This window comes from Chaetodon trifascialis, chromosome 10 (assembly GCF_039877785.1).
Source record: "Chaetodon trifascialis isolate fChaTrf1 chromosome 10, fChaTrf1.hap1, whole genome shotgun sequence".
Taxonomy (NCBI): domain Eukaryota; kingdom Metazoa; phylum Chordata; class Actinopteri; order Chaetodontiformes; family Chaetodontidae; genus Chaetodon; species Chaetodon trifascialis.
In genome coordinates this window covers 6933995-7221012 of record NC_092065.1, presented here as the reverse complement: position 1 = coordinate 7221012, position 287018 = coordinate 6933995, and the positions used below count along the sequence as shown (strand labels likewise).

Here is a 287018-nt window from a genome sequence, read left to right as displayed (position 1 = left end):
CTCCTACAGCCCATGGTCGCTCTTTCATTTCCCACTTTGGACTCCTCCACCTCCATCCCTCTGTGTCCTTGACGCCTTGGCTGATGCTCTCCTCCTTGATTTAGCTACCACCCGTGTGCCCACATGAGGTCATTCAATCTTTGATGTGAAGCTGTTTGACATTGCCACTCATGAATAGCAGTCATCTGCACAACCTTTGATCATGGTTTTGATGTAACTGATGGAGCAGGTTTTATGCGGTAGCTGTCTGCCACCATCCTCCTCTAAATCCCTCACAGCTGGTCCTCCGTTTCCCCTGCGGCTTCCTCCTTAACTCTGACACCTGTGTTTGGCTCCCCTGACAGGTAAATCACAGCAATGACCTTGCACAGCTTGCACTGCTCAGTCTACTGTATGCCGCCTTCGCCCACATACCCTCGGTCTATGTCTTTCGCCACCAGCCTATGATGGCCAGACACAACGATCATACCAGTGATGAAATGGTCTGTCTCCGCATACAAGCAGCCTGACGGCAAAAATTAATTAGGTCGGAGAAGATGGGGGTGCAAGAAGGGGAACGTTAGGCGTGACTTTCGTCTATACAGGCAGCCAGAAAAGCTATGTTTACACAGGGGCAACAGAAAAACATACATGAGCATTGACAAGTGGAACTTTCGTGTGCTGTAATGTTGTGTTAATGAGTAAAACAAGCCTCTCCATGTGTGAAAAAGCTGCTTGTCACTAAGTGAGGCGGCCTCGACAGCTGTGAATTTGAACATAAATCCACACATATGTTACACTTGCACATAAACACAGAGACATACACAAACCACATGTCAGCTCAAGAAACAAGTGACAGAGCTCTACACAGTGCTGCAGGCGAGTAGGTGAGTCACACACACAGCTCACATGTTGACACATACTCTGGTTATAGGGTCAGTGCTTTACAGAGGCAGAAAATGTCACCTGCACACCTGTGCACACCATGATACCAGCTCTTTCTACTTTATCTTCTCCCCTGGTCAGCTCATGCCATTAGCATTTGACTGAATGGCTGTTAGATGCACACAAGGAGACTTTCTATGGCGACAAACAAACTAAGGAGGTGAAGAAGTCTGTGTTCGCCGCTGAGGATGGGAAGTGAGAGGCTCTGTGCGTGCAAAGGCCCCATTCATCATTGTCAGTAGCCTTGTGTTGTCTGGCCAACCCCCAAAAAGCTTGGGGATGAACCATTGACTCCTGTAAAAGGGGTTTCCACTTAGCCATGGCTCAATAAAAAGGGCCAGTGCACTTAGTGTGCTGTTAATTACCCCACTTCAAGTGAAGCAAAACCCCTGTGAACTTAACATAATGGACTCTGTCACCACTTGTTCTGGGTAAATGATGGGGTTGTTGTCAATGCGAGAGATACATATTTTAGGATTACTTGGTGATATACCTCTTAAAGCAGTGCCAGAACAAATGCAGATTGGTTTTTAATTTTTTTTTTTTTTCAACATCAAGTTTGTATTTGTAGCATTTTGCCACTGATGGTACTTTTGATGTCAATATCTTTCTGTTTGTTAACTATTTATTTTCATTTGGCTCAAACAGTGCTCTGCTGATATGTATGGCTCCTCATATACTGCTGAGACATGGATGGCACATATTTCTGCACATATGGCACTGGAGAAGCTGGAGAAACACTTTAATCACAGTGGACACCCTTGCAGGTGCTTTACCTTATTCTGTCTGATTAAATTGTTTCTCAAGTTGAAATTGGGTGAAACAAACGCCAGAAACACATGAGGTCACCAAACAAAATGAACTACTCAGAGAGATACAATTCTCTACCTGCACAATGCAGTGTGAAGTAAATCCATTTTGTGAGCTGCATGTTTGTCTCGCCTTCAACCTTAATTATCACAGAGTTTTTTTCATCCTTAAGTTAATTACTTAGTTAGCTTTGTACATATTATTAATATCATTTACTGTTCTTTGTATCCAGCGTTTTTAGCATTTTTTTCAAACTGCAAATAAGGTCAGCAGCTATTTGTAATAGGAATTTTTAAATCCATGATCAAAGCAGGAGAGATACTAGCAAGCATGAAGCATGAAAACCTTTTAGGCTAAGTAATGTTCATTCTGATGGATGGGTGCCAGCTTGGCATCTGTTATCCATTTCTTACAATACATCCACGAACTGTAGCTACTTAGGCACAATGGTGCTTTGAGCTATAATGCTAATATCAGCATGCTAACATGCTCATAATGACTACACTAACATGCTCACCCGTTTATGCTGACTGCTGCTTATTAACCACACAGCAGGTATTTGGTCGTAAACCAACCAGAACTGGAAAAGCTAAAAGTTAAAGTAAACATTTGGACCTGATGATGGCCCAGAAAAAATTACCACCAAAGTTGTCATAATTCATCCTGTCATGGAGTCAGTGTTGTCAAGATATTTCCAAAGGATCCAAAAATGCTATGGCACTAGATGAAAAGTCAGGGGATCACCAACTTCTAGGGTTCGTTGTCTAGGAAGATGGATGTCTGTACGGAGCTTTGTGCCCATTAATCTTGTATATCTAGGTCTTGTCAAGATATTTCAGTTGGGGCCAAAATGTTGAGCCAACCAACCAACTTAGAGCCCCACCACTAGTGCGGCTAAAAAAAGCATTATCCTCTTTTGCATATTAAAAGGATCCGATGTGGAAGTGGACTGACCCATCTCTATCTTTTAGAGGTCATGTAAGAACACAAACAAAAACTAGTGGCCAGAGGAGTGGAAGTGTGCGTGAGGCTGAGAATATCTGGCCTAGTTCTGAACTAGTCCTGTAAATTGGTACACTTCTCTCAAGGGCAGCTGGCCTCAATGTTTATTGGGCTTTTTAGAAACAAATGTGTTTGTGCGTGTGTGTGTTTGCACCCTTGTGGTTTTCCACATGACTTTGGAAGAGACATTATGGGTCTAGCAAGGTAGCGAGCGGATGAAGACTTTGCTTCTTCTCAGTTTGAAGTGAGTGATGTAGCAGCTAGTGAGCCAGAGCTGGAGAAAAATGCTACAGTCAAATTCAATTACCTTAAGTGGACCGGACTCAAAATGAGTGGGTCTGTTTCAAATTGGGCCCGTTTTCAACTCACAAAACACCCATTTTACCTCACTAAATGTAATATGAGCTCAGAGGCAGAGCTACTGAGATTAAGACTTTTACAGACAAAAGGGGCTATCAGCAGTTAATGTTCATAACTCAACGCAGCAGTGTCACTGTAGATGGCAGATTATCAGCGACTGTCAATGCCCTACTTTCTGGGGGTCAGGATTTCTTGGAATTGCTCTCTTATTGGATCGTTGCTGGGGTAACATTTCACTTTGAACTCAAGAACAATTGTCGTGCAGTGACAGAGGCTTGTGGAAATGTTCTTTTTCAGCTTCAGCCAGATCTCCCAATAGCTATTGCGGTAAAGTATTACCTGTAGGAGGCAAAAGAAGCCAAGAGAGCCATGTGTCCAACAGCCCAGCCCAAGGTTCCTCTGCCTGCTTCAACAGAGAGGCTGATCTGACAGAAGAAACCTCTCCCACATGCAAACACATACTGTCTCTCATGTGAGTCTAATTTCGTTCGTCTAATCGTTCACTGAATCACTTGCACGTTTTGTCAGTGAAGATCTTACCTTCACGCAGAATGAGCGAGAGAGAGGTAAATTACATAATGAGATCAAGGGCCAGAGTGTTTGTGTGACCCAGTTTGACGAGCAGTAAGCAGACACGATCTGAGAACCATTATGCACTCTGACAGGTCCAAATGAATGGGCCGTTCCTCTAATGTGGAACAGGGATGGGGGGCCTCGGATACTTCAAATGTTTCAAATTCAGCAAAACAGTGACTTCCCTCCAGAGAGCTGCGAAAATAAATCCCCAGTAACACACACACGACCACAGGAAAAGAGAAAAATGGGCCCTGTCTACACGGCCTAGTCGCTCACTTTCTCACCAGCACGTGAGACAAAGTGGAAAAGTATGTGGTGCTCTGCTCGCATTATGTTGCATGTTTTCATGCTTGTTTCATGTTTTTTGTGTGGGTGTTTAAAATATACTGGGTGTCCCTATTTTCATTCCACATACTGTATGCGAGTCTTGTCAGTCTGGTATGTGTTTGCGTTAAAGAAATTATACATATGTGTGTTTTCGTGTGAGTTTTGATCCAGTGAAAGACCAGTTGTAATACTCTGTGTGTGAATGTGCATGTGCATGTGCATGTGTCAATTGTGCAGAATCTGTTTTCTCCATTTTCCATTCCCGTCTCTCCTCTTGTTCTCTGTATCATCTCCCACTGTCAGTCTGCCCACTAGGCCAGCGTCTCTGGACCTCAGCCATGAAGAGGCCACTTTCTGGCTCCAGTGGTGTGTGCTTAAAAATCCCTACTTGAACTCAACGGACCCTCCCGCTTCATGAGAATCCAGTTTCTAAAGGGTTGCACGTTTGAATCCCAATGCTGGCTTCTAGAAGTGCAACAACATAAATTGCAGAACATAAAAGGAGCTGTCGTGGAGCACAATAGATCAGAGTGTTAGTATATCTGATCAGTTATGACTCCAAAAGGTGCACGTTTTTGTTTGCAAACATTATCAAATGGCACCCATTAACACAGCAATTGTCAAATGCTGCCTGAAAATGTATAAAAATAAGTTTATTGTCCCAAAATACGTCCTCGTCCTACTCCAGACCTGATCTAAAATCAGTTTTGGCAAAGATGTTTAAATTGGGGTTTGTGGCAATTTGAGGCATTTCGAGAATTTGAACTCATTACCAAGTTTGGACTTTTGCTCTTGACATTCAAGCCATTTTTTACTCTCCAGTTCAGTTTTACACAGACAAATGTTGCTAAGAAAAAAAAGGATGCTTTGTTGTTTGTTTTCTGGATTTGGCGTCTGTTATTTGGCTCCTGTGTGTGTGTGTGTGTGTCTGTATATCTTTGTGCAAGTATAACTAAAAGGAAAAACAGAGTGTTCACATTTTGCACTAAACCTGTGAGAAAACCTTTTGTAAGAAGACAGAAAGGTGAAACTTTTGTGCACTTTACACTCAAAGATGAAATCAAGTCATTTTACACTCAAACTTTTATTTAATTCCTTATTGAAACCTTATTGAAAATGCGAACGACTGTATCCAGTCAAACCATTAACTGGCTGTACAGTTAATAAAATAGAACATGATTCAAAAGAAAACAGTGGCTCTAAATTTCTTACAGTACCTGCAGTAAAGTGCACACAATACAATACAATAAAGGTTACAAAAAGTTCAGAGTACAATATAAAGTTCAATCCTATAACTCTCTTTGTCATCCAAACTTCTGCTCTCAGGTCATGCTTCTTAGCCCATGTCACTCAGTCTGCGAGCGTGCCTGCAGAGACAAGGAAACCATAAAACCATGAAGTGCTTCTTTTCCTTCCCACCGACACATTTCTCTTTCGGCAGGGCGTTTTTAGCACACTGAGCAGGAGGCAGCGGCGGCAGCAGGAGGAGGCTGATGGAGAGGGCCACCTGAACAAACCCAGCGTGGAACCGAGCAGCCAGGACAGCCAGGCCCGGCCAGATTTATGACTCTCCACCCTTCTTTTCCCACACAGAGGCCCCTCTCTGGAGCTTCTGGATGTATTGGACCCTGTCTATTACTTTTTGTCACCTCTGTCTACCTCTCCTTCCTCTCCCTTTTCCGGTCCCACTTTCCCATTCCTCTTTTTTATGTGCATCTATCTTCCCCCTTTCCTCTGTTTCTCTATCTTGGTATCTCTTTCTCCCCCCCCCCCCCCCCCTTCTCCCAGACATCCTGGCCAGCTGTTCAGACAGGGTGTCTACAGCTGTCTGTGCGAAGCTGAGTTGCAGCTCCAGAGGTAGGTTTTGTAGCCTGCGGCGTGGAGCTCTTTCCCAACACCTCTGTCTCCTCTCAAAGCAGCATCCATGACCGGAGCATGACCTTGACACCGCAACTACATGTTTTCTGCAAAGCCACCCACACACATTGCACAGAGGTAGGCCAGAGGAGGTAACGCTGTAGAAAATGTACTGGATGCACACCAACACAATGTATTGTGTCCTACAGAAGCACAAGATACACCAAATAAAGCATTCTGCACACAAAAACTCTATAAAATTTAGCATAGCTTTGAGGGTGTAGCATTTACAGTACAGTAAACACACATGAAATGGAAAAAAAAGCTCCCAGCCTTTCTCCCTCTTTCTTTTTTTCTTCTGTTCTCCACCCAGCAACAGCGAAGCCTTGGCAGAGGCTTCACATTGCCCCGAGTAAAAATCAAACCACTGACTACAGACATTCAGTAAATGGGCAAAAGATTTCCCCAGACAAGGATAAACTCTGTTACAACACCCCACGAGACAAGCGGTAGTAAAACCAAATGAAGTGTGCAGCAAATTAGCCCTGCTTTGCTGCAGATATTGCAATAATTAATCCAGCCCTTGCACGCGTTTCTCCTGTGGCATTCTGCTCCGTTGGCCAAGTCAGTCTCAGATGAGGGACTCGAGGAACTCTCAATGCACCTCTTTTTCCAGAGGAGGAAAATGTTAAACTATACCTGTATGTATTTTTGCCTTGCGAAGGTTATTTGTCGTTATTTTTCGAGAAAAATGTCTCATCAAAAGTTTACATAGCTGCGTTCCTGTTATTTTTTCAAGTTCCAGGGTAATTGTACAGATAGACTGAAAACAACATTCCTGTCTGCTTCCACAAATGAATAGTTCGATTAATTGGAGGCAGCAGCTTAAAACACTTGAAGCAACATCATGCTAAACCACAAGTGGACTCAAACTTACAATGTACTGTAGTTTCTGTCTTGACACACAGTGCTGACCAAATGCTATGAATCTTGCAAGCCTTGGTGAGCTTGGCCTCTCACTTATTGGGGGCCTCCACTGTGTCTCGGCTGGTACTTGCAGTAAACTGTGCTGCCATCTGCGCTGTATGGCGGAGACCTGAGACCTCGGAGATGGACGTGTTTACTCTGCAGTTAATCACCATGTCTGATGCGGCCTCTCTGGACGTGTGAGGGGGGAAATGCCGGATAAATGCAGTCACCACGACCTAATGAGGTGGTTTAGCTGCAGCAGCGCGCCATCAGACGTACTCTGTAATTCAGACACACCGACTCAACAGTTCCCTTGGCCAGTCTGCGTCACAAGTGCGTTCGTCCATATTCGCCATGTCGCCCACAACCCTGTGAAACATGTTCAACGGCTGCTGTTGGAGACTGGGGTCCAATGGGCTGTCAATCAATGTGGAGTGTGTGGTTGAAAATGGGGAGAACGAGGAGAGCAAGAATAGTTAGGGAAAAAAAGGAATTACGGTTTGACCAATTTTCGTGGGGCAAGCGTCAAACTTCCCATACGAAAGCAAAATGAGTGTAAACTCTGCTGCACGCACGTATACTGTACATCTCTGCCACATACAGAAGGCACAACAACAGGCCTTTCTCCTCCTCTCTGTCCTCGTGGCACAGCAGTGCTGTTCTTGGCAGCGCCCGGTGCTGTAGCTCCACTCTTTGCTAATGGTTAAACAGCATGCCCATGCCATGCTCGCTAATGACAGGCTAGGCTTTCTCCACTGAAGTGACGCTTTTCAGAGTCAACGGTGCACAGAGAGCATATCGAGCGCCTCCCGAAGCAGCTGAGGTGCTGTGAGGACGCTGTCTACACGCACAAGAATGCACGCATGTATTAACAAACACTCAGATGTGCTCAGACGAAGCTGTGCAACAGAGAAAGTGTCTGCTTACACAGATTTTCATGGTGACTGATGGATATGGACTGAAACACACACAACGGCTCACACATTTGTTTACAGTATTTATCTTTCAACAATTCCTCAAAGATCGCTCTTTCTGATAATTTCTCAAGAAGTATCAACTTCCAGGTTTTGGATCATCATCATGTATCATCTCTGATCCTTATATTCATTTATCATTATGACAACCTTGATCTACTTCGCTTGAGTTTAAACCATTAAAATCATCAAGAGCCGACCTCTACATCCTGATTGTCTTGTTGTTTATGGTAAAGTCATAGTGTCCCAGAATGAACTCTCTCGCACATCCTGTATATTTTACTGAGAAATTGGCTACATGTTTTCAGAATCGAAAGTACACTTATCCCAGATTCATAAGCTAGAACTCCTGGCACTGAGTTTCACACCTACTTCACTCTCCGTTCACCGAACAATCAACAGATGAGGGTAAGCGTACGTCATCTGTTTGTCTTTCACAACAGGAGGAGGGCCAATGCACCTTCTTTGACATTTGTTTAGCCGTATTATTAGGACAGTAAACTTCCGAGCTGAGTCGGTATGTGCACCACATGCTGGGCCTCATGTCTTTTTTTACGTTCCCCATGAGACAGCTAAAATGTAAGAGGACCTCCACATATTCCTGCAAGAGGTGGTGTAGGGGAGGCAAAGGTCTGCAAAGTGTAGGAGAATTTCATGCACATCATCCATCATTTCCATCAAGCAAAGCATGAATATATGTGCTTGTGTGCATGGGAAAAAATTAGCATGTGTGTGTGTGTGTGTGTGTGTGTGTGTGTGTGTGTGTGTGCATGTGAATGTATGCATCTATCTGACTCTCAGATCCTAACACACTTTGCCAGCATCCACTGGCTGGATCTGTTTCTGCCCTTCGGCGGGCCCACATCCACACTTCCTCAGCAGAAAAGGTGGGAGTTACAGGAGAAGAATGTGTCTTTTCATCAAGACTGCTGCTGCACGAATATTTCAAACAGGCAACATGATTCCTTAGTGCCACCGGACACAAAGGAGAGGCCTCTGGGTGAGCTCGCGGACGAGGCGAGCAGGGGTGAAATCTCAGACTGGAACTTGACTTCCAGGCACCACCTGCTCGCAGTCACAGACAGGCAGACAAAGCTCTGGAGATGGTGCCCTGACATACTTTTGGTTAAGCCCAATCAGACCATGTCTGCATGTATCAGTGCCAGGCCTGCCACTGGATCTCACTTTGCTATGGAAAACCATAAGTACAAGCCCAGGCATGTGCCTGCATTGTTGATTGTGTGTGTGGATGGAGAGGATGGGCGAGCCTGTGGACATACCAGGCATTCCAAGTCAGCAATAAAGCCAAATTGAAGGTGGGGGATAAAGCCGGGATGTGTTGAGTGATAGCTGGGCAGCTGGGACTGAGAGGTTTAGGATGGTTGGGAGGTGCTGACACTGCTGTAGGTGATAAGTGGGGAAAGATTAAGCTGGAGTGAGGACTTTGCCCCATTTTGTGGCCAGACCAACATTAACTAGGTTGTGCTCCAATTTTGACTCAGAAATAGACAATTATGCCCTCAAAAGTTCAGGATATTACACATTCTGCAAAGGCATGAATTTGCCCCAGTTGTTCACCCTCCCACAAGCAGCTGAAGTGGTTTAATAAGACTTGAGCGGCTTTGCTCAATCTTTCACTGAGTGAATGTGTATCAAACATGTCTGTCAAATGGTGCCGATTCCTGTACTGTATTACTGCCAACACACTGTCATATTGTTATTGTACATGTTCATGGTGGTGACCTTGGATGTCACGTTGGAATGATATCTCCACGATTGTTTGGGTTTAGGAACCTTTCCAGTGTGCTGGTTATGGCATTGGCCAAACACAGACTGTACAGATCCGGAGCAGATAGCAGACAAACATACTTTTGAAATGCAGGGATCAAAACATTCTTTTAAACATGCTGCAAAGAGCAAAATGTTCATATGTTGACAACAACTGTCCACAACGCCGGTTCACCTTTTGGTCAAAGTCTGCTTGTGACTCCTGTCACGGGCTGGATATGTTTTGATCTTTGAGCAGTTCAAAGAAATAGTCTCTTCAGATTGTTTATTTTGAATAGTTTCTGAATTCTGAAGAGGAAAAACTATTCAGTGTTTTATGAGAAAAAAGAATTATAGTGTTTTGTCGCACTTGGACACAGGGTTGCTTTGAGTTAAACGCTAACGTCAGCTTGCCAACACGCTCACTATGATAATGCTGACATGCTGATGTTAAGCAGGTAATGTCTTCCTTTTTCCTATCCGGTTCATCATCTTCAGCCCCTCAGACTGGTCTTGTGACCCCTTTTTTTGATCCTGACACCCAGGTTGAAGACTTGTGCAGCATGTAACTCAGTTAAATCCAAACTAACGAGATTTCTTAATGGACAAGCGGCTTTTTTCTTTGTAGCCAATAAAATCAAGAGCTGAGTATTGTGCAAGAGCTGGGGAATAACTCCAATGGCTGTAATGAGTGCTATCTTATGCACTAATGTGCTCAATATATCTGGCAAAATGCAAATAAAACTATTGCCAGTCAATGCTGAACATGACCTCATCTGTTAAGTAACAAACATTTAACACCTCTGGTGCACAAATCGCTGCACAGCTTGAGCTCGGGTATGTCCAGTTTTCTGGACAGCACATTTTGAAATGGACATGTGTTTGATACAGTTCCAGATCTCTCTGTTGGTTAGCGCAGAGCATGCCTGAAATCACGGCTCATTAAGCCACAACACTGAAACAATTAAAGCCAATTAAAAGCCTGTTAGGAAACCCAATGGGCTCCCTGCTGAGACAGATCCTGTAACATGACACTGGAGAAGAATGTAGGAGACAGGAGGTCCGGGCCTCGGACACAATGTGGTCATCAAGGCTCACAGGGAGACAATGGTACATAGTGTCCAAATGGAGTTCCACTGACATGAATGGAAACCTCTTACAGATTTGGCAGATTTCAGCCGCTCTGTCTACATCACCAAACTGTTTCACCTGTTGTTCACCTTTTAATTTTCCTTCATTAGTGGCCTCTGAATTTGCAAGGCTGAAAAAGCAGCCTACATTGTTCTTTTGATGTACTCTGCAGTCCCTCACTCTCACGCACACTCTGCTCTGTTGTGGCAAAGACGTGGAGTTCTGTTGAAGCCCAGAATAAGCCTGCAGCTTTAATAACGGAGCAATTTCCAAAGCTGTGTAATAATAGCGCCATGCCCACAGTCGATGGCAGCTTCTCGGACTTGAGTCTTCTGACATCTGGATGCTCTTCCGTTAGTCTCCCTAACATGGCATGGTCAATTCAAAATGAGGCCGCATTTCAAAAGACGACAGAAGGGGTTTTGTCTTGTAGTCCGACAGACTTCCAGACAACATGTGGACAGGGCAGCCATTTTAAGGTATGTCCGTCTGTAATTCGGGGCTCTTTCTACCCCTGGACAGCCTAATGCGAGCCAGATTGTTGGTGCTTTGGGGAAAATATAGATCTCATGATTACCAACAATTGACCAATTCATTTGAGACCTCCTTTGACATGGCGTATGTGCAGCTGCATTCGAGATTGTGGTTATTGTGCGCTGTGAGTGTGTGTAGGCTCGATCACTCCCACAATAATAAATCAAAAGAGGCTGGTAGCCTTTAGATCATGTTGGGCCCCATGTTTTGAAGAGTGGATCGGCACTCAGTGTGAGCACTGATTGAGCCACTGAGAGGGTGTTTGGATTAGAATGAGCCTACACATTACACAGATGGTGCTCAGCCTGTGTGTGCCTGTGTGTGTGACGGCCAGAATATTCTTAGAAATGCAGTTTTGGGGATGCTCATTGCACAGCGACATTAAATCCAGTCACACAGCTTGGAGCAGGCAGCATGTGTAACCAGTGGCATTAAAAGCCACAAAGGTCATGTGAGGAACGGTTTAAAGGCCCACTTGAGATCACCAGCCTGAAGCTGGAAGTTTTTAGCCCACGTACCTTTAGATGGGCTGCCATAAAATCTGTTTGGAAAGGCAAAAGGAGGCCATAGTGTAACTTTACTGGCTTGAGATGAAGTGCTTGTGTACAAAGGGATTCCAGAAATGCCAGGGGAGATGGAGACTGCCCACGGGCCAGGTAGCTCTCTAAAACATCCTCCCTCCTTATCACGGAGAGGTTCACAGCTGGCATACAGCTGATTCTTTGCTCCACTCTGTCTGAAACCACTGGCACCAGTACTTACACACAGTCTAATATGAAATGTATGAGCACTGCAGATAACAGCAAAAATAAATCTGCAACTTCTCTTTGCCTTTTATCTTAAATGCATTTTATCACCCACTGCTGCCGACTGCCATATCCTCAGACAGTCTAAAAGAGGCAACCACAATGTTTGCAGTAAATCAATGAAAAGACAGTTTTTCTAACAATACAGCCACTTTAGTTTTCCTTTCTTTTGGTCTGTAAATGGGTGTATTTTAGAGGCCATATGCTTGGAATGTGAGCACTGTGTACGCCCATGCACATAAGAATGTTTTTCTTATGTGAGCATGACTCATTTGGAAGCTTATAACGATCAAATCAAGCACATGTCTTCATTGCATCACGTTGGTCAGTGCAGTATTCCAGTTTGGAAATCCTCTGGCCAAAGTGTATCTGGGTAACTGTTATAGTGACTACCAGCCTTTGGCTTACAGTGCACACTGTACGTTAAAGCTATTCTATGAAGGAATTGTCAGTTATTGTTTGTAAACACAACATTGAAACTTGGCCCCTCCAGGGCCACAAAATGCAGCCATCACCTGCAAGAAGTCTTCACAGGTCCACCTGAACCCAAGGATCCAACGACCCGAGACCCAACCCGCGACCCGTAGGGGTTCCAGTCCATGTTTTATACGATCAGTTGGGTCCAGGTCGGATCTCATTCTATTACCACGGGTCCCAGGTCTGTTTAACATTATGTGTAATACCCGAGTGGATCCGAGCAGATCTGGCCTGTCGAGTTACAGTCAGCAGTCAACAAGCCAACAGCAACATTAGCTAACTGTCTTTGTGTCCAGACGGGAGAATTTAGCACAGCTTCTTGAGTTTCACATACAGTTAACTCAGATCAGCCTCGTCAGTAACTTTCTTTGAGTCCCGACCTCACCTGTGTGCTGTTATTGGCTGGGGGTTACACACCCACTGCCCAAAGGTTGTAGCCCAGAAAATGACCAGAGCAAAATAAGAAGAAAATAAGACCATACAGGCAGATGGCAGGACCTCTGCAGATAAATGCACTGCCACACACTTCTGGTTGGGTCATAAGTAATGACTGAGAGAGATTACTTTCGTATGAGTGCAAACAACATGTTTTTTTTTGTTGTTTTTTGTTTTTTGTTTTCATTTCAGAAAAATCCTGCATTATGTACCTCTAAATTAATAGTTCAAACCTGGGGGAATCTGTGCTGATCTGTCTTCTTTCTGTGAGTGATAAGACAATCAAAACCACTCTCATGGCTGTGTTTATTATGGACCTGGACCCAGAGAGCAATTAGCTTAGCTTAGCATAAAGACTGGAAGCAGGGGGAACAGCCAGGCTGGCTGTCTATGAAGTTCAAAAATATATCTCTAAAAATCACAAAGAATGATATAGAAATGTCAGTTTGTGGGGGGTTACGTGCTGTAACGACCGTCAGTTTATCTGACTGAACGATCTTACCGGTTGTAGAGCTGGTTGCCCGGCAAACTCACTATGACAACAACATTCCAGCTGTTGTTCCACAGTGTGTTGTTTACATTTCTGTTTGTGTACAGATTAAACAAACTCCATACAACATGTGAATTAGTGAGCAGTAGAGATGCAGGTAGGTGTAATTTTGCACTGAGAGAGTGAAACTTATGTTCTCATCCCACTCTTGGAGAGAAGGCGGATAAGCCTAAAATGTTTAACTATTACTTGAGCTATTCTGTTTCTCTGTTGGTTCATTGTTGCTTTGACTTTCCCATGCACAAGTGTTCAATTTTGGGTGAATTGTGGATGAGCAGAAAACAGCAATGAGATGGAAAACTTTTTCTTTTCTTTTTTTAACTACAGAGTTAATTCTAATTGTTGTTCATTCGTTAAACCTTCATGCGAGGTTGCACAGAGGGTCAAGTTTTACAGGATGAAGGAAATATTAAATTACAAGAAGCTTGTAAGTGACACAACATGACAAGTCCTGACAGCAAATCATATATTGCGTCCACTTTTTTGTTTTCATTTTCTTTTCCTAATAATTCACAAATATGAGTGAGCTTTTTGAGTTTGGACATTGATAACAGAAGGCTCTCATCATTGAAGGGACTCCACCTTGTCATAAGAAAAATACATTCCACAGGCATCAGAAATGCTTCCTACCATTTTAACTCTTACAAGATCGCCCGGTGTTCCACTGCCTGTTAGCGTGCGATTCCTTGATCCTTCTGTAACATGAAGCCTGAGCAGCGAGCCGGACCACATGGGGAGTGCGATGTTGTGAGGTGAAGTATTTTTCGACTGGGAGACGGATATATAATGCATTCCAGACGCTCAGGCCGCACACGGATTTCTCCCCTGCTACCTATAGGCATCAATCCTCTCCCCTTTCGCCAGAACAATAAACCCACTGCCACTAAGGAAGAACTCATTTCAGACCCAAAAACACAACTACCTCTTCTGTTGGTTCCTGGGGCCTGTGGAGAGGGATCCTGGCGTGGTCTCCTGACTGGGAATCGGCCTCAAAACACCTTCTCTGACCCATAAACATCCACCCTTGACCCAAAATTTAAGACCTTGTACTCATGTCCACACCTTCAAGACCCATAACCTTTTACCATTGACCTTCAGCTCACCCACAGTGCCGACCAGGACACTAAATCTCCCACCCATCCCCAACAAAAGTTGCCAGTGACTCTCTGATACATGGCCCCTTGGTTGATCACCTTGTATAAAGATGTTTCGGGTGATTCTCCTACATGGAGGTCTAAGCTGGTTGAACTGAATTGCATAACTGGGATGATACTCAGGTTTCTCTGTTCAATGAGGCCCAGATGGAAGATGATGTGTGTTTTTAAAAACAAAGCCCAATGGGACCTGCCTTCCTCCCCTCTTCCTTCCCTCCCTCACTTCCCTCTCTCCCCTCTCCATCTTTTCCTCAGCTCCTCCATGCCGCATAAAGGAGCACCAATCAGGTTTGAGACTAAAACAGCAAAGATCGTCTCTCTTTTCACCTTGTCAACACTCAGGAGGGGATACAAAGTGCTGAAATAATACTCATAATGAATGTCCAGGGGTTGCAAAAGAATCACCATTGTTAGTTTTATCGTCGACTCGCGTGCCCTCTCCCCCCACGTTTGAGTGAAATTTTCAGCGATGTTCATTTGCAAAGCAGCCTTCCCGCTGTGTCACTGCATTTTTCTCTCCCTCTTTCTCTCATTATTAAATCAGTCTCATTGAATATTATTATGTAAGGGCTGACTCACCAAACAGAGCCAGTATATTATGTATTTTTCATTTTAGTAAAATTTTAAAAATGTCTACTTGTGTACCTTTAAACTCCTGTCAAAGATCAACAGATTGACAGCTCTCCCTGTGTGAGGCGAACACTCCTGTTTGGCCTTCATTTAGCAGGAATGCATGGATGGAAGCATATGTGTGTGTGTCAGCTTCCCCATGTCGTTCCAATGTTCTTCCCACTTTCATCCCTCCATTTTTTGTTTTAATTCCTCTCTTCTGAGGCATCTGATCCGGTGGACCTTCAGACATGTGAGAGCTGATGGTGCATTCTTCCAGTCCAGGCTGGAGAGCTTTGAACTGAACTGCATGAGACAGAGCCAGCAAGGCCAAACTGAGTTCCACTCGGCTGGAGTATACCTGCATGATACTTGTGGATTAAAGTGTCTCTAACTGGTACTCTGCAATAACAATATATCAAATGACAATGTGAAAACAATGTGACGATGTGAATTATCACCCAAATCTGCAACGTCCCTCAGCTTTATGTGGAATTTTAGCTCATTTACTCTTTTGATTAACTCCCATTGCTGTCAGTGTTGTTTTTAGCTGCACAAGGCAGTGGAAGAGCTCTCAAAATCTACTGCACACTACGCGCTCAGCACCAAACAACAGACAGACAGAGTTAGCAATTAGCTTGTGAACACAGTGGAGAATTTAGCAGCTAAAGAGCCAGATATTTTTCTCAGAAACCAAAACAAACTGCTAAAAGAGAGTGAATGTCAGACATACATTCATCAGGTGGTCAAAAAGATGGCTCCAAGTGAATGATGATGCTCCTCCTTTACTGCTGGATGTGTAAATAAGCAACTGTTTTCTAGCAAGTTTGCCAAGTCATCTTAAAAGGTGATGATATACCAATGCTGTCTTCACAAGTTGTTTCCCACCAAGTGTCCAGAAAAATCAGTTATTGCAAGTTAAAGGAATCTGTGTAACCATGCTGTAGGTGTCCATGGCATGGCAGTGATTTATAGCTCTGCAGAGGCTTTACCTGTTGGCTGTAGTAGATTCACTCACAGCTCTCACAGCCAAAGGCAGTTCTGAGTATTGGACACATTCATACTACTTTATCCCTGAAGCAATTGCTTGCATTGCACATTCACTTCATCCTGCAGAACAGCAACAATGCACTGAATTGGCTTTGCTGAATGGGAAACAGTGGAGAGATTTGTAGCTTTTCTTTGACTTGCAAACCAACACTTCAAGCACCAGAGATGGGTGGAGAAATGTGTGCAAGCTGTGCTGTTAGTCGTGCACATACCTTACAAAGTCATACATCTTTGAGCCTGACTGAAAGTAAACACAGAAGGTGGTCCCATGGAAATCACGATAGCTGTTGTAGTGAAGTGCATAGCACAGAGGATCCACTTCTTTGTCACATCATTGGGTGACTTGCTTTATTTCTGTGCACATGTCAGTTTCTGCATGTGAGTGTGAGGCTGTGATTTTGTGTGTGTGTGTGTGTGTGTGTGTGTGTGTGTGTGTGTGTGTGTGTGTGTGTGTGTGTGTGTGTGTGTGTGTGTGTGTGTGTGTGTGTGTGTTTGTGTGTGCATGCTAGAAAAGTGCCAGCAAATGTGAAAAGATGTCTCTGCAAGCATCTGAATTGCAAAAATGAACTGTCCAATAAACTGAAACTTCCTTTGTGGATTTCTCTACAGCTGCTATGCTGTTCCACTGGAGTTTCACAGAAAAAAACAAAAAAAAAAAAAAAAAAAAGTTTTGGACCTGAGGTCCAGCAGTGAAGTATGGTTCCTTCTTCCTTCATGCAGAGGATGGTCTGAAAATGTTTATGCCACACTCGGCTAGGTCATGCTCACTGGCCCATTACACGACCAACTACCTCTGAGACTTTGTCCTCTTTTAGTATCTGAGAACTGCAGTCCAAACTCTCTTTTATTGACCTACTTTCGAGGTGGTGCACAGATGATATATGAAGCAGGCCTTTTCGGAGAACATGGCTAGCCAAGTGGTGGGGGCTGTGGGGGGCTGTAGCATTGCATACCTCTGTGTATGTACACGGAGTAGCCTTTCACCTCTCAAGCTCTGTGCTGCCTTTGTATTTGCAGAGGAGGATATTAATCACCAGAAGTCCAGCTCAGGAATCAACAGTCACCAAAAAAAAAAAAAAAACCCTCTAAATGAATAAAAAAGAGGAGGGGTGGGGTGAGTAGAGTGGTAGAAGTTCTGCGGAAAGATTTTGTTCAGTTTGTTAAATCCAGAAATTCATTCTGAAAGTGAGTGCCAATTCACAATCTCCTCTTCCATCCCCATGTGTATGTGAGTGCAGAGGCAGGATTTATTTTGAATCTACAACATGTTCAACTCACAAGTCTGGCAGGCAGCTATAGGAGACAGGGCGAGGGCGAGACAAAGACAAAGAGAGAGAAGAAGAAAACGATCCAGTTTCTTTCTCAGGCTTAACCCTGATCAGCTCTGAAGAGGGAAAACACAGACTGGAGTCATCAGAAAAAGAATGTGTGAAAGTCCAGCCTTTCAAAGAAAAGCCTCCAGCATCATCTACTGTTTTGTCACACAAAGGTGCAGAGTTAATGGGTTTTCTCTTATGGTCTTGACCTTTAACCCTTTTCACCAGTATGTCAAAAACAACTGACATGCACTTCTTTAAATTGTCAACAGAGGACAGGAGTGTGCTAAGCAGACTGACTTACGTTAGCTGATACTGTCTTCAGGCTTTAAAAGTTAGAAAAGAGATTTACTTAAGTCCCAGGATGAACATTCGCTAAAACAATTTGTTCCCATTCCTTTCTAAAGGATCTTTGGTATGCTTTCATAACTTGGTATACTTTCTAATTTTGCTTCTGTACCACAGTGCCTCCTAAAATGTTTCCATTTGTCTTTTCTCTATAAATCAATTATATAATCAAACTTTATCTTTATAGAAGAGAAGAGAAGAGAAGAGAAGAGAAGAGAAGAGAAGAGAAGAGAAGAGAAGAGAAGAGAAGAGAAGAGAAGAGACGTACTTTCATTATCGCACATAAACATGCACACACTACTGTACATGCACACACGGCATGTTTTTTGTGAAATTATTTCTCCGCCTTTGACCCATCCTGGAATGTTGTTCCTCAGCGGCAGACCAAGAGCGGTGGGCTGCCAGCCGACAGTGGCGCCCGGGGACCCAGTTCCTTTCCGTCACCACTGGTCAGGTGGTGATCTTCATGCATGTTTTTAGAGGGGACATTTTGATGGAGGATATGCCAGGTGAACACGGGGAAAACATGCAAACTCCACACAGAAAGGCCCTTTTTCCTCAAGTAGCAGGCACCAAAGGCATGGTGGAGGACACGCCCCCAGCGGGAATCGAACCAAACCTTCTAGCTGTGAGACGACAGTGTTTCCACCGTGCCACCGTGCACCTTTCATTCAGTGCTTTGCAGGTGAGTAGTAAATAGTAAAACAGACTATGACGGCAGACTAAAAAAAATATAGATTAATGAGCTTGAAATGCACATTCAAATGATACAAGTGAAAGTGAAAACAGTAAAATAAACATGAGACAATAATAGAGAAAAATAAAAACCAAACCAAAACAAAACAAAACAAAAAAAACAAGAAAAAAAGTTTGTTGTTGCTCATATGTGATTCCACCAGATGGCGTAGGGAGGCGATTGACTGGGGGCTCGTGAATTTCTGTTTGTTTTCTTTATTTAATTTATAAAACATTTTTCCTTTGTTTTTACCTCAAACAAATTAGAATTTATAGTTAATACATACAAATAATTCTGTCTATATGTAAATGTGAGCCGATACAGTTAAAAACATATATTTGCCAGTATTTATTATCACCCACATTTCACATTTAATGGACTATTCCACTTTGACCTTCGACCTTTTCAAGCTGCGCCAAATTTAAGACAGTTGTCAATAACAGGGAACGCTACGTTTTTCAAAGTGGATATGAGTAAAGAAAGAGGACAGAAGATGTCACGTAAAGGGAAGCATTTGCCTTAAATGACATTTAAAAAAAGAAATAAATAAAGCTACCATAGACGCTAGAACGGAGTCTAACTGCATTAGTTGAAGAAGCTAAGGTAGCTAACGTTAGCAGCCCTGTTGCCTCAGTTTGTTGACCTCCCACGTACATAGCTAGGTGCTGCGTTTGGCTAAATGCTAAAATGCTCATGGTGGACCCTCCAGCGGTGACTTCTACATTGGCTGCCCTGCTGAGGAACTTCTTACGTTACTTCAGTGGGGTGTCTGAGGCCTGAATGGTCAATTAAAGAAGCTGAACCAAGAGCAGATTGTTGAGGACTTCGCGGTCCGCACGGCTCACAGAATGACGTTCAGACATGTGAGTACCAGCAACCACTGCATTGCCTAGCAACGTATTATCGTGTGCGCGTGCCAGCTGGTGTGTAAAAATGGCGCAGCTCTCTTTGCTTTATGCATGTTTGTGGCTGCTGCTGCTGCGGAGTTTCTATGATTTATACATCTCTGAGACTGCTGTTAAAGTGGCGGTTATTTCATTTCTATTGCCTAATATAGCTTGTTGTCGCTTCTGTTGTGGTGTCCATACCTCTTCTTATTTATTGTTGTTCATTTGTGTTTTGTCTGAGTTTTGCCTCTTCTGGTTAATTCTAGTGAGGCACACACGGACAGTCAGTTAAAACGGGCAACATCTGCTCATTGGCTGTGGGTGAGTAAGCAGATTGGACAGGAATGAATCACCGGCAGTCAGTCTGGTGCTGATTGATCTCCTCCTTGAGCTGACTGTTCATGACTGAGGGTCATTTGAAGTTTTTCACTTTCAACAAAATTCTCGTCTGGGTCTGTCTCATAGTTTTGTGGTTTTGTTAACCGAAATGAGCTACCTCAAAATGTTTTTTCTTCCCTAGCTATGATTGCGTTAAGCAAAATGGAGAAAGGCTCACATTGGTCTTTGCCTGGGGCCGCCAAATCACTAAAACCACTCTTGGCTATGCTGAGATCCTCAGGCTGCTTGTGCCAGCAGCAGTTAGTTTACTTAATGTTTCAACCTTCATTTGCCATGAAAATACTGCAAATTAACTTGCAGGGGTTTTACATGAAGTTGAGCAATTTCACTACTTTCAGTGTGACACCCTGCGCAGCTTTGCAATGAATCACTGAACACTAACATTACCGGTACATCAACCTTCTGACTTATTGGCTCTCTTAAAACAACTATCTTAACAATAACTATTACATTTAGATTCTGACTTGTGTAAGACTGACTACATTAATACCACTACACACAGACATTTTATATTATTATATCATCTTTCAAATTATTCAGAGGGAAATGGTTTTGTAGAAAAATGAGACATTTGCAGTAACAAGACTATATACCAGTCATACTAGCAGTTCTGTGAGCATGTAAATAGGCACAGATATATGCTAACATTGTCATGCAAACATGCTCCCAATAAAAATACTAACGTGTTGATGTTGGCAGTTATGATGTTCACCATCTAAATATAGCATGCTAACATTTGCCAACTAGCACAAACAAAGAAAGTACAGCTGAGGCTGATGGAAATGTCATTATTTTTCAGGTGTTTGGTCATGAAGCAAAATATTGGACAAACTAAAACTTTGTCCTGCAAGTTGCACTGACTTCACATGACAGAGGATGACCAAATTTAATAGAATTCATCCAGCTTTAAATAATACTTTTTGTGGACTTTGTTCTTATCTTGTCTTTTTTACATATCACTGCATCACTGATTTGTGCTCAGTTTTAAATGTGCATCCTGTAGGTTATATGTGTATAGTGTATCATAGAAAGGTGGCCATGTAATGTACACCCTGTCATCATTAGAGCATGTAATCGTCCATCTTCAACCACAGCCATCACTCTCAGAGCTGTGGATTAGATGTGATGATGGTTATCAGCCATTACACATGCACACACACACGCAAAGAGAAACACACACTGAAACCTACAGCAACATGTCCAGACAGGTGTAGATCCTGTACACCAGGAGGCATTACATGCTGTAACTGTGCCATTACATAAGAGTTTTCAGAAGAGGGTAAAGCATTCTTACAAGCTGATTCACAAGTGTAAAAACATTATAAAACATGGAAATAAGTAGTCTCCTGAGCACGACCTGGACAAGGGAGCAAATCTGGAGCCTGTAAATCAATTTAAGACCTGAGCAGGGCTGGGACAGGTGTGAGTAGCTTCCCAGGTGCACCTCCACAGGCCATGTAGCACCAGTAATCAGCAGTCAAGGGTGGTAATGACAGGGTGCTGTTGTCAGAGAGCTGTACACACTCACACGCACACTCACACTCACACAGAAGCACAAACGGTTATAACACAGAGGGACAATTGCACGCACAGTCAAACTTAGCCCTTTTTATCACAACAGGCATTTTGCTTTGTCACACATCCCTCTGCCTGTCTCTCCCCTTCAACCACTCAGACATTTTCACACCTCTTCCAGTTACTATCTCACAGGTCAGCACATACGCAATAAACTCAAACAGCAGCTGTGTGGTTATATAAGCAGCTCCCAACCTGTCTGCAAAACGGTTGACCTCTAGCCATAATGGGTCAGATCAAAGGTCAACCAACACTTGAAAACAAAGAAGGAATGCAAGCTATACTGTTTTTGTCAGTAAGCTTCGAGCCTGTGCGTGGGCATTGCCCAGGGCAGCAATTATCAGGCATCTGAGGGTTGGCGTTGCTAGGCGGCATGTTTTCAACTGCAGTGGTGCGTTAACGACTGGAGCAGGTCATTGCCAACAAGCCCACATAACCTTGGTTATAGAGAGCCAAAGCGTAACTAGAACTTCTGGATTTTGTTCCATAAGTTTAAAAAAAAAAAAAAAAAAAAAAACATCATTCAAAATCACATAGAGATTTTTGTAATAATGCAAATAATAAAAATCCAGCCTTGGAAAGTAGCCTGACCCAAGGTTAGTGTTATTCACCATGTTCAAGTCAAAAGGCCACAGCTAGTTTAGATGTGAATAACATGAGGACAGAGGCGTTTTTTTTTTTTTTTTTAGAGATTACAGCTGAGTTTGAAAGAAGACTTTGGAGGCGAGTGTTAGTATTTTTTATGGAAAAGGATGAAACCAAATTACAATGATGTAAGCATCCGCACTGCCTTGCTAGTAAAATTGAAATCATCATCTTTATTTTTTTGCATGCTCACACAATAATCCTTGTATAAATTTGTTAATCACAAATGTTTCAGTTTCTAATAGCAAATGCAGTTCTGACGCCAGTTTGTCTTAGAATATGGACAGCAAAGTGCTTTACGAAATTCAACATGGTTGAACCATGTGAGTATAATTAGAGGTGGATAAAACAGGTTTACATTTGTTTCTGTGGAAGGTGTGTATGTTTATGTTCTATCTAAGAGAAGATTGATGTCAGAGATTTGTGAAAGAATCAAAAGCAGCCTAAAGTCAGCTTCAGGCCCATTGACAGATGAAATGAACATTTGCCACCTGTATGCTCTTATCTTGAGCTGCTGTTAATCTGAGAGGGGGAAGAACCCCTCTGTCAGGGACTACAGGTATGTTGGGACATGCAGCTGTTGTCTTTCAACTGTTTTCCCTCAGCAGGGTGCGGTAACGGTGCTGGCACATTATGTCCTCAGATCAGAAAAAGAATGTAAATGGTGCACTCAGAAACCACCTCTCGACTAGTGGTGCACTTTTTTCCGCTTAAAATTTCCTTCATGGCGATGTCATAAGTGTAGTGAAGCGAACAGCGAGTGGATCGGCCCCTCGTCTAGCCAGGATGTCATTATGAGATACCAGCGTCACCACATGCTATTTTTAACTGTGTCCTTTCCCAATTAGACCACAGTCACAGCCAGCAAGCCTGGCTTCATGTGTGCATTTGTGTATGTCTGTGTGACCCTGAAGTCTAGTTGGTTACGTATCGGGGCTAAACTGTCTAGCAGCTTGTCTCAAACACATCTCATATATGCCTGCTGATTACAGGCCCCGTCAGAGCTTATTCAACAATGCTATAGTGGAAAGCTCTCATCCCAGAGATGCTGTGAGTGTATGGAGCTCTCATTGTGGAGGTACAACCACAGAGACCATCATCTGTGACCCTGCTGACTGTAAACACACACCAGGCCTAATCTTCTGGGCCTCTATAAGCTGCAGAGCAAACAGGACCCCTGACATAAGAGCTGTGCTGAGGACATAATGAGCTGAGTATGTGGACATACTGACAAAGTATGAATAGAAAATACCTGTGTTACATAAGTTTATCAGTGGTTTTGCCAATTTACTAGAAATCACATATACTTCACACTACCATTAACCATTTGTTTTTTAGAAAGGGGTGTCCAGCACTGGTTTCCATTCATTTTCATGCAACAGGAAAATCTTTGCAAATTCTTAGTTCTTGACTTTTGTAATTAATTACAGTGGACATCAAGTCTTCACTCATTTTTTGGCGAAGTTACATCATGATAAAGTCTCATCACCACCTGCCACCCGCTGTGGAGAACCATAAGATGTGCTTGAAAGCCATGCAAAAGGATAGTATTAGTTAAGATTTCTGTTGTCACTTTAAAGCTATGAACTGTTATTCAAATGAGACAAAGTTCTATGAGTAACATAAGTAACATAAGTAACTTAGCTATGTTTTTATCAATTACAATTAATATGATTCCACTCAAAGTTGATTGACAATGATATAACAAAATTAATATGGTCCTTAAAGTAAAGTAGTAGTATGAAGGTTATTTAACCCATCAGGACATTAAGTCAGGACATTTATACAGAACATGTAATATTCAAGTCATGCTAATAGTGAATCAGAGCATGTATGTAGCAGAGATATCTGGGCCCATGGCCTGCCCTCCATGCTGACAGGTCCTCAGCACCCCTCAGTACCACAGCTAACACTCAAGCCAGATTGGCACCTTTAATCTTACATAACCTCCTTAAATTCTTCAGCCACCGCCTCCGCTGCAGAGCTCAGTGCAGGAAAAAAAAGCTTTTGTCTCTGAACAAAGCCAAAACACCACATCTGTCAGCAACACTCATTTGTTTTGAATTCCTCTCTTTATCCTTTTACATCGATACCAAGCACGACCTGGCCAGGCTTAATGACCTACAGCACAGAGAAGAAAAGTCAGTTGCCAGGCAGTTGTGTTTGTATAGACTGCGGGTTCTGCTCAAGGAAAGCTATGGGTGGTAAGAGGAGGAGGAGAGAGGTGAGAGGATGTGGGGAGGACAGCAGTGGCTTGGCACAAGCCGCTGTGTGTGAGCGTCAGCCTTCTTCGGTTGGCTGATGGAGAAGATCATGCTATATAGTTCTGCATTGGAGGGCTTTTATAGAGTGAGAGTGTGAGAGAGAGAGTGATCATTATGGCTCCTGGAATAGCATAATTAGAGAGAAAGGCCCTGCTGTCTCAGTGCATGTGTGTAGGAGTGTTGTTTTTCTCTTCCCCTGGGGATAAAACAGTATAACATCCCAGGTACATTTATGTAACACTGTTTTGCTGACACCTTTTCTGACTCTTCACAAAAAGTGCATTTTCAATAGATGCATGCCCATTTCAAAACTCATGTGAGACAGTTCTGTTAGTTCATCTACATGAATATGTCCATTAAAACTGAGGGACCAGCCCGTGGGCTGGTTTTGACAAACCTTTGTTTAAAAGCCAAACATCCTGCAAAATGTAATTTGAAATCTGTATTAACTGTAACAGAGAAAAGCCAAACAGGCCCAATCTCTTTACGTTAATATGGCAGGTTTGTTACAAAGCACGTTCCTGTTTACACATTAAGCAAACACAGAGTAACATTCAGTCATTTGGAGTCGTGTTTCTGACCACCTGATGAATATATGTCTGATAATAACTGGCCTTTTCCAGAAGCTTGATTTTTTTCTCCACTAATTCCTGAGGAAATAGAAGTCTCTATAGCTGCTAATTGCTCACCAGCTAGTTGCTCACTTAGCCTGTCTGTTGTGGGCGACTGTGGTCCAAAACAGACAGGCTAATCAGTGGTTCGGGCCCCGGCTCCTTCAGTCTGCATGCTCTATCTTGGGGGAGATTCTGGACCAAAAATTGCTCTTGATGGATGTTTCATTGGTGTGTGTGAATGGTTGAATGTGGTATGTACTGTAAAGTGCTTTGAGTAGTCAGTAGGCTAAAGTGCCATATAGATGCAGTCCATTTACCGCTGTGATGGCCACTTGACATGCAGTTGATTTCTACAGCCTTTTTTCTCAAAAAGCTTCTGCACCCTAATGCAGATTTTTTTTTTGGAACTACTTTCCATCCAAGAGGTACTTTCTGTTGAAGATATAGTCTGTCTGGAGTCAGGCTGTAGGATAACACATAATGCATACATACATAATAAGTCCAAAAAGTCTCAAATGTCATAATGATTAATCTTTAGGTCGCTCATATTAGTGTTTCTGTCTCTAAACGCAGGAAACATTTTATCAACAACTCAACCAAAGATTTGGTGGGCCTTGATTGAAATTAGACCATTAAGTAAACACCAGGCAGATGAAGTAACCTAATGATCACATCTCATCAAGAGAATGTGGATGTGATAGCGGTTAAACACACATCAAGGCCGCATTCAGGAAATAGGAAGTGAACACTTAGTTCAGCCGTGAATGGCAAATTGATTTTCTCCTCTGAACAAAAGCATAATCATACAGTTTCCAAATATAGTGTTCCACCATTTCCGTTAAAGAAGAGCAGATTAAACACTTACAACTGCTCATACGCTGACTCGCTAGTGTGCAGGCACGCTTTAACACACATTGTTAGCTAATTGCATACATGCATGTGTGTGTTCAAACACCGCCGTTCTCTACCATCAGCTTGACTTGATTAGCTGTTGCGGTGTGTGCAACCACTCTGCTGATGAAAGACAAGAAGCTGGATCTGTCACTGCTGCACGGGCATTACAAGCACAGCAGTTTACACAACAGTGGAGCACTAACGTTGGCCTTCATTAGAGGGATTAGACGCCTAATCTAAAACACTGTTCAAGTCTCTCATCCCAAACCCTAAACAGCCTCTCTAGGGGGGCCCTTCCCTCCTACACCAACCATAACATCTCAGACTTCAAACAGTCCATCTGTAACCCCAACCTCTGGGTGCTATCCCCTCTCTCATCGACCCCTGTCTCAGAGCGAGAGGTTGCAGAGGGTGGTGGACCCCATGTGATGGCGCAGCTGTGGAATGATTTATTGCTGGGTTAATTGTTGGGTGAACGGGAATTGTACCCATAGGCTGCTAGCTCTGGTTTGATTACGGGTTCACCTGCTATCAGATTGTTGTGTACAGTTCATTAGCTTCTTAATGGGACTCATGGGGTATGAGTCTTTGGACCACTGAGGGGCCATGGAGGGGAAGATAGAGTCCAGGGAATAGAGTGTGTGCTGCTCTATTGCTGTAATTAAGGGTCATTTGTTTTGAACTTCCTGTGCTGACCAGCTGCATGGTGTCTGTCCACCATAAAGCTGCAAGGATCAAGAGGCCTTGAACAGCGGTCTGATGACTGTGACCCTCAAAGCTGTCCCTCTCTCTCTCATGTGGTTTAAAGAGTCGGTTCACCCACATTTACACAAAACATATTTTCTTATTTACTCCTGTTGTTATCTAGCCGTGCAAACAGTTTTGGTTTTATGTGCTTGAGGTTTTGAGATATTCGTCATTACTGCTGCAATCCCAAAAGAATGAGGTGATTGGAATTTTGTTTGTGCAGTTAAAAGCATTACAAAAATTACAGCTGAATCTCTCAACGACAATGTGTTTTCTCATTGGGATATCAATTGCACATTTTTTATTACTATAGCACTTCAAAACAGAGTGCCTCAAAATCAGACAGATCAAAACAACAACAAAATAAGCTGTAAAATAATTGAGTTATGAATAAATCAATCACTGAATAAAGGCTCATAAAATGTGGGTTTTTAAAGTGATTTAAAAGAAGAAACAGAGTTTTCATGTCCAAAAAAAGATGGTGTGCTCACTGGGTAAATGCTTGATGGTCTGAAATGAGTTGTCATCCATTATAGGTGGGAACCATTTGCATACACTCCTCCAGAGAAAGAGTTTGGGGATTTTTAAATTTGATGCAACAGTATTTCTTCAGACTTCAGACATTAACATTTATTTCAAGACAGAAGAATGTGTTTTTCATTTGAGTTAATAAGTTTAACTTTATTCCCTTGTGTTTCTGTCTTTCGTTTGTGAGTTTTGGTTAATTACGTTCTGAATGATATGAATTATCTCCCACTTGTTGTTCCAATTATCCAATCAGCACACACCCCTAAATAAATGCATAAAAAGGCCAGGCTTGGGCATTATCTCCCTTTGATCCCTTATGAAGACTGATCAAGGTCAAAACCATACAATTGTTTCATGACCAAGCCATGCTAATGAATAAAGGCTTATAATCAAAACTGTACTTGACAAATAAGTGCCTGAAATATGCTCTTTTGCACATTTGAGGAAACAGAGTTTAGTGCAGTGTTCTCTCAAATTATTCCAAACTCCAGGGGCCGGATTCACAAAGCTTTCTTAAGAAAAAAATAGTTCTTAACTGGTACTTTTCTCTTAACTTTTGTCTTAAGTCAAAAGTTAAGAAGATTCCATATTCACAAATAAAATTCTTATGTTTTTTCTTAACTTTCTTCTTGTCTTTTGTCTTAAGAACAATGTTAAGAATAATTGATATTCTTGAAAGCTTAGTTCTTAAGATTCTTCTTAGTTTTCTTCTTAACTTTAAGACAACCCTTCACCACATCTTACCACATCCACAGAAAAAGGTAAGCCTCTAATATTATTAATTTAAACACATTTCTACAAAAAAACTTAATAAGAGAAGTTTTGTTTTTGTAATGTAAGTTTGTTACCAATGTTTTTGTGTGTATGTATTATTAATTATATTAGGTAGACTATATACATTAGGCTGCATTTTACAGTTAGTTATTAGTATGGGCCTACAATGGGCCTTAACACCGTATTTAGCTTATAGGCTATTGAGTGTAGCTGTGATATGCAGACCATAGATCATGAAGCCAGGGTCTATTTAAGTTAATAATTTAATAATTTAAGTTAGTTATTTAAGCTATGTAAGTTAATAATTTAAGTTAATAATGTAATCACAGTCATTTCATGACATTTTTTTCCAACTTTGCTTTGGCAATTTTCCAATTTTTTAAGTTCTTAAGTCATAGAAATAAGAAGTTTGTAAGAAATGGCATTGTTCTTACGAAAATATTGAAGAATTTCACTTAAGATAAATCTTAGGAACATCTTAGTTTTTTTCTTAAGATTCTTCTTAAGAATTATCTTAAGAAAAGTTTTGTGAATCCGGCCCCAGGAGCCCAAACTGCAAAGGTTCTATTACATCTGTGCTTAAAAATCTAGATAGTTAAGCAACAATAAAAGTTCACAGACTTCTCTATGCGAAGTTTTTCCACAGAAGAAGTAGCTCCTGTGAAAACAGCGTGTTCTGTGGATTATCCAGTGTAACAGTGACACTGCCTGTAAAGAGATGTTATAGTTGGATTTTGAAACATAGCGCACACACTGCTCCTTACCAAATATCTTTAAACCTCAGCACATAAAACCAAAACTATCTACATGGTTAGATACCACTTAAGGCAAGTGGAGAAAATATGTTTCTGTAATTTGCATCAAGTAACTCTTTAACAGAAAGTAAGTAGGGCAGAATATGAGAGAATTTGTGGACCCCAATTTGAGACAGAGGTAAAGAGAGCAGTGACAGGCCAGGATAGACTGAGGGCTGCAGAATAACAGTTGGTATAATCACTCCTGGGGCATAAACCTAATGCACCACTATCTTCTGTTTCCTGATATTAACTACAATCAGCAATCAGCCGGCACTGCAGTTCCCAACTGTGTAAAAACAAATTTAAGAACAGAAATGAGTTTCTATTTTTCAACCTTTTACCAATCTTGAAATTGATTTAAACTAAACTGCCAGATTTTTGGGCACAGAAAAAGCAAAGAATCTGCATTCCCTCCTGCTTATTAGCCTAAAATGGACTGAAGAAGAAATTAATGTCAACTTTAATTATTGTTTTTACTATGTGAAAATCTTAACCAGACCATGGAATTGAAGATTGTGAGGTGGAGGTGATTGTTCATATGGTGGAAAATCAGCTGCAACATTTTTAAGAGTGTGATAGGATTGTTTTTCGAATGGCTCTCCTCGCCCCACCCTGGAATCTATACCTTTTTATTATTTCCCATAATGTGGGTACTGGCGGAAGCACACAGAAAAAGGTATCCGTCTCAAATAGTGTGAGCTGTGAAGTAATCACCCAAATACGTCCTTGTTAGCCCTGAGTCCAGTTGACACTCGCTGGGCTTTTGCCCAAGCTAAAAATATGTCTCCCTTTCTTTCATCTCTTCTCCCTTTCATTCTGCATGTGAGAGCTTTACTGGGTGCTGCTGGTCCGTGGCCTAACTGAGGCCTGAAGCCCCCCTCCTGTAAAGTAGTGGGATGCCAAACATCCTCTGATTTACAGCTTGGAGCACACGCTATGCCTTTGCTCCTATGGGCTATAAAAGGCAAATGAGAGCGTGATGTCCAGATCCCGCTTGCTATATTAACCTACATTCTTTCCAATAGAGTAGAGTGGCTGCATGGACTGACTATAACCACATGGTGGAAAGAGGCAAACCTTCCAGGCCCCAACAGAGCGCTCACGTGAAGGGCAGATGGAGGGTTCGGATAGCGTACTGATAACATCAGCTGCTTACCTGCTCTCTCATATAGAGCAGTCAATAACATTCCTTTTCTGCTACACAGCACTGGCTCCACAGTCTTGTCTGGCCTCAAATCACACTAGATATTTCCTCAGGTGTTTAAGGCAGGAACCTGGGGACCTGAGTGACAAGAATTGCCAGTGGGATCCATGTTCAGGACCAAATCTGAACAAGACTAAGAGCTGTGCGCACAGCTCTGTGAGGCTGTTAGTCACAGCAATGCTTTAAGTTAAATGCTAACATGCTCACAATGACAATGCTAATGTACTGATGTTAAGAAGGTATGTTCACCATGTTTACTATCTTAGTATGTGTATTAGCATGTTATTAGCATTAGAGACAAAGTTAAGTTGATGGGAATGTCATTAGTTTTGCAGGTAGTTCTTATCTCATCATGTGTGCCTGCACCAAATTTCACTGAAAACCACAAATTTCAACCTGCTCAGGAAAGCACACTGTCTGTCAACTATAAATGTCTCAACAAAATCCAGCTAGTAGATTTGAGATATGTCTCTACATAAGTGAAAACTTGGACCTGCTAGGTGAACAGTCACTGGGATCCTATGGGCACCATGAATGTCTGTGCAAATGTCGTGGCAATCCATCTGATATTGACATATTTCAGTCTGCACCAAACTGGTGGACTGACTGACGTTGCCTTCCTTAGAAACACATTATTAGCATGGCAAAGATATCAGGGGACTGTGGGAACCTAGACTTTGTGTTTTTAATATTTAAGAAATCTAAAATAATGCTTAAGGAGAAATGAAGAGGGATGTTTCCATGAGGTCCTTGTAATGCTTTGAAGCACAGCACATCTACCGATGTGAGCAGACCCCTGCTGAAGATGTGGCCAGCCTCAGCTACTTCTCTACCCCACCCGTTCCTCTCAGGATTAGCTTTGCTATGATTTAACGCTGTTTCTCACTGGCCTCTGGAATGCGACGGATGACGGATCTATTTTCCTACATTGTTTCACCTGCTCTAAATGGAACCACATGCTGCACAGGACCGCCTCTCCTTTGTCTGTAATTGGAAGCACATGCAGAGTGAAGCCAAGAGTAAAGCAGAGCCGCAACAACCGACAAGGTCCTCCACCACACACCTCCCCTCCCCTTCCCCAGGGTCTGGGGTGCCACATTTTGGTCGGGGCCAAGTGGCAGGTCACATTGCACAGCCTGAGAGCATTTATTGAACTAAGTGACCTGGCATTATGTGTCAAATTCAGTTCAATGGGACGACTGTATCGTGTGTCCTGCGAGTCTTTCAAGCCCCTCGGACTGAAATTTGAGTGGCAGTTGAGAGTCTGCTGAGGAAGGAGGCCTTGACATTGAGTCTGACATGCTTCGAGAACACAAGCAGTACTGTACTGTTCATTCGCCACGGTCTGCGATGTCTGGACGGGACCAGCCATGGATGCAGGGCAGAAGTATCATCAACTCTTACATCACCGCTTTTTGTACCAGAGGACAATTGCATAAGAGCAGAATGTATGATAGTTATTAACCTCATTAGTCACGTTAATCTAACATGTGGGCCATGAGTTCAAGTTTTTTTTTTTACATTTTGTCTGTTATGGTAACTGTCCAATCATAGTTTTCTTTTCAAAGTTCTATTTCCCAACATGAAGGTCTACTGGCTTTCTTCACATTCGTTGATCTAGAAATTGTCAAAATTTATTGATTGTTGTTAATTTCCTGTTATTGACAGTCATTGTGCAAAATGATTTATGTGCCCAGTCTGACACTAGGAAGATGCTTCATTCATCTGCTCAAGGGTGAAAACATTCTCTGTGCCCACCTACAGTCTTAAAAATAAGATGTGTACGTGCAAGCAAGGAAGTCAGTCATGGTCCAAATGCAACTTACATGAGTGTGTTGTAGAAACTACAAACTAGAGGTCAGCTGATTAATTGGTTTAGCCTTTTAATTGGCAAATTAAACTATTGTTATTGGTGGAATAGGGGCTGATGACTGTGCAGCCTCCATCGTCATACATCACCATTTTTGCATGGAATTCACTCTCGGCTGACCTCTACTAGAAACCATACTCAGCCAATTTGGAACATTACATGAGAATGAAAGGCATGCAAATTTGAAATACCAGTTAATGAAGTCAGGTCTTGCTATTTCTGTAAATATTTTTGTATATTCACGTTTTCTCAGTAAGATTTAAAGGCCAGATAAGTCATTACCGGGAGTATTGGGCAGGCAAAATGCCCATTTTCAGGTTTCAGCCTCATTATTGTGAAAACCATAAAGCCATGTCCTTGATTGAGCCTGACATCAGCTATAAACTCATCAGAGTAAGTTCACGGGGGCCTCAAAGTGGCCTGATTGCCACGGAAAAGCTGGCACGGTGTTTTTCCACCAAAACAGTGATTAGCACCCTGTTACAGTTATTGGGCTAGATTAGCAACTCTGGCGCCAAAGATTAGTGCAACCCTTTGGCTTCACAAGTCATTTGGGCAGTTGTGAGAGCTGCTGGCTGACTTTAAACACTTTATCACAGTGTGTACTTTAAGGCAGTTGCAGACGCCTCAAGGGCAGAACAAGGACATTCTTCTTACTTTTCATGGGTAACAGAGAGAGGACGTAGATATCAACCAAATGTGATGTTTGGGTGTCTTGGATCTTTCTGGCTGGCTTCAGGGTTGAACCTTGGGCTGTGTTGCAGTGACATCTACTGGGGATAAGTGGAGTTACCGCTTGGTCTTCTAGACATGCTGCATACGTCAAATGCTTTCTCTACCAGAATTCGGACACAATGCACAAATAATGCAGGACTGTCTTCGATCACATTAAATGCATGATTTTTTTTTCTTCGTGCCTCTTGTCCAGTGGTGGCAGGATTGCACATATTTAAATGAATGAATCTTCTAATTTGTCCCCAACATCTCAACAAAAAGGGCCTTGATTTAATTTCCTTTTATGTTTCACTTTAATTGACACTAGAAGGATGTTTTAACATTCATCTGCTATAGGGTGAAGGCTTTCTCTGTGCTCAACCACAATCTCTAAAATAAGGCGTTCACATACAAGCAAGGAAGTCAGTCATGGTCCAGAATGCAACTTACACAAGTTTGTTGTGCAAACTAGAAACTAGAGGTTGACTGATTCATTGGCTTGGCTGATTTAACAGTGTCAATAGGACGTTCCTTAATGGTGGATCTTGGCTCCAGTAGTGGCCAGTTATGAGGCAGATAGTTTTCTATCATATTAAATACACAATTTCAACATTTCCATTTTGTTTTCTCTTGCCCTTTGCATTGGGAAACACATCAGTTAGCCACTTTGAGTGGGGGAAATTAGGTTTCTTTCCTCTGCTCTTGGGTATAGAATTTATTTGAACTTTTGGGCATGAACTGCCTGAAATTGTAAAATGTATGCATAAATGTATATGTAATATTATGGTTTATTGTTTGGCTTTGTGTATGTGTTATTGGAAGTAATCCTATGTGAGGTGGGCCAAATGTTTGGTGCGACATGGAAACTGACCTGAACCACCACATGGCTGGTCTAGTGGAGCTGCTTAGTGGCCAAAAGTGCAAAAGAAGTTTTAAGTATGCAGTGTGTTCACACTGGAAAAGTGGCAAAAATAAGGATGGTGTACAAAGCCAGTATCCATACAAAAAATAACACTTTTTTCAGTGTGGTATTGATGCTGCTGTTCTTACCCTACAACTAAAGACAAATAAAATGGAGGAGCTGTTTCAGCTGCAATACATCTGAAAAAATGTGGATGGTAGTTAAATAGGTCCATTAACAAGTCAGATAACTATGAAATCTTTGGTAAGACATTGACTGTCTCTAAAGTTTTGTTGTCACAGGTATATCAACATTGCTGTTTGATTGACAGGCACCAGTCTTGGATTATTTCCTGTTGGAACAAAACTGTAAGGAACATTGATTTCTAGAAGCATGAACTAGAAGTAAAGCAGAGGGGAGAGCAGATTAGGGGAAACGCCTATGTTGACTAAAAATTTCTGCTGGAGAAAGAGCAGCTGTGATGTCGCGGTGGGCCAGATGCACAGATGATCTGATTAAGGACGTGTTCTCTGTCACGTAGCACTCACAGTTCACACACACAGATTTTTATCTCACTCACATCACCTCACTGGAGAATGGAGTGCTATGTTATGGAAACTTTAGTCTGTTTTTAGATGACAGACAGCAAGTCAATGGCTTAGTTTGCATTGACTTGACATGCTGTTATGGGGGATATCACACTCAATACTCTCTGCAAAACTTCATATAACATGGTGTGTTCTTTCAGTGTCTCACTGTAAAAAAGGCTCTGCCTCCACACAAATAAGATTTATCAGAGCTGGATCACTGTTAGAGTAAAGATTTCAAACCCTGTTTATCCAGATGTGAGCCAGCAGTTCTTGGAGGTTTGAGAATCTAAATGAGCTCAACAGTCCAGGTACTTGATTCAGAGCTCTGCTTTTTACTGTTTCTTAATGTCTGCATACATAAAACAAATGCCATCAATATGAGAACAAAGGCAACGCACTGACTTTAAAGGCCCCCACATGTTATGTCAGTGCATTTTCTTTCTTTTGCGGGGCATTAAAATGTAGCCTACAATAACTCTACAACATATTATTCAGGCTAGAGGTAATTTTACTAAGGCTGGTAGGAAATAAAATACAAAAAGACAACCTATTACTTCGTCTTCCATCCCAAAGTCCCACTGTGTACAGTCTGCACTGCCAACACCTGGTGAAGCAATGGCCACTAACCTCGCCATCCTGGGCATCCCTGTGACGCTGAAACTGGATTTCCATCCCAAATCACTGGAGTAGTGGCAAAATTTTGTTTTGTAGTTCAACAGCAACATATCTATTTATTTATGTCAATTATCTAAAGTAGCTGTACTCCATTGTATTTGCAGTGGCAAACCTCTCACCAGACAAGCGCGTCAATTTGGATAATTCTGCAGTTCTGTATTATACGCAATGACAGCTTTTTATTGTAAAACATCCAATGACAGCTTTATCAATACCACATGCAGTATCTGCACATAGCGACTGTGATAAGGTTAAGATTAGGGAAAGGTCATTTTCACGACGAATAAATTCTGGCTGAGGCATGGGGTGGATTAGGCAGCTAAACACTTTGTTTTGATTAGGAAAAGGTTGTTTGCAGGTGGTGAAAGTTGGCCATCCAGTTTTGTTTTGACACTGTATGTGCAGATATGGTGTGGTATGGTTGTGGTGATATGAGTCCAGTCTCTCCAGCTCTTTGTCCCTTGGTGACTTATTAGTGAAGCTCTGTTTCATACTGCTCAGTGTGGCATGAGCAGCTTATACTTTTCAGTCCTTAGTTATTGCACAGCACAATATGATGTGGGATCACTGGGGGGGCTCAAACTGCCACTGTGCAATGAGAGACGGGACAGAGTTACTATCTTCCCACCACCTCCTGCTCCTCCTCCCCTCTCCTCCATGCACTCCCAGCGCAGTCAATTACCGAGATGGAGCTGTGATTGATCATGTTGCAGGTGGATGGCACAAAGACCCTCAGTTCAATAGTGACAAATGTTCTCTTCAGCAGCCCTCACTTGATTTTGTCAGGCAGTCTGTCACACACATGTAATCCTTCAAGTCTCAGGCTTATTGATTACAAAAGGAAGATACATTTCAACAAGGACCACAATCAATAACCACAGCTGTGCGCGACGATATAAAAGTCTTTAATCAGAAATAATTGAATCGGATGATCGTGGATGAGTTTCACAGAGTTGTGTTTTTTTTTTTTCTTATGTCAGCATCATTGATGGAGGTGATTTGACTATGTCTGGGAAAGAGTGCATGGACACTTAGGATGAGTGGGTAATTTGTGTGTGAAAGATGAAGAGTATGTGTTGATGAAAGACAGGCAGAACATGAGAGTGAGAAAATAGCCTGTAAAATATGATTTTCAGTGTGAATCATCATTGAACAACCTGATCACTGTAGTCATTACCTCTTTAATCATACAGGGCGGTCATCAGCTTGAAGAGACACTGGTGTGTTTAATGACCACTCCAGGGCTTTACCAGGGTGTGAATATAGCATGTAAGAAATTAAAACAATTCACAGCTGCTTTGAACTCAAGTGGTCAAAACCTGAAGGATCTTATGTTTCCAAACATTAAAGGAAAAGTTTGACATTTTGGATAAATGTGCATATTTGCTTTTGTACCCTGAGTTAGATTTATACCAGTCTCACGTCTGTTTGCTAAATACAAACATATAGCCAGCTGGTTATCTTAGTTCAGCATAAAGACCCCCTGAAACTATTTGTCATTTTCATACTTTGTTGCTGGTAAATGGGTTTTGTTACCTTTGGACAAAGCAGGCTACCTGTTTCCCCAGTACTTGTGCTAAGCTAAGCAATTGATGGCTAGATTCATATTTAGGGTACATGAAAGTGGTATCAGTCTTGTCATAACTCTGCGGAAAGCAAATAAATGTATTCCCCCAAATGTCAAACTCCTCCTTTACAACATACATGACTTCTCTAAGCACACCCCACCCCTGCTACATTCGAACTACATGCTGTGCTGTACAGCTTTTTACAGCTATCCCACAATGGGCCAAAGCGGCATTTTAATGTAGAGGGCTTTATTTCAGATTGTGTTATTCATCCACATTCTGCCCTCTTGTCCCTGTTAGACTAAATGAATAGGGCAAAGGCAATGACATTCATCATATACAGGAGGAACAACCATAAAGGGCAAAGAGGGGCTGATAAAAGAGGGAGAGACAGGCGGCACAACACGCTGTCAAAGCCAAAGGCCTCCGGTAGGGACTCACGCAGAGAAGCTGAGGCAGCAGCAGGCAGGGAATGTAGACATCAAGGAAAAGGGACACCAAAAATATAATGTCTCAGGTGGGTTTCTGATCAAATCTGTCCTGTGATGCCGTAGGCACACCGTCTTTTTTTTTTTTTTTTTTTGTTAGAATATGCTTTAAACTGCACAGCACATAAAGCAGCTCTTTGTATATGCAGTATATTCTGCCTCTACCACGGGTGAACAGTGTAAACACGGCAACATTGTGAACTGACAAATGGCTTGCAATTAAAAGACATTACATGAAATCCCTTGGTATCAACGTGACTGCTAACCAGCAACACAGCTTTGTGGCTGGTGGGCGTCACTCTGAAGAAAACTCACAAATGGTAAACAGCAACCTTGTGTTCAGGCGTGGTGAAATAAGTCTCTATTTTTGTGTGACTGGTCAGTCGAGGCTACACACTCAGGCATATACAGCATTTTGTGTAGTGCGGAAAGAACATCTCTTGAATCTCAAGTGTTTAAAGTTGGCCTATTTCCAGCCTCCTCTAGGGTCCTGGTGAGTGGAGGATATTGTACATTCATTAGAAAAAGAACTGTCAAGAGCCTGGCTGACAAATGACGTTGGCCCCTAATGACTGCCCAGCTGTAATGTTTTGGTTTTTTTCTCCTGGGGACACTGTGATGATTGTTGAGATTTTTTTGTTAAAAGATAAGGCTGGTGGTATTTCCCTTTTTTCATATTGTGAAACAAATCTCAAAAAAACAATGATTCACTGATGCAAAAAAAAATATATGGACATAATATAACCAAAGCCTGATGTGTCTTATTTCTCTGTACCATAGACCTCCACTGTTGTTTAAAAATTATTAAGAGCATACCAATGAGCCACACTCTTGTACTGGGTGACAGTTTCCTTAATTATGACGAGCTGTAGACTGTAGATCTGCTGCTGTAAATGCTCACGAGAGTACTAAATACGTATTAATCTGCAGCTGAAAATAGTCCCTAGCAAATGTGCTATTCAAACCTGTTTCAAACCACGGTGCTCTGCTGTTTTAGGAAATCAGTGGAGCTTTTTTAAAAAAAATGAAATTATTTTAATTACATTTTAATTAATTAAATCATATATTTGTGAGCTGTTTTCATATAGATTTGCATCTTCAGTAGGAACAAATGGTCTTCGGGCTGAGCACCACAGATGCGGTAGAGAAGTCAGAAAGTATTGAGAGATGACTGTTTGAAATAGCAGTTTGATTAAAATATGTATGAGCCAAAAAAAAAAAAAAATAATTACATGGTATTATGTGTCCTTAATCTCCATGACAGCTGAAGCACTCCATCAGCTACAGAAGGCCACAAGATGTGGCTGAAAGATTCAGTATTTCCAAATGACTGACCTTGTGATGGCAAAATTTTGTTGGTTTTAGTCTTTCAAGAAAAATCCACAATAGCACCAGCTATCCTTCGAAGATCACATACAGAAGAACGACATTCACAATAAAGTGTGATACATAATGCATAAATTAGATTGTAATGAAATCAGCGCAGGTGTTACACAGCAACGTGAATACACTGTCAGCAAACAAGGGAGGAGAAAACAAAAATCACCACTTCAGTCCCTTAGTATGTTTCCTTTGTTCACAATTTTTCGCAACTGAATATAATTTGATATCATGTTTTTCTTTTTCGGCTGTTACGCGTTAGACTGCATTTATATTGCAAGATATTAACAAACAATTCTGAGACAGAGCTGTGTGAATTACCCAGAATTACTAGAGTCAGAGCTCTTCAGGGAGAAAAAACATGCTGCAGAGAGAGCATGAGTGAGAGAGACAGAGATCCTCTATGTATCATGAGTCATATGCTGATGTTACATAATCAGTCTGGGGCACAAGTTGGGTGACAACACCAGGTACAACCTGGTTGACGCACCCAGGACATTTTGGGACATAGACTAAAACACTCTTGACTCATCTCACAGTTGTTATTAGCATTTAGACCCATGGTTAAAGTCGGTGTCATTTTCACACTCTTCTGTTGCTGCAGCAGCCCCCTGATTGAAAGCAATGCTATTTTTGATAACACTGAGATGTTATGTGACGAATTAACAGGAATGTGTTTGCTGCTTTCTGTGAAACTCAGATTTCTCTGTCTCCCTAACTCTGCCACTCAATGAATCATTGATGCCGTCTCGGAGAAATAACTGAGCAGTGATTATTATTGCAGAGGGCAATTGGGAATGTGTGTGAGTCCCAGACAGTCAGTGAGTGAGTTGGCTTGGTCCCCTGTCTCCTCCTGAGAAAGAAAGAGAACGCTCCAGTGCTGTGACCGTGGAGCCGAGATGGCTGTCACAATGCCCGCCGCCGCCGCCCACCGCTGCCATTCCCAGGGTGGGTGCATGTCTGCTTTGATGCCAATCTTTTTTTTTTTTCTGCAAAGTGAAAGGTGATGATGGATGTCTTATGCAGACCTCCACTGTGCATCCCTGCATCACTGCGCCACCCATGGCTCCATGAGGCAGTGTCCTCTGAGCCCCGGCAAGCTGTCCACATCCCTGCTCAATGAGAGTGCTAAAGCCTGAGTCTTTATTCCGTGTGTGGTGAGCCAGAATCGGAGCACTTACATGCCGTCTGCTTGTTAATGCGAGTTTCTCTAGGTGAATGAGTATGCAGACCCCTGTTGAGACAAAGCACATTTACAGTAATTGGCTTTCATGTGAGTCTTTGTACCAGCTTCTGTTCACTTTAAGAGAAAAAATACAGAAGAGCAAGTTAAGAGATAAAGAAACAGCCTTGTTTAGAGCACCTGTGTTGTGTTCCCTCCAGTGGCGACTAGTCTGCAAAATGAGGGAAAACAGAATCAGTGAAATTTCTAAGATATTTTTTGAACAAATTTCTAGTTTTTGTCTCTCTCAATGTCAGTGCTTCACAAAAAAAACAAAAAACACCCACACTCTCTACTCAGCAGTTTGAACTGAGACCTCCACGTTAAAAGGAGTCAATATTTGTTGAGACAGAGGACACAAAAATGAATCGGTTGATTATTACATTTAACTTTGATGAGCACAAGGACAAACATGACAAGAAGATAGCTTTCAGGACTGCAAAATACAACATAAAGGTAGAAGTTTGTTTACTGCAACTTAATCTTCATACTGGTCACAGTATGTGTCACAGTTTATATCAACAGTGGTCACTTAAATCACTGCCATTGCACACTGTATTAGAAGGAGAGAATGATCTGGAAATCATGAACATACAACACAGAGGAATAACTTTTTATAGGAACAGTTATGTACAATAGGGAAATACGAATTATTTTGCTGTGAATATTGTCCCAATTTGCCAAAATTTGTCCACATAAATGATTCTTATTTATCTTCATATCTATGATTATCAAACTGTAATAACAAAGGAAATGCTTCTCATTAAAATTCAGTCAAAATAAAGGTCAAAGAAAACCCGACATGCTGTAAGACAGGCATATGGTTTCATGGGGTGGTGGCTCAGCCACTAGGGATAATTTTCCTCTACGCCCTGAGCCACTTCATCAGTGTCAGAGGTACATCTTAATATAACCTACAGCTAAACACATCAACAGTGTCCTTAATTTTCTATGGAGAGATGCTTGTTTTCCAGAAGACAGGACAGACAGTACAGTGTTGTAGATGTTTACCTTTACGTGTGGACTTGGACTGACTAGCAGCCACAGTGGTCAGGTCTGCAGGTAGACCTACATATACGCCACCATAGTTCCTGAAAGGAGAGGAGAACAACGTAGGAGAAAAATAATGATGGTAATTTAGAATAATGTCGAATATTTATGGAGAAATTTTAGACTTTAGGTGACATACTACTAGTGTTACTAATAGCGTTAACAATGAGCCAACTAAATGGAATTCAGCCATCTTTAATTTTATTATCTGCACCTGTGCTTTTCCTATTGTGACATGTCAAAACATCTTCAAAGCAAAAGACTTATTTATATTGTCGTTCCGTAATGTAGACGCTACAAAGCACAGACCAGTATTTTTTAATTACACACTACAAATGTGTGTTGATTATGTAACATCCAGCAGCACCAGAAAAATAGAATTTAAATGATTTTGAGACAATTAGCAAAATACCTTCTTTTCTCATCTTCTGCCAAAGGATCTTCTGTCCTGATTAAGAGAAGAAGCACAGGTCAGGTCAGCTCTTATGAGCACAGAGGACATAAGAACGTACAAACTAATGAGAAGCAGCAAACATTGGACTGTGGGGGAGCAACCACGCAGCTGCAGAGGGATTATTGCTGATTCCCTTTTGGAAGTTCAGAGAAACTTTTTGTTTGTGCGGAATGATGCTGCTGAATAACCATCTTCCAGTGACCTCAGTTGTCTTTTTCTTTCCCGCTTGGTATGACTTTGGCTGCTTTCAGGGACATTTTTCTGAGTTAAGACCAGACCAGACCAGGAAAACAGCTGACTTTGGATCGGTGGTTGTGGTTAGTGTTAGGTCATCAGGAAATTAATGTAAGTCCATGTTATTTCCCCAAACGTGGCCTAAGTAAGTGCGTGTATGTGTTTGTGTTTTGCTTGTGTGTGTAGGTTTGTGCGTGTGTGATATTTTGCTGTGTGGTGCAGTCCTTGGAAGCTGTGATTAGCTTTGGTGAGTCAGTAGTGTGCTGTTGTCAGCTCTCACGGGTCCTGTGCTGGAGGCTCAGATGGTTATCAAGGAGCACACATGCACACGCAGGCACGCACGCGCGCGCACACACACACACACACACACACACACACACACACACACACACACACACACAAAGACATATATGTGCAGTACATAAACACGTGCACACACCCACTGCTTCCAAGAAATGCTTTGGAAATGCTGTCCCTCACTAAGCTGTAGATGTCAAAGGACAACCTGTAAACATGACAGTTTTTCTAAAGCCAAAAGAAACACATTATTGGCAAAAGGAGAGGTTAAACAAAAGAAAAGCCAACATCAGTGCAGTTTCCAGTGTGGAAATAATTGCCACAACACAAATACTTCAGGAATACTGCATGGGTAGATATAAAGCTCTTTTGTTACCTGTACTGTGTAAGGACATATGAAGCTAGAAGTTAGAAAATGACTGGTGTACTTACACATCTTTGGAGACTTCTGCTGGCCCTTAAAACAGATGAAAAGACTAATTTTAATTCATCATCATTGTGAAAAGTATTTAGGGATTAATCCCACTGTGTTTACAATCCAGACAATAGTTTCTTTCAAAGGCCCATCATTCAACAGCCATGGGATTTAACCACCACACTATAACACATCGCACTTTGACACACCACTTATCTGACTTACCTAACAGCTCCTTGCTCACTATTTCAGAACATCACATAAATCAATTAGTTTAATGCCTAACACTTAAGATGACACTGGTAACACTCCTTAAACTGGAATTTGAACTGGAGTGACTAGAGATTGAGACAGCATGTGTAGACTTAAATGTGGGAAGTAAATACATTTACATAGGTATTCAAGTCTGCTTTATTTTTCCTCTACTGCATTTCAGAGGGAAATATTTTATATGTTACTCCACAAAATTTTATGATTTCTGTAGCTTTTAGTTATTTTGAAATAAAGTAAAATACAGCGCATGATTCCAATTTAAACTACCCATCGGTCAGATAATGATGTTGTACCCAGCAAAATTTCAACCACAAATGGTCTTCCTTGGGTAAAATATTACCTGTTTTTACATGAGGAAAACCATTTGTGGTCCAAATATGTCATGTTTGTAGAATAAAAGACAAATTGGAAATGAAATTTCTTTTGCATTGTTCATCTTTTTGTGCAGATTATGATTACACACTACTTGCAAAACAAAAATTCCATGGATGTATGCGTGCCTTCTGATGATTGCCCAAGGACAACATTTCCATTTTTTTTAATTTTTTTTTAAAATTTATTATTTGATGTTTATCTTTACGGGCACAAGTGCATAACATTAGCCAATTCCACATACCACAGCATTTCTAGCCAATGTTTGCAACGCTCGTCCCTAGACCGACCTTCAAAATGCGCAAAACTCAACAAGGAAATACATAAAAGAGCACCAAACACAAACAGTGACACAATAGAATTACCAATAAGATTCTCATCAGAGTTTTTTACACATTTTATACATCAGTGTAATATCTTTGGGGTATTGACACTTTTACCAAGTTCATTTGAGCACTTAAGTTTGCTGTGTATCCACAATAATGGTTTTCATTATATAGGCTACTCACCACCTCTAAACAGTTGGCTTTTTTACAGAGGTCATGTTGTAAACTGACATACAGTGTAAAGTGCCTCAATTCTAAATGACACCCGTGATGGTCATCCCAGTGCTGTTTGTCTCTTTTATGGTCTGACAACAGCTCATTCTTTGCTGAACCACAGGCAGTCCACAGAACTTGATTTGAATTGAAATGAGATCATAATGCATTCGGGGGGAGGATAATCTAACTTCCTGCTTGAACGTACAGTATTAGATTTAGAACAGCAGGGGAACAAAAACCTTGATTCAATCCTTCTTTCTTCCTACTACTTGCTTCTTCACTCCATTTTTTCATTGTAAAAATGTGCCTTTAAGAGGTTGTTCCAAGGATAAGATGTAACAGAAGAAAACTGGAGAAATTACATTACACAGAAAACCAATGAATTGCATCCTGTAAAAGCAATCAAGGGTTTTTCCACAGCAAATGTTTGAGTCTGCTGACATGACACAGGGGTCTATTCAGCAGCCTGACAAAAGCTCATTCATATCCAAGGGTGCACATGGGTGCATAAGACCAGGGATGAGCAATGTGATACAGAGTGCATGGATGCAGTCATTTCAGTTTGGTACAAACAGAGCTTGAAATTGCAGCCTCCACTTATGGGTGCCCACAGGAGGAGTTAAAAATTTTGTCAAATACATTGATAAACACTGTCATCTGCTTACAACTATATTATAGTGCTTTATTAGCCACTTTATATATAGCATTTTTAAGCACTAGACAAGCATTTGATACATGGTTTATAACACCCTATAATGTAGTTGTGCATAAGTGTTTATTAATATAGTATTTGTAAGTATACTTTTTTATCTGAAGACATACAGTGTTTTATGTTATTGCAACAGTTTTTTACTATTTTGTCATCTATTATGTGTTTATACACAACCAGCAGGAGTTAAATTTTCAACACATTACGCTTACATCTGCTAAAAGCGTTTTTTTTATGTGTTTGTTGTATTTTTTTTAACATCATTTTCAGTACTGGAGACATAAGAACTATGAAGTAACACAGATGGGATCATTTAGTAAACAAAAACATTTTCTCTTTTAGCTTCTTCAACGTAGCCACTGTTTGCCTTGATGACAGCTTTGCACACTATTGATATTATTGCAACCAGCTTCATGAGGTAGTCACCTGGAATGGTTTTCAGTCATCAGGCGGGCCCTGTTAAAAGTTAATAAGTGGAATTTCTTGTCATCTCAATGCATTTGAGACAATTGATTGCTGTGCAGAGAGATTCTTGGTAAACAGTAAATGCTAAGATTGTGGCAATTATGGCAAGAACCACTCAACTAAATCAAGAGAAATGACAGTCCATCTTTAGACAGTCACAAAAACCATCAGATGCTTTGATGAACTCTCATGAGGTCCACCAAGGAAAGAAGACCAGGAGTTACCTCTGCTGAGTTCGTTACAGTTACCAGTGCCAGAAATCATCAAAGAAGCACCTCAGATCAGAGTGCACATAAATGCTTCAGAGTTCAAGTAGCAGAAACATCTGAACATCAACTGTTCGGAGACTGTGTGAATCAGGCTTTCGTGGTTGAATTACTGTAAAATCAGGAATCAGTTGGTATTTTACAAAACCATAAATGGACTCCTGTATCCCAGACCTCTGACTTCCCTTGCTGTTGCAGCCCCTAGACTGTGTAACAGCATGCCCCTTCCTCTCAGATATGCTCCCTCCTCCGACTCTTTTAAATCCAGACTCAAACTTACCTTTCATCACTGATGTTTCAATCCTGATGTGCCTGATTTTTGTCTTGTTCTTATGCCCATGTGTTGTTTATGTGTGCCTATGCTTTGATGTGTATGTCAGGGTTTCTCATATTTGTGATTTTAATTACCTGCTTTGGTCCGTACAGCACTTTGGTCAACGTAGGTGGTTTTTAAATGTGTTTTATAAGTAAATTTGACTTGACTTGAAGGACTGGACATTAGACCAAAGGAAATCTGTCCTTTGGTCTGATGTGTCCAAAGTTGACATTTTAGGTCTCAGCCGCTTCATCTTTGTGAGATGCAGAGAAGGTGTCTGCATGTGTGGCTCCCACACCGAAGTATGCAGGGGGAGGTGCGATGGTGGGGGTGCGTTGCTTGTGACACTCTTGGCAATTTATTCAAAATTCAATGCACACTTAACCAGCAGGCCGTCCACATCATTCTGCAGCGACATGTCATCTCATCCGGTCTGTGCTTCCTGGGACCATCATTGGTTTTTCAACAGGGCAGTGACCCAGGCTATGAAAGGGCTATTTTACCAAGAAGGCGAGTGATGGAGTGTAGTACCAGATGACCTGGTCTCCACAATCACCTGACCTGAATCCAATTGGGATGGTTTGGGATGAGTGGGACTCCTGAGTGAAGGAAAAGCAGCCAACAAGTGCTCAGAATATATACATATATACTATAGAACTCCTTCAAGACTACTGGAAAAGCATTCTCAGTGTCTATCTCACGAAGCTGGTGGAGACCAATAGTGTGTAAATCTGTCATCAAAGCAAAAGGTGGTTTTTGCTTAATCTACAGTTCAGTATCTGTATCTGATAGTTTTGATGTCTTCAGTATTAATCTACAAAGTAGAAAGTCATAAAAATAAAGAAAAAACATTGAATGAGAAGGTATGTCCGAAGTTTTGACTGGTACTATACATTACTGTATAATGTGTTAAAAACACTTAATTTTATATACGGCTTATGAGCGCTAAACATGTGGGGTAAAAATGTTGTGACCAAGAAAGCACTTAAACATTAAACATGAATGTGTAGTGGCACAATTTTACATCCTAGATTAAAATAATATAAAATAGAAGCAGGAGGAGCTTCTGTCATAAGAAAATAACAGGAAACAGTGTCCTTTCACTCTGGCCCCGTGTCAGCTGGCACGGACAAATAAGCCATGAGTCCACATTTGTCAAAGTGACAGGATGTCACACGTCCTTGACATTGTGCTGAACACTGACCTCTAAGAAGAAGAAAAATGAATAAGACCTGCTGCACAGAAATGAACACAGCTTTCCTTCATAGGCAAGCAAGTGACATTTACAACAAACTCAGACACTGCAGAGATGTTGTTTGCAGGCAGTTTAGTTTAACCTTGAAGCAGATCATATTTAAAGCAAAACATAACACCAGGTCGCATTTCCCAGTAGCTGTCTGTGGCTCTGTTAATATGCCTGGCGAGCACTGATTAGGCACCTGCAAGCGCACACACGTACACAAGCACAAACCATACTGCTTTAATGGGCACTGGTGGTGAGGTAATCCTGCAGATACTTCAATCTAATTATTACCTCAATTTGACTGTGGTGCCCAGAGATTTGCTCAGTATAATTTAAAACCGGTGCTGAATGAGCCTAAATCAACTGAGAGAGATGAGTTATTTGAGGACAAGCCACAATAAAGCAGGATTTCTGGACGACCATCAGTAAAACCATTCAAATGAGTCCTCCAGGCTTTATGAATGAAACCTGGCCATTGATGGAGTATTTCAGAGCTGCCTGCTTACAGGCACTACCAGCATCAGTCAAGTGGGGAGACAAAGACGGGTAAATGTCACTGAAACTGCTTGCCTTTCATCCATGAAATCCATGGAAACCAGCACAAACACACCAAGAGAAAGGAAACACATTAAAAAAAACACAGGTGACCTATGAAGAATACGCTTTTATGTTAGTGTAGACAGTAACGCTGTAATTACAGTATCAGTGTCATCATTTTCAAAGCAATAAATCCCTGAGGCTAGTACTCTGGTGTCTTATACTAGAATATGGGAGACCCTTCATGATCGACCCACCACCCAGAGCTTTAGGAAACCACTGCACACATACAGTACACATGCATGTTCACACACATATACACAGAATAGAAAGCGGGAGCCAGTACGCTGCAAACTGATGAACGTAGTGAGGGGATTTTTACAGACATTTTAAGACCGAGACAACAGAGACATACATTACAATATACAGCTGTTTATTTATATGTGAATGAAATCAAGACACTGAGACCACCTACACCAACACACGCAGATAATGCCCCCACACACATCTGAGGACAAACACTGAATGCAAGGGTAACCCTGCCACACTTCATTTACATTCAAAACACCCTCCCTCCTTGGTGCTGATACAGTGACAACTCTCTCCCTCAAACACTCACCCATTATTATACACACACACACACACACACACACACACACACACACACACACACACACACACACACACACACACACACACACACACACACACACACACACACACACATTTTCCTTAAAAACACTCACCCCCTCCTGAGGTGCTGGTGGCTGAGGAATTGCCACAACCCATTTTGCATCGATGCAGCCACCGTCCAAGCAGAGCGGACACGCTTAAGGAGAAGAGGGAGGAGGAAAGGAGGGAACCCCAAAACACATTGGCAGAGTGGGAGAAAGTGAGGAAGAGAGGAAAAAGAGTGAAGGTCAAAGAAATGTCTCCCACTGTAACACGGGGATCTCCTTTAGTCGTGCCCCTCGTCAGCCCTGCTCCTCTCTGCAATGCAATGGTGAGCTGAGAGTGAAGTGAAAGCATGGAGAGAGAGGCTTTTATACACACACACACACACACACACACACACATACACACCAGGAGAGAGAAGGGAGAGAGATGCTATGGCCTCACATGATTTGCTCTTTTCCTCCACCCTAACATGGTTGCCTGGGAAACCAGGGGAAAGTAGGCGGAGGGTGGGGTGAGACTCAACCAATTGGGAGCTCCCTTTTTATATAAAGGCGGAAAAAAATGAAATACGTTTAAGGGGCATCAATATATCAGTCTGTGGATGTGACATCCTGTAAAATCCTCAAATTGTCTTTGTGTGCTGAAACATAGAGGACCTTTATTCATGCTCTTTCTGTCGGTGGGACACAAACACACATCCCACTTGTTTGAGCTGATGACGAGCAATGAGAGCAAGACGCTTAAAAAGCCTTGAACAGTCTTTTCATGAAACCCTGGGGGTCATTAGGTAAAATGCTTATTTGCTTCCTTGCAGAGAGTTAGATGAGGAGATCAATACCAGTCTCATATCCATCAGTTATATGACAGATATATTAGCTTGTTCAAAGGTAAGCTAACTAGCAGCCAGTTAGCTTAGCTTATCACAAATACTGGAAACGGTGAAACAACCAGCCAGGCTCTGTCAGAAGGTAACACAATCCACCTACCTGCTCCTCTGCGCCTCACTAATCAACACGTTCCACCTCAGTTGTTTAGTTTAAAAATGACAGTTCTGAGGTTTTATGGGGGTTATGTGCCAGACTTTTTATTGGCCACGTGCAGTGACTTCCTGGAGTATCTGCAGGTTGGCTGGTAACTGCTGAGAGCCAAGAAACAGCATGGCACGTAATCAACCATAAAACAGTGAACTGATGTTTTTACACTTTTGTACAACAATTTGTAGAACTTTACATGTATGATTCATTTTAAATAGTAATGTAGCTGAGCACGCAACAGAGCTTGTGTCACTAAACTGGATTTTTGGTTGATTTTGCACAGACAACGTCACGAGAATAAGGACTTTTATCACTGCAGCGCAGCAGCTTGGGAACATTTAGAGTTTAAGGGCTGCAATTAAAGAACTGTTTCAAACTCGCTCTGTTGTATGACGGCGGGAGCAGACAAAGATATCAATGAGAAGCACTATACTGTGAATTCAGCTGCATTAAAACACAGCAGAAGTGACTACAGAGAGCAGGAGACTGAACGGAGGTGTGACAGGCTGTCACTCAGCAGAGTAACCAGCTGTTTGTAGCCTAGTAACAGCAGAGGCTGTGTGGCACCAAAGTTAAGAAGGCTGCTGTCCGTCATCTCCAACTTATTCTCTACTCATGCATTTTAAACGCCATTATGTCCAGGCGTTTCTCTGTGAACTTGGTTTTCTCAACAATGACTGTAGTCCCTTAACTTTTCATCTCACACCATCATCAGGTCAAAATTTGAATTAGTTGGTTAGTTTCTTTGGTTTATGAATAAATCCCTGCAAAGCTAATGACATTACCATCATCGTGCTTGTGTTTAGTGCTACTTGATAGGTGTTTGCACTTTAGCATGCTAAATTAAGATGGTGAACATTGTAACCATTGTAACTGCTGAACACAAACATGCTTGCTTTATCTTTGTGGACATGTTAGCGTGCCTATATACAGTAATAGCATTTAGCTCAAAGCATAGCTTTGACTAATTAGAACCTCACAGAGCTGCTAGCTTTGAAGGTACATTTTTTCCCACATAGGGTACTTCTACATTTTACAAAGGGTAATTGACTTGTAAGAAAGGGTACTTTCATGTGCTTGTATAACGTCCTGTTCCAGTCAAAGGCTCTGCCACTCAAACTCTTGTTCACTTTCTCCTGAGAGTTTGCTTCCTTGGTCAGCTGAATCACTGCTTTGTTAAGTCCAGGTTAGTTCCACTGACATCAAGCATCTCCTTTTATAGCCCAGACTTAGCCGAGTGAGCAATCTTAATTAATTATCAAAGTCGGTAGTGAAATGCCATGTCTAATTCGGAGCCTCAACTTAACCAATTAAACAACACAAGCCCACTGGGGAGGAAAGAATGTGCTCCTGCTTGACGAGGACGTGCTGCTTGTCACGGCTTGCCTACATTATCAAGACACAACGAGACTTGACCTTTTATTAGCAAGTTAATTAGACTATTATTGAGACCTAAAATGTCTTGGATCAAGTAATATTACTGAGACAATTTCGATGTCTTGCATTGAATCTGCTTTCGAGGGTTTCTTTATCATGAGTTTAGAAAGTTATCTCCCTAACAACAAGGTGTAATTCTGTTCTCAAAATAGATGTGGCAACATCTCGCTTCACTCCGGTGTGTAGGCTAGTGCTTCACAATGTGTTATCACTGTTATCACTTTTAATTCCTAGGACATGAATTCCCTGTATTATTCTTTGTATTCAGGCACCTGTTGTTTTGCCTGACTTGTGTATTTATTTTTCAAATTACCGATCAAAAGTCATGAATTTATACATCCGTAAACAGAAGTCAGCCCTCAAAAATGTCACTCTTTTCCAAGAAAAATACACCCTGAAGCATACCTATTCGAACATTACACAAACTATTTTTAATCCATTCATGAAGGTAGCTGGGCTGCACGGTGGCGCAGCAGGTAGTGCGGGTGCCTCACAGCAAGAAGGTTGCCGGTTCGATCCCCGGGTCAGGCGGGGCCTTTCTGTGTGAAGTTTGCATGTTCTTCCCGTGCATGCGTGGGTTCTCTCCGGGTACTCCGGCTTCCTCCCACAGACCAAAAACATGCTCATTAGGTTAATTGATGACTCTAAATTGAATAATGTGAGTGTGAGTGTGAATGTTTGTCTGTCTTTGCATGTGGCCCTGCAATCGGGTGTACCCCGCCTCTCGCCCATTGTAGCTGGGATAGGCTCCAGCCTCCCGCAACCCCGAAAGGGATAGGCGGTATAGATAATGGATGGATGGATGAAGGTAGCTAATTTCCAAAAATTGGAGGTAACTTTACAATAATCTGATGTCAACAGACTATTTTGCTTTTACACCAAAGCCTATATATATTTTAGTATATAAATGAAGTGACTAGAAATTGCCAGTCAGTGCCATAAAGGTCACCTATTTATAGCAAATTGGATCAGTCCAAATGAAACAGTCAAATTTGTGTTCTGTTGTAGATTGGAAGTAGACTCAAATCAAGATTGAGCTTCCCATCTTTACACTGTAATTTAATTATTACACAGGAGGACATGCAGTGCTGGACTTTAATGGTACATATTTTGTTTTTTGGAAAAGCGGAGGTCCAACTGATGTAACCGTGTGTTTTTCACAGGGCGCACTCTCTCCTCTACATGAAAGTAAAAGGGAAATGAATAATGTAACATTAGAGAACGTGGCTGATTAGGGTATCTGACATTTGGAGAGCACAACAGCACGGTGACTCACTTTCCAGGAAGGAATCAGTCAAGGAAAAGATTTTTTCCCCGGATGTGTGCGGCCTCTGCAGGAAGTGTAAAGTAATTAGAGAGCCAGTATCACCAACAGTATTCAGGACGTCACATGTTCTGCCAGTAATTTGGCAATTATGACCAAGACAAAACAAGATGGTGATGATGGCTTGATGACTACTTGTAGGACTTAGTGAGAAGATTTGATTTTAAAAGTCGTATGGTACTTCTCAGCTACTGTGCATCCATTTATTTTGCCCAAAACAGTTTCCAGATGGTTGCCTTATGACAGACATTTTAATGATCATATCTACAAAGGAACCCAGAGCTCAACAGGCCCTGTTGGTAGTTCTATGCATCTAAATGCCTCAAATATATGTATGCCTCATGCTTGACGTCCCATAGAAAACCAACATAAATGGATGTAGTGCTGAAACAATCAAGTCCATTAATTGATTGATTGTTAAATTAAAATGAATCATGTATGTCATTTATTAAGAAAAAATATCTCGGTTCTCAAATATGAGTATTTGCTGCTTTCCAGGTTCATGGACTGAAACTACATAACAATAATTTGAATTTTTGCATTTGGCCCTGGAAAATTTAGCATATAAAATTTAATCAATGTATTTAATCAATGATTAAAGTAGCTGCAGTTACAGTCCTAAAACATTAGTCTGCATAAAATTACATGGTCCTAATTATAAATCTACTTTATGTGTGTACTCCACTGCATTTCAGAGGGAAATATTATTATATGCACTCAGATGTTTTACTTAGGTAAAGGTAGCGATACCACCATGCAGAAATGCTCTATTACAAGTAAAAGTCCATCCATTTTCTATACCCGACTATCCCTTTTCGGGGCTGTGGGGGGGCTGGAGCCTATCCCAGCTGTCAATGGGCGAGAGGTGGGGTACACCCTGGACCGGTCGCCAGTCAATTGCAGGGCAACATACAAAGACAGACAACCATTCACATTCACACTCACACCTAAGGATAATTAAGAGTCACCAATCAACCTAATGAGCATGTTTTTGGTCTGTGGGAGGAAGCCGGAGTGCCTGGAGGGAACCCACGCATGCACAGGAAGAACATACTGTACAAACTTCACACAGAAAGACCCTGACCCTGACCCTGGGATCGAACGGGCGACCTTCTTGCTGTGAGGTACGCGCACTACCTGCTGCTCCACCGTGCCGCCCCCAAAAGTCATGCATTTAAAATGTTGCTATAATAAAAGTACAAATATATTAGCATGAAAATAAAGTAGCAAAAGCAAAAGTACTCATTGTGCAGATTAGCCCATTTCAGAGTAATATATATCATATTTGTCAATAATATGATAATGTAGTCTACTTTTGGATTATATTTTGTCACTATTAACTATTATGAAATTAGCAAATCATTTTACTGAAGTACAATATTTCCCCCTGACATGTAGTGGACTATAGGCTATATAGTCACAGAAAAATGAAAATACTCAAGCAAACTACAAGTAGCTCAAAATTGTACTGTTTTTAGCTCAGTTACTTTCCACCTGTGAGTATTGGTATTTGCCTCAGTGATAGATCTAAACATTGGCTCCACTGCAATTCCTCGTGTGTCCACATGGGGTCACTGTTGGTGGTAAAATGGCAAAACGATAGACGTAGTCAACCGCTAACTGCCAATTGATACTGTGCGATATAAGATATGAAACAGAGACAAATTCAAAACAGAAGTAAATTCCTTATAAAACCACAAAAATAACTGCTTCAGAGTTGAAGTGTAGCTATTTTTCTTGGTCACTAGTTGCTCTCAACGGCTGTGAATGAGATCAGTCTTGGGCCCGCCTCCAACTCCTACGTGTTCCTCTCCCCCGCGCAGAGACTTCTGGGAAACAGAGTCCACGCTCTAAATAATTCAAGCTCTCTTTCTCTCACCGCTAACAAGATGCCGGCCGTACATCACAAACTGCTCCTGGAGGAGGCTTTGCAGGACAGTCCTCAGGTAGGCCTGTGTGGCTTATGTCACGTTTACATACAGCTGTCATATAAAAGGACGTTAGGAGCGATGAAGTTAGCTTACTAGCCCAGACATTATCTTGCTCCCACTGTAGGCTGTTTGCACTGGTCGATGACAGCTCCCAGTTGCCACATTGTTATGGGAATGAAATACTCTGTCATTAGTGGCTATGTCTTCCTGCTGTAAGTTATGTTGTACTTTACGCAGCCAGTCAATTATCGGCATTTGTGTGTTTCTGGTGTATTTGCAAAGCTAACGCTCGTCACAGGGCTCCTCTCTCTATCAGAGGTGATATTGTGATATACACCCAGACTCGTACCACTGTGGAAAATGTCAGAAACAAACCTCAACCAGAATCACTGACCTGCAATCTTACTATTTTCCAATGTCGTGTGAAGTTGGATTGTGGGGCTCGACCCCATTCTAGAACCGAACTGGGCCCGATTCACAGGATGTGGGAGGGGTTTCCATTATCGGACTCCCTTGGAATTAGTCAATAGTCTGCAACAGGGCAGCAGTGGTAGCTGTCACATGTGAATACCATACGTTGTTTGGTGCTTATAGGCCTAAAATCAATTTGAACGTTTTTCACCAAGCCCTTAGTCTCATATGAGGATATCAGTCACGATAGGGTGAAATATAGGACAGGTTATGTACTTCTAATGAAGCCTGTATTTTCTGTTGCATCACCCTTTCCCAGCGCAGGGCTGACCTCTTTAATGGTTCTGCTTAAGTGCAACCCATGCTGGAGGGTCATTTCTCTTTTTACCTCCTTCAAAATGCAGTTTGTCCTATCAAGAATTGGGACTGGTATTTTTCTGGTCTTTCTACAGTAAACCGTAAACACAGCCAAAACTTGACAGTATTCCAGATGATTTCTTTTTGGTGTGAAATAGCTCTCAGTCCTTCTGTGGTGAAAGTCAGCTGGAGTGAACTGTAAACAGACTTTAGTCGATGGGTGTGTTCCTTTCTGCCTGGCTGCACCTGTTTATAAGAAAAAAAATACACCCAGACAGGATTCTCTGAGTTTGCATAGTCAGTGTAGTAAAATCATTATGTCTTTGCTTCCACTTCAAAGCAGCTCGTCAGTCTGCCTCTGTATACTGCAGCTATCCTCATTTCTTTCTCAGTGTCTCTCCACTTACAGCTATGTTCTTATATATGTCTTTTATGAGTTAGAGGTTCCCACCAAACCTTATTCAAGTTGTTTCATTTCCTCTCAATTTAAGTACTTTACAGGTGTAGCGTTGTGTTGTAGTGCTGTCCAAAACACTAGATAAGGAACATTTTACACAACAGTTACAAAAAGCCCACGTCCTGATGTGATAAACACATCCATTTGATTTTCCTTTATGGTTAAAACAAGCGTTGAAACTCATTTGTAGCCAGTGTTGGCCCAAGACAATTATTTACAGTTTGTGTTGCAACTATTATTTTCACTTTGATTAATCTCTCAGTTGTTTTCCTCATTATTCAATTAATAGAGTAATTATTTTTTCAATAAGGTGTCAATAAGTGAAAAATGCACATTGTAATTTCCCAGATCCTTGGAGGACATCTTCAGATTGCTTCATTTATCTGACCAACCTTACCAAATCCCAAAGATATTCACTTTATTAACACACATGACAATACAGCAGCAAATCCTCACATTTGAGAGGCACAAACCAGAGAATGTTTGGTAATTTTTGTTTTAGAAATGATTAAATAATTCACATTTTTTCAAATCTTAAACCTTACAGTAGTAAGGTGTAAACAATAGTTATTTGCCCATATGAACACTGAAAGGGGTTTGTTTGCTGCTGTTCATTCGTGTCATTAAAAGATCCCCTCTTTTGTACACTTCCAATGTCAGTGATAATGAACAAAAAGATCCAGTCATCATGAACCTATCCTTTAACTAACTGCCTGCTAATTGTTCAATAGAAAATGTGTTTCAGCTCTGTTTCCGATTATCTAGCAGTCATCTCGCCTGTCCATCCCTCTGTCATATTCATCAAGAGAGTGTTATTTTTTTGTTCCACAGACTCGCTCCCTGCTCAGTGTGTTTGAGGAAGATGCCGGGATGCTTACGAACTACACCAACCAGCTGCTACAGTCGTTGCAGCGGGTGTTTGGAGCCCAGGTACTAAACAAAACACAAACGGACACACATACGTAGATTCTGTTTAGACGCTCTGTGAAATGACACGCGAGACATGTGCAAACACAAGAAAATGAGGAATCGGCTGTGTTTTAATGTGATTTGCTGTCTGATTGAAGATGGTTATGGGTTAAACATTTGCGTAATTAATCTACAGTAGAGCATCGTCTGGATTTGCACTGAAGAGAGGTTGTTGCAGGAGTGTTTTTGACAAATACCAAACCAGAACATGAAACACATATTTTCTGTGTGTGATTCACAGTGAGTGGTGTGAAATCCTTTTCGTGCTGTCAGGCTGTAGCTGGTTTTGCTCTTTGTTCTCTGTAGAGGACGATGCCTCATTGAACGACATGCTCAGATGTTGCATTATAACAGCTTAATTTTTCTCCTGAAAACATACACGACTGTAAGATGACGCCAGACCTTTTCTGAACCAGTAATATTTCACTGGTAGACGTGGCATTTATATGACCCCATCATCTCGTGCTTTTTCAAAGGAACTCTCATTTGAACTCTGATTTACCTGCTGTCCATTCGCTTCCTCTTATCTTTCAAGTGCTGATGACAAATGTAGGAGCTGCAGACAAATCCCTACTAACAGTTTGCTCTTCGTTTCCGTCTGTCCCCTACAGAGTGAGATGGGATTGGCCACAGAGCAGCTCTCACAGCAGCTTCTGGAATATGAGAAGAAAGTGAGTATGGGCACAATCAAGGTCATAATTTCCTCTGGAGCTAGGGGCCACATGTCCCCTTCACTTTTATTGTTTCATGTTTATTTTCTTACTGCAGTCAGAGAACAGTATGAACAAGGTATAGTCCAGATAAGATAAGAGAATAGTTGCCTAATGGTTGATATCCTTGTCAGACAATGACGGGGCATCAGCTAGTGGTGCATCAAGTGTACTGCAGCCGTTTTTCTTTCTGTTTTTTTTGCTTGCCCGGACTTCAGGCTACATACAGGATGCCCTACCTTTATTGGTAAGGGTGGTGCAGCCTGAAAGTATACCTGCAGACACTGCTCAGAGCTGAGAAAACACACTTCCAAGGTTGTTTTTTGAGTAATGTTTATATTTCCAGTTTATTTTCTCCTGAAAAAAGTAGTATTAGTGCATTATCTACATAGCATAATACTACCATAAATATTGAAAGCACATTATTTTTACAATACTCCGAAACCAAACCAAACCAAACCAAACCAAACCCATAGCCTTGACTGAATTTTGTGATTTAGGCATGTATTCTCATAGCTAGTGTAGGTGGAACAATTTGAGTAACTCTGCTGATGTGCCACAGCACTTATATGTATGATTACGTCAAAAAAAAGAAAGGAAGAAAGTCAAACATATATTCAGAGCACTGCCTGGATGGGTTGTCGAGACACACCCAGCAGTATTATGACTTCTATCTTACCTTTCCTTTTCTTTCCATGCACGAGTTTGCATATGTGTGCCGCGCCTCATCTTTGCATGTGTGTATTTTGGAAATCTCCTGAAGGAACTGTGTAGAAGTAGCAGTGAATCTCTGCTGGTAATGTATCATGTGGACCTGTCCTATGCAGCTAAGAACTGAAACTGTCATTAGTTGCTGAAGTCACCACAGCAGGTCTGATTAGATCACGCTGAAAAAGCACGATATGTGGATCAGTTGAGTTTGTTGGAACACATTCTAGATTGCAAAGTGGGTGTTGGAGAGAAAATCGTCAATGCACTCTTTAACTCCTTTAAACAAGGCTTGAAATTCAGCATCTTAGCATGACGTATTAGCATCCTTGGCCTTTCCTTCCATGAAAGTGATGTGCCAGAAATCCTTCTTAGCCATCAGTGTAGCCTCTGCTAGATCTATACATTATGCAGTTCATGGTTTCAACTTGCCACCTCCCCCCTTCCTCTTCTTCTGTCTAGAATTTTGCCCTAGGAAAAGGTGATGAAGAGGTAATCACCACGCTGCAGAACTTCGCCAAAACTGTAGGGGAGGTGAGGCCTGTGTTTGCAGTTTTGTTGTTTTATGTGTGTATATTTATGTGTGTGTGCGCGCAGAGGAGAGGGCCGATGGGCTGCTGCACGGCCACTCTGTGGTAGGTTCTGTATCATGTTACAAAGGATATTGCACCTGTGCTCCCTGAGTACGCTGGTGAAAATGACCTCAATGAAAAGACCTGAGGATTATCCTCCCAGTAAGACCGGAACTGCAGCTACGAGGGGAACGGTGAGGTGGATATGATGCATATTGTGCCGGATGGGTGGGTGAAGGGAGGCAGCAGTGGGTGGGTGGTCGAATGGATGGATGAAGGATGGGCGTGTAGACTCAGGTGTATAGACAAAACAGATGGGCCTTTCACTGTCAGCCATGGGGGTCCACAAGCCTGCCCATTCAGCACTCAAAAGGATTCAGGACATACATCCACACGCACGCACGCACGCACCCACACACACACACACACACACACACACACACACACACACACACACATATGCTCAGAGGACACAGGTTGATTGTTTGCTTGACCTTTACCTCATCATTTGCAGAGGAGAACTTATTTCACAGCGAGAATTAGACCCACTACTGCACATAATCCTGTGAACTTTAGCACTTGCTAAATCATTCAGATTAAACTGGATGTCAGCTTGTTAGATGTTGGAGTGTAGCTTGCTGATAAGCATGTTTGTGCGATATATGGCTCTGTTTCCAATGTCGGAGTAAACAGCAGCTTTCATTATTCCCTTCACAAAATGTACTGTTCCACAACATGGGCTTTTTGTGATGTAGCAGAGGCATTGTCTGCAGTTTGCACCCATTTCATCGAAAATGTTACTTTCCAGATTGCTGCAGGAATAACTGGCAGCAAATGTCACCACGCATAGTGAAATGAACTGAAATCCCTCAAGATGTTTGGCGAGGGTACATTTTCTGTTTGTGTTCTTGTGCAGTGCCTGATATTTTTGTATAATCTGTTTTGTGTGGTCCAGCTGAACTCGCTCCACACTGAGCTAGCCAACCAGATGGCTGACAGCATGGTTTTCCCATTGATCCAGTTCCGAGAGAAAGACCTCACAGGTAGGACCACACGCATATGCAAGTACATATCATAAAGTATTTTAATTTTTAAAGCATGTTTGGGATGTTTTATGCCTTTATCACCAAGTTGACAGTAGAGAGATGACAGAAAATGACTGCAACAGCCAGCAGTTCATGATCAGACTCCTCGGTTGAACAGTTCATTCTATCTTTCACTACAATAATGTTTAGAATATCAAAGCTGAGATCTTCTTCTAAATATCAAAAAGCAAGAACAAATCACGCATTTCAACACAAAGCTACATGTCACGTTCATTAATAACTCTAAAACATAAGGCTTTCAGATTGTACAACCAGCTATTTCAAGCAAAAATGCAACTTTTAAAGACGTGGGTTTTAGCTATTCTAACAAAACTAACTATAAATTGAATGTTTCAGAGATAAGCACACTGAAGGAAATATTTGGCATCGCCACTGATGGTACGTACAAATCCCAACCTATTTCAGAAAATCATTTCATCCTGCAGTTACTATCTGATCCTCATGTCCTTTCCCTCCCCTCCTGCAGAGCATGAGGCAGCTATGGTCAAATACAGCCGATTGCCCAAGAAGAAGGAGAATGAGAAGGTAGAGTGACTCAGGAAGTGCTTTCTCAGCTTCACTGATGGAGCTTTTCCCCCCACTGATCACAAGCTGTAAAAGGTCTTGCAGTGCAGTAAAGCCCTGGTAATGCAGTGGGAGTGTTTTATAATTACTTGAAATACAAATAGATGCAATTAAATATTCCTCTCCTGCCAGGCCCTACTGCTGTAGTTAGACTGTAACGGTGCCATGCACTATAATGGCTGCAGAGATAAGCTTCCTCTGCTGTTTGCTTCTGTTGAATGTTTCCTCATGTCTTCTTGCAAGGTACACGATAGTGCGCCTGTGTTGCTTATTTGTATGTGTATGAGAGCAAGACAAGTGTTTGCATATTCAAGAGCGTGTGTGCAGAGCTTGATAGTGAGTTTATGCTGGACACGTGTGTGTAAATATATTTACATTTTTAACCCTCTCCTGTCTGGACAGCTGAAGTCGGACTTGGTGAAGGAGGTGGCCTACACCAGAAGGAAGCAGCACCAGGCCTCACTGCAGTATTACTGCGCCCTCAACGCCCTGCAGTATCGGAAGAGAATAGCTATGCTCGAACCCATGCTAGGCTACACGCAGGCACAGGTACTGAGCAGCTGTGGGCCCACAAGCTATCATATCAGTATTGAAATTCAGGATTTAAAAATGACAAGCGACATCATCACTGGAAGTGGTTTAGTTTACATATGACAGTTATTGGTGTGAAATTTGCCTGTGCAATATCAACTACTGGGGAAATAAAAACACTTTATAACCAAAGGCCGAAGCCTGTAAGCATGTCGAGACGCTGTGTAAACCATAAATCAAACAGAATGTGAACATGTGCTAATCCTTTTTGACATGTGTTCAATTGAAAACAGCCCCAAAAAGATATGCTTAATGTTTTACTTCATCAGCTTCATTGATTTTTTTTTTTTTTTCAGAATAAGCAGATATTTAACTGATTATTCTGAATTTGATATAGCAGTATGTTTCAAACAAGTTAGGAAAGGAGCAGCTAAAAACTGGGAAAGTTGTGTGAATGCTCCATAAAACACCTGTTTTTAGGTTCAGTCGTTCATGAGCGAGGATGGAGCGAGGTTCACCGCTTTGTGAACACATGACTGGATAAAGGATGCTACTACATGAACTCAGGAACACAAATGATTGCATTCAACATCGAAACCTATTTGCTCATCATTATTTCTAATCTCTCAGATCAGCTTCTTCAAGAAAGGCATCGAGCTGGTTTCAAAGAAGATGGACATGTTTCTCTCCTCTGTGTCCAACATGACGCAAAAGTAAAGACTCATCTCATTAGTATTCATTTTCATGTGTACAGTACGAGTACATTTATGTGCACAATATAAAGTTCTGTGACGTGTGTGATTTTACATGTAAATCATTTTGCTGTGACGCACACTCTGCAAATACTACATATCTTTATTCAGTCTTTTCAGGCGGAGTAACTGTGATTATACACACGAGAATAATCTTAAGCATCCATGACATTTCTTTCTGTAGAAACACTTCTTAAAGTCAGTTTTGCTGTATTTTGCCTGTATTAAAACTTTGTCCCTGCTTAGTATCCAGGCCCAGCTGGATGCGGAGGCGGAGATCATGCGTGGGTCTCAGAGGGAGCTTCTGTCCGTGGAGGACGCTGTCTATATGCCAGATAAGGAAACTGAGCCCGTCAATCGCACACTCATCCAGAAGGCTGGCTACCTCAACATTAGGAAGTAAGATTAATTACACTCATTATGGCCCTGTCTTAAATCCAAGGATGCTTCCTATTCATGTGGCGTCCTGTGCTACTCAATATGTTAAGGGGTGTTGGGGGAAAAAATAGGGAACAGCTGAGGAACAGGCTTTTACTGTGTCCTCATTTTACATACAAATGTGACATTTCAATATTTAATGAGAGGATGAAGTCTGGTGCGATTCATATACGGCAGCTACATTAGATGACTGTCTAAACAACAACAGAGAACAGATTTTGGCTTCTCTTGCTGAAGATGCTCAAAATCCGCATGAACACAGTGAAATGAATAAGTCTGTCACAGCAGACGGCGGGTCAGGTAACATGTTGGCAGCAAGCGCTGTCAGCTTATTGCAGAGTGAATGTATGAGAAGGGAAACTTCCTTAATGGCTTCAGGGGGTAGAACTGTAGCGCCGCCCGCAATGTGATTTAGTGAAATGTCAGAGCTGTCAAACTCTGTCTCTCCCTCATATACATCCAAAGTCTTTGACAAATGTCTGTGACACCAGAGAAAAGGTTTCCACAGAATGCCATTCTGTTTAATGACACACACTGCCAGCAGCCTCAAACGCTTGTCAAATGGAGCCGAGTCCAGAGAGCGTTTGCTTTTCGGTTTCTCGGTATCAAGGGTCTGAGTCACCCTCGGCAGCACAGGCCTCATGCTTCCATATTTGTCAAAGGAAATTTATTTGGGAATATTTTTTAAACAGAATGTACAAGAGGAAGGCTTGCAGATGAGCAGTCCACATGAGTCACGCACACGTCGCTGTGAGTCAGAGTTACATTGTCGTTTATTTTTTGTGTTATTTATCTGCACAGAAAAACAGCTGAGCACTGAAAATCCAGTGACAAATAAAAAGGGACTGAGGAAAACTCAAGCATTTACGTGGGAATTAAGTTCATGTTTAAAATAATGTGGGAAATAAGAATCATTCCCAGAAACAAAATAGTAAGTTGTTAAAAGACTTTTTACAAACTGACTGAATGTGACATTTGCAGTTCACCTTTTCGTGAATGAGGAACGTTGTTTTGTGCACCAGATACATCTCATAATGATCAGTTATTCCTGACGAGCTCGATTATCAGTGATGAGTCATGACAGGGTTGTTTGTAACAAAACCGATATAAAACAGAAAGAACAGTTGTCGGAGAATCGCCCTTCTGGATTTATTATTTATGAACAGAAGCATATTGATCAAGATCACGAATGTAGTCTAATCAGTTGTATTTTATGTTATAGCTAATAAGCTAAGCTTGCTAAGGTTAGCACTGACTTGGACTGTGCTTTTGGTTTGGCCCTCTGAGTCAAAGCAGCTGCTGGACAGTGAATGTTGTCTTCGTCCGACATTAATACACAAAAAAAACTTGAATTTCTATTTTTCCAATTTTGATCAAATGAGTACACACGTTAAAACAAACCCAGCTCGGAATTTTCGTCACATCCAGCCTTAAATCCTCGACCGTCTCACTCGTCACTCATTCAACTTTCCATTATTCTCTTGTGGCAGCAAAAACGTTTTCTCATCCTTTTTAGTGCTGACCTTTATCTGCTCTTTGTGCCCCTTCTTTTCTGCGCTCCAGTAAAACCGGCCTTGTGACCACGGCCTGGGACCGACTGTACTTCTTCACCCAGGGGGGGAACCTCATGTGTCAGCCGCGCGGGGCGGTGGCGGGGGGCATGGTGCTGGACCTGGACAACAGCTCCGTCATGGCTGTGGAGTGCGAGGACAGACGCTACTGTTTTCAGATAACCTCCCCCTCAGGCAAAACGTATGCACACTTTTCTACACTTCCTACGATGAGAATGACACAATCACGTATGAGATATTGGACATATTTTTATTAAATTGTCTCCTTTGTCTTTGACGCCTCCAGGTCAATGATTCTACAGGCTGAGAGCAAAAGGGAATATGAAGAAGTAAGTGTGAGAGAGGCTGTTCAAACAGCTGCTTGATCTTCCTTATTGAGTTACATCTTCATCCCAAAGATATCTGAAGGAACAAGTCAGTCATAGAACAATGGAGGAGCTGTCGAGACTCATTTGTGGGCTTTTCATGTTTGGTTTTGTGCTCGGACACATCTGACTGGCCTGTCACAGCTGGTATCAGTCAAGCGATTTCAGGCGGCTCATGTGTGAGCCGGAGGAAGTCCTAATGTGGATCTCTGTGTTTCTTTCTCAGTGGATTTGCACTGTGAACAACATATCCAGACAGATCTACCTGACTGACAACCCAGAGGTAACGAACACTCCCACACACACATACCGCACATTAGGAAACACACCAACCATATCAAATATCTAAGAATCCAAGCTGAATAGATTTTGGTCGATAGAACATCATCCATGTTATTTAATCAGGCAGTGATTTGTTGTTCCACCACTTTAATTAGTAACACGTAATATGAGGGACTTATTCTCTGTTTAAGACACATAAAATGTAATGGAGCAGTTCCAGTGCTGTCACACAGACCCCTCCTCTCCCTCCTCTGAAGCGTCTCACAGCTGTTGTTGTCTTCACTGCTTTTCAGTCCCAGGATCTTGCATGTTTGCAGGAGGGTTGGCTCCTCCAGGAAAATGTTTATTTTTCAGATTCTTCAGAGACAAACGGACAATATCTGTGTCTGAAATCACTCTTTCACTTGTGTGTTTTCCCCACATGATTATCACTTGGTACGACCCGATTCCAAAGAAGTCGGGACGCACAACTTTCTCAGTCTTTAGTTGCTCCTGTTTGAAACAAGTTGCTGCATCAAATTCAGAATAAGCAGATTCACAAGCATAGAATTCAGACACATGAACCGCTAGACAGTAAGTTCAGTCTAGCATGTGCACTTTTGAAATATTTTATATCCATTTTCACATTGTTCTGGTTTTTATAATTCATTTACCTGCTGATACAGAGATGCTGCATTTTCCTGTTTCATGTTTTTAGGCTGTGGCTATAAAACTGAACCAAACCGCCATCCAGGCGGTCACCCCCATCACCAGCTTTGAGAAAAGACCAGAAGGCTCACCCAACCCTGACAGGTCAGACATGCTGCTTGTGTAAACTTTATTCATAACACGACATACTGCATCCTCTCCTGAAGTTTCTCACTAAAGACTTGGTTCATAATTTTGAGAACAGTAAGTATTTATCGTGAAATAGTCGTCAATGGTTGTGTTCCTCTGCATGTATTTGTGCTTGGTGTATAAAGTGATTCAGTTTGGCTCAGGAGGGAAGGAGAAACAAAATGTCAGCCTGTGATTACTGAGGATGTTTGGATCATTGAACTGATAGGACAGTCTGCATTTTTTTCTTTTCAGCTAATCTGGCCTTTCGCTAAACCCCTCCCCCGAGCACTGATTGTCCAATTATATTTTAGCAACAGTAACTAGGCATGGCACTGCAGGTCTGTCAAGCTTTGGATTTCTGAGTATGTTGAAGCATTGAAGCGCCTCTATTATGAGCAATACTCAGTGTACAGTTACATCCAGAGTTTAAGTGGTGGTCTCAGCTTTTCCAGTCAAGGAGTACAAAATATTGAGATTTCACTTGTTTATTTTAAGTTTATGTGATAGATTGTGATGTGAGCTAATTAAACTGAAATGTATTTTTTCTCCTTCAAAACTGTTTTATATTTTTGCGTGCTTCAGCATAAGCAGCACACATTAGCACATATGCTGTGTATTGTGTTGAACATGTGTTAGCTTTAGCCTCAGTCTGTCAGTGCGATATCAAGTGTGTCGTGCATACAGAGCCAGCTAGCTGTGAAGACTCTGTGGACGGTAGCGTGTCTGTGTTCCATGGTTCAGTATTCTGTCAACACACTTTTGGGCTTTATCTAGTTTACTCCTTCATAATTCATCTTCATTTTGTCTTTCTCATTTCTGCAGAGCCAAGCCAGGAGGTGTACATACTGCCAGTGGCAGTTCCCAGAAGACGGGGGCTGCTTCAGAATCAGAGGACCTGATAGCCCCTGGGACACCCATTCAATTTGACATCATGCTTCCGGCCTCTGAGTTTCAGGACCAGAACAGGGCTGGGGGGAGGTGAGTGGACAGCAGGGACAGGAGGTCAGTATGGGTGCATGTCTGAGAGACAGGACCCAGGTACTGGTGGATGATGACATTCATTTGCTGAAGGTTGGCCTTGTAGTGGTTATTATGATTTTCAGGAAGCTGAAAGCATCGTAGTGACTCAATGCAGGGTTTAATCATTTTCTTTTCCTCGCATGTGTGTGCTCACATCCTGACAGACGCACAAATCCATTTGGAGAAACGGATGATGACTGTTCAGCAGAAAGTGACGGTAACAATTTCCTCTTCTAAATGCAACCTAGTGGTCCATTTTCTCTCTACCAAGCACTGCTGGAGTCCAGCCTAACCTCACTGTGTGCATGTTTGTGTTGCTGTGTTTCTTTTGTTTACTGTCTGTGGGTGTTTATGATGCCTTCATGTTTCCACAGACTCCCTCCTGCAGCAAGTGTTCGCTGTGCGCTTCCTGGGCTCGATGGCGGTGCGCTGTGGCAACAATCAGGAGGTCATCTATGAGGCCATGAGGCAGGTGCTGGCTGCCCGAGCCATCCACAACATCTTCAGGACCACTGAGTCCCACCTCATGGTCACCAGCAGTAACCTCAGGTAGGATTTATACCTGCAATCTGCAGTGCTGAGTATTCACATGATTGTACGCGTCTCAGGTTGTGTAGTGTTATGACCATAGACAGTAGTAAGTGGACAGAGCCTCTTGGTCTGAGAAGCCAATGCCTCGTGTCGTAAACCTGCCTTCTTTCTAACAGCCAGCAGGGGGCGACTCCAGTGTGATTGTATGTAAGCTTGTGAGAAAATGACTCACCTCTAACTTGATTTAGTGTCTCAGTAAATGTTTTCCTAATGAACCTATGGTCTCAATCACTACTCGGAGACTTCTTCAGTACGGCACGATGTTCATTTTGTAAATTATGATCCCTTTTACAGTAAAATAGACGATAAAGCAGCATCACCTTTAGGGCGTGACGACCTTGTGATTGACAAGTTGCTACCACGCCGTGTCCTTGAATTCTCAGACAGATCCAGTCAGATCAGAGGTCTCTCGTTCAAGTGGGCGACTGCCGTGAAGCCAAACTCGAGGCTTCAGAACAGCTGGTGCAACATGAAAAATGAGAAAGTTTCATTTCAAATACATTTCACACAGAAAGATTTTGGCTGGAAGTGGAGAGGAGGGAGGCCGCAGGAGCTGATGGAAGTCGGCCTTTTAGACTGCAAGCTTGGAGGTTAGAGCCAGTCAGGTCCTGGCAGCAGACCTACACACTCACACTTTGATTCAGTCAGTCAGCCAAGCTCACCTGCAGCCCTTTAAAGGGAATGAAAGATGTCACTGTGCTTCATTTAATTCACCCAAAACACACCTATCATTAATTAAGAGACCAAAAACGGCCCCTGTGCTCCTTGTTTCTCACTTTGCGGCCAGATTATGCACCATTGAGCAGCTGCTGGACTCGCTCTGAATGCACTGTAGACCATACACTATAGACTGTTTAAGCAGAGCAGTAAAGCATTTACACCAACACATAGAAAAGGTTCGTATGACCTCCAGGACGGAACAGTAGGGCCTAATTACTGCCTGAAGACAACTGAGAGAAAAGACCCTGAAGCAAGAACCTGTGGAGCATAAATATCTGCCTCACACACCTCTTTAGTCCCAACAAACATGTGAGCAGTTACACCAACGATGAATGAGTTTTCATATTTGTAAAAACTGTGACCTTGTGTAATATATAGCCAGAGCCGCAGAGACGAGCTCCCTCACACAAAGAGACAAATTCAGGGTGAAGGTGTTTCGATCTCCTTGTAAAAGTCTGTTTTGTCTCCACTATAGGTTGATTGACCCTCAGACTCAAGTTACAAGAATAAGCGTAAGTTTTGACAAACGATGGGGTCAGTATCTACCGAAGAAAGTTTTCTCTTGAAGTTACAGGTGAAGAGGTTCAGTCGTTCACTGTAATGCAACTCCTTCACTTTTTTTTCTTTCAAATCTTTATTCTCCCCCGTCGCCTCTCTCAACGCTCCTCGTTTCTCAGTTCCAGCTCGGAGAGGTGTGCCAGTTTGCGGCTCACCAAGAGAACGGGAGGCTGATGGGATTCGTGGTTGAGGGCAGAGACTGGAGCGACGGCGATGAGGAGGGAGAGCCTTCATTCAGCGCCTTCGTCTTTGAGAGCAACACAGAGGGCGAAAAGGTTGATGCACCAAGCTTTTTTTTTCAAGAAGGAGAAATGTCTTAACTGATGCACAAATGCATGTTGATGTTCTTTCTGTCTTTGCTCACAGATCTGTTACACCATAAGTTTGGCGAAGGACATCACAGAAGCTAAGAAGGTATTGTCCTCATGGTTATTTCATCTAAAGTCAAACCTCTGACTGGGTTCATTTTAAAGGAATTAACAAGAGTCTTCTCTTGTTAATTCCTTTAAAATGAAGTGTAACACAGTTACATATTTTTAGTGACAAGGGAAGGTGACGGTCAGCCTGCATCTGACAGCACCTTGAGAGGCGCTTTATAAATAAAGGTTTCTTACTCTCATGGTAATGTTAAGAGAGAAGTTGATTGCATTTTCTGTTAGATATCACATCACCGATGCCACTATATTTGAATCAAACCTTGATGTAAAACATTAGATATATTGTCTTTGTACTGTTTTCTATGAAGCATATGTAAAAAAGGATTATCAAGTTATCACATGTCGTCCCATCTCAGTATCACGTCCCATTCCAAGTAAAAGTGAAAACAAAGAACTCCAGAATTTGAAGAGAAATAGAAACATAACCACTAGAGGGAGTTGGTCAGCATTTTACCAACAGTTTCAAGGTGTCAGAGTTGTTAAATTCATAATGTGTTGTCACATCCTGAGGAGTTAAAACACACAAAAAAATAAAGTCATTTTCACTTTTTTACCTTTTTTTTTTTTTTTTAACCAAGGACCCGGAGGCCCTGGCCCAGCTGATGAAGAACATGCCTCTAACCAATGATGGAAAGTTCCTGCTGCTGGAGCCTGAGACGGGCGACACGACCAACGGAGCGGGACAAGAAGACCTGGAATCTGAGGCCTAGCCCCCCCCCCCAAAAGAAAGCAACCAAGACCAGGGCCACGGTCTGACTTCTGCCCAGGAGAGAGGCCTTTCCCTGGCTAAGGTGTCATCTTGACCCCACCCTAACTCTGGTACTGTAACACCCGTATTAGAGACTGTAGTTGACGTCCATTTACTCTGTGTTACTGGACCCCCAGTTTTTTGTTCTAATGAAAGCAGAAGACATTAGCAGGGGGTCGCCTGGACCAAAAAGCACATCTCATGGGCGCTCCATCAGATCTGCTTTTCTCCGGTCAGACTGTAGCATAGGTTTTTGGATTTAAATTGTTTTTTTACACCACTGCTGGTGGTACTTACATCAAAAGGGACACTATATAGGTACTGATTGTGTTTCATTGTCTTCTAATATCTCCAGCCCTCTCGCTGAAGGTGCTGGCCGATCTGCTTCAGTTTAGGTCTACATAGTTTGGAGAGTTTGCTCCTTTATGTTGTTTTACACATTAACTTGTACAGAAGGCAGTTATGCAAATATGTTGGCGTTTATTTCTCATTTATTCATGTACAAAAAAAGTGATTGCACTCCAGAGGTTCATATGTGTTTGATGACCTCGATGGCTATAAAATGAACTAATTGGAAGGATCTTAGACTTTGAAAGGACTTTAAAAAATAGGTTAAAATCCTGTCACTTCCTTTTATCTGCAGAGTAGTGACTGCTGCTTTGCTTTTCATTATCATTACTGAGTGTGCACCTTTGAGTCCTGAAGCAGTGGACTCAACTGGCAGGAGCGACGTTGTTATTCTCTCTGCACTCTTGCCACAGGCCTGGCATCCTGACTGTCTTAAGCATTCCCGCTAAACTGAATGAATTTTAGATTATTCTCCGCTCCCTGTTCAAAACAAGCCGTAAGATGATCTGTACTGCACGGCCCTGAGCAGCCCAAATATTCTTTAAAAGTACGTTGTTGCACTCTTGAAAGTCTTTGTAAATATGAACTGTCTGATGTCTGTATGATGTATAATCAAAGTTGGCTGCATTAAAAGCTTTCAGATTCAATATGCTAGGACCGATGTGGTGCATGATTAAATAACGTTCTCTCACAGTCCCTTCGCAGAAGATTAAAACCTCCACACTGAGTGAGCGCTAAGCTGTAATACAAAAACGAGAAATCACTGAACTGTTGCAGTAACGCATGTCGGCAGACCACAGTGGGGTATTGTGTACTCACTGAAAAGCTGTTCGCTCTTTGCTCATACATATGAATTCTAATCAGATCAGAAAAACCGAAGGGAAGCGATTGATCCGTGAAATTCTGCCTTCCCTCTGGATCCCAGTCCACTTTTGTTCCATGTCAGCCCATCTGAGCTGTAAAGCTAATCTCAGCGGACGTCGGAAGCCCACGGTGCGGCGTGCGAATGTGGCATCTTGTTCTGTGTAATACAGACGAGGTCAAAACCGTTGACTTGGCGTTGATCGTGAAAGCTGCATTGTGTTGACGCGTGCGTTCGCTTGTCTGCTTGCTTTTTCTACTCCATGTCAGAGTGAAACAAGGAAAAGTGTGGATATGTCATTCAGGACCGCCTGCTCTGCTGGTGAAATAATTAGTTCTGATCATGTTTGATGGCCCATGACACTGCTCATTGTAATCAAAGGAATAGTTTGACATTTGGGGAAATGAGCTTAAGCGCCGTCTGGAGGAGAGTTGCCTCAGATGACGTCTGTCCGTTAAATATGAAGCTACAGTCAGCAGCTTAGCGCAGAGCGTGCTAACAGGAGCTCTGCTGAGTGTTCCAGCTGCACCTCTAAATATCACTAATTAACATTTTATCTGTACAAAAACCCAAGTGTAATAACAACAATTTAACGTTTCACACCTCTCTTCTTGTTGCCTGGGAACTGCTCAGAGCCAAGAAACAGGCCGAGACTTAACCCTCCTCCTGTAAACCGTCCTCTTAGTGTGTTTGTTGGTGGATTTTGTGAGGACAGGACCAGATGCTAAGCTAACAGTCAGCTGGCTGTGGACTCATATTTAATGAACAAATATCAGAGTGGAGTCAATCTTCTCATCAAACTCTCTCCCACAAAGCAAATTCCCTGATGGTGTAATATGTAACATTTCCACATTAAAATGTCTATAAATGATGAGACCTATGTTATATATTTTGTCGAGTTTTGTACTTATGTTGTCCCAAATCTTTCCAACAATGTTCAAACCCAGCAAAATCTGGAACTTTATTTAAGGTAATGGTGCGTTTCATTTAGTCACCTGTTAATGGCGCTGTTGACCCTTTACCTCCTCTAGCTGCTATAAGAAAAACTAGACGATGCATCAGAGGGTGACGGCGAGCGTCACAGGAATAAAAACTTTAATAAATTACCCCGTCTGTGAACATGAACCTGAGTCACGTCACATCGTTTAAACAATTAAGACAACTCCCATGATCCCACGCTACTTCATGCCTTCATCAAACTCAATCGTTTCTTTTCTTTTCAATCTTTTCTGTTATTTTCTTAGACAGAAATGACTCTGCGTTTAAGTCATAAGGATGAACCGTTTCTCTTCCTGTTGCCTGATGTTCTGTCCATCTAAAAGACTTGTAATATGTTTCCTTGGGTGCTGATTGAGACGCTTCAATCACACCATTAATAAAACTACACCAGTGTACACAAACGTGCTTCGTACATCCATTTTTCCTCTGATTGATGGCTCACTCTCCATCTTTACCATCCAGTCAAGAAACGAAATCCTCTTAGTCTACGTGGCCTGCTGGAGCTCATAACTCTTACAGTGCTGCTGCATAGTCTGGACAGATTTGTGGGTTTTAAGTAATGCGTCGTCAGGAAAAAATCTGGGTATTCATGGTGTAGTTTCAGTAATAAAGCAGCAGCTGCATTTTCTCCCCTCCCCCCTCTGTGTTTGTGTGAACAGCTGAAGTTGACAGAATCCACTGCCCATAAGGTTTTGCACTTAATTTGTCCTAGTTTTCTAAAACCAATGTTAACATGCATTCTTTAATAAATATGTGATTTCTTTCTTACTCAAGTAACTGTTTTTTTTTTTCTCTTTACATCGCAAAAAAAGGTCAACTCTAGAGAATACATCATTTATTAAACAAAGTGTTATGCTTTAGTATTTACATAAAATTGACATTTAATTTATGTGCACTTAAAATCTACACAGCTGGAGGCACACCTGAGCATGGGAGGCATTACAGCAGGCGCTGGCTTTATCTCAGTTACACACTGGCAGCATCACGATTTAGAGGTAAAGCCATTCATCAAGCTCACAAATGTGGAGTACTGCACACTGAATGTCAAATCCATGCCCTTATATGAAGGACAGGTGGGTTTTAGATGCATTTTGGAGCTTAATTTATAACAAACGTCTGATTATCTGTCTTCTTAGCACATAGAGGAGAATCTAAAAATGTAAACACTCATGGTACACTGTGGCTAATCCGCTAAGTACTGAACAAACTGCTTGTATCTGTCAAGTACTCACACTTGGTTCATGTACAGCACACACAGCGTGACTCAAGAGTCTTTGTAGTAGTTGTTGAAGTTGATGCGAAGGAGGAAATCCTCTAGATGAGGCTGGTAGCCTCTGTTCACCAGCTTGGTCACCACTGAGGAGACAAAAGAAACAAAGCGCTCTGTAATTTTCTACCTGTAGAGACTGCTAAAAGACCACTTAAGGACAGGTTCACATTTGTCCACGTCAGTACTCACATGTACATGTACATGTACATGAAAACATTTTTAACCTGCTCAAAGCACCATTAAGAGACCCCTTACTGACATGTTTCCAGTGTGAGTGATGGAGCACAAAACTCAGGCCTTTTCAGGTTCAGCTGAAGCTGATGCGAGCAGGGTGAGTTAGAAAAATGTAAAGTCTTTAGTATGAAATTGCCTTTTTGTTTGACCGTCCCTCTGCTGTGGCTCAGTAAGAAAACTATCTGTCCAAACATAAAGAGGGGTTTTGTCTCCCGTCGCCCACGCTGAATCGCTTTAGGAGGGATCTCTTAATAACGAGGAGGAGGAACAATTAGAGCCAGAAAAAACTTTCAGTGTACAACATGAGCGTGTCAGTGCTGATGTAAGACAGGCCTGAAAAAACAGGAACTTCTCTTTTAAATCTCAGTGAAATAAACAAGACAAATGAATAAAAACTGTACTGATTTAACCAAAACACTCGTTATCCAATAATCATCACATCGAGAGGGAAAGGCTTGAACACACGCAAGTTCAAACCAGATCAAAAACGTAATTCAGTCATCTTAATCAATGATGGACCTGACTACAGCTCAGAAACATCTTAATCACTGTGCAGCAAAAAGGGGAATACTCACATGTGGCAAGTGCAGAGAAAACCATTAAAACCAGTAAAATGTCACTGGATGACTTAATTAATCCCCTTCATTCAGAGGAGATTTGATACGCTTTAAAAAACAAACTCAGTTTGATTGAATTTGGCAAACTTTAATTAAGAACCTTGCAGCAGCAGCATCATACAAACAAGTGAATGATGTGCTTTTAGCCCATTTTTCCTCCTCAGATTATTACTGTTCCTATTTTTCACTTCCTGAATATCAAGTGGATGTTACAGCACACCTTCTGGCTTTATAATTACTATGCTGAGCGACAACTGAGTGATTCTTTTGCAAACTACTCAATAAAACATGCTTGAGAATAACAAAAACAAGGCAGGATTAGAACGGCTTCACATTTTCATGATCCTGCTCCCAGAATTACAATAAACACGGTTGAGTTTCATTAAATTTAACAATATTGTGTCCTTACCTTTGAAAAGGAAGTGAGAGTAATACTTGAAGGTGTTGTACGACTGCTGCATAGCAATGAAGCTGGGGTGCACTGCCTCCCCCTGTTGGCTGTCCCACGGCTGTGCGATCAGCTGGGCCCGAAACTTGAGGATCAGGCTGAAGATGCTGTGGATGATGTTCATGACCGGAGCCGCTTTCTCTGTCAGCAAACCCCTGGAGAGACGGGGGAGGTGAGGGAGGAGAGGGAGGCGAGGGTGCAAAGTTTAAGAAACATGACAAGGAACTCTGGAGTGACTTTTCAGACGGGCTGAAGTTCTACACAGAAAAGTGTGATACTGACAACCTCTCCTAATGAGATTAAATCATTCATCGGGTTCAGGAGTTAGCCACAGATCCAGCTGGAATTTTAATTAACTTGCAACGAGGAGGTTGAATGAATTTTCCACGAATTTATGCGTGCAGAGTTTTCTGCTTCAGCTCGCTGTGCCTGTGAGGAGCCTGAAGAACTGCCCTGAATTTCTCCACTTTCTGAGATGTTGTGGCCTAAAATCCTGATGGCTTAAATTATGTTTTTTCTGTCTCTATTAAAGTTTATGAACTCTGCAGAACGTGTAATGTTGAATCTTGTATGTGAAGGGTCAGGGCTCCCGGAAAGTTCCCAGTAGAGCTGCCCCAGATGATCGAGGAGTCGACTGAACTCAACGATTAAAAGACAAAGACAGCTTTGATGGACATAAACATGAGGGAACCTCTGATTTTCACTTCATAGTTAATTTAATATCTTTGGTTTTGGGTCAAAATAAGAAGATGGAAACACTCTGAACTCCAGGAAAGTGTGATGGACATTTTTCATTCTTTTCTGCTGTTCTATAAACCAAATCATTCATCAACACAGTCAAAAACCCAAAAGATATTCAATTATAGAAGACTGAGAAACAGCAAACATTCACCTCTGATGAGCTACAAACAGATCATTTTTGGTGTTTAAAACTTGATGAATTAAAACAATGAGTAAATTATTTGTTGGCCTTCAATTTACCGTTGATCAGCTAATTGATTAATCAACTCTGTTTCAGCTCTAGCTCCATGAGCAGTCTGCTAAAAATCCAACACAAACCTGAAAGCATCATGTTTGTAGGGATGCACCACTCCAACTATTTAGGAGCCAATATCAGCTCCGATGCCTTAACTCATGTGGTATGTGCCAATACCGATCAGTGATCTGATACCTGTGCTCTCTTTTCACAACCTTTAAATCTCAAACAGTTGATTAATTAACTAACCAATCTTTGCCGCTCTACCCTGGAATCATTTTAAGTAAGGTAACATGAGGCCACCGTGATCAATGCATGTAACCGACAGCAGTCAAGTCCCAAAGTGAAGAAACTGCATTTAATGCAAACGTTTGTTATTTCACGGCTGACAGACCACTTAATGAAGTTTCTGAGGGACTCTTCAGCGAGTGTTAGGTCATTCATTCAAGAGGTTGTAATACATTTTAACATTATGTGTTACTGCAAAACGCCAAAAAATATGTAGCTCAAAACATTTGAATCAGTTTTTCGATGCTGATATAAAAGCATTCTAATGAAGAGTCCTCTCTGCGGGCTCAGGTGAGGAGTCTTGGTGTTTTCAGCTTGTGCTCAGTTTATGCAAACAGTTCTCAGGTATGTTAGGTTAAGTGTGCATGCTCTCACATGAGGTGAAAAGCTGATAACGTTGAATATTTGGAGCTGTAATCACAAACCATCCTGAAAAGTTTAAAATGAACTGCATTCAAGGGGAGACAAGGTCATATGGGCTTGCTCCAAAATGTCCCAGAATGCAGTAAGTTGGAGAAAAATATCACATAACAAGTAACACCAAGCAGACACTGCAACAGAAACCATCATGTGCACATATGCAGTTCCAGCCCTCACCTGAAGATGGCTCTGTTGAGGTAGTCTGCGTGTGTGCGGTGGATGGCGTCCAGGTCGCTGGCGGTGGCCAGCTTGGCTGTGAACTCGCTCCAGGACACTTGCAGGATCTGGTTGGCGATGTATCCCTGTATCACCTTGACGAAATGCTGCATCTCATGTCTGTACAGCTGCAGCTGACGGAACTGCACCGAGCGGCCGGCGCCTTTCACCAGCGCTGAGGGAGACAGAGCGAGCCACGATCAGGGCTGCGGGGACTGAAACATCTGCTGGTTACAGACTTTCAGGTGTGAGGATCTACTGCTTTTCTGCATCATCGCTGTAAAATCTACACCTCTGGGCTGCTTCTTCACTGTTGGTCAGCAGTCTGAGCTCACTGAGGGAATTGGACAGGGATTCATCTGGATCTGACTTTTACAGACAAACCTTCACTGATTCTAATTCTAATTCTTTTCTTTTCTTTTAGTCCTGCTTAAGGTCAAAAAAATGCAGTCTGAGCCCCAGATTAAGTGATAAGTAATACTAATGTTATAATCACTTAAGTTTACTTCCCTCTAATACCACAATACTTTGTTTTTTCCCCTACAGGATCCATTTATGTAGTCTGTATGCAGGCTTTCACTGATCAATACCGTCTAACCCAGTGAAGCACACTTTTACAACAATCCCACTGGTATGAGATGCGCTTCCCATAAATAAAACATAAAGGAATCGCAGCATTCCCCTCGATGAATATTTTATAAACAGCCGAGCACAACAGGAAGAATCTTAACTCTTCCGTCTCAGAGGTAACGTGGAGTCTGAGCTTGGCCTGGATCAAACACTCCCACCCTCTCACCTGTCCTCTTGAGGTGGAACCAGACCTCGCGGAGGCTCCACACCATGTGTTTGAGCTGCAACAGGAACGAGAACAGACGGTTGTACTTGTTCATGCAGCTGTCCGTGATGATGATGTTCAACGGCCAGTCCACCTGGGAGATGGCACGAAGGAAAAGAGAGAAAGACACATGGGGGGGGGGAGTGTGAAAGAAAGCAAAGGGGAACAGGAGTTGGGAAAAACAGGTAATGGGAGAGTGAGGGGAGGGGAGGAGAGGAGAAAGGTGTGAGTGCAGACACATTGATAAAGGAGGTGAGAGGATGGTGAAGGGAAGACAGAGTGTGAGAGATGGGGGGTAAAAGCGGGAGAGGAATGGGAGAAAATGAACATGTAGGGAGAGAGAGAGTGAAGTCAGACAAAGATAGGGAGGGAGGGAGATTCAGCAGGAGGAACAAGCGTGAGAGCGATAGAAGAACAAAGAGCGAGAACAGAGGACAAAGAGAGCGGCATTAGTCACCGCGCATGTCGTCCAAAAGACCCGGCGCCAATCAATCTACGAGGTTCAGCCATTTAAGTGTGTGATAAGCTAATTTTCCACACCCAGAGCACTTTGTCAAAACGTGACGGGTCGACACATTCAAGCTGCCACTCGCGCCGATATGGACGAACCCGTGCATGCGTGCGTCACTTGCTCGTGCTGCCTCACCTTGTAGCGCAGCTCCAGACAGTTGAGAGAGTCGGGGGCGTGTGGGTGGAAGGTCTCCGGGAGGAAGCGCAGGGCGAAGGTGAAGTTGCCTGCTAAGGGGGTGTCCCCATGTAAGCTGTACTGCAGGGCCTTGCTGAGGATGGAGTTCAGCACCAGAGGGGTCAGCAGCTCGCCGGGAGTCTGGCCGCTGCCCAGCTGGGTGGGGGAGACATCAGGCAAATAAACCCACAAAAGGTCAAACATGGATGATGACCCGTACCTGCACACCTGTTTGCTATTCATCCAAACAAACACTCTGAGTATCTGATTACGATGATTAGCTCGCTTTCCGGTTGAAGGTGTGCTAATCAGTGGAATCAGCTGGCGGAGTGTTTGGCAGGGACAAAAACCTTCTGTCTCATGGGCCCCATGGGACAGATGTACATGAATGTTTCTGCAGAACAGCACCAAGGTGTTAGCACAGGCTGTGCTTGTTATTTCATGCCAGGAAGCTTGGGCTTGACATAAGTGGTCGGGGAATCTGGCGGTGACGCACTGTGTGATGCAGAACAGGCCCAGAGAGACATCAGATCGGAAATACTTTTTTTTTAAGTGCCTAGAATCATTGTTTTTATAATACCAGTGTAGCAAATTAAATCGTGCACACAATGTGACAACGAACAAGGTGATGAAGACCTGAACCTGCAGCCCCCCTCGGCTTTACGGAGCTTCAGAGCGAGTTTCAGCTCATCGTTTAGCTGCCTGACTCTGACCTTCACTGATCTGGTTCACTCTCTGCCCTCAGAGCGCCGTCTTCCGCCGCAGCAGCGAGCTGTTCCTCTAGAAACCAGCTGTGCACTGCCTGCTCAACACCCAACAGCAGACAGACAGTTAGTGACTAGCTGGTAAACACAGCGGAGCATTTAGCAGCTACAGAGCCAGATGTTTCCCTCAGGGGTTGGTGGAGACCAAAAACAGAGGTGAAAGTGAGTCAATGTTGAATTTACATTCACCAGATGGTCAAAGATACGACTCCAAATGAGTGATAACATTGCTCTTAAACTGCTGAATGTATAAATGAGCAACTGTTTGTCACATCAACTTCATTGGTGATGAAATATTGATGTTCACAACTTGTCTCTGTGGCCACCAAACTGCCAAAAAATCAAGCAGAGTTTGTTTGTGTCCACATGACAAAAGTAAGTCCAATATTCACTCTCTAGCTCCATCTTCTCCACCAACTCCTGAGGGAAATATCAGGCCCTGAGCTGCTAAATGCTCCATTCTGTTCACCAGTTAGTCATTAACTTTGTGTGTGTCTGGCAGGTTGGCGAAAGCTGCTTTTTAGGACTTCTGCTGAAACAGCTGCCTGCCGCCGCTGCTGAAGATGATGCTGCTGAGAGCAGCAGGGGTAAGCCAGAGCAGCTAAGTTGGGGGTCCGTAAACCAAAACAGTGAGTTTGAAGATGACGAAAAGCTCCATCAGGTTAAGGAACTGCGGCGCTGGGTGATAACCCTCTGTGGGACGAGCGACCCTTTGACATTACACATAGGCATTTAATCTATTATTAATATGAAACATATTGATTAGAGCAGCTCTCACTGTGCTCCGTCTTGCTAGTCCACAACAGCAATACACACAGGCTGTAGGATACTGAATTAGACCTGCAGGAGAAAATATGAACCCTCACACAAGGGTCGCGTAACGTCCTTCAGACAACTGCTACCGACTGTGGTGCATACATTTCTAAATAATGACCAACTGTGTCCTCAGGTTTTGGTGTACATCTGGGTATTACTCAGCATGTACTTGATTATGGAAACACTGGCTGAGTCTACAAGGTTCCCCATGCATGAAAGCAGATAACACTAAATGCATGCAGAGCTAATGAGTGTGTTTAAAATAAAAAATATTAAAATGTATTGCATTCCAAGCGAGACCAGGACATCTGGTCTTCTTCCAACATGTCCTCTCGTGTCCTGTCCTAGAATCCAGTAAACTACAGAAATACACCACATGACTGTTTTGAATGGGCACAGAGATGGCGCCAACACTTCTTAAAGAGCCTCACCTTTTCAAAGAGCAGGTCGCTGAGGGACTGCGCGAACTCGCCATCCTCCATCAGCAGGAAGTGGCGCAGCGCCTCAAAGTGTCTTTCCACCCCCAACTCCACAAAGAAGTAGTCCACCACTGCCTTGTTCACCAAAGATACACTGGGGATAGAGGGTGGAGGAGACAATGACCAACATAAGACAGGAAACCTTCTGACACCAGAATCAGGACAGGAAATGTTGCTGAATTGAAAATTTTGGTTCAGGTTTTGAAGACGATGAACGTCAGCTCTGGAGAAAGCTCAGGGAACACACTGGTGTTATTTTTCACTCTCTGGATGACTTCCTCAGTCCCATTACTTTAAATTACTCCTAAGCAACTCACATTAATTTAACAGTGGGTCTTAGGGAAGGCTCTCTTTAACTGACAAGTCAGCAGAGAAGAGATAAAAATAGAGTTGAAAATCTCAAACTCCATTGTGTCGTCTAAGCACAGGATGAAAATGTGTTAATAAAAACTGAGTGCTGTGAATTCAGCGCTAAATATACTGCACTACCTGTGTGTGTGTGTGCAGAAAGAGACGAGGAAGCCATTTCTTTACACACAAAGGCCAAAATGCACCGTGTGCAGAAACAGTGTAGGTGAAGACTGACAAGCTTGTCTGGAGTTCTGATGGAATTTCAAATGGAAAAAAGGTTCATACAAAGATGAAATTTAATTTTTCCTCCAGTGCAGTTAAAGTGGTTTGGAGTAGCACAAAAATAGCAGGAGAGTGAAAACCTCACACCTGCATCTCTCTTAAACACAATATTTGGCTTTATGGGTAAAATAATCATGTCTTTTTCAGGCTCTGGTATCCAATAACCTGCAACGTGCTCACAAATGTGATGTTTTGTAACACAAAGCAGACCCTTTCCTCCTGCAGCTTGCTTTCAGTCAGACACTCACTGTGTGATGAGCGGGGTGGTGACGGAGTGTTTTATCAGAACTGGCAGGGAAACCATCTCGCTGAGTTGGACAGCAGTGGTGTCTGTGGCTCTGCGGAGCGTGGGGTCCATAGGGAGGCCCCAGGGGCCCCGAGTTACCTGCTTCAGCAGCTGACACTCAGGGGACGAAGCTGTGTGAGAGGGAGATGAAAGCCATGTTGCTGAATAAATAACTTTCACAACAGCAGAAAAATGTGTTGTTTTTTGTCCAGTGAAAAAGAAACTGAAGTCAAATAATTATCCAAAACATTTTTGCCAAAATGGATGATGCAAAATAAATGCTTGAAATATTCATTTAATTATTATACTGTTATACTAAGTAAAGCTGATACAATAAGTGGATCCACATAAAATTAACTGGCAACTATTTTGGCCAAGATTAATCATTTATCTGAATATGTGAACTTCAACATTTGCTAAAATACTATGAACTAAATGATTAATTGAGAAAATAACCAATTAATTGATAATGAAAGTAGTTGCAGCCCTAAAACTAAGGTCCTACAGGTGTTTGGTTTGTCCATTCTGGGTTACTATAGAAACATGGCGGACTTGATTCTTATTTTCATGTGGTCATGCACAAATAAAAACATAATTAGGAATATTATATTCCATTTCTGCCATATTCTGCCAATAGATTCCTCTAAATCTTACACACACGTCCTTTAAAATGACCTCAGAGGTGAATCAAAACCTCTCAGAGACAATCAACATAAAGAAAACATAAAGGCTTCACAACAGGGAGCGTTCACTGCAGTGTGATTCCATGAGATAGCTCTATACTGTGAGTTGTTAGTTATGTTGTCCACTTTCTATATTAATGCCAACACTCCCTAAATAATTAGCGCTCCTGACTTTGATCAGCAGTGTGGAAAATGTATTCGGCTGACTAGATTCTGAATGATTTCATGGAGACCCTGGAAGCCTGCATGAATAATGGCAGCATGAGTGCACAGCACACGCAGAGTGGAAAAGACAAGATATTACTTCAACGAGCCATGATGCATCCCACCCAAACACAAACCAGACTTAATACCCTTATGAAATATCGCTGCTTTTTATGCACCTGCGCCTGCTGATGGAGTAAATATTTAACAGCCTCTGGAAACGAATCACTCATGTATTAATTTACATGGAGTAAGCTCCACTGCTGTAAGGTGTCTAATTTTCATTTCTCTGCAACTTGACATGACGTTTGGTGTAAAAGATGCTTCATTTTTCATTAAGTTATTTGAGAGATATAAGGGTAAGTAAAGTAAACCGGCTGCAAAAAATTTCAGACTGAAGTCAGATTTGTAGTGTAGGCTACAACACTTTTTGTTGATAAAAGAATGTGTTCAGCTTTGGGGTTTTTTGTCTCATGTGTTCTCTTATCTTATTATTATCTTATTCCATTACCAGCATGTTTTGTCATTTGTTAAATAGTTTTTAAATAAAGTCTGGGCTTCTGCCACTAAGGTGGCATTATTGAGGGTAACCAACAACGTTATACCAAACATGCACTCTTGAAATCAAAGTTTAGTTTATGATACTATTGACCATAAATGTCTAAAAGTGTCCGGTCCTACAGTTAAAAGGTGTTGGTTTGGATCCCCTTTTGTTTTTGATGGAAATGCTCTGTTTTGGCAACTATAAGGGATTCCATTGTCTCTCTACAGTGCTGTGCTAATGACAGCCAGATATAAATACTTGTAGATACCTGTGATCACAAACTTTCATCACAAAGGTGAATGTTCACACTTATAGATACAACTAATTAAAATTTGAATGTCAAGCATGAAAGGTTCACTTCTATTTTTATCAGTTGAGAACTACCCTACACTCAGTTGGAGGTTTATTATTGTCATTAAATTGTCATGGTCTAGTAGAAACAGTCCTGTAATAAATCCTGCCTTCATGACGGTTACAGTGTTCAGTTTTTGTGTCTTAGAGAGGTGTTAATTCAACTGTATGATCGTTTGGAGGCTGCAGTCTGGGCTGCTGTTGAATTCTGCTGTGAAATACAAAGAAGTGTTTCTAATATTTAGTTTATCCTCATTAAAAAGATGTGTGACCTCACAGATTCCCTGTAGTATGTACAATAATGCCATGTCCACATTTCCCACATAAGCGATGGCCAAAGATTAATGGTTCCTTTGGCACGCTCATACGTTTTCAACTAACCCATTAGGTTGTAGCAGTCTTCGTAGTGCTCCACCTGGTACTGAGCAGACAAAGCCAAGAGGTATTCTTGCTCAGACTTTTCTCCAGGGGACAAACCGAAGGCCGCTGCCCAGGACCCCATGCTCTCAACCAGCTGCTCACCAGGGCCATCCGACTTAGAGCCTGCAGAGAAAGGTGAAACAATTACTTTAACATACACAGAGCACAATTTTCAGTGGCATCTTCATCTGTCTAACACAATTTTTAACAACAGTTTGGAAAAATACTCAACAGTACAACAAAACAGTTATTAGCGTATATGCAAATGTCACAACATCTTACGGTAGAGCAGTTGTGGCTTGAAGATTTTCACCTAGGTATTTTGGGACTGCCCAAAACCCGACAGCATTACACTATTTATTCTTTGCATCCTAACTGAGAACATGCCAAACAATAATCCAAGCTATCTGCTTAAGATTTTGCTTTTTAATTGAAAAAGAAAAAGGACAAAAGCCTCTTGGTAAAAGTCACAATTGTACAATGGAGAGAAATCATTCATTTGGTTTCTGTCAAGGAAAGGGTTACACAAAAGGTGCAACTCAAAATAGAAATATTAGACTATGACTATGGATTGAGCAGATCTGTCTTGATTTTCAAGTGTTCTTAAATAGAATGAATTAATTTTATTCATTATTTCAACTTGCTGACAAGATCATCTCCTCTATGTTTGAGTTTTTGTGTTGTGTCTTGAGTTGATGCAATAAAAATACAGCAAAAAATATATATAAGAGAGTGTGTATATATACACATATATATATAAAGATTATTGTCTTGGATTAAATTTGTATCATAACATACTATCTTGAGTTTGCTAAGTGCCACTTGAGCGTGCCTGCAGAATGTGCACCACTTATTATTCATTACCTTTACCATCTCCGTTGTCTTCCGTCTTCTGCTGATTTCCACTCCCTTTGCCCTTCACCACACAATCGACTCCAAGTGAAGAGTCTGATGAGTGGCCATAAGCACTGCCTGGTAGAACAGAGGCTTGCGGCTCCGTCCCCAACACCACACAACCCACCCCCAGCGTCGAATCAGAGGAGTGTCCATAGACACTGCCAGGTAGTGGTGATGGAGGCAGTTCAATTTTGGACACAACACATCCAATGCTTAAATTTGAGTCTGAAGAATGACCGTAGGTACTGCCAGGAAGAGGAGAACGTTTGGGTTCGTCTCCTGAAACTACACATCCAACACCCAACGTCGAGTCTGAGGAGTGACCGTAAGAGCTTCCAGGAAGGGCGGACCGGGCGGGTTCAAGTCCAGATACCACACAGCCTGCTTGAAGGACGCAGTCTGAGGCATGCCCATGTTTACTCCAACGCAGTCTCTCTTCAGGTATGTTAGACACAAACTCACCAACTTTTATATTAGCATCGGAGGAGTGACCATGGATGCTGGGAGAAGGAAGTGGTGCAACAACATCTGAGACGTTCTCCCCAACTTTGATGTGGGCATCTGAACTGTGACCATGAACATTTGGCAAGGGCAGAAGAGCTACTACATCTGAAACATGCCCACCGACTTTGATGTGGGCATCTGAGGCATGACCGTGGATATTTGGAGTAGGAAGAGGAGGTACAAATTCAGAAACGTTTTCCCCAACTTTAATGTGAGCATCGGAGGAGTGACCGTGGGCACCAGAGGAAGGTAGAGGAGCATTAACGTCCGAAACATGTGATCCTATCTTGATGTGCGAATCTGAAGTGTGACCGTGGACGTTGGGGGATGGAAGAGGAGCAGTTACCTCTGACACAAACTGTCCGACCTTTATGAGAGCATCAGAGGAATGAGCGTGGATGCTGGGTGAAGGCTGCGGGGCAATTGCATTTGAAACCAGTCCTCCAGCGTTTAGGTGTTCACTGGAGACATGAATGTTTGGCAAAGAAATATTTTCACCAGCTTTAACTTGAGCATCTTGGGGGCTTGCAGGAGGTTCTTCAATCCCAGCACAGTCAGAAAAACTTGTCACGACTTTGTGATGACCATTATCCTTGCCATCTTGCTTTACCACATCATTGTCTTTGGTAGTCTCAGCAGATTTACTACTGTCTTCATTTGCCTCTGCTTTACTTCCCAAATTCTCCATTTCAGTCCTCTGTTCCATCATGGATCCAGCTTCTACTTGCTTGTTGTCTGTCAGTGAGCTACTCCCATCTTCTAACTGCACTGAGGCTTGAGAGGGATGTCCATAAACGCTTGCTTTAGATGTGATTTGGGGCTCCTTGGGGGTGTACTGGCCGAGTGGAAAGCTGGATTTAGAGGCTTGACCAAAGGGGCTGGCTTTAGGGAGACTCTCTTGGACTTGAGACATGTTCTCTCCTATGGCAATGTGAGAAAAAGAGGGGTGGTTCTGGATCAAGTCGGGCTGGACTGCAGGTCCCCAGCGAGGCCGGGGCTGGGCTGGCGCTTGGCCAGTGATACCCTCAAGTGGACTAAAGGGGGCACTGAAGTCATAGTCTACAAGTTGTGCTGTGGGACACACTTCAGGTAGGTCAGAGCCGATCTCCTGCAGGGCCGTGTCCACCTGCTGGCTGTCAGGATTTGGTGACTTGGGGAGAAAGTCATTGATGTCAATGTCTTCAGAGATGAGGGCCGGGTCCACTCTGAGGGGATTCAGGGTGGGTGAAGGTGGTGGTGGTGATGCAGCATCAGATTCTTGAGTCTCCACTTGCTGCTGTTCAGATGGATCTTGAGTGGGAGATTCCTGTTAAGAGAAAATACTATGGAGACATCTACAGCACTCACTATGGGAGAGCATGATTCAGTCGAAAGGAATGGAATTAATGCAAGAAACCAGTGTTGTCATACCAGTGTTGGTTGTGGCACAGTCTGTTGTGTTGAGGGAACAGATGGCAGAACTTCCATGGGAGGTCTCTGCTGGCCTAAAGGATATTTCTCTAGTATTGCCTGGAAATGACATGAGAGCTTTGGATAAAATTACTTCCCTACCTGCCATAATAACGAGCTCTTGAGTCATATTTCCCTTGCCCTCTATGTTTTCTATGGTAATTTAAGACAAACCTGAGTCTGCTGCCTGTCATGCATGAAGAACTGAGCCCGGGCTTCGTCAAGTCTCATTCGCTGCACCCGCCACATGGCCCGCCTCTCTCTGCGAGCTGCTTCCTCTGACAGACGGCTGTACTGAGCTATCAGCTCCTTCCTGCAATTTGAGTGCAGTAAGACGCAAGCAGCAAGTAAATCATTTAGCTGAGGGTGTTTTCTAGAGCAACTTGCAGTAAACGCTGGTCTCAAAGAGCTGCATCTGATGATTATTTTCATTATGGGCTAATCTTCCAATAATTTTCATGATTAATAAATGAACCATTTGGTCTACAAAAATGCCAGACAATAGTGAAAAATGGCAATCACAATCTCCAAGAGTCATAAAGGGACATCTCCACACGCCTTTAAGATATCTGAATATTGTTGAAATATTCAGTTTACAATCATAGAAGACTCAGACAAATGTTAACATTTTGGGGTTTTTTGCTTTAAAAATGACTCAAAACAATAAATTAATTATCACACAATAGTGGGCCATCATTACAGATCTAACCTTTTTTCCACCAGGTCATTCAGTCACCAGGCAGCAGCGAAATATGAATATTCACGCCCTAAACACACATTGGCTGGTAAACTCTGACCTCTAATACCTCACTCAGTAACAACTTCTAGCCCTCTTAGAGAAATCCACTCGTGCCGTGCTCACTTTACAGGCTCTGATCACATCTGTTCAAGCTGCGGCGTCACACAGTTATCCCACTTGCATAGAAATTCGGCACAACTCCAGCCGCTGAAATATCCCACACAGATGGAATTCATGTCCCATCATGTTTGCACATAGCCAGTTAATATATCCTAGATCAAATAAAATTTGAGTGGAGCTTAATCAATCATCAATAAAACATTGACATCTCCAGCAGCAGCTGTAAAAACAGTCAGACCTGGCTCTCTGCTCCAGTTGCTCCTCCAGGGCTTGTAGTCTCTTTTCTCTGTCCCTAACCTCTCTGGCAAAGCTGAAGTCATCCTCCTCCAGCTTCTTCTTGGCTGCGCTTCGCCACTGGTGCGCACACACACACAAACACAAACACATATCATTGCTTTCGGCTTCTAAAATGGACATCAAATCTGTGGGGGAAGTGTATGAATCAAAATTTCCGTTTACACTTATTTACACTTTACTCTGATCTGACAGATTTTCTCAATTCAATTCAATTTTATTCTTACACCAAATCACAACAGAAGTTCTCTCAGGACACTCAGCAGGTCAGGACTATACTCTTTAATCTACAGAGACCCAACAAATCCCCCAATGAGCCAGCATTTGGCCACAGTGGCGAGAAAAAAACCTTCCTTTTAACAGGCAGACACCTCGAGCAGCAGAACCAGAATCTGGGTGGGTGGCCATCTGCCTCCACCGGTTGGTCGTAGAAGCACTGCCGCATTTTAAAGTGGCTACAATCAGTATTTTCATAATCTATCGAATGACAATGTGAGAGGCGTCACTTGTAATGATGAAAAGAATTATCACCTAAACCTGCCACTCAACTTTGCCGAGCTTTTTGTCGTGGTTAAACTCTGTTTAGCTTTCCAGCTACAACTTTGGGTGTGGTTCATTTTCATTGCTTTCATAGCTTCACAGTTACCCACAGCAGGCAGCGGTCCTCCGCAAAAAGCTCTAAAAAAACACTGTACACTTTCTGCTCAGCACCAAATACCAGACGGAGACATTTAACGACTTGCTGGTGAACACAGTGGAGCCTTTAGCAGCTAAAGAGCCAGATATTCCCTCAGGAGTTGGTTGAGACACAACAACTATTTTTATATCAACTTAAAAGTTGATTTTGTATTCATAATCGGTTTCTGCTGCAAGAAAGTGGCCAAAAAAATCAGGTTTAACATTTGAGTACTATCAAAATGTAAGAAATAACTGTTATTTTGCTCTCTTTAACACATCATATTTTCTTGCAGACACAGGCTTATTATTGTGCTTTCTCACATATTTCTGTGTCAACACATGCAAGCAAAAGCACAATTCTTAATCCCTATTCACACACACAATACATATTTTAGTCTCTCTCACACACATTCTACCTCTTGCTCCTGCTCCAGGTGCTGTTTCAGCTCCTCAAAACGCTCCCTCTTCTTTGCCTCCTCGGCCAGACGCTGTGACACCTGGCGCCCTACAGGAGTCATGAGAGATAACAGTGGGCTGCTTATCCCCCCTCGCATAGAAAAGTACATAATATTTCGGTCTTTCTCACACGTACACACACAGACAAACACACAAAACATCACCACCTGCCTCACACACACACAAATAATCCTGATGCCAAGACATCGGGCCAGACTTTGCACTGCCCTCCTAAACTTTGCCACATTTTTTGAAGTAATAAATGATGCGAGGAGGTTTCTAAAGTGTGCGAGCAATGATTGGATTTCACAGCCCATAATATTGCAAGCCGTACAAGGTATTTCTCACTGCTGAGTGTCTCTGCTGCTCTCCGGAGAGGAATGAATGGAGCTGAAAGAAACTCTCATAGGCAAGAGTCAGCAAGCGAGTGTGGGTTATACTCAGAGCCCAGCCATTTGTTAAAAGTATACTCAGCAGGTCGGGGGTGTGCATATACATCAAGAGCTATATAAAATTATACTTGCAGTGTGTGTATGTGTGTGTGTGTGTGTGTGTGTGCGCGCATGTGTGTGTAAATGTAACACTAACCGCGGATGCTCTCCAGGGTTTTGGCTGCCGACTCTCTGACCTGATTGATCAGCTCCTGACGTGCCTGCTCTGCTCGCTGGGCCTTACAATAGACAGACAAGAAATCATCATTAGCAAAGATCTATCTGCCTGCCCTGTGGCTCACCTCTGCCAGTCAGCACATCCAGCAGCACACATGTCACAGCCCATACGAAACAGGTTGTTACACTAAATCAAGCGGCGTGCCAGCCCCAGACTTCAGCTGCATCATTTTAATGACTCGCTGCTTCTCATGACTTCTCAGCACCTTAGTGGCAGTGTCACCATCATGGATCATGCTTTCTATCTATCTGTATCAATCTATCTTGATATTTATATAATTAAAAGAAACTCCCCTCTCTGTCTTTAGAGACAATACCAATGTAATGACTCGTCTTAGTGTGGGTTTGCCTTCCCTCCCTGATGTTTTAAATTCCCTTGATGCTCAAAACCTAGCAGACATAACTTGTCTGTATTAAGGTAATACGCCATGTTGTCTGCCATGTCCACCGACATTCGCTACATATGAAACATCTTCCTTTATGCTCATTTGACTAAAGCTCCTGTCAGACATAACTGGAGGAGCAATATTAACAAAAACTCATAATACGCATCACAGGTAAGACAGTGGCGCATGGAGATGACATGCATGTGTCTCCGTACTTGCTCCTCCCTGCTGATGGCGCTGTTCTTAGCAATCCTCTCCAGCCGTCCGCGGTACACAGCACAGTCCCTCTCTATCTCCTCCACCTCCTGGAGGGAGAAGGTGACGGCAATGCGAGGCACCGGCAGCTCCGACCAGCAGATGTAGTGCTGTGGACACAGTTAACAGGGAGTCAGCACAATAAAGGAGGCTTGTTGTTTTAAATGTGTTGACAGCATGGGTTTTCATACGCCAAAGTTCCCTGTTGGGCTGCAAATCACAATTGTTTCATTAGTCTGCTGATTATCAATCAATTGAGTGGTCTAGTCAGGAAGGAGCTCAAAATCTTTATACCATCACATAAGCAGAACATTCTTCCAGTTCAGAAGCTGGAATCAGCAAATGATTGGCAAAATTATGATGATTAAAATTCATTCATTCATTTTCTCTTAATTGACTAACTGATTAATAGACTAATTGTTGTAGCTCTGGTGCCTTTCATAACAAAAGATGTACTATCAACTGCACAAGAAAGCAAAGTGTCTTGCAGTGAATTTGTGAGAAAACTAATTTTTTCACCTAAAAACGAACAGACTGTAAACCAGCTTTACGTTGGATGTTTCATTTAAAACAGCCACAATGACCTTTTTTCCTAAGAAACGCCACATCAAACCGACTGGATAGCCGTTAGCACATTAGGATCAATCCTCTCACTTTTGCATTTTTTAATCCATAATGTCAGACGTGTTCACAGCCACCCTGCAGTGGGTCCAGGAATAACAGAAAGTGGAAATTAGCATACAGAGAAACACTGTAGTTACAGGATAGCAATTAGTCAGGAGCATGAGCCCTGCGGTTTAGGTCAGGTGGGTCGAGTCACAAAAAAACATTATGCGCTGGTGAATCAGCAGGGGAGTCACAGAGAGGTGAGGAAATTATACACAGTTAGATTAAATAAAACTTCAACGCTTCACTGAGGCTCTCCATTTGTCTGGCATGCTAAGCTTACTGTCATCATACCAACAGAGAAAAGTCCCCTCATGTACAAAGACTACTCCTAAACTTAGCGGTCTGTACGGCTGCTTTGCAGGCAGCAGTGCAGGAAATTACATGGTAACTCATAATGGTACATGGACAGCATTTAGTGCACAATACAAACGGCATCACCATACAGGCAGTTCAGAGATATGAAATGTATTACAGGAATATCATTTCTATGTTAAACAATTAGTCCATTCATCAATTGACAGACCATTAATCAGCGGATTTTTTTGATAATCAATTCATAATACAAGTGATTTTTCAAGCAAAAATGCCAAAAATTTGACTGTTCCTGCTTCTGAAATATGATAATGTGCTTTTCTCTCTCACCCACCTTCTGCACTATTTTTCACCATTTTCTGATAAGGAAAAATCAGCAAATAATCAATAATAAAAATAATGCTAAGTGTAAGCTTGCAACTAATGAAAAACCACAAAATTCAGCTTAATTTGATTGAAAAAAGAGAAAAGTAGCAAATCTTCACATTTTATAAACTTGGCTGGCATTTCTATTTGAAAAATGAAAACTAAAATATTTTTCTGCTGAGCGACTGATAAATTTGCAAATCATACATCATGATGATTGTCCCAAAAGAGGAAAATAGATATCTAAAAGGGCAATATTCGCTTTACAAAGGCTGCAGTGACAGAGAGCGGAACAGTTCAGAGGTCAAATGTCTGCAAAAAACAACTCATGCTTTTCCATCAGTGGCACAAGAGAACGTATCACAATACTGATGAATGTGTATTGATGATGTTTTGCAAGAGCCTGTGTGCCTATATGTCACAGTATTGATTATTTGTCCCGTCCCCTTCGGGCGGTAGAGATTTCCACATGGGTAGAATTCCTGTGACAGGTAGATAATTGTGGAGCAGATTTTGTGGATATCAGTGCCAATCTGTGCCTCTCTAAGCCAAAACCGCACACTGGCTGTCTACTAACTGCAAGAAAAACAGATCAAATATGGTTGTGTAAACTTGGGGATTAACGTCTTATGTGCCTAATTTATTCACTGCAAACAACATTCGCTTTGTACTGAATAAATTAAGGACATAAATTAGGCTATATGCATTAGTATCTTTACACCATCTGTAATAATGAAGGCGTTAAACGTACAAACGGACCTGTGGGCAGCAGATCTTGAGGAGGTTGATGGTCTTTCCACAGACGTACACATCATTGGCGATGTGTCTCAGGAATATGGGCACACAATCCTCCACATCCTTTGAGATCAGAGTGTAGCCTTGGACCCAGAAGTGTTTGTCTGCAGAAATGCAAAGATCACACGTCGTGCTACAACACAGACCGAGGAGTTTTACAGCTCCATTGTGCCTCTGTTAACAGCATGACACACTCACAACAGAAGTACAAAAAGCAACAGTGGGGGAGTAAGACTCAGCCTGCAGCTGGCCTAAAACTTTTCCTTATTAGTATGACTTACGGGGCATGGCAAAACTCTGGCCGCTTGAATTAACACTTGGAAATTGTTAGCGCTTAGCTCAGTGATCCTAAGCAAAAAGCATAAGAGAACATGAATGCACTGAGCTTCCAGAGCTCTTTACAGAAAGCCTGCGGCTTGCCAAGAAAGCTTAGCTGCTGATTGCTTCCCTGGCTGACGGACTTCGAGGAGAACAATGACATTTGTGTGTCCTCCAAAAAGCAGCAGCGAGAAGTGCAGAGGTTCACTGCGGGAGTTGATGAGGTGTAGCCGATGAGCAAATGAACCTCTTAGCCAGACAAAGCAGAGGTGATAGTCTGACCTTGAATGGGGTGTTGCATGACATACAATATTTGGTCAGGCTGTAATGATTATTATACAACCATATTTATGGAGTACTGTCAAAATGAAGCAGTACAATGTCTACTTGTTTGGGGAACAGGATGCCATTAATCATTCTTTACAGTTCCTTAATATAGGGTTGACACTAACAATTATTTTCATTATTGATTTTTCTGACGATCAGTTTCTCAATTAATCGGTTTGTAAGTAACGTTCCAGAAAATAGTGACAGATGCTCAAGGTCGCAATTTCAGATGTATTGTTTTCTCAGTGCACTCTTATATATAACAAAGAAAAGCAACAAATCCCCACATATATGAAAAACTGATGCCAGTGAAAGTTTGGAATTTTTACATTAGAAGTTACTTAAACGATTCGTCAATTATCCAATTAACTGCAAATTAAGTGTCTGTCGACTGACTTATTGTTTCATCATTTCAGCTCATCCCTCATTATGTTCATAACTTAATTAAAAATTGGAATGGAAACGGAAAATTAATTTCCAGGAGTGACTGTTAATCAACACGTTTCGTTTATTTTAACTGCAGCTGTTATGATCTGTTGATCAAAAGAAAATCTATACACAATTACCAATTAACTGTTTAAGTCACATTTCAAGTAAAAATGTCAAAACATTTCATGAAACCAGGAACATAAATGTGAGAGTTAACCGTTTTCTGTTTTCTGATGTGGAGCAAATAATTCATGTGTCAATTGGGGAAATACTCAGTTTTATTGATAATTGTTTGTTGCAACCGTATAAAACTTTGATTTGAGCTGTAACAAATGAATGCGTCTTTATGTGAAACAGTAAATATTAAAGTCTATTAAATCTCAAGTCTGCCTGCTCCTGTAGAGCACAGACGGGTCTGAATTTGTCTGCACCGCGAGGATCGTCTCCCACTGTCTCAACTCTACTCCTCTGCTCTCCTCAAAGAGGCGAGTCTTTAATTAGACGAGAGAAAATGAATTCAGCCCGTCCAGATTTCTCAAGGACAATCACAGGAGAAGAAATTTAAGAAAAAAATAGTAATTCAGAACATGTTTTGTTCCAGTCAGCGTGGCGTACCAAGTGAAAAGAATAAAGGAACATTATCTATTTATGTTTGTCCCTGTGGCTTATGGAGCAGAGATGGCTCTGGTCCCCACAGCTGTGGTAGCCGATTCCGTTTCCCACTGATTATCATCCAATAACTTCATGACATCCTTTATAGAAACAAGGACAAATCCAACTAGGCAATAAAGGCTGTAATGAAATCTATTTTTTTCTGTCTGGCAGCCTTTTCATTTTCAGATCCTGCTGACTGAAGCCAAAGTGTTTATGCCACAGCATGCGCACATGCGTGTGTGTGTGCGTGTGTGGTTGTCATCTCACCTCTGAAGCTGAGATACTCCTCATTGACCTGGATCATGAATTCTCCATACACATCTCGAAACACACCGCTATACACCCAGTCAGACACAAACCTAAGTGGAAAAAAAACAGTCAGTTCTGCATATCAGTGAAGTAAACTCACGTCCTTGGGCTCTATCATTTTGTTTTGAAGACGCATATCTGCATGAGGAGCCGAGCGACTGACCGTGTATAAGGTTCACAGCTGCTCTTCAGCAGCGACAGCAGGACCGGATAGTTCTCGTTGCTGCAGTTATTCTGTGCTTCATTGTACAGGTAGGACAGCAGTTTAACACCCTGAGGAGAGCCACATGGCACTGAGCTGACTTCCCATCTGATAGGCTAAACACAGCCATGATGGATGACATATTGCAGTTTGCAGATAAAAGCGCACTCACCACAGGGAAGGTAGCTTGGCCTGCACCCAAAGGCCCATCTACACAGCACAGTTCTGACAGGTACCTTAGATTAAAAGAAAGCAGAGATTGTTTTGATCTCTCTGTCGGGACATGACTGTACTGTCGACTGGGTGAGGTTTGAGGTTCAAAGGTGTGAAATGAACACAAGACTCCAGCATTAGAAAAAGAAAATGAAAAAAAGGTCTGACTTCACCTCAGTTGGCGGCCCACTTTGCGGAAGAGGAATGAAATAGTCAGCAGGCTGAGGGTAGGTGGCGTGCTAAGAACACAAGCCCTGTAGTAATGCAGATACTTCCGCAGACCACCTGTGAAAGCCTGTGAGACACACGTATATTTGTTAAATTTCATGATCTATACTGATGTAAAAATACTGAAATGGTCCCTTTACCTTGTGAATAAACTGAAACATGCACTTGTACTTTTGCTCTTGTTTACATATAGTGCCTTTTTGACTAAATGTGTCTTTGTGGCGTTAACATTGTTGCAGATTTCCCACTGCCATTAACACTTGGGCATTAAGACTCTTTTCTTACATTATCATATTTGTACTTTTTGATTATTTACGTATGAATGTGTATTTGTGTGAACTCACTTGTCACAAATTGCCCCTTGAGAGACAAAGTTTTTTTAATTGAACTGAAATGATGACCACGACATGTTCTGCCATGCAGAACATGAGTGGAGAAGGGAGGGGTAACATGTGCTCAACAGCATTAATGATGTATAGACAAACATACCTGAAACACTAGGCCTTTTTTGTCAGCACTCTGCAGGGAGAAGCGACTGAGCCTCAAGTAGTAGGTGCCATACTGAGCCAGCTCTCCCAAGAGACGAGACACGCTCTCTGGAGAGGCTCCCGACACGCACACACCAGGTCTGACGTCAAACTGAACACTCTGGCAAGGAGATTACATATTTACAGATGGTGGAGAAAATACAATGAATAACTCTACAGTCTAATAACATCCAATAAAGCAGCCCTGCAGCAAAGACTGACATTGTAAAACTTGTGATATTGAATTTTCGTTGAGGCTGTCAGAGTCACCTCCATGGTGATTTCTGAAGGTTTGTGGTGTTATTATTTTAGACTGCAACACATAATCAGGTGTTTGTTATGTTGTCCTTCCAGTGGTTGTTTTATGAGAAGTGGATACAAAGTGCCTAGACAGGACTCTTCTGGGGGGACAAAAACAACACAGACAATATTTTGCAATCTAGCACAACACGACCTCAAACCACAGGCTCAAAGATTACCTCTGGGTTTAACACCTCTCTGACAGCTGCAACAAAACTTCTGCACAAGTTGTATCTGATGCAGGTTATTATGTTACAGTAGATAGACAATAGCGTTTAGAGGTGTTCATAATATTGTGTCCAGCTCTTGTTCCAGCCTACATGTTAATGAGAACAGGCTGCTAGGCAAAGAGGACGTAAGGGGCTGAGGAAGCAAAGAGGAGAGGATGAACTTCTGTTGTAAATAAGTATAATCTCCTGGAAACATAAAAACTTAATGGGAAACAATAAAGCAAAAGAAGAGCTACCCTGAGGTTTTGATTTCTGCATTAGGAATACTTTCATTTATTTCTTCATCATTTATTGCATCCTGTCAGGCGGCTGACTTGAGTGTCTGCTTGTTAACACTTTTATATTTAGTCTTTTTTTAGTTTTTGTAGATTTGAGGCAGTTATGTTTTTATAAGTCAGCTGGGTTTGTTTATATCACACAGGCAGATTGTCCATTGATTCTGCTCTCTGACTCTCTTCACGGTTTCTTTTTTGTAATTGTTGGTGTCACAGTGCTTTCATCACTTCTGTCAGACTCTTCAGTCTGACAGATCCCTAAAACAACAGATCGGATGCATTTTATTACTTTTAAGAGACCGACAGAAAAGGAAATGCACCTGGTCGAGAGGGAAGGTCGTGGATGCCACTCCGATCAAGACGTTGAGGAGGTCAGACACCAGTTGTGTCTGGGAGTCCAGGGGCAGCGGGAGGAGAGGAGAGGGTGTGCTAGTGCTGACTACTCTCATCTCCCCCTCCCATAGACGATAGAGTTGGTCAAAGGCCTCCCTGCCTCCCTCTGTCAGATAGAGTGACTCCCTTTTTCCCGGTGGGCTAGGAGGAAAAAATAATTAAAATTTGATGTTGTGTTCCAGATAGAGAGAGAGAGAGAGAGAGAGAGAGAGAGAAACTGAAAACTGATTTAATAGGTCATATTCTCCAACACTAGCTCGACTACTTTTGCTTTGCTCCATTTGCCTTAGTTTTGTCACGTGACACACCACGTTTACTAGTTCATAGCTTTTTCTCTCCGACAAATTTGATAACCTATTAATCAGAAGTCATTTATCATGCAAATATGTCAAGTTAAAGAAATCACCTTAGACTCTTGGAACTTGTGAAGGGTACTTTTCAATATTTTCTGACATCGTACCAACTAAATTATTAATCAGTTGTCCTGTGATTATTTTTAGACTGGCTACGTGTAGTTAAAATTTTGTCTGGAAAGTAGTTTGACATGCTTATGATCAAACAGCACAACTGTTGTGTCACTTACCAGCCAACAGACTCCCAGCAGCGGCGCCTTCCAGGCTCAAAAGTGCGGAGAGCCTCCCATATATCGATATCTGGAATGGGGCTGGGCTCTGACTGAGAGTCTGGGGTCAGGTTGGAAGCTGACTGGAAGCCTTCATCCTCAGACTGATCTAAAGAGGAAGGGACCTGCACAGACAACAATAAAGCCTGATGATCACACATTTGCACACAAGTAGGAACCCACTGCCATGTTATAATGAACTCAGACTGACCTGGCCATTTGACAGAGCAACTCAAACTAAACATGCATTATAGATACTAGACTAAGACATAGTCTCATACCCTTATAGCCAGCCCAGTTACATCAATGTTACTGGGAACAGGAGGCAGGTCCAGTCTAATGTCTATGTCTGAGGTGCGAGTGTGCTGCAGTGCTCCAAACAGCGTCAGCCTCGTCTCCCTCTCAAATCGTTCTTCCGCTTCCGACGAAGTCCTCAGAGCCAGCAGTCCTGCCCCTGGAGGGGCATCCATCAACCTCTGAGTTCCCCACAAACTCTCCAAAGTACCCCATTCCTCGCCACACACTAGACCCCATGCCCGGGCCTCTAGCCTCTGCAACTCCTCGCTCTGGTAGCCCCAGGGTTGAGGCCTCCGCAACACGGGCCTCTCTCGTCTCATATAATCCCTGCTAAAAGAGGTCGGTGGAGGAGGTGCCGAGCCAGCTAGGTGCACCAACAGCTCAAGGACTGCGTCTACTTCCTTCAGGCCAGAGGATGCTCCCTCCAGCAGCCTCTCCAGCTGCTCCTCCAACCTCTCTGCTTCCTCTCGGCACCCTGCCACCCGTAAGTCAAAGCATATCATCAGGACTTTGTTTCTGGCAGGTGTATTAGCTGTGGCACTCTGTCCCGGGGTGGACCCTTTGGTGCCATCTTGAAATATCTTGGACAGCAGGGCACCGTAGGCACACTTCTTGAGAGCTCTGCGGAAGCCTTCTCTTGAGACTCCTCCCAGGGCACGGCGCTTCCATGATACCCCTGACAGGCTGCAGTCACACAGGGCACCCAGCAGCTCAGTGATACTGCTGCTGTTGCAGATGGGCTTCGTGGAGTTGTTAAGGTTCGAGTGCATGCTGGCACTGTTGCCTCAACCTGCATGAATGAAACAAAACTGGCTTAAACGGCGTAGCTTTTTTTGTTTTAACAATAAACTGGGGTAGACAGAGCACAGCTGTCACTATAACCATAGTAATTGTTTAGCTAGACTTTATGCAGTATTAAAAACTAGACATGTTCAGTCCTTCCAAAATTTCTTTCTCCTCTTTTAACCACCAATTTTAGTAAGTGACACGTAAACTAGACAATCAATATATTTCTACTGAGCCAGCTAACGGTGATTAGCTAAGCCAACATTAGCTGCTGTATGTTAGTTGGTACTTCTGTATATCACACCGCATATTGAATTAACCAACCGAGTACTAACGACAACAACACTTTTGAATAATTTACCCTCTCGAAATGGTGTCTTTTCCGTGGATTCAGACAGTCTCAATATTGCATACACCCGGAGTGGCTCCTTCCTGTGCATGCTAACGTTTGTTATTAGCAAGCCCTCAATCAACTAGCTAGCTGTCCTGCTTAGCTTCTGTACCAAGCACGCGGCAGCAGGTAGGTGGGTCCTCTACACGACTCCCAAATATCTTTACTACTCACTGGTTTCTTGTTACAGCATATTAGTGGCAGTCAATATGCTGCAATGGTGTTGTTGCTAGCTATTTGCTACTTAGTCTCTCCATTCATCGTCAGTTCTCTGCCGCGGGACTACCACAAAATTAGAATCTGCCCCTTTGAATGTGATTGGATGAGCAAATGTTCAGCCTCCAGTGAAGAATGGTGCAGCGGCAATGCTGATTGGTTGGTCTTGTAAGTCAATCGCAGATGGTAAACCTGTCATTCGCTACCGCACTTTGCTGCATTCAGGTAAAACAGGGGAAAATGTATATACTAAATTCCTGCTGTTTTTACGGACGCTATTGAGAATAAGCGGAACGTTTACGGGTGTATTACTCTCAAATTAAATTTAGAAACAATCATTTTAATATTTGATGAACGTAACTCTTAAAATCCCATACTAGGGCGCGCAGCAAGAATTCTTGCAGTGCTTTTCTGATCGACGCTGCTCGTTTTGGGAATATACAATTAAATGTATCACTCTTTAAATGTTTTTGTGTTCGCTTTGAGAGGGCAAAACAATCAACAAAAGCAATCTAAAATTACAGATATCGGTCGCATATTTGAAATATATGAATTACGTTTAGTTGCTTCTGGCCAGCTGTTATCCCAAGGATTTGAATGCAACAGAAGAGTATTAAAAAACAGCTATTGCGCGAAATACAGAAACACATCACATACGAAACAGACACATTATAAGATAGGGTATCACGTGGCTGTAGAGCCTTATACATACCTGCACGTAGAATCTGATCTTTCCATTTCTGTTGAACTGTAATTGTCATTATGTCGCAGCAGGCAGAGGACCAGTGCTCCATTCAGTCTCCAGGTGTGCTTTACATTACGACTGGTTTGACACATTACCTTAAGAATAGGTCCACACTTTTGGAAATCTACCTTAAAAAATGTTGCCTATGTGTACTTTAAAAGCCTTATTGGCCGCTGTATATGTTCCTTCTGCTAATACAATCCAAAAACTCCAATGTAAGTGATGAAGGACAAAATCCTCAGTCCTTGATCTGTTCAAAAATGCCTTGCAAAGTTCAGCCGAAGCTGAAATCAGCATTAAATCAAGTCTGAGTGGGAATGTTTCAAAGCTAAGTGGATTTTGTCCCCCATCTCTTACACTGGAATTGTGTTAAGGGATCTCTTCAGGACAAGAGGAATTATTACAGAAAACAGTGACAGTTCAATGAATCTTTGCAAGCATTATTTTAAGGCAGACTTTAAAAAATGTTAAACACTCCTTCAGTTATATCTTTGGACAGCAAAGGGATCGAACACAATGTGAACACAACCTGCTGTTCTTCAATTCATTGAAATTGTTTAGAGTATGGGGCATTCTCTGGATATATTTTAGCACCTCCAAGCATCATTTCCTTTGGGTTCACTACAGTTATAGAGGGAAGAATGGTCACGGTAGTGGAAGTGTGCCTGTAAATACCCATATATTGTATAGGACTAGTTTATCACACAGGACATTTCACCTTAAGCTGTATTGCATGTTCAAAATGAGCTTGGAACTGGCCTTAAACAGCTCTTAAAAATTACATCAGTTACAAAAACATTCATTTTTGTCCAAGATTTCAAACTGCTCGGTACACTTGAGCAGTGAATGCAACTTGTAATTGTTGCCTTTAATGTGGAACTAATGCATGTTGTGTGTGTAATTTGTGTGGTAAATTTATGTGTCTACGCTGTCACTGCACGTTTATTTTTTGTTCAGAATTTTCTTAAAAGCAGAGGCCTCGATCTCAGTGATTCTACATATTTAAATGAATTAGGATGATTAACACATTAGTATAATGAATTAGTAAGCAGACAGCAGATTAATCATGGACAATTTTTATTGTCCTGAAAGTTACTTATGATATTGACAAGGTGCACAGTCTTCCAAACTATTATAATAACAATGCACAGACAGGACTTTCTATCATTTTAGTATTTAGGGTTCTGTATTTGTGGGTTGTATCTTTGCATCTCCCAGAGCAGTTTTCTTCAGACAGCCAGCTCTCTCTCGTCCCAGCACATTAAACTCAGCTGTAAAGAGAGAGACTGCAGCTGATTTAACTGTCTGATGATGTAGTCTGTGTCACTCTGGTTTACAGAACATCAAATTCAAACCACTCTACAATCATGTAGCTCTAAGTCTGTTAAAATGCAAGCTACCCTGGCAGGGTGGTATTTTAATTTGCTCTCGGGTGATCGCTGAGCTTAGCGAGCCCTAGAATCAGTTGTTGTTAGGTTTTAAATTATTCATCGGAACAACTGTTTAAAATGACACCACACCATCATTGTTTTCATTTTCTCCAAGTTCTCCTCCTCCTCTTCCTCTAAGGCATAAGAAATCAAAGCCAAATCTCATTAGATGGTTTGAAACATGCGGAAGTGAAATGCAACCTGCTGGTAAACACAACCATCTCCTGCTGAAGGAGAGCCTGGCTGCTGTGTGTGAAGCATCCCAGCAAAGAGAACAGAAGCCAGCATCATGCAGATTATAACCCAATTTCTTGTAAGAAACCCTGCAAAGAGGCTGACTTAAAATAATTATTTAATGTGCAGTATCACTGGTTTCTAGACATTGAAGGGCATGGTTATTTAGAAATCTTATCACAAGTGCAGCGCACAGCAAATAACTTTGACTGCCAAAATGATGTAAGATGCACGTCTTAATAGAAACATAAAGTACAGTATTGCCTTTGATTTCCCAACAGTGATTAAGGATAGTGTATGAGATACAGTGCTTGCAATAATCAAGTGTAATCACTCCTGCTTTGGCAGCAGCCCTTGAAGTTGCTCTATCTGTTGCTGCATCAATGATCTGCTCAGTTAGGAGATGGCCTGCGCAGGCCTCTGGTCTGTCTTTGATATCCCCACCCCTGCGTCTGGGTTTGTTAAGCAGTAAGATGAGGCAATTTTGCCTTTCATCTTTCTTTTTTCCAATTTCATTCTTAGCTGTCAGTACTTAATTAATGTTTTCGCAGCAATTTTTCAACCTTCGCTGCCGATGACAGATATGCCATGTGGCTATTTACATTATCAACTCGTTTCATGAAGCCAGACCTTGGCTTCTAGTCTGTATGCTGAGCTGTGTGACAGGAACCTGATGTGACATTTCGGGAAAAAGGCATCATAGAGTATGCTGCACATGAGGACCGATGCTATCAGAAACGTCTTTTGGGGTCGTAATGTGAACGAATATCTTAAGAAAACTTTCACGTTCAAGCGCTTGGCCTTCATAAAATGATTGGTTGGTCTGAGTAACAGATCATTTTCATAAATCCATCCATTACACCTTGCTGTGTGCAAGCTCCTCAGGTAATCTAAGGGCAATGCAATGAGCTGTATGAATACAAAGACTTGCAGCAAAGATTCAGTTCACTTCAACAAGATATTGGCTACCTGTGGCAAGTGCTACTCTATCACCCAAGGTGATTGTAACTCATGCAATATGCATGGGAGGTGAGTGTTCAATTGAAGCAAATCAATATTCTAAAAGTGAAAGAAACACAGCAGATATGAAGGGCGTATATGTCTCTGAGTTTATTCACGGAGGAGTGTATGATGAAACCTGTGGGTAACTGCTCCGTCCACACACAACTTTGTAAAATTAAGTTCATCCAGTACAACCAGATCAGGTACAAGATCGCGAATCTTCTGAGCTGCCTTGGATGGGGAGGGAAACGTTGGCTTCCATTAATGGTCCTGTACTGAAAATGGAGTGTCCCAGTTTCTTTTATCATTACAGCACATTCACAAGTTTCAAAATGGAAAAAAGTCTCGACAACTGCACAAACAGTTTTTTTTCTCTTTTGTTTTTTTTTGTCCCAGGACTCAATGCATAGGATTATACAGTTAGAATACAGTATTTCAACATGTTTTACAAAGATTTATATGGTATAGGAAACAAGAAATAAAAATAATAACTGCACAGCAGTAAGAAAGGTAATTTGTCGAGTATAGATGGTCATTTATCGTACACACTGTAGAATAGCGTAGAAACACAGGGCAAAAAAAGAAATTTAACACCGTTGGAACAATTTTGCGCTATATTCAATCTACATAAAGATACCCCTTTGATTTCAGACTAATTTAGAAATGCCAGACATTTTCAAGGGAAACCCAAATCACATTGGCCACTGGTTTACATTTATTCATTTTGGCCTTTTGCCTTAGCCACCAAAGTCCTACAAAGCACACGCCACAGACACCCAAAGGAAACGCACACGTCAAAACTGCAACCATAAAAGAAATCATACTGAAATGTCTTCAGCCTATTGGCACGCAAATGGCTGCAGCAGGGCATCTAGCATTTTAGACAGCACACATAATATCACGAGTCCAAGTACATTGCTGTGTCTATAGCACTATCATCATCATAATCACCTAGATTACCAGTAGAATAATTTAGAAACAATATATATGTATCATCCTATTTAATAAGGCACATTTTTGGTTAAAGAAAGGCTCTGAAAGAAGCTTCTTGCATCAACTCTGTCAGTGAGAGAGGAGTCAGCAGTAAACAACAGCGGAGACGAGGATGGATTCTGCAGTCGGCATGCAATTAAGATCAAAAGCCTCCCCTGCTGATTCCATTATACAGAGTGCCACTCTGCACTGCGCTGAGTGGGCAGTGCCAAGTGCTGTTGGTCGGGGTGCCAGGGTGCCATGCTGAGACGGCAGGCAGGCAGGCAGGCAGGCTCGAGGTCTGTGCAAACCTCTCTCTGGCCAAGGCAGGAATCGTTAACATTCTGGGGTCTCGAGCTCGTTATGCTCTGTCAACTACACACATCCATGATCAGATACAGGGAGCACAATTAAATCATCTGTCAACAGCAAAACGTATAATCTGGGGATGAAACGTGGTGGCGTTTAATGGCCCAAGAAACATCTAACCCTCATTCCTACCCTGTCGACACCTCGGCTCTGACACTGACATATCAACGTTTCAATTAGTGTAACAATTATGTACATGATTGATCCTGACCTCACCAACATCATAAAAAGGCTAAAGCCACTGTAATTTGTTCAAAACATACCATTTAAGTATCAACTGCATATCTGGCAGGTAATGACCATCAGCAATATGCTATTTCATAGCGTTCGAGGCAGAATGCTTGATCATTATTTGGAACGTTTACAGGGACAATACTAAAAAAAAGCACTAAAAATCATAAAAACTAACGATGCATGAAACAACTTGGACATTTCTCTAGCATATTGCTGAATTGCTACTGTATGTGAATACATTTAGTAAGCTAATGTGAGTGTCGATTGTGGCTCATATGGTGTTCTGACGTTATTGCAGCGCTAATATGAGTGACATGGCTCCATGGCAGAATAAGGTTGCTTCCTGCTGACAGAAAGAACAAAAAAAAGTTTTATAGCAAAGAAAAATATCTGGAAAGAGTCATTAACTGAAATGTCTTTAAAAAAAAAAACTTTTGAAATGTCCTTCTGTGCTTTAGTTGAAGTGGAATGTATCATGGCACTGTACAATAAAGGGAGACAGACTGTGCTATTATCGACTTCCACGAGCACAAATGGCAATCCAGCTCGAACCAAATCTGAGTTAAAAGCGAATAATTCAACTCAAGCATTTCTGAAACTATTGGTGACCCGTCATTCATATGAGCCTGTACATTGCTAGATTAACCAGTGTCCTTGTGAGGACCCTTTGGTCTCTGTCAAAAAGCTCAGTGAGAGCGCAGGCTCCAGTGTGTCACTGGGTATGGGGGATTAAAATGACAGAAAGCAGGCGTCCCTTCGCCCTCACGCCTGACAGTAGGCATCCTGTGTGTGCACACACATTCCCGCACACTCACTCACACACACACTCAAGTTTAGCAACGCACGCTCTTGTTCACATGTTGTACTTCACACAGACATCTACGCACACACAGGCTAATAAAAACACTATCCGCACCACAAGGTGATCCATTTAAAAAGATAATTTTTTTTCCTTATAAAGCTTTCCGCATAAAGACTGCACAATAAAAAAAATATATAATACAATTCTCAAAACCTCTTCTACACAGAAAGAAATTGAACATCTGATTATCTCCTGTGCCAGTGCTCCACAGAGGGGCTTAATTCTCAGAGAGAGGTCTACCGCACTGCATTGTGGGAGCCATATTCAGTGACGCATGAGTGAGCGCGCAGACCTTTAAGGTTTGGCAAGTGAGCTTTAAGGCGTACCTATGACAGTGTAACCCATCATTTTCTTCCCCTTTTTGCTCTCTATCTGCATTTCATTAGTCCCCATTACTCCACAGTACAGACAGTCATACCAGGGCCAACTTGTACAATATACACACCCACACAAGTCCCTTCTCAGCCTTATTTCCATGGTTTGTTCTCTAAAAGAAGAAATAAGCCCCTGTAGTCACTGGCAGTATCCTACCATTCCCTCCCTCCCTCCCTCCCTCCCTCCCTCCCTCCCTCCCTCCCTCCACTCGGTGGGTTAGAGATCAGTCACTTTGTTTTCCAGGGCGGCTGCTATCTGCTGGAGCCGCAGGGTCAGCTGTTTACTCTGGGCAGCTGGGTCCTCGTCCAGGGATGCGATGATCTGAAAGAGGGATGGAAGGTGAGAAGCACCATAAATGGAGGAGAATGGGGGAGAAGTTCAAAATAATAAGCAAAGAGAAAGAAGAGGAAGAATTGGGCAGCACAGGGCAAAAGAGGAATGGCAGAAAACCGGAGGAACATGGACGGGGAGACGGAGGAAGAATGAACACAGGACAAAGAGGAAGAAAAAGGGCGGAGAGTGGGAGGAGAGGAAGGTGTTATTCGACATCAACAGTCACGTCATATACACTGTTATTGTTCATGAGGCCCACTTAGGGGAGACTGACAGCCCCATTTGTTTATCCAACTTGTTCATTAGGTTTTGTTTATCCCCTTTTCGTGACCTCAAGTGGCAATGCACAATGGACGCTTAAAAATCAATTCCCAGAGCAATTTTCCAATTCACATCCCACAGAAATGCTTTCAATTAAAATTTCATACAATCACTCTTCTGGCATATCAAGAGTGAAGGGAGAAAAAAGGAAAAGCAATAATATAGTGGGCAGTAGTGCATTCAGTGGAATAGCCTCCTTTGGGTGCGATAGGAAAGAGAAGGTCCTCTTACCCCATCATAGTATTTGCTGGCGTACTGGTAAAGCTGATGGAGAGCCACTTGTGTGTTCAGTTTGTCTGTGTGAGACTGGAGAACATAAAGAACAATTTAAAGGTTAAAGAGAAAATGTAACTACACCATAAAAGTGCAGAGAATGAATGAGCAATCTACAGTTAAAAAAAACTGTTTGAAAGCAAAGAGACGTGCTCATTTTAGTAAAACCCAGGTTTTTATACCGTTTATGGTCCAGATTTTTCAGCAATAGCCATTCAATGTATTTACATTCAGAATTTACCTCTTTATATAGCACTTTTTATTGTTTGTGGTGGAGTCCGCCTTTCCCACACATGGGGCTCTGTTTTCGATTCCGCCGGTGGTATTTTCGTGCAGTGCAGGCAGGTGCACAGAGCACTTGGTATTTTGGTAAACCGAGGCGCACAGAGGTACGCCAGGATGGCCGTTGCAGCGCAGTAGGGGGAGGTGTCGGGATAATCAGCCAGCGGATTTGGATTTTCGTTCCATTTCGGTCCACGCTGGCGGCGTAAAAGTGCGCTGAAAGCTCGCCACCTCAGACCTGGTCAACTCTGCGCACCACCGGCGCAAGTGGATTTTCGTAAACCAGCGGAGTCGTGCGCTCACGTCACCAACACCTCACAGTCAGGTTTCCACAGTGTCTGCCATTTCACTGCGATCAATTATTAGCAACAGCTACGATTCAATGCAACTATCTGAGTCAGCACATACAGTCAGACCTAAATTTGTATATTTTGATCAGTATCTCATCTGACCACATCGCAAGCGCGTTCAGCACGCGTAATGGTCACTCAACCTGACCGAATGTACACAGGTGAAACAGGGATGTCTGGTGATCTGTGACTCAAATTGCCTGGTGACAAACGTGTGTGCCACTTTCCCCGGGTCGGCACATGACTCGTTCATCGTGGCGAATTCTAGCATCCCTACAGTCTTTCAGGGGGACACCCCTCTGGATGGGTGGCTGCTAGGTGATAACTGCTATCCACTGAAAACGTGGTTGATGACGCCATATATCACACCTTCAACAAGACGGCAGCGTGGTTTTAACAGCGTTTTCAGCAGTGCTCAGTCATCGAACGCACATTTGGGGTTCTCAAAATGCGTTTTAGATGTCTGGACCGGAGTGTCGCTGCATTCTTCGTGGCATGTTGCGTTTTACACAACATAGCTGTACGACGTGGATGTCACTATGAACTCACGGAGGACACATTAAGGAACTTAAGGCGGAAAGAGGCTGAACTGCATGTGCCGTGTCAACTGGGAGAGCAGCAGAGCGCACAGGAGAGAAGGGAGCGCCTCGCCGCCCAGCTTTGTCATTAAGTGAGTATTTGCGGTTACATCAGTTCAAAAAACATCTGACGATCAATAATTTTCCACACTAAACACACAGACAGTACTGAAATCAATTTCGCGAGGCCGTAGATACGGCCACTGCGAGCCTGGACCTCCCGGGCCAGAACGTCAGTCTCCTCCTGGGAGAAGTTTGGGTATCAGACAGTTTCCTGTGCGGGCTCAGTCATCCTCGAAACTTGCCATGGCCATGCGCCTTGCCAGCGGCGTTTTTGAAGGTGAGGCGAGGAGCTGGTGTGATTGGTGAAGATTGGACTCGGCTGTGTCAAACCCACTCCACGCCTTCTCCCCTCCCTCCTTCCGACTTGCGCCGCTGGGTGAGAATGAGATGAGAAGGGGGAGGAGATGCCCTGGCAGCGCAGTGCATGAAAATACCAAAGTCTGCGCCACCTCGCCCCATCGGCGAAACAGACCTGGCTTTGTGTTGCGCCTGTGCCGCGCCGGCGGCGGAATCAAAAATAGAGCCCTTAATGTCTTAATGTCTACCTGTGGACAAGCGGTTCACAGGAAACTACACATACATGTAATCCAGTGTTAGCGTTCACTCCAACACATCTGCAAATATTGACCGGATTTCCAGAAAGCCACCAAAAGAAAATTCAAATGAATGTGTGTTTCTACGCACTATTGTTAACAATGCCAGATATGAAGAGTGGTTACTTGAGATTAACAGTGGAGCTAATTCTCAGGTTGTATGCCATTAAACCATTACAGACGAAAAGGCTGCAACAAAATGATGTAATTGAAAGTGCACCAGTCAAACCTCAAACATCTGAAAACCGTGTGGAAAACATGACGGAACAATCTACTGTTAGCATTTTTTTTTGTTTTAATTTGAGGAAGGTTACAGTCTCCTTGTTGCTTCACACTGAACTGATGTTTCATCCGCCTCTATTTTTGGTCTCTTCAGTGGAACAGAAGCTTCAGTAGGTATTTAAGTCACATGGTTCATACTAACATTTGCACCTCAGTCAAGTGTAAAAACTTGGAAGTGTTTCCAAATTTGCATTTGCACTCAGTTTCTTTTATGCGCAAACTGAAGACGTGCATAATAACAGGTGGATGCAAACGACTTCTGAGCTGAGGCTGCACAGCTCTGCGTCGGTGACTCTACTGATGGCACTGACAGAAGTAGGGCGATTATTGAGAAACTCCTTTATTAGAACAACACATGACAAAGAGCTACTCAGAGAGTGTTTGCTGCAGAGCTAAACTTTACAGAAATCCACAAGGATTGAAACCTTAAAGGATTAGAACTTCAGCAGCCTAATTTAAGTGGCAAAGAAAGTGAAAGCTGTGTTTCTCACCCGTGACACCTCCGCAAGATGTGTGTTCATGTCCTGGTCGCTGACGGGTACCATCTGCCTGATGCCCTTATAGTAGCTACACACACACACACAAGCACACACACAACAGACAACAGGGTAATCACTGCATTATGTAACTAATATTGACAAATCTTTAACAAGAAGTATTTTAAACTGAGACTAGAAGAATATTAGAAAGTGCTGATAGACTTACTCGTCCACCATCTTCTTATAAGTGGAGATCTCCTTTGCATAGAGTAGTTTGTTACTTGGAGAGTCCTAGAGACAAAAAAGTGGACACAACAGTGAAAACAATGGCACTTCAGATTGATTGACCTTTGACATTCCTCTTCTCACTCCTTTTTATTTCTCGTGTAATCCACTTTGTTCTAATCTTCTTTGTCTTCTCTCCCATCTTACCACTTGCTCTTTCACCTCATACCTCCTCCCTCCCGCTCTTCCTCCTCCTCCTCCTCCTCTCTGTTTCCACTCACCCGGCTGAGTTTGTGCTCGCTCTTGGTGCAGGCGTCCATGAAGGTCTGGGCGATGACAGAGAGCGATGCGTCCACCACTTCAGACACGTGGACGTCGAAGATGAAGTGGGGATTCTTGAGGATGTTCACCCAGAACCGCAGAGGAAGGCTACACAGGGAAAAGGGCGAGAAAGCAGTCCATCGTTGAGGTTGTTATCATTATTTTTGCTTCAGAACGGGAAAAAAAATCTCATCTACCACATTACATCTATGAATTCATTTGAGTCAGGGAAGCATTTCATGTGTGAGAGCACTTGCCGAGGTGCAACTGAGTGCAGTGAACGTAATAACAGGGATGGAGAGAAGCCTTTCTTGTAGCTGTCAGTTTAGTCAGAACAGTAACCTTGACTGTCACTTAATATTACTATTTCTTATGATACTGACCCCTCAAAGAATCATTGCCATTCAAAGAAAATGGAATGGAAAAACATGAAGAAGAAGACTTTTATTCTCAATAACAAAAGATGTGGAGAAACCCTCAGTCTCGCTGGTCTATTCTAACAAATAGTGATTAGAAATGCTAAAGTAACACCAGAACTTTGACCTTTCAAGTTCTCGTGCAGCCAAACAACCTAAAGCAGCGACTGCATAATGTAATGCACGAGTACTCTCGCTAATTTCCCTTCTGAATAGGGAAAACACAGTCTACATACACTTCTCTCCAACCTCATGTCAGCTTGTGAATTCAAAAGAAAAATACAGTAGTTTCCAAAAAGAAAAAAGAAAAACCCTCTCCTCCCTGATCGGTGCGAATGTCCCGCCATCTGAGACGCGAAACGCACACCGTGTAAAATTCATACTGGTTTGGCAAAATCTCCGGGGAGGGCTGCAGTGAGAATACAATAGAAGCATAAAAATAGCAATGTTGCTATAATCACAGAATTAAATTAGCTTGGGACGTAATTACCATGTTTGTTTGTTGTTGTGCCTCATACACACATTCATATTTAATACATGGCCCTCAGTTGATTTGATAAACAGAACGGGTGGATGCAGAATGTGGTGTGGAGTGTAGTAAGTAATTAAATCGCTCATCTCCTGTCCTTGTGTGGGTGCTCTCTTGCCAGCCTTACGTCAATCACTGGCATCTACATGCAACACATCGTCTTGTATGCTTGAGCCTCAGCCGACGTGACACTAATTTATGCACTTAAATGTCACATGGGAGCGGGGGGATTGCGAATGCAAACTAAGCGAGCTGATATTGTGCATTTGTATTCAGCTCTTTCTTGGATAAGTAAGTTTTATTTCTTGGAGAGTTACTGTATCTCAGGCGGCGGATTAGTGGTCAGAGCCAGAGTGTGCCGAGTATATTTACTCAAGTATTACACTAAAGTACAAATCTGAGGGATTTTGAGTGTTTTGAGCGTTTCAGTTTCATGCTACTTTGTACTTGTGCTGCACTACATTTCAAAGGGAAATAATGTACATTTTCATGACATTTACATGATAGATATACATACATACATACATACATACATACATACATACATCTTCAGTTCATTTGATAAGATTATAAAATAGAACATGTTACCAAAGAGTAAACCAGCGCAACCCAACTTTTTTTGGCTTGAGCAGATGTCTTTGAGTTATCAGCAGTTTCACCAAAGACAAATGTCCTCTCTAAACTTGGTTTCATTTAAATAACTTAGGTGCCCCAAAGAGGCAAAATTACCTAATATTTCAAATGAGAAATGGGAAATAATGGGAAATATTGAGATTCCAGACAATGACTGGCAAAGTATGTGGGTGGTGCACCAAACATCCACCCACTGACAGTCATAAAGGGAAAATAATCTAAAATCTAAATAATCTGATTTTCTGCACTACACCAAAGGTGAAAAGTAAGCAGCTGCACAGACGGTGGATGTTTTGATGCAGTGTGTTTTTTGGAAATGTCAAAAAATAATTGGCTTTTGGCAGATGGTATGTAAAGTGTTACAATTTCTAGGATATAAGAGCTCTATGAGCTGTACGGTACTTTATCTCTGTCATTTCTCTGAAAAAAGTGGAATCAGACGTGACAGATATTTGGTTAAAATACTGCTCATAGGAATGTACAAAAAGTTTTTTCAAGGAACGGGGGAGGGAAGCGTTCCCCATAAGGAAGCAGTGGCTAATGATTGTTGAAAAAATCCTCTTAATGGAAAAACAAGAAGACAAATGGGGAAAATTTACAGCATGGAAGACAAAAAAGTTGTGATATCGGAATGGAGCTGCAAGCAAATAATGGAAAAATGTGAACAAATTTCCCAAAACGAAAACAGAACTCCTTTTTGCCATTGCCATTGTTTAATGTCGCAAATCTTTCACAAATAAATTTAAGTTAAAAAAAGCAAATATTAGAAAATTTTCCAAAAAAGTTATGTAAATTTGTGTGACAGAATCTTGTTTTTTTCTTCTTTTGAACCACTGATGTACGTCGTACTTTTGCCAATTCTTTCCCCTCTAATTGCAGTGAATACAAATGAAACTTCAGTGTATGCAGCCAGGCAGTACTTTACCTATTAGTCTTCCAGATATGGATAGTCTCATCATCCACATTGTTGTGTTTCAGCGCTTGCTCGTCCAGGAAGTCAAAGAAATATTTGACAGCTGGTGGCACCACAGCCCCAGAGCACAGCACACTGCGGAAGAAGTCATCCACAAACTGCTGCAGTGTTCCCTGAAAGGGGCCACAAATAATGTGAGACAGGGCAGAGACGGAGAGCAGAGCCAGAAATATCAAGGCCCTGAGACAGAGCTATTTGTATGTAATGTGTTTATAGATATTCAGGCTTTTCTGAGAGTCTTTTAGCATTTTCTAGCCCATCCAAACCTAGAAGCCATCAATTAAAGTTGGCTTTTCAACTGAAAACCCTTCCTGGAAAAGTTAAAATTGCTATTTGGCAGTCGGTAAACCTGAATAACTACTTAACAAATGTCTGAGTGAGTAAATGATTCTGTCTTTGTACCTTGACAGAAAGGAGTCGTGTTAGATAGATCTCTGTAATGGCTTTGGTCATCGACTTGTCCTTTATGCTTCCTCGTTTAGATTTGATCTCATCCAGTTCGTCTGCAGGCCTCACCAAGTGAAACACCTTGTCATCTTCCAACAGAGCATTCCCTATCAGGAGAAAAAACAACACTTTTAACTTTCTTCTAATAATTCGACTCCTTATTTATTCATGCACACTCTCACAGAACATATTCAGATGATAAAAAGAGAGGGTGTCAACTGAATTTGAATGCAGAAAGAATATCCAAATAGAAATGCTAAACACTCAACTATTCTGAAATGCACATGAAAAGGCAGGAGATAAAAGTGCATATTATTTCAGCATAATCTAAAAGTGTGCTTTACATAAAACAGCTTGCATGTTAAATTAGAGAGGGGATGTTGCCAAAAGCTCCAGGGAAAAGAAACAAAGGCATGTATTATATTCTGAAGCATTTGTACACCTGATCTCTGCTTGTCTGGGCTCAAGAGTGCATATGTGTGCATTTAGAGACACGTACGCTCTTCATGGTTTTCCTGGTTCTGGTCATAGTTCTGCTGAGTGTGAAGCACTCTGGACAAGACTAATGTGGCGTAGTCTCGCACCTGGAACACACATAAGAGTCTTCTGTTAAACACAAAACACACACAAGACATACTGGCTTCACACATCTTCAATTTAATTGGTACTGTGACTGAGGTCAGCAGTGTCTTTTAGTGGCCCAGAACTAATTCATAATCAATGTGATTGAGTGGAGATCAACAGGGGGTCTTTATTGGGGTATTTACAGGCCATTTTCTTTGGCGTCAACCCTTTATTGACCCCACAAATACTGTGATTAGCACTACCCTGGCACAGCCATTGAATCCATGGCTGTAAGGCTGTCCTCTAAGCACAACTGCAAAACACCGGCAGGTAGGATGAAAGGAGTACGTTTGAAAGAAGGGGATTTAAGTGGCCAAAAAGCAGGACAAATAGGGGTATTTGTGAGTGACCTTTATTTTCCAAGGATCAATACAGTGCCAAGAAGATTTAGTGGCTTTCTGTCACCACTGAAAGGTGACAAGAGCAAACTCTGACCAGAAACTTGTACTGCCCGGTGATGAGAAACCAAAAAATGTTAATAAAGCGATGAAGGCAAACACCGAGAGAAAATGATTTATGGACACAAATATGTGGAAATATGTTTGCACCTGTGCAGGAACATATTTTTAGTAAATCTTGTTCACATTCATTCAAAATGCAAGAGCTCACACATTTCTTAATGCTTCATAAACCTGCAATTACTGGATGTTAGCAAACATTTGCTTATTCGCGCATCCAGGAGTTACAGAGAAACATCATCATCCATTTGGGGTCGTGTTTCTGGCCACCTGATGAATGTAAATCCAATTTTCACTCTCTTTTAGCTCTGTTTTTGGTCTCCACCAAATGTTCCACTGTGGTCACGTGCTTGTTGCTAACTTGTCCGTATTGTTGGGTGTTGGGTTAATATTTGCGTACAGATCACATCTTGACCAATTTTATGCATACATTGTTATACATTTATGCATTGACTAGCAAACTGTTGTCGTCTCAAGGGAGGATTTTCAGTCACAGATTCGGTAACAAATGACTATTTTTTGTCTTATTTTAGTTGGTTTCAGGTTCAAGCTGTGGGGATGATGCCTTTGCTGTACCTTGACAGACTGTCTGCAGTGATTTTAGACTCCGGGGAGTGTTTTAAATGTATTTTTTAAGTTATGGGATAATTCGACTGTCACTTTTTAGTGTCAGATGAGAAGACTGATACCACTCTCATGCCTGGCTGTTAAATATAAGGCTACAGCCATCAGCTGGTTGGCTTAGCACAAAGACCTGAAACTGGATAACAGCTCGCCTGGCTCAGCAGTAGAAGAATAGGCCTTTCAGCACCCCTAAAGCTCACTAATAAAGAGCCAGACGAGCTGTTTCCCTGTTTCCAGTCTTCATGCTATGCTAACTAACTGGCTGCTGGCTGCAGCTTCACATCTGATGGACACATCCCAAAAACTTTTCTTTTATGAGCTGACAAGAAATTAGGAAAGAGAGGAGGGTGACATGCAACAAAGGTCCTCAGTTGGACTCAACTAGGGATGTTACGTTTATATAGTTAGCACTTTATTTATCTTTGCCAAAAAGCAAATTCACAACACACTGCCAGACAATTTTAATAAATGCTGGCATGTTGTTATCACCATGCAAGTCAGAAAAAACACATTTTTACACGTTTACACGTCTGCTCGTCGATTTGACAGGTGGTAGAAGGAATAGAAATTAACCATTTAACAATTTTGTGGTAATGAGCCCACAAAAGTATCAATCATAAAATTAAATGATGTGTGCTGGTCTGTAAATGTGCAGCAGATGCAGATTTCATATGCACGACTGTGACTGAAATGGCGTGAAAATAGGCAACCCCATTCACATCCACACGCCCACATACAGCTATTTACTTCCCCTCCGCCTCCTCACGTCCCATGCTATTTTCAGTCTTTTTAATATGTTTCATCAATTTTGCCAGTACTCACGTTGTAGTGCGCCAGAGTGTTGATGCGTTTCCACCTGCCCTCTTTCTGGGAAGTCAGATCCAGATCTGACAAAATCTGCCCTGTTGAGCCCGGGCGCCACTCTGCGGTGAAGGCAGGAAGAGAAAGTCAGTCAAAGTTTAAATCACCTCTGCTAGGTGGAGCTGCAATGCAATGTTTGCAGAATTGTTGCCATACTTCAGTAGTTTTGGGGCTTTTTTTGTTATCTTTTTTGATACCGATTGCATTTATTTCATCATGGATCATTATTTCCCTGATGCTATCCGGTAATAATGTGGTCTTAAATAAATTCACTTCCCATCTTACTGTTTGCCCAGCTCTCTCTCCTGGGATTTAGTGACACACTTGAGTTAATTTTGGGTGAGGAAGTGACAGATCAGTATTGTCTGAATAATTCAAATCTAATTCTAAACTGTGATTTACACTCCCAACATTTGCAATTTTGAAACATCCAACTTCACTGCAGACCTGAGCTCAACACCATCTGCGACGTATGATTCATTTACAAGTACCACCAAATAATAATGGGGTTATCTTTCTGATTCACCATGAAAGAAGACGGATCTGTGCTTATCTAAAATGTATAAAGGAATGAGATCTACAGCATGCGTGGGAATAAAAAATGGCTTTGATGTTGGAAAATGTCTATAGAGCTTTAGCCTTTCAAGTAAGTCCCCAAGGTTTCTCACTACAGTAGCAAGTAAAACTTTGTTTAGGGATGAAGGCTTTCTTTATGCTGCTGACACTGAATAACTGAATAAGCTTTTATATTTCACAAATAGAGACAGGAAGAGAGAGAAATCGTCTGCAAAATAATCTATTAAATAAAGTTACAATGAAATAATCAATTGCTTATTTAGATAAATGCATTCTGATTTAATTTAAAGTGCCTTTCAGCCAGGACAGAAATGCCTTCTGCAGTCTGACACCCTCACCACTCACCATGGCCTTTACATTATTCATCATTATGTTTTCTCTTTCACTTCATCCTCCTCTCAGATGGCCCTCATTTACTCACCTAATGTGACACTGTCGACCTTGGGCCGCTGGGAGTACGGCAGGTTCCTGTACACCTGCTCTATGATCTTCTCCTTCACCTGCGAGATGGTGTCACAGTTCAGCACCTTGACGGGCGTCACATCCGGACCCTCGCCCTGCACCAGCACTTGCAGAGTCTGGCAAACACACACATATAAAAAACATCAGATTAATACGTGATAATGCCATGTGTGCAGAACAAGGCACTTACGCACACAAATGAGAAATATGCAGAAATATTCAAACATGGCCAGAGCACCCAGCCACCCACCCACAAACGCACACACACACTCTGTCAGGATGTTGTCGTCATGGCAACCGGGTTTCTGTAAGCACACGCACACGGGTGCTGCAGTGACACCTGAGAGGACTCCTGTCACCTTGGCCGGCTAATGACCACAGCACAGCGGGAGCAAACTCTGACCCACCTCGCCTCCCACACTCAGTCACTCTGTCAGAAATAACTAACCGACCAGTCGACAGATTCAGACAGGGGGGGCAGGCAATCCAGGCGAATTAGCAACCGTCACAAGCCCGTCTGCATTTCAGGTGAATGGGAAGAGCATGCTGTGAGCTGAAGCCAATAGGAAACACCGTGTCTGCCTGTGAAATCTAGCTCATTGGGTTTTTTTCTCCCTCTCTGTAATTCAATCACAGAAGGCGATCCATCACGGCAGGAGACGTGTAATTCAGGCTAATTTGATAATTGTCCTCGACAACGCTGTTACCCATGGGTCTTTTTATTTGTGCTGACTTTAACAGAAAACAGCTGTGTTCAAATTAGCTTCCATTATTGAAACACGATACCAAAGCGAGACACGAAAGCTTTTCCTGACTCTTGAAAAGCTGCGTGACGGGCTAAAAGCAGGTGCAGGTTGGAAGGTCGAGGAGGTTTGTGGAGGTGGCTTGTACTCTATACTTGTACCGACTTGTAGTACTTTCACCGAAGCCATGCATTTGCACTGCTATATTGGAATGTGTCGCCCGTGTCGTTTCTGAGCCAAGAACAGTGACACTGAAAATGGATGTCACACAAAAGCGGGCAGTCGCCTGTGGGGTTTTTGTTGGTTGCCATGGCAACTGCACGGTGTGTGTATGTGTGCATGTTTGTGTTGCTCACCAGGCACAAAACACTGTGCAATCTCAAAGCAGTGTGTGCATTTTTTCTGATACTGAGTTTCTGAGTTTATATGCATGAGTGTTTACGTCGGGCTATTCTGTGTGTGTGTGTGTGTGCGTGCATGTGTGTGTGTGTGTGTATGTGTGCGTGTCAATCCATCTCACCAGGACAGAGTACTCCACATCGTCGCCTAACAGGCCGGTATCATTGAGGGTGTACTTGGCTTTCTTCACTCTGGCATCTACAGGCCCTTTCTCGATCTGGTGCTTGATGGCTCGGAACAGTTTGTACAAGGGTTCGCCTGCAGAGTCCTGGGACACACGCACACACGCAGATAGGCACACACAAAGCCATTTAGGAGTCATCTCAGATGTTGTCAAGAAGCTAACTGTGATGAGCAGTTAAGAATACAAATAAATGCATATCATCAATACCGAGCAGTAATGAAAGAAATGGAGAAATCCATGCACCCATAGTTAAAAGCTGTGGCATGTCATTATGTATTAGCAATTTAGTAAACCAAGCAGAAAAGACAAATCACTCCTGTATTAATTAGCCAATCTGAAAGAAATATACGTATATATGCTAAGACTCACTTGACTAGAGTTAAGAAAAATGCGAACCTAAATTACATTTAATACATTTTAAGTGAGCCAAAATGTTACCTTCAGAAACTGGTACAGACAGATTGACATCCAGTTACACAGCATCCTTTCTACCACTGTCTCTGACCTGAAAAAAACACATCAGATGAGCAGGTTTTAATATCATTATAAGAACAAAATTGAGCCATTTTGTATTACTGCTGTTTGTTAATAAGTACACTTAGATTTTGATAAGAAAATAAAAGACATATGATTAATAGTATTTTCATATCATACTCCTTTAATTCTGCATTGATATTATGCTTTATGTATTTATAATGTTTTGTGTTGTAAGTTCATGTGTTTAACTTTGTGTGCTGTAGCTGCATTGGGGACAATAAAGTTAAAGTTGAATGACAGATAATGCTAACTATGCACTATTTTCATTATATCCTCTTGAAAAATGTGACACATTACTTTCTTAAAACAGTGTATCCACAAAATGTCAACATGGGAAAATGTTGCACACGTTGAGTGACAGGATATTTTAATTCAAAACCCATGTCACCGGTCACTTGACGGATCGCCCGTCCTCATGTCAGATTTCCACTGGTGGTGCCCGTTGTTAGCTGCTAGCATGCCTAATTAGATATCTTGTGTATAAGGGGGCCTATGTTGGCACAATGGCCTAATCAGCATAATGAGGCTCTCCATTGGGGGATAATTAAGATGTGTACTTGCATAACAGCCAGTCACAGCGTGCCTAAGCACAGCAGACATTTCAGATCATATAACCCCATCGTAGCAGTGATGAGCGACTGCATTGTCAGACAAGCGGGTCCTACTGAGGCAGCCGCCAGTGCATGTGCATTTGACCTTGACATGATCATTACAGTGAAGGGTAAACAACAAAGACCACTAAAATTGGAGACTCTTTTCTGACGGCTATTTATTTCAAATTAGTCAGATGAATGTTTACGACTCTAATGCTACACAGGAATTAAGAGATGTTGCCAAGGGAGAAACGATTGAGCAATTAATATTAGACAATATCAGAGAAAAACATCCGCAGTATTTGGCAGGTCCCTAAAAATACCAATTAATTTAACAATAAATAATAATCAGTTATAATTTCATGCCAATCACAACATTATTTTTTCTATAAATTTTAAAAGACGCACAGCTAATTTTCATCATGTTACAGCTGATCTGTCCTCTTGGTGAAAAGGGGAATTATTAAAATACAATTTGGGTGAGATAAGATGTTGGTTCAAGTCGTGCAGGTGAGTTACAGTTCAGCTGATGAAGCCTGTTCTGATCAAATTTGACAGCAGGAACTTATTTATACAATAAAAAGAGCCCAAACATTAGAATAAATGTCACTTCTTATCAGAAATGTCCACTGAAAAATTGTCCTGATGCAGGATTTCACCCTAAAGCAACTTGCAGAAACCCAATACAATTTGTCTTATCTATAAACAACAATCAAAAACATCATGAACCCAAAGTCATTTTCCACCCATGCTCCACTGATCAGCAGCTATAGGATAAGATGATGAAAAAGATGCTGAAAGGGAACAGCAAAAGAAGAATCACCCAGCACTTTGTGCTTGGAATCAAGGGAGGAAAAAACAGAAGGAGAAACAGAAGGAAGAGGACTGGAATAGATCAAGCAGCAGCCTGGCTCTTGATAGTGGACTACAGTAGTCAGTGCAAAATTCAACACAAAACATGGCAACAGAATGAAACAGTCCACTGCATCTTGAAGTGAATCCCAGTCCTCCTACAATGTTAAAAAATACTGCTGCCACAGTTTGGATATGGAGTGACTCTGATTATAAAGCTGAGAAACAAGGATACCTCACAATCTCAGGGCAAAACAAGCCATACAAGCTGCTCTGTGAGGATGTACGGATTGCTAACATCTCTCTGACACAAAAAAGGCCAACCTCATGATGGCACTAGAGAGAAAAGTCAGGGATCACTAAAGTTATGAGGATTTATCCTCTGGGAAAAATGCATGGCTGCACAAAATTTGGTGTAAAAATCAGCCAGTAGATGTCGAGATATTAAAAATCAACCTGCTGGTGGCACTAAATGAAAAGTCAGAGGATCATTAAAGTCAGTGGGGATCATGAACATTTGTCCAAAAATGTCATGGCAATCCATCCAGTAGTTGGTGAGATATTTCAGTTTGGACCAAAGTCGTTGACCAACCAACCAACACTGGCATCCTCAGAACGACTCTGCTAGCGCAGCTAAAAAGCATCCAAGTCATGCAGCTGCCATGAAATCCTAGCAGTACAGAACTTTGTCGATATCAAACTTGGCACTGGTGTTTTGGCATCATATCTGACTGCTGCAGTATCTATTGAGCAGCAGCACTGAATTGCTCCTCACTCACCTGCGCAGCATGAGTTTAGGGTTCTTGCTGTGGACGTATTCCTCCATCAGCTCCAGCAGCAGCGTCCTCATAATGTCAGTGTAGTATTCCAGTTTCCCATGCAGAGCCACTGTCAGCAGGGAGGCAAAGTACACCTTGGCCCTGGCGTTGAAGTCATGACTGCGCTCCAGGGTACGGATAAACTGCAAGCACACCACCACACACATAAGGAAAGAGGCAAATGACGAGCTAAATTCATCATTCACACGAGCAAATCCAGCATAATATGCCTTTAAATAATCAAAAGACTAATGCTTGTGAAAACAATAATCATCAAGGTAAATTCAATTCTGCGCTGTAAAATATCATGGCTTTGAAAAGATACCAATTAGTGGAAGAGGAATCACCCACACATTTGCAGTTAACACCTCAGAGGCTGTTTCTGTGCCAGCAATATTGAATTGTTAGGAATCTTCACACGTCTCCCTCGACTATGTCTTCTGCCTCTCACTTCCAAATACTGTACTCTACTAAATTAAACATGACAAAGTCCTTAAATCAGGGGAAGAGAGCCTGAGTTTAGAATAGATATAAAGGACCTCACAGTACACTGACTGTGGTTCAGGCACATTTTTAAATCCAAAAGAGAAGAAGGGGAGTGTGCAGCTTTACTGTAGTGGGATGTAATTCCACACTTTTGATTTTGTTAAATATAAGTTAACCTAAATAACTTAATTTAGCCTGCAATACTTTAGGAGGGTTGCCTATGTAACCACAGCCTGACATAACTTTTGAAACACAATATAAAAGAGGCATATTGTTGCACACTCCTTCATTAGGATGAAAAAGGCCAGTTAGTTTATTCAGAAACAATGCTACAATTGTATTTTCTATTTCTGAGTAGCTTCAAATGAGAGAGATGTCCCTGCACACACTCAAGGACATATGCATCAGTAATTTAATGAGCTGAGAGGAGTCTGTTAAAAAAACTGTCTGTTAAAGTCTGTTAAAATAAAATCATGCCTGGCCTATGTTTTATGTCTATTTTCTGTACACTGTATGCCATAATATATAAATTGGACACACAGTTTATTGTATATAATTTAAACTGACTGAAAGCAGGGCTACAGCCATGTCAGCTGCTAGCAATCCATTCAAATAGTTGCTGAGGTATTTTAGTCTGGAACGTGGTGGACATCCCTAGAGGCCAGCTCCTAGCATGGCTAAAACACAATGCTAACGTTGCACAGCTTTACAACGCTGCTGTAAACTCTGTGTATGCAGGCATTATCAGTCTATTATGACACGTCATTGATACATCCATGTGCAGTGTAGTTACATTAATGAGGAAGGTCTTGGAGTTCAGGAGGTTGGAGAACTGGTTGAGCGCCTGAGACACTGTGGCCCGTCGAGCCTCTGGGATGTCTAGCTTTCCTGTGATCATCACATCATTGGCGCCATCCTTAGAGGGCAGGAAGAAGACGCGGTCTGTGTAGGTTTTGTAGTCCAGGAAGGGGATCCGGCCCTCGCTCAGGTCATTGGTGTGGTCCTCCATCTCGATCATCAAGTCTGCAAGAAGGAAACAAGAAAATAGTACCTCGCTCCTTTTTAATAAGCAGGTTTTGCCATTTGTGTGCTGCTCATCAGTCTCAATCATTATGCTGCGAGAGGCAGAGAAGAGAGAGAAAATTATTTCAGCTGTGAAAGATTGTTTTCTATTACTGTTACTGCAAAACTGCCTCTCATAATGATGATAACGTGATGTTAAGCAGGGAAATTCATTTAATTCACTGCAGTACAATACATCAAACAAATGTAATAAGAGCTCTGAAGCACTTCATTACTTTAGAACTTCTTAGAAACATGGATCCTTGGTGGTGCATTAGTAATATTGCTGAGCTTTCGCACAGCTGCTGCACTGTTGGTACCTGTGAATTCTTTCTTGCAGCGGTCCCGCACGCTCTCCTCCAGATTCTCAAGCTGATGCTTCACCTTCTCATACTCCCTCTCCGCCTGCTGACTCTTCCTCCTGAGCAAATAGCACAAACACACCGAATGTGTCACGAAAGGAGAGAAGTTAGGTCTAATTGCTGTTCAAAGACTACACACAACCAACATCCTATTAGCGCTGGGATTGCTCCACTGTCTTTTATAGATTTTAAGCAGAAAAACTTTAAAGGGATAGTTCTCTGCTGGAAAGATGGTGTTTTCATGAGACTTGGCTGTCTATGCTGTGGAAAGACACAAAGATTTTTTGACATTGCTGCTACATGACCACAGGAAACAGATAAAAAAGGCTGTGGTGTTCGGTTGTGCGCAAACGGTCAAAACCCTACAACAACCAGAATGCACTTGGATGCACCAGACCACTGTGCTTTAGCTAAACAGCACACTAAAATATGTTTCAAAGAATATAATGCCCTATATTTGAGTTGGACATCTCTCTCTGAAATGAAGAGCATTTGGTTGTGTACTGGAAAAAAATTCATTCTTTTATTCAACAATACTAAAACTTTCCCTCTGAAGCATAAAGCTTGACACAGACACAGAACTCTAACCCTGCAGACTACAATGTTTATTAATCAAGAGCAGCAGGCTATTAATTTATTAGACTATTAAGCAAGGCCTGAGGCAATTCAAATCAACAAGGCTCGGCTGAACCAAAACCCTCACTGATCTGAAGTAACATTATGTAATACAGCATCATTACGCGGTTACAAATACCAAAGTCACGATTCATGGATGTATAATAAAGCAAAAGCCACAAAACAGTTTGAGAAACTGGCATCTAAAGCTTTTTTTTTTCAAACTGATATGGTTTAGAAGCTTGTTGCTCCATGAACATGTCTTATGTCCCAAAGTTAACCTGCCTGAATTTGAGTTTTTACAACAGTTCGTTCACTGGAAGGTCAAACAGGGAGTTACACCTCTCTGACATCTAACTGACCCCAAAAAGTCACGTCCCCTTCATCAGCATTTCAATACTTTTCTACGTGATGGGTTTTAATAAGGTCTCAAAAAAGGAAGGAAAACATCGATGGATTTTGCAGTTAGTGTTATTTGTACACATACAGTTGTGGGATCTGTGACAAACAAATAGGAAGTTGAGCCAATTAAAAAAATAAAAACTCAAGGGTTAAGGGGTCAAGAGCCAAACAGGCTGAGGTTAAGAACCACTGGCAAAAAATACAGCAGGTTTCTCAGTTAACTGTTAACTGGCTGATGTTTCTGGCTAAATGGAAAAAACAGCCTCTCCTGCAAGAAAAAGGTAAGTATCTAGAAAAACTGTGAAAGAACAAAAGCTAAAAAAAGGCCTTATTGCACCCTGAGTATAGAGGATTATGCGAGATTTAATTGTTGGGTCAAAAGGTTCAGATAGTAAACATTTTAACAGCTTCTCTGCAATTAGAAGTGGTTGTATTGCTTAACTTTTATTACAGCGTATGGGGATGTTAACCTTAAAGAGCTTAGCTTACCTGTAGCAGTAGACTGAGATAGCGATGATGAGCAGCATGGGCACAATGACAGCAGGGATGATGATGTAGAGGGGCAAATCATTCTTCTTCTCGTACTGCACCGAGCCGACCACCCACTCCCCTTTCCCGAACTTGATCTGTGGATAAACACAGAGCGGGAATCTTATCACCTGCACAAGCTCTCGACATCTGAGAGGGAGATTTATTCAGGTTGGTGTCAAATGGTAAAGATTCAACAGTACTGAAGAGGAAATGGGGCTGGAGGATAATCTGCATAATTGCCCACTGTTATGTTAAAGCATCTGCGGGACCTTGCAGTATTTTCAAAGTGCTGGGGTTATGTGCAAGTTGGTGGGCCCACATTAACTGCACAAATGCATAAATGTATTGAGTTTAATACTTTATGATCAAGCTTTTACTATGTAGGTGTTCTGTACCACTGATAGTCTGGTGGTGTCACTTCTTCATGTCGCATGAGCCGCAGAAATTAAACAATAGCTCACTAAGAGGAATTACCCAGAGGAGAGGTTACAGTATTAATTACAAGGGCCCTTATGATTAAATGTAATTATTAGGGCCTCCGGCTACATGAAAATTGTTCAACCAGTGAAAAAAAATGGGATCTCAAGATGTACAGACGACACGCATTGAGAAGTACAGGAAAGATTCATGATGCATGCACGCTCTCATCTGCAGGTCTATGTGTTTGTCTGCAGCGGTGAAATGAAATAAGTAAGTACATTCATGGTACTGAAGTACTGCAGTTGAGTGCAACTTTGAGGTACTTTTCATGCCCTTATCTGACAGCTTTGTATACTAGTTACTTTACAAAGACTTTTTCATACAAAACATGAGAAGAGCTTATAAAATATGATGCTTTATTAGAGATTAAACCACCCTAGAGTATATAGCAGATCTGAAACGATTAATCAACTGACAGAAAATTAATTTTCAACTACTTTGAAAATCTTTAAGTTAATCTTTTTGTAAAAACATTTCATGGTTCTACTTTCTCAAATGTGAGGATTTGCTGCTTTTCTTCTTAATAATTCTACTGATCTTTATTCATCGTTCATCACTTTCAGGCTCAGACTAGGGGCTCTGAGGAATTGTGACAGCAATGCTTTCTATGACTTGTATTAGAGCAATACAGTGTGGTACAGGATGTGAATAGTTCCTCCATCACTGAGTGTCAGCCTGTCTTTGTCTGATCTGACCGTTAAGTCCAGCAGCTCGGGCCGGGTGTCCCTGCGGTGCCGTCTGGAGCGGGCGCGGGGCGGTGTGGAAGGTGGGTCCAGAAACAGCTTGTCATCCTGAAGCGTGTTGACCAAACAGGGAACGTCGCCCACAAAGGCTTGAGCCTCCTTGGCTGTCATCGCTTTGGAGAATCCCCGACCCTGAAGGGGGAGATCGAGTGTACTGCTCAAAGCATTGTGACTTAATACACAGGAGAGAAATTAATTACTGCATTTGCACACCATCAAGTAGACGCATCTTATGACAGGTATTAGAAACATTATTTTCAGCATTTTCATTAGTAATGGGTTGAAAGTTTAGAACAGCTCTTCACTGTTCCACGATGTGTAAGTGCCAAAAGCAATTAGAAAGATTAAGATTATGTTCACTGTAAGCACAATTATAAGTACTTCCTCACTTCAGACACTGTAGGCACAGCTCCAGTCAATCCTACAGTCCTGGCATTGCAATATACACTTTTATCTACTTCTACAGCGCACTCCTGTATCCACAGACATGCTTTCAATCATTCTAATGCTGTCTGGAACAGAAGAAAGGTGAAATTAGCTTAAGTAAAGTCTGAGTAATTGAAAAGGCCCCGGACCTTTTCTTGCAGATGTCTTTCCAGACTAATTTTCCCAAGTGTGCGTTGCCAAAAGAAACTTCACTGTGGAACCTCTAAACTGACAAAAGATGTAATAAGCTAGAAGACAAATCTACAAGTTGATGAAATAATGGTTAGTTGCAACCAAAATTTTTTGTCTTTACATTATTATTTTAAAGGTCCAACATGGTGATTCTTTTTTAGAAACTGAGTTGTCAGCAAGACAAGAGTTCCCTCTGCACAACACCAGCAATGTGTATTTCGATTCATATTTGAGTGCATAGTTTTGTTTTTTTCAGGTTACGATGACTTACACCAAAGCTTTGTTTACCAAAATGAGACTCTTCATTCTTGGATTGCTCTATTTGAAGACTTTTTTGAGTCCTGAAGACACAGAATTATCCAGTAATTCACACAAAAAAGCTAAATTGCAGGGAAAAAAGTAAAAAGTAACAATTTTGTGTCTTAGACAAACGTTTTTTTTTTTGTTAATCATCTCATGACCCCTCAGATTAACTTCACCTTTATGTGCTGCTATTTGCATAATTTTCATATGCAATGAAACCCAACCACTATATAAGCTGCTAAAGAGTGAAAATGAGGTACAGCAACTGCAATTCAGCATCTTTTCCATTTTTGTCCAGCAATTTGTCTTAATTCCCTCACTCAAAGAGGCTGACTTGTCAGAAACGCAGTGCTGTCATACTGCAGCATTAAAGGGCCTGAGCAGCCTGTACTCACAGTGACGATGATGATGCTGGCCTCGGTGATGACCTTCTTGAGCAGCTCGTTAAAGACGGGGTCAGGGTGGTAGTCGAAGGGCTTCAGTTCCTTCACCCAGTTGTCCAGCTGGATGTACGTTCTAAAGTGCTGGCTCAGGGAGTTGTTCACTGTTGGAGACCGAAACTGGATGACTGTGTCGTTTTTCTCGTGGGCGTTCTGAATGAATGGGAGGAGGAATAAAATGTCACCACTGGACACAAATGAAATAAAGTTGTATGTTGTTAAGTAAACAAAACAAGACGTGGAGGAGAATATGCAGAGGAAATTCAGCAGAGAGAAGCAAACAGTGGGAGATGATGGCTTATTTTTGAAAAAGACGGTCAATTGCTGTTTGTGAGTGTTTCGGGGGTGGGGTGGTGGGAGAAAAAAAGCCTGATTTGGTACAACGGGAGAGGTAAAATTATGTGTCTCTTTTCAGTCAGTCTATTAAAATCCCAACCTGCCATCGTAGAATAGCAGCCTCTGATGAATCACAACTCACACTGAGTCATTCCTCCTCTGGCTTTGTTTATTTGCTTTTGATTAACTGGACCCGATGGTGATATTTCTGTCACTCTCTGATTGTTTCGATACCGGGCTGACAATACTGTGTGTGACAGCTAAACCCAACAGTCCTACACACAGTTTAAGTTTTTCAAAAGGACACGGCAACAGGCGTAGGCTACATCAGATAATGCTTTGAAAAAGTCACGCAGAGCTACTATAAATTTTGAGACCAGTTATACTGTATGAGTTGAATATCCTTTGTCATTCAGCTAAAAATCAAATTTGTCCTATTAAATTACTTCAAAGTGTGTACCTACAGGAGCTCTGTGAACTGCTGTCTCTTCTGAACTGTACTGTTTTATGTGTAAAAAGGAATAGTTCAACATTTGGGGAAATGCTGGAGAGGATTCATACCACTCTGATATCTGTTAAATATGAAGCAACAGTCAGTTAGCTTAGCATATGACTGGGAACAGAAGAACAGCTAGCCTGGCATCCGCCACTTTAATCTGTATAAAAAACATAATGTGAAAATGACAACTTGCTATTTTACAGGGGATTATTTACAATTTACTTTGTTCAGACAAGTTGTCTCCCTGTTTTTCAGTTTTTGTGCAAGCTAAGCTAACCTGCTGCTAGCTTTAGCCTTATTAGCAAACAGACACAAGATTGGTATCAGTGTTCTCATTTAACTCACTAATTTGCCAATAGCACAAATGTATTCCTTTAAGTGTAGACGGTGCACATGCATAAAGGTTTCTTTGCACAGCTCTGTGGACTTCAGTTCTGTCTAACTTGGACTAGAATGAACAGTATGATATCCTCAGAGTAAATATAGATGATGTACAAGATTGGGCTGCTCCACCTATTCATGAATCCATCACTTTGTGCGTTAGGTCGCTTTTATGTTCTAAGGATCTGTTTGTCAAACAAGTGATTTAGCTACTAAATTGGGTTGTGACATTAAAACTCAAAGGAATGGCTTAGCTATTAAAGACCTTAGTAACTGGATGTCCTGATGTGCTAAGGGACCAAAAATGCAGTCGCACTGTCCCCAGTTCAATTGGTGGCCATGAAGCTTTGTTGCATGTCATCCTCTCCCTCATCCCATTTCCTGTCAGCTTTCTACTGTCTACTGTACAGTGTCATGAAGGAAAATCGCTCTAAAATATACAAACAAGACTAAAAGTCTAAAGCCAGGCTTGAGGTTGTGTGAGGCTGTAGGCCAGAGGATGACAAATCTGAAGCTCATGGTGACACAAGAGGAAATGTCATGGGGTCAGAATTATTGGGATACATGATCTGGAAACCAAACATTTTGTTACAGCTACCTGTAACCTGAGTGGAGGATCAACAGTGACAGTGCCATCCATAGAGCCACCATCCTAGTGTGGTTGTATAAATGTGCATCTTAAAAAGCTATTTTGGTCAGTTGGTTGTTAGCTTCATAATTCAGAGCTAGTTCGTGTGGCGCGACCCATTTCAATCTAGTGATGAGTAAATCTACACTTAGCACATCATAACAAGGCTTTTTCTTTCAGTAGTTACAAAAACATGCAACCACCTCAAGAAGTCTCTGTGTACAATTATAAACATGAGCTGGAGGGGTTTTACAGCAAAAAAAACAAAGAAAAAAAAAAACATGATCGCTTTGAGCCGCTAACCTGACCCAAAAATCTAATCAACATATTTTCACACCAAGCCAGCAACAATAATGACTCCAAATATTTGGGTCAAGTTCAGTAGATAGATTTAAACGAAGAGAAGCTTATGAAGTTGACCAGCCAAGGCCTTTGAGATAACACTTTATATCCGCTACTAGTTTGTGGCAGCCAGAGGTCTTCAAATCGCTCCTGTCCCTGGGTAGCAGGGACCAGAGACTTGGCTGGGAGTAAAGTGGTGAAGAGCAGCGTTGGCACATAATCTTCTGCAGCCTTAATGCCGGCATTAAATTTAGCCCTTTAAATGAAATGAACAAAATTGCTACTGCTTAACACTGGCCAGTACACTGGAGGGCAGGCGCCGGCAAGCTGTGTGCAGCTCCTTCAAGTTCTCTGGCAGAGTCAATTCTACTTGATTAGGCTGGAACACAGTTACATTGGTGAGGGTGAAACAGTGGTGCTGTTATCTGTAATCCTACAGGTTTGAAGGATTTATGGCAAAAGAAGTGTGATGAAGTAATACTGGCTTATGGAATCTCGCTGATCGGTTGAAGCAGACTGGAGAGGAGAAGTGAGTGTTTGCTGGTGCGTATGCTTCACAGAGTCTGAATGAATGTAGTCGTGGGCTCGTGAGATGTTGGGAAATTGATGGAAGGTGCTGCTACTGCGAGGGGCAAACAGGTGGAAAAGTAGAAAAAGAACAAGAGTTGTAGGAAAGACACCATTAAGAGGAAGAGGGAAGAGAGCTAAGAAGTGAGGTAGATAATCGACAGGGTGACTGAAAGATGGAGGGGAAGATGCTGATAAATAAAGGCACACACACCTCAAAAGCTGTCGAGTTGTCTCCGTGGACCTTCATGACAGCAGTCTGGATTAGGTCAAAGCCGGAGCCAGTCACCACAATGTTCCTCCCTCCACTAAAAACACACAGCACAACAACACAGTAAAACACAGATGTGAGTGTAGATATCTCCAGCCAGACAAAGACAAGCTCATAGGGAGAGGTACGGGAAGACAGACACAGTTCTTACATTGCACCTGGGGTAATTTTCACTGGAGATGAAAACAAATTAGTTTAGCCTGAGAGCAGCCTCTGTTGTCTGTTGTTCCAGCCTGCGTGCCTAATCACACACACCCTAGTGCTTTCAATTGCACAGAAAAAGCAAGGCAACCGCCTAATGCATCCATTTTCAGCCATCATCAAGCCGTTACAACAACGGTACAACATCGAAGACTAGTATTTGTATCCCCTTGAGTCAATCAGAAGTAAGTATGGAAAATATTCTGCACACATATGCAGGCAAACTCAGCAACTCTTGAAGGACAAATGATTCTTTCAAAAAGCAGAAAGGTTCTTGGCATTAATAACCTCTACCAAGGCTTCAGACAGATAGTAGCATGCAGGGCAGGGAACGAGGCAGGTGCTTTTCTGTGTGTTCAATTTTCCACAACAGTAGTATTCTATTCAACCTTGCCATCACTGTCAACTCAGCAGCGTTTTCGTTTTCATTTTTGCATCTCTACTTTAAGAAGCACAGTATGAGCTAACTAAAGGAACATTTCAGTCAACCTGGATCTTCCCATTGTTGTCTCTTATGATGACTGTTGCGATATAAATTTTGCTCACCATATGTTTGGCAGCATTCCAAACAAGCAGCCATGGCTGCGGTGCTTTGAGCTAAATGCTAATGTCGACAAGCTAAAATGCAGATGCTAAGCAGGTGTAATGTATACCATGTTCACAATCATACTGTCATTTAGCATGTAAACATGCTACGTTTTGCTAGGTAACGATAAAAACGAAGTATAGCTGGGGTCAATTGGGAATGTCATCAGTTTGCAGGTACAGTATTTTGTCAAGCAGTAAAACATTGATCTGGTGATGATGCTAGATGAATATTCAGGTGATCATCAAAGTCAGAAATTCAACCTAAGGGGAAAATGCATTTATGTACCAGTTTTCATGACAATCCATCCAATAGTCGTTGAGACATTTAACTCAAAACCGCTAAAAGCAAAGGCATCCTCATAGTAATTTGGATTCATAACCTTAGCACCAGGAAAATCTGTATCAAATTTCATGGCAATCCATTAAATAACTGATGAGATATTTCAGTCTGAATCAAACTGGCTGACAGATGTAGCTATCCTCAGAGCCACAAGGCTAAACTTGAATCTGACAGAAATCATTTAAATAGCCTCAATTCCATCTGGAAGTACAAAATGAAATGAGTCCCTTTAAAATAAATCTCGCTGTTCTGGCAAACTTTAGAAATCTCTGCAAAGACGGTGATGGAAGAAATGTTGTCATGATATTGAATATTCAGAATGGCCTAAAACACCCACCAAATTCCACAGGTTGCCTTGAACTTTCATTCACTGCTCTATGTTAGCAAGTAAAATGAACAAAGACCTTGATTCCAGGTAAAAGGCTCCTGTGCTGCTACTTTATACTAACCAGACAAAGCTTCCTTTGGGGTGGTGGTCCACCACGGTGGGATTATCCCAGAACTGGAAGGCACTTGGGATGGTTGTTGTGGTACTCTTTCCATATTTCACTGTGACAGTGAGAGGGTCAGAGGGCACCTTATCTGCTCGGTATTCTCCTGTCCTGCAGGTGATCTCTGCTCCGAAGTGCTCCCTGCAAAGACAAGGACATAACTCGACACTGGCTGACTGGAAGGAGTGGGGGTCACGCAAGGTCACCGTGCTGAGGAAGCCAACATGGCAGCAGCCTGACAGCTTGTTAAATCCTGGCTTTGCTGTTCCTGTAGCTCGTTATTTTTCCGTTACCTGTGCCTAAAATGTCATCATGGGCTGGTTTTGACAGAACGCTCGTGGTCACAACAGTGAAGGCGAATGGTAAGAGAAAAAAAATCCTGCTTATGACACCAAAGTTAAGGTCAATTCCATTTTCATTCAGGAATGTAAAAAAAAAAAAAAAAAAAATCAATTTATGGGCTTCAAAGTGTGCATACTGTAGAATTAGCATAAAATACAATGTCTGAATAACAAGTAGTACTTATCAACGGAAGAGGCTGAATTGAAACAGAATTGGGCATGAATGACAATTATTGGGAGAAGAAATTCTTACACAGTGCAGTCCACCCCTCCGATGGAAACCTGGACATCATCCTTACTGCCAGTGTCCAGAAACCGTCCAGAAATTGTAATGAGGGTGCCCCCGGCTTTAGGACCTCTGGAGGGTTTCACCGCCTCAGGAATTGGGTTCTAGTAAGGGGGTGGGGTGGGGATGGGGGGTCACAAGATACAGCATGAATACATACTCATGTTTCCGCTGCGAGGATTTCCATGCACACAGAATCTCCAACCTAGAGGCAAACACTCACTCACACACACAAGAACAACACTGACACACTGCTATGTCAGAGACACACACATTTCCTCTCGCGCTCCCTCATCCGCCCCCCATCAGAAACATTCACACTCGCACAAGCACCACATCTGCCTCAATTTGCTGAGCAAACAGTTAGGCGGAGCACTCCCCTGTGGGGAAGCTTTAGTGGAGCCAGAGATATGAAAAGCCAGTTAAATAGCTACGCTGTAGCCTGTTAAAGCATTACAGAGAAAAGGGGGCAAACTGCACAGCATCTGGTTAAAGAGGAATGCATACACATTCTGGCTTATCATGCAGTGCATTATCATTGTAATATGACAGCATCTAGGCACTTCATTTACCAAAACACTGGGATGTTGTATTTGTACATTCCACTTAAAAGACATGCCCTTGGTATGTTCTGATAAGGGACTGTCTGCAGTTAGGAAATGGAAACATAATAGAGACCATAAAACAACAAAATCAGCTGAAAGCTTTTGAATGTGCTTGTGTTCTGGGTCAGAAGTTGTATGCCTCCACAATGAAAGCGCAGCTGACAAAAAAGAGAGCATGTGTGCGTGTGTGTGTGTGTGTGTGTGTGTGTGTGTGTGTGTGTGTGTGTGTGAGTAAGGATGAGTATTTACCCTATAGGTGAAGTACATGGAGGAGGTTCCTCTTTTGCCCCCCTTCACCTCCACCTCCACCTGGCCCCAGTGCTGGGCTTTAGGGTCAATAGGGCCAATCTCACACACGACACTGCACAGAGAAAAAAGGTGAGAAAATATGTAAGACTAAGGCAACTCATTATATTTTACACTACTTGTTTCTTTTCCATAAAATGTCAAATCAAAGTGAGGTCTTCAAATTGCTCTTATTGCCAGATCAACAGATCAAAAATATTTAGCGAACTATCACATAAGACAAAGAAAAGCAGGAACAAGAGGATATTTGACATTTTTACTTGGAAAATGACTCAAACAATTAATTTTTTAGCAAAAACAGTATTTGTCAGTTGACTCATTATTCCAACTCTATTTAAGACTTGTATTCCAGATTAATGATCAGCTTCATCAGGTTTGTGAAAGCGAAATTGGATCCGTGTTTCAGAGCTCAAACAACCTCCCGAAAATCAAAACTCGTGTCTGTGCAACTTTGACATCAAGCCTGGAGCTGCGGCGCTGAAAACAAAAAGCAAGCAAATGCATGCATTCAAATGAGCTAGATCTGATTATTACAGATATTGGCAGACAAATGAGTTCTGTGTCTTGTTTTTGGAAAATTGGAAAAAGTTGTGAAAATGACTGAAGTAATTAAAAAACTTAGTAAAGTAACTAAAATTCTCATTTCAAAATGCTACACAGATTCATTCGATGTTTAAATAATGTTATTGAGTACGCCGCTAGAAATGTAGCATGATTTCTAATGCCAAGTTGGCGGCTTGCAGCATCTTAGAAATCGAACCCTCAGAGACTTTCCCCATATTGCAGTGTCTGGAGTTTGCTAGGAATCATGTGATAAACACGTCCAAGTCTGCTGCAGTCCTCAGGGAAAATGTGTTGCTGATGAAAGAGGTCAGCATAAAATGACACGCCTCGTCCGCGCTAACAGGTGGGCCATGAGCAGCCAATTAACGGCTACAACAGCAAGGAATGGAATGGAAATCCTGTCAAAACTTAGAGCAAGTGGCCTACAGCACACAGTAGAACCATGCAGGACAACTAACAACGAGATGAAGACCACAGCAGGCACATTAGCACCAAAAAAGGATGATTTAAGGCTGAAACACGTTCCATCTGGTCTCATAAATCCAGTGTTATGCCTCATCGTGCAGATGGCGGGGCAAGAATTTGTCATAAACGTGGATCGATGCTGCCAGGTGTCAACAGTTCTGGCGTGTAGCTGCGAGGCAACAATATGGACGAGTTCTCTTTTAAAGGCCATTTGTATGAAGTGAAGATTTTTTTAAAAACAGCTGTGACTGAAGTGCATTTGCTAGGCTAAATTTATTCTGTTGTTTTTGGTGTTTTTTGGGGTTTTTTTGTTTGCAAAGCTCAGCTCATTAAAGCACCTCTGGGATGAGGAAGACCAGAGAGTCTGCAGCAGTAACAGACCATCAAAAATGTGAATGAAATGTGTAATGTGTCAGATCAGTGTGGGACATTTACAGTGCTTTGATGAATCCATATTTCAAAGAATTCAGTCTGCTCAAATCATGTGTGGCCACAGACGGTATTTAAAGACTCACATTCAGTAGCATAACACCCCCAGCAGTGGAAAGCAAGTAAGCAATTCCAATTTAGATACTTAATACTGCTACTGCAATACAATTCAGAAGGAAATATTTTACTTTTTACACCAATGCATTTAGCTGACAGCTGTAGTTACTTTTCAGATTAAGATTTTACATTAAAACATGTAATAAACTTCTAAAATAAAAAACATTGTTAAAGTTTAAGCAGCTTTTGGCTTGTGAGTCTTCACTAAAGAGCAGCTGCTTCAGTGTTTGGGTCATCTTTGAGACGGAGTCTTGTCTGTGAGTTCCACTAAAGAAACATTTCTCCTCTAAGCTTCTCAGATAGTTTAGTTTAAATAACCATTTTAGGCCAAAAGAGGAAAAAGTGTCCAACATTTCCCAGCAAAGCAAAGATTAGAGAAAAGTCCAAAATAATCAATACGAATTTGTGCAGCAGAACTTTGCTACACCATTAATCATCTCGCAACCCCCGACTGTATATAAAGCAGTTCAAACTAGCTCCACCTCAACCAGTCCCAACAGTAAAATGCTACTCAAACATTGATCACATTAATGTTTAACAATCTGATCATGTAATACATTATACTACATCACAGGGGCCACTAGTGCTTTTATTTTTGATGATCATATGATTTTAAATGATGTTTATTAGAAACACAGTATTTTTACACAGCTGTATTCATACTTTCACTCAGAAAAAGGTCAGAATGCTTCTTCCTCCACTGGCATCCACCTTTTAAAAGAGCGATTCAGTTTCTGAATCAACCTGTGTCTGGAGACTTTCAGATCAATACAATGGCATAATGAGCCAAATAAATTATACACCCGGGTCACCTCGAGGAAAGGCAAAGCGCTCCTTAACTGAAAACGTATCCCAAAGTTTACAAATACATACTTTCTTTTTTCTCTGGTAAACCTGCCCAAACACAGTTTGATCAACAGTAGAAAGAAGTGTGTGTGCGGCCGCTCACACATTTGCATAAATACATCAAGGTGTGTGAGCATTACCTCGTGGAGACAGAGTACTTCTCCTCCTGATGGATACAGGGCTCCCCCACCACAGTGATGCTTTTAATGTCTTCCTTGTGGATGCCGAGGTTGGAGCCCCGGATGGTGATGGAGATTTTTCCCAGCAGGGGACCGAAAAGAGGGATGATCTGGATGGGGAGATAGAGTGTTGGGGGAGGGGAAGGTGTTTATGGAAAGAGGGGATTTGAAGTGGATTTAAATAGATTAGTTGTGCAATAAGAACATATAAGAGATTTACACACTCTGTTTAAGTCTGCAGAATAGTTGGAGTTTAAGTGTTCAATATAAAAAGTCACAGCTGAATTACATCCATACTGTAGGAGTCTTGTTTGCATGTATGTGGGTATTAAGACTCCAACCGATGTTTTGATGTTGATACAAAGGGCACAAGGATAATAAAAAATCAAATTACAGTATATGGTCTGATGTTCTATTACATATTTGTCATTAAGATATGTTTGAGTAAAGATATAAATACAGTTGAAGAATGATGTTCATTATCAAAAATGATAGTAACAGTAAATATAAGACAACTACATTCTGAACAGTAAACATAACAGAAATGTAAACAATTTTGAACTACTAATAAGTTTGAAACTAGACAGCGCAGCTCTGTGAGGCTGTATTTATGAACAGCAGTCCTTTGAGCAAAATGCTAACACCATAGCATAGCAACATGCTTACAAGTACTATGCCAACATGCTGATAATAAATGTCCACCATCTTGGTGTAGCATGCTAGCATGTTAACATTTGCTAATTAGCATCATAAACTGACAAATCAGGGAAGTTATTATATTTCATCCAGACGCAGACATGAATGTCAACACCAAAATGTGTACCAATTACATCCAGCAGTTATTAAGACATGCCAATAAAAACTAGAAATGTCAACCTCACGGTGGCACTAGAGGAAAAGTCAGGGGATTACTTAAGTAAGGATGATTAATCCTCTGGGGACCTTGAATGTCTGTACAAAATGTCACGGTATTCCACTGGATAGTGTTCAAATCTGGACCAAAGCAGAGGACAGACTGAAACATCTCACCTACACACACAGAACTGTTTTACCTTTATCGGCTGATCTATCGTTCAGGCCATAGCATGTATGGTTATAACCACTGTTGATTGACATCAACACAGTCACTGATGGATTTTTGTCAATGACAATAAGGCACTGACAATTAAGCGAGCAAAGACAGAATTGATTCAGTCGAGATGTGCTGCAGATCAGCTCAACGTGCCCTCAAGGAGAGGCAGACTTTCAACTCCTCCGTCGTCAGAAAAAACAACACGGCCTGTAAAGCGCTCCAATCAATAATCCAATCAGCAAAGTCATTGTCTGTTCAGTGCTAATCACAAGCCTTTAGTACACCTTTCCAGTTCAAAGTTCAGTGCAACCAAATGACAGCATTTGAACTACTCACATCAGTGATCTGGGGGTCGGGGCACTCGGTGTTGTAAGGATCCTCGGACCCCTGCTGGTTGCACAACTTCTCGTACACACATGCCTTCTGCTTGGCACACCACACACACCGGTACTTTGGGTCGGCGTTCTTGCAAAGACTGCAGTCCTCCCTCCCCATGGAGCAGTTGTACAGGGTGACTGCAGAGAGAAACCCGAAAATCCCATTATGTTATTATTATTATTATGTATTAATTTACTTTAAGTTCAAAAAGGTCTTGTTTCTACAGCCTCTGTTCAGTGTCCTTGTTGAATACCTCTCTGATCATTACCCTCTTACTGTTCAACCACCATGATCCTGCTGAGAGAGCAGATTTTTTAAAAAAAATGTTGATTTGTTTGTCTGACTCATGCTCAATTATCAGTGTGTGTCCTAAAAGCAGTATGCTTACAGTGCAACTCCACTGATTTCACACATCAAAGTCTGTTTACGGGTCTTGGGGAGTACTACAGCATATGTGAAAAAACTTGTATAACGCCTTTTACGGCTTCAGAGTGAGCAAAGCGAAGTCTGACAAATGGCCTCAGCTGATGTCACTCGAGGCAGCGTCGATGGCGGCGTTGTTTGGAAATGTAAGAACTCTGGAGGTGTGGAGTTAGAAAGATGTGAGCTGACCAGACCTGCAGCCTGCTCCTCATCTCTGCTTGAGGCTAGCGACTAGAGGCTACATTAGCTGCTACAGCATACAGCATAACACACCCAAATTTAACTGCTGTGGTGATCATGTGGGTAATGTAGGCACCAGGTATTGAAGAATGTGGGGATAATAAAGACGATACCTCTGGCTCTGCTGCATTGATTTTGATCCCCTTTTTTTAAAATGCTCCAGTGTGAGAAGGACACTCTTATAAAAGTGCAATGCTAAATTGGTGCTATACTGTTTTAATGTGCAGCAGCAAGAGCTCTGTGGACTCCTTTGTCCTGGGTTTGCCTCACAGGCTACATACAGTCTGCCCTACATTATTGGTAGAGGTAGTTAATCTGTGAGCAGCCTGTGAGGAAGACTGCAGATATTACTCAGCTGAAAAAGGACTTTTACTTTCTCTGCATGTTACGATTTGATCAGTGGCCTGGTTTTATTTATGGGCATTATTTTTCTAAAAAGATGCTAGAATCAATAAAAGATAAGGCAGTGACACAGAATGCTCTTTGTAGCGAAGATGCGGAACTTTATCATAAAGTATCAGGTCTCAAGTAAACACATAACTGGGGTTAGTGCTGCATTTCTACTTTTTGCCTTAGTACCATTATTATGGAAAGCATTCAGAAAAGCAAGTGCGTATTTTCTCGTCTTTAGCTCAGTGTGCCTCCTCACTTCTGACAGCAAACCTACACCCTTGTATATGTAATGTCAGCGTATACAGTATGTGTGTGATGATGAGATGTCTGTGTTTGTGTCTGATAATTCCAATTTGCACAACAAAGAAAATGTAAAACAGGCCTAACAATCACTTGTTATGAATGCGTCTGAATCCTTCATGTTCTGTCAAAACCTGTGTGATGATACAGTCACTGCCAATTAATTTTCTTTTCAATTTTCAATGGCAGATTAAAGGCAGCCACCTCAGATCTAATGGAGGGCCCACACTGGGACTAGAAGTATACACACAGGGCATTATAAATAATCTGAACTCCACATTAAAATGTGAGTGTGTGCGTACCATTCAGCGTGCTGTCCATCTTCTTGCCTGACTCCTTGTCCTTCACGTAGAAGAGAACATTGGTCTCTGGTGACTTATCGTAAGAAAACTAAGAAATTGGAAGAAAATGAATTATTAATTCAGAATCCAGTGATTAATGGCACTTAAGCTCTTCTCGGCAAACAGTGTGGGCTGCCGCTCCCTCACGCCAAGAAAGGGGGGGGGGGCACGGGGGGTGGTAAGCAGGACCCAGTCTGGCAGATTTTCAGCTGAAGAAATCAATGTTAGAAAAGAACATAGCTGGGGGCCAGGTACTGCTTGAGTTTCCCAATTACCGAATTCACAATGTGGAGAAGGAGCTAAAATAACTCCAGTGAGGAGAGTCTGTCCATTAGAGGGAGCTAGAGAACATCAAAGGGGCTGTGCAAACCACAAGGGGGACTTGTTCTATAAGGAACATAAAGTGTGTACATAGACAGGAAGTTAGCGAACAGACTCAATCAGTATCGAACATTTTGAATTCAAGTGGCACTCTACAATATATTTCACTTTGTTTCAGGGTTGTTCTACATTGCATCTTAATAATAATCAGCCACAAATCAGCCTCAATTCAAGGATCTGTGCTGAGTGGAGGGAAAATTGTCAGAAGCCATCTGAACAAACGTAGTAAAGGGACAAAATCAGCAGATCGGTGTTAATGCAGAGACACAGTCGAGGCTGTACTCACATTGAAGCCACTGAAGGTGTAAAACGGCCCATCCTCAAAATTGACCTCTTCTTCCACATTTCTCATCAGCTCGGTGCCGATGGTGAAAACACGACCCTGGAGAGACGGACAAATAAAAACAAGAAACAGTGTGTTCATTTATGTACTTGCTGAATACTCTTTTTTTTCCGCCTCACAATAGAGCAAGAAATGTGAAAGACTATCTTGTACTGCAGACTCTTCCAGCACCTCTGTTCTCAGCCAGAGAAGTTTGGATGGGATGACTTGCTTCTTTTCTTGTTCTCGCAGCTGCTCAGCATGCAAGAAAACATTTGCAAGTCACAGTACAAGCAAAACGTAAAGCATCAGGGAGTGCTTTAGCCGTACATCTGTGGCCATAATTTACCTTATCTCACACCTATGAGAGCTTTAATATATACACCAGCTAAAAACAAGGAGACCTGTGAGGACACTTGTTTTACAAGACAAAAGTGTCATTTACAGAAATCATATGAAGATACGAGACATTTCAAAGTGTCAGAGCTTTCATTGCGTGAAATCCAAGGAATTAAAAAGCACGCAGAGGTGGTGATCAGACGCGACTTAAATCGGAAAGCAAATTGATTTTCGATTCAAGAACACGGCATCCAGAAGGTCTTAATGAGGAGCTGTCCTTAATGGCTTGCTGTTATCCATTCAGTGATTAATGCACGCCAGCCTGTCCTACTGTTGCTTTTAGTTTTTGCTGTATATACATACATCTGCATATAGTTAAAAACTCATATGCAGGGACGCGTGGGTGTACGCATACATTATCTGTGTACTCATTCTGGTATCCTTGTAGGTCATGTGGCCACAGCTTCTGCCTCTTATGTCCTATCTCCTGATTGGTCCTTGCTGTTTGTCTGATTGTCTATTCATGACCATTACATGTTTTTTTGATTATGGCCCCACGACCAAATCTTTTACAAAATTGTCACCTTTCACATATGTGATAAAATAATTCTTTCTGCATCTGAAGAGTGACTTTTTGTCAGTGTGTGAGCAGCTCTTCTGAGATGGGAGAATCAATTTATGCACCAGCTAAAAACTGCGACCAATTAGGTTGACTGTGGTCCTAATAGTGTACTCAAGAAGTGTTTCAAAGTGCTGCCTGGTTTTACAGAAGTGCTTTAAATTCTGTGTCTGTGCCACTTTACCTGGTAGAGGTCCAAATTGATCCCCTCGAAGCTGATGCGAGTCTTGTAGCCCACAGGGATCAGCACAGGATCTGGATTCTCAAACTGAGGACACTTGGCTCCCTGAGAAGGCATCAAAACAAATCAGATGCTCCCACTTTTAATCATTTACATTTTAAATATGCCAACCACTTAACGGACACCCTCATCTGCAGCGACAGATAAGTGTATCTCTGAACCATCTGCTGACTTGTAAATTGATATCCTCCACCCTACAATATTTGTCATGCAAGATGGTGCCAGCTGATACCGGGATTTGAGTTTTTTATTAATTTTCAGGAGAAATTTGGATTTCTCAGGCGCCGTGTCATGCGTGGTGATTTGATGCATCTCTTGAAACTTCTGCTACACTTTTTCCAGCATTTATCAAACACATACTGACAGAGATGAAACTCCTCGGCATGCCACTGATGTGTTGACCCTTGAGAATACACACCTGACGGTGCCGGATGATGTTAGAGCCCATCACACTGTCGTCCGTGTCGCTGCAGGTGTGGTCATGTGTATTCCACTGACAGCCCCACGGACTGGCCACACACGACATGCACCTGAAAACGTGCGCAGAAATGAGACAGATAAACACCAAAGGCAATAAACTACTTTCACACACATAATTAAGCAGGAGCGCACACACACAGAAAGCACACACAAACAGAATCTAAAAACATGCAAACTCATCAAAGAGCGTCCGGCACAAAAATCCATGTTGCTGACAACGAAATGGATCTCTGCAACTTCACATAAGCAAAGCTCGTTCATCACACATTCCTTGGCATGAAAGAAATGAAGAAAAAAATAAGGAGGGGGGAAAAATGGCAAGATTGACTTTCATTTTTTGATTAATGAATAGGAAACTGAGGCAATTTCCTCGGCTTGGTAATAAACGGAGGAGAGAAAATGCAAGAAGTGCATTCAAAACTACCATGCATCACAATTTACAAACAGAGCCTTGATCTCTCATCTGTTCGTGCACGGTGATACATTCACATCAAGGTTGTCAGTTGATGCTGTGTTCAGTGTCACTGTGTATTTTCAGTGAGTGACAGAGCAGAACTGATAGATTAAGATTCTGACTCACGGTGTGTTTTCAGATTTCCTCACTGTGGCGGCACAGTTATAGAACTTGAACTCCCGTGTGGCCAGCTCCACGGTCTTGTTGACGAAAATCTTGACCGCCACGGCCACAAAGTCTGAGGACACAGCAAACGGAGGGTTAAAACTTGCTGCACTAGCTGTTGGGGGGGGATACAAGTTTGACACATGTAAGAATGAGAATGGTGTCTTTGGGAATTATCCTGAATATTCAAGACTTGCACAGTTCACAATGTGATTTATGCATTTGAAGATAAAACAAGACATGACCTTAAATAATTTGTGACAGAGCATGCCCTCAAATACCTTTATACTAATTATGTATTAATGTATTAATTTAACAAGACTAAATTCTTGTGGCTCTGTAAAGCTGTACTTGGGCAGCAGCACTTTGAGCTAAAATGCTAACATTGCCATGTTAACATGCTCACAGCTAACACGATCATGTTTAGAAGTTAATGTCTGCCAAGTTCACCATCTTCAAGTGTTCAGCATTTGCTCATTCGCACAAAATGCAAAGCACAGCCAAGCCTGATGGGAACGTCTTCAGTTCTGCAGGTATTTGGTATAAACCAAAACATAAAGAGTAAAGAGTTTTGGAAAAATGTATATTTTGTCCTACAACAATTAATCCTGAGAGGGACATGGCTGCGTGCAGTGAGTGTAATAATTGTTGAAACATTTCAGTCAAAACCACATATGTCAACCCAATGGTGATGCTGGAGGAGGAGTCAGAGGATCACCAAAGTGAGTAGGATTCATCCTCTGGGCACCATGACTGTCTGCACAAAATCTCACTAAAATACTTCAGTCTGGTCCAAAGCAGTGGACAGACTGACCAGCTGACATCCTTAGAGGCATGCTGCTAGCATGGCAAGAAAAAAGCTCTAATTATTGCAAGATTAACTTGTTGGGAACCCAGGGGCAAAAAGAAATGCTGTTGGTCCCCTATGACTACTAATTATTTGATTGCCTAAACAAAAGCCGAATGCAGTAAATATATGGCATTCAGTAAATATATGGCATCCTGAAGTTTGATGTTTCATTTTGTAAAATGTATTCATTTTTATGATGTTAGCAAAGGTGGTCTTTGTTTTAGGCAAGGTGGCCCAGCTCTGCTATAAAACACAGACTCCTCTGCTGGAATAATACTGGAATAATAACCCCCTTGTTTAAACAGTATAAATCCAGATAATAAAGCCTGTAAAACTACATTTTGACAAAGGCTACCTCTACAGGACATGGCCACAAAATAAGCTAATAAAGGCCGGACCGGCGCCATTTCCCCAACAAATAACACAATTAATTAAGTGACCAAAATCAAGTAGCATGCAGTGAACTGTGGCTGTTTGGGCCCCTGTGCTTTGCTGCTTTGCCCATTGGTGATTGCTTACAGACCTTCGCCTTGAAAGGATGTAATAAAAGATAGCAGGTTAATTATAAAGGCCATACCTTGGTCCTCGGGTGTTTGTGGTATGAGTGAAGGGTTGGGCAGATCGCAGGAGACCTGACCAGAGTCAGACATGGTGCCCTCACTCTGGAAAGATTGGATGGTGCAGTGCAGATGGTCTGAGGGCCCGATTGTGGGAAGGGATGGGATGTTGATCTTCACCTGAAAATAAAAAAATATTTACAAGAATTGGAAGTGAGTTTTTCATAGAGAGGGTTATTGCATGTGACCTGCTTGGCTGAGCAATGTCAGTTCACACTGAGCTGTACACAGAGTAGAGGAATGAATTTAAACACGGTGCATGGGTGAAGTTACAATACAAAAACGGTTTTCTTTAAATGGCTGGAGATTGAGAACAAGAAAGAAGGACAGGTGCTGTTGATGGAAATACAAGAGTGGGTCAGAGAGAGAGGGAAGCAGTCAGGAAGGAATGAAAAAAAGAGCAACTTGAGAGAGAACGCACAAGGGAAGCTCTCCATCTTCAGGCTGTGAACACAATCAACCAGGTCGGTTATAATAAGCCAGTTTGGAGTTTTCTGGATGGATCGATATAGAGCCCAGGGTCTCTGGTTCACAATGGAAACAGTTTATTACTCGCTGTGAATGTTTGTGAGACGTGCATGTAAGTGGGGTTGTGTTCTGCAGAGTGAGAGAGGCAGAAAGAAGAGCAGAGAACAAAAGGATGGAATGTACAAGAAAGTGTGAGAAGAGAGCAGCGCTGTACCTTCTGAGTCTTTTTACAGGAAAGGTTCGGTGGATAGAAGGAGACAATCTTGACACACTGCTGCCTGGGGCTCCACAGCCAGCCATTCTTCTCCTCTGCCCGTCGGCACTCAGACCTCCTGGTACACCTTCAGAAGGAGGATGAACAACTCCCATCAGCCTCTGCTCCACAAACCCCTAAACACTTTCACAAGGCCTCGAACCCCCCCCCCCCCCCCCCCCCCCCCAAAAAAAAACAATGGCTATGGACTCTAACGGATTTTCAATGTGCTTTTGTGAATAACAACCACATGCCCGAGTGACTTCAAACAGAGGCGCTGCAGATTTTCAAGATTCAGTTTAATATAGATATGAAAAACTAAATCCTTATTGGTAGCTGGTTTTGCAGTGTAAAAGGAGCAACAGCTTAGACATGAAAGGTACTACATTTATAATCATTCCACATTTCAGTAATCAGTTGTCTTATTTAGGTTTTGGACTGTTAGTTGAGTAAAACAAGCAATTAATAACTTGGGCTTCAAGAAACTGTGAAATACATTTTTTAGTATTTTCTGACATTTCACAGATTTAGTGATAGATTAATTTGAGCTGCAAATTAACTGATTAGTCCATTCAAAGAAAATTAACCAACTATTTTGGTAATCAATTAACTGCTTCTATGAAGTTTAATGGAAAAAAGCCAAATATCTGCTGGCTTCAGCGTCTCATATGTGACGATTTGCTGCTTGTCTTCATCGTATATAGTGTGAGCGAATAGAATATGTTCTGGCAGTTTAAGGATTTAAGCAGTTTAAGGATGTCGCTTTGGGCTCTGTGAAGTTATGATCATTGTATATGACCAGAAATATGTAAATGAGTCATCAGGAAAATAAGTCTCAGATAGGGACAACATTATTTTTAAGCAGTAGAAGTGAAGAGAGAAAAACAAACAAACTAATCTATTAATCATACAAGTATTTTCTTGATTGATTGATAAATCATCTTGTCAGTGAAACATCAGAAAACAGAGAAAAATGTCTATCACAGTCTCAGGACTTGAGGTGTTGTCAATAAATGTCTTGTTCTTGTTCAAAGATACTTAAATTACTATAACGTCAGATGAAGATGCACAGCAGAAATATCACATTTGAGAAGCTGGAACCATTAGATTTGTTGTTTGAAAAATGACTGAGAAAATTAACTGATGATCAAAATAGTTGCTGATTAACTTCCTGTCAGTTGATGAATTGTTGAAGCGCCAATGCGTGTGTGCAGCATTTCTGAATAAAAGCATCAACAACTTTCAGAGGGACACAGCTGTTTTTCTGCTTTTTTCTTGTTCCTGATCACATCCCTGTAAAATGCACGATACATTGTGCCCTTTCTACCCTCTAGACCCTGATAAATATAGGCTGATGAGAGTAAATTGCACAGACTGCCTTCCCTGCATGAGGCTGACAAACAGCTTTAATTCCTTACGGCTTCACGGACAACAGGAGATGGAATATAAACACCGAAGGGTGCTAAAAGTGTCTGCAATAAAACACTGAACAAATACCCTGCTGTGTTTTACAGATGGAAGTGCATGTGTGGGTGTTTGTGTTAGTCTGTTGCTGTGTGCATGCATTTATAAGTGCATCTATGAATGTGTGTGTGTGTGTGTGTGTGTGTGTGCGTGCGTGCGTGCGTGCGTGCGTGCGTGTGTGCGTGCGTGTGTGTGCGCGCGCGCACGCGAGAGAAATCCACACCTGCCCTCCAGGACACACCATCCACAGTAAGGGTCTTTCAGGTCCACGCAAGAATGGCAGTCTTTCTTTTGGAGGCACGTCTGTACCGGCACCTTGGTGATCTGGAGCATTACAACATGAAATATGATCAGACAGTGCACCTTCGGGGAGATACTGCACAAAATATGAAGCATTTAAAGTATGGCTACATATGTTCCTGGGTTTGTTGCATTTGTGCAGACTGGAAGCAAAACAATTTCTGTCACAGCACATGGTTTCTCATGTCTGCTCCCCACGTTTGATCATTAAAACAACTCCCTCTGTCTATATGATAAATGTTCAGTCTACTTAAAATGTATTGTTCAGTGATTCAATCAGGATGAATGAAATTATATTAAATTACAATTCAGTCCCATTATGAGGCCACATATGGTACAATCATCTCATAAAATTCGACACAACGACATTAAACTGCTGCTTACATGTGAATGCATTTGCAATAATAGCCTGATAATGTAACCTATGATAATGGCAGAGGAGCACTGGAGAATGCAGACCTCTGCCATGCAAATCTGCAAGTGCAACCACCATAAAAGTCTGTATATATTTCCAGAACTATTAGTCATATAGAATATGTCAAAGCGTCATTATCTGTGCATCTATTGTGGACTTCTTGAGTGGAAATAATTACATATTTAACATAAATTTGTGAAAATCAGAAAACACATTACTGTCATGTACAAAGGTACAAACATCAAATGCTTAGATTAAAACAACATCATGAATGCGGCAGCTTGCTATTAACGACAACTTCTGCTTGTTTTCATGAGACGTAAAGTTCGCACGTTTTTCCTCATGTCTCTGGTGGAGTTTACTGCAGACGACTCACATTCTGATGTTAGTAAGAGTATAATTAGCTGCACGATATTTGCATATTTATATTTCCATAGTAACATCTTAGTTTCTCAGAGGATTACTGGTACTCGTGAACGTGTACTGTCATATGGAGTCATCGTATTTCTACAACTGGCTATTCTTTGTCGCTACTGAACTTTACTGCCATCTAGTGGACTTTAAGATTGATGCCATTTATTCTGCAAGGGCCAAACGCTTCCAATGGTAACAGTGCAAAATATAACTTTTGTGTCCGCCCCGTGACTCGGATTTCTTGGCCCACAAACGGCATTTTGGTATTTCTGTTTTTACTTAACTAAAAGATCTGAATGCTTCTTCCTCCACTGATTGTACCCAGCATCATGTGCAGTAGATTCAGTCATGCACATATAGCGATGTTGTGAATTCTTAGCAGTCAGCAGCAGTTTACCTTGTGATTCATATACTGAGATCGCAGAGTAACACTGGGCATTTAACCTTTGATCGACTAAAACTTGAGCTATTTGCATTCTCTATTCTCTGACAGAAGGATTGTTAATTTGTGGTGAAAACTAGTCATAAAGTATGTGTCTAATACTGTCTTCCCGTGATGAAATTGCCAATAGTGGTTGCATTTTTCACTCATTTGTCTCACAAACATTTGACAAAACAGATACGCTTCAGTCTGAATCGATACAGTTTGGCTCTGAGCTCAAAACACGGAAAAACCTTCTGTACTGTATTGCACCTGAACGTGTCCTGTATAGACACATCATATATAGATATATGTGCTATATAAACAGATGTTATGTGCTACAGAAGGGCTCCTGACATACACACCTTTTTCTCAGTGGTAATGTAGAGGTGGCTCTGACTGAAGTCAAAGAAAAGGTTCTTATTGACCTTCTCTCCCATGGTGTCACCAGGAGCCTTGCTGTACACATATGGCTCAGTGGTCAGGTGTACCTGGACAGAAAACAGAATAAAGTAACCCTGTCAGACATGTGGTTTTATCTGTAGTTCTTTGCAATATCTTTCCTCCCACAGGTGAAAACTCTAAGGGAAAAAGAGGAGAGAAGCAACAGATTGGAAGACAACTGCACCTTGAAGACTTCCCCCTGGCTGTTCCCCAAGAAGGCGATGGTGTGGTCGTTCTCCACAGCGACGGCCACGGAGGTCAGAAGACCTGACTTGGTCAACACTGCATCTGCCTTTAAGGCGAATCTCGGCTTGCTGGCCAGAGGGGAAGGCAGAAAGTCTCCACCACACTTGAAGTTCTCCAATGTGTCCTTCTGTAAAGGAAAAAAAAAGGATGGTGGATGGTGACACACTGTGTGCCCTGAAATCCAACCGAACGTGGGAATCAAAACCCCTTTAGACTGAACCAAGGCAAGCGTTTTTGCACATGCAGTGGTCTAAATGTTTTCAATACGTCTTGCTTGGTCATTTTGTCATAAACAGGTTATGAAAACAGGAATTTTCATCTTTCACAAGTTTGGAATAACAGCAGTAGCTTCTGCTAACCTCTCATTTAGCAAAGAAATGACTCATACATGCAAATATATGTTCTGTGTTGCACTATGAGAGCTTTAATTGTTAGGTAATGTTCACACATTATGAACAGTGGCCAGCTTCATTTCTGTCTGAACGAACATATTGCTGATATTGTAGTTTTTTTCTGTTGGAGTGACACCTATTTACATTTACACAAATCTGTGAAATTGAAACTGTTTGAAGTCAAGGGCTATGTTCTTCATTTAAATGACGCATGTTAAATTATTCCTATTAATATTATTTATCTCATTATGTTCCGTTCAAATAGCCTGGCACAATTACCACAGTAACATGCGTCTCTTTATGTATTACATGTTACAAAGTCCTATTTATCAGAATTTACATGAGCCTTGTATTTACATTGATATCTACAGCAGTTTTTTTGAGAAATCATGTCAAAGTTTTGATGTCAACTATGAAGAGGAAAACAATTCTTGGTACAGATTCTGATTTGGCCCATGAGACACTATTTGTCTAAGACTGCTTTATGGTTTTATTCTGGATGAGTTGAGGGAATTGGATAAAGAGACATGGAAGGAGGGAAAATGTGCGAGGCAGAACGGGAGCTTAAGACAGAACAATACAAAAGCATACGAGAACAAAGTAAACACTGAGACATTAAAGCCAAGAGTGACACATCTATGCATTATTGATTACTGCAAAAGGAATTCTTCAAAACATGCGCCACTCATTTATTTCAAACAGACTTTTTAAAACTTCAATCGGCTGACACGACACAGGCACTTACTGCAATTTTGGATGTGCAGAATTCGTCAGTTTTAGACGAATAGGGGATGTCCACAGCAGGAAACCCGGAAATCTTGCCTGAGTCGCTGTAGCAGGCGCTGATGATATCCCTCAGCCGCTCATTGATGGAGTTCAGTGGGTACATGCAGAGAGCTGAGTCGTTGTCATCGTCATCTGGACTCGCCACCATGAACAGGACTTTGTTCCAGGAGTCGACCTTCCCATACGTACCTGATTCGGTCATGAACCGGGCAAGCTCTTTTCCTGGAGAAGCCACATACGCGGCTTGGACTTTATTGTAACGGTTATTTGGGCCGCAGTTTAACTGGAGCTCAGTGTGGGAATAGTAATGATGGTCGTCTTCGCAAAGACGAGACACAAAGGTCAGATTCTTATTATCTGTACCATCGAGTGTTCGTGAAAAGAGGAAATAAACAAAGCCCTCCTCTTTGAAGGCAAGGCGGAAGTCATGCAGGTACTTGGGAACAAATGGCGTCGTCTGTACTGTTGATGCCTCAATGATGCTCTCAAACACAACCCAATCACGGAAGTCCTGAAGGATTCGGGTGCTGATGAGTTTTGTGCTGTCCAGGCTTCCGTAGCCTTTCCCAACAAGAAACACACTGAAGGTGTGCCCATCTTTTGAGTAGGTGGACATGACGCCCACCACGTTCACCGTATCCTCTATGCTAGCAACGTAAGTCCTCTCTCCTTTACTGTCACTGTAATACAGCTGCTGTTCCACATTGGTCAGGTTGAGGAGGGAGCAGATGCCCCTGTAGCGGCTACCGCAGACTATGAGGGTACCGTTGGACGGATGGACCAGCAGAAGCTTGTTGAGGTTGGGCATGGGCTTCGTGTCCTGGCATGCAGAAGCAGGAGGCGTACAGGTGCGGGCGTCCTCTTTTGGTCCCGTCTCAGTGCGAGCCTGCAGGTGGAGCGACGGTCCCAGCTGGAAGATGGTGTTGACCGCCCCCAGATAGATGCGTCCGGTCTGGGGGTCCTGGACCACATTGTTAATGGTGGTCTCAGAGGTGAACTCCAGGATGGGGATGTTGTTGCTCTCCTCCTGGGCTCGTGCGACTGACTTGCAGATGAGAAGGAGGAGGAGGGAGACCCAGCTCGCCATCTCTGGGGAGACCAGAAAGGGAGAGGCGTTTAATTATTAATGCAGTTAAATGCACACGTAAATGTACATTTACCCTCTGCAACTCCAGACTGCAGTGTAGAGTGGGTGCGTGGTTAATGTGCAGCCCGAAACACACACTCACACATGAAACCTAATATTCATGTGGACCGAGACTGTAGTGAGACAACCCAATAACAAAGGTTTAAGGAATAGTTTGACATTTTAGAGAAGAACTTTATCAGCTTTTGTTTGAGGGTTACATGTGAAACTCAATGTACCTTATTGAAATGGGGTCAGGAGGCGGTTAGCTCAGCTAAGAGCCCTTTTCACTTTTTGTACAGATAAAACAAACAAGAAATCAATATTAGTGATGTTAATGAGTGAGCTTTAGAGACATATGCTTTAACCTTTGGAGAGAGGCAGACTTCCTGTCTACCCGTCTCCAGTCTCTTTGCTAAGCTAAGCTAACCATCTCCTCCCTCCAGATTCATATTTACAGCACAAGTATGAGAGTGGTATTGATCTTATCATCTAACTCTCAACAAGAAAATGAATGTGTATTTTCCAAAATGTGGCTAAATTTACAACACGTTCCCTCAGGTACCTTTAGCATTAGTTGCATTAGTTGTATGTAGCCATGCAGATCATCTGGCTTTTTCTGGCCAGGATTTGAGATTATTTGTCTCTGCAATAACTGCCATTTTTAAATTCTTTAAGCACCAGAAATAAAATTCCATTCATCTTCATCTCTGATGCAGAAATCGGAGAGGTGGATATCTATAAACTTGGACAAATTTGCATGGCTACAAGACAAAGGGTAAAAGTGAGAAAACATATTTGTTTTTTGCAGTTTGGGTGTACTGATCCTTTAAGAGTGACACATAAGAAGCATATCAAGATAGAGATTTAGGTTATTGGGTAAAACTACTAAAAAAAGCTGCCTGAAGCTAAGGGTGTGTAATGTAGCTGTTTACATATGACTCAACTTCCTGCTCCAGTTCTATAAAGGCCGTGTTATTTTGGATTTAATTGACTTAATATCAGAAATGATCGCTGGTGAGAAAATAAAACTGCTCTGTGTGGGGGTAAAGAAAGATTAAGGCCGAGAGCTAGATCTCAAACCATAACACGATCAAATCCTATTTGAAAAGCTTGGATCTGTTCCAACTTCATTTGCACTTTGCTTTCTTTTCCCCTTCAACAACACCTCTAAGCACAATGCTTTCAGGAACTACACCGTTTTGTGTCAGGAAACATGATCACACAATATCCCTGTAAAATACGACAGCATCATGTACTGGCTAACAGCAGGTGCCTGTGGAGTCCTCGCTCACTGCTGTTTGCCCAGGCTGTGGTAAATATGGAACTGCAGGTGGCTTTGAAGCAGCTATTGCCCACACAGCAAATGTGCGTCTATGTTTGCGTGTGGTTTCCAGCTCGCGCTCTCGATAGCATCCTCCCTCTTATTCCACTTTGTGAGTCAAGTCCACAGGCACATTTGTCAAACTGAAAGACCCCTGATGAAACTTCCAGAAAGCTCTGTTTTATTATGTTAACTTGCTTTCCCTCACTGGACTAAGTGGGGAGACCACTGATTAGACATGTGCCCAGGGGGGACCTGTTAATTTCACTGGCAACTCTGATTTGCATTTAAGTGCCCACTACTCAATTTGATTTTATTTTTCTTCACATTTACTACCTCAGTCCTACCCCGCCAGACCCCCAACCAATTTCAGTGCGTAAATGTATCCTGCCCTTTTCAATTCATAGCCTTAAATATTTCAATTAAAATTGAAATGGTGCAATAAAATTTCTGTCTGTGCAGGACAGAAATGTGTGAGGTTGGTTTTTACAGCTTTAATTGAGAGGGAGGGGTAGTCAGCAATTAGTAAAGATTTAATGAAGATGTGGAAACAAAAAAAAGAGTTTAGATGCACACTGCAGGGGTGGACAAAATAAACTGAACAAAAATTTCAGCTGTAAAGTGACAAAACTTCAATTACAAAGACAGATCCACCAGCAAAGGTTGAGTGACAATTACAAGCATGTGTCAGCTTTATGAAGCGCCACAATAGCTCACTTTTATGCTTGAGTTTTCAAAGAGGCATCACAAAAACTGCATGAGCTGCAAAATGTTCCTGCAGCCTCAAAATGTTGACAGCATAAACAAAACACAGTCCAGCTGCGCTGACAAAGAGTCGTGGCGGATTGCAAAAAGTTCACAGAGCGACAGAAAAATGGCCTTTAAAATGATCACAGAAATAAATGAACACGTCTCTGAGGCAGTGTCGGTTTAAGGAGGTTTGCTCTGTAAAAGTGAGCTTCATAAAGCCTGACGTAGGGCAGGTCTGCCTTTTGGCAACTACTTGTAAGACGTTGGAGCTAGAATGCAGTTGGACTTCTGCTGAAGGCACAAATGAAAAAAAAAAAAAAAAGAAATCAGTGTAAGCCACAATACAATGAACGCTTGAATGTACTGCTTGTGATAAGTGACATGTAATTTTTGTGCTCATTGTTTGACACTTCCAAAGAGCACTGAGGGTGTGAAATTTGAGATATGAGCAGCACTGACTTACATCTTTATTTTTTGCCATACACCACCTTCCTCAATAAAGCCTTTTTTTTTTTTCAATTATTCTCTTCTTTTAAATTTTCTCTGTCTCTGTTTTCCCATTTTCACTCATTTTGTTAATTTTTCTGTTCTGTCAAGTGCGACCGTATATTAATGCAGCGTTTATTAACATTACTTCTCAATTTGTAGTCATTTGATTACATTTCTAAGTGACTAGACCTTAGCAGCTAGAGACAGCATTTTTCACGACCAGCTGCTGCTTGACTGTCTGTTTATGGTTAAACAGCTTTGACTTGACAGGTTCAGGCAGTCTGGAATGTCACATGACCTTTAATGTGAAATTTTTCTGATTGAGGAAACACCTGGCAGGAAAATCCAGTGTTTTGTAACTTCATCAGCAGCTCCTGTACATACTAATTAAACCCACAGTGGGTCTGCGCATCAACAAAATGCCTGAAATTAAACAACAGATGTTTGCTGAAAAGTTTTTTCTCCTGTTTTTGTGCACAACAATGAAGACCATACTGTGTAAATATTGGGTGTAATTGTAAATATGGACAGTAATCGAAGCATGACTGCCTCGCTGAACCCACTAAAAACTGTAATATCCATATTTCTATCATTTCACTCGGCCATGATACAGACTGCACAGAGAGACACTACAAAAGGTGGATTATGTCAATGGTTTCTGTGACAGAAAATTACTCAATTCATTTGACCTCCAATCAAACACGCTGTGACAAAGCAACTTTCTCACTCTGTAATGTACAATGCAAGGACAATGTCTCGAGGCGCTCATTTAGGTTTCAAAAAACTCTAGTTCCACTTACATCCATGGCTTCAAAGAGTCCCTTTCCTATTCATGTAAATCCTATAGCCAGCCCCCGATCAGAAAAAAACGCTTGCTTCAGATGCAGCATTGTGGGTCAGTGCAAACGAAAATTCTTATTTCAAAGGAGCCTGTTCTCTCCTGGGATGTCTCCTTCTGTCGCTCTATCACTTTTCATCCTTTTTTCATGGGCTTAATCCTGAACGCTGGAATTAAAGAGGCTTCAAAGAGCTGAAGAGAGGCAGACGTCTAGTGAGTGTGACACAGGTGGAATGAGGCCCATTCCTCCGCAGACCAGCCCACCTCTCGTTTCTCAACACATCTCTAAGCTGCTGTGAGAGAACATGGCAACCGGGCATACCATCCAACACGTGGCTATTGTGAATAAATAAAAAGCTGCTAAATTTAGAGGCTGCGTGCTGCATCAGCCTGCAGCTAATGAAGCCTCCAACGGCCTGGGATAAATAATAATGGAACGCGTCATGTGCTAATGAAGCTGGCATATCTGAAAAATGTGATCCCAAGAAATACACAATTGATGAACTAAACTTCCTGATTGTCATCGCTGAACTGACCTCAAATTAGAAATCTAAACTAATGCCTTTGCACTCTTCACTTAGTGTTTCAGTGTAGTTCTAGTAAAAAGCAAAAGTTTAACATGGGATCATTAAAATGAGCGTTTATATTACGGCTTCATTAAAAGCTGATTAAAGGACTGATCAGGGGCTGCTTTCACAAGGACAGACTTTGATTATAGTTGACATCAAACTAACAGAGATCAGATAAATGCCTAAATTCATCCGCTGCACAGAGCTGTCACGTTCTTGGCTATCTGGGTAAATGAAGACTTTTTTTGAAACTGAAAAAACATGGCTGACCAAGCAACCGTGTCAGACCACTCAGATACCTTCACTCCAGCAGAAAATGTTTGCCTTCTGGAAAATTTCAACTTTTACAAGGACACTTTCCTGGGATCATTGAGAGTTTAATGGTACAAAAAAACTCCAGCAGCATAACTTCTCAGTACAGAGCAGACATGTGGCACAGATGAGACGCAGTACAGCTACATGTAAGAATTTTACCATAAAATATTCAGAATTTATCTAAAACTATCAACAGAAATTCAAGCAACAACAGTTATGACATTATATCAAAGACATCTATGTATTGTGTTGCAGAGATATCGACTGAAGTTAGCATGCTAACCAGCTGAAATTTTCTTCCTGCCTGGTAAGTCGACGGCCATTAATGCTAAAACTGGCTATTTAGTAATAGCTTTTAAAGGTAGCTAACTGTATAACGTTGCTGACAGTGTTAAAATGTTTACTACGTTAGCTGTTTGTTGAAAGAAAGACAGACCTGTGACAGGGACTGTGCATTTCCTTATTTCTTAAGATAGGGGTGGACACGCCAACTTTGTGGTGATATGCTGTGCTCAGTTTGTTTGGAGTTTGAATCAGACAGGTGGCCAGTTCTTACATATAGCAGCTTTCATGCGGCAAGGCTAACAGTACTTATGCTAACTTGCCAGTCCGGATAGTTTCTTTGGACTTTGACTTTGTGAGTTGGAGCCACCGTTATTTTTATTCCCACCTATATTCCACAGAGATAAAAGGTGATGAACACTTGCCAATAAGAGGCAGAGCAGAGCGGGTCTTCATGAAATGTGGGTGTGGAAAAAAAATCAGGCCACTGGTCAGCAGGAGTCATTGATTGTAACGGAGGAAACGTGGCTCTTAGGTCGGAGGGAAAATAAAAAAAAACTGCTGAGGTACTACATGCACAGGCTTGAAAATAGCATACAAAGGTGTGCCTCCTCAACTTGCTAGTCATCACACCCACACACACACACTCTTTTTTTTTTGTTGGACTACTGTAGTGCCATCTCTTTTCCCTTCCCTCCACAAGTTAGGACATGTCTGGACAGGAAAAGAGGCTCCCAGCAGAGGAGAAAGAAAGATAATTGAAAAATGGCAGGTGTGCACACAAACACACACAGACTCAAAGGCTTAGAGATACATGTGCATGCACCAATACGTGCACCGGCGCAGCTTGAAGTGCTGACAAGGTAATCCCGCTCCGACCACATGGAGACACACTTCTCCTCAAACTGCCACGCTGTGTTTCTTTGACACAGGGGCACTAAAACCCAGCATGGCAGTCCAAACGTCTCTAGGGCCAATCCTCTCACCACATCCCCCTTTTCTAGGGCGACGCGACGAGGGGAAGTGAGCGAGGGTGCCTGCATGAGGGACCAACAGATCAGAAAACTAGTGGAGGAGGTGAGGAAGATGTGTGTGCAATGATAAGATCACACACACAAACACTTCTGCAACTGCTGACCTGGCAAGTTTCGAACCAGCGTGAGTGCTCCTCTCACTCATTAAAACAGATACGGAAAGGAAACTGATACAATAAATAAAAAAAAACAGACACCCTACCACGAAAACATAATAGGATATCACCCCACACAGTGATCATTCATATTCAGCACTTTCCTTATAGGAGAGCTGGCTTTGACAGATGCCAGGGTCTGACATTGATGTGTGTCTCACACTGAAACTGCTTTCAGTGTTATACACTGATAAAAGTGAAGTGCTATTAAATTACTCGCATGTCCCCTGAGGCCTCGGGGCTGGGCGGAGACGAGGGGGGGAGGCAAGAGGTGAGCAAGGGGCTAACGCGCCCAAAGCAAATCTCGCCATGTCTCTGGCAGTGTGTAGGGTGCTGAATAGGCCTGATAAAGTGTGTACGAGGCAACATGACAACGTGGGTTAGAAGCCATACAAGGAGCCGGAAATGAGGGCGGATTCCCGCCGCCATCAGGATAGGCAGAACAAGTGGCATTGTTGCAGATGAAGCATGAAGTGGGAGAGTGTGGAGAACTCTTTCTTTCTCTACATGTCTCCCATCTCGCTTTTTTTTGACATGCAAACGCTCTTGTCCCATCCTTACAGTGAAATTGTCTCACGAGTTGCAATAGGAGGCTGGTGTGACGACGGCAATCCAATTTCCATATGAACAATTACCCTGCCGTCAGGGTTGGCAGTTCATTTATTTCAATTTGACTGACTGGGAGAACCACGCTCACCAAAGCAGCCAGCCCAGCCATTGTATTCAGGGCACCAGGCACAGGCGGGGGATTGATGGGCCTGGTCCATTTCAGCGAGATCCAGCTGCTTTGGCCTAAATATGCTAACACCTTTAAAGTTGGCCCGTGACCCAAGCAGTGAGTGAATCACACTTTGCTCTCCTATTAGACCATGTGTGTGAGTGTGTGTGTGTGTCCCAGTTCTCACGCCTGTGTGCTTGTGTTTCTCTTGTGTGTCTACATGTGTCGCCCTCTTGTGTGTGTGTTTGTCTGTTTTGATGTATGACCACGAGTCAGGGGTGCGAGCGTAACCCGCCCCCACCATCCTTTTAGGCACAGCACTTTTCCTCATTAGGACTGATAGGCTGTTTGTGTGTCTGTTTACCGCTCCGTCACCATTTTCAAGGCTCCTGTTATCTCCTTGCTGCCAGCTGGACACTTGAGCAGCAAGAATGCAGAACTACAGGCACACACACACTCACACACAAATGACACATTTAAATGTGCATGTGTGCAGGGATACTCACACACACTCACACACACCCTTTTAGACTTTTCTGGCTTACACCTTTTTCATAAGATGACCTCAGTGTCTCTTGTAATCTCTCAATCTCTGTTTGTCTCTCAAACAAACACACAAATGCAACCTCTCTGTCTGGGCAGGAGCAGCTTGGGCTGATCTCCCATTGCTAACTGGCCTCTCCCACCCCCAGCTGGATGTTGCAGCTCTCCAGCGAGACAGAGTGGCTGTTTGCTGTGTGGACACAGCTGGCGGATGTGGGGAACCTGATTAAACGGCCTGGCCTGGCGGAGAAGAGCTACTTTCAGGAGCCAATGGCTCCTCCGACATCGCCGCCACATCCAGACGGCTGCTAATACACACAAACAGTTGTAGGGGCAGGCATGCATACACAAGCTCACTAATCAACTCGACTCGCTCACAGATATGCATCTGAGATCTAGCACCGTAACGGCATATGAAAAACGCTGCCCACATCCACAAGCACGGGCCGCAACCACAGATTATTTTCATCATCGATGAATATGAATTAATCTTCCTGTGATTCATCTTTTAGGCCATAAAATATGCGAGTAATGTCCTTCACAATTGTCCAGAGCTTAAAGTGAGGTATGAAAATTGCTTGTTTTGTCTGTCTAAAAAAATGGTTCAACGTACAACAACGTAAAACTGCAAATCTTCCCAAGTGGGAAACAGGAAGCAGCAGTATGGAACTTTTTGCCTGATGGATGAAATGAATGATTAACTGATTATCACAATTGTTTCCGATTAATTTTCTGTCCATCATCTGATCGCTTAATCGACTGATCGTTTTGGAAACTAATGTCTTTTTCTCTCGCTCCTGTCAGAGTTCATGCTCTTTTTTTTTTTTTTTTAAGGAACAGGTAATGATTCATTGTCTTGCTCAAGGGCACTTCAGCAGGTTCCACTGCTTGCTCACATACAGACTTAAATCCATGGTTCCTCTGGTTGGAGGGCAGCTTCTCTACTCTGTGCATATCGCCCTGAGGCGATCCTCCGCTCCACACACGTACTCACCCTCCACCTACATACAGCACGCGCTCACGTTCCCACACACATGCCGCCACAATTAAGAAGTCAGGCAGGCAGACTGACTGCTGGGAAGGAATCCATTACACACCTTATTGGCTATAATGATTTCACTTCACCAGCATAAACGCCAATGAGCCATGAAGGTATCTTGTAATGTGGTTTAGTCTCAGTGCCCAGCTTTAGTTTGGTTTCAAGGGGAATACTGATCTTATGGTGACTGATTACTCGCTTGCCCTCTTATGGTAACTCATATGGAAATTCTGTAACAGAGGACAAGGATAAGTAACCAATGTGTGCAGCTCTGCCATTAAAAGGAACAGTTAATGTATGCTTATTTGCTTTCTTTCCAAGAGTGAGATGAAACGATTGATTTCAAGTAAGGTGGAGTTGAGATGTGTTGCAGCTTAATATAAACACTGCAAGCAGGGAGAAGGAGCCAGCCTGGTTCTGTCCAATGTGGAAAAAGACAGGTAGCAACACCTCAAAAGCTCAGTAATTAACACTTTGTAACCTGTTTGCTTAATCAGCTCACAAACATAAATTAAAAACCTACAATTTGCTAATCCAGTTCTTACTGTCATGTACTTCTATGTGAAATCTTGCCAGAGAGAGATCAGTGAGCACGGGTTTGATTTTGTTCATGGCACGAAACCGCGTCAGCGTGCAAATCTATATGTGATTTGAGTGGAATTACACTGCTTCTCTTGTGAACCTCACTCAGTATGATTACATGCACCCAAGAGACCATGTTTACTCAGAGAAATCAGGTTATGCTGGTAATCAGGGAACATGCTTCCATGCACTGTATTAACCTGGTTATCTTATACATGCAGCAGGTCAGTAATCAGATTTCTCTCCTCCAACCAACATTATTTTAAAAGCATTTCTTACTTAATTCAACAGCAGTGATGGAAGATGCTAACAGACAGAGATCAGCATGAAAGTGTTTGAATTTAAATGTTGAGCAGGGGAAAATTACCCGTGTGGACTCCTGCTACTTGCTGTTAGTTCAGTTTAAGGAATGATTTTAAATACAAGGAGGCATCACTTTTTGTAATGATCAGTCCGGCTCTGCTCTTACTTGTCCTGCATATGCGTACAAGAAATCGGTGTTCGCCTTGAGATATCCTGCTGCAGATATCAGGTTTCTTCAATCTCCTACCCCGATTACAGAGATCAGGTTTCGCGTTTATATGACCTTGAAGAATAAGCTTACTGGTGGAAGTGTAAACAGAAGACACTGAGCAGCTGCACCCATCTATTGTTCACCAGGATTTTTTTTTTTAACATTTCTCTTTGTGAACACCTTAAACAAACAAGCTACAGCATGTTAATTAGTGAGCTTTACAGGTGTTGGCAGGTGTATCTTCCAGTTCCAGCCCTGACAAATAGAAATGCCACTGACATCAAGTCTCTCATCTCACTCTTGGAACAAAAGCAAGAGGTACGCTCCCAAAAAATGTTGAACTATTCCTTTAAACAGACAGCAAAAGCACCTGAAAAGCGCACAAGCTGCGAGAGACAAAATCTCTCCCGTTCTGTCCGGACTTTTGAGAACAGCGTGAGTGACAGAGGCAAGGGATGAGAGATGATCGAGAGACAGCAACAGAGGGAGGGCAATCACACACGTTACTGACTGAGTCTCAATAGGTCCTTTGTGCAAGCTGGCAGGTGCCGTTCACTTGTCAAGATGAGTCAGAGTGTGGATGGTGACTGAGCATTGTCATGGCGTGGATAGAAGCGTCGGCTGAGGCGCAGAAAGATACCGGCTTTTGGTAATGACTAACAGCTATCAGGTAATGGCCTAAAGATTAGCCAGCTCTCCTCAGCATATGGAGAAAAGGTCACGTTTGGAGCTTAAAAGGTAATGGCTAAATTAGCTGCAAAAAATACCTCATAAAATTAAATAGCTTCCAGCGAGAAGCAGTGCTTTCCGCTGGCCGTGCAGAAGGAAATAGACTGGGCTACTTTTTAATTAGTCGGACGACGAGAACTAATCACAGGAAGAGTGGACTGATAAAACGTGTGTATGCCTCCACACAAAACCTCGACTCAAAACACAAGAGCACCTTCGAACTTCCTCCCTCTCTCACAAATATTAATTAAAAAAAAAACAAAAAAAAAAAACATTTGCTTGGATTACCTCCGCCACTTCTCCTTAGTGTCACACACTTCCACCAAATGTTCTTGATGCTATTGAAACCACTCCACTCCACTCATCCCTCAATCCACCAGCCCTTACAATCTTCATCCATCATCTATCAGTGTTTCTGCAGCCGGAGGGGAGAGAGCTGCTAAGCAGGGCCTGACTAATGGCTAAACAAACACCATTATCAGGCCTCGGTGGCCGAACACTGAGCTACAGGAGCCCCAGAGCAGCTGAGGCTCTTTAATACTTAATCCCTGCTGCCCTGCTCTGCAAACGGCTGCTCTAAACTAAGCTAGAATCGGCAGCACTGAGGGGTCACTAATGAGGGAGTAAGAACAGAAACATGAGAGAGGACAAGGTCTGAGGTAAAGAGGAACGTCATGCATACATGCACACACGTGTGCAATCACTCACTGCAAAAAATGAGTGCAGAATAGGCTGTATTAAGAGGGGGTACAGAGAAGTGTGGCCCACTCGTCTTGGCCAATTCTCTCGTTCTAAAAAAGGCTCAGGGAGAAGTTAATGAGCCTGTTACATCCCCACAGTTCCCCTGATAAGGCCGCTGATTACACCACATGTTCAGGCAAGAGGATTGTGTGTGTGTGTGCATGCATTTGTGTATCACCTGACCCAAAGTGGTCATCTGCTAATCGTACATTCACAAGTCAGGAACGGACATTTTCTGATAGACGCACTCTCACTCTCGCACACCAATCGCCACTCTCCAGGCGCAATCTATCCCTCTCACGCTCGCTCGCCTACATACATCAACTAAGACACACCCCTGATTTCTCTCTCTCTCTCTCTCTCACACACACACACACACACACACACACACACACACACACACACACACACACACACTCAATCAAGTGTGACCGAGTGAGCGAGCCACTCAATGAGAGTGGGTGATTAGGCCCTCAGAGAGTAGGCCTGACCTTTCCCGCCACATCAAGTCCTCCATGCGCATGTGTGTTTTTATGAGTCAGGGGCTGTAAGCTCTCGGGCCTGCGCCACTTCACATCAAATGTCACTGACTTAAATGAGATGGCCAGACGGACAGGAAGACGAGGGGAGAGAGAGAAAGGAGGAAATGTGAGAAAGAGAGAGGATTTATTTTTTACAGTAGGCTGCAAGAAAAAGCCAAAGAAGGAAATAAGTCAAAGAAAAGGATAGAGAAAGATTAAAAGAAAGCGAGAGCGCTGTCAACGATCAATCTTCTGTCTTGGTTCTCTCCCTCTTTGCATGAGAAACAGCACAGCCGAGGTATTTTTAAATTCCTTGTTGGTTGTGGGAATACAGCGCAGGCCCTTGTGGGTACACCAGCCTCCCCCTCCTGCCGACGAGATGGTTGAGTCTGCACTTCCGCGTTCTCAGAGCTCAGACGGACGGCGAGGCAGACAGTCTGAGTCAGGCCTCGGGGGAGCGAGTGAGCAGGGGGGCAACTGAGGTTTTGCTTGAGGTTTTGTTGTGCGACAAAATGTTGAGGGTTAGCTCGAAGCCACGTTACATTCATGGGCTCCTTTTGAATTACACTCAAAGAGCTTGTGTAGATGCTAGAAAGATGCACGCAGACTGTTTGGGCTCCAGCCTTAACTCCAAAGATAATCAGAGTTCATTAGAACTTGGATCTTGTTCCTGTCAGCAGTAATAGTTCTCACTGGGCTAATCATTGAAGCATGGGGATGTGACAGCATGACTACAGCTGAAACAATTAATTTGATGAACAGAAAGTTAATCTGCAACTGTTCTGATAATTATTTGTTCTTTTTAAGCAAAAATGCCAAAAATTAATCACTTCCAGCTAGATTTTTTTACTACTTGATGACAGAAAACTGGACCAGATTTGGATTTTTTGGACTGTTTGTTGGACAAAACAAGCAACTGGGCTCTAGGAAGCTGCCATGAAGAATTTCACTGTTTTCAGACATTTTACAAGACAAACAATTAATCAGTAACAATTATCATATCAGTTTATGAGGAAAACAATTATAAGTTGCAGCTCTAAACGTCACTAAAAGGAAGTTCAATGAGGCAAGAAGCTTGAAAAGTCAGGCAGGTCTAAACAAGCAGCACGTTCGCCTGTTGATGTTCCTGTTTAGAGGGAAAGAAAGTGTGTACGGTAAAATCATTAAGTCTCTGTTGTAAAAACCATCACAGCTTATAGACCGATTCCCTGGTTCAACTCTGACCCTCGTTGCTCAGCAGTTTTCTGTGCAACGAGGGATTATTATGAACACTTCAAGTGTGCCCACTTTCAGTTTTACCTCCGAATAAAGTGATGTTGGTAACTGTTCATAACCTGTCTGAACCTCTGATTGCTCTGACCTCTGTGCTTTTCGTGACGTCGCCATCTTTCCACATCTCAGCAGTTACTTTGGCAGGTACAATGTTGTCATAACTGATAGAAATCATGGCCGAAACTATGAAAATAAGACCCAAACTGGAATTATCCTTTAATAGCAGGTTAAGTTATGCGATGCTAGTGGTACAAGTTCCCATCTGTCTCGTCTCGCCCCTTTTCCTCGTCTTTCTCCTGCTGTCATCGCCACAGATCTCAAAGGAGATAGTGAACCGGCACTCACCGCTGACGGGCCGGTGGACGTGTGGCGCGACGCCCAGGTTAATTAAGTCTGAAATCGTAGGGATGATCAGCGGCACTGCCACTCAGGCTGCCAGCTTCCCTCCACTCCCTGGTGGTGTCCCTGCTACGACCAAAGTGTTCAGACTGTCTGACAGGTAGAGAGGTGTTTGTGTGCGCAAGTGTGAGAGACAGAATGTGTTATTTTGGATGTGACTCTGAAAGAGAAGAGAAGCAAGAAAGGGATGTTGAGCGTGTGTGGGTTAGTGCTCAAACTATTAGAAGATCGATCAGACATTTTTTCCTCCGCTGGAGGGCTTTTTTTGGGTTTTTTTTTTTGCAGGTTTGGACTTTTTTGTGTACTGAATCATGGTTTAAAGATAGAGGATGCTGTGTGTTGTACAAACTTTAAAGCCCTTTCATGAAAATTTGTGATTTTGGGAATCATATAAATAAAATGGACTATACTTGCTGGATTAAGCAAAACAGCCAAACATTTACTTGGCCCAGCTCTTCAAATGTGAGAATTTGTTATTTTCTGTTTAATATCATTGCAAATGTTTTAGACAATTGGTCAAACAAAACTATGACAATGTGTATGCACACATACTGTACACTGTATATAGCTCTTCATACACCTATACACCAGATAATAGAGCTGCAATGACCGACTATTTTCATAATCACTTCATTTGCAGATTAAGATTGCAACTAATCAATTCATTGTTTACACTAATAGGAAAAATAGCAAAACAATGGTCATTGCAATCTCCCATGATGACGTCTTCAAATTGCCTCTTTTACTCAGGCAGCAGTCCAAAAACGAAAAAAACATTCAAAAATAAAATACAGCACAGGAGCAAATTCACATGTCTGAGAAACTGGACCCAGATAACATTTGGCCTGCTTGCTTGAAAAATGACCGATTAATCAATTATCAAACTAGTTGCTGAATTAACTTAATGCCGATGGACTAGCTGTTTCAGCTTTACTAGATAGACACATGCCTTCATACATTTCATTGCCAGAATCTTACACAAACACATGCACACACGCAGGCACACACACACTGACCACAACGAACAGTGTTGGGAAAAAATAAAAATCACAAAGAGTCCCGAAATCCCGTCCAGCCTACAGCCATTTCTCGGCCATGATTGCTCTGTTCCCCAGGAGGCTGCTATAAGGAGCTGGAGCTGCAGTGATTGTTGATGGATGCCTATTGGCATGAGCAGCACGTAGAGCAGCCTCCCACCACCACCACCACCACCACCACCTGTAATCCTGGAAAAATGGACTCTGCGTATTAGTGAGATGCTTAAAAGGCTGGAGCCATTTCACACAATCACACACAAACACATACACACATTAAAGCCACGTGTACGACACTTTGAGGCTTTGAGGGATATTATTCCCGCAGCTCAGTATCAAAACCTTTAGTGCTGAGGGGTGGCGCATGTGACGAACAATGGTGGAATGTAACTAAGTACATTTACTCAAGAAAAGTACATGCACCTCAAAACATTTATCTGACAGCTGTAGTTATTAGGTACTTGACAAATGAAGATTTTACTTACATAGAAAACATATGATGATCTTACAAAATAAGATGCATTATTATAAACTAAACTACCAAACAGTACAAGTTCAGTTGACAACTACTTTTATAATCACTCAACTTACATTCAGATAAAAATGCCAAATATTTCATGGCTCCAGCTTCTCAGATGTGAGGATTTGCTGCATTTCCTCTCAATTGCGTTGATTTATTTTGAATTATTTTCAGGTTTGGACTGTTGGTTGGACAAAACAAGCATTTTGATGATGCCATCACCACCCAGAGTTCTGGGTTATGTAATGTGCATTTCTCACCGTTTCTTATTTCTTTACAAAGCAAACAATCATGAAATAATCAAAAACATAATCAACAGATTCATCCATAATGAAAACTGGCCTCGCCTCCACCAACCAGTCAAACTACGCTTACATCCATGTCTGTACGGAATGTCCATCCATCCATTATCTATACCGCCTATCCCTTTCGGGGTTGCGGGGGGCTGGAGCCTATCCCAGCTATAGTGGCGAGAGGCGGGGTACACCCTGAACCGGTCGCCAGCCGATTGCAGGGCCTGTACGGAATGTCCACGTCTAGGAATTTAATAAAAGGTATTAAGTGTATGTTTCAGCTAAGTGGAAGCTATCACTATGTTGACATGTATGAAATTCCAGTGAGAAACATGCTGTCTTCACTTACAGACTATTTTCACAGAGGAGTACAGAGGACTGACAGAGAGCTTCATCACATGGTGCAACAACAATCACCAGAAGCTCAATATCTGCAGAAGCAATTAGCCTGTGGTGGACCACATGCTTGCATGCATGCTGCTGCACAGAAGCTACAGATTGTAAAACGCTTCACACACATCTTCAATCCTGCGGCACAGAAGATCTAAACAGTCAGCACAGTTTCAAGATGGACACCCTAGATTAGTATCACCGATTCAATATCTGACCAAATGTGAAATATGGTCTGTTCCTGAGTGACGGTGCTGAATATTGGCCAGAAAAGTGTTTCTGCACAACATTATGATGTCAGTGAAGTGAAGCGTACGTTTGACCTTTTGGATATAAAATCTGATCACTTCAGTATTTTATCCCAATAGATATTTGCGTGAACTTTCATCATAATTGATGTATGAATTCTTGAATTATGACTCAAAAGCGAGTTTTGTGATGTCACAGTGACCTTCGACCTTTGACCACAATCTTCTAATCAGTTTGTGCCAAATTTGAAGAAATTCCCTCAAGGCGTTCCTGAGATGTTGTTTTGGGGTTAGGACGGACCCGAAAACAAAATTATCATCAGTTGCATTATACAAAATAGTTTATATGACAGTAAAATCTTGCTTTTAAATGAATGCAAGAGTGATAATAATTGATTATACAGATATATTGTAGTATAACAGTCACAGGAGCCAGTTTTCTGCATAACGTACTTTTACTTTTAATACCTTAAGTACATTTTTCTGATTATAATTGCATGCTTTTACTCAAGTAACTTTTTCAGTGTAAGATTCTGAATTGTAATGCAGTATATTTACAGTTTTACATACACAAAATATCTGAATACTTCTACCACCACATCATTTTCAATTATGCTACAGTTGTTCCCTGCAGAAATCTCCTTCTTATCAAGTAAGTCTATAATTGAGCCCTAACCTCTTATGTTCTCACCAGTGTGGAAAGGATAGTCTGGACTGTATTTAAGGGATAATATTCAAATATTTTCTAAAATCAAGTTAGAATTTTAGGGCAGTAATGTGCCTTTTGCTAAAGTCAGTTATTTTGACAGATGCCAGGTTGAACATCCATCCATCCATCCATCCATTATCTATACCGCCTATCCCTTTCGGGGTTGCGGGGGGCTGGAGCCTATCCCAGCTACAATGGGCGAGAGGCGGGGTACACCCTGAACCGGTCGCCAGCCGATTGCAGGGCCACATGCAAGGACAAACAACCATTCACACTCACACTCACACCTACGGACAATTTAGAGTCATCAATTAACCTAATGAGCATGTTTTTGGTCTGTGGGAGGAAGCCGGAGTACCCGGAGAGAACCCACGCATGCACGGGAAGAACATGCAAACTTCACACAGAAAGGCCCCGCCTGACCCGGGGATCGAACCGGCAACCTTCTTGCTGTGAGGCACGCGCACTACCTGCTGCACCACCGTGCAGCCCCAGGTTGAACATACTTAGGATTAATTATAGACAGAAATGTCTTTACAGTCATCATCATATCACTGTTAGAGAGTAAACTTCCCAACAGGACATAAAGTACTTAAACCATTAATGTACACTTTCGTGTGTTCTGCAATCAAACTCTAAAGATCCCCACAAGCCACAACTCCGTTTCCTTGGTAACACCTGAGGATTTGATTAACACCTGGAGCAATGATTATCAATCCCATAAGGTTCTTGAGCAGTCTCGTGACATTTCTTTTTCAATTTCTCTTTCTTCAGCTATATCTCACTCATCAGAGCTGTCAGGGTCTCAAAAAACGGTAAAAGAAATGTGAAAGTCACCAATTGTGAACTGAGGCTTTGTCTGCATCCCCAACACTACGGTCACTCATTTTAGATATACCCAGCACATGAATTTAGACTGGAAATACTGTCCATTATCAGGAATTAATGGACATCTTGCAGACAATCAGAACCAAGTATTCGTCCAGACCACTGCATAACTAATATATAATACTATGAAAAGTCTTAATTTCTGCAATAGAAGGATCTGTATCCTGATCGTCCTCCACCGCTGATGAGGTACAAGTATGACGTGATGCATACCTACACAGCCTGATGAATGGCTAAGATTCCATTCTATTTTTGATTTAATTTTTTATTAATTGCTCAGTCCTCATGTGATCACCATTTCTAATCAAAATGCAGACGCACAAAGGTCAGAGGGAATTAGCCCCCCATCGCCTAGAAATAAGCTGCTTTAATCAGGTTGCAGATGGCCTGATAAGCAGCAGGGTGGCATTAGGGGGCCGGTCGTGTGGCGTAGCTGAGGCGTGTCAGCGATAGCATCTGCACCTCGTCTCTAAAGGTGCCACTGTGTCTTTCATGTCAGGTGAGTGCGCTGACATTCTGTCACATCCAGACTTCAGCTGTGGTGGGGTGGAGGGGGCCAAACATCAAAGTCTGGGTTTATGTAGGCAGCGGGGTGACACAGACGCACACAGCACGCTCCTGCAAAAGACGCGGTCACCCTCGTGCACGCGCTCACATGCACGGGCCTATGACAGGCGTTAAGTCCGAGTGTGAGATAGTGCTGATGTCTGGCAGTGAAGCCTACATTTCAGTCTCTTTATCTCCTGAGCCTTCTGCTGATAATTACAGCCGTCCCTTCTCTCGGACTCGGTCACACCAAAGCTGCCAGTCTGTGCAGCTCCAGCCGGAGGAATTATCGTCCGGGCCATCGCAAAACGGAGCACGCCAAGGTCAGGCCCTGTGTTCAATTTCACTTTTGATTCCAGTCCACCTTTCTTTCCCCTCTACCACTTATCCACTCCTCCCTCCCGGCCCACCCACACTGTCGCTGTTGAATTTCACTCCGGGGCTAACCTCTATTTCCAGGACAACCAGCGCCTTGACACTCATTCATTTCCAATCCTGCAGAGTGGTCGGCTGAATGGAAATTGACGATTCAATTTTTGGAATGAAACTCAAGAGTCCTTTTGGAATTGACTCTCCCCTCCTGCCCTCCCCTCTCCTCCTGCTTGGGTGCCCGTTCTGCCACCCCCTCTGCCCCCCGCCACTCGCTATCTCCGTCCTGGTCTGCTGAGTACAGCCAATTTCTCCGCTTGTATGGAGACGTGGGCGAGATGGCTACCGCAAAGCGCAGCTTAAAAACGCCCTGCAGCTCCCACAGACTTCTCTCAGACACCTTTTCTCCATGCCCGCTCTCTCTCATCACTAAACTGTCAACCGTCAAACAAGCAAACACTTAAAACCAAAGGGTTTATTCTCAGCATTGCTCCCAGCTGGATGTTGGGTGGCAATTTAAAAATGATCTATGCAAATGTAATTTCGCTGTGTGTCATCCAACACAGCCAATTAATGAGTGAGCTTCTTCAACCCAACTATAAATTAACAAGGCTAGATATAATAGCTAGATTAATGTGTTTTTCTGGCACTTGCCTAATTGCTAGAAGACTCCGGTGGGGCTAGTGTGAGCTGCCTCATTTCTACATGTGATGGAGTGAGTTAAGACAGAGGAGGGATAAACGCCTGCATCAACTCTATTTATCATTTATATGAACTTTGTTGTCACTCCTATTGGTTTTTACTGAGGGGAATGCATGAGGAAAGTGATGGGGGAAGATATTTTGCCCTCGGGGAACTTGTATCTACTTCAGCAGAAATTGCTAGTATCAGTTGTTAAGATTGAGTTCAGTCTGAAGGACGGCATTAACTTCAGTCAGACTTAGGAATTTATTAATGGAAAACAAATCCATAAGTGGTCAGAGGGGCATATGTGCATGGATGGCGTATCTGGTAATGAGAAATGAGAGCTCAAGGCAGAGAGGAAACGTGGAAGATGGAGAGAAAAGAGCCCTGGAAGAGGTAAGGGAGACAGAAGGGATGAGTGGCCGTCTGTCTCAGGCAGAGGAGAGAAGAAAAAGAGAGTGATAGTGAGAAAGACAGAAAACAAGCTCCAGGATCCAAAACAGCACATCACCAACAAGGAGGCCTTTTGTTTTGCCCCTCTCAGCCGATTGTTCTCTTCGCCGAGGGTGAGAACGTTAATCCGCTGTGGAAAGAGGAGTTGGGAGGATTTACTCTAAGTATCCTTATTAGTGGGAATTCACTGATATGGGGGGGGGAGTGGGTAACGGGTGAGGGGAGAAGGTGGAGGGCAGAATGAACAAGGAGGAAGAGGAGAGCAGCAGGAGGGGGCCTAGTGTATTCTGAATACACTGTAGGTGCCATATGAATCTTTAATACAGGGCTTAATGGTGAGGGAGGGGAGAAGGGAGGAGTGGAGAATATAAAGAGAGTCAGGGAATAGGAAGAGGAATCTCCGAGGAGGATACCGAGCCCTCTGTATCACAACACTCCTGATAAGTGCCAGCCTCTCTGGATCAAACCTAATTCTCCACAGCTCCAAAGCCACCAACGAGTCCATTTCAGACGCAGAGGATGGTGGCAAAGGACAGACTTCCCTTTGTCTTCAAAAACAAACAGAGACGGGGCCGATGTTCAGATAAGAACGGATAAAGGATCTTTTCAGGTGATAAATTTCTTAATTGCTTTTGTTAAACACATACCCTGCTGGAAACTTGGCCATGGTACATCGTTTTAATTACACGCACAAGAGCCTAATTAGTTGTATCTGTTGTACCAGAGGCTAACGTGCACCCAATTAGACCCAAATCAAAAGGATGGCACAGTCAGATGGGGGAAATGGGTGGTTCTTTGTTCTTCCACAGTATTCATCAAATAACAGAGGAAAGTAAAGTCGGCACTCAACTTCCCAAGTTGCTGATGTCATGATCACCCCTGCTGTCTTTAAACTAATTAAATACATTTTCTCGTTTGAGTGCTTGAGCGGGTGGCTGCCTCACTTGTCAGTGTCTCCATCTCTTTGTCTAGCTTGCTGATGGTAATCGCTAAAGTGGGAAAAAAGTATTTGTGCGATGATAAAGGCTAAACAACGCGCCTCATTATTGTGGCATTCGTGCAACAGTTTGTGGATTAACGCAGTACAGGCTTCAGAGTCAGATCCAGCAGCTGGCTCCCATAATGAACAATAAAAAGAAGAGACCTGGTGTCTGAAGTGCTGTAATGATACCACAAATACGGCTTTTCCTGTAAAGAACGGATGCTATTCAATGATATTTTAATGCAGGAGTGTTGTGCATGCTGCTCTTGCACTATGGCAACTAATTGTTAAACAAGCCCTCAGGGGAGAAAAGATATAGCCTAGCAAGAAACATCTGACATGGAAGCTTAGAGCTAAAATTATTCGAGAACGTCTACAAATGATTTCCCTAATGACATGACGAACAAGGGTAAAACAGAAACAGCAGATCCACCTCTTTGGAAATACAACACATCAAAGCCTCCTCCACATTCCCAAAAGAACAGCAGGGCAAACGATCCCGGAAACCTCTGCATCTATCACAGGTTCTCACAAAAACTTTAACATTCGGCACGGCGCGCTTTTTCCCTCCTCCCTTGTGCGAAATTTACCGCATTTCAGAGAGCACATAATAGTCTCCTGGGGCAGCACTACAACAGAATTGCAGGGAAACCACATTTCAGGGCATGTAACGTTTCATCTCTGTATGTTCCCCTGTCAGCTGTTCACAACCATGTGGGTCTAACTGTACTCCACAATCACTCGCATCAGTCAATGGAATGCAACTAGAGTGCATTGCTGAATTAGCTGTGGCCAAATGGATTCCTGTTGCGTTTTTCTCCGGCTGTCATTGGAGCCTGAAAGCACATGTAGCTAGCACAGTTTCCTCTTGGTTTCAACATATTTATCAGAGAGACTACTTGTCTGAACTCTTGTGCCTCTTTTGTTCCAGCATGTTGAAGTGTGCACTCTTATCAAGAGGCACAAATAAATAGGTAGATGCATATGGAAGTGCAAAGGAGGTAATGCTAATAATAAGTGGCGTCTGGTGGAGCCGGTCTATTTCACTGATTGGCTCTTTTGTACCTCTGCAGGAATAATGCCAGGCTCCCGGCCTGCTAAACCACATGTGTGTGCATCCAAATAGTCCTTGACAAGTCACATCTGAGTGGTGGGAGTGAAAGGAGGGATGAGGTGGTGGTGGCAGTGGTGTTGGGGGGGGGGGGGTTGTAACGACTGATTGTCACCATGGCAACGGCGGACCAAGGATCAGGAGGTTAGGGCGCATAGCGTGCAGCTCTTGATAGCTGCGTGAGGCCACACGTGGGAGATATTCCCAAGGTTTATAATCACTGTCAGCCGGCAGCTCAAGTGGTCTGCGCGCACACTCATGTATCTATGTGTGCGTATTTGTGTGTGTGTGTGTGCGCGTGCGCAAGTGTGCTCCAATCTTCCTGGGAAACTCATCTGGCCTAAGCTTCCAACTGGCAGCGAAATCCTAAAATCCTACCTACCAGCTTTCTCATGAGTGACAATCTTCTCTCACTGGTCCCTTGTGGGCTCTTCCTTTTAGAAGAAAGAAAAATATATATATAAGAAAGAAAGATGAGTGATTCTAACATGAGATCATCTGTGCTGAAAGAATAAAAACAGGTCGCTGCTATGCTGCAGCACAATAACCCAACTCCACCTATCTATTTCCAGATCAATAACTAGCATGTACATCAGTTATGCAAACTTACATCCTTGATCAAATCCATAGCAGCCTGCTTTAAAAAAACCTCCACATCATTCTCGCTGCAGTATGCCCATGGAGTCGCTCCACTCATCAACTTACTCACTGAATTTTCATTAGGAGGCACTTAATAGAGACAGGCACGTTTAGCGTTTCTCTCTGGGTGGGCGGGCTGTGTCGATTAGGCCAAGTTAATCTCGATCACAATAAATAACATTGATTACAAATGCTGAATGCAGGGGGGACGGGTGTCGAAATTAAAGCGCAAAGGAGAACGGCGTTGATGTAATGACGAGCGGTGGAATAAAGGCAGCTTGGTGGGTTATATCTAAGAGAGACGAGTATGACAGACTGAGAGCATGCGTGTTGGTGTGAATGTGTGTGTGCGCGGCAGGAAACTAGACGGAGTAACCGCAGTCATTCCTTTAGGAGTATCCGATTCTCAGTGAGTCAGAGTGTCAGACCACTAACAGACACGCAGGGCTTCTCTGATGGGACACATGCACTCCCAGTCTGCAACATACAGGGAGAAACAAGCACTGGCTCATGTTTCTTTGGCCGAGGTGAGCGTTAACAAAACAAATCAGACCAAACCTGTAATGACACCGCCGCCGCTGAAAATAATCTGCGCCGCACACTTCGGGTGAAGGAGCGTCTTCTCGACAGATACAGTTCACCCAAGGGTCATGGTGGCAGAGATGAATTGTTTTGAGCTAAAATCCAATTCTGAGCTGCTACAATAACTTCTTGACAGCGGGGAAAGTACCAAAATTCTGCTCTTGTTCTGTACAAATGGGACTTTTAGTTTTACATCTCTAAAAATCACCTATGTTCGTACGCTCATCTCCATCTCTTCACAATGAATAAAAAACTACTCAGCTATTTATTTTGTTTGGTTTTAAATGGATAGTTGTTCCATACAAGTCAGGGGAAAACTGCCATGTTCTCAAGGGCGATGACCTTGTGCAGCTTAATAGATCTTTTCTGTGTTTGCTGCCTTGGTATGCTGCCTGGATTTGTTTACAATGCAGCATGCTCAACATCACAAATCGGGGATTGCGTGGCTGTTGTCAGGGATTACCGGTCTGGTCTTTGAGTTTTTCATTAAATTGCTGTATCGGAAAACAAACAAAAAACCCTCCCATCAGCCTCTTGGCAGAAAATACATCTCACTCATACATTTGCAGGACACACATTTATTCTTACGAAGGGTTTTTTTTTTTTTAATTCTCACTATAATGCTGTGCTTCCTCATGAATAAATAAATGATCTGCCAGACTCTGTGGTGACAGAGACACATGAGCTTTTGTATTTTCTAGATGAGAGTCACATTGACACTGTGGAGACAAGCATAAATCAAGAAAAAGCTTACGACCACAGGGTGGACATCACATGAAGTATATGTTTTTCTTGAAGCCGTAATATGTTTAATATCTAAGCTCTTTATCCTATATAGGGCTGCAGTGTGATTTTGTTTGACACCGTAGAGAGTGGAATCCTCTTACTTTCGTCTTTATGAGGTCAGCAGTGGAAATGGACAGAGTTCAGACAGATGGGGCCCGAGGGAATAAGGCAGGGGAAAAGAGATAAAAAAATGGGGAAGAGCATCAAAGCAAGCGGGGGATAAAGACAGGACAGGAATTGGGGGTGTCGGGGGGATGGGGTGAGACAGAAATATGTAAAATTAAGGGGGAAAGATGAGTGACAATCAGAGAAAAGCTAAGGGAGATTAAAAGTGTCATACTTCAATGGAAGCGCTCGCTGGATGGTCGAACAGTGTCTGAAAGCCCCCTCCCCTTCTTACCTCTCTGATGTTGGGATTGGGAGGGCTGCGTCTGACAATTTTTAAAACTTCCTAAAACAGAAAACCTGACATTCACGCCCACTTCTGCATCGGCTGCCCAGGTTAGCGGAAGTGAGAAAGTAAGGCAGGATTTGAACTTTTTACTTCTGTCTGCGTGATGGAAGGTTTTCCACGCCACCATCGAATGTGAGAGCAGCTATGGCAGTCGGACAACATGTCATATGAACTGATATGTTAATCTGACATCAAAGACATCAAACCACCTGTTCCTAATCCAACGAATTGCTCTGTCACATTAAATATTCATCACTAAATAAGCAACAGTCAAAGCTGAAGTTTGCATTTTTTATTAATAGTTTAAACTCATCTAATCTGCTTCAGGATTGGAGCGCTTTCATCAGATCTGACTGACAGTCACCAAACAAGCCACCAATTTGAATGTTGTTAAATTCTGATTGGTGCATGTGACCACATCAAATCAATAGGAAGAGCAAAAACACAAAATCCAAATCTCTTCTGTAAAATTAGCTCTGTATTTGGAAGATGATAGCGTGGGTTCATTGTTCATTGATTCCAAAAAAGTTGGAAAGTCGTGTAAAACAAATGAAAAAGAATGTGATTATGATCATCCTTTTTTGACATATACTCAATTAAAAACAGTACAAAGACAACATATCTAATGTTTTACTTTAACAGCATAATTCAGTTTGTAAATTGATGCTTATTCTGTATTTGATGCAGCAGCATGTTTCAGACAAGTTGGGAAAGGAGCAACAAAAGACTTGGGAAGTGGTGGTATGGTCCAAAAACACCTGTTTGGAACATTTCACAGGTAAACAGGCAAACAATTACTCTTCGGGAGCAAGAGAAAGAGCGAGGAGGCAGTCTGACATTGTTCTGCTCTACAAGGTGTTAATGTTGTTGATTTCCTTTTTGCATGAGGCGATTAAGAGACCGTTTGCCATCAGTCACAGTAGAACAGGAGTCCCACTTAGTTGCACCTGCCAACCAAGACATCTCCTCCAGCGCTGATGGACTGCATTCCCTCCCCTTTTCCCGTCTGGCCCGTTAACTCTGCTGCTCCTTGAACATTGATGTGGCCACGTTTCCCTGCCCAGGCCACGGGGTCCTCTGTAAAAATGACTAGTCGCCAAGTGCTGTCTGAAGTGAAGCTTTGATAAAAAGTGCTTTTTTTCCACTCCGCCGCTCAGATCTGCAGGAACCAGTCTGCTCCAAAAGCAGCACTACACCCCCCATCCTCCTCAACCCTCCCTGCATCTTTTAGAAATGAAGCAGGCAAGCAGAAGGGCTCCTGCTAGTCTCCATCCTCAGGGCAAGAACACGGCCTTGACAACTATCTCCTCCCTGCGACAAGCCATCTTTCTCCGCAGGGCTGCCCAAAGAAAAGTGTTGATGCTAACAAAATGCATGACAGCCACTCACTTATGTTAACAGCCCTGGCGCACAGAAGAGCAGGATCCCTCTGTTTGAGTTTGGTTTTATTTTCAATCACCCCTTCTAACATCTGAACTCCGCAGTCTCATGGGGGAGGAGGACAGCTGACAGTGAGCCAGACAGCTCCCCTCCGCCAGGGGTTTGAACTCTTTGTCCTGCAGAGAGGGATGGGTGTGCAGGCTGGGACAGGGTAGAGGGGGTGTGTGCTGGGTTTGGGGGGGGGAATGATGGTTTAGCGAAAGGGGGACTGGAGGGAAGGGGCCCATCAATATCCTGTCATGCCTGTCTGGGAGAGCTACTGCTATAGAAATGCTGAGATAACACAAGGCAGACAAGTTTACTTCCTTGCTTTTAATTCATGCTGGAGAACAACTGGGGAAAAGTTTACTTGAGTTCCATTTCAAGACAGGAGCAAAAGGCTGTGGAGCAATCAATGTCAGCGGACATTTGTGAACAGAATAATCAGAGAGTGGAGTGCTTATTATATGTTGTGTTTCTGGGGAGCTCCACAGGGCTTAGTACCGGGCCTCCATGTTATTCAAAGACCGAGAGCAATGGCAGCAAAATGGTCCTCAGAGGGGCAAAGCCTAAACAAATTTGAAGCCAGAAATTGGAGCGTTCCAGGCAAGACTGAAGCAGAATTAATCACCTCAGGTCTGGTAAACACAGCTCAAGAGGGAGTAAAGTTGTTCAAAGTCTGCAGGGTTTTACAGATGAGCGGATACTCATCGCCCTGATTTCTCTTTCAAACTAATCACTCCAGACAGCCGATGCTTAAGGAAGCATCGCGTTTATTCAGCGGTGGTCTACCTCTGTCATTTAATATGGTGCACAGAGGCTCCAGATGACCTGTAGGTGCAGATGGCATAGAGGAAATTCTCTTACAGGGCAAATAAATTGTCCAGTGGACCTCAACACGCTGTCATCGCTGTGAAAAGGGCAATGACAGCTTCCATAGACCATTCCACTTCAGCACTTTTATGCATGTAAAGAGGATTGAACTGGCAAATTAAAATCCATATCAATTATATCTTGTCTCCTGTGACTCGTAAAGGGGAGCAATGTTTTAAGGTAAAATATCAATCTTTAGGTCTACATCATCTAAAAATGCATTAAGAGTTGTTTCAGGGCAACTAAAGATAGTTTTGATAGAAGAACTGACACTGAACTGGCACCAACACAGACCCAACCATTTCTTTCAAAAGAAACTCTTATTACCTTGCAGGTATCAACACTTGATTCACCACACACTCACATGCTTTCAAAATCCACTCTGGCACCCTTATTCAAAATGAAACCAAACAAACATCTTAATTTGTAAGGGATCCCATTTTTCTCCCCCTTTTCTCATCTTTTCAATCACTCTAACCAAATATTACATCGACTCATGTGTCTTGCTTTTCTGGAGAGCTTCCACCCAGACTCAATAAAGCCGTGCGTGCATCTCTTGTATCGCATCTAAGATAGCATATCACAATGAGTGGGCTGCAGGGCCTCCCTCATCCACAGCAGATACTACTGTTGTTGTTTTTCTTTCTTACTGGCAGTGACAGAGTGCAGCGCTCCAAGTTTGCATCAAGCAAGTCTGAGCTTTTTGAGAATGTTGATTGCAACGCAGCGCCTTCTGCTTACGCAATCCGCTGAGACTGAGGCCTCTAACTAAAACATCACAGTAAAAAATTCACATGTCAATTGTTTTTTGATCAGCAAGCAGATGGTAGTCCAGCTAGCAACATATCACTCTTAAAAAAAGGCTTTTTCTTTTTCTTGGAGTCTGTTGTTTGGCTTCGTTGATAGTTTCAGAAAGTGAAATCAAACATGGACTTTCCTCACGCAGGCTCCTAATTAATCTTTGTCCTCAGTGGTGGAAGAAGCACTCAGATCCTTTTCTTAAGTAAAAGTTCCAGTATCACAATGTAAAAATAATACATTTAAAATGTTACATAAGTAAAAGCACACTATTGTTATCTACAAATTGCTGAAAAGCTACCGTAATGATGTCGCTTGCAGTGATGGACCTATAGGATCTGCAGCTTCCCTCGGCTTTATGGAGCTTTATAGCGAGTTTCAGCTCATTGTTTAGCTGTCAGGTCTGTAGATTTACTACTTTGAGTGACTCTCACTGCTCTCATCTGCTAAAAATATTTATAATATTTGCTTTTTTCATGTAATGTTCGATAATTTTACCTCTGCTAACAACTCATAGACTGCTTTTTTTGTAAAGGCTATCAAGACAAAAGGTGTCTAATCTTTAATAATGTATTGCATTTTATGAGTTTGTCAATTTTCTCCAAATGTAACATTTTAATCTTAAACGTAACTGGTAGCTATAGTGGTCAAATAAATATAGTTGAGTAAAAGTAAAATATTTCCCACTGAAATGTAGGGGAGTAGAAGAATAAAGTAGTAAAGTAGTTAAAACACTCGAGAATACAAGTTCCTTGAATATGTTGTTAGGTACAACCTTGACGCCGTGTAAAACATATTTAACACAGAATGTGATCATCTGCTAATGACATCTACTCAATTGAAAACAGCACGAAGACAATATAGACAATACACCACAAGCGAGGATGGAGCGAGGTTCACCACTTTGTCAACACATGACTGGATAAAGGATATTACTACATGGACTTAGGAACACTTTGGAAAATTGTTGTGTTTTGACTGCATTCTGTTTTTATTTACATGTTATTTATTACATAGCAGCCCACCTTTTTTGGAATCGGGTTATACAGTGCTTGAGCAAATGTACTTTCCACCAATGCTTGCCATATACCTTCTTAATTAAATCTGGATCACCGAAAGAACGGCCACTTGATCTTCTGACCAAAAGCTAAGTTTCTCATACACGCAGATGTAGAAGCACAGGCTACCACAAACGACCAGCCGCAAGGGTAACATTATTATGAATATCTTTGTAATTCTTGCAAATTATCACAAAGTGGGTGTCTGAGTTTAATGAGTAGAGGAAAACAATAGTTCTGGGCAATTTGAGAGATGTCATCACAGTGAGGGAGCAGCTATAGAAAGTCTTGAAGTCAATTGACCTTGGACATTTCCAAGCCCCACACATGACCGACCATGGGTCCTTTCAATTCACCATTCCAACCAATTACACTTACATGGAAAGCGCCTACCATGCCAAAGATATTCCCAGTCCAATTTCTCTCGCCCTATCTTACTTTCTCAGAACGATAGAGTCAAGCCATCAGACAGGGCCGGGGCAAAGTGCATATTTGAAAGAATATACAGTTTGGCTGTGATGGAAAGAAGAAACAGCGGGGAAGAAAAGTAAGTTCGGCTCAGAGCTATCTCGCTCCCTTTGATCAGGAGGAACGGTGGATTAGAAAGGATTCTCCAGAAGTTTCCTCTTTAATCCGCATCACATTTTATGAACCTACCAGTAAACGTTACAGCAAATTTACAGCAAACTCAAGCCTACTCCCAAGGTCAGATTAGACCACATACCCTCCACTACAGCAGACAGCAGCTTTTTTTTGTCTTGGACTAAATTACTCTACAGTATTAGGTCCAGAACAGTGGTCCGGCGCAGCTTTCACTTCACATAGAAAAAAGAAACCATTTATCTTTGGCTTTGGTCTCATTCCTTTTCCTGTGATGGATGCTACTGCGCTGCAAGCAGGTCAACTTTTCCACTGTGTGTTAGGTGAGGATTTCTGAGAGAGAATCAGACAAAGAGTGACAACAGAAACATTTCTCCAGGGGTGTTAACTATTGAGAAGTGTGATGTTTTCTGCCTACAACAGCCCTCCAGCCCCTTTTGAACTTTAAGTGTCACATCTCGAGAAACAATTTGAGATTGTGTTGGGAATGTGGTTGTGTGTGTGTGTGTTTGTCCTCTGTGGGAGAGTATTATGTCTGTGGGGGTGGACTGATGAGACAGGCATGCAGACTCACTTTTTGTGTCGTCAATCACCTTCACGTACAGTAAATGATTTTTCAACAAGCTCCAGGGTGATGGATAATCAGAACGAAACGGTGGGCTGAGTACTCCTCTCCTAGTTTTTCAACGGACGACAGAGAGAAGGGAAGGTCCCTACATCACTGCATTCTTATTGTGCTGTGCACGTTTTTCCATTTGGGCGCTAACGTTAAATGTAGCGCCCTGGGCCAAAGTGATGATGGATTCCCCCTCCTGGCAGCTTCCCTTGTTTCAAAGGAGCACTCAGGAAGAGAGAGAGGGTGGGAGTGTAGGGGGGGGATGTCTGGGGACAGAAGCCCCATGTCGAATGAGAAGCTGCCAAATGGAGCCTCTACAGCTCTTCATCAGGGCCGGTGGTCCTGGAGGGGTGGCTGCTCCAGGCAAATGCTAAAAACTGCAAGCCAGGCAACACATCTGTGCAGCTGGGTTCCCTGTATGGCATGAAGCACACAAACCCTGCAGCAAGTAGAGGCATGTGAGTCAAACAAAGAGAGAAATACAGAGGGAAAACAGAGAAGGAGCAAGTCAGAGACAGACAGAAACAGAGGAAAGCGGGGGCCGTGAGGTTTCAGACTCCAGATACCGAAGCCAAAACTTTCTCTCCCCCTCAGCGTCGACCGTGTTGAGCTAAAACCAAAAGCAGCCCTCCAATGGCGACGGTGCAAAAGGAATGCAAGGCAAATCTCCATGGTAATTCTCCCTCTGCAATCACTCTTCTTGTCTCTCTCCAGCTGTATCATTCACGCGGTTTGTCTCTATTTTCATTCAGGTATAATTAAGGCCCACTGTTTATATTGTTGATCATCAATTAAGATGATTCACTGTCTGGCGGGAAGACTTTTTCACTTGATGGTATTGTTGTTGCAGCATCTCTGTCTCACTGTTGATCCATCGGAGGAATTTATTCTGAACTGATGCAGCATTTTGTGCTGACATTTACTTTCCTCGTGACGTTGTTTGCCTCCCCTCTCCAACCATGTTCATCTTTGCTTTGGAAGCGACACTTTCATTCTGTTGTCATCAAACCTCTTCAAAAATTTAGCACAATGTAGCGGCGCTGCACTCCCAAACAATGCATTAAACATAAAAGCTAAATTGAAAAAAGGTTTCCCACACACGCTTTTGATGTTGGCAGAATTTCATGGAGGAATTACTGGCAGCCAAATATTTTGGGAAAGAAAAAATATTAACTTAATCTTTCCTTTTTTTGTTGGGAGTGGAAAATTTCACATGGTGCCAAAGCTAGCAAAGGCCCAGTCCAAAAGTCCAAGACTTGCTTATGGCAATAAGGCTTTTAATCTTCAGGCAGCTGCAGCAAACTCCCAAGTCTGGTGAGACTCTCCATAAGGTTGTCTCTGCACGTCCGTGCTATGCACACTGCACAAACACAGCTTGCTTTTCATGTCTATGTGATGTCTGAATTACTTGAAGCCCATATTTCAGGAGCTAACACCGAGACAGTGCCAGATATTGTGCTGACCTCATTTGTATAACCAATTTTAATAAATTGGTCTCATTTTAAGGCAGCCTCATGCACCACTCTCTGCTCTACTCTGCTTGTTTGCACTGATCTGTGTCCCTCTGTCTCCCACACGTTCTTAAGGCACTGATGTATTGGTAATTACTTAGTGGCAGTTTTTGTCATACCACCACAACACTAGCAATTTCAGCTTGTTTGATAAGTAAAGAAATATGATGAGACATTTGATTACAGCATGTTTTCCATTGCAATCACAACCTTTCCTATTATGCATGTATGCGAGCCAGCCTTGAACGTATAATGTGAAGTGTGACCTTAAGTTTTATCATGGCAATCATGACCCTGTCCGGGATTTCCATTAAAGAATATCTGTCTCATTAGATTATGGAATGCAATCTGTGCAGGACGAGATAAAGTGGTACCAGGTCACACACTCAATATCTCATTATTACGTAACAACGGGGAGTGCAGCCATCGGTCTCCACACACATGCTTACACATGCACACACGCTCCCCCTTCTTCCAGATAACAGTCGAACTGGCATCCCTCTTGACAATTTACAACACAAACGCACACAAAACACAAACTGCAGCCGCGGCAGATAGGAAGGGGGATTTGGAGAGAGATGCTGAAAATGAAAAGGTCCAAATCTAAGGGAGAGTTTTCACACTGCCTTCAATTTCTACTTTTTCCATCTCATTACAGTGCACTTTGAATACTAATGGACAGGGTTCACACAGCCATGCAGCACTAATGATTTACAGCTATGGAAAGTAAATACACGAAGATACAAGCGGGACGGAAAGGCCTTGGGGGTATTATTCAGGGACATTCACATGTACACTCTAACTGTGGTTTCATTTGAAAACATTACCTATGTGAACAATTTCAACCACAGTGTGTCTAGAGAAAAACGGTAACGGTACTTAACATCTCTCTCCCTCCCTCATGAGAAAGAAAATGCCATCCAAATGCATGATTTCTCATGAACAACCCCACTGAAATGCTGCCCTGCAAATCACTTAATGCAGCGGGGAAATGGGCATTTCTGCCTCGTCTTACAGCGCCTCAGAGATGGAGTAGGAGATTGTCACTGTGTAATTCCACTTCTTGCTCAGTGCCAGCCCTCAAACATTTCCGCCACGATTTAGGGCTAAAAAAAAAAAAAAAACCCAAGCCCCCTCCCTCTCAGCTTTTTACCCATTTGTGGTGAAATTATTTTTAGCTTTAGAAATCCATGAGAATGAGAAACAGAGAGACAGCAAGAGGGAGGGAGAGAGATGCTCCTCACAATGCCAGTGGATTATTGGCAGCTTGCAAAATCCCATCAGAAAGGATGGGGTAGAAGCAGATCACTCCGTGTTACATGGAAGAATAAGAGCTGCAGCACATTGTACAGCCGTGGCCCTGCTGTGTCGCCCTCCTCACCACACTTCTTCTCATCTCTTCCCCCTGAGCACCGGCCCACTCCCGGGGAATTAACCCTGCAGTCATTATGCTGGTGAGGGTCACTGGATCTGTGGCATGTGTGGAAACACCAGTAGAGCTCTGGCTTCAGTGTGCCGCCTCAGGCGTCCTGCCTGCCTGCCTCCACTCACAGACACACATGCACATCCCAAACTGAGCAGTGTCACATACATAGAGAATACCCACACACCCAGGCTTGTTGTCCAGTCACCAGTCAGCCTGTTTAATAAGGACAGCAAATAGTCCCTGCAGCACTAAAGGCACAATATCAGAAGCCATGATATTCTCTCTGTAGCTGGAGTTTAACCGTCTCCGTGTCCAAGCGTGAGGGCTGGAGGTTCAGGAGGCTAAATGCACTTGCTCCATTTGAATTAGAGCTGGATTCACTGAGGTGACAGGGCTCGTTTTCAGCTGCAGCCTTCAGGGAGAAGCCAGCCAGGCTATCTCCTAAACCAGCACCACACTGACGTGCCACAGGTAAAATGCCGGTCCAAATAATGAGCGCAATGAGAGTAGGCAGGGCAAACAATGGCTCCAGGCACCTGCTTTAAGCGCTGGCATCACTTTTTAATTGCAGCTGTTCATGGTTACGCTTGGCTGGAAGGGGGAGGAGTGCTTTTTTCCTGTCTAGCTCAATCTGCGATGTGCCATCCTTTACGCACAAACTACATCGAGCTCTCCCCACCTTTACCTTGAAAACCAAACAGATGGAAGAATAACCCATTTTAGCACCCGCCATGAAATGCCTTTCCATATACCGCCTGCCCATAGCAATTTTCCCTCCTCCTACTTCGACTAAGGTTGCAAGATGAGTAAACAGACATTCGGGCACACACTCACCCCCCGGGGCATCATTATCCCAGACACAAGAGTTGCCGCCAAAAGTAATGGAGCTCTGGGTCTACCTGGCTCAGGGCAGCCCCTGCTTTCTTATATTGAAATGGAAGGAATAGGAGAGGTCTGAACAGTGTTTATAAAAAAAAAAGAAGGAAAAAAAAAGAAATGCTGCCAGGGGCTTTGCTGTGGGATTATGAGAATTGGCCAAGAGTCAGGATAAGTAGGGAGGGGTGACGGAGAGCAGTCCTGCTTTTTTTCTCCTGTGTTGGCTGGTTCTGTACTGTACTGGGCTGGGTTATACTGGGTTGGGTCCGGCTTTTGCTGCCAGTTCCCAGAACACAAGGACCCTTTTTTCTCCTGCCAATCACAACCAGATGTGCCCAGACTTGTTCTAAGGATTCTGATCCCTCACTCAGTTTTGCTTTCAGCCCTAAGCGAGTCATACGAGTAACAGCATGCACTCACCAAACTTGGTGGAGCACATATTCTGACACAGAAACACACACACACACACACACACACACACACACACACACACACACACACACACACACACACACACACACACACACACACACACACACACACACACACACACACACACACACACACACACACACAGGGTGACAGGCATGCACACAAACACAGCCTGGCTGAGGCACTGTAATCACAGGGGCCCAAAAGGAATCCCAGAGCAGGAATGGGCTCCAATAACATGCTTTTCAACACTGGGCCGCTTGTCTGATTCACCCATTCCCTCAGGACATGTGGTTTGAGATTCATCCTGACATGACTGAGAGATTTACAAGGAGTAGATAGAGGCCTATTTTCACATAGATACCTGGTGCCATCAATGCAATGCCAAGACCTATCAATTACAGACCAGACAGGTTTGTGCACCCAAAAGTTCCTCAACAGGTATCCTTTCAGCCCTAGAAAGCAGAAATACAATGCAGCACACTTGGCTGCTCAGACATTAGTGTGCCTGTGGGTGTATTTTAATATTTGAGTGCCCCTAGAATGTTTTTCCTTCAAACTCAGTGTGAACACAAATTTATGCCCTCCAGCTACATAAAGCATTGATGATAATGACAACAGCACAAGAGCACAAAGATCATTCTACATGGCAAATGTGCAGCTGCTGTTTGTGTTTCAATGAATCTAGAGCTTGGAGGGGGTTCATGTGTTGTGTACGTAGGCAGTCGGAGCTGATGCGCAATTAACTATTCATTACATAAATGTGATTAGGGAATTGTTCATCCATGCAGGTTGTGTGAATAAGTATTACACAGCGCCTCAACCTCTTTTCTCCTTTCTCCTGTGCTCCAGAGGATCTGGAGCCCCTCTCTGTATCTTCTCTAGCATGGCTCCACCTCCAGCAACATTATCAGTGAGTACCATCTGTTCCCTGCAGCAAGTGTAAAATTGAGCTGCTTGAGAGTTGTCCGATATTGATCGCTGCCACATTAATTTCATGACGCCACATACAGTGTGTCACCATTCGCAATCACATCATGGGATCTGTGTGCCCGGTCATGCCCACAGATGCCACTGCTCACCAATCTGCATCAAGTGTGACCGCACTGAAGGATGTGATGCATGTACTACTAATGTCAGAACTGCACGGCTGATGGTGGATGAAATATATTGTGGTTTTAGGGTGTACAGTTAATAACTGGAGGGTATTGGCATATTTGTATTATTTAAACATCTCAGAAAATCCATTAAGCCAATTAATACTTCTCACAAATTACAGTGAAATGACCTGAAGTTTAATTTCAGCTGTAATTAACATGGCCCGAAGCCAAGGTGCAAATACCTTAATTTAACTTTTAATGGCTACAAGGAATAGGTTTAGGTCATATTAATGAACATGAGGAGCAAATGTTTGTGATAAAACAAGAAGAATCTAAGCCCTGCTACCAAACCACTGCTGCAGTGTTAATTAAAGATAAAAAAAAAAAACACAGACTGTTTTCACTGATGATTTTAGTCGCTTTAATCATACATGAGCTACCTTATGTTTTAACACATTTGAAAGTCCACTTTAATAGATTTTTCCCACCTGAGAGGATGGGACCTCACTTTAAAGCACTGTTATTCCACTGATGGCTCATCCTGAGAGAGCTGCTCACAGCACAGGCAGGTTTTAGGAGGAGGGTTTTTGGTAATTTGTGCCCATGAATTAGCACACAAATTAATAAATTGCGCTTATCAATAATTCATGCACACAAATTAACAGAACAGAAAGTGTGCTGAACCCAAGTAGTTAGATTGCCCTTGACTGGACAACGTTCACTGTTTGTTTTGCACCTAGCAACAAAGCTGGACAACAGAGAGTAAACAAGAAGTGATTAAACAACATTCAATCTAACAACCTTTCACCAAGCGCCACCATTAGTTCAAAAAAAAGTTTAACTAGGCCACAAAAGCAGACTCGTTAACAAGATCAAACAAATATAAAATATAATAAAAGAGCAAATCTGCTGCACTTTCAAAGCGCATCCAGCTTTTTGAAATACCTTGTCATTACCACAAGTGTTGTTTAAGGGAGATTTTTTTACCAGATGGTGGCATGAGATAAAAGGTTGGCAAAAATGATAATAAATCCTACTCTTGGGACCGTGAAAATACCATACCAAATTCAATGGAAATCTGGCCAGAAGCTGTCACAGACAGACAGACAGACAGGCAGGCAGACTGACCAACCACCCTTGCTGTCTCTGCTGTGCTGCGAGCATGACAAAAACAATCAGAAAAGCACAAGCCAAACCTTACAAAAGCAAAAACACAGCAGAGTCATTAACTGATGTCTTGCAAATCCTTCAGGATCTCACCCATGACAAGCTCAACGTGTGAACAACAACTCCTGTCACGTTTGAAGGTGCCAAAGTGCAAACCAGTCACGGGGCGAGATCCAATCAGATGTGTTGGTAGTGTTTAAGTAGTTTTCTTCACATTTGAAGGCTATATATATATATATATATATATATACACACACACACACACACACACATATATATACATATACATACACACATACACACACACACACACACACACACACACACACACACACACACACACACACACATATATATATATATATATATATATATACACATATACACACACACATACACACACCAGTACAGACATCAGGCTGTCTATCTGTTCCCCTTATGCCTACCGTCGTCAAAAAAAGAGGTTAATGTCAAACACTGGGAAAATAAGCTGGACAAGATCCCATATATCACACTGCTCCATTCAAGTTTGACTCATTCTGGTGCCTTGTTTCTCATTCAATCAAGGAGTAAGCCTGATGCAGAGAGCATAAAAAGTTGCAGTTCAAATGAGGCAATCTCTCTTCAAACAAACCAGACGTGAGCGGCTAAACAAATCATTGTCAGAAACTCACATGCACACAGACATCAAGTGAAATGAAAACACAGTGAGAGGACTCAGCTGAGCCGAGTCATCTGAGGAACCGCACTGTCAGATAGCAAAAATATACATAGACCACTTTACAGCCAGATGCTTAAAGCACATTAGGACTTAATCTCTCTGGAGTTACACAGGGAGCCAAGGAGCATGGAGGTCGGTTGCAAAGGAGGTGGGAGTGCACGGGCTGAGTGGGAGTAGGCGAGAGAGGAGTGCATGCCCTACAGGCTGCTCTTTAGTAGATGGTCCATTGTGGTTGACTGTACAGATCGGTAGATCAGGTCAATAGATCATTAAGCAATCCCTATGCTCCCGAAATAACACAGGGATCAGAGTAGAGATAAGAGCCTGGATCAATGCTGGGCGGGCGAGAGGATGCAGCGGTGTGCGGAGGCTGGAACAGGGATGGAGGGCGTGGGACCAATCACAGTACTGAGCTGGCTGGGTCTGCCATGTTTCTTAATGCAAAATTGTTAAAGGGTCGATTCACCCAAATCATTAAAATACATTTTCTTATTTGGCTGTGGTTGTGTCAAGCTACACAGACAGCTTTGGTTTTATCACTGATTTCGGCCTCCATCCCAGTAGAATGGAGGGGAAGGGGATTTAATTTGCAGTGTTAATAACGTAAATATTACAGGAGGAGGTGAGTGATAAAACGCCTCTCCTCCCTCGTGATAAAAGTTGTTGTTTTGGACACCGTTGTGTGTAAGCAACAATGACGAGCTGCAGGAAAATCATGTGCCCTTCATCACTAATGGGCTTAGTACGATGTCTAATATTAGAAATTGTCCCCAGTAAACATTTTGTTGTAATTTAATTAACACAAACGGCTGCACATTGCTAAAATGTCTCTTTCTGAATGTTAAATATGGTTTGTTTTTACTGTAAGAAAGGGACTGGCAGATGCAGCAGTATTAAAGACACGTAGCTCACCACATGTGCAATCAGGTTGAATATGCAAAAGGTAGACCAGCAAAGACAGAATCACCTGTAGCATTACAACAGCCCATTTCATTGCTAAAAGCTTGTGAAGCACAAAGTTTATCTTTATGACACAAAGACGTTATTGTATGAGCTGGCAGATGTTAATGAGTGATCTGTCAGGTTAGCAGAATCTTTTTCTCCTGAAGCTGTCACACTGTGTGCTGGGGCGATATAAGTCTGAAAAAGAAAAGGCAGCTCTGTGTATTAAGATTCAGAGATGCAAATTGCAAAGTGTTTCTCCAAACAAGATTTAAATTATGGGAGGACCAGCCAGTTTGCCAGAAAACTGTATAATTGGGGCTGGAATTATGAGTGGACCAGGAGTGAAAAATCACAGACATATGCGCTCTTGACTATCTTAAAATAATTGACCAGCGCAGGTACAGCAATACTGAAATCATCCCACCTTGCTCCCATAGAGCTATGAACCCCATCTGGAAGGGGCTATAGGGACTATTTTTTTGGTGAAAAAAGTAGTTTGGTAAAGCTGCTCGCAGTCAGGTCTGTAGATTATCCAGAGAAATGGAGTTTCTGGAAAGTCACACTACTGCTGAATTCTTTAAATGCAATTTTTCACCGCTGCGAGCACCACAATCTAAATTCCCTTCACCTCCACTGTGCTTGGGCGGCATCTGAAATCTCAGAGTTGGATATCTCAAAACCCGGACACACAAAATAAAAACTATCTGCATGGCTAGACACCGTGAAATGTAAGAGAGAAAGTATGTTTTTTTTGTTTTTTTTTGTGATCTGAGAGAACTGAGTATTTAAATGCATTGGCTCATGTGAGCACGGGGGGGCTCTGCCTGGTTTCTGGCCACCTCTGTGTCTCTGTAGTTGGAGTACTCTGGTACCTTCATGAAACTAAGCAGCCGGAGGGATTTGGCAGTATGAAATGGATGACGTTTTAGACCGTCGAATGGGAGAGCACAGCTGGATAGAAATCACATAATCCTTTTCTACTAAGGCCAGTGATGCGTTTATTGCCTTTTTAAAATTCACTAATACAGATCATTCTGTCTGGTTAACTCATTAACATCAGTAGTTATCTAGCAAACCGACTTAACGACATACATTATTCCACCAAAGGCCTCAAGGCGAAAGCACAGCTATATGTGGCACTGGCTTTAAAAGATGTCTTCTACTAGATAAGGATGTAATTATACAAAGCACAACATTGTGTTAGCTAATGCCATCGTAAAGCACTTAATCATATAGAGGAATTAGTGTGCCTGTGCTAATGCCTTTATATATGGAAAATATCAGTGTAAGCCCATTCTTATGATTGAGATCCATTCTGTGGTTCATTTTAAAAGGTCAGCACCTGGTGTTTATCAAATTCTCTCATAAAGAGGGCTAAAAAATTGATTTAGGTTCAGAGCAGCTTCAAATTCCTTTAGAATTGATTTTTGTTCTTCATAATATATCAACATGTCTGGTCTGTCGGAGGGGAGAGGAGCTCTGTCTTTGATCACACTTTCTCATTATCATCTGCAAGCAGGACTAATATTAAAATAAACAAAGCAGGGGGTAAAGCCTGAGGACCAGCGCTTCCTGCCCCCTGCCTCATACCACCGTGGGCTCTTCCTGTGTGGGTGTCGGGGCCAAGCCTGCCTGCTGGGGACCTGAGAAACAGTATAGACGATGGGGAGGGAAGCGGAGGAATGGCGGAAAGCCATATGCAGACGCTCCACCCTAAAGAGGAACAGCATGCCAGCCCCAGTGGACATCTGTTTTCACAGGTGTGCTCACCCAATGTGATTAAGATTGGCGCTGCACACCCCCCCGAGCAGTGCTGCACTGGTACACCAGCGCCGTGGGTGCCGGGGCATGGGTGTGAGACGCCTGGAACAGTTGTGTTGTTTTCGGGGCAGATGGAACTGATGATGAGAATTTGACTGAGGCAGGAAGGAGCAAGTGGAGGAGAAAAGGAAGGGATGGAGGCTCATGTGAGAAAAGTTCATGCGGCTTTTTGAGTACAAACAACTGTTTAGAGAAACATAATTTAAGAAGAGTGGGATTATTCAGAGCACATGCAGATTATCCTCTGCTGTTTGAATCTCAAAGTGTGCGGGAGAGATCACATGAAAGGATTGGAGTAAGCCACTCATGGGAACAGTGCTTTATAAATACCAGTGCAATTCCAAAATGGGCAAAATGTTCTCACAGAGAGCGACTAGATGGTTTGAAAGGGAAACCATTCACCCCCAGTAAAGCCTACAGGATATAGGTGGGCAGCGGTTTTGGCAGAACCATCACAGCTGGTACCCGATGCTACAACGCACCTGCTGCCATGGCAACCAGAGGAGGGATTGCTTTCCCTTACACCAGCAGGCCACTTCATGCTTTAATGTAAAGCGACAACTTGCCCGAATTAATTTGTGTGTTGTCAAAAAAAAAAAGAAAGTCCCCCAAACACATGTAATTCAGAAAAATAGAAAAAAAGCAATTTTCTTTATTTATGTTGGCTCCCTCATCCGCCCCCACACCGCCGCTTCCACACCATAATTCTCCAGTGGTTTTTGAGAACTTTCAGCCATTTCGAGTGATCTCACTCCTGGAGTAGTACGAGGCAGCGACAAGAAAATCTTTAACGAACGAGAAAGCAATTCCATTTCACAGCAGCGAGGAACCGAGGAGGAGGGGCGGGAGAGTCAGTCACCAGCTTCTAAAGAGAAATGGAAGCCTTGGATAAAAGCTGCTCACCCCAAGATATCTCCAAAAAAAAGAAGAAGAAGAAGAAGAAGAAGAAGAGGGAGAGAGACGCAGACAGACTTAACACCAAATCATCCTGCTGTACAACTCAGTAGCTTACCTAGTACTGACAACTGACAGGAAGAGTGCTACGCTACATGTAGCTTATTAGCATCTATGAATATCACTTTGCTTGTGCTCCAAAACTTCTGAAAGCTCTATCTGTGACTAACAGAGCAGCAGCATCTTTTACACCAGAAATGATTTGGCAAACACAGAGTAAATAAAAATCAAATGCATACTTTTCTGTGTTCAGTATGGGTTTCAGAGGCTTTGAGCTCGGTTTTCATCACATAGGCTAGTGATTTTACAACGTTGTGGTGTAAAACCTGTTGCTAATGCATGCTGAAGGGAACTATTATGCTGTATCAGTGTAAGAGTAGGAATGATAGATGTGCACATATAGCAGGCAGTATTCAGAGTTAATGTTGCTTGCTGTGATATCAAGCTGCTGGAAACAAACATATTCCATTAGCCAGTCTGGTATATATTACAAACCCTGATCACACAGCCAATCCACAGTCCTTGTTCCATTATCCATCCAATCGTGCGCACCCCGACTCCCTCCCTTTCCCCCCTCCCATCAATGAAGCAATGGCAGGCATCACTCCCACAACTCTTCCCAGCTTCAATCTGCTCTCGCTTCCCATCTCCTGGCGAGCATAACTCAGCGAGGGGTACGACTTCTCTGAAAAGCTAGATGTGAGAAATGTATATATTTGTAAGTGCTAATACTAAGCGGCACAGAATGTTGGGCCAGCACCAGACAGATGGTTCTGAGAGAGGCAGAAGATCAGAGAGAGAGAGAGAGAGAGAGAGAGAGAGAGAGAGAGAGAGAGAGAGAGAGAGCTTCCCTCCCACCCTCTCTGTCCCTGTTCCTCTATTTCTCTGAGAGGCACTATCACAGCTCTGCATGGCACCAAGGAGCTTCAGTGTACAAAAGAGGCCTTAATTCCCCCGATGGTGGAATCAGCTCACTCTAACAAGGGTATCAAAGTAGTTCATCAATGGAGGATATTTAAAACTCCAGCTCTCAAAAGCCTATATAATCATAGGTGGAATACTACTGGGGTGCTTCTTGGGGTGTAGAAGACAAATAGAGGCACGTAACAGAATAAACAACACAAAAATAAGAGTTATGAAGAAACAGCAGGAAAGCCCTTCTCAGATTTGTAGCAGAGTGACTAATGACATGGAAATTCTTGTATGTTAACTGGTTTGAAGGCACAATTAGCCTTGCCCCGCGTGTCCTTCATAAAGCAGTGCCAGTGCAGATTAATTGATATAATCAAAGGCCAAGTGAGCTTAATTTATGAAGCCAGAATTCTCTGGAGCAAAAGTTAAACAGTCTGAACAAAAGGAATGACTGACTCATTGTACGTTCGGAGTGTGTGTTTGTCGGTGTAGGAGGGATTGTTTCATTTTCACAAGGAGGGATTTCATGTCTTTATTTGGCATACATCTGTTTTACACTTGGCTTGCTATGACACCTCATAGGAGGCCAGGGTCAAATGAAGTGCAGGACAGCTTAACAGCACTCACACACCAGGGGAGGCAGGGCTGCTCAGCAACTGAAACACGGACCGACACACAAATGGATTCACTTTCATGCACACAGACGGGCAAGAAACCACGCAGACAAATTTGGAGTCTCTAGACACACACAAAAATCCTCCCCTTTTGCTTGAATGAGGCAGGCAGCATGTGTGGGCTACGTCAGCCAGGCTTTCAACGGCTTTCTACATTAAATAGCTCAGACACATGTACAATAATCGACTCTGCCTAGCATTCTGCTTCTGTCTTTCACTATCTCTTTCTATCTGAAACTCATAAATGGAATGTGCTACAGTTCACCCACAGTGCAAGGAGCTCAATCAGGGGTGAAGGCGCTGTGGCAGCGCTGCTTCCCCATAGAAAATATGTTGCTTGGTTTGATGGAAAGAGAGGAAGGTGTAGCACAAGCTGTCAATCGATTGGGATTCTCATTGTTCAGATGGGATATAAAGCTCTCTTTGTCTGCACATGCTCCTCTGACCTTTATCGGGCCCCTGAAGAAGGCAAACGCCGCCAGGCCGAGAGGGAAACGGAGCGTCTGTTTTGCACTTAACACACTGCTCACAGATTGCAGAGCTGGCATGGTGCGGCGGACACAGACTGTCTGCCGACCTGGGCGCACTCCGCCCTGCCCGACCTTGGTACCACTGTGCCAATGTGCCAAAGAGCGCTCCATAACACCCTGTCCTCGCCTAAAAAAAAACATACTCTCCCTGAGACAAAGCTAGAAAACAGAACGGGCTCAAGACACAGAGTTCATTAACAGATAAACGAGGGGAGGTGGGGAAAAAGGAGCGAGAGATGGGAATAAACGAGGAAATGACAACGGACGGAAGATATGGGGAGAGGTTGGCAGCCGTCCATGAAAAAGACAGCTGGCAGCGACATCCTTCACAAACCTGGCGACGCAAGCGGCATGATGGAAGCAACCTCCAGAGACATAAAGGGAGGGAGAGAGGAAGAAGGAGAGAGATGGGGGGCTTGCAGGAGGGGGGTTGTGGTGGTAGATAACGTGGCTTTCGTCTCCAGATTCCGGTGCTAATTAACACAGTTCCACATACAAGGCCCCCTGCCTGCCCTGCAGCCTGGCCCCCGGTCTTCAGCGCAGACACAGAGGGATGGAGCGAGGGGAATATGTGTCTATGTGAGTGTGTGTGTGTGTGCGTGTGAGGAAAGGCCCGGGGAGCATGAGGGATGAAAAGGGATGAAAGGTTAGGCAAGGTCTGGTGGCCTTGTCTGAAGGTGAGTCGGCTCTCTCGCTAGCCTGCGGTCTGGGTCCTCTGGCGGAAAGAAGCGGGGGGATGAAGACGAATGAGTCGGAGCGCGGGGGCGCTGATCGACGGCAGAGTCGCTCGCCGGCCATCTCACTCTGTCGCTCACCTCATCCAGAGGGAGAAAGTGAGAGAGAGGGACAGAGAGAGGAGTGAGGAGGCCAATGAGCCGGCACCGATCCAGTCACAACACCACAGACACAAATCCTGGTTCTGTACCATTAGCTCCAGACTGTCATAAATCAGACAAAGCCAGCCAGCAGGACGGAGGGACAAGGCCAAACAGAGAAGTCAAAAAGCCACAGCCACACAGCTCTGATCAGACAGCAAGGGGGAACAAATAGCAACCTTTGTACAGAGGAAGCATTCATAACAACACAAGACAGGCTCCACATATATAATGGAAGAGTGTTGGGCTGAGTATCGAACCTCAACGCTTTTTGAGTTCTGACCAAAATGTGCCCGTAGCATTGATTCCTGAAAGTTTGGTTTGAATGCTTGTTCAGATTTTGAGTCTTGTTCATTCATTCTTTTATCACGTTTTCTTATCTGAATCAAACTTCTCTGCCTTTACGAGTACAGACATGACAGAAAATAAGAGTAGACAGAAAGAGGACAACACACAGTGAAGGTCTCCTGATGGAGCAGACGTGGGGATGATGCAGTTCATGGTCCTTGCCTTAAACCTCTTGGCCACCAGAGCAGCCTGAAACATTGCCATTTTCATTCTTTTACTGCTGCTTGTGTTAATAGAACATAAAATACTGATGCAATGAGAAGTTTGGCATATTTTGTTAAACAAAAAAGGGATCGTGTGAAACGCTGTACTGGCACGGGTCTGAAAAAAATGTAGGATAGAGTAAAGCACGCGCTTAAAAAGCTACTTCACACAAAAGTGATTGTACCCTTCAGTCTGCTTTTCTATCTCACTAAAGCCTACATTACCATACACATGATCCAGATTGTCCTGGTGTGAGTACACTAGACATTTAGTCATTAGGATTTTGTCATTGTAAATTGTGATGCTCGATTTAGAACATGCGGGTTAGCTTTTCCATTTGGTAATGCCATTACTGGAGCAAAAGCTTCATTAGCATTACTGCATGTAATAACTTCGACAAGGGATTTCCTAACCCAGATTTCAACCACACCCAGCGCAGGCATGCTGCTTTGGCATGCACCCTACTGGCAGACAAACAACACATCTGCCTCCCTGCTCTCAAAGTTGTACATATATATTGTATGAACCACTGGAGAAAAGACAGTTGTGTGTATTTATGTGTGTGTGTGTGTGTGTGTGTGTGTGTGTGTGTGTGTGTGTGTGTGTGTGTGTGTGTGTGTGTGTGTGTGTGTGTGTGTGTGTGTGTGAAAAGATGTGATTCCATGTAAGGCTGTGTATAGAAAGTGAGGCTCCAGATTGGCACAAACTGGCAGCAGAGCAGTTCTCGGTCTTGCAGCGAGTTCTGGTGAGCGTGTGCCAATAGCACCTTACACAGCAGCAAGTCATGGGGGCTGAACACTTCTACACTGCGATCCAATTAATTTCATCTCCACACACCACACATTTCGACATGCTAGGAGCATGAGGAGAGGAAGTGGAGGTAAGAAGGGGGTGGAGGTGAGCAGCGAGGCAAGTGGGAATAACTGAGAAAGAGGAAGTGGAAGGATGGGCCAGGGTTGGGGAATCTTCAAATTTCCCGTATCTTGCAGTCGAGTTTCTGCACAGGGAGAAGAAAATGCAATTACACGTGCCCTCTCAGCCTTTTCAGGCAAGTATGGTGTGTAGAAGTGAGGGGGTAGTGGTGGGGTTTGTGCCCTGTGGCGGCCAGCACTCCCATACTCTATGCTAATAGACGCTTGTTCTGCATTCTAACAGGCATTTTGGTGGTAAGGCTCAGAGTGGGGAGCAACAGAGGGTGAGCGCAGAGCATCAGCAGTGTAAGAGGGGGGGTGGGTCTGTCGCCTTGTGTCTCCAGAGATAGTAAGAATAATGAAAAACTCTGCTGGGACTTCAAAGCAAACGGCTGGTCATTTCCTGTGGTGATGGCTGATACGGGGTCTGCATGTTCAGGCAACAAGCACGCACACACTTAGTCACACATTCCTGCCAGCAAAGCCCGGCCAATGAACGCCACTTCCTTTGATGGTATAGTGGAGCTCAGAAGAAGGAGAAACAAGTCTTTGGGCATGGAATAGCTTTGAAAAGCCTTTGTGTGTTGCTGACGGAACCATCTAAGTGCTTCAGCCACGGCCTCGGGTTCGACACTTATGCAATGTGAGTGTAATGCCAGAAATCAGCTGGTGATGTTAATTTTTTTAACTTGAAGTTTTAAAATTTGAAGCCAAAAACAACATAACATAGAACAAAGTTATCATAGCGTGTATCAGACTTGTAAATCATTCTTGATTTCTGTTATTCCATGTTCCAAACAATAGGCCTTTTCTTGGCAGGCATACTGACATATCACAGCAGGAAAAACACAGATTGAATTAATAATAATGATAGTGAAATTTCATTAGATGTTCCAGTTACAGAAATCCTATTTTGTGCATGGTGGATCACTGGCATGGTTTACTGGGACACTTGATCCATCAGTGATATTGTTAGTCACAATTTTTCCGCTATGACCAATCAAAACACCTATCATGAAAAAAGACTATTAAGTTAGTTGTTCGACTTCTCAATTCATATAATTGGTTGACTTATTTCAAATTTCTGTCTAAATAGCTTCTATGTCTTTGAAGACGTAGGCCAATTGTTCCATTCAGGAGACTTCCTGAAAACTTGTTGTTTGTTTTTACACTTTACATTTCCCCTGTTCAATTTCAGAAAACACATATGAATGTAATAATAGAGCCTCCAACAGGGTTCCTGAGTGGCTTTTGATTTATAGTGTGGTTCCTGTTTTCCTCCGACAGAATTGTTTCCATACTTGTTATCAAGTTAGTTTGTGCTGCCCACATTCTGTACTGTCCATCCTCTGAGGTTTCAGTTAACTATTTTTCACTGTTTTCGTTTTTTGCTAATGGGAAATGTGTGTGTCGCTCATCTCCGGGTCAATGCAGCCTTACATGTGCAAGCATGTACAAGCACAGTCTGAGTGGTAGGGAGGGAAGGCAGTTAGGCCAGCATGCTATACGAACATAAACAAGCCTGCATTGGCCATTTCAGGCCAGTCCCATTTGTTATCATATCATCTGTTCTGTTCTGTTCTGTTCTGTTCTGTTCTGGCCTGAGGGCATATTGTAATTTGTACGTATGTGTGAGTGCGTGCCCAAAAACACATTCATGCATGTCTCTGTGCCTCTCTGTTATGTGCATGAGAAAATCACCAACAGGAGCACGCGTGAGACAGAGTGAACAAAAACGCACATCTGGTTCCATTCAGGATGCCTGGAATTCTTTGCCTGCTTGGTTCAGATTACGTCCTGAGCCCCCATGCTGGCTGCGCGGGAGAGCAGATAAACTATGCTGCTCAACACAATGTCTCGCCTATTCGACAACTGGAAGGGTGTAGGTTGACAGGGAGTAGAGGTGAAGCTGAGTTTACAGGCAGGGTCTGAGTGTAGTTTCAAGAGGGAGACTCCTGAGTAGCCAGGTATGCTAATTTATTGCTTCTCAACCATCGCAGACCTCTCCTTACAGTATGTCGAGCAGGAGAGGGTCCTTAGGGAAGGGCACGTTAAAGGTTCTGCCAGATGGAACTGCACCTTAATACGATCCTAACCCCTCCCATTGGTATCCACTGAGGAAAGCCCAGGCAGTAGAGGGTCAGCTCTGCAGAGATCCACACCGGAGAGACAGAGGTGCAAGGGCAAGAGACCAAGAACCTTGAGAGTATTGGTTAAAGCTGTACTGCAGCATAAGCAGGCCTAAACAGCGTGACCGGAGAGCTGGAGAAGAGATATATTTTGGTCTCCTCACAGTCAGAAATCCAACTGAGGTAAACCATCTTTATTATTGTTTTGTTGCAAGAGACCCTATGCGCAGCTATAAAGAACAAGATGATTTCTATTCCAAAATGAAACATCTCTATGCCTTGGGACCAGTTCGTTCTACACACCAATCTAACTTTAATTCCTGAACGTCACCTTTCCTTTGCGTTTCAGAACGCTCTCATTCCAATCCCCCCGCCCTGTTATCTCCCAGGTTTGACAGAGTGATGTCTTCAGCCAAAATCACCTCATCTACTCTGGTTCCCCAGGAGATGGAGTGCCAGTGATGTAGACGATTCAATCAGTGAGGAGTGAAAGAGCAGATCACAGACAATACGCCACGGCCCCATTACCCCGAGTCCTCAGTTACCGTTAGCGACGCTTAGCTCGGGCCCCCACCTAATGGGCCATAATATCATTTTACGCCATGTTCCAGCTCTTTATACTAGCTCTAAACATAACTCTGTCGCCAAGGCACAATAAAAACAGATATATTTCTTTATTACTCCTCACAAAGCATATCACCAGATCTGAGCACCCCTACAAAGGAAACTAATATCTACAGGAACCTGTTCTTTTTCTTGGCTCATTTGGAGCAGACGCACAGTTGTTATTACATTGAGCTGCACTCTGCCGGCCTCACCTCCCGATGCCATTCACTCAGAGTGTAATGGATGTTTTATTATAATCAAATGAATACAATATCTTCACCATAAATAACCCACTGAAAAAGCCATTTTCTCTGCCTTGCAATAAGTTTAAATGTCCATCACGCCTCAAGCAACGAGGTGCCACATGTTTAATTCAGAGCTGATGCAATTTGCGTGTTGTGTGCTACTGTATAGGTGAAAACAGCAACTTGTCTACCTTTCACTCACCCTCATGTCCCCAAGCTGCCCCCTTCCACTCACCCAATAATCACACTCCACCCTTTCTTGCATAAAGTCATGCAAGTCTCCGGCAGGTTCATTACTTTGCATGATAGCAGGAAGAGGAAATGTCCCCTGGGTGCTCTGCTTTTGAGGCCATTCACTTTCTTCATCTCGCAGGGCAAATGCTGTGCTTGTAAATCTTGAGCCAGATGAGCAGAATTCAGCGAGGGCAAGTTATTATCCACAACTAGGAATCATCACCTACACAGTGTATAAGGTGCCATTGTCCCCTACCCTATATATCATCGGGTCTGACCAGCCCATTTACACTATGGGAATCTGACAAGAGATGGGCGAACACTGGGGCATGAACATGTGTGCTTGTGCTCGTGTGTGTGCTTGCTTGTGTGTGTGTGTGTGTATGTGTGTGTGTGTGTGTGTGTGTGTGTGTGTGTGTGTGTGTGTGTGTGTGTGTGTGGGGCAAGATGGAGCAGGAGGAGAGTTGGGGAATCCAATCTCTCACACAGAGGAGCAGAGACAGGCGGGCAGATATGCTCCAGGCCTAGAATAACCCCGGCAGTATCCATGAATGAAATGACAGGATTACAGGGGTATTAGAAAACCTGCTGAGATGGTTGATAATGCTGTTTATGGTTGGGTGTCACGCCGCTTGCAGGGAAAAAGTCAAACTGTTTGGCTAATGAAAATATGGACAAGCTCTTCACATAGTCACCCAGCAGAGATTTCAAGGCCGGGGTCTCCCTCTCCGTTTACAGTAATGGTTTGGTGTTGGCTTCTTGACAGACATTAACACAAATGCTTAAAGATTTATGCGTGTTGCATTATTGTGTTTGGACCACTTAAAAATGGGGAGTAAACATAAGCCCCGCTATCCTGGTTAAGAATGGGATTGTTGTTGTGTCAGCAACCCCCATAGATAATAGTAATTACTGCCCTTGTTGCAGCGCCATCAGACTGCAACTTCGCTAGCTGACAGCTTGGTCCTAATTACCAAGAACCACCAATTACTGGCTCCATTTCATTATTTATATTGCTCAGCGCACCCAAATAAAAGAGACTTCAGTGACTCTGAGCAGTCACAACTCTGGCAGCTGCAGAGGAACATCCAGAGGACCTGCTGAATCATTGTCTCATCAGTTTTTCCTGACAATACACTAGTCAGCATGCAAACACAACACTGTACTCAGAAAACTGAGTAAAACTGGGAAATGAAGCCTAGGGCTGCCTCTACTTCCTCTTTGCTAGCCACAGGAAGCAATTTAGCTCCAAAGGAAGTGCATTATCATTTCTTCTTTTCCCACTTGCTCATGCTCGTTTAACTGCCAACAGGGCTGCAGAATCAATTCTAAAACATCAGCCCTGGAGCTTTTAACTAATAAACTGTTTGCATGTTGTATCTACATTCATATTTCATTCGTTCCACTCTCAGATCTATGTTAGAATAACTGACTGGTCTGTTGCCACCAAAAAGATGCATCCAAAATAATAATAAAAAAAAAAAAAAACAGAAAAACACAATTCTTTATCTGGTGAGTGTATTCAACCAATCCACTACCACACACAGTGACTTTTGCAGATGTTTCCTATCACCCTCTGCTGCCAAGCATCGTCCAGTGATGGCTGAGAGGAGGCGAGCAGGGGCTCGGGGCGGGGGTGTGAAAGTCTGCTATTCCTGCTCCAGTGAATTTTGCAGAAACTTGGCAGATCATTGTGGAGATTTGTATGTCTGTGGATTTGATATGAAACTGTTTGAGAGGCTCGTCTGGAGTCTGTCTCTCAACGTGCCTCCCCTTAAAGTGGGCCTGGCTGTTTAGCTTATGTTCCCATAAAGCCTGACGGCCACATTTCTCAGCCTGCAAGGGTGCAGATGGGCGATTAACTCAGCAGACAGGTCTCATACCATCATCTGAAAGATAACCATTACAACAGTTTGTTGCTTCAACAAAAAGTGTGCCTCTGAGTAAAGAAAAGCCCATAATCCTCAAATAGGGGAGACAAACAAAAAGCACCTGTATCATCTATACAGATCTCTGCCATCGTACACCTTGTTGATTAACAAAGACTCTTTCTCTATTGGTGATTCAGTGCAAATTCAATGAATCACAAAACCTCCTCAAACAGCAGCTCATGCTCAGCAAGCTGTAAAGCATGTAAAGCTATCACGTTCCAAAAGGACAAGCAGTCTCAAAAAAAAAAAAAAGGCGATTAAATCCATACAAAAGGAATCTACCGTCGCAATCCAAAGCGCTTAGCATTTAGATGACAGTTGCGCAGGGCAGGCCTTGTTTGCAGGGGCTGGAGTGGAGCAGTATATGTGGCCCGGAGGCCGGATCTGTTCCAACTGTGCCCTGGCAAGAAAACGTTCAGCCCAGTCAGCCTCGACAGCTTGGATATTCACAGGGGGCAATGGAAAACTGGAGGGCTGCAGCACAGCGTTGGAGTTGGGGGAGCTCAGAGGAGGAGGGGAAGGGGTGGTGAGTCAGGAACAAGGTGTTTCATATTATTTTGGTACCGCAAGGACATGGCATTTGCTATGTTCGATGAGCAAAACCAAACCTGGGCTGGTGATGAGGGCTTCTTGTGTCTATGTTGGTCTACAGTGATTCAGTTCATCATCTGGCAGGTATGTCTGGGGGAGGGGGCTCACAGAATCCTGAACCACTTTTACACATTCTGAAGGTGCTAGTTTATGCCAGCACTGCAATACCTTGCTTCAGTGACGATGAATTTTTTAAAGCCTGGAATTGAATCATACATTTATCACTGAAGAGAAATCTAAACAGAAACGATGTTCTATGGCTAATGGGACAACATAAACACAGCAGGACCATGATGTTTTTAACATGCACGTGTTTTTCCACTGCACCACAGCAACCCGCTTTAGACTGTGTGGCACATTTGCATTGACAAACCATCGTGACAATTTCAGAGTTTCCATAGATCACTGACATTAAAGTCGGGATCGTCACTTTGATTTAGGGTGACAAATGAATTATTCACTCTCATCTCTGGGGATTCATACTTCAATTCTGACTCATTTTGAATATCATAGAAAGGACTTTTGATGTTGCACATCACGTCATTAACTTGAGCCAACAGAGGTGCCACAGTTAGGGTATCGCCATCAGCAATATTCCAACAAACATGATGCCCTGTTAAAATATATTCTGTTTAGGCTTCTTCTTATGTGTCAAAGGTATTACTATGCATTCAATTGTCTTGTTTATCTACTTTTGCTATATCTTAAAAAAAACACATCGGAGAAAGTTAACTCTAAGCACGTTAAAGTAACGCAGCAGATAAGGTCAGTGTCGCACATGGGAAAAGAAAACTACAGCAAAAAAACCCCAAAAAAAACAAACAAGAGATTTGTTTGCTCTTGTGCATCCTAATTCATTCATCCCCAAGTACCTATTTGCTGCAGGGTTATGCCAAGGCAAATCCTCATGGGAGAGATGACTGACACCTCCTAATCCTCAAGGATACCAAAAAGCATGTCATTACCATGACATTTCCACCATCTTCTGGGGTGTTAGATGAAGCGTGAGGACAACAAAGGGATGACAACTGTGAGTAAAACTCTAAAAATAAGAAGTTTGAATTTTTAATGTCCTGCGTTTTGGGTCACAAGTGTAGCTGAAGTATTCTATTCATTCTGCACAGCCAGAACAACCACCTGGGGTAGCCTACATTTCAAAAGAGCCATATTTTGTTTATCGTTAACACCAGCGGGCAGGCTGGCAGGCACGCAGCACCGGAGGAAATGTGGTGGAAAGTGGAGCACAAGAGTTATGACCTAAGCAAACAGCTGATTATGGAGAAGATGAGTGAGGAAAGGAGATGTCTGTCAAACTAAGCCCTCCACAGATGGACGAGTGTCGCACACTAAGAAACCAGCAAGTCCTCAGGCTTTGTGGCAGCTTTGGGTTTTAAAGTGCACCACAGAAACTGTGCAGGAGGAAATGATGAACAGTTGGCGAACATAAAAACAGTATATCATGTCCAAACACATTAATATTCCTCATCTTTCATTCATCTTATGGACTGAGTGAATCATTGTAACTCTAGCTTTTCTACTCTTGAGTGAAGTATGGACAGACGAAGCTTTTGCAACCATCTATACAAAATTAGCAGCAGTAGTTAATTGCTGGAGATCTTCATTTAATGAGGGCTAAATTAATCACTTGCAGCCCTTAATAAACAAGTGCAGAAACCTACTTGTGTGCGAATAAAGTTTTGACAGAATAAAACTCATCCTAACTTGTAAGCCAAGACTTGACTTATAATTGGACCATTGTTTCCTGACACACAAACACATAGTGTTGACCATTTACTGGGCAACAACGTTCCACTTCTATGAGCACAATAACAAAAAGTGTTTTCATTGGTGTACCATGGCACTTGGGGGCTGAACCTTGCCTGTGAAACTCCCAGGTGAGATGGTCAACTATCTGCTCGGTAGCAAAGCTACAGCCTGACTCCCTTCCCTTCTGCTCTGTACACCCTATCTGCTCAGTCCTTTCCCCAGAGCTCACTATCACCACACTACCTCCACTCTTGTACTGACAGCCAAACAATGGGAGCCAGGACTGCCTTAACAAGTAGAAAGTGGAGGCCCGACTAATTAGAGGCACCCTCACCCACCCCCACGCCATCGCCTCCAACCCCTCCTGTTAACTCAGAACAGTGTGATACAGCTTGGCCAGGGCTGGGACTGTTGGGCCCATCGTGAGAGAAATAGGGGCTGGAAGTTTTTTTTTCTTCTGGCTGCTGGCCGATGGGGGACCGCAGTAATTGCCCGAATCCCACTGTGGCAAGTGAGGAGAAAGAGTGTGAGGGTGGCACAAGCCAAAGAAAGTGAGAAAATGCTAGGACTGCGTGAGGGAATGAGAATCTAGCAGTGAAAAAGTGCAGATAGAGAGAGAGAGTTTGAGGCGCAAAAGATAAATGTTTATAAGAAGAAACGTGGAATGGCATGTAGAACAAGTAATTCAGAAAAAAGCCAGAGCCTGTGGAGCCTTTGTTGTGTGAAAATGATACAAGAAGGAAAAAACTGGACAGTGTTGGGAGTGTAGTTGAAAACAAAATGACCTCGGGTGCTACTCACTAGGGAAAGGCAGACAGGGGTGCAGTGAGCGTCTTGGCTGTTGGAGTGGAACAGAGCAGGGTGCAGCGGCAGCTACACAGCAGGCCCTCACTGGACACTTCAATCACAGGCAGCCGGAGCCCCGGGCAAACTTGGCCAATTAGCCGCACACTGCCGCTGACCCCCAGCTTCATTAAGGGCTCGGGCTCTGGATAAGGGGAAAGAGGGGAGAGGGTGCAGAGGAGAGGATTAGGGAGGCAGAGAGAGAGAGAGTGAACCATCAGCGCTAGCCAGGTTTGAGAAGACACACACATGCATTTGCACGGACACATACGCTAAAGGTGAAGCTCAAGGTTACAGATAAACACAATTAACTGTGAGCACCATATACCACAAATGTACACACTCCCTGTGGGTTTACACCCACAGCAAAGGTGGCGGCGAGGGGGTTAGAGCCATAGAGGCCAGAGGGCGTAGCTCCCCCCTCTCTCCCACGCGGCTGCACTGACAGCAACAGGTGTGGTGGCCAGTAGACATGCAATTACCAGGCTGAGAATCTGCTCTTTGTGACAGAGACAACGACGGATCAGAGGAAAAATCAGAGCTCGAGGGGGAGAGGAGAGGAGCGAAGTGGGAGGAGAGGTGAGAGACGAGGAGGACGGGAGGAAGATACAGACTACTGAAAGTCCCTGGAGGGGAGAAACAGAGACGGAGAAGAGAGATTTCCAGTCGTCTCTTTTCATCGCAAACCCCTCGTCGGCAGAGCGCAGGCGTGCAGAGAGAAAAAAAAAACAGATCAAAAACCAACACATACAGTAGCTAAGGCACACCTGTTGTTCTGAGGTAGAAATACAAATTCACACGCTATGGTGGTGTGGAGAGACCTCACATAGATGTGCACAACAATGAGACGAGGGAGAGAGTAAACTGACAGCATCCCCTTTCAGTTCAGTGTGGGTGGGGCTGTTGGAGGTGCTTTGGGACAGGTTGCGCTCAATGAGCCCTGACAGCGAGACTGTGTATGCGTGTGTTTGTCTGCATTACAAGTGTGTATATCCACATGGGACCTCTGCTTGCATCAGCCTTGTGATGGAAGCCTCAGCGGCGCTCCAGGGTGGTGAGAAGCAGCTTCATACGCGCTCTCCCTCATTTTCTCTGCTCTCCGATTACGGCCGTTCGATCAGGCTAAAGTAATGTTTGTGCGCTTTGCCGCCAGTGTAGCAATAACTGCTGTCAGAACCTTGCATGCTCGGGTGGAGAAGAGATACTGGCCCTTTATTTAAAACAAGCCAAGGATAAAAGATCAATGGCCCAATTCAGGCCATGAATTGGAGGGAAAAGTTCACAAACATAGTAGGAGATTATGAGAGGGAGATATATGTGTGTATAGGGGGGAACAGAGAGCGAGGGGGCATCTAGCTCATCTGGGTGCTAGTGGCTTATTGATCGGTGGAGACACACAGCTCCGAGCCATTCATCACAGGCCACTCAGGCCCTTAGATAACTCCTATGATAGTGCCCTGCTGCCGAGCAGCTGCAACTGGCCACATCCATTATCCTTCAAAGTAAGCCCCCTAGCCTGGGAACAGGCATGGTGGGGCTGCTGGGTGTCACGCTGGAGGGAGGGCTGGAATGGCAATGGAAAAGACCAAGCCTGTGGTAAGAAGCCTGTGGCTGAGGCAGAACAAAAGGCAGGAGCAGGGGTTGAAGGGCCAGGGTTTTATGAAAAAGTATGCTCTGACAGCCAGAACAGAGATGAGAAACTGTCTGTTTGCACCAGTTGGAGGGGAAAAAATGTGACGGCACTATTGTTTCCATTTCTCGGCCAAACAGTATTAGCAAAGCTGTTTTATAGCAGATAGCACACAAACCATCCAAGCGACAGGCAGCTCTGAAAACTGCTGAGTGGCTCTGTGTGTGTGTGTGTGTGTGTGTGTGTGTGTGTGTGTGTGTGTGTGTGTGTGTGTGTGTGTGTGTGTGTGTGTGTGTGTGTGTGTGTGTGTGTGTAAAGAGAATTCCCAGATTGGGCAGGTGGGGATGAGCCATAATGAGCCATGCAGGAGAGGAAAGTGGGGGAGGGGGGTTGAAGAGAGGGCAAAAAAAGAAGGGAGGAGGCCAAAGAGCAAGGGAGAAAGACAGAATGAGAGTGATGGAGACAGGCTCGGAGCCAGAGACAAGGCCCCAAAAGAGCAATTACAGGAGCTCCAGAGAAGGTGTGGGCCTAGCCCCCAGGCATAGTTTCACACAGCACAAAGCCCTGCCAGACACACGCACGCACGCACGCACGCACGCACACCAGCCTTAATGCAAAAAACTTCTAATGAGCAAAAAACAGAAATGAGCAAAACAAGACTAAGAGTGAAAGTAAAACAGGCAGGAGGTAAGCATGAGGTAGGGGTGTGTTTTAAACCGGGATCATCTCAACCCCAAACTTTGCCATGCTGTGCTTCCCCACGTTTTCACCGCAACATTCTGTTCTGCTTGAATCCTGCTCCCCTAACAGCGTGGCCCGAAACAAAAGCTGAAACTCCAGGGCTGAGGTCAGTGTGAGCAAAACTTTCAAGTCGATTGTACTCCGTGTGGTGAGTGCTAAACAACACTGAGAAGTCTGGACAGCCCCGCACCATGGTGCCTGTCACTAATACGAGTCCGAAATGGTTTCTGAAGGCAGCTGTTTGTGCCCCCACCCATCACCGCCACCACAACCTCCACCACTTAAAGGAGAACGATAGGCTGCAAAGAACGATAGGAGAAAAAGAGAGAGATGTGCAAATAGATAAGGGGGAGGGGAAATTAAATTAAGAGAAAAGTTCTCGTGCACTGGTATGCACCATTGATTTCCTATTCTCTTGGAAACATTTAATGAGCTTAAATAGGAGCCTCGTTTGACACTGCCACAGTGACTCGGAGGAGCCTCCCAGTGAGAGGAAATCGTTCAGAGGCTGTGACGGCTACCAGAGGGGGGTGGAAGAAAGAGAGAAGGTGGAGGTGGAGGAGGAGGAGGAGGAGGAGAGATGGGGAAAAGTGAAGGTTTTAATGCCAAAGCAAGATGATGTGTGCAAGACAGATGTTGAATTGTGCTCGGGAAATGGTCCATGGGTAGCAATACTTGCATAGTTCTCAGTGAGGGGGGAAAAAAATGAAGGATGAAGGAGATTACTAGAAGAGAGGCAGACGGTGGAGGAGGCTAAAGGTGGTGCACACTCAACCATGCTGCCTAGTTATGTAGGTGCTTACCACTCACAACAGGCACTCATTATAACCCAACAATGTCCAGACTGACTGACAGCTACTGCTCCACTGCAGCGTTTCACCTCATTACTTCCTGGATGACCTCCCTATGAGGCATTCAACAGATGCCTATTGCTTGGCGGCCATCTTGTTTTCCTCCCCTCCCCTCTCTCTTTTCTCCCTCTACCAGCAGGAAAACTATTGTCACTTCAGAGAGCAAAGTCCAGAGGCGCTTCACTGCTCTCTGCTGCTGATGAGGGCCCCACAGGGAACCATCGGCAGCCACTTTATGAAGCCGTCTGTCAATCTGAATGGACTCAGCGTCCCGCCACCTTTTGCAGGCAATCATGATAATAAGAGAGTGGAGTGGAGGCATGGATGTACACTGGCACCACAGGTGGGCTTCCCCTCACCGACTGCTGGGTGCAGTGGTGTATGTGTGTGGGAGGTGTATGCGAGTGCGTTTGGCTGGAAAATAAAGCGATTTCATTGAATTTGCTCATTTTGCAATTTTTAGCAACAACAAAAATCCAAACTCTTTGTACTGAGAGCAGCTACGACTGATGTCCTGTGCAGAAGTCCAGAGTCATACTGTAAATAATCAGGACGGTCAATATCAGAAGTAAACCAACACAAAAAGGAAATAGGCACAGACATATCATTAGTGAGTTAAATGTGCTGAATTATCATTATATAGGTTAGTGTTGAAATGAAGAGTTGTGTGATGGGTTTAAAACTTGATGGACAATTAGTCAATTATTCAATCTACCAAAGAACAATTCCCATTATTGGTTTATCATTTCCTGACACAAAATGTTTGCAGCATTTTTTTCTTTCTTACCCTTTAACTGTTTATACAAATTTAAGCTGAATATATAAGTTTGGTCTTTGGGCATGTGCAATGGATATATAGATAATATGCATGTATAAAATATAGATTCCAGGAGACAGTCCAGCCCTACAGCTCAGCTCTGCCTACATGCAAAAGAGATACACTGTGGTTTACTGATGTTAAGAAGGACCACCCACCGGATACAAGCAGCTGAAATGAGTGTCCTCCACAGGGTGGCAGGGCGCTCCCTTAGAGATAGGGTGAGGAGCTCTGTCACCCCGGAGGAGCTCAGAGTAGAGTCGCTGCTCCTCCACATCGAGAGGAGTCAGCTGAGGTGGCTCGGGCATCTTTATCGGATGCCCCCTGAACGCCTCCCTAGGGAGGTGTTCCAGGCATGCCCCACCGGGAGGAGGTCCCAGGGAAGACCCAGGACAGGCTGGAGTGATTATGTCGCTCGGCTGGCCTGGGAACGCCTCGGGATCCCCCTGGAAGAACTAGAGGAAGTGTCCAGGGAGAGGGAAGTTTGGGCGTCCCTGCTCAGACTGCTGCCCCTGCGACCCGGCCCCGGATGAAGCGGGAGAAAGAATGGATGGATGGATGGATGGATGGATGGATGGATGGATGGATGGATGGATGGATGGATGGATGGATGGATGGATGGATGGATGGAGTGAATGGGAGCAGGGATCTATCACCAATCACAAGACTCCCCTGATGACGTATGTGAGTCTGGTTAGTAGATTATGAAACGTTACCCGTTTCACAAAGTTTATGAATGCTGAACACATACGACAGAAGAGCACCAGGCATAGACAGCTCGTTCAGCTGCCATGCTCCTGAAAATAACAAGGGACGTCTTCTGCTGTCTACATGTATATCCATCCTTGGCTCATCTTCTTCTTGTTCTTCTGTTAGGCTTTATGGCAGTTGGCATGCAGCAGTGTTGCATTACCACCATCTGCTGGACTGTCCCTTGCCCCCATCTATGGCGGCACTGCCATGGCACGTGTGAAAATGTGCAAGATGGAAACGTTCCTGAATGTAACTGCATGTGTGAATATCAAAAATCACTAGCGGTGCCTGAAAGACTATCCCAGCAATTTTCCGGGACCTGTGTGTGAAAGAGGCTTAAGCCATGATGACCTGTACTGACTCGAAGTGGAAGATGCACGTATATGTATATGTATATGTATATGTATATGTATATGTGCATGCGTAATTGCTGCTGATAAGTGGTTAAGCATAAATATTTCAGGTCCCTGGTTGTGCTTTTAAGTCAGTCAAACATGTTTTCTGCTTTAGAGCTGCTTTGACATTCCACCAGTGTCTGTTTCTTATATTAGCAGGTCAGACAGGAGTTCTTCAGTTCCTGACCCCAGTCACCCCCTACCCCCACCTCCCAGCTTTGGCTCAGCTGCCAGGAGAGAGGCTGGCTTGTACCACCTCTCAGTATCTATCCAGACAGATGCATAGTAAGCAGTGCTGAAGCCAGTGTGGGTGTTTGGCACAACTGGCAGCAGTGCTGAGGCCATGTTTCGCTGGGCTTTCATGTGTGACTTGCAGCGAAACTTGTGCTGAAGGAGATTTTTTTATGAAAATGAGTCTTGGGCTGGAACAATCATGTGATCCTCTGGTGATTAATTACGGTGAAAGAAAAACAGCCCTTTTTCCTTCTGTGTAGAGTTCCAGCAGATACACATGGGCACGCACTCCCACACATACATACCAAGTATAGGAGCCGGAAGTGACTAACAGCAGCATAAGGACAACAACTTGGGAAAGGCACAGTGTTGAAGAGCCCTACACTGCTTTCTCCAGCATCCCCACCTGTCATTTTCACAATTCTTCCCAACATAGTGCCGGCAAGAGTCAATTTTTCAACGGAAACCATATTTGCTCTCTGTAGAAATCCATAGGCTATCATCTATATGACACTATGGACCACTCTCTAAATCATTTACACTGGACTATGTATAGCCTGTGGAGAAAAGGTCATTATTGAAACAGAGAGCTATATTTCATAATTGCACTACCATGCTTCCCCCTCAGTGAAATTGGCTCTCCAGAATATATTCTCTCTCTCTCACTCTTTTCCATCTCTCTTTATCTCCCTCTCTTGTCTGTTAGAGAGGGCGATTTTGACAGGCTGACTGTCTCTCCTGGCGCAATAACCACCCTCCATTTGTATCTGAGGAGGGTGCATTAACTAGACAGCGTAATCAGCCTACAGAGAAAAAGGCAGCAAGCCTCACCAACTGACTGCTTTTTACCACTCTTTGCTATAACAGCTCGCCATTAGGCTACAATTAGCACGGCTCACTCTGGGAAAAATAACCCCTCAAAGACCTTTAGACAGCACAGTGGATGCGACAAACATGGAGACTTTGGCCAAAGTCCATTGTTGCACTGCACACTCAGGAGAGGTAATCTTATTTGATCACACTTGATGATGAAGGGACTTCAAAGCACGGGATTTAGGGAAAAAAAAACTTAAGATGCCATGGGACGGTGCCAGAATTGAACCTGATAACACTGACATGTTAGAGTAGATGGTTTCAGAGTAAGGACGCTGTCAGAAAAGGCTTATCGGCAAACACTTCAGACAGTGCATAATTCATCTGAAAAGGCAGCGGGCAAAAAAAGGGGAAAAAAATCTGAAAGCACTACCTTATCATAAGTGTATGCACTTTCCGAAACAGGGAGGTGAGTTTTGTTGAAGTACCCCTGTGGTAAAGGTGCACTTCAGGTAAATGTGTGCATCTAGCGGAGGATGCAGCCACACAAGCCTCTGAAAGTTAAGTTCAGCACGCACAAACACAGTCCCACCCTCGGGGCTTTGGAACAATAAAGAGAAATGCATGTCCCTGTGGTCATCTGTGGCATGCTGGCAGTGGGCAGACACAGATAAGAGTTTGGATCGGTGGAGGCTGACACACTGTGATTATCTCCCGCTGCTGGAATTGACCGTCCATCAATCCAGACGGCCAGGAGGAGCGGGGCCGGCAGACTCAATTGTTGCCTCAGACGAGAATTTTTATGATTCAATGACCTCGAACAAAATGAGAAAAATGTGTCAAGTGTTTCAAATGTGTTGTCGTACTAACGCGCTCATGCATTGTGATTCAGATTCACAAATACTCATGAAGAGACTGAAAAGCGCTGCAGTCTCAGAGGTACAATCACTAGCACATATGTTCTCACACCATGTCTTAACACACAGAGCTACACTCAGACTACCACCTGACTTTCCAGGACTCCCTCTCAAGTCCCAGTCTGCCTTCCTGGCTCTCTCACCACCTTCCCCCTCATCTCCTGCTGCGTGTTCTGGACCTGAAACACAGTCCATACACAGGAGTGAGCCACAGGAGAGACGATAGAAGGGAAGGAGTGAGGAAAGAGAGAAGGAGAGTGAGAGAGAGTGTATCAAGAAGCGCATTCTTTCTGCTGAGTGCCATCTGGAAGTGGAAAGGTAGATAAACAATGACGTGAGTCGCATCCCATCTCCTTCCTAAAGCCTGAACAGACACACGCAGTCGGCACAATGCATGAGCGCCATCGCCACCGATCCTGCGCAGCGCGCCAAACATTGTCAGGGATTGGGTCTTATCAATCGTTGGCCAGATACTGAGCAGAAGCGTGAGGCAAACAAAGGGAAGGGGAGAGAACAAAAATGGAGGGGAGCTGCAAGCGACAATGAGAAACACAAATGAGATGATGGCTGGGAGCCACCCGTCCACACGGCCCAGACCGACTCTATTTAATCTGGTCAAGTCTCCCCCAAAATCAAAGCAATCTCCTCTAGTGAGCTGACACAGGAAGGAATGAGACAGCCAATCCCACCCAAAAAGGAAGTTGCTGTGGAATTGAATGAGGGGATGTGGGGCTATGCAGCATTGTGCTAGGCATGCACACTATTACGGCTGAGGAATTCTGCTTTATTTAAAAAAGTCCATTTGCATTCACTCAGCTTGCAAGAGGAGCTTGGGGGCAACGTTAGCTTCTGCTCCCGCTGCTTTTGAATTCCTCACTATCTTCTTTTTAGGCCCTTCTGGCATGCAATATATCACAGTAGTAGTAGAAATCTTTATTATCCCTTATGGGGAAATTGTCCTTGTAGTAAGTCAGAGATAATAACAAAAACAATATCCATACAGTACAAAAGCACAGAAGTTAAACTGATGAAGAGCAACAGCTGGAGCAACAGCCGGAGGGATGCTCCCTGAGGATACTACGCCTCTCGGGGCCACCCTGTCCTGTGCTGTGCTTAGCTAGACCTGAGTAAGACTGGAGTGAGACATGCAAAGGCCACAGTGGGGGTGACACAAAGGAAGAGGGACAAAACGAAGAGACTTTGACAGCTTTCCCTCGGGCTGCAGGAGGAGCTGCACCTGTATGCACCTCGGCTCTGCTCAGTTTAGTTTCCGTCTCTTCAGACTCCCCGCCCACTCAAACACACGCACAGCAGACTCTTCGGTTCTGTTGGCACTGGCGGAACAACAGGAGGGAGGGATCAGGTGGCTGGGGCAAGCAGACGGAAAGAGAAGGGCTGGGGAGGGGGTTGACAAATGAGTCTCGTCAGGTAACATTCACAGATGTGAAAGGATGGAGGCGAACAAGAGGGAGAAGATAGGTTAAGGGAGGGGAGGGTGTCTGTCAGCTCATATTGGTTCATCAGCGAAAATCCCCTGCCCTGATTGCAAACCACTGCAGTCAGGAGAAGGGAGGAAAGAGACACTTTGAAAGGGGGAGGCATTTAGAGTGGGTCTGTTTGCTCCCGAGGACCGCTTACTGATTCTGGTTGAGGACACAAGGAAATATAGCCCCCGTCTCTGTGCCCAGGACACTTCTCACTACGATGGCTCTGATCAAAAAGAGCAGAAGGGAGGGCAAGGCAGAGGAAGAGCCCTAGAAGCATTCAAGGGCCTGGAAATTTGGGTCAGACACATGACATATTAATACAATGACTGACGAAAAAAGAAAAGTGAGAAGAGAGGAAAGGGGAAGGAAATGAAAGGACAGGACTGTCAGGGTGCCAAGATATGCACAGCAGAGAGGATTTGTGTTTCAACATGCCCCAGCATGCAAGGGGAAAAACAGGAGCTTCTTTGCAACCAGCTTCACAAAATAAAAAGAGCATAATCACTTTAAAGTGATTCTGGCCAAATGAATGCACGATACTTCAGCTGCATTCAGACCTTGATAAATGCCCACTGTCTAGGCTGTTATTAAACACCAGAGAGACTGGTGGGTCCCTGTGCCAGGCAAAACTAATTAAAGCAAGGCAGATGTGTCTGGACAGTGGTGTACCACACACATAATGTTACACACTTGTTCACTCGTACGCACGCTCACACACACCCACACACAACCTCTAAATGGGCTGTTAACCATGTCCACGGCGCAATCAGTGCCAGCTGATGAGCCGTCACCGTCCTAACTAGACCAGGTGAACACAAAACAACAGCATCTCGGCTTCAGTTTCTAACTTCAGCACGCTTGACTTTGGAAACTTTCTGCCAGCCAGCGGCCAGAGAGAGAAAAACGCCTTTCCCCTCGGCTCCTTATTATCCTCACCAAAACCAGGCAACACGTTTCTTTTCTGTATTCCCTACCTTCTCTGCTGCAGGTGATGATGAGAGTTAGAGCTAACAGCAACCAATTAATCTTTCATGGTGCACGTGTTCTTGCTTTTGTTAAGTCTGCTACGTGAGATTGTATGAGACTGCAGCTGTACAATAGAGGGCTGGTGACACTTTCATCCTCCTCTTCTTCCTCCTCCTCCTCCTCTCCACTTTTCATTCTCATACTTTGTGAGCAAACAGCTGGGTTCTCTTTTTTTTTTTTTTTTTTTTTGCAAAAGCTATCATTACAGCAGCCTACAGGCATGAGAGCTGCACTCCAAATCGCTGATGGAAGCCTGGCTAGCAGAGTCAGAGCTCGAGATAAGATTGGATCGGGGATATGAGTACAGGGGGAGGATGAAGGCTATTAGATGATAAACACACAGAACCACACAACCGTGCACACATATGAGTGTGAAAGCGCATGACATGAAACAATACAAGCGACCGTGTTTTATCTTCATTTAGGCTGTCAGACTCATCCTCTTCTAATCACAGCGATCTTAGGTCACATGCACACACCAGCAGCTCTCTCGCCGTCTCTCAAAGACCCATACACACAGTAGTGACTAATCACCCATCTGGAGCAGCCATTCCCAGGTCTGGATGACAAAGCGCCCATGCCCGCAAATATAGGCTAATGCCCTTCTCAACCAAAGGCTTAGGCTGCATTACAGTGAAACAGACAGGTCTAGAGAGAGGGTGGGGGAGGTGAGGGGGGTGGCTTATGACCTGGCTCAGACAAGCATGGACAGGGGAGGAAGCAAGTGACATCACAGATAAGGGCGATGCACTTAGGCTAGCTGCTAGTGGCTACGTGGAGCTGACAAGTCTGTACGTGCGCTTGATTTCAATAGCAGTTCCCCGAGTCAAGGGCATGGAGAGGGCAGAGCCAAAACAGTAGGAAAAGCCATTTCAATGTGACTAGGCTAGTTTGTCAAGTGAAAAATCCAGTGTGGCTTACCCACAGGGCTCTGCTGAAACCCTCTTGTCACTAAATACTAGCGTGTTAGCAGTGGCAGGTGCTAGCCATCCCCCTCTCAGAGCAGTCCATGGGGGAGGGCTTATCCTCAAAATGCCTCAACCACTGTAGAAAACGGTTCCCTATCAGAAGCCGGCTGCTTGCTGGCATGATCCAGGTAAGTCTCCGACTTGTGAGAGGGGCCTGATGCAACCAAAGTCAGGTTCAGAATATGGGATAAGGTTGGATCAGAGCCAGGAGCCATTAGCAAGCAATGTGTCTGACACAACGGGCAGAACACAACATTTTCAAAGGCGTAGAAGGACTTGAGCGGAGCCATGGTGAAGAGTGCTAGGCAGCTGTTTCATTCAGGCCCTCTGATAACAACCCCTTGTCCAGATTGGCTACTGCAAACAGGGCAGGGGACCGCAAGGCAGCACGAATACAAATCACTTCTTCGATAGTCTACACTGAGCTAAGCAAAAACTAGTGCACTGGCATTCTCTCATTCATTTCTTAGCTGATCAAGCCTCTTGCGGTTCATTGCAAGCAGCTGCAAAGATTTTTAATGTACCGGCGTGCATTTAGATTAATGTGCATCCTTACAAAAGAGCATATGACAGTATGGTTAATAAGCAGAAAACACTTTAGCTATCAGAAGGAGCCAGCAGTATGAACAGACAAAGATCTAGCTAATGGCCTTCACCGTATCATTTACCGTACAGCCTGATGCAGGATCACACACTGGCTCCAAAGACAGGGAAGAAGGGACACTTTCATTATTCAAGAGATAACATCCTAAGAATACTTTCTAGGGGATGAGACTTTGCTTTCTACCCCCACCATGAATAAGCAAACAACTAGCGCATCCATTATGACTGTGGAAAATGAAATCTCAGGGTTATTTAATTCTCTTTTTCCACGTAGTGTTTGGACTTAACACCAAACAAAGCTTGTGAGCAGTGTCACTTAATGATGGAGGCACATTCACTTAACATCTTAGCAATGCAACTCATTTCAATTAGAATCCATGGAAAAGAAAAGTGATTTAAAATTGCAGTGGGAAACCATCTGCCTGTGAGCGGTGCTTGATCTTAACAGTCACGGATTCAAGTGGACTGTGCTCTGCTGGCCCACCTATCAAACACTGACCACTGCAATCACCAAAAACAACAAGCCTTTACATCTGTGACTGTGTCTCAGTCCCATTAAAAACCCATCACACCCACTACCGCCACGCTACGCTTAGTGCGCACAAAACCCATTGCTATAATTGGCTCCACTGCACCCTTTGCCCACTCTGGACGGGCCAACCGGCAAATGCAAACAACTCTGCAGTAACTGGAAGAGAACCAAAGCCCTGGTCATGTCTCGGTGACAATCAAGCGTGACAAATTATTTCCAAACATGGGGAAGAAGGGAAAACAAGAGGACTGTTTCAATCAGACACGAAAGAAAGAGGGGGGCGAAATAGAAAAGAGATGAGCTGAAACAAAACATTGTTCACCGTCCGCTACGGGAGGCTAAGGGCGATGACAGTGTGACTGTGGGCTGATGGCGCACCTCCAAATGACAACGCACACTCCATCACCCCACACAAACAGACAGAAAGGTGTGGTTATGAAGCGGATCTGTTTTTTCACGGCGACCACAGCGAGGGCCGCAACCATGTCATTACCTCAGCCGGCAGAGAAGAGGAACCCCAGAGCCTGGTATTCTGAGACTTGCAGGAGAGTCAGGAGGGTGTTTATGTGAGGGCATTCGACAATGAGAGAAAGATAAACGGAAAGCACGGAAAAGACTGTGAAAGTGTATTAAAATGTGACTGAATGAATGTGTGTGAGTGTGTGTGGAGGCGACCGTGTGCCATTAAGGCTCAGCTGCAGTTTGAGCGAGCGCCGTGCAGATGTTTGTCATACCAGAGCGAGGAGCGTGTCTGGACTGGGATGAGACTGAGAGAAAATGCTAGCGGTACCCTAAGGCTCTCTGAAAGAAAACACACTGCACTCTCTCTTCAACAGAACACACTCCACGGCTGACTCCCAAACTCATGATTTGAGCTTAAGGCCACTCATTAATATAAAAAGAAATCACAAATGAGAGTGGAGGGCAGGAGGGGAAGTTATGTACGCGGAAAAAAGTGTCATTTATAAGCAAAAAGTAACTAATTATCACCAGCAAAAGACAATAGAAACTCACAATCAGTCATAATTGTTTCTTGGTGTGACATGAATGCCGATAAAGGAAAACTATAATTGATATTCTGAACTGACTTTTGTTAATTAAAGCACTGATTATTCTGCTAAACAGACTTCGACAACCAGAGGCGCAGCACTGCCCTTTAGAAAAGGCACTTGCACAGCGTTAAACTGAATTCCTTTGAGGCCTGTGCTTTTGGCAGCGTGCTGTTGTCCGGGGATCAGGACGTTCAATGATACGTAAACAAACACAAAAAATGGGAGAGAGGTTTGCATACGATACAATCCCCAAGCCAAGCACTTTTATTTGTTTTCGGCAATAAATGTCAAGCTTTATTAATTGATTGAGCCTGAGAGGGACAGAGACTGGGAACGGAGAGGGAGGCAGTGGCAGCTAGGAAGCAGTGTGTGGACTATTGTGAATTCAACCCTCTCTGCTCTCAGGGGAAAGTGGTGCCCAAACCTTTCACCAACATATAAAAACAACCATGAACTCTGACAAATTCTGAAAAGCAACAAACAATAAGCCTCAGAAATGATCTAAATCCTCATGTAGGAAAAGTTTAGAGAAAAAAAGGTGCCCTGTAATTACTACAGAATATCTGTGGACTGGAGGGTTTGTGGATTAGAAAGGTTGGACACTGAACAAAAGGGGACCTTGGCTTACTGAGATCCGGGTCTGGGCATATAGGGGAAGCAGTTGAGGACAGCACACTAAATGGAAGTGACAGTCAGCAGATACGCGCCAGTCCCCTCCACCCACAATCGCTCCCGCCGCCTCCTCCTTTGGCAGGCCCAGAAAAAAGAAAAGCACACCCTTTCTCCCCATCTACAGATTACATACAATGCACCCTAACATACTGGGAGAGAGGAAGGGGTGGTGAGGGGTGGAGTGGGGGGAGAGAATAGACAGGGAGTGCTGCCAGGGCCTACTTTTAGATAGCGTGGTTATCAGTGAGGAGAGCAGAGAGACAGAGAAACAAAGAGGAAGTTTACTGCCGTTGTTTTATCTGGAAGGGCACTAAACTGAGAGGCACACAGGGGACGAGACGGCGGGAGTTAAGAGAAAGACCATTCAGAGGAAATGGAGAAACTGTCCAAAGTCACTCAACCTTCAGCAGTGTCCTGTCTCTCTAACTCACAGTCACACATATACACTTTGCCCTTGGCTGAAAGTCATCCCTGGTTCATGGTCGCTGGCTTTGATAGGAGTCCGGGCCCTGGAACGAGTTACTAACGACCCAGAAAGCTGCTTGTCGGGCTATTGGTGCAGCTTGATGTGCAGTGAGAGAGGCTGTCACTGGGATGGAAACTGAATGTGGCCTTTGATAAAACACTCAAAGCGGGATAAAAACAGAACTGGAAGTAGGCAGCCCATTAGGCTGTGATAGAAAGTAGGGGAAATAGAGAGAGCTAGACGATGGGGACGAGGGGTAAGCCCGTGCTCCTGTGTGATGTCCTTGACCCTGTCAGATGGGGATGAGGCCTGCGGTGAGAAAGAGTGTTGGGCACACGGCCCACCAGGTGTGGGCTGGAGAGGGATGAGAAGCACGTCTATGAGGCGACTCCCCCTCCCGCCACCGCCAAACAGCACCCAGGCAGCCCGCTGGAGCCTACTAATCAGAGAACTTAGCCGCTGACCTCTCCACAGGCTCTATACCTTTTAATGAGATCCATGCCTTTGATTCGTCGAGCCGCCTGGAGGGAGAGACAGATCATGCATAAGCTCTTGTACACACACACACACACACACACACATTTTGCCAGCTGTAGATGGACACTTTCACAGTCACACAGACTGCTGTGGACACAAAGACGTGAGACATGTACACAGTTGAAATAATGAACATGCTGTAATCCACAATGGCCACAGGCCCTCATGCGTGCACGCACATGCACAGGGGAGGTGGACACACGACAATAGACTAGACCAAGCGCTGTCTGAGAACTAACTAAGGCAAACTAATCAGCACACACAAGGACAAGCAGAACGACACTGAATCTGAGCCCAGCTCAAGGACACAACACCCACCTTGTTAAGAGAAGGCCGTGGGAGGTGCAGGTGAGATTGGATCCAGACATGCTTGCTCACAGACAGAATTGAATTATTGATCAGCCAACAGATTGTGTTATGAGGAATTCATGGATCCATGCAGGGGTTGTCCAGTCCCCTTAGGCTGAAAGACAGACTGTTTGTGGACTCACTGTATACATTTGCGCATCTGTGTGCATGTGTGCCGGAGAAGCCGAGGGGAAGCAGGTTGCACTGGTCAAGTCCGAATTATTTCCTGTGGGCGGAGTGGGCAGCGTGCGCTCGCACTGAGACAAGAGCGAGCAAACAGTGAATCGATCAAGCTGGCTGGGGCGATGCATACAGAAGGAAGGCTTCACCCTTGCTGCGCTGAGAGAGCTTTAACTGCTCACACACTGAGTGGCTTTTTCATTGGCACTCAGGCAACAGCGCAATCCTCAGCTCTTAATACCACCAATGGAAAGAGAGGAAATGGGATTTTTATTTGTCTGAGCTCCTCGGGTGGTCTGCTGCTGCTAATAATGCACTGAAATACAGAGCCTCATTTAGCTCGCGTTACGTTTCTAACGTTAACATCAGCCGACATGAGGTGCATGCCACTGAACAAAGGTAGGACTATATTCTGTCGTGAGGCTGCGGCACTGAAAAGCACACCTTAACCCAGAAACCTTTTAACACTTCCTCTATGGTGAGTCATAACATAGGGAAATGGACAGCGTGACAGAATGCTTTTATTGTACCGCATCAGTTTTTCCAAGGTTTAACCTAGTTCTTCAAAAAAATCAATCTGCAGCCATGTCATACTGCTCTGTGCCTGAACTTTACACAAGAAGGACACATCACCATCACTAGCTTCGCAAATGCTACCTTACTGATAAGATAGAACAGCGTTAATTAAGGTCAGGCCTAGCAAAGATCCCATGGATCACTACACTGCATCATCACTGCATATAGAAGAAACACAGAGTCACAATCCGGTCTAATCAGATTTCCCATCCAGACACTTTATCACTTGGAATTACACCATATTTAATAATCTCTCTGTCTTTTAGTAATCAGGATTTCTTGTGTTTACATCTGACATGCAGAACAGATGTGTGGTTTTAGCACGCTGCTCAAGGGGGACAATGTTTTGTTTTCAAGTCAGAAGGTGGAGAGACACATAAGAACCCAGTGGAAGCAAGATGTGAGTTCATTTTTTCCATTACGCAAAGAGGAGACCAACTCCATATGACTAATTAAACAACAGACACAGAGGAATGCGTGATGACATCTTGACAGGGACAGACAAAAACAGGGACTGGAAGTGAAACAGAACAGAACCTGGTTAAAAATAAAAACATGGGCTCTGGGAAGAGTGACATGTCAAGGGAAGTGTATTGTAGATCTCAACAGGGAGGACTACACAGAGGTCTTAATGGAGGTCCAGAGTGATGGATAAATGGCCTGGTCACTCCACTAGTCGGCACCCAGTCCACCAATAAACAAACAGCAGCACACCGACATGGCCTCTTACTCCCACTTTGCTTCAATCTGTCATTGGAATGCTGCACACTTCTCCTCCATATCCAATTGAAAGAGGATGAAAGTAGAAAGGGAAAATGTCTCCTGGTGAGACTTGTGTGATTTGGGGATCCAATTTGGCAGCGTGTTTTCTGTAAACATTGTAACTGCAGCTTGTTTTCAGAGAACACACAAGCAAGCAGGATTAGACTGTTCGCTGTGCGGGGAGGAAAGAGACATGGTCTTGGTAATAAGGTTCTCTAACCCCAGCAGCAGATCTACTCCGGCTAATGACTGTAATTAAAGAGCCCAGCTTCACAGAGGGATCAATGACGTGGGATCGGCCCAGACAGGACGTAGAATAGACACAGCTACAGCAGAAGGAAGCGACCACAGGGCTGAGTTTAAAAACTTACAGGCTGAACAAATGGGAGGCTGAGTGGTAGGCTAGCATGTGTTATGAGGGCCTGTAAATATTTAGGCATTCTTACAGGGGCATGTGGCTGCGACTCTGATGTCATTTCTCCTAGGCCTATCATTTGGTTTAGTTTAAGACTGAAAAGCCCGTGTGGAGCAACTGTAAACACAGATCTGTGAAAAGGGGAATACAGAGAAACAGAGTGTCACAGGACAAAAATAACGCGTGCTAGAAGCTCAAGTTATCTGCATGACCGTCACATGTCTGACCAACTGTATACAGATTAGGAAAGAGAAGGGAGAGGGCACAAAAATGCAGATACTATGTCTACAAGATTTGCAGATACCAGCATAAAATATCTAACAACTTCCTTTTTTGCTGGAGAAGTTAAGAGGGGAAACCAAAACTGGGAAGCTTTGAGGCTGCCCAGATGAGTCAGTGAGGAATAATGCATGTCATCACGGCTGCGTGAATAGGAGAGTGAGGCTGGGGGGCAAGCGCAGACACCCAAGACATAGAGCTATGATGACACCTCCACAGATCTGCATTTCAGAAGACAGCTCTGAGCCCCAGGCACATTTCAGGAAGCAGGATTAATATCCACGTAGACTACAGACACACTGAGTAAGAAAGACAAAGAATAAAAGTTGAAAAAAAGAGATTCAACAGAGGAAAAAAAAAGTTACTGAGCACATGACACTGTATCAAGAGAGGCTGATAAAGGGAACGAGAGAGCATGTTCAGGGATGGACATGATAGCATAAACAGGAAGTTATAAACACAACAGCAGTGGGTACTGCTCCAGCACAAAGGTCACGGTTGGCTGATCAGGCATAGCTCACATTCCTGTAGATCATGACCAAGCCAGAGAGGTGCACACATCTACCTCTGCCTTCAGTCCACCACAGTGTCCCAACTCTACAAGGTTAATGCCAAGGTAAAGGCCTGACTCATACTAATGCCCTACATGAGCCCAATCTCCAAAAAAAAAATGCAACAAAATGAGACAAGGCTCACATCCAGTCTGCATCACCTTCACTGTTTTACATCATTTTGTTGTTTGTGTCTGTTTTTGCTGTTTTAGTTTGCAGATTTTTGTGCTTATGTTCTACACATCCGTTCCCCTGGTGAATCCTTTTGCCGCTGCATTGAGTGACTAATTCCCCAATGGGGATCAATAAAAAAAACCCTCAACTTATCTTAAAAAACGTCACTGTCACCTTACAAAATCCCACCTCAGATATTAGCAACTACAAGTTTTAGCGACCGGTGGTCACTGCAAAATGTCAGTCTCTAAGGTTAAGGCAGTATCCTTGGCAGTGTTATTACTGATGCTAGACTACTGCCACAGTAAAACGGTCTGTCAGTTTACAGATGAGAAGCAACAGAGCCAGTGGCATTTAACTAGATTCTCAGTAACTTTAACAATTGCTGTATGAAGAGATTTTAATAGGTCCCTCTTGGATCATAGGCTACTGAAAGGCCACGAAACCCACCTCATTTAACAGAGACATGGACATGATCCCGACAAAGAAATGATCTCATTTACATAACATCATTTCAATATGAAGAGTAATAAAGGCAGACAGCCTTGCCTATACACTGTATTACCATAGCGTGATAACAACGATCATGAATTGAGATCTGGACACTGTAGAAGAGGCGTAGACACATACAAAGTGCCTGCGTTTGTGTAACATGCAGCTGAATGAGGAATATTTTTAATTCAGTTATTCATACTCATTCATACTTCCTGTTTGGAGCATTCCACAGGTAAACGGGTTCACTGGTAACAGGTGATAGTATCATGATTAGCTATGGAAGGGACATCCTTGAAAGAAAAAGAAGAATCGTACTTTTTATTATCACATCACACATCATGTTGCACACTACATGCTTCACGCCATGCTTCCATGAAATTAATTCCTCCGCATTTTCCTGGTCGTCCTTCCTCCTCAGCAGACCAGGAGTGGTGGGCTGCCAGCTGACATCCAACAGCAGCGCCCAGGCGGGATTCAAACCGGGAACCTTCTAGCTGTGAGGCAACAGCGTTACCACCAAGCCACCTTAAAGTAATGTTTCCACCCAGCCTTGTGTGTTAGGTGATCATGTTAACCACTAGACTACGGTCACTTGAAAGGCTCAGTCGTTCACTACTTATTGAACACATGACTGGGTAAAGGATATTATTACATGGGCTCATGAACATTTCATAAACCTGATCTCAGTAAACACAGTTGGTTTGCAACTCTGTTTTTATTTACTTTATGCACAGTGCCCCAACTATTTAGGAATCAGATTTTACATATAGGTACCTGGGCATCCACAAACTGGTGTGGACGGTCGATGTGGAGGATGTCTGCTTCAGGGTGGAGCAGAGCTAGAGGTTAAGCCTCTGGCATCTGTGTGTGCAGCTTCTGTTCTCTCATGCAGTAATCAAGAGCCTCCTGTGCTGTGATATCTCTGCATGGATTCGATAACCTGACGGTTCAGTCAAAGGCCCACATCACCTGACATATATAAAGACAGCCATGCAAATCACAGGAGTCCTTCAACATCACAATCCTCAGGCTGCTCTTCAACAAACCATAATCAGACATGCCCAAACCCCCTCAGACACCACCGTTTCAAACATTTCTTTGTCCCCTAGTCTCTTAAAGAGATTAACACCACAAGGCAGCTGAAATATGTGGATGCCATAGCTGTCCTTCCTGATGTTGATCATTATTACATATTGTACCAAGTGCCCAGCAATTGAGTAACAAAAGAAGCAAGCAGTCAACACTGACAAGCACTCATCTCTCCATCACAAAAAACTTCTAATATTGATTGAACCCGACAACCAAGAGACCGACACCCAACCTCCAGCAGTGCTGCCATCCCCATGTCCACTTCCAGCTGCCAACAGATTTCAGCCGATGCCAGAGATAATAAGGACAGCATATGTTTCCTCAAGATCTAATCTTGCCGTTTTCTATTTTAGAGCACGTTCTGCCAAAAGATTTTATGTTACTGCTTTTAAATGTTAATAATCTTCATCATGAGGGTTTTTTAATAACCATTTCATTGGTCAAATTCAAATGCAAAATAAACAGCTAAATTGACGTTTTCCAAAAATCTTTAGAAATAAAGCTAATAGAGGTACAAACGCAACACAGCTGGTATGTTTTCATGAGATTTGAGATTTGATACCACTTAAACTTTTAAATAAGAGCCTCTCGCACTCAAAATGCCTGGCTCATCGTCTATAATTTCCCTGTTTTAAATAAGAAAATTGTATAGATACAGAACATAAGTAGCAATGGCTTGCAATATGGAAATTCCAGTGGTGAACATTTCGATTTTAATATTTTTCCGATTCGTTATCCCTGCCAACAAAGGGAGCATGTCTGGTCGAGACAGAATGAAGCATATGTGTTTTGGTTTGTTTTTTAAAGCACCATCTATTAATAATAAGGCTGCTCAGAGTCATATTCTGCAAGTGAGTTACTTCCTAGATCAATGGGGATCATTCATCTCTCTTATGAAGTAACACTTGCATAGATCATCCCTCTATGTCTTCCTCAGTTTGCCACATTATCTTCCCCCTTTGCTCGCTCAGGTTGGTGTGACCTTCATCTCCAGCTGCCGCCAGCGCACTGACCCTTCATACATCTGTCACCCACCAGTCCTGGCTGAGGCTCACATTTAGTGCTTCATAATTAATCACCCAGTGTGCATGCAAAAAATAAAAAAGAAGGGAGCCAATAACTTGACGGCAACTATCATATTAACATAAACCAGCTGGACGTCATATTAGCTGTAAAGCAGAGGTGATAATTAAAAATGATCTTGGCGGGAGTAAATTGGTCAGTTTGAGGATTAACTGTGAAATGACTCACATGGATAAAAATGAATTGCACCCTCTGGTTGCTTAGTTAGGATTAAATGGCACTCAATGAGGAGCAAGTCTGAGTGAGGAACAAAAAGTACAGTGAAATGCATTACAGGTGGAATAAGTGGCTCTACACAGTTTCCATTATTCTTGTAAGCCTAAGTCCATTTCAAATTCAAATCTCTGTGAGAAAGATATATCAGCAAGCTGCCAAATCCTGCACAGGCACCCTCAATTTGCACAGAAATGAAGCGCCGACTCATCTTCGATATGTCAAAGTCTGAAAGATCTGTGAGTCCTCTTTTCATCATAAAGCAAGGGAACTGGACTAAACATCACCCGTCACGTTACACTGTTTGAAGCAACTTCCCTCTGAAGTGTTTAAATGGATAGCATTTTGATAGCAATGCCGCCAGACTCAATTACCAAAGCAAAAAATAAATTAGCTTCCCGCTCTCTTTTCTCCTGCCAATACAAATCCTGAGAAGAAAGCATCTGATTAAGATTTCCCATGATAGGAATCAAGGTGACCCGTCACTCTCATCCTTGCTGAGAAGTTCTCAGATACCTGCCTCTGATGTGTCAGGCTAAACTGTCTGACAGGGTGTGAAGCTTTGCCAGTGGCCTGAGAAGGTGAGCTAGTCGACTTGCCTCCAGTGAGCAGGTAGCATCAGAAGCCTTTGCGATACTTCGTGTCTGTGTCAGGCTGACAGTTCAGCTGCCACAGGGAAGTGGGTGAAGGGAGGGAGAATGAGGCAGATGTCTGTATTGTGTATCCATCACTGGTGTTCAGTCCTCAGATATGCAACCTCAAGGCTGCTGACAGCCAACACCACCCAAAATGCCTTTTCAAGAGCAATAAAAATCATGTTTTCCTCTGGGCTAACTTCTCAAGTGGCCGCCTACCTCTCTGAACTTCTTTTTTTTTAATATATATATATTAGGATATCTCAGTTCTCAAGCAGAACATTCTGCCCACAGCCTCTCGACTGAGCAATTAAAGCAGCTCCCTCCCAACGTGAATCATTTATCTCTTTCAGGAGTGTGAGCATGTTTACAATATTCATCATGTTCCTCTTACTCACGCTCCAAGCATTGAGAGTGCAGGGAAGAGTCACAATGGTTAAAGGTAGAGGTGAGGACAGAAGAGAAGCAGTGTGGGCAGCAGTGGGAAAAACCAACACGAGTTGGCAGCAGCATGGAGAAGAAAGTCAGCCACGACGCTTTGAGTGCATGGTGTGGTCAGCCATGGACACGGGATTAAAGACAGTGTGGGTTGAGAAAGTGTGAAGGTTGTTTTAAAGGTAAAAGTACACGGTGCTGAGCTGAACTTGGCCAAGCTATCTGGGGCTGAGGTGCTTGGCTTGGAAGTCTGCAGACAGACCAGGTTAAACTCTGGATTGCAGTGAACTTAAAGCTGCTTGATGGTGGTAGGGGGAATCAAAGAGGTGCCAGACGGCTATCTCCTGCCACACAGCCCATCCTCATAGCCTGCTGCTGCGGGACCAAGAATGAGAATTAGCATGATCACACCTCATAGGTCCATCATACATCAGCTTTGTTAACTCTGATCGAGCACAGAGGGGGAGAAGTGTTGCGTGGCAAGGGTGGCAAAGGTTTGGCGTGTGGAGTACAAACAACACCACATCGGAGCAAGAGGGTGGAGAAAGGAAAGCTGGTGAAGGGACAGTTTAGCACAAGGCCATGAAGTCCAAGGGCAAGGGTGGCAGCTGTAAAACCCGACGGAGATACGATCAAAAATCCACCTCAGCATGACGTCCCTTCATCATAGGATAATCCTCAAACATGAAAAGACGAGCCTATCTCCAATCTGAAGGAAATCTCTATTCCCCAGATTTTTCAGCAGTCTAATGCCAAGCTGACACGCCCTTCACGCGTCTGCCCACACTCCCCTGAAGCCTATGTGTACTTTAGATAAGCCCGGGGAATAAGGTAATGCATATGGGTCTTTCTCATGTGTGCCACACCTAAGTTTACAAAGTCCATTCTGCAGAAGGGAAATGTTAGTCAAACAGTATATAACAGTCAGCCTTTTAAAGAGAAAGTAGGTCTAACAGATATTGCAGCATGATAATGATTTAAATGGTGTCCTGTTTTCGGTGGGGAGAAGAAAAAAGGAGATTAACAAGCAATTTAAAATGAGTCACTTGTAATGAACCAATGGCACACACTACTGTTTTGTGCTGCTTTTCTGTTTGTAGGCTGCAGACAGGAGGCAAGGGATTGCTTGCTGCGTACGAGGATTATGGTTTTATTTTCAAAAATGGAAATGACAGAAGTCAGTAATCCAATGCAAAGGAAACAAAAGAGACCGGGGATGAGTTCAAATTCGCTTGACCTCAAAAACACTGCACCGCTCCACAAAATGCAGCACGCGCTTCCAGGAGACGACATGGTTTAAACTATCTGAGAAAAATGTGTAACATTATAAAGGACAGGGTGAACTTTAGCTCACCCAAAACATGTAGGAGCTTAACAGCTGAGTGCTCACTACCTCCGTTTCTCAGTTGGTCAGAGGCTATTTTACTGGATCCAAAAATACTCAGAGTGGATTCACCACAAAGTTTCATTTCCAGAGCCAGCGGCTTATTACCAAAAAAAAGAGGGACTCATGGAAATGTCTGCTTTGTTTGTTATTTTCTCTGTTGCCCTTGTTTTACAGGGTATGAGCTTGCATCCGACTTTTGGGATTGTTCTGCAGAATCCTGAAACACTTGCATGACCTGAATGAGAAATGTCTTCTATTCACTTGCCCTGAAAAGAGCATCTATGATGAAGAAGTGTGGCACGCTTGTCTTTTTCACCCTTGTGGGCAGCAGGAGAAAGCATTTATCACCACTCTCCTCTGTGCAGATAAGGTGTCTCTATTTATTCAGAGTGGAGGAGATAAACCCTGAATGAAGCACTGTGGGACAGAGACACAGACAGAGGAAGGAGAGAGAGATGGTGGAAATAGGGAGAAGACAAGGAAGCAGCTTGGTTTTCAATTGTTTGTGTGTGTCCATGAGAGCAGATGGCATCTACTGGAAAACCATGCCTGCTCAGTGAGGAGACTGGAGCGCTGACCCCCTGCTCTAACCCCCTTCCAGTCACCACCAGCAGCCACCTTTCCTGCCTCCACATGCTCCCAGCCTGCACTAATGCACTCACTCCGTGAGAGTGCATGTATAATGTTATCTAATAGGAATAATCCCCAGGAGATGGAGCATCCTATGTACAGTAAGTCTGCACTCAAGGGGCGGAAGATGGCAGGGGCTGCGAATAAAAGGACAATTTAAAAAGAAAACAAGGAAGTACAGAGGTCTGGCTGAGGGCCGCGCCAGGGACGGAGAGATACAGACTGCACAGGAGATTCAACCGGGACATGAATAGTGCTTCTGTCTCCTTGTTCTCCACAAGAGACAAGAAAGAGAGGAGGGGGGGGGGGAAGGAAAGAGAAAAAACAAACAAGAGGCGATGCTCTCTACTACTTCTGTCCTCTCAGCTGTTGATGTACAGCCTACTGTCCAGAGGTGAGGAACACAGTTCCCGTGCCCATTTCTCACTGAAATTGCTTGTGTATGGGGGACAGACGGCTCCTTGTGAGGTGACTGGGCAGATGCTGTGATCCTGAGATGAAATGCATGGTTTACGGAAGAGCATGTCTACAGGGGGTTTTTTTCTCCCTCTCTCTTCAAACACACAGCTGTTGAGTTTAACAGCAGAACAACTTTGCACCCAGGCATGAATACAGCTAACAAGGCTTTCAATGACACATTTCATGACTCCTGCACAGTAACGCTGCTGTACGTATCACTTCATTTTTTAAGGGAGCTACAGTCTTTTCAGGATTATTATGATGGCTATGCTGCCCTCAAAGCATCTTTGTTTGCGGTATATTTTCTGACAATAGATTACTCCGGGATATCCGAATAAAAAACGATAAATGAAACAGTAAGGTGTAAAAACAGCGATGTTTTAGAGGCTGGGGACGATTTACGCTCCCATGCCGTTTCGACAGGGCGTATGATCAAAACTTGCTGCTCCTGTGTACCACTGGTTGGAAATTGATAAATATGGCAAACACTGACGCAAATAGTCCAAACCCCACTTTGTCGGGATACACAAGCTTCCCCGGAACTCACCTTGGAGGAAAAAGAGCGATGAGAGTCAGTCCAGATACTGAAGAACTCCCTGTGCTGAAATAATAAGAAGAAGAATAAAAAAAGAAAAGTCCGTGAGCAAGTTCACATTTTACTCTCCTCACACGTCCTGTGAGGGGCTTCAGAAAGGCACTATTCCGTAGAAAACACGAGCTACTTCGCTGAGCGATTTCTCAATTCCTGTTCAAACGCGACCCGGGCAACTCCTCAACAAAAGAGTCTCTGGTTTCAATACCGGGGACTTTCTCCACGCCCAGGTGCCGAGTCACATGGTAATTTCCAGGTGTGTGAGTCTCCAGAAGCCGCGGCGCAGTTGGCAGCAACACACCTGTGGGTTCCGCTCACGCGTTCGCCTCGACTGTCATCGCGTTTGAAACGCGGGATGTTGGACTGAGGGAGGAGAGGAAAGGAGAGGAGAGGGAGGGAGAAGCGCGCACTGGAGGAGAGCCGACGCGACCGGGTGCGGAAAGGAATTGTTCTCCTCCCTCTCCACACTCACCGCCGGCAAAGCCACAGTGCGTGTGTTTGGAGACAATAAGCGGCAAGCAGCAGAAGAGGCGGACAACGAAACAAGTTGTGTCGTCTGTGCGCCGACGCAGCGAAATACTTCCGCGGGCGGTGGGAGCGGTGTGGCAGCAGCCCCGCGCTGTGGTTCCCAACGTGTGGTCCGGAACCAACGGGGGTCTGCGGGGGTGGTTCCAGGTCATTCCAGGCAAAATGACTAATATTCACAAGGGACGTTCAAAAGTAATGATTTAAATTTCACTAACGTCCCGCCCCCGCCAGACTAAACATAGCTATGTAATTCTGCCAAGTCATGGCCAACCATAACAAAAATCTTTAAAAATAAAAGCTCCTATTAGCAGGTCCATGAAATAAAACGTTTGTTAACTTGTAGATCGTGAGAAGCTAAACTTTGGGAAAAGTCATTCTGCAGTGTCACGGATAGTTCAGGTTTCATCAAAATAAACTGCTTGACTTGTCGTATCAAAGTTAACTTGCTGACATTTTACAGCACAGTGAAATGTCAGTTGTAGACCCTTCATGCTCCCTTTATACAAATATTTAAATTAGAATCAAAGAAAATAATCACAGCAGGGAAAGCAATTACATAACATGAACAATTGCTCTGTTGTGACCTACATTGACTGAAGCAGCTAAACTGAACGCAGCCATCCTTAAATTTGTTATTTACGACTATGTTTTTCCTACTGTGACATGTCAAAATGTCCTCAGTGAAAAAGACCTATAGAGGTTTAGAAATACTGAGGTCATTGCTCCAAATTCTCCCTACTGCCACCCTACCGCAACCCAGTCAATGTTTGACACCATAATAGCTTTAATTGGCATTTTTGTCTGAAAATACACACATTTCAAGACACAAACTGTAAAGAATATGAGAATTTGTCTTAAAAACTCCTCCTCAGGTCTGTATGCCACTCTCCACTCCCACAAACGATACTGAGGATGTGACCTCAGAGTCTAGCTTTCACTGAAACTACTCACAACATTGGAAAAATGGCAGTTGAAAATAGCCTTCAGCATGTATCTATTCAGAAACAATCCCATGTTTACTCAGGATAATCAGCAGACATCACTGTGGACAGCTTTGCCAAGCGTTGCTTTTGGAAGGAAACAGTTCTCAGTGACTGTTGACAGCGAGGTCTGTCAGTTCTCCAGAGAAAGACACATCATTGTTGAGTTTTTCAAATGTCATTTCTTGATCCTTTGAGCATCAGCGACGAGTTTCCAGTCACATGCATTGTATTGGGGTGACAGCAGAAGCGTTGGCAGCAGCTGTTTTAAGACCAAATAAAACTCAGCTGCATCACAGAGCTTTTTGTCTTTGGTGATCTGGCCCTTTAAGGTTGATTAATTGTGATGTGAACTAACAGTAGTCTCACTATGACCATTGTCACTTAACTTTTATGTCCCAGTGTTCGTGCTGTTCGTGTACAATGATCTACATTATAATGTGAATCAAATTGTTGTTTTCCTCTACTTTTGAAATCAGCTTTCACTTTAACTTGTGTGATTATCTAAAAGCCCACCTAGGGACAATAATTGTACATTAGCCATCAGTACAAATTCAACATGCAATGCATCTGATGTTCGCTGTAATACCGCTGTCAAATAAATAGCTAAATGAAACATAAATAAACCACTGGTATTTCATGCAAATGAGCACAGATTAGTGTGGAGAGGGAATGTGGGGACATTGCTTGGTTTAAAAATATGTCAAGAGCAACCACTCCTCAGTTATTTATGTTTCACTGAGCCCTATTTGACTATGTCCTTACAAGAGCTGTATCACTAGTCATTATAACATATTATTGGTGTGCCCGCTGTACCTTGGCTGCTGAATTGTTAATCACAAGAACTGTAATTTTGAAACACTTTAGTCAAACTAAGTTTTAGAAAGTGCTGCAATCTTTCATTGCCCTGTGAATATGTAACAGTCTTTGAATCAGCCATATGTTGAGGTCTTTTTTTAGGGATAAATTCACTGATTTCTGACATATTCATGCAGAGAAGGGGCTAGAAGTTGCTTTGATTTCAGATATGGGCCATATGTGTGTAAGTACTACTCAAGCTTGATTGGCTCTATCATCACCCAAGAGCTTGTATGAATAGCTTATTTTTTGCCTTAAAGCCTTATATCACATAACACTACAATTTGGCACATTGAGTTTTGTGAGTCTTTGTCATGCCTTGTTGTGTGGCTGGGTGTCAGTTTTGTGAGTGATTTATGGGCATGCAAATGAGGCTGTCTGTTTGGGGAGATGTGCTGTCTTTGCCCAATGGGCCCCAGAGTGAAGACTGGAGACTGCGTGGGTGTGAGTCAGTCCCTAACTGCTGACACAGGCACAGAGCTGGCAGAGATTCACAGGGTAAGATGGGGAGATGGCCTTCACAGGTCCTCACATTGACTGATGAGATCAAGGAGAAACTAGGCCAAGCCAGACAAGTGTCAGGCAAACAGACACCCAGAGATAGAGTGAGAGAGACAAACACTTCGCAATCACAAACAGAGCTGGGGGAGAGGAAAGTGGCGGGCTAGAGTCGGGTTGTTTTGGGTCCAAGTTCAATATGTCCAAACCTGTTTGTCTAAAAAGTAATGAGCCTACTGAGTCTTGGAATAGCCCAGGGGATGTCGGTAGCCAGAAAAGGCAAAGTCAAAGCTCTCTAAATTCACTAAAGTGGAATAGAAGTTCACTTTGTTCTTCTGGATAGCCTGCTGTGATGACATTTTGATCAATGCGCCTATACCTTCCTGCAGCTTGCCTTTATGTTGCTTGAATAGTGATGATCTGTTATCTTGCTGGTGTCAAACAGTACCATTTGTCATACACTGTCCCTTAGCTGGTCCAGACTGTAAAATGTTTGACTATCAACACATTATACAACCTAATTTATGACACAGCATTTCAGTTGTCCACAATGATGTAGTGGTCATATCAGACTCAAGGTTCATAGTTCAGAGTCTGCTTGCAATGTGGATAGACTGCCCTCTGTTGGTGGCAGCTTGTAATGTTTCATCAACTAACAACCATAATTAACAAATACAGGCAACTATTATCCCTATTCAGCATTAAAAAGCATTCTGTAAATACTCGATTGCCTATTGCCTATGAAGACATATTATACATATTATTACAAATGTGTTTTACTGTATTGTCATTAATTATCAGTTTAAACACCAGCCTCCACTCGTGCGTGCCCACAGGAGGAGTTGTAGTTGTTGACAAATGCTCTAATAAACACTTACCTTTCCTCACATCTACATTATAGTGTATTAAATGCCATTTATTCAATACCTAAATGCCAAAGAGGGGTACTTAACAGAAAGTGCTGCAACAGGATTAAATGATAGTTCGACTTTTTTATATCCATCTTTACTGTGTGTACAGTGTGTGAACAATAAATGCACGAAATAACACAAACACATGAAAGACAGTCCAATGCAATACAAGAAAACTACAATTAACAAATAGGCAACATAACATCTCACTGATTTATAGATATTAAGACTGGTTTTTATTGCAGTGATGCTTATATATTATATTGTATTAAAGCATCCACTTTGTGCAGCTCTTGCTGTTTGACCCTGTTCCAGCATGTGCACATTGGATTTAGGTGATATATTTTTTCATCGTAGCGTAGTGACAGGTACTGTACAATACTTGTTTTACATGGTGTACAATAGGAATTGAGGCAAAACATTTTTCTAGATTGTGTTTTTGTGATTAAGGTTAAGAGTTTGCATTTTCACACATGCAGTTTTTGGTTAGTATATAATAAGGAATTGTATGCAAAATAGGTAAAAAGTTATCAAGCGAATGCATCATTAGCAGGTTAATTAGGACAATGCCCTGAAGCATATCTGAGCATCCACAAGTCATCCCTAATGCTATTGCAAAATATCATATATTATACATGTTCAAATACCTTGGGAATTATGTTTTGATAAATAATCTACAGCAGTTGGAACAGTACCATCTGTACATCCACTACATGGGAGCAAAGTCAACACTGGGAGTGTTAATGTCATGTAAGTCTCATGTTCAATGCATCTAATTATTTGTTCAATAAAAAAAGGAAGGAAATTTTTATATTATCCTACGTATTGTCACAACTGTGCCCTAGGTTGTGCCCTTGTCATTACAACTGTATTGTTAGTGTCAATCAGTCTTGTTATTTTCTGTAACACCAGATGAACGTTGCCAGCTACACTGTAGTGGCAAATCTAAAGAAGCAGAGATAACAGATGGAGCAGTTCACAGACACAGGAAGCTGTCATGGTGGTGAATGATAAAGGTGTGAAGAAAGACTCAAGGGAGGCAGAGGATTACTTAAAGTGTAAGTTAGACTTTGATTTGAATGGCTCTCTGACCTAGCAAAGTGCGCCTGCAGCTGTCAATATGACTTATAAGTAATTACAGAGAGAGGAAGGGACGTGTGAGCGACTGAGCTATGGCTATTGTACGCAGGGCTCAGATTCTTCGTAAAGGCATGTGCGACAAGGAGACATCAGGTTTGGCATGAAACGGACAGACAGGCTTATGGTGCCATTATGACTCAGTCTGGGAATAACCACAAGCTGGGAATAGCAGGGTGGCAGCAGTGCGTGGGTTGGTGTGAACAGTCTGCAAGCATGTGTATGTGTCTGCATGTGTGTGTCAGAGAACGAAAGAAACAATATTTGAATTAGAGGACTGATATTTAAAGATGCTGGTCCAGCATATATTACAAATATCTACAATATCTATACTGTATATTTTAAATTCATATTGCTGTGTGGCACTGAGGAGTGAAACTAAAATACTAATATAACACTGTGTCTTTGACCTTGAAGTAAAGGAAGAAACTAAAAGGCACCATGAGCGACATTTGTCTTCTCTTATCAGATGTCCCCTTGCACTGGCTGAGCTGTCACTTTACACAAGAAAAATGTCATTGTTTTCCTCTCTCTGCTCATAACACAATCTAATCACAGTTTGCCCAGCTCATCCTCTATTGTCCAGGTGGCCCCACTCTAAGAGGGAACAGAGGGACTCTCAGCATCAATAAATGTCCTTAACCAGGCTGATGTGATGTTGCCCAGGTTACACAATGGCATGTGTGCACCCAAATACACTCATGTGTAGGTAAATGAGTGCACACACACACCTGCATGCATGCACGCACTTTTACACAAAGTGTGCACATATCTATTCCCTATTGAGTCAATAACATCAGTAATTCAAAGAGGTTGTGTGTCCTTGACAAGGTCTGTAAAAGTGTGATTATACAGAAAAAGCTGCACTGTGTGGTCTAAGCTGGATCAGCCTGCCTGGCACATACACAGTCTGAGACTTTACTGACAAGCTTACATTTCCCCAAACCAAAACAGTCTTACTGAACCTACTATGAGCTGCTCCACATGGTGTAATATAGGTTAGATTGTGACCCAAGTATGACATTGATTTTTTTCTTTCTTTTTTGAGCCCTGTGATTGATGTTTGAGGGGGAATATAGCTCTCAGCATGTTGAAGACTGTGGACTGCCCACTGAGCCCCTTTTGGATGGCATGGTATTATGTGGGCTGCCCAGCAGCCTGTACTGAATGGCGGAAACAGCTAAGCCATCTGTTACCCTCTATTTTCATCTCTTTGCCCACCAGTGGGAAGAGCCATGGCCCAAAGGGACTTCAACTGCTCCCACAGAGCCCTATTTGTTCAACAGGTCAAGTCAAAGCCTTGCAGACAGGGACTACCACACCAGATCTCATTTATGGCATGGCCCAGGTGATTATAAAAAAAAAAAGCCCACACATTGCTTCACAGAGCAGAGCTGGTGATAAAGGAGGAAATACTAATACAAAAAGTAATCAGGTGCCTCAGAGAATTAAAGGAGATTATTGCTGTCACAGCTGTTAAATGACCATAACCCAACGTGTCCTCAAATGCTTCTTAAGCCCGGTTAAAAGGATCATCTTGGGAATTGAACTCTGTTCATGTAATGTGTTTCTTGGGTTGGGAAAAGAGAAATTTGGTCTTTCCAGGTGAGGATGAAACAGAGGCTGGCAGGATTCATTTGAGATTACTTGGTGCAAACATGGTGTAATCCCCTTATCTGCGTACTTACCTGTCCCTGACAGTGATCCAAGCCTACCTCTATGAACCTCATTGGCCTGACATTCTGGCAGGAGAAAATCCCTGTCTAATGTGTCAGCCCAGGCAGCTTTAACACCTGGCACGCCAGTGCTTATCTGCTGAGCACCCAAAAGCACCTGCATTATCCCACTGAAGCCTCACAACAAGTGAAAGGGCGTCTAATATCCAAACAGTGAAATTACAGTTTGTGTCAAACATGCAGTACGCAAAGTGCATACCATTACTAAGGCCTTATGACCTGATCAAAACACTGTATGAGACATCCCCAGTTTTGGCACCTTTCTTCTCATGGCTTGCTTGTAGAGGATTTTAAAATGGATAAATCTGCCTCATTATTTTTTAATTAATGAACGGTCCTAGTAGCAGCATCAATATTCACGCTTCATCCCGTAATAGGACTTCCATTAAAACCTTAGGGTAAATTCCTAGATCCAAACCACTGATCAAATATGACCAAGAATTTACTGTTGGACACCATCAAGGAGGAGGGTAAGAGGAGGTTGTAAGCCAGGCTGACATTGATCATGGACAACCCATCCCAGCCCCTGCACTATATGCACTATTATAATCTGTACATAATGTACAGAAACATTTTCTATTCTGTATCCTGTACACTTTTTTTTATATTAACTCTCCAGAGTGAAAATTCAGCATCACTTTTGTGCACTCCATTGCATTTCTAATGAAACTGGATAAATGCTGAGCAGGACTCCAGGTGTTTAATTTGTGTTATAGTCTCTTTTTTTTCTCGCATCCTTGAAACATATGGCTCTGCAACCTTAGGGAATGTGTCATATGTATGTGTACATATACAGATGCAGATAGAGAGAAAGGATAAAGGTAAAAAAGAAGAAATATGACAAATTTTAACAGATGAACTTAATAACTCCCCAAACAGTCACCACTGCTAACAACAGTGCAGCTTACCTCTTCAGAGCTTCCTCGGGAATGTTAAATATTCAAGGGCATGCTCCCATAGTTGACAGTTTTAAATCGTCTCTGCTTTAAATTAATGGCGCTCTGCAAACACAGAATTTGTTTGAGGCAATATTATGAAAGGTAATCTATTACATACATACATACATACATACATACATACATACATACATACATACATACATACATACATACATACATACATAACGCCAGTAAAATCAATTTCCGGTCCAGCCATTTTTCATTCGGGTCATCATCACCGCGGATCTTTTTTTTAACATGTACTGACCAGATGGAATTTCCTCATCAACCTGAACCCCCTGTGTGGATGAATCTACCCTTTTCAATGGACACAACACTTTGACGTTTTTCCTCCGAAAAGTTTTACTTCTTCGACAGACTTTTCAAGGAGGCCACAGCATCAAACTAGCAGGTGAGGAAAGTTCAATCTTGTGCTTGGTCAGTGAGAGGGGGCAGCGATCATGGCACGGTGAAGCATTAGTGACGTTACACACTTGGCTGCTTTCAAATTAGGCGACCTTAACGTATAATTGCCCCTTATGATAAATTGGAACCTATCTGGACGGTAATTAATCGTGCGATTTAAGGTTAATGACCCTAACTGTTGAAGTTACGTAAGCTACTGAACGTGCAAATTAAAGTGTTCAGTAACGTTAGCGTTGGTTATTCATGTACAATCCGCGTTCATCTTTAGAACGATGTGTTTTTTGTCAGGAAGTAAGTTAATATTACTTATTTTGTCACATTTCAAAACAACAGACCTTGATATTGAAAGAAGTGCAGCTTTATCCTCGCCTATACTGACATCTGGTGGTGTCTCAGTAATATAGACTTGTCGAGGGACCGGATGGGACGTGCATGGGAATCAATTTGTTTTCGAAGTCGTTTGAAACGCTGTTCATCGAAAGAAAATGTCTGAATTGGTGGTGTATTGAATGTGCATCATGAAGACAAGTTCTGTTTCAAGATCGAAACGCGTTTTACTCGAGCGTATGTCAGCCCTCCCAATCTGAAATTTGCGATTAGAAAATTAAAGGGGCCATCGTAGACCGTACATCTCTTCTAAATTATATATTTTAAGAATACACTCGGTTAATGTGTTACTGTAATTAATTTGGCAATCTGTGCAACATTAAAGATTTTTATTCCTTCAAACGAAGCTACACTGTACACTGGGGCGGGACTGGCATTACATTGCAATAAGCGTATAGGACAACGTATCCCATGATGCATTGCGCCACGGCGACAGTTTGAAGTAAATGCAATGTTGAAACGTAACTTACGTAAATAAAACATAAATAAGCAGCGGGTTGTGCGAGGAAATTATTTTGATTGTAGTCCGTCTGAATGGCTGAGGTCGTCTGATTGTCTTGATGTGACACCATAAGTAAAGAACATATGTAGCGGAGTGACTCCTCTGTCTACACGAATTATGCTTTAGCTTTGCGCAGTGGCAGTATCGTAGCCTATGAGGTTTATCCGAGGCGCGATTATTGCTAGTTGAAAACTTTACCCAATACCCCGCCTTGACGACTTGAAATATAGTCGGCAATGGCAATTTTTGACGGTCTCTAAGGAGACTGATATTCATGTGAAAGCAAATATAATATTATGCAGTGGAAGCATAAATAAATAGTTGATAAATTGTGAAATAAATCTTGACACTAATCTGAATAAGTCTGAACATGCTTACATAGTTTGCGCACTTATGAAGTATTTAGGTGAGGACGTGCTTACATATGTGGGGTTTCTAATAGGAATTCCATGAGGTGACGCTGCATTTTTAAATGCGATCATCTTGAAAGTGTCATAAGTCTCATCGAGCTCAAACCATAGTCGGTCTATGCCCCAAATATGCAAATAATTAGTCCCACCGACTCAACTACATTAACGAGGTATGTTGACTTAACATTTAATTTCTTAACCCTCATAAATAAAAGTATGACGATAACAGTTAAACACTATGTAAGTAGAGTTTATTTGACTTTTCTGGAGCAATCGTGATTAAAGTAACATCTGTCTATAACTGCTCTCATTTGCAGTCATTTTACTGTGATAGTTTTAAAATTTTTAGCTGAGGTGTGCAGATCTTAGAGGCACCCCCCTCTCCCTTGCATAAAATAGCCGGCAATAGCATTTTGCCATACTGCTAGTGGATGGATTAACAACACCACATAAGGAAATGGCCAACAAGCGTGTGAGGACACGTGTAATGTCTATATTTCTCCACTAGATGGTGACAACAGATTTCTGTTCAAAAAGGACAGTGCATCTCTATTATAACGTCTCTAATCCATCTAACCATATTTATCCACATGGGCAGACTCTAATTCGTCTTCACTTGCTGATTGAAAAATTATCACTCATGCTTTTAAATGATTATTAAATATTAATTGACTGAAAACGTGTATATGGTTTATAGATGAGGTCTATGAAGTAATACTGTATTTTGGAACAGTTTATTAAACAGACTCAGGCTATAACAGGTGAAAAAAATAAAATAAAATGAGAGCATCAAATTAGGCAGATGCTCCTCTGGCCATCTCAGGGGAGCTAGTCCAATAACAACCATTGTCAGTCTACGGTCCAAATCCAGAAATAATCAGTCCCACCTACCCAATTACAATTACAAGGCATGTTGACCTAAACATGTAATGAACAGCTAACCTGCCAGTTAAATCACATTTCTGAAGCCACAAAAACAATGGATTATGGTAACAGTTTAACTGTATGGAAGAAGAATTAATCTGAGTTTTCTTAACCAATCAATATCCATTATCATCCATACATAACTGTTGTTGTTTACAGCCATTCTACAGTATGCACCCCAACAGAGGGGTGTGTAGCTCTTAGAGGCCCCCCCTCTGTACCTTGTCCAGCTTATCCTTGTGCAGTGGCAGTATCATAGCCTATGAGGTTTATCCGAGGCGTGATTATTGCTGGTTGAAAACTTTACCCAATACCCCGCCTTGACGACTTGAAATATAGTCGGCTATGGCAATTTTTGACAGTCTCTGAGGAGACTGATTGATATGTTGAAGAAAATGCAGAAACGTATAAATTAAGAGAGATAAACGGGACTGTGAGGTTGCCTGTAATGTTAAGGATACTCCAGCAGATGTTGTCTAATGTGATCAGATACAGATTGTCTCAGTCTCAGGTAGTGAATTTTCTGTTGTTGTCTGTTCATTTTAAACACAGTTGCAGATTCTCATCCTTTGTCAAGTAACTGTTACTCATACATTTGATGTAGTTACAAAATGTATGTATTAAAATGTGCATATATGTACAGCGCTACTCACAGGAAGTCCATCAAGTGATGCTGTATTCTTGACAAAAGATTAAGAGTGCTGAATTAAGCAGATGCTCCACTGGCCACCTCAGGTGAGCAAATCTGACAATGCCATGTTTTCTGAACCCTCTTTGGAAAGTGTCTTTATTGTCATCCAGCCCAAACCATAGTCAGTCTGTGGCCCAAATCTGGAAATAATCAGTCTCACCAACCCAAGTACAGTCACAAGGCATGTTGACCTAAACATGGAAGTCACCTGTAATCAACAGCTAACCAATCATAATCAATGAACAATTGAACGTAACTGGATTCTTTTGAAGTCCTTATACGGTATTTATATACTGTTACATCGTATTTCTTAACCCACAGAAACAAAAGCATGACAGTAAACATTAAACCCAAAGTAAGCAGAATGTACCAGACTTTTCTTGAGCAATCAACATTAAAGTATCATCTATATATATAACAGGCAGCCTTTCCAGTCATTCTACCATATGCACGTTAAAACCCCAGCGGAGGGGTGTGTAGATGTCAGAGGCCCCCCCGTGTAACTTGTACTCCCCATCCTTTTGCAGTGGCAGTATCGTAGCCTATGAGGTTTATCCGAGGCGTGATTATTGCTGGTTGAAAACTTTACCCAATACCCCGCCTTGACGACTTGAAATATAGTCGGCTATGGCAATTTTTGACAGCCTCTGAGGAGACTGATTGATATGTTGAAGAAAAAATAGAAAAGTCTAAACTGACAAAGACACACATATCTATGAGGTTGCCTGTCATGTTGAGGATGCTCCATCAGATGTTCTTGTGTTATCAGACATGGATTGTCTCAGTCTCAGGTAGAGTATTTTCTGTTGTTGTCTATTTGTTTTAAACACAGTTACAGACTCTTATTCAAAGTTTTCACTTGTTCTTCCAGAAGTTCTCACTCATATATTTTGTGTTGATATGAAATATTTGTATTAAATCATGTGTATATGTGCAGGGTTTTGGGTAGGAGGTCTATGATGTGATGGTGTGCTTTTAAAGAGTGGTATTCTGGCCACCTCTCTAGTTAGTCTGATAGCAACCTAGCTTTTAAACCCTCTCTTCAAAGTATCTTTAGTCTCATCCAGCCCAATCCGTAGTCTATTGGCCAAGTGTGGAAAAAATCAGTCCCACCAACCAACTACAGTCACAAAGCATGTTGACCTAAACATGGCAGTCACACATGTAATCAACAGCTAACCTACCAGTTCAATCACATTTCTTCCCCAGCATCAACAAAAGTGTAAAGGTAACATTTCAGCCATATATCAGTGGAATTTATCTGCTGTTTCTAAACCAATCATCATCAGATAACATCTGTATATCACTGTATTTCTTTGCAGTTATTCTACAGTATGCATGTTAAAACCCCAGCAGAGGGGTGTGTAGCTCTTAGAGGCCCCCCCTCTGTACCTTGTCCAGCTTATCCTTGTGCAGTGGCAGTATCATAGCCTATGAGGTTTATCCGAGGCGTGATTATTGCTGGTTGAAAACTTTACCCAATACCCCGCCTTGCCGACTTGAAATATAGTCGGCTATGGCCGTTTTTGACAGTCTCTGAGGAGACTGATTGATATGTTGAAGAAAATGCAGAAAAGTATAAATTATGAGAGATAAACGGGACTGTGAGGTTGCCTGTAACGTTAAGGATACTCCAGCAGATGTTGTCTGATGTGATCAGATACAGATTGTCTCAGTCTCAGGTAGTGAATTTTCTGTTGTTGTCTGTTCATTTTAAACACAGTTGGAGACTCTCATCCTTTGTCAAGTAACTGTTACTCATACATTTGATGTAGTTACAAAATGTATGTATTAAGATGTGCATATATGTACAGCGCTACTCACAGGAAGTCCATCAAGTGATGCTGTATTTTGAACAAAAAATTAACAAAACAGTTTTTGCTAACATGAGTTAATCGTGTGAGGACAAAAGAGCAGAAGCACTCACCTCAAAATTGACTTTTTTTAATTTCTTTTATCCAAGTCAAGAAAACTCACCAGTCTCTACTCTGCGTTTAACTGTTGTTTCTTTTAGTAAGTAAGCAGAATGTACCAGACTTTTCTTGAGCAATCAACATTAAAGTATCATCTATATATATAACAGGCAGCCTTTGCAGTCATTCTACCATATGCACGTTAAAACCCCAGCGGAGGGGTGTGTAGATGTCAGAGGCCCCCCCGTGTAACTTGTACTCCCCATCCTTTTGCAGTGGCAGTATCGTAGCCTATGAGGTTTATCCGAGGCGTGATTATTGCTGGTTGAAAACTTTACCCAATACCCCGCCTAGACGACTTGAAATATAGTCGGCTATGGCAATTTTTGACAGTCTCTGAGGAGACTGATTGATATGTTGAAGAAAAAATAGAAAAGTCTAAACTGACAAAGACACACATATCTATGAGGTTGCCTGTCATGTTGAGGATGCTCCATCAGATATTCTTGTGTTATCAGACATTGATTGTCTCAGTCTCAGGTAGAGTTTTTTCTGTTGTTGTCTATTTGTTTTAAACACAGTTACAGACTCTTATTCGTAGTTTTCACTTGTTCTTCCAGAAGTTCTCACTCATATATTTTGTGTTGATATGAAATATTTGTATTAAATCATGTGTATATGTGCAGGGTTTTGGGTAGGAGGTCTATGATGTGATGGTGTGCTTTTAAAGAGTGGTATTCTGGCCACCTCTCTAGTTAGTCTGATAGCAACCTAGCTTTTAAACCCTCTCTTCAAAGTATCTTTAGTCTCATCCAGCCCAATCCGTAGTCTATTGGCCAAGTGTGGAAAAAATCAGTCCCACCAACCAACTACAGTCACAAAGCATGTTGACCTAAACATGGCAGTCACACGTGTAATCAACAGCTAACCTACCAGTTCAATCACATTTCTTCCCCAGCATCAACAAAAGTGTAAAGGTAACATTTCAGCCATATATCAGTGGAATTTATCTGCTGTTTCTAAACCAATCATCATCAGATAACATCTGTATATCACTGTATTTCTTTGCAGTTATTCTACAGTATGCATGTTAAAACCCCAGCGGAGGGGTGTGTAGCTCTTAGAGGCCCCCCCTCTGTACCTTGTCCAGCTTATCCTTGTGCAGTGGCAGTATCGTAGCCTATGAGGTTTATCCGAGGCGTGATTATTGCTGGTTGAAAACTTTACCCAATACCCCGCCTTGACGACTTGAAATATAGTCGGCTATGGCAATTTTTGACAGTCTCTGAGGAGACTGATTGATATGTTGAAGAAAAAATAGAAAAGTATAAATTATGAGAGATAAACGAGACTGTGAGGTTGCCTGTAATGTTAAGGATACTCCAGCAGATGTTGTCTAATGTGATCAGATACAGATTGTCTCAGTCTCAGGTAGTGAATTTTCTGTTGTTGTCTGTTCATTTTAAACACAGTTGGAGACTCTCATCCTTTGTCAAGTAACTGTTACTCATACATTTGATGTAGTTACAAAATGTATGTATTAAGATGTGCATATATGTACAGCGCTACTCACAGGAAGTCCATCAAGTGATGTTGTATTTTGAACAAAAAATTAACAAAACAGTTTTTGCTAACATGAGTTAATCGTGTGAGGACAAAAGAGCAGAAGCACTCACCTCAAAATTGACTTTTTTTAATTTCTTTTATCCAAGTCAAGAAAACTCACCAGTCTCTACTCTGCGTTTAACTGTTGTTTCTTTTAGTAAGTAAGCAGAATGTACCAGACTTTTCTTGAGCAATCAACATTAAAGTATCATCTATATATATAACAGGCAGCCTTTGCAGTCATTCTACCATATGCACGTTAAAACCCCAGCGGAGGGGTGTGTAGATGTCAGAGGCCCCCCCGTGTAACTTGTACTCCCCATCCTTTTGCAGTGGCAGTATCGTAGCCTATGAGGTTTATCCGAGGCGTGATTATTGCTGGTTGAAAACTTTACCCAATACCCCGCCTTGACGACTTGAAATATAGTCGGCTATGGCAATTTTTGACAGTCTCTGAGGAGACTGATTGATATGTTGAAGAAAAAATAGAAAAGTCTAAACTGACAAAGACACACATATCTATGAGGTTGCCTGTCATGTTGAGGATGCTCCATCAGATATTCTTGTGTTATCAGACATGGATTGTCTCAGTCTCAGGTAGAGTATTTTCTGTTGTTGTCTATTTGTTTTAAACAGTTACAGACTCTTATTCAAAGTTTTCACTTGTTCTTCCAGAAGTTCTCACTCATATATTTTGTGTTGATATGAAATATTTGTATTAAATCATGTGTATATGTGCAGGGTTTTGGGTAGGAGGTCTATGATGTGATGGTGTGCTTTTAAAGAGTGGTATTCTGGCCACCTCTCTAGTTAGTCTGATAGCAACCTAGCTTTTAAACCCTCTCTTCAAAGTATCTTTAGTCTCATCCAGCCCAATCCGTAGTCTATTGGCCAAGTGTGGAAAAAATCAGTCCCACCAACCAACTACAGTCACAAAGCATGTTGACCTAAACATGGCAGTCACATGTGTAATCAACAGCTAACCTACCAGTTCAATCACATTTCTTCCCCAGCATCAACAAAAGTGTAAAGGTAACATTTCAGCCATATATCAGTGGAATTTATCTGCTGTTTCTAAACCAATCATCATCAGATAACATCTGTATATCACTGTATTTCTTTGCAGTTATTCTACAGTATGCATGTTAAAACCCCAGCGGAGGGGTGTGTAGCTCTTAGAGGCCCCCCCTCTGTACCTTGTCCAGCTTATCCTTGTGCAGTGGCAGTATCATAGCCTATGAGGTTTATCCGAGGCGTGATTATTGCTGGTTGAAAACTTTACCCAATACCCCGCCTTGCCGACTTGAAATATAGTCGGCAATGGCAATTTTTGACAGTCTCTGAGGAGACTGATTGATATGTTGAAGAAAATGCAGAAAAGTATAAACTATGAGAGATAAACGAGACTGTGAGGTTGCCTGTAACGTTAAGGATACTCCAGCAGATGTTGTCTGATGTGATCAGATACAGATTGTCTCAGTCTCAGGTAGTGAATTTTCTGTTGTTGTCTGTTCATTTTAAACACAGTTGGAGACTCTCATCCTTTGTCAAGTAACTGTTACTCATACATTTGATGTAGTTACAAAATGTATGTATTAAGATGTGCATATATGTACAGCGCTACTCACAGGAAGTCCATCAAGTGATGTTGTATTTTGAACAAAAAATTAACAAAACAGTTTTTGCTAACATGAGTTAATCGTGTGAGGACAAAAGAGCAGAAGCACTCACCTCAAAATTGACTTTTTTTAATTTCTTTTATCCAAGTCAAGAAAACTCACCAGTCTCTACTCTGCGTTTAACTGTTGTTTCTTTTAGTAAGTAAGCAGAATGTACCAGACTTTTCTTGAGCAATCAACATTAAAGTATCATCTATATATATAACAGGCAGCCTTTCCAGTCATTCTACCATATGCACGTTAAAACCCCAGCGGAGGGGTGTGTAGATGTCAGAGGCCCCCCCGTGTAACTTGTACTCCCCATCCTTTTGCAGTGGCAGTATCGTAGCCTATGAGGTTTATCCGAGGCGTGATTATTGCTGGTTGAAAACTTTACCCAATACCCCGCCTAGACGACTTGAAATATAGTCGGCTATGGCAATTTTTGACAGTCTCTGAGGAGACTGATTGATATGTTGAAGAAAAAATAGAAAAGTCTAAACTGACAAAGACACACATATCTATGAGGTTGCCTGTCATGTTGAGGATGCTCCATCAGATATTCTTGTGTTATCAGACATGGATTGTCTCAGTCTCAGGTAGAGTATTTTCTGTTGTTGTCTATTTGTTTTAAACAGTTACAGACTCTTATTCGTAGTTTTCACTTGTTCTTCCAGAAGTTCTCACTCATATATTTTGTGTTGATATGAAATATTTGTATTAAATCATGTGTATATGTGCAGGGTTTTGGTTAGGAGGTCTATGATGTGATGGTGTGCTTTTAAAGAGTGGTATTCTGGCCACCTCTCTAGTTAGTCTGATAGCAACCTAGCTTTTAAACCCTCTCTTCAAAGTATCTTTAGTCTCATCCAGCCCAATCCGTAGTCTATTGGCCAAGTGTGGAAAAAATCAGTCCCACCAACCAACTACAGTCACAAAGCATGTTGACCTAAACATGGCAGTCACACGTGTAATCAACAGCTAACCTACCAGTTCAATCACATTTCTTCCCCAGCATCAACAAAAGTGTAAAGGTAACATTTCAGCCATATATCAGTGGAATTTATCTGCTGTTTCTAAACCAATCATCATCAGATAACATCTGTATATCACTGTATTTCTTTGCAGTTATTCTACAGTATGCATGTTAAAACCCCAGCGGAGGGGTGTGTAGCTCTTAGAGGCCCCCCCTCTGTACCTTGTCCAGCTTATCCTTGTGCAGTGGCAGTATCGTAGCCTATGAGGTTTATCCGAGGCGTGATTATTGCTGGTTGAAAACTTTACCCAATACCCCGCCTTGACGACTTGAAATATAGTCGGCTATGGCAATTTTTGACAGTCTCTGAGGAGACTGATTGATATGTTGAAGAAAAAATAGAAAAGTATAAATTATGAGAGATAAACGAGACTGTGAGGTTGCCTGTAATGTTAAGGATACTCCAGCAGATGTTGTCTAATGTGATCAGATACAGATTGTCTCAGTCTCAGGTAGTGAATTTTCTGTTGTTGTCTGTTCATTTTAAACACAGTTGGAGACTCTCATCCTTTGTCAAGTAACTGTTACTCATACATTTGATGTAGTTACAAAATGTATGTATTAAGATGTGCATATATGTACAGCGCTACTCACAGGAAGTCCATCAAGTGATGTTGTATTTTGAACAAAAAATTAACAAAACAGTTTTTGCTAACATGAGTTAATCGTGTGAGGACAAAAGAGCAGAAGCACTCACCTCAAAATTGACTTTTTTTAATTTCTTTTATCCAAGTCAAGAAAACTCACCAGTCTCTACTCTGCGTTTAACTGTTGTTTCTTTTAGTAAGTAAGCAGAATGTACCAGACTTTTCTTGAGCAATCAACATTAAAGTATCATCTATATATATAACAGGCAGCCTTTGCAGTCATTCTACCATATGCACGTTAAAACCCCAGCGGAGGGGTGTGTAGATGTCAGAGGCCCCCCCGTGTAACTTGTACTCCCCATCCTTTTGCAGTGGCAGTATCGTAGCCTATGAGGTTTATCCGAGGCGTGATTATTGCTGGTTGAAAACTTTACCCAATACCCCGCCTTGACGACTTGAAATATAGTCGGCTATGGCAATTTTTGACAGTCTCTGAGGAGACTGATTGATATGTTGAAGAAAAAATAGAAAAGTCTAAACTGACAAAGACACACATATCTATGAGGTTGCCTGTCATGTTGAGGATGCTCCATCAGATATTCTTGTGTTATCAGACATGGATTGTCTCAGTCTCAGGTAGAGTATTTTCTGTTGTTGTCTATTTGTTTTAAACAGTTACAGACTCTTATTCAAAGTTTTCACTTGTTCTTCCAGAAGTTCTCACTCATATATTTTGTGTTGATATGAAATATTTGTATTAAATCATGTGTATATGTGCAGGGTTTTGGGTAGGAGGTCTATGATGTGATGGTGTGCTTTTAAAGAGTGGTATTCTGGCCACCTCTCTAGTTAGTCTGATAGCAACCTAGCTTTTAAACCCTCTCTTCAAAGTATCTTTAGTCTCATCCAGCCCAATCCGTAGTCTATTGGCCAAGTGTGGAAAAAATCAGTCCCACCAACCAACTACAGTCACAAAGCATGTTGACCTAAACATGGCAGTCACATGTGTAATCAACAGCTAACCTACCAGTTCAATCACATTTCTTCCCCAGCATCAACAAAAGTGTAAAGGTAACATTTCAGCCATATATCAGTGGAATTTATCTGCTGTTTCTAAACCAATCATCATCAGATAACATCTGTATATCACTGTATTTCTTTGCAGTTATTCTACAGTATGCATGTTAAAACCCCAGCGGAGGGGTGTGTAGCTCTTAGAGGCCCCCCCTCTGTACCTTGTCCAGCTTATCCTTGTGCAGTGGCAGTATCATAGCCTATGAGGTTTATCCGAGGCGTGATTATTGCTGGTTGAAAACTTTACCCAATACCCCGCCTTGCCGACTTGAAATATAGTCGGCAATGGCAATTTTTGACAGTCTCTGAGGAGACTGATTGATATGTTGAAGAAAATGCAGAAAAGTATAAACTATGAGAGATAAACGAGACTGTGAGGTTGCCTGTAACGTTAAGGATACTCCAGCAGATGTTGTCTGATGTGATCAGATACAGATTGTCTCAGTCTCAGGTAGTGAATTTTCTGTTGTTGTCTGTTCATTTTAAACACAGTTGGAGACTCTCATCCTTTGTCAAGTAACTGTTACTCATACATTTGATGTAGTTACAAAATGTATGTATTAAGATGTGCATATATGTACAGCGCTACTCACAGGAAGTCCATCAAGTGATGTTGTATTTTGAACAAAAAATTAACAAAACAGTTTTTGCTAACATGAGTTAATCGTGTGAGGACAAAAGAGCAGAAGCACTCACCTCAAAATTGACTTTTTTTAATTTCTTTTATCCAAGTCAAGAAAACTCACCAGTCTCTACTCTGCGTTTAACTGTTGTTTCTTTTAGTAAGTAAGCAGAATGTACCAGACTTTTCTTGAGCAATCAACATTAAAGTATCATCTATATATATAACAGGCAGCCTTTCCAGTCATTCTACCATATGCACGTTAAAACCCCAGCGGAGGGGTGTGTAGATGTCAGAGGCCCCCCCGTGTAACTTGTACTCCCCATCCTTTTGCAGTGGCAGTATCGTAGCCTATGAGGTTTATCCGAGGCGTGATTATTGCTGGTTGAAAACTTTACCCAATACCCCGCCTAGACGACTTGAAATATAGTCGGCTATGGCAATTTTTGACAGTCTCTGAGGAGACTGATTGATATGTTGAAGAAAAAATAGAAAAGTCTAAACTGACAAAGACACACATATCTATGAGGTTGCCTGTCATGTTGAGGATGCTCCATCAGATATTCTTGTGTTATCAGACATGGATTGTCTCAGTCTCAGGTAGAGTATTTTCTGTTGTTGTCTATTTGTTTTAAACAGTTACAGACTCTTATTCGTAGTTTTCACTTGTTCTTCCAGAAGTTCTCACTCATATATTTTGTGTTGATATGAAATATTTGTATTAAATCATGTGTATATGTGCAGGGTTTTGGTTAGGAGGTCTATGATGTGATGGTGTGCTTTTAAAGAGTGGTATTCTGGCCACCTCTCTAGTTAGTCTGATAGCAACCTAGCTTTTAAACCCTCTCTTCAAAGTATCTTTAGTCTCATCCAGCCCAATCCGTAGTCTATTGGCCAAGTGTGGAAAAAATCAGTCCCACCAACCAACTACAGTCACAAAGCATGTTGACCTAAACATGGCAGTCACACGTGTAATCAACAGCTAACCTACCAGTTCAATCACATTTCTTCCCCAGCATCAACAAAAGTGTAAAGGTAACATTTCAGCCATATATCAGTGGAATTTATCTGCTGTTTCTAAACCAATCATCATCAGATAACATCTGTATATCACTGTATTTCTTTGCAGTTATTCTACAGTATGCATGTTAAAACCCCAGCGGAGGGGTGTGTAGCTCTTAGAGGCCCCCCCTCTGTACCTTGTCCAGCTTATCCTTGTGCAGTGGCAGTATCGTAGCCTATGAGGTTTATCCGAGGCGTGATTATTGCTGGTTGAAAACTTTACCCAATACCCCGCCTTGACGACTTGAAATATAGTCGGCTATGGCAATTTTTGACAGTCTCTGAGGAGACTGATTGATATGTTGAAGAAAAAATAGAAAAGTATAAATTATGAGAGATAAACGAGACTGTGAGGTTGCCTGTAATGTTAAGGATACTCCAGCAGATGTTGTCTAATGTGATCAGATACAGATTGTCTCAGTCTCAGGTAGTGAATTTTCTGTTGTTGTCTGTTCATTTTAAACACAGTTGGAGACTCTCATCCTTTGTCAAGTAACTGTTACTCATACATTTGATGTAGTTACAAAATGTATGTATTAAGATGTGCATATATGTACAGCGCTACTCACAGGAAGTCCATCAAGTGATGTTGTATTTTGAACAAAAAATTAACAAAACAGTTTTTGCTAACATGAGTTAATCGTGTGAGGACAAAAGAGCAGAAGCACTCACCTCAAAATTGACTTTTTTTAATTTCTTTTATCCAAGTCAAGAAAACTCACCAGTCTCTACTCTGCGTTTAACTGTTGTTTCTTTTAGTAAGTAAGCAGAATGTACCAGACTTTTCTTGAGCAATCAACATTAAAGTATCATCTATATATATAACAGGCAGCCTTTGCAGTCATTCTACCATATGCACGTTAAAACCCCAGCGGAGGGGTGTGTAGATGTCAGAGGCCCCCCCGTGTAACTTGTACTCCCCATCCTTTTGCAGTGGCAGTATCGTAGCCTATGAGGTTTATCCGAGGCGTGATTATTGCTGGTTGAAAACTTTACCCAATACCCCGCCTTGACGACTTGAAATATAGTCGGCTATGGCAATTTTTGACAGTCTCTGAGGAGACTGATTGATATGTTGAAGAAAAAATAGAAAAGTCTAAACTGACAAAGACACACATATCTATGAGGTTGCCTGTCATGTTGAGGATGCTCCATCAGATATTCTTGTGTTATCAGACATGGATTGTCTCAGTCTCAGGTAGAGTATTTTCTGTTGTTGTCTATTTGTTTTAAACAGTTACAGACTCTTATTCAAAGTTTTCACTTGTTCTTCCAGAAGTTCTCACTCATATATTTTGTGTTGATATGAAATATTTGTATTAAATCATGTGTATATGTGCAGGGTTTTGGGTAGGAGGTCTATGATGTGATGGTGTGCTTTTAAAGAGTGGTATTCTGGCCACCTCTCTAGTTAGTCTGATAGCAACCTAGCTTTTAAACCCTCTCTTCAAAGTATCTTTAGTCTCATCCAGCCCAATCCGTAGTCTATTGGCCAAGTGTGGAAAAAATCAGTCCCACCAACCAACTACAGTCACAAAGCATGTTGACCTAAACATGGCAGTCACATGTGTAATCAACAGCTAACCTACCAGTTCAATCACATTTCTTCCCCAGCATCAACAAAAGTGTAAAGGTAACATTTCAGCCATATATCAGTGGAATTTATCTGCTGTTTCTAAACCAATCATCATCAGATAACATCTGTATATCACTGTATTTCTTTGCAGTTATTCTACAGTATGCATGTTAAAACCCCAGCGGAGGGGTGTGTAGCTCTTAGAGGCCCCCCCTCTGTACCTTGTCCAGCTTATCCTTGTGCAGTGGCAGTATCATAGCCTATGAGGTTTATCCGAGGCGTGATTATTGCTGGTTGAAAACTTTACCCAATACCCCGCCTTGCCGACTTGAAATATAGTCGGCAATGGCAATTTTTGACAGTCTCTGAGGAGACTGATTGATATGTTGAAGAAAATGCAGAAAAGTATAAACTATGAGAGATAAACGAGACTGTGAGGTTGCCTGTAACGTTAAGGATACTCCAGCAGATGTTGTCTGATGTGATCAGATACAGATTGTCTCAGTCTCAGGTAGTGAATTTTCTGTTGTTGTCTGTTCATTTTAAACACAGTTGGAGACTCTCATCCTTTGTCAAGTAACTGTTACTCATACATTTGATGTAGTTACAAAATGTATGTATTAAGATGTGCATATATGTACAGCGCTACTCACAGGAAGTCCATCAAGTGATGTTGTATTTTGAACAAAAAATTAACAAAACAGTTTTTGCTAACATGAGTTAATCGTGTGAGGACAAAAGAGCAGAAGCACTCACCTCAAAATTGACTTTTTTTAATTTCTTTTATCCAAGTCAAGAAAACTCACCAGTCTCTACTCTGCGTTTAACTGTTGTTTCTTTTAGTAAGTAAGCAGAATGTACCAGACTTTTCTTGAGCAATCAACATTAAAGTATCATCTATATATATAACAGGCAGCCTTTCCAGTCATTCTACCATATGCACGTTAAAACCCCAGCGGAGGGGTGTGTAGATGTCAGAGGCCCCCCCGTGTAACTTGTACTCCCCATCCTTTTGCAGTGGCAGTATCGTAGCCTATGAGGTTTATCCGAGGCGTGATTATTGCTGGTTGAAAACTTTACCCAATACCCCGCCTAGACGACTTGAAATATAGTCGGCTATGGCAATTTTTGACAGTCTCTGAGGAGACTGATTGATATGTTGAAGAAAAAATAGAAAAGTCTAAACTGACAAAGACACACATATCTATGAGGTTGCCTGTCATGTTGAGGATGCTCCATCAGATATTCTTGTGTTATCAGACATGGATTGTCTCAGTCTCAGGTAGAGTTTTTTCTGTTGTTGTCTATTTGTTTTAAACACAGTTACAGACTCTTATTCGTAGTTTTCACTTGTTCTTCCAGAAGTTCTCACTCATATATTTTGTGTTGATATGAAATATTTGTATTAAATCATGTGTATATGTGCAGGGTTTTGGGTAGGAGGTCTATGATGTGATGGTGTGCTTTTAAAGAGTGGTATTCTGGCCACCTCTCTAGTTAGTCTGATAGCAACCTAGCTTTTAAACCCTCTCTTCAAAGTATCTTTAGTCTCATCCAGCCCAATCCGTAGTCTATTGGCCAAGTGTGGAAAAAATCAGTCCCACCAACCAACTACAGTCACAAAGCATGTTGACCTAAACATGGCAGTCACACGTGTAATCAACAGCTAACCTACCAGTTCAATCACATTTCTTCCCCAGCATCAACAAAAGTGTAAAAGTAACATTTCAGCCATATATCAGTGGAATTTATCTGCTGTTTCTAAACCAATCATCATCAGATAACATCTGTATATCACTGTATTTCTTTGCAGTTATTCTACAGTATGCATGTTAAAACCCCAGCGGAGGGGTGTGTAGCTCTTAGAGGCCCCCCCTCTGTACCTTGTCCAGCTTATCCTTGTGCAGTGGCAGTATCATAGCCTATGAGGTTTATCCGAGGCGTGATTATTGCTGGTTGAAAACTTTACCCAATACCCCGCCTTGCCGACTTGAAATATAGTCGGCTATGGCAATTTTTGACAGTCTCTGAGGAGACTGATTGATATGTTGAAGAAAATGCAGAAACGTATAAATTAAGAGAGATAAACGGGACTGTGAGGTTGCCTGTAATGTTAAGGATACTCCAGCAGATGTTGTCTAATGTGATCAGATACAGATTGTCTCAGTCTCAGGTAGTGAATTTTCTGTTGTTGTCTGTTCATTTTAAACACAGTTGCAGACTCTCATCCTTTGTCAAGTAACTGTTACTCATACATTTGATGTAGTTACAAAATGTATGTATTAAGATGTGCATATATGTACAGCGCTACTCACAGGAAGTCCATCAAGTGATGCTGTATTCTTGACAAAAGATTAAGAGTGCTGAATTAAGCAGATGCTCCACTGGCCACCTCAGGTGAGCAAATCTGACAATGCCATGTTTTCTGAACCCTCTTTGGAAAGTGTCTTTATTGTCATCCAGCCCAAACCATAGTCAGTCTGTGGCCCAAATCTGGAAATAATCAGTCTCACCAACCCAAGTACAGTCACAAGGCATGTTGACCTAAACATGGAAGTCACCTGTAATCAACAGCTAACCAATCATAATCAATGAACAATTGAACGTAACTGGATTCTTTTGAAGTCCTTATATGGTATTTATATACTGTTACATCGTATTTCTTAACCCACAGAAACAAAAGCATGACAGTAAACATTAAACCCAAAGTAAGCAGAATGTACCAGACTTTTCTTGAGCAATCAACATTAAAGTATCATCTATATATATAACAGGCAGCCTTTCCAGTCATTCTACCATATGCACGTTAAAACCCCAGCAGAGGGGTGTGTAGATGTCAGAGGCCCCCCCGTGTAACTTGTACTCCCCATCCTTTTGCAGTGGCAGTATCGTAGCCTATGAGGTTTATCCGAGGCGTGATTATTGCTGGTTGAAAACTTTACCCAATACCCCGCCTTGACGACTTGAAATATAGTCGGCTATGGCAATTTTTGACAGTCTCTGAGGAGACTGATTGATATGTTGAAGAAAAAATAGAAAAGTCTAAACTGACAAAGACACACATATCTATGAGGTTGCCTGTCATGTTGAGGATGCTCCATCAGATATTCTTGTGTTATCAGACATGGATTGTCTCAGTCTCAGGTAGAGTATTTTCTGTTGTTGTCTATTTGTTTTAAACACAGTTACAGACTCTTATTCGTAGTTTTCACTTGTTCTTCCAGAAGTTCTCACTCATATATTTTGTGTTGATATGAAATATTTGTATTAAATCATGTGTATATGTGCAGGGTTTTGGGTAGGAGGTCTATGATGTGATGGTGTGCTTTTAAAGAGTGGTATTCTGGCCACCTCTCTAGTTAGTCTGATAGCAACCTAGCTTTTAAACCCTCTCTTCAAAGTATCTTTAGTCTCATCCAGCCCAATCCGTAGTCTATTGGCCAAGTGTGGAAAAAATCAGTCCCACCAACCAACTACAGTCACAAAGCATGTTGACCTAAACATGGCAGTCACACATGTAATCAACAGCTAACCTACCAGTTCAATCACATTTCTTCCCCAGCATCAACAAAAGTGTAAAAGTAACATTTCAGCCATATATCAGTGGAATTTATCTGCTGTTTCTAAACCAATCATCATCAGATAACACCTGTATATCACTGTATTTCTTTGCAGTTATTCTACAGTATGCATGTTAAAACCCCAACAGAGGGGTGTGTAGCTCTTAGAGGCCCCCCCTCTGTACCTTGTCCAGCTTATCCTTGTGCAGTGGCAGTATCATAGCCTATGAGGTTTATCTGAGGCGTGATTATTGCTGGTTGAAAACTTTACCCAATACCCCGCCTTGACGACTTGAAATATAGTCGGCTATGGCCGTTTTTGACAGTCCCTGAGGAGACTGATTGATATGTTGAAGAAAATGCAGAAAAGTATAAATTATGAGAGATAAACGAGACTGTGAGGTTGCCTGTAACGTTAAGGATACTCCAGCAGATGTTGTCTGATGTGATCAGATACAGATTGTCTCAGTCTCAGGTAGTGAATTTTCTGTTGTTGTCTGTTCATTTTAAACACAGTTGGAGACTCTCATCCTTTGTCAAGTAACTGTTACTCATACATTTGATGTAGTTACAAAATGTATGTATTAAGATGTGCATATATGTACAGCGCTACTCACAGGAAGTCCATCAAGTGATGTTGTATTTTGAACAAAAAATTAACAAAACAGTTTTTGCTAACATGAGTTAATCGTGTGAGGACAAAAGAGCAGAAGCACTCACCTCAAAATTGACTTTTTTTAATTTCTTTTATCCAAGTCAAGAAAACTCACCAGTCTCTACTCTGCGTTTAACTGTTGTTTCTTTTAGTAAGTAAGCAGAATGTACCAGACTTTTCTTGAGCAATCAACATTAAAGTATCATCTATATATATAACAGGCAGCCTTTCCAGTCATTCTACCATATGCACGTTAAAACCCCAGCGGAGGGGTGTGTAGATGTCAGAGGCCCCCCCGTGTAACTTGTACTCCCCATCCTTTTGCAGTGGCAGTATCGTAGCCTATGAGGTTTATCCGAGGCGTGATTATTGCTGGTTGAAAACTTTACCCAATACCCCGCCTAGACGACTTGAAATATAGTCGGCTATGGCAATTTTTGACAGTCTCTGAGGAGACTGATTGATATGTTGAAGAAAAAATAGAAAAGTCTAAACTGACAAAGACACACATATCTATGAGGTTGCCTGTCATGTTGAGGATGCTCCATCAGATATTCTTGTGTTATCAGACATGGATTGTCTCAGTCTCAGGTAGAGTATTTTCTGTTGTTGTCTATTTGTTTTAAACACAGTTACAGACTCTTATTCGTAGTTTTCACTTGTTCTTCCAGAAGTTCTCACTCATATATTTTGTGTTGATATGAAATATTTGTATTAAATCATGTGTATATGTGCAGGGTTTTGGGTAGGAGGTCTATGATGTGATGGTGTGCTTTTAAAGAGTGGTATTCTGGCCACCTCTCTAGTTAGTCTGATAGCAACCTAGCTTTTAAACCCTCTCTTCAAAGTATCTTTAGTCTCATCCAGCCCAATCCGTAGTCTATTGGCCAAGTGTGGAAAAAATCAGTCCCACCAACCAACTACAGTCACAAAGCATGTTGACCTAAACATGGCAGTCACACATGTAATCAACAGCTAACCTACCAGTTCAATCACATTTCTTCCCCAGCATCAACAAAAGTGTAAAAGTAACATTTCAGCCATATATCAGTGGAATTTATCTGCTGTTTCTAAACCAATCATCATCAGATAACATCTGTATATCACTGTATTTCTTTGCAGTTATTCTACAGTATGCATGTTAAAACCCCAACAGAGGGGTGTGTAGCTCTTAGAGGCCCCCCCTCTGTACCTTGTCCAGCTTATCCTTGTGCAGTGGCAGTATCGTAGCCTATGAGGTTTATCTGAGGCGTGATTATTGCTGGTTGAAAACTTTACCCAATACCCCGCCTTGCCAACTTGAAATATAGTCGGCTATGGCCGTTTTTGACAGTCCCTGAGGAGACTGATTGATATGTTGAAGAAAATGCAGAAAAGTATAAATTATGAGAGATAAACGAGACTGTGAGGTTGCCTGTAACGTTAAGGATACTCCAGCAGATGTTGTCTGATGTGATCAGATACAGATTGTCTCAGTCTCAGGTAGTGAATTTTCTGTTGTTGTCTGTTCATTTTAAACACAGTTGGAGACTCTCATCCTTTGTCAAGTAACTGTTACTCATACATTTGATGTAGTTACAAAATGTATGTATTAAGATGTGCATATATGTACAGCGCTACTCACAGGAAGTCCATCAAGTGATGTTGTATTTTGAACAAAAAATTAACAAAACAGTTTTTGCTAACATGAGTTAATCGTGTGAGGACAAAAGAGCAGAAGCACTCACCTCAAAATTGACTTTTTTTAATTTCTTTTATCCAAGTCAAGAAAACTCACCAGTCTCTACTCTGCGTTTAACTGTTGTTTCTTTTAGTAAGTAAGCAGAATGTACCAGACTTTTCTTGAGCAATCAACATTAAAGTATCATCTATATATAACAGGCAGCCTTTCCAGTCATTCTACCATATGCACGTTAAAACCCCACCGGAGGGGTGTGTAGATGTCAGAGGCCCCCCCGTGTAACTTGTACTCCCCATCCTTTTGCAGTGGCAGTATCGTAGCCTATGAGGTTTATCCGAGGCGTGATTATTGCTGGTTGAAAACTTTACCCAATACCCCGCCTTGACGACTTGAAATATAGTCGGCTATGGCAATTTTTGACAGCCTCTGAGGAGACTGATTGATATGTTGAAGAAAAAATAGAAAAGTCTAAACTGACAAAGACACACATATCTATGAGGTTGCCTGTCATGTTGAGGATGCTCCATCAGATATTCTTGTGTTATCAGACATGGATTGTCTCAGTCTCAGGTAGAGTTTTTTCTGTTGTTGTCTATTTGTTTTAAACAGTTACAGACTCTTATTCGTAGTTTTCACTTGTTCTTCCAGAAGTTCTCACTCATATATTTTGTGTTGATATGAAATATTTGTATTAAATCATGTGTATATGTGCAGGGTTTTGGGTAGGAGGTCTATGATGTGATGGTGTGCTTTTAAAGAGTGGTATTCTGGCCACCTCTCTAGTTAGTCTGATAGCAACCTAGCTTTTAAACCCTCTCTTCAAAGTATCTTTAGTCTCATCCAGCCCAATCCGTAGTCTATTGGCCAAGTGTGGAAAAAATCAGTCCCACCAACCAACTACAGTCACAAAGCATGTTGACCTAAACATGGCAGTCACACGTGTAATCAACAGCTAACCTACCAGTTCAATCACATTTCTTCCCCAGCGTCAACAAAAGTGTAAAGGTAACATTTCAGCCATATATCAGTGGAATTTATCTGCTGTTTCTAAACCAATCATCATCAGATAACACCTGTATATCACTGTATTTCTTTGCAGTTATTCTACAGTATGCATGTTAAAACCCCAGCGGAGGGGTGTGTAGCTCTCAGAGGCCCCCCCTCTGTACCTTGTCCAGCTTATCCTTGTGCAGTGGCAGTATCATAGCCTATGAGGTTTATCCGAGGCGTGATTATTGCTGGTTGAAAACTTTACCCAATACCCCGCCTTGACGACTTGAAATATAGTCGGCTATGGCAATTTTTGACAGTCTCTGAGGAGACTGATTGATATGTTGAAGAAAATGCAGAAAAGTATAAATTATGAGAGATAAATGAGACTGTGAGGTTGCCTGTAACGTTAAGGATACTCCAGCAGATGTTGTCTGATGTGATCAGATACAGATTGTCTCAGTCTCAGGTAGTGAATTTTCTGTTGTTGTCTGTTCATTTTAAACACAGTTGGAGACTCTCATCCTTTGTCAAGTAACTGTTACTCATACATTTGATGTAGTTACAAAATGTATGTATTAAGATGTGCATATATGTACAGCGCTACTCACAGGAAGTCCATCAAGTGATGTTGTATTTTGAACAAAAAATTAACAAAACAGTTTTTGCTAACATGAGTTAATCGTGTGAGGACAAAAGAGCAGAAGCACTCACCTCAAAATTGACTTTTTTTAATTTCTTTTATCCAAGTCAAGAAAACTCACCAGTCTCTACTCTGCGTTTAACTGTTGTTTCTTTTAGTAAGTAAGCAGAATGTACCAGACTTTTCTTGAGCTATCAACATTAAAGTATCATCTATATATATAACAGGCAGCCTTTCCAGTCATTCTACCATATGCACGTTAAAACCCCAGCGGAGGGGTGTGTAGATGTCAGAGGCCCCCCCGTGTAACTTGTACTCCCCATCCTTTTGCAGTGGCAGTATCGTAGCCTATGAGGTTTATCCGAGGCGTGATTATTGCTGGTTGAAAACTTTACCCAATACCCCGCCTTGACGACTTGAAATATAGTCGGCTATGGCAATTTTTGACAGCCTCTGAGGAGACTGATTGATATGTTGAAGAAAAAATAGAAAAGTCTAAACTGACAAAGACACACATATCTATGAGGTTGCCTGTCATGTTGAGGATGCTCCATCAGATATTCTTGTGTTATCAGACATGGATTGTCTCAGTCTCAGGTAGAGTTTTTTCTGTTGTTGTCTATTTGTTTTAAACACAGTTACAGACTCTTATTCAAAGTTTTCACTTGTTCTTCCAGAAGTTCTCACTCATATATTTTGTGTTGATATGAAATATTTGTATTAAATCATGTGTATATGTGCAGGGTTTTGGGTAGGAGGTCTATGATGTGATGGTGTGCTTTTAAAGAGTGGTATTCTGGCCACCTCTCTAGTTAGTCTGATAGCAACCTAGCTTTTAAACCCTCTCTTCAAAGTATCTTTAGTCTCATCCAGCCCAATCCGTAGTCTATTGGCCAAGTGTGGAAAAAATCAGTCCCACCAACCAACTACAGTCACAAAGCATGTTGACCTAAACATGGCAGTCACACATGTAATCAACAGCTAACCTACCAGTTCAATCACATTTCTTCCCCAGCATCAACAAAAGTGTAAAAGTAACATTTCAGCCATATATCAGTGGAATTTATCTGCTGTTTCTAAACCAATCATCATCAGATAACATCTGTATATCACTGTATTTCTTTGCAGTTATTCTACAGTATGCATGTTAAAACCCCAGCGGAGGGGTGTGTAGCTCTTAGAGGCCCCCCCTCTGTACCTTGTCCAGCTTATCCTTGTGCAGTGGCAGTATCATAGCCTATGAGGTTTATCCGAGGCGTGATTATTGCTGGTTGAAAACTTTACCCAATACCCCGCCTTGCCGACTTGAAATATAGTCGGCTATGGCAATTTTTGACAGTCTCTGAGGAGACTGATTGATATGTTGAAGAAAATGCAGAAACGTATAAATTAAGAGAGATAAACGGGACTGTGAGGTTGCCTGTAATGTTAAGGATACTCCAGCAGATGTTGTCTAATGTGATCAGATACAGATTGTCTCAGTCTCAGGTAGTGAATTTTCTGTTGTTGTCTGTTCATTTTAAACACAGTTGCAGACTCTCATCCTTTGTCAAGTAACTGTTACTCATACATTTGATGTAGTTACAAAATGTATGTATTAAGATGTGCATATATGTACAGCGCTACTCACAGGAAGTCCATCAAGTGATGCTGTATTCTTGACAAAAGATTAAGAGTGCTGAATTAAGCAGATGCTCCACTGGCCACCTCAGGTGAGCAAATCTGACAATGCCATGTTTTCTGAACCCTCTTTGGAAAGTGTCTTTATTGTCATCCAGCCCAAACCATAGTCAGTCTGTGGCCCAAATCTGGAAATAATCAGTCTCACCAACCCAAGTACAGTCACAAGGCATGTTGACCTAAACATGGAAGTCACCTGTAATCAACAGCTAACCAATCATAATCAATGAACAATTGAACGTAACTGGATTCTTTTGAAGTCCTTATATGGTATTTATATACTGTTACATCGTATTTCTTAACCCACAGAAACAAAAGCATGACAGTAAACATTAAACCCAAAGTAAGCAGAATGTACCAGACTTTTCTTGAGCAATCAACATTAAAGTATCATCTATATATATAACAGGCAGCCTTTCCAGTCATTCTACCATATGCACGTTAAAACCCCAGCAGAGGGGTGTGTAGATGTCAGAGGCCCCCCCGTGTAACTTGTACTCCCCATCCTTTTGCAGTGGCAGTATCGTAGCCTATGAGGTTTATCCGAGGCGTGATTATTGCTGGTTGAAAACTTTACCCAATACCCCGCCTTGACGACTTGAAATATAGTCGGCTATGGCAATTTTTGACAGTCTCTGAGGAGACTGATTGATATGTTGAAGAAAAAATAGAAAAGTCTAAACTGACAAAGACACACATATCTATGAGGTTGCCTGTCATGTTGAGGATGCTCCATCAGATATTCTTGTGTTATCAGACATGGATTGTCTCAGTCTCAGGTAGAGTATTTTCTGTTGTTGTCTATTTGTTTTAAACACAGTTACAGACTCTTATTCGTAGTTTTCACTTGTTCTTCCAGAAGTTCTCACTCATATATTTTGTGTTGATATGAAATATTTGTATTAAATCATGTGTATATGTGCAGGGTTTTGGGTAGGAGGTCTATGATGTGATGGTGTGCTTTTAAAGAGTGGTATTCTGGCCACCTCTCTAGTTAGTCTGATAGCAACCTAGCTTTTAAACCCTCTCTTCAAAGTATCTTTAGTCTCATCCAGCCCAATCCGTAGTCTATTGGCCAAGTGTGGAAAAAATCAGTCCCACCAACCAACTACAGTCACAAAGCATGTTGACCTAAACATGGCAGTCACACATGTAATCAACAGCTAACCTACCAGTTCAATCACATTTCTTCCCCAGCATCAACAAAAGTGTAAAAGTAACATTTCAGCCATATATCAGTGGAATTTATCTGCTGTTTCTAAACCAATCATCATCAGATAACACCTGTATATCACTGTATTTCTTTGCAGTTATTCTACAGTATGCATGTTAAAACCCCAACAGAGGGGTGTGTAGCTCTTAGAGGCCCCCCCTCTGTACCTTGTCCAGCTTATCCTTGTGCAGTGGCAGTATCATAGCCTATGAGGTTTATCTGAGGCGTGATTATTGCTGGTTGAAAACTTTACCCAATACCCCGCCTTGACGACTTGAAATATAGTCGGCTATGGCCGTTTTTGACAGTCCCTGAGGAGACTGATTGATATGTTGAAGAAAATGCAGAAAAGTATAAATTATGAGAGATAAACGAGACTGTGAGGTTGCCTGTAACGTTAAGGATACTCCAGCAGATGTTGTCTGATGTGATCAGATACAGATTGTCTCAGTCTCAGGTAGTGAATTTTCTGTTGTTGTCTGTTCATTTTAAACACAGTTGGAGACTCTCATCCTTTGTCAAGTAACTGTTACTCATACATTTGATGTAGTTACAAAATGTATGTATTAAGATGTGCATATATGTACAGCGCTACTCACAGGAAGTCCATCAAGTGATGTTGTATTTTGAACAAAAAATTAACAAAACAGTTTTTGCTAACATGAGTTAATCGTGTGAGGACAAAAGAGCAGAAGCACTCACCTCAAAATTGACTTTTTTTAATTTCTTTTATCCAAGTCAAGAAAACTCACCAGTCTCTACTCTGCGTTTAACTGTTGTTTCTTTTAGTAAGTAAGCAGAATGTACCAGACTTTTCTTGAGCAATCAACATTAAAGTATCATCTATATATATAACAGGCAGCCTTTCCAGTCATTCTACCATATGCACGTTAAAACCCCAGCGGAGGGGTGTGTAGATGTCAGAGGCCCCCCCGTGTAACTTGTACTCCCCATCCTTTTGCAGTGGCAGTATCGTAGCCTATGAGGTTTATCCGAGGCGTGATTATTGCTGGTTGAAAACTTTACCCAATACCCCGCCTAGACGACTTGAAATATAGTCGGCTATGGCAATTTTTGACAGTCTCTGAGGAGACTGATTGATATGTTGAAGAAAAAATAGAAAAGTCTAAACTGACAAAGACACACATATCTATGAGGTTGCCTGTCATGTTGAGGATGCTCCATCAGATATTCTTGTGTTATCAGACATGGATTGTCTCAGTCTCAGGTAGAGTATTTTCTGTTGTTGTCTATTTGTTTTAAACACAGTTACAGACTCTTATTCGTAGTTTTCACTTGTTCTTCCAGAAGTTCTCACTCATATATTTTGTGTTGATATGAAATATTTGTATTAAATCATGTGTATATGTGCAGGGTTTTGGGTAGGAGGTCTATGATGTGATGGTGTGCTTTTAAAGAGTGGTATTCTGGCCACCTCTCTAGTTAGTCTGATAGCAACCTAGCTTTTAAACCCTCTCTTCAAAGTATCTTTAGTCTCATCCAGCCCAATCCGTAGTCTATTGGCCAAGTGTGGAAAAAATCAGTCCCACCAACCAACTACAGTCACAAAGCATGTTGACCTAAACATGGCAGTCACACATGTAATCAACAGCTAACCTACCAGTTCAATCACATTTCTTCCCCAGCATCAACAAAAGTGTAAAAGTAACATTTCAGCCATATATCAGTGGAATTTATCTGCTGTTTCTAAACCAATCATCATCAGATAACATCTGTATATCACTGTATTTCTTTGCAGTTATTCTACAGTATGCATGTTAAAACCCCAACAGAGGGGTGTGTAGCTCTTAGAGGCCCCCCCTCTGTACCTTGTCCAGCTTATCCTTGTGCAGTGGCAGTATCGTAGCCTATGAGGTTTATCTGAGGCGTGATTATTGCTGGTTGAAAACTTTACCCAATACCCCGCCTTGACAACTTGAAATATAGTCGGCTATGGCCGTTTTTGACAGTCCCTGAGGAGACTGATTGATATGTTGAAGAAAATGCAGAAAAGTATAAATTATGAGAGATAAACGAGACTGTGAGGTTGCCTGTAACGTTAAGGATACTCCAGCAGATGTTGTCTGATGTGATCAGATACAGATTGTCTCAGTCTCAGGTAGTGAATTTTCTGTTGTTGTCTGTTCATTTTAAACACAGTTGGAGACTCTCATCCTTTGTCAAGTAACTGTTACTCATACATTTGATGTAGTTACAAAATGTATGTATTAAGATGTGCATATATGTACAGCGCTACTCACAGGAAGTCCATCAAGTGATGTTGTATTTTGAACAAAAAATTAACAAAACAGTTTTTGCTAACATGAGTTAATCGTGTGAGGACAAAAGAGCAGAAGCACTCACCTCAAAATTGACTTTTTTTAATTTCTTTTATCCAAGTCAAGAAAACTCACCAGTCTCTACTCTGCGTTTAACTGTTGTTTCTTTTAGTAAGTAAGCAGAATGTACCAGACTTTTCTTGAGCAATCAACATTAAAGTATCATCTATATATAACAGGCAGCCTTTCCAGTCATTCTACCATATGCACGTTAAAACCCCACCGGAGGGGTGTGTAGATGTCAGAGGCCCCCCCGTGTAACTTGTACTCCCCATCCTTTTGCAGTGGCAGTATCGTAGCCTATGAGGTTTATCCGAGGCGTGATTATTGCTGGTTGAAAACTTTACCCAATACCCCGCCTTGACGACTTGAAATATAGTCGGCTATGGCAATTTTTGACAGCCTCTGAGGAGACTGATTGATATGTTGAAGAAAAAATAGAAAAGTCTAAACTGACAAAGACACACATATCTATGAGGTTGCCTGTCATGTTGAGGATGCTCCATCAGATATTCTTGTGTTATCAGACATGGATTGTCTCAGTCTCAGGTAGAGTTTTTTCTGTTGTTGTCTATTTGTTTTAAACAGTTACAGACTCTTATTCGTAGTTTTCACTTGTTCTTCCAGAAGTTCTCACTCATATATTTTGTGTTGATATGAAATATTTGTATTAAATCATGTGTATATGTGCAGGGTTTTGGGTAGGAGGTCTATGATGTGATGGTGTGCTTTTAAAGAGTGGTATTCTGGCCACCTCTCTAGTTAGTCTGATAGCAACCTAGCTTTTAAACCCTCTCTTCAAAGTATCTTTAGTCTCATCCAGCCCAATCCGTAGTCTATTGGCCAAGTGTGGAAAAAATCAGTCCCACCAACCAACTACAGTCACAAAGCATGTTGACCTAAACATGGCAGTCACACGTGTAATCAACAGCTAACCTACCAGTTCAATCACATTTCTTCCCCAGCGTCAACAAAAGTGTAAAGGTAACATTTCAGCCATATATCAGTGGAATTTATCTGCTGTTTCTAAACCAATCATCATCAGATAACACCTGTATATCACTGTATTTCTTTGCAGTTATTCTACAGTATGCATGTTAAAACCCCAGCGGAGGGGTGTGTAGCTCTCAGAGGCCCCCCCTCTGTACCTTGTCCAGCTTATCCTTGTGCAGTGGCAGTATCATAGCCTATGAGGTTTATCCGAGGCGTGATTATTGCTGGTTGAAAACTTTACCCAATACCCCGCCTTGACGACTTGAAATATAGTCGGCTATGGCAATTTTTGACAGTCTCTGAGGAGACTGATTGATATGTTGAAGAAAATGCAGAAAAGTATAAATTATGAGAGATAAATGAGACTGTGAGGTTGCCTGTAACGTTAAGGATACTCCAGCAGATGTTGTCTGATGTGATCAGATACAGATTGTCTCAGTCTCAGGTAGTGAATTTTCTGTTGTTGTCTGTTCATTTTAAACACAGTTGGAGACTCTCATCCTTTGTCAAGTAACTGTTACTCATACATTTGATGTAGTTACAAAATGTATGTATTAAGATGTGCATATATGTACAGCGCTACTCACAGGAAGTCCATCAAGTGATGTTGTATTTTGAACAAAAAATTAACAAAACAGTTTTTGCTAACATGAGTTAATCGTGTGAGGACAAAAGAGCAGAAGCACTCACCTCAAAATTGACTTTTTTTAATTTCTTTTATCCAAGTCAAGAAAACTCACCAGTCTCTACTCTGCGTTTAACTGTTGTTTCTTTTAGTAAGTAAGCAGAATGTACCAGACTTTTCTTGAGCTATCAACATTAAAGTATCATCTATATATATAACAGGCAGCCTTTCCAGTCATTCTACCATATGCACGTTAAAACCCCAGCGGAGGGGTGTGTAGATGTCAGAGGCCCCCCCGTGTAACTTGTACTCCCCATCCTTTTGCAGTGGCAGTATCGTAGCCTATGAGGTTTATCCGAGGCGTGATTATTGCTGGTTGAAAACTTTACCCAATACCCCGCCTTGACGACTTGAAATATAGTCGGCTATGGCAATTTTTGACAGCCTCTGAGGAGACTGATTGATATGTTGAAGAAAAAATAGAAAAGTCTAAACTGACAAAGACACACATATCTATGAGGTTGCCTGTCATGTTGAGGATGCTCCATCAGATATTCTTGTGTTATCAGACATGGATTGTCTCAGTCTCAGGTAGAGTTTTTTCTGTTGTTGTCTATTTGTTTTAAACACAGTTACAGACTCTTATTCAAAGTTTTCACTTGTTCTTCCAGAAGTTCTCACTCATATATTTTGTGTTGATATGAAATATTTGTATTAAATCATGTGTATATGTGCAGGGTTTTGGGTAGGAGGTCTATGATGTGATGGTGTGCTTTTAAAGAGTGGTATTCTGGCCACCTCTCTAGTTAGTCTGATAGCAACCTAGCTTTTAAACCCTCTCTTCAAAGTATCTTTAGTCTCATCCAGCCCAATCCGTAGTCTATTGGCCAAGTGTGGAAAAAATCAGTCCCACCAACCAACTACAGTCACAAAGCATGTTGACCTAAACATGGCAGTCACACATGTAATCAACAGCTAACCTACCAGTTCAATCACATTTCTTCCCCAGCATCAACAAAAGTGTAAAAGTAACATTTCAGCCATATATCAGTGGAATTTATCTGCTGTTTCTAAACCAATCATCATCAGATAACATCTGTATATCACTGTATTTCTTTGCAGTTATTCTACAGTATGCATGTTAAAACCCCAACAGAGGGGTGTGTAGCTCTTAGAGGCCCCCCCTCTGTACCTTGTCCAGCTTATCCTTGCGCAGTGGCAGTATCATAGCCAATGAGGTTTATCCGAGGCGTGATTATTGCTGGTTGAAAACTTTACCCAATACCCCGCCTTGACGACTTGAAATATAGTCGGCAATGGCAATTTTTGACAGTCTCTGAGGGGACTGATTGATATGTTGAAGAAAATGCAGAAAAGTATAAATTATGAGAGATAAACGAGACTGTGAGGTTGCCTGTAATGTTAAGGATACTCCAGCAGATGTTGTCTGATGTGATCAGATACAGATTGTCTCAGTCTCAGGTAGTGAATTTTCTGTTGTTGTCTGTTCATTTTAAACACAGTTGGAGACTCTCATCCTTTGTCAAGTAACTGTTACTCATACATTTGATGTAGTTACAAAATGTATGTATTAAGATGTGCATATATGTACAGCGCTACTCACAGGAAGTCCATCAAGTGATGTTGTATTTTGAACAAAAAATTAACAAAACAGTTTTTGCTAACATGAGTTAATCGTGTGAGGACAAAAGAGCAGAAGCACTCACCTCAAAATTGACTTTTTTTAATTTCTTTTATCCAAGTCAAGAAAACTCACCAGTCTCTACTCTGCGTTTAACTGTTGTTTCTTTTAGTAAGTAAGCAGAATGTACCAGACTTTTCTTGAGCAATCAACATTAAAGTATCATCTATATATATAACAGGCAGCCTTTCCAGTCATTCTACCATATGCACGTTAAAACCCCAGCGGAGGGGTGTGTAGATGTCAGAGGCCCCCCCGTGTAACTTGTACTCCCCATCCTTTTGCAGTGGCAGTATCGTAGCCTATGAGGTTTATCCGAGGCGTGATTATTGCTGGTTGAAAACTTTACCCAATACCCCGCCTTGACGACTTGAAATATAGTTGGCTATGGCAGTTTTTGACAGCCTCTGAGGAGACTGATTGATATGTTGAAGAAAAAGTAGAAAAGTCTAAACTGACAAAGACACACATATCTATGAGGTTGCCTGTCATGTTGAGGATGCTCCATCAGATGTTCTTGTGTTATCAGACATGGATTGTCTCAGTCTCAGGTAGAGTTTTTTCTGTTGTTGTCTATTTGTTTTAAACACAGTTACAGACTCTTATTCAAAGTTTTCACTTGTTCTTCCAGAAGTTCTCACTCATATATTTTGTGTTGATATGAAATATTTGTATTAAATCATGTGTATATGTGCAGGGTTTTGGGTAGGAGGTCTATGATGTGATGGTGTGCTTTTAAAGAGTGGTATTCTGGCCACCTCTCTAGTTAGTCTGATAGCAACCTAGCTTTTAAACCCTCTCTTCAAAGTATCTTTAGTCTCATCCAGCCCAATCCGTAGTCTATTGGCCAAGTGTGGAAAAAATCAGTCCCACCAACCAACTACAGTCACAAAGCATGTTGACCTAAACATGGCAGTCACACATGTAATCAACAGCTAACCTACCAGTTCAATCACATTTCTTCCCCAGCATCAACAAAAGTGTAAAAGTAACATTTCAGCCATATATCAGTGGAATTTATCTGCTGTTTCTAAACCAATCATCATCAGATAACATCTGTATATCACTGTATTTCTTTGCAGTTATTCTACAGTATGCATGTTAAAACCCCAGCGGAGGGGTGTGTAGCTCTTAGAGGCCCCCCCTCTGTACCTTGTCCAGCTTATCCTTGTGCAGTGGCAGTATCATAGCCTATGAGGTTTATCCGAGGCGTGATTATTGCTGGTTGAAAACTTTACCCAATACCCCGCCTTGACGACTTGAAATATAGTCGGCTATGGCAATTTTTGACAGTCTCTGAGGAGACTGATTGATATGTTGAAGAAAAAATAGAAAAGTATAAATTATGAGAGATAAACGAGACTGTGAGGTTGCCTGTAATGTTAAGGATACTCCAGCAGATGTTGTCTGATGTGATCAGATACAGATTGTCTCAGTCTCAGGTAGTGAATTTTCTGTTGTTGTCTGTTCATTTTAAACACAGTTGGAGACTCTCATCCTTTGTCAAGTAACTGTTACTCATACATTTGATGTAGTTACAAAATGTATGTATTAAGATGTGCATATATGTACAGCGCTACTCACAGGAAGTCCATCAAGTGATGTTGTATTTTGAACAAAAAATTAACAAAACAGTTTTTGCTAACATGAGTTAATCGTGTGAGGACAAAAGAGCAGAAGCACTCACCTCAAAATTGACTTTTTTTAATTTCTTTTATCCAAGTCAAGAAAACTCACCAGTCTCTACTCTGCGTTTAACTGTTGTTTCTTTTAGTAAGTAAGCAGAATGTACCAGACTTTTCTTGAGCAATCAACATTTAAGTATCATCTATATATAACAGGCAGCCTTTCCAGTCATTCTACCATATGCACGTTAAAACCCCAGCGGAGGGGTGTGTAGCTCTTAGAGGCCCCCCCTCTGTACCTTGTCCAGTTTATCCTTTTGCAGTGGCAGTATCGTAGTCTATGAGGTTTATCCGAGGCGTGATTATTGCTGGTTGAAAACTTTACCCAATACCCTGCCTTGACGACTTGAAATATAGTCGGCTATGGCAATTTTTGACAGTCTCTGAGGAGACTGATTGATATGTTGAAGAAAAAATAGAAAAGTGTAAACTGACAAAGACACACATATCTATGAGGTTGCCTGTCATGTTGAGGATGCTCCATCAGATATTCTTGTCAGACATGGATTGTCTCAGTCTCAGGTAGAGTATTTTCTGTTGTTGTCTATTTGTTTTAAACACAGTTACAGACTCTTATTCGTAGTTTTCACTTGTTCTTCCAGAAGTTCTCACTCATATATTTTGTGTTGATATAAAATATTTGTATTAAATCATGTGTATATGCACAGGGTTTTGGGTAGGAGGTCTATGATGTGATGGTGTGCTTTTAAAGAGTGGTATTCTGGCCACCTCTCTAGTTAGTCTGATAGCAACCTAGCTTTTAAACCCTCTCTTCAAAGTATCTTTAGTCTCACCCAGCCCAATCCGTAGTCTATTGGCCAAGTGTGGAAAAAATCAGTCCCACCAACCAACTACAGTCACAAAGCATGTTGACCTAAACATGGCAGTCACACGTGTAATCAACAGCTAACCTACCAGTTCAATCACATTTCTTCCCCAGCATCAACAAAAGTATAAAGGTAACATTTCAGCCATATATCAGTGGAATTTATCTGCTGTTTCTAAACCAATCATCATCAGATAACATCTGTATATCACTGTATTTCTTTATTTCTTTTATGTATTAAAATGTGCATATATGTACAGCGCTACTCACAGGAAGTCCATCAAGTGATGCTGTATTCTTGACAAAAGATTAAGAGTGCTGAATTAAGCAGATGCTCCACTGGCCACCTCAGGTGAGCAAATCTGACAATGCCATGTTTTCTGAACCCTCTTTGGAAAGTGTCTTTATTGTCATCCAGCCCAAACCATAGTCAGTCTGTGGCCCAAATCTGGAAATAATCAGTCTCACCAACCCAAGTGCAGTCACAAGGCATGTTGACCTAAACATGGAAGTCACCTGTAATCAACAGCTAACCAATCATAATCAATGAACAATTGAACGTAACTGGATTCTTTTGAAGTCCTTATACGGTATTTATATACTGTTACATCGCATTTCTTAACCCACAGAAACAAAAGCATGACAGTAAACATTAAACCCAAAGTAAGCAGAATGTACCAGACTTTTCTTGAGCAATCAACATTAAAGTATCATCTATATATATAACAGGCAGCCTTTCCAGTCATTCTACAGTATGCACGTTAAAACCCCAGCAGAGGGGTGTGTAGCTCTTAGAGGCCCCCCCTCTGTACCTTGTCCAGCTTATCCTTGTGCAGTGGCAGTATCATAGCCAATGAGGTTTATCCGAGGCGTGATTATTGCTGGTTGAAAACTTTACCCAATACCCCGCCTTGACGACTTGAAATATAGTCGGCTATGGCAATTTTTGATAGTCTCTGAGGAGACTGATTGATATGTTGAAGAAAATGCAGAAAATTATAAATTAAGAGAGATAAACGAGACTGTGAGGTTGCCTGTAAGGTTAAGGATACTCCAGCAGATGTTGTCTGATGTGATCAGATACAGATTGTCTCAGTCTCAGGTAGTGAATTTTCTGTTGTTGTTTGTTTATTTTAAACACAGTTGGAGACTCTCATCCTTTGTCAAGTAACTGTTACTCATACATTTGATGTAGTAACAAAATGTATGTATTAAGATGTGCATATATGTACAGCGCTACTCACAGGAAGTCCATCAAGTGATGCTGTATTCTTGACAAAAGATTAAGAGTGCTGAATTAAGCAGATGCTCCACTGGCCACCTCAGGTGAGCAAATCTGACAATGCCATGTTTTCTGAACCCTCTTTGGAAAGTGTCTTTATTGTCATCCAGCCCAAACCATAGTCAGTCTGTGGCCCAAATCTGGAAATAATCAGTCTCACCAACCCAAGTACAGTCACAAGGCATGTTGACCTAAACATGGAAGTCACCTGTAATCAACAGCTAACCAATCATAATCAATGAACGCCTGAACGTAACTGGATTCTTTTGAAGTCCTTATACGGTATTTATATACTGTTACATCGTATTTCTTAACCCACAGAAACAAAAGCATGACAGTAAACATTAAACCCAAAGTAAGCAGAATGTACCAGACTTTTCTTGAGCAATCAACATTAAAGTATCATCTATATATAACAGGCAGCCTTTCCAGTCATTCTACCATATGCACGTTAAAACCCCAACAGAGGGGTGTGTAGCTCTTAGAGGCCCCCCCTCTGTACCTTGTCCAGCTTATCCTTGTGCAGTGGCAGTATCATAGCCTATGAGGTTTATCTGAGGCGTGATTATTGCTGGTTGAAAACTTTACCCAATACCCCGCCTTGACGACTTGAAATATAGTCGGCAATGGCCATTTTTGACAGTCCCTGAGGAGACTGATTGATATGTTGAAGAAAAAATAGAAAAGTCTAAACTGACAAAGACACACATATCTATGAGGTTGCCTGTCATGTTGAGGATGCTCCATCAGATATTCTTGTGTTATCAGATATGGATTTTCTCAGTCTCAGGTAGAGTATTTTCTGTTGTTGTCTATTTGTTTTAAACACAGTTACAGACTCTTATTCGTAGTTTTCACTTGTTCTTCCAGAAGTTCTCACTCATATATTTTGTGTTGATATGAAATATTTGTATTAAATCATGTGTATATGTGCAGGGTTTGGGGTAGGAGGTCTATGATGTGATGGTGTGCTTTTAAAGAGTGGTATTCTGGCCACCTCTCTAGTTAGTCTGATAGCAACCTAGCTTTTAAACCCTCTCTTCAAAGTATCTTTAGTCTCATCCAGCCCAATCCGTAGTCTATTGGCCAAGTGTGGAAAAAAACAGTCCCACCAACCAACTACAGTCACAAAGCATGTTGACCTAAACATGGCAGTCACACATGTAATCAACAGCTAACCTACCAGTTCAATCACATTTCTTCCCCAGCATCAACAAAAGTGTAAAGGTAACATTTCAGCCATATATCAGTGGAATTTATCTGCTGTTTCTAAACCAATCATCATCAGATAACATCTGTATATCACTGTATTTCTTTGCAGTTATTCTACAGTATGCATGTTAAAACCCCAGCGGAGGGGTGTGTAGCTCTTAGAGGCCCCCCCTCTGTACCTTGTCCAGCTTATCCTTGTGCAGTGGCAGTATCATAGCCAATGAGGTTTATCCGAGGCGTGATTATTGCTGGTTGAAAACTTTACCCAATACCCCGCCTTGACGACTTGAAATATAGTCGGCTATGGCAATTTTTGATAGTCTCTGAGGAGACTGATTGACATGTTGAAAGAAATGCAGAAATTATGAGAGATAAATGAGACTGTGAGGTTGCCTGTAATGTTAAGGATACTCCAGCAGATGTTGTCTAATGTGATCAGATACAGATTGTCTCAGTCTCAGGTAGTGAATTTTCTGTTGTTGTCTGTTCATTTTAAACACAGTTGGAGACTCTCATCCTTTTTCAAGTAACTGTTACTCATACATTTGATGTAGTTACAAAATGTATGTATTAAGATGTGCATATATGTACAGCGCTACTCACAGGAAGTCCATCAAGTGATGCTGTATTCTCAACAAAAGATTAAGAATGCCGAATTAAGCAGATGCTCCACTGGCCACCTCAGGTGAGCAAATCTGACAATGCCATGTTTTCTGAACCCTCTTTGGAAAGTGTCTTTATTGTCATCCAGCCCAAACCATAGTCAGTCTGTGGCCCAAATCTGGAGATAATCAGTCTCACCAACCCAAGTACAGTCGCAAGGCATGTTGACCTAAACATGGAAGTCACCTGTAATCAACAGCTAACCAATCATAATCAATGAACAATTGAACGTAGCTGGATTCTTTTGAAGTCCTTATACAGTATTTATATACTGTTACATCGTATTTCTTAACCCACAGAAACAAAAGCATGACAGTAAACATTAAACCCAAAGTAAGCAGAATGTACCAGACTTTTCTTGAGCAATCAACATTAAAGTATCATCTATATATAACAGGCAGCCTTTCCAGTCATTCTACCATATGCACGTTAAAACCCCAGCAGAGGGGTGTGTAGATGTCAGAGGCCCCCCCCGTGTAACTTGTACTCCCCATCTTTTTGCAGTGGCAGTATCGTAGCCTATGAGGTTTATCCGAGGCGTGATTATTGCTGTTTGAAAACTTTACCCAATACCCCGCCTTGACGACTTGAAATATAGTCGGCTATGGCAATTTTTGACAGCCTCTGAGGAGACTGATTGATATGTTGAAGAAAATATAGACAAGTCTAAACTGACAAAGACACACATATCTATGAGGTTGCCTGTCATGTTGAGGATGCTCGATCAGATATTCTTGTGTTATCAGACATGGATTGTCTCAGTCTCAGGTAGACGGCCCCCCCGTGTAACTTGTACTCCCCATCTTTTTGCAGTGGCAGTATCATAGCCTATGAGGTTTATCCGAGGCGTGATTATTGCTATTTGAAAACTTTACCCAATACCCCGCCTGGACGACTTGAAATATAGTCGGCTATGGCAATTTTTGACAGTCTCTGAGGAGATTGATCAAGGTGTAAAAAATAAGAATGCTTTTAGATGTTTTTAGAGGGAAACAACTTACCAGGAATAACTAGGAAGTGACACATGGAAACTTCAAGCCGTAATAAAAATTATTCTCTAGCATTGTGCCAGTTTGTTTTAAACACAGCTGCAGAGTCTCATCCTTTGTTTCAAGTTCCAGACATTCTCACTCATTCATTTTGTATAGTTAAGAAATATTTGCATTAAATCGTGTATATGGAAAAAAAAAAAAATCAAACAATGATGGCAACAGTTGCAATAATATATTATTCTTGTGTAGCGCTTTTCAGGACACTCAAAGATGCTTCACAAAATAAATAAAAATAAGGAAATAATAAGAAAAAAAGAATAAATAGGGTATGAGTGGAAGAGACTGTCAGAGATGGAAAGCAGTGTTGAACAGGTGAGTCTTAAGTGATTTAAACCCTATGTCAGAAGAATTTATCTGACCATTAACATCTGAATATCACTGGATCATTTTACAGTCATCCAGTGCTGCTGTGATTCAGGGGACTGATCAATCTACTGAATGAAATGTGATAATTGAAGATAAGACAGAGAGAAATTAACGTGAGTGTGATGTTATTATTGCTAGTTTTAAATTTTATGCAGTACTCTATATATATTGAAGGTGGATCAATTTATTGTTCTGCATATACTGCTGAGTGGCTTGTGGGGGATTGTCTAATCCATATTACAATGTGTAATATTTGTATTATTAACCTGACTCTGACGCTATAACTCTGCAGAGTAACTTGTAAGTCGTGGACTGGAGTAAAAAGTACTATATTTTAACACAGAAAGACTGATCAATGTACATGATGCGTTCGTTTTGAAGGAAAATAGCTCGTTGCTGCTGTCTGTCCGCCTGAAACCATTCAAACAGTTGGACGGCACAGATCTGCGTGAAACTGCAGAGAGCTGCATGAACCACGTGACCGCCTGATCAGACCGTCGCAACTGTGTTTTTGTATGGCTCTGGTTACCACCTATCCAACTACAGTCATGAGTCACGTTGACCTACACATGCACGTCTCACCCGTCATCAACAGCTAACCTGGCAGTTACATCACATTTCTTAACCCACATAAACAAAAGCATGACGGTAAACATTAAACCCAGAGTAAGCAAAATGTACCAGACTTTTCTTGGGCAATCAACATTAAAGTACATCGATATACAGCATGCAGCCTTCCCAGTCATTCTACTATATGCACGTTAAAACCCAGGCATAGGGGTGTGCGGATCTTAGAGGCTCCCCCGTGTAACTTGTGCTCCTTATCCTTTTGCAGTGGCAGTATCATAGCCTATGAGGTTTATCCGAGGCGTGATTATTGCTAGTTGAAAACTTTACCCAATACCCCGCCTGGACGACTTGAAATATAGTCGGCCATGGCAATTTTTGATAGTCCCGACAGGGACATTTGTGTTGTCGAAAATCAAATAAATCATTTTAAGTCTGGTCGATATTTCAGTACTTTCGTCAACATAATCATCATTTATTTCTTCGAGGATGTCAGGGTGTAAGCAATGACTATATTTTACTTTTACACATTTTCCCCACCTTTAAAAATTCGGGTGGTTATGTCACAAATTCATGAGAACGTGGAACGTCGTCGTGTTTGTAGTTGTCCGAGGACGGGGAGTCTGAAACAAAGACGTACAAGAGGCAACGTCACTTCCGTTTACTACTTCTCTCAATTCTTGTGTACTTATTTAAGGTTATGGGCGACTTTTGATGCAGGATTATTTGTATATGACTGTATTCGTAATGATAAGCGGTTATGATAACCTACGATCCGATTCAGAACATGTGACATGTCATAACGGCCGTTTAGTTACACGATTCCTCTTCAAGACACTTTTGCGTATTTTATTCTGTCCGGTTTTCTACGCATATTACGTACTGTCCCCATTTATGGAGACAAATTAACAAAGTCCCAACGACTTCTCATTGAAGATATCACGATTTCGACGTTGTGACGATGTATATATAAAGTCGAACACTTGAAACTACCCCCCACCGTTCAAACCCTGACACAGAGGTGTCCGCAACGGAGACTTATGCCTGACGCGTCTAACAATCCGGTAGCTTTGCGCAGTGGCAGTATCGTAGCCTATGAGGTTTATCCGAGGCGCGATTATTGCTAGTTGAAAACTTTACCCAATACCCCGCCGAGACGACTTGAAATATAGTCGGCGAAGGCAATTTTTGACGGTCTCCAAGGAGACTATCTAATATGTGGAAAAGAACATGAAGTTTAATGGCTTGTATGCTCAACGAGGATGACCCAGTCTGTAGTTTGAAAGTTCCAGGAAAGATCTGGAAATATCGAGTTATCAATGAGGTTCTTTCTCTGTATGTTGTACAAAACATATAAATCAGTGTAATGTGATTCCTTGTTAGTTTAGAGTTTTCTGTAAAAACAGGCTTTTAAAAAAAAGTACATTTTAAGTGTAATATACAGTAGACTTTAAGCATATCTATTTTGGGACATTCAGTCTTGTGATGTCTTGGTGATGATCTGAATCTGTGAATGATATTAATGTTACCATGCTTTTGTCTCATTCTGAATAGTTTGACTTAACATTACTATAATACATATATGTAATACATTACATTACCATGCACTTAACATAAGCTAATAAAATCAGTAGGTCTAATGTGATAATAATTTAACATTGTGAAAGGAACCATTCCTCACATGACACAATGTGCTAGATGATGTAATACATACAGTAGAAACAAAACCTGTTTACTTGAATAAACCTGATATAGTACATTGATATAGTAGAGCATTGTTAAGAAGCACATTTCTGATGCATGTACGTGCTTTTAGTCACTTCCATGTACAGTATCCTAGTCACACTGCAGTGTACTTGCCAGAACAGCAGAGGGCACTCTGAAACTGGGTATGCAATGGTAAACATGAGGAGAAAATAGGCTGCGGTAAAGGAACATTAAGTTTGGAAGTTTCTGTTGAAAATCTTTGAACAAAAGTCTGTTTTTTTTCCCCAAGCCAAATACAAAAACGTTTTATAGACATATTTTAAAGATATGAAACAATTTAGTGTCAGAAGTTGTAAGTACGACTTTGTTTTCCTACTTGCTGATGATTGCTGCACCATGAAAAGTTTGCACTTAATAGTTGCCTGCGATTGAGATTTCTCCTTGAAATCAACATTTGTGTAATCATGTTCTACCACCCTCTAGAGAACCGTAATTGCAGTGATCTCTGATTAGAAGTCGGGTGGGTTTTAAGCAGTGACAAGGGTGGAGGGGTAATCAAGTCAGTCTTCTCATTAGGCAGATGAGCTCGAAGCCTCTCGTCACCATGTAAACACTCTCACACTGTTGCTGTCATGTAAGTGAACTTCATTTTCTCACACTCTCCATACTTGTAACGATCACATGGCTGATTTTTATTCAAACTTGCTTTCAAAATTGTAGCTCTCATTCCCAAAATAGTAAATATTTAGCTTTCGGAAAATTGGAAAATGTTGTTTTAAGTTGTCTGCGTGAATGTTTTCATCAGCAGCCTCACAGTCGAAATGTGTTTAATTATTCAGGCACATGTCCAGGCAGTCATTACTCTGGGTTTAGTTCGGTAATGTGATTACTGTAATCCAGCTGCTTGTCATGTATCTTTCCCAGCCCTGGTAATTGAACTGTGGGAGATTGATCTCGCTTTGAGACAAATGGAGCGTTTGGTTGTCTTTGTCAAAGGTGAAACTAAGGCTTTGAAGAGTGATTCATATTTACATAAATTACTTGGGACGGCTTTTGCGTTCAGTCTTCATTCATTTTGACCTGCAACGCTCTTGCTTTTACATCCACGGAGCATTGATCAGTCTGCGCCAAATGGAGTTTCAGGGTTGATCTTTCCTGTGTGTGGTCCTCTTGACCTGCATACGACCCGGCGCTTTCTACATGCGAAGATGTAATTACAGTACTCAGACAAATTATGCGAGATAAGCAGGAGTATTTTATCTCTCATAGCACATTTGGCACCTCTCACTCAGACGTTTCAGATTTTACTGACAGTTCTTTACCTGTCAAAAATGAAATGGCAATATATGGCTTTGTTCTGTGTAAGCGACAGTGAGAGGCTTGCCAAACATAAACAAATAAATTGCACAGCATCACAGGACTAGTTCCTAGGTAACCATGTGACAGTGCCGACAATTGCTATGGAAACCAGTGTATCCTCTCCCTCTCCCTCTTCCTCCCTGTCTGTCTCTCAGTTCTTTTAGGAAATGTGTGAGAATATTCTCTTTCCTGTGAATTGGTTTTACTTTCCAGGTTTGACAGTTGTGGAGGAAGACACTGTCACGTTATTGAAGGTAATTTCCCCTCGTACTCTTTACAAGCAGTAGAATAAATTCGGGTAGGCTGATGTACCAAATGCTGCACACCAGATCAGAAATCATGGTTGGTATTAAAATGTCATTGGTGGAGTCGACAGTGCTTCATGAAGTATGAACATTCATTCATTACCATGTAGTTAACTGACCTGCTGTGATGCGTTTCCTCCAACTTGTATTATATAAATACTGTAATTAGCCTGAACTCCATTACAAATGAAGCCGTTTTTCAAGATCAGAGTAAACACAAACTATTTTTAATCATTTTCCTCAGATCTTTTGTTCAGCAAGCTAATTTACAGTCTGCTTTGCAGCAGGTCTTTTGTTTTGATTCTATTTGTCACAAATCCAGTTACAACTCCATGCTCCAAATGGAAAACCAGGCTTCTCTTCAAAGACTGAGACATCACAGTCTATTCTATTAAAAAAGCAGGTGCAAATCTAAAAGAGATGCTTTGATTTGCGGCCAATTATGGACATCCTTGTTGCATCACCTTCATGTGAGTACTCTTCCTCTTTCCTTAGAGCTGATCACAAGAATTAGCCTATTATTCTTGGTAGATAACCAGAAATGTAGAGATCATGCGAATGAACAGAAACCTCAGAAGTTATCAAGTTATTCAACACACCCAATTAAACTTGTTCCAATCCTCTAATGCCATCTCCCTCTTAATCACTGCACGGTGTACATGGGGTTGCCCCCAATTAGCTGCCTCCGGTGACACCCTGACACCCTGCCGCATCGTAATTGTATTTCAGCTTCAATTACTTTGAAAACCCTTCAGACAGAGGTGATTGGTCTCCTCCACTCTTCATTTGATCTTTCCTTTGCTCTATTTCCCCTTCGTTTGATTGGTCGGGGGTCTCAAAGGACAGTCCATCATGCTTAGGAATAAAAGATCCATAAACTGTAACATCATTGTAATGTTTTACAGTTGTGCAATGCTCGGCAGTAATAACAGTCTATTATGATTATTATAAGTTCAATACTTATCCTAATTCCCTACCATGACAACTTGAAACATTGTGAGAATTAGCAATATCTGACAGTCACAAAGGAGAAGGATTTTGTAGTATTTCTATTGTCGTTACACTGAAGAAACATCTCAACTAAATCTCTCAAAGTCTTCATTTTTGGCCATTACTGATAAACTGCCTTAAAAAGTACAAGCGGTTTTCTTCTGCTGCTGCTGTCACTGAGGGTGTGAGCTGCCAACAGCACCACAGCCAGATCTGGTACAGCAGTGTCTCCTTTCTGTCGTCCTGGTTGTCTCTTGTCCTTATCGCTTGTGGTGATGTGCCTAGAATCTAATGGTTTTCCTGAAAATTGTCCAACACTAGACTGTCTTACTTCACCATCATAAAGATTAATGTTGCACTAAAATGGTAAAACGAACACAAACTGCTAACTGCTGGTATCCATCTACTGAGATATTAGGTTCTCGTAAGCAACAGAGCGAGAAAAGGTTTATTACATTTTTTTCTGTTGGCAGTTTCAGGCTGGGATGATGTGCTTACCTCCCATTTCAGTGCTATCGCGATACTTGGGCGCCGACTTGATATGTATTCAATTCTTAAATGTTGTGATTTGATATTTGAAATTTTGAGTTAGAAGTTTGACCCTTTGAGGTTGCTGTAGCTGGTCAGCGTGTAGTGTTTCAGCTGCTGAGTAGCAGATTGAGTTAGCAATGTGAAGTCAGTAGTTAGATTGTTTCTGATCAGCTCAGCAGGTTGACAATGGACATTCACACAGGATAACTGTGATGCTCCTGGGATGTCCATAACAGAACTCTATTTTACAGTATGTTGTGATAAGGCCTGTGCTGTGTGATGAAGACGAAGGAAAGTCAGAATATCAGTATCAGAGTGATTGACAGGTTTGAAATGGGGATGTCCTGAGCCGATCCTGAAGATCAGTGTTGGGCAGATCTGGGCATATTTTAATGGCTCATGGATCTTGTCATCCACCTCAGTCTGCTCGTGTTGAAGCACTGCTCTCCGTAATGTCAGCCCAGCTCTACACCGTGAGTATTTTGCTCTGTATGTGAGTGAAAATGAGTGTGAATGTGGAAAATGATTTGGTTGCACCGTTGACTAACTCTGTCGACACCCGGGGTTGACAAAATACAGCAATTTGCTCAGCTCCGTCAGTCACGACTCTGTTATCTCTACTCTCTTATCAGGAAAGAGCAGAGCAACTCCTCATTTTTACCCATTCCTGACTGTTACTTTCACCAGTTTAAATGACAATCAGCACTAATTCTGTGAGTAACTTGATGGCAGGCCAAAAACTTGTCTGTTGTCAGACTGGTGTTTGTCTCATAACCGCGGGTGGAATTAGTGTTTTTGCCATTCCAACAGTTCCACTTGACTGATGTGTCCTCTCTTGAGTTTCAGGAGTCACATTCTCTCAGTTAAGCCTTCATTCATGACGTATCAATAATTCAATTCGATCGACTTCAACATTGATAAACTTGTGAAATATTGGATGTACCAAATTAAGAAGGCTACAGCTGTTATTTAAAAGTGCCAGACACACATTTAATCAACATTTAGGTCAATATAAGTATCAGATCAGACTTGGCAGCTCCTCAGTATTAAAGGACTCAGATTGGTATTGGCACCAAAAACATTCCTAGTTTGAGATCTAAAGTCAGTGTATATTGGTAAGCTTGCATGTTCATTTAACAGATGTCAGTGTATCATTTGTCATAAGGGAACCCTGCTCCTTCAGACTATTAGAAGCCGGGCCCTGGTAGCCCCCAGTAGCCTGCGGCTCTTAGAAATAGCTTTTTAAATGGTACCAGTCTCCCCTGTTTCCTCAGGATCCAGGTGCTTTTAATTGGATTTCTTTGACAAGATTATTGCCTGCTTTCAGGCCAAACGTGGATGGTGCGCAGATTTAAGTGTGCCTACATAGTCACTTTAATCATAAGAAAACTTCACAAAGAATTGTGATTTAATTGGAAATTACAATGTGGCCAAACGTTGATGCCCTTACTCTCACCAATGGTGCAGTTTCTTGTAATCTTCCTCCATAGAACTGGTGAGACTTCATTCAAGTTGCATGTTGTGAATCATCACGTCTGACATACAGTACATGTTGTACATCTTCATGTAATACCACAGTTTTGGAGAAATTAGAGAACCAGAACTTCTGAATATTGCCAGAGCTGTTGAATGAATTCAAATCCACAATGTACAGACAGCATAAAAGCATTTATTCCCTGGAACCCAGCCCCTACTAAGTATTGTGACCTTCTTAAATGAAACTGACTTAAGGAAGCACTTCAACTGAAGGCAGTGAGTTTTACAGTACCAACCATCCCCATAATCCCTTAGAAAATGGCTCTTTTAAAATCCTATTATAATGGCATAGCAGGTCCAGGCCTGGTCAAAGCAATTAGTTTGAGAAAATGAGCAACATAAATTGATTAAGACAAAGAATAAGATTGTATCATGTCAGCATGAATGTTTTATTGTTTAGGATGATTGTCCTAGGCTACTTGGTGCCCATCAAAGACAAGAGGCTTCCACAAGGACAGCAGATACGGAGGTTATTGTCTATACGTGCATGATGATATCACATTTCATTTACAACTGTGTGTATGATGGCTCCTAAAAAAATATGCTCTAAAATGAATTCAGCATAGTTTAAAGAAAGTGCGGTATTTACTGAATTTGAATCAGAGGACTAACAATGCAAATGTGCTGAGAGGTGGTGTTCCAGTTTAAATGCTTCAGAGCAGCTCAGTTAGAAAGGTTAGACAGCGAAACTCAAGTAAGTTGTGATGTTCTCAAACAGCCCGAGAAATGAAAATATTTGAAAAGTGCAGTAAGTTCACTGTGTGTGTTCAGGCAAAAGTTCATGTAAGTCTGCTAAAAAATAGTCTCCCTGTGAGATATGAATTATGCCCAGAATATGAGGGCTTACTGTAAGTACTCAGCCCTAAGTGGTATTCTGTCATAGTCCTGCTGAGAGGCTCTGCGATCAGTTTGTGATAGCATAGCATGAAGTGAGACAAAGGCTACCTTTCTCTGGGCCCAGCCGGGAAATTTTAACAAGGTACAGGATTTTGAGGCTGGGACATCAGGTGGGAGTTTATTAAGGCGCTTCTTCTGACTCCACTGTGTCATGCCCCTCACGCTGTGTCTCATCTGTTCTCATCTCACCACTTGTTAAAGCCAGCTAAAAATGGGCTCTGGTGTTGCTCGCACTAATCTAACACCATACGTTTTTTGAGGAACATTGGGCTGTTGGACAAATTTGAGGGTGAGGTTCCTGCCTGAGTAGACTCGGTGAAAAAGTTTTTACTCAGGTCGGAGTGCGAGTAATCATTGATCAGCTTCTCTAGGTTTTTCTTTTAAGCTAAAAAATAGGAAATACACAGTTTTCATAACTCACTTTAGCAAAGCAAATACAAATGACCTTAAACATACTGACCTGAAGAGAGTGTGTTTAGATGGGTTTGACTGGTGGTGTTAATGGTGCTGATGTCTAGGAATGCTTGAGAACCCCAACTGCGCTACAGAGGCAGAGAAAGTTTACTTAAATATAATCATTATTCCCAATCAAAATGCACTTAATTAGTGACAAAGAAAGCAAATCTGTTTCAAGAGACTGGATGTCCTTGCCAAAGAGTGCGTTGCTATTCCTGCCACCGTCGTGCCTGCAGAGACGGTTTTACACTGCGGGGTAAGTGGTTAACAGACTGTTGATTTCTTGGCCAAGGATGTGCTTGTTTTCTTGTTTTTCACGAGAAATAGGTTTGAACATTGCATGCAACGGTTCTACATTAGATCTAGATGTTTTCATTTTTTTAATGTACTTTAGAGAGACCCAACAGAACATTTGGACTCACAATATGTGTGTACTTTGCATTAAAGTGCAAGAAAAGTCTGAATGACACATTGAAATGCTTTCATTTTCCAGTTGCGATTTTGATGTGTTTTATGTTGAGATCTTCTGCAACTTTTGGTTTCCTCTGTATTCACATGGGTCTTTATCAAGTTAACGTAACTCTCTTACACAGGCCAGGAATTAAGCATTTTCAGGGCAAGGTCACTGTGGTCTCTGAAAAATACAAATTTATTGTTGCATCACAGCCGAAATGTCGAGCACTGAGGCCAGTGGTGCAGTAACAATGAGTGATAATTACATTCAACAATTAGGAGTCAGTGTATTGAAAAACAATAATGAGTTTATTAACTGGAACCTGAATGCTTGACATTTCCACAAAATTCTGTCTGATTTTTTAAAATGTCAACAACTCATTACATTAACTGTTATTGTTATATTTTGATGCTTAAGTCTATGAATGGGCTGAGAGTAGTCAAGACTTATCAGAACGAGTTTCAACGCCGAGCTGCTGTTAGTGTTTGAGTCTGAGATCATGAGAGCAGTCGCAGCATGGACTTAAAACACTTTTTTACACATTAAACATTAAACAAACTGATGAGAAACTTCTTATGGTGAGACTGTTGTCCTACTTTAGCAGTTACCTAGTGCTTCTTTGGTGGTGACATAATGTTACAAAATAGACATGCAGCATTAAAATGGGAAAATATTACACCAAACCCCCTTTAAGAAATATGACATATTAACAAATAACCTGTCTGCAAAAGCACATTACTCTAGAAACACAAGATAAAAGGTATCATAAGTCGACAGTCCTCTCGTCAGTTCGGCATCAATATAATCCATCAAGATAAAGTGTGGCTCTGTGCAAACTTTACAGTTTTTGGATTTTGTCGTCTCAACTCCCCACCAGCCTCCGACGGGTAGCTGTGTTATTTTAGTGGGAGTCGACCATGGGAATAAGAGGCGAGCCATTTCAAACATTAAGATTTCTCACTAAAATACAGGCTGGTTGGTGTGTCAAACACACGCCAAATGAAACACGGACTCATAACACTTGTTCATTTACGGTGTAGCATCAGGGAAAAAAAACATGCTTCTCCTGAATGTGTCGACAGTGAGTGTACTGCATCCTTTTGGATCTCTGTCAGCATCAGAGGAAGTTGAACATTACTGAATGCCAAATACAAATATGTGACAAGTCAGATCTCACAGGAATGTCCAAACTCTGTGGACATTATGTTCCATTCACACCGGCGGCGAGTAGCTTTTGTTTTATACATCGTACTCATAGCTTATTTAGCGTAGTTGGCAGTACACCAGTTTCTATTTATAGAATGCACATGCACATCTGATTGTCTTCTTTACAGTTACAATTTAGTTTGTCTTTAGTTAGTTTGCATTAGTTTCAGAAAGGGCCTGATCAGCCATTGTGTATGCTCCCATTTGCTTTACAAGTTTATCAGCCCAACTCGTAAGAAGGCAAAGCATTGAATCATTTTCACAGCAAATGCAGACGTTTGTGTAATTATTGTATAATAAAAACGTACTTAGAAGTTATTACTCATCATTTTTTACATTTACGGCCGTTCATTTTTCAGTAAAATAAAATCTCAAACCTCTGGAAAACAAGTATTAGAGAATTATTAAAATAGCATGTTCATTTTTTGGTGTACTTTCCATTTACCTTTTCAGTATCATTGAGAGGCTCAAACAACGGAATACATGTAACACTGACAAAGGCAGTATTTGGTTGTCAGTTTGTAATCCTTGAGATTAGGATGACAAGTGTTCCATCATACTCAGGATTTTTGTCGCTTAATTTAATTTGTGTTAATCTTGGCACTTAATCCACTTTAACATTTATATGGTATACATAATTCATACTGAAGCAGAATGTTTAACATAGTGAGGAGAGTACATTGCCTCTGATGTTGCAGTGGTTCCTCCCATGAAGCATAATTAGAACCACTGGAAGTGCAAGTCATCTCTCCTGCTGCACAAATCAAATTTAGAGGACATAATCATATGTCCTCCTTCGTTGGCAGCTAAATGAGTCTCCTCAGGGCCCAGCAGGTCTTGAGATGGCCACAGCATTTATTCTGAGACACATGATCACGTTGTCCACAGGCAAAAACAGGAGGAGGAAGAGGCAACATAGAAGAGCAGTTCTATCACATATCAGAAAATTTTTGGCATTTTTTTATTGACGTAGGCTTTCTGCAAGCCGCTTGAGCTGGATTTATACTTTACTCCAGGGATTAACAGCTGTCCTGGGTTACATATGGACAGCGTGTCGTAGGTTTTGATTTATAGTTCAGATTTCACCAAATTAAAGCAGCACCTTAACACCAGATGGATGAGCTGTACATCATCAGGCCTTATCATGGTTTTATCATTTCCCCCGCAGTGACTGTGTTTACACTCTACCACTCACTATGTGACAGAGATTTGGAGACCACTGCCATGCGTTTCTGTGTTTCCGTTCTTTTTGTTCACAGGCAGCAATCAGGCAAGCAGAGGCTTTGCAGTCGAGATGGCTTTGCTATATATGTGTTACTGAAAAGGGGAAGATGACTGTGTTACTTCAGTATCAATAATCTTCTCCCACTGGAGAAAACATAAACAGCTGAAGCTGACCAATCACAGTTCTCGCAGTCTCCACATGGTATCGTCTTAGCCAGCGTAGGCTCACCGAGTAGGTGCTGTGACGTAGCTGCAGGGGCTACATGCGTTAGCTTCAAAGCTGTGCAATAACCACTGAACGCACAACTATAAATCGAGGCTTTTGGAGCGCTGTAGGATGGAAGATCAAATGCTCGCACAGTCTGTGTGTGGATACATTTTGGTTTTTCAGCTGTGATGTCTCTAATCGACACAGAGAGACTGCAGACTTGGAAAAATGATGTGATCCTCATATCACTGCAGTTAAATCAAAATAGCAGCAGATTAAAACCTCAGCAACACTAGTATGCATTAGTGGCCGTGCTGAAAGTCCACACACTGATGTCACACACTGCACAAATTTAATTGTCCATGATGACACAATCTACAAGATAGCCCTCTGCAAACATCAAGTGTGTCTGACTGGCAATTCAGCTTGAACCCACTTTGAACATGTCCTGTCTGTAAATGCATAAAATGAGCTGAAAATAGAAATTCAGAAGTCTCCAACAGGTTTGCCATTTAACTCCTCTGACTGACTCAGCATGTCATGATCTTTTGTTCCAGAAAGAATCATTGTTGTTGGTGTCGGCCTGAACTGTGGGGGCCGAAGGCCGGTCAATGAAACCAGCTGGTTTTGGCATTTGCTGTACAAAGCTCTTCAGTGTCAACACCACTAAGTCTGCCCCATCAGAAAGTGGATTGACATATGGGAATGTCAGTGCAGGACCAAGCATGCAAGAACAAGGACTTAGGCTGGGTTATTATTGGATTTCTGTCTTAACCTTCAACCTGTTCCTGTGTGAGTGGTTATTATTTCCCAAAGAGCGGGCTGATCCGGGTCTGCGTCCAGTCCGATAGGTCACAAACACCCACACGGGGACCTGGGAGCGATGAAGCATCAGTACATGGTCAACATCCATGACAAATCTCCTGTCAGACAGGTTCTCATTCCACCTACTAAACATGGAGAGCAAAACATTATTTTGGAGGAAAGACTCGAGCAGTTAAACACACAAACAGGAAGCAAAGCCAGAGCGAATGACAAGGAGAGCCTGGACAGTTTTCTTTTGACAAATACAAACTGGATTAGGAACTGAAATCTTACTACAAATGACAAATGTCTTTCGCAATAATAAAACTGCAATAATGCTGTACAACACACAAAAAATCAAACTGCTTGATAAAATATCCCAAACTATTCAACTGAAACAATCAGGCACAATGTATGGCAGCTGAATATTGAAATAATTCTACTGTCTTGTAGAAACAGAGGGATTTAAATGCCAACTGAAGAGTGTGGAGAATAACAAACCTTTCTGAAAGCTTCTGTAACAAAAGCATGAGATGAGTAAAGCCTATGGATGAAATGAGAGCCATGCAGTTGGTGATAGTATGAACAGTAAGAGATGCAACAACACCATCTGGCCATGCTTCTGTCATACTGTATATTACTGACGATGTGTTTTTCTGGCACTCTAAAGCTGTAGAAATGCAGCCATTTATTAAAAGATAATATGTAAATAATCAAAAGGACACTGACACGTCCATGTACATTGTCCCATGCTGCAGGACGCCTGTCTTACTCTACTGTTACACAGTCTGATAAATGTAGGTTTAGCATAGCATGATGCAATTTGTTGTGAGGCATTTCAGTACTGCATTTGAATACACAGGAGTTTACTGGTTTGACAGCAGCAATTGTAGCAAATGAAATGGAAATGGAAATTTGAATGTGAAATTCAGAATCCGATATATGCCGGTGAAACAATAAAGATTTCAGTTTGAGCAGCACTTTTACTGGCCTGATGCGCTCAGAATTGATTCCTTTGTGTAAATAGGACAGGCAGTGAAGAGCTGAACAGGAAATCAGTCAGCATCCCATAGAGTGTTGCATCAGATTGTGACAAAACAATTTAACTGCAAGGAGATGAACTGTTTGGTATCGCACTAATATCAGAGTGAGGGAAAGCTTCAAATGTCAATATAAGCGCGAGCACAGAGAAAGCCTGCTTCCCGTGGCATGCCGATAAGAAAAGAGAGCACCGTGCAGACCTTCAGCTTTAATATCCGACGCCAAAGAGAAACAGAAACAGGAGATTGGCTGTTGTGTCGATCGAGTCGGCAGCTCTCATTTGAACGCTTCCTCCAAACAGCAGCTAGACACTTGATTACCGATAGACTGAGGAAGTGAAGGAAGTTGCCTCCTCTTAGGCTGGATTTCAGTCAAACGCAGGTCCATGCTACAACAACCGTGTTAAAGTCATTGGGTGCGATAAATGGCCTCCTCCAGAGACAGATTGCTAACTGTTAAATTTAGAGCCCATCACCCCCCTCATTCACCTCCTCCCTGCAGGGCAGCCAGAATGATCACCCGAGTGTAACATGGCATCACCTCAACTCTGGAGGAACCATGGGAGCACTTTTCCTTTTTGATTGCAGGAAACTGACTCACCAGTGTCTGTCCCTGCATTGTGACCCGATACAGTACTTAGCATCAGTATTTTGCCTCAGTATCGACCATCATTTATCAGCTGGCATACAGAGATATTAACATATCTGCTCTAAGCTATCAGCAGATTTATCAGCTGAGCTCTAAATGTTTCAATACGGTGGCATAAAAATCCAAAAAATAAACACAGATAACACTCAGCAGATGAGGGTCTTGCCTTTCTGGTATTTTCAATCTCACGTTCCAAAGCTCTCCAGCACTGAATAAATGTCACAGTCACACAACAGTTTGTTGGCACAGTGCGTGCAAAAATGACTTACCTAACAAAGTTATTGTTTTTAATCTGCTATTGGTCTAATTTGCCTAACCTTCACATTTCTTGAGATGTGGTAGAAATTCAGAGATGAAAAAGTAAGTGAGCACTTCCTGTTCTGGGTCCCGAGTTGAATTCCCTCGGACCGCCTGCTCAAAAAGGCCCACAGGCTGACTTCTCCAAGTGGCAATTCTCTGATCTTAAAACCTTCCCAAACAAAACCTCAACAGACTCTGTGCTCCGTACTCTGACCCTCCCTCCTGTTTGTCTTGGCTGCCATCCATGCAGACATCTGAGCCACAAGCTCACTGACGACGACCAAGGCTGACTCCCTCCGCCTGTGGCCTGGGGTGCTTGTCTGCCATCCGTGGTGACATACACGACTCAGACCGGCTCTAAAGGGTGGATGAATAATGAACGAGGACAGTCCAGAGGTTTTCATCTCCCCAGCCAGTGTGCATGGAGCTGTTGTCTCTCCTTTTCCCTGTCTAAAGCTACCACATCAGCGTTTCCAAGGACGTGTTCTCTTCAGATCAACAGAGACAGAGCAGAAATGTTTGTAATGACATTAGATGAGCAGCTACTGTTAAAAAAGTAAAAATGCTTCGATTAGGAGGGAGTGCGTGTTTGTATTTAGGACAATCCCTATGGCGTTATTTCAGAAATTCCACAAGCAATGAGTCTGGTTTGTGCTGGTGGAAAGTACTGCTGTTGTGGAAGCAGAAAATGTGCGGATAGCAGTTGCTAAGAAACTGCTGAGGTGTTGGTGTCGGACAGTGATAATTATACTACTGGAATGTGATCACTTGTGAATAATTTATTCAGCATGAGATGGAGAGACGAGCACGGGGAATGTTGCATTCCCCATATGTGTCAGGACCAAAGTAAACAGGGTGATGAGGAGTCTGTTAATGGAGCCATTTGGAAGACCTCCGGCATAGCCAAATGAAAGACAGCCATGCCAGCAAGCGCGATATAAATATGTGCTATAATGATTTTGGCTGGAGGAATCCTCAGATGGAGAAAATGACAGAGTCTACATCAGGATGAAGTGGGAAATGCAGCAGACATAACAGCTTGTTACCACAATGACTATAACAGCTGTCACAACTTGCCAAGTGAGAAGTGGATGACTGCTACATTTTGTTAAGCCAAATCTGAATTGCCCGTCTCCTTCAATATACATTCATATTCTTAACACTCACCCCCTTTGTTTTGCAGTTTCTACAGATTTACATACATTACTTGGCAATGATCCTGGAGAATGAATCACAGTCCTGTATCAGTGTTCACCATGGAGAAGTGCATGTTTGCTGCAGTAATCAAATGTGACTCAGTGGATTCATCTGTGCATAAAAAGTTGTGTGCAGCTCAGTCATTGGGTGTCATTGGCCATCAGCAGCCAGGTTCACTGAGTTGTAATAAGGGCTTCTTATTAGTCAAAATCAGAAGCCAAAATCTAGTTTTAAAGGCCCTGAAAACGTGGCTCCAAATGTTAAGTAACTCACCGTAACTATAAATATGTCTGACTAAATAAGAAACATCAAGGTTAAAAACGTTCTTAGCTCTTATTAATTAAGAGTTTATCACTCTGAAAACTCAGTTAACCTGGTCATCAGGACTGTGTGCATGTGGTTTGATTGACAGCTACCTTGAATGTTGCTGAATCCTGATTGGTGCACATGCCATCATCTTTTTCAAACTAAGACCCACCCACTTAAAACCAGTGAGAAAAGCACAGGGGAAAAAAGAAACACAGAAATATCAAATATCTGCAAATTATGTAAAACTGTTGCAACTTTGGCAGAAAATCTGTTTTCAGGGCCTTTATTTGAGTTGATACTGCACTTATTTAGTGTATATTGTTACATCAATGACTTCACAGCAAACCTGGGGCCAGTTACTCTTCTAGTCCTTGAATACTGTACACCATGCACAGAGAGTGGGAGGACCAGAAGGGTTAGCAGGGACCCAGCAATTAATTTTTACCCTGGGGCCCCCAAGCAGGTTAATTTGGCCATGCAGCCCGTCACTACATTTGTCGCTTATTAATGCAGCATCACTGGTAGCACAGCTGGCAGCACTTCAAGGCTGTACGTTGTTGTTGCTGGCAGTGTAAAAGTGGTGAAAGCTGCATATATTATCTACTAACTACTATCCTGGGTGGCAGGTGAGCACATTTGTTTTTCTACAGGGTATATTTGAGAAAAATATCATATGATAAGGAATATCCTTTCAGACCGTTTTATATACTGACTGTCTACACCAGGCTGTCAGATGTCAGCACTGTAACGATAGCAATTGTTCTCAGGGTCAGCTTGGTGCTGCAGTACGTTACCAAGTAGCTACAGGTTTGGCAATTTTATGAAACCTCTGCACACATGCCCATCTGCCTTTTCATCGTGAGTAAAACTGGAACTCTTTTTGTGTCTGAAGAGGCAAAATTCACACAGAAACACCTGTAACGTCGCTGTTTGAACTCCTACAGTACACAGCCGATGGATCGTGGGCACCCCTGGTGTGTGTTTCAGCTGCGAACACACTCCCCTCAGTCGGAGCAGACAGGCCTTAGCGCAGCCAGTTCACTGATGTGACACAACATGCGCTCGCTCATTGGCCTCTCCACTGCCAATCATTTTATTTTCGCTCATCATCACTGAAGAAATCTGCCTAGAGCCTCAAGCCAATCAAAGCGGGGAAAATAGGATTTACTTGCACAGTGATTACTTCAAAGGACAATCCTTTCAGAGATGCATGAAAAGCAAACCAACAGTATGTTACAATGAAAAAGGGAGACACACTGCTCTGCACATCACTTTCTCATCAGAGAATCGTTCTTCCTGCTTGGGTATTGATTTTAAAATGAGAACACCTGTGGCTGCTTCTTTATTTTGTTGGCCCACAAAAATCCTTTTTTCATTGGGTTTCATTGTTCACTTACCTCGTGATGAGATCGGGGTGCTGGGTGACCCTGCTGATTTCATCTCCTGGAAAGATGGTAAAATGACAGCATCTGATGTTATGCAGTATATTTTCACGGCTCAGACCTTTTACTGTTTGTAAATGCCACAGATAACACATCGGGAAGATTTTTTCTGAACAGTGCTGCGAGAAAAGTAGGTATTAAAAATCAGAATTTATACACTCCAGAGGGACTTAGGCATGGATTTGATATTTGATGCCCGCCACACTCACCTTTTTCTTTGTCAAGTTTATTTTTTATTGGCAACCATGGGACTCATAGAAGGAGCAGTTCAGATATTCTCTACAATTCTTGTTCTGTTTGCCAATGAAATATTTCAATAAATGATGAAATTGTAAAAAGGGGAAGAAGAACAAACGAAAGAAAGAATCAACAAATAGAAATAGCACAAACAAGTAACAAGTCCCTTTTCTATTGGCCATATTTCTTAAGCATACATTATTTTAGCAACAGAATCGTACACACAACTGGGAGGAATGGCAGTTTGCCTAAATCAGTTCCTGTCTTTGTGGTGGAACATAGTCAGTGTGTCTTAGTAAATTTGTTTTGTAGTCCTCTGACAGAGTATGCCAAGTCTTCCTTTG

The 287018-nt window shown here is 42.3% G+C and overlaps 4 protein-coding genes and 44 non-coding genes across 50 annotated transcripts; 45 read left to right on the top strand and 3 right to left on the bottom strand.

Moving 5' to 3' along the window:
• Positions 1–35674: 35674 nt before the first annotated feature.
• LOC139338126 (overexpressed in colon carcinoma 1 protein) lies at positions 35675–47768 on the bottom strand. Of its 2 annotated transcripts, XM_070973061.1 has the most exons (6): positions 47368–47768; positions 41916–41940; positions 40911–40946; positions 40460–40539; positions 39590–39620; positions 35675–39460 (listed from the first exon to the last, which is right to left on the bottom strand). In XM_070973061.1, the coding sequence occupies exons 1-5, from the start codon at positions 47696–47698 to the stop codon at positions 39616–39618; spliced, it is 477 nt and encodes a 158-aa protein (XP_070829162.1). In that variant the 5' UTR covers positions 47699–47768; the 3' UTR covers positions 35675–39460; positions 39590–39615. The 2 variants fall into 2 exon arrangements, with proteins under 2 accessions (XP_070829162.1, XP_070829161.1); XM_070973060.1 differs by lacking the exons at positions 35675–39460; positions 39590–39620 and having other exon boundaries at positions 40114–40539; positions 47368–47635.
• A 5136-nt stretch (positions 47769–52904) lies between these two features.
• Positions 52905–70027, top strand: appl2 (adaptor protein, phosphotyrosine interaction, PH domain and leucine zipper containing 2). Its single transcript, XM_070971902.1, has 21 exons — positions 52905–53040; positions 55082–55180; positions 55831–55890; positions 57100–57171; positions 58165–58252; positions 58652–58693; positions 58782–58840; positions 59282–59428; positions 60041–60123; positions 60409–60561; positions 62164–62352; positions 62458–62500; positions 62763–62819; positions 63516–63610; positions 64460–64615; positions 64822–64874; positions 65032–65206; positions 66444–66480; positions 66646–66801; positions 66893–66940; positions 67542–70027. Exons 1-21 carry the CDS (start codon positions 52984–52986, stop codon positions 67671–67673), a joined length of 2001 nt encoding a protein of 666 aa, XP_070828003.1. The 5' UTR covers positions 52905–52983; the 3' UTR covers positions 67674–70027.
• A 713-nt stretch (positions 70028–70740) lies between these two features.
• tubgcp6 (tubulin gamma complex component 6) lies at positions 70741–96488 on the bottom strand. Its single transcript, XM_070971900.1, has 25 exons — positions 96149–96488; positions 94986–95791; positions 94666–94829; positions 94010–94223; positions 92847–93005; positions 92303–92424; positions 92089–92152; positions 91878–91987; positions 91673–91764; positions 89642–89781; positions 87496–87645; positions 86815–86896; positions 86187–86275; positions 85037–85152; positions 84114–84252; positions 83901–83999; positions 81954–83796; positions 81051–81212; positions 78850–79018; positions 77921–78062; positions 75871–76065; positions 75186–75318; positions 74351–74564; positions 72451–72644; positions 70741–71276 (listed from the first exon to the last, which is right to left on the bottom strand). Exons 2-25 carry the CDS (start codon positions 95769–95771, stop codon positions 71185–71187), a joined length of 5670 nt encoding a protein of 1889 aa, XP_070828001.1. The 5' UTR covers positions 95772–95791; positions 96149–96488; the 3' UTR covers positions 70741–71184.
• A 3706-nt stretch (positions 96489–100194) lies between these two features.
• Positions 100195–224395, bottom strand: plxnb2b (plexin b2b). Of its 2 annotated transcripts, XM_070972790.1 has the most exons (37): positions 223986–224395; positions 199192–199378; positions 145448–146577; positions 144249–144437; positions 143986–144111; positions 142294–142394; positions 140568–140694; positions 139846–140005; positions 138380–138491; positions 137738–137849; positions 137263–137364; positions 136085–136180; positions 135379–135466; positions 133679–133857; positions 132232–132380; positions 129614–129725; positions 128727–128863; positions 128091–128273; positions 126456–126549; positions 123444–123641; positions 122080–122259; positions 120863–120999; positions 119315–119415; positions 118726–118955; positions 117408–117589; positions 115085–115151; positions 114584–114730; positions 113280–113436; positions 112244–112344; positions 110215–110299; positions 109671–109822; positions 109221–109381; positions 106678–106825; positions 106398–106462; positions 106184–106259; positions 103503–103577; positions 100195–102938 (listed from the first exon to the last, which is right to left on the bottom strand). In XM_070972790.1, exons 3-37 carry the CDS (start codon positions 146573–146575, stop codon positions 102834–102836), a joined length of 5562 nt encoding a protein of 1853 aa, XP_070828891.1. In that variant the 5' UTR covers positions 146576–146577; positions 199192–199378; positions 223986–224395; the 3' UTR covers positions 100195–102833. The 2 variants fall into 2 exon arrangements, with proteins under 2 accessions (XP_070828891.1, XP_070828892.1); XM_070972791.1 differs by lacking the exon at positions 199192–199378 and having other exon boundaries at positions 223986–224008.
• Positions 224396–233055: 8660 nt separating this feature from the next.
• LOC139338252 (U4 spliceosomal RNA) lies at positions 233056–233196 on the top strand. The gene has a single exon (XR_011602576.1). It is a non-coding gene; the product is annotated as a U4 spliceosomal RNA (small nuclear RNA).
• Positions 233197–234498: 1302 nt separating this feature from the next.
• LOC139338262 (U4 spliceosomal RNA) lies at positions 234499–234639 on the top strand. Its single transcript, XR_011602585.1, has one exon. It is a non-coding gene; the product is annotated as a U4 spliceosomal RNA (small nuclear RNA).
• Positions 234640–235471: 832 nt separating this feature from the next.
• On the top strand, positions 235472–235612 carry LOC139338287 (U4 spliceosomal RNA). The gene has a single exon (XR_011602610.1). It is a non-coding gene; the product is annotated as a U4 spliceosomal RNA (small nuclear RNA).
• Positions 235613–236360: 748 nt separating this feature from the next.
• On the top strand, positions 236361–236501 carry LOC139338281 (U4 spliceosomal RNA). The gene has a single exon (XR_011602604.1). It is a non-coding gene; the product is annotated as a U4 spliceosomal RNA (small nuclear RNA).
• A 632-nt stretch (positions 236502–237133) lies between these two features.
• LOC139338273 (U4 spliceosomal RNA) lies at positions 237134–237274 on the top strand. The gene has a single exon (XR_011602596.1). It is a non-coding gene; the product is annotated as a U4 spliceosomal RNA (small nuclear RNA).
• A 748-nt stretch (positions 237275–238022) lies between these two features.
• LOC139338266 (U4 spliceosomal RNA) lies at positions 238023–238163 on the top strand. The gene has a single exon (XR_011602589.1). It is a non-coding gene; the product is annotated as a U4 spliceosomal RNA (small nuclear RNA).
• Positions 238164–238795: 632 nt separating this feature from the next.
• On the top strand, positions 238796–238936 carry LOC139338279 (U4 spliceosomal RNA). Its single transcript, XR_011602602.1, has one exon. It is a non-coding gene; the product is annotated as a U4 spliceosomal RNA (small nuclear RNA).
• Positions 238937–239682: 746 nt separating this feature from the next.
• On the top strand, positions 239683–239823 carry LOC139338243 (U4 spliceosomal RNA). The gene has a single exon (XR_011602568.1). It is a non-coding gene; the product is annotated as a U4 spliceosomal RNA (small nuclear RNA).
• A 632-nt stretch (positions 239824–240455) lies between these two features.
• LOC139338271 (U4 spliceosomal RNA) lies at positions 240456–240596 on the top strand. Its single transcript, XR_011602594.1, has one exon. It is a non-coding gene; the product is annotated as a U4 spliceosomal RNA (small nuclear RNA).
• A 746-nt stretch (positions 240597–241342) lies between these two features.
• LOC139338265 (U4 spliceosomal RNA) lies at positions 241343–241483 on the top strand. Its single transcript, XR_011602588.1, has one exon. It is a non-coding gene; the product is annotated as a U4 spliceosomal RNA (small nuclear RNA).
• Positions 241484–242115: 632 nt separating this feature from the next.
• On the top strand, positions 242116–242256 carry LOC139338278 (U4 spliceosomal RNA). The gene has a single exon (XR_011602601.1). It is a non-coding gene; the product is annotated as a U4 spliceosomal RNA (small nuclear RNA).
• A 746-nt stretch (positions 242257–243002) lies between these two features.
• On the top strand, positions 243003–243143 carry LOC139338294 (U4 spliceosomal RNA). The gene has a single exon (XR_011602617.1). It is a non-coding gene; the product is annotated as a U4 spliceosomal RNA (small nuclear RNA).
• A 632-nt stretch (positions 243144–243775) lies between these two features.
• Positions 243776–243916, top strand: LOC139338270 (U4 spliceosomal RNA). Its single transcript, XR_011602593.1, has one exon. It is a non-coding gene; the product is annotated as a U4 spliceosomal RNA (small nuclear RNA).
• Positions 243917–244662: 746 nt separating this feature from the next.
• Positions 244663–244803, top strand: LOC139338264 (U4 spliceosomal RNA). Its single transcript, XR_011602587.1, has one exon. It is a non-coding gene; the product is annotated as a U4 spliceosomal RNA (small nuclear RNA).
• Positions 244804–245435: 632 nt separating this feature from the next.
• LOC139338277 (U4 spliceosomal RNA) lies at positions 245436–245576 on the top strand. Its single transcript, XR_011602600.1, has one exon. It is a non-coding gene; the product is annotated as a U4 spliceosomal RNA (small nuclear RNA).
• Positions 245577–246322: 746 nt separating this feature from the next.
• On the top strand, positions 246323–246463 carry LOC139338283 (U4 spliceosomal RNA). Its single transcript, XR_011602606.1, has one exon. It is a non-coding gene; the product is annotated as a U4 spliceosomal RNA (small nuclear RNA).
• Positions 246464–247095: 632 nt separating this feature from the next.
• On the top strand, positions 247096–247236 carry LOC139338269 (U4 spliceosomal RNA). The gene has a single exon (XR_011602592.1). It is a non-coding gene; the product is annotated as a U4 spliceosomal RNA (small nuclear RNA).
• Positions 247237–247984: 748 nt separating this feature from the next.
• Positions 247985–248125, top strand: LOC139338255 (U4 spliceosomal RNA). The gene has a single exon (XR_011602579.1). It is a non-coding gene; the product is annotated as a U4 spliceosomal RNA (small nuclear RNA).
• An 832-nt stretch (positions 248126–248957) lies between these two features.
• On the top strand, positions 248958–249098 carry LOC139338276 (U4 spliceosomal RNA). The gene has a single exon (XR_011602599.1). It is a non-coding gene; the product is annotated as a U4 spliceosomal RNA (small nuclear RNA).
• Positions 249099–249846: 748 nt separating this feature from the next.
• Positions 249847–249987, top strand: LOC139338293 (U4 spliceosomal RNA). Its single transcript, XR_011602616.1, has one exon. It is a non-coding gene; the product is annotated as a U4 spliceosomal RNA (small nuclear RNA).
• Positions 249988–250619: 632 nt separating this feature from the next.
• On the top strand, positions 250620–250760 carry LOC139338268 (U4 spliceosomal RNA). The gene has a single exon (XR_011602591.1). It is a non-coding gene; the product is annotated as a U4 spliceosomal RNA (small nuclear RNA).
• A 748-nt stretch (positions 250761–251508) lies between these two features.
• Positions 251509–251649, top strand: LOC139338295 (U4 spliceosomal RNA). The gene has a single exon (XR_011602618.1). It is a non-coding gene; the product is annotated as a U4 spliceosomal RNA (small nuclear RNA).
• A 630-nt stretch (positions 251650–252279) lies between these two features.
• On the top strand, positions 252280–252420 carry LOC139338286 (U4 spliceosomal RNA). The gene has a single exon (XR_011602609.1). It is a non-coding gene; the product is annotated as a U4 spliceosomal RNA (small nuclear RNA).
• Positions 252421–253166: 746 nt separating this feature from the next.
• On the top strand, positions 253167–253307 carry LOC139338260 (U4 spliceosomal RNA). Its single transcript, XR_011602584.1, has one exon. It is a non-coding gene; the product is annotated as a U4 spliceosomal RNA (small nuclear RNA).
• A 632-nt stretch (positions 253308–253939) lies between these two features.
• On the top strand, positions 253940–254080 carry LOC139338285 (U4 spliceosomal RNA). The gene has a single exon (XR_011602608.1). It is a non-coding gene; the product is annotated as a U4 spliceosomal RNA (small nuclear RNA).
• A 748-nt stretch (positions 254081–254828) lies between these two features.
• Positions 254829–254969, top strand: LOC139338254 (U4 spliceosomal RNA). The gene has a single exon (XR_011602578.1). It is a non-coding gene; the product is annotated as a U4 spliceosomal RNA (small nuclear RNA).
• An 832-nt stretch (positions 254970–255801) lies between these two features.
• LOC139338275 (U4 spliceosomal RNA) lies at positions 255802–255942 on the top strand. The gene has a single exon (XR_011602598.1). It is a non-coding gene; the product is annotated as a U4 spliceosomal RNA (small nuclear RNA).
• A 748-nt stretch (positions 255943–256690) lies between these two features.
• On the top strand, positions 256691–256831 carry LOC139338292 (U4 spliceosomal RNA). The gene has a single exon (XR_011602615.1). It is a non-coding gene; the product is annotated as a U4 spliceosomal RNA (small nuclear RNA).
• Positions 256832–257463: 632 nt separating this feature from the next.
• LOC139338267 (U4 spliceosomal RNA) lies at positions 257464–257604 on the top strand. Its single transcript, XR_011602590.1, has one exon. It is a non-coding gene; the product is annotated as a U4 spliceosomal RNA (small nuclear RNA).
• A 748-nt stretch (positions 257605–258352) lies between these two features.
• Positions 258353–258493, top strand: LOC139338296 (U4 spliceosomal RNA). The gene has a single exon (XR_011602619.1). It is a non-coding gene; the product is annotated as a U4 spliceosomal RNA (small nuclear RNA).
• A 630-nt stretch (positions 258494–259123) lies between these two features.
• On the top strand, positions 259124–259264 carry LOC139338284 (U4 spliceosomal RNA). The gene has a single exon (XR_011602607.1). It is a non-coding gene; the product is annotated as a U4 spliceosomal RNA (small nuclear RNA).
• A 746-nt stretch (positions 259265–260010) lies between these two features.
• LOC139338259 (U4 spliceosomal RNA) lies at positions 260011–260151 on the top strand. The gene has a single exon (XR_011602583.1). It is a non-coding gene; the product is annotated as a U4 spliceosomal RNA (small nuclear RNA).
• Positions 260152–260783: 632 nt separating this feature from the next.
• LOC139338282 (U4 spliceosomal RNA) lies at positions 260784–260924 on the top strand. The gene has a single exon (XR_011602605.1). It is a non-coding gene; the product is annotated as a U4 spliceosomal RNA (small nuclear RNA).
• Positions 260925–261672: 748 nt separating this feature from the next.
• Positions 261673–261813, top strand: LOC139338253 (U4 spliceosomal RNA). The gene has a single exon (XR_011602577.1). It is a non-coding gene; the product is annotated as a U4 spliceosomal RNA (small nuclear RNA).
• Positions 261814–262445: 632 nt separating this feature from the next.
• Positions 262446–262586, top strand: LOC139338291 (U4 spliceosomal RNA). The gene has a single exon (XR_011602614.1). It is a non-coding gene; the product is annotated as a U4 spliceosomal RNA (small nuclear RNA).
• A 748-nt stretch (positions 262587–263334) lies between these two features.
• LOC139338258 (U4 spliceosomal RNA) lies at positions 263335–263475 on the top strand. The gene has a single exon (XR_011602582.1). It is a non-coding gene; the product is annotated as a U4 spliceosomal RNA (small nuclear RNA).
• Positions 263476–264106: 631 nt separating this feature from the next.
• Positions 264107–264247, top strand: LOC139338289 (U4 spliceosomal RNA). Its single transcript, XR_011602612.1, has one exon. It is a non-coding gene; the product is annotated as a U4 spliceosomal RNA (small nuclear RNA).
• A 1258-nt stretch (positions 264248–265505) lies between these two features.
• On the top strand, positions 265506–265646 carry LOC139338257 (U4 spliceosomal RNA). Its single transcript, XR_011602581.1, has one exon. It is a non-coding gene; the product is annotated as a U4 spliceosomal RNA (small nuclear RNA).
• Positions 265647–266477: 831 nt separating this feature from the next.
• On the top strand, positions 266478–266618 carry LOC139338288 (U4 spliceosomal RNA). Its single transcript, XR_011602611.1, has one exon. It is a non-coding gene; the product is annotated as a U4 spliceosomal RNA (small nuclear RNA).
• Positions 266619–267366: 748 nt separating this feature from the next.
• LOC139338256 (U4 spliceosomal RNA) lies at positions 267367–267507 on the top strand. The gene has a single exon (XR_011602580.1). It is a non-coding gene; the product is annotated as a U4 spliceosomal RNA (small nuclear RNA).
• An 823-nt stretch (positions 267508–268330) lies between these two features.
• On the top strand, positions 268331–268471 carry LOC139338290 (U4 spliceosomal RNA). The gene has a single exon (XR_011602613.1). It is a non-coding gene; the product is annotated as a U4 spliceosomal RNA (small nuclear RNA).
• Positions 268472–268639: 168 nt separating this feature from the next.
• Positions 268640–268780, top strand: LOC139338280 (U4 spliceosomal RNA). Its single transcript, XR_011602603.1, has one exon. It is a non-coding gene; the product is annotated as a U4 spliceosomal RNA (small nuclear RNA).
• Positions 268781–270079: 1299 nt separating this feature from the next.
• Positions 270080–270220, top strand: LOC139338263 (U4 spliceosomal RNA). Its single transcript, XR_011602586.1, has one exon. It is a non-coding gene; the product is annotated as a U4 spliceosomal RNA (small nuclear RNA).
• Positions 270221–270889: 669 nt separating this feature from the next.
• LOC139338274 (U4 spliceosomal RNA) lies at positions 270890–271030 on the top strand. The gene has a single exon (XR_011602597.1). It is a non-coding gene; the product is annotated as a U4 spliceosomal RNA (small nuclear RNA).
• The last annotated feature ends 15988 nt before the right edge of the window (positions 271031–287018 follow it).

Bases quoted from the DNA above. Each gene is read 5' to 3' on its own strand.
- LOC139338126 (XM_070973061.1), bottom strand. From the start codon at position 47,698: ATGTGTGTGTGTGTGTGTGTGTGTGTGTGTATAAAAGCCTCTCTCTCC. The intron at 41,941-47,367 runs GTGAGTGTTTTT...ATCTGTTTTAAG, and splicing joins CACCAGCACCTCAGGAGGGG to GGCCAGCAGAAGTCTCCAAA. The intron at 40,947-41,915 runs GTAAGTACACCA...TCTCTTAATCAG, and splicing joins GCAGAAGTCTCCAAAGATGT to GACAGAAGATCCTTTGGCAG.
- appl2 (XM_070971902.1), top strand. From the start codon at position 52,984: ATGCCGGCCGTACATCACAAACTGCTCCTGGAGGAGGCTTTGCAGGAC. The intron at 62,501-62,762 runs GTAAGTGTGAGA...TTTCTTTCTCAG, and splicing joins GCAAAAGGGAATATGAAGAA to TGGATTTGCACTGTGAACAA. The intron at 66,802-66,892 runs GTTGATGCACCA...CTTTGCTCACAG, and splicing joins GCAACACAGAGGGCGAAAAG to ATCTGTTACACCATAAGTTT.
- tubgcp6 (XM_070971900.1), bottom strand. From the start codon at position 95,771: ATGCACTCGAACCTTAACAACTCCACGAAGCCCATCTGCAACAGCAGC. The intron at 91,988-92,088 runs GTGAGTGCGCTT...GGCTCTCCTCAG, and splicing joins GCCAAGCTACCTTCCCTGTG to GGTGTTAAACTGCTGTCCTA. The intron at 71,277-72,450 runs GTAAGGACACAA...TTGTCTCCTCAG, and splicing joins CTCTCACTTCCTTTTCAAAG to TGGTGACCAAGCTGGTGAAC.
- plxnb2b (XM_070972790.1), bottom strand. From the start codon at position 146,575: ATGGCGAGCTGGGTCTCCCTCCTCCTCCTTCTCATCTGCAAGTCAGTC. The intron at 112,345-113,279 runs GTGAGTAAATGA...CCTTCACCGCAG, and splicing joins GGTCGACAGTGTCACATTAG to AGTGGCGCCCGGGCTCAACA. The intron at 109,382-109,670 runs GTACAAAGACAG...GGCCCCTTTCAG, and splicing joins CACGACTCCTTTCTGTCAAG to GGAACACTGCAGCAGTTTGT.